This window comes from Podarcis muralis, chromosome 15, assembly GCF_964188315.1.
Source record: "Podarcis muralis chromosome 15, rPodMur119.hap1.1, whole genome shotgun sequence".
Lineage (NCBI taxonomy): Eukaryota > Metazoa > Chordata > Lepidosauria > Squamata > Lacertidae > Podarcis > Podarcis muralis.
This window is the reverse complement of record NC_135669.1, coordinates 43742845-44027330: the sequence shown is the minus strand read 5'-3', so window position 1 is coordinate 44027330 and position 284486 is coordinate 43742845. Positions and strand designations below refer to the sequence as shown.

Genomic DNA, 284486 nt, shown 5'->3' with positions numbered 1-284486 from the left:
CGAAACAGGATTTGCAAAGTGTAAAAACCAGGGGCACAAACATTAAGCTGTAAACAACCGTAATTAAAAACCCCAAGAATTAAAACAATCCCATCCAAACATAAACATCCTTAATTAAAACGTGCAATTAAAACAATCTCATTAAGAACAACCCAGCAATTAAAACGCGTGACCTACTTACATGTCAGCAAAGTCTTCCTCCCGTTCGCCTCTTGGTTCCTTAAGCTGCCATTGAACTAGATTTGCATTTTCCTAAGGAAGGCACAGGAACTTTTGGGTTATATGGGTCTTGAAGAATACACAACCTATAGCGATAGGATGCGGGTGGCGCTGTGGGTTAAACCACAGACCCTAGGACTTGCCAATCAGAAGGTTGGTGGTTTGAATCCCCGCGACGGGGTGAGCTTCCATTGCTCGGTCGCTGCTCCTGCCAACCTAGCATGCCAGCACAAGTAGATAAATAGGTACCACTCCGGCGGGAAGGTAAACGGCGTTTCCATGCACTGCTCTGGTTTGCCAGAAGCAGTTTAGTCATGCTGGCCACATGACCCGGAAGCTGTACGCCGGTTCCCTCGGCCAATAAAGCGAGATGAGCGCCGCAACCCCAGAGTCGGCCACGACTGGACCTAATGGTCAGGGGTCCCTTTACCTTTATAGCCATAGGAAGGGCTGTAGCTCAGAGGTAGAGCATCTGCTCTGCATGTAGAAAGTCCCAGGTTCAAACTCTGGCGTCTCCAGGGCTGAGAGAGATCCCTGCCTGAAACCCTGGAGAGCTGCTGCCAGTCAGTCTAGGCAATAGTGAGCTAGATGGAGCAAGGGTCTGGCTCAGCATAAGGTAGCTTCCTAGCTGACATGGGCAGAGTTCACACCCAGAATATTATTATTTCCCCCCGCCTGAAGATGGACTTTGCATTCCAAGGGACACATCCCCCTCCAACCACTAGGCAATACTATACAACCTCGCTTCAATTGACTTCTTTTTTAAAGCACTTGGTACACACCACCCCAAATCAATCCGCGGCTTTGCAAAATTAAAGACTTCCCTGTTGCTCTTTACTTCTGCTCTCTGCCTACCTGGGCAGCTGTGAATTTAGTTTGAGATGTGAGACAGACTTGGGTCATAAACCAGGCTTTAATTCCTCTGAAATTAAGGAAGGGGCAGGAAACAAAATAACTCACAGGGAAGAGTCATATCTCAGCGGCAGAGTGTCTGCTTTGCATGCAGAAGGTCTCGGGTTCAAATTCCGACAGCATCTCCAGGTAAGGTTGGTTCTCCTGAAACCCTGGAGAACCATTGCTGCCAGTCAGTGCAGACAATACTGGTCTAGGTGGGCCAATGGGCTGATGCAGCATAAGCTGTCTATGTTCCATGAGGACTAGAATCTTTCTTTTTTTTAAGGAGTTCAGCAGCACGGGGCATGCTATGTTCCTTGAAAGGGGAGCAGCCATTGCTTCTTCCTCCCAGAATCCTTGGCACTCAACCTGATAATTTGCAACAAAATCTACAGGCTGACCTCTCTGCTGCAGCAGACAGACTTATTTCCCTCTCACACACACCCTGCTTTGTGTAACATCTCACCTGACAAAGAACTCCTCCAGACAGCCTATTTACATTCTTTTAAACTGCTTTTTAATTGTGGGTTTTTAATTTTTAAAAAAATAAAATTGTTTGTAGCTGTTTTTATGTGTTCTGGGGGTTATTTGGCTGTTTCTGTTTATTTCAATTATGCATTTTGTGTTTTTAATATTGCAGTTTTATCTTGTGGACCACCCTGAGACCTGCAGGTATAGAGTGGTATATAAATTTAACAAATAATAATAACTATTTATTAAGCATTCATCCTGATCTTGCTTGCAAGAAGCTTGCATGGAGGGCAGATTATAGCCAGCCTTTATTGAGCATTTTTTTCTGATAAGAACATAAGAATCTAAGAAGGGCCAGCTGGATTTGGCCAAAGAGGGCTCCTCTATTCCAGCACCCTGTGCTCTCAGTGGCTGACCAGGAGCCCATGGTAGGAAACCCACAAGCAGGATTTGAGCCCAAGAGCAACTCTCCCCTCTGGTGGTTTCCAGTAAGTGGAATTTAGGTGTCCTTGAGCTGTGATAATGCTGCTTCCTTGTCTGGATGTACAGGGATGTGTGTCGAGAAAGAGAAAACGTGGCTGCAGGCTTACAATCTAAAAGGCGAAACCAATCAAATAGCATCAAAGGAAAAGAGGAGGAGGAGGGAGGAGGAAAACAACCAGGTTTGGGCACCAGTTCTTCAAGTTACGTGGCTGTTCTCATAGCGACCAGTTGGAATGGAAGCCGTCCTGGGAGATGAGGAGCTGAATGGACCCCCTCTCTCAACTTTCCCTCTATTGAAGTCTCTTGGAACAGTATTATTGTTGCGGGAGCCCCCGGGTGGAGCTGGTCTTCCAGCAGAGCTGAGTGGAGCAGCCCTGCTTCCCACCTCTCCCTCTGCTGCAGCCTGATGCAACAATACAGAGCATCTGAGCATGCGCAGAGTGTTTCTCCATTGCAGCCTTTCCACCACACGCTTAGCGTCAAGATACATGCTGCGCCAGCCATGGGTTTGTGCCCCCAAGTGCAGGGTTGTCCCCCCCACAAGTCACCATCAAGTGGGCCCCGATCTCTGCCTGAAACCAGCGCTTATTTGCACAGGGACCGGGAGAGAGTCTGACCCATTTAAACCTTTGCTCACCTGCCATCCTGCATATTTTTTGCAGAGAGTGTCTATCAGCAAACTAACGCTTTTCTCCACTCTAGAAGAATTTTAAAGCAGAAGGAAAGAATGCTGATCTTTGACAGTGAGTATAATTGCCCACCGGCCTGGGCCCCCCAGGGAGGACTTCTCTCCATCACTCGAAATCAAGACCGCCTGGCTAGGGGCAAATATCTTCCTGCCTCAATTTACTGAGAATCTGTGCTGTGCCTCCGCCTGCCTGCCTGCCTGCGTGTTCTCTAGTCTGTGTAGTACACAGTGTCATCTCTCAAACGCTCTTTCCGGCTTCTTTAAATCCTTGGCAGGAAGGAGAGAAGAAGACCGACCCATCTCCCTCTGTTTGCATTACAAGACTTCGTCTCAGATGCGCGTGAATACATGTGTGTTTTATCATTTGCAAAGATTCCTAAGCCGCCCACATTAAGAAAGTTAACGACTCGGGAGAGAGCGTTGTGCAGCAGGAAAAGGGGCTTCCACAAATTTGTGATGGGTTATCAATGGGTCTCCTTCATGAGGGCTATTTCTCGTCGTCATCACTCCCTTCATCCAAAGGTCCCCAGTAATAATAAAAAATTATTATTTATACCCCACCCATCTGGCTGGGTTTCCTCAGCCACTCTGGGCAGCTCCCAACAGTATATTAAAAACACAAGAAAACGTCAAACATTAAAAGCTTCCCTAAACAGGGCTGCCTTCAGATGTCTTCTAAAAGTCAGAGAGTTGTTTATTGCCTTGACATCTCCTGGGAGGGCAGGCACCACCACTGAGAAGGCCCTCTGCCTGGTTCCCTGTAACCTCGCTTCTCGCAGGGAGGGAACCCTCAGTGTCTGGGCTGAACGATGGGGGTGGAGACACTCCTTCAGGTATACTGGGCTAGGGCCGTTTAGAGCTTGAAAGGTCAGCACCAACGCTTTGAATTGTGATCGGAAACATTGTTGTTTGTTGTTTAGTCGTTTAGTCGTGTCCGACTCTTCGTGACCCCCTGGACCAGAGCAGGCCAGGCACTCCTGTCTTCCACTGCCTCCCGCAGTTTGGTCAAACTCATGCTGGTCGCTTCGAGAACACTGTCCCACTATCTCGTCCTCTGTCGTCCCCGTCTCCTTGTGCCCTCCATCTTTCCCAACATCAGGGTCTTTTCCAGGGAGTCTTCTCTTCTCATGAGGTGGCCAAAGTCTTGGAGCCTCAGCTTCAGGATCTGTCCTTCCAGGAGCACTCAGGGCTCGGAAACATACTGGGAGCCAATGTTGGTCTTTCAGATCCAGTGTTATATGGTCTCTTCTTAGTATTTGCACCTCTTGATCAGCCGGCTGAAGCCTTAGCAGACGAACCTCACCCACCAGCCTTGCAAAAAACACCCCCCTGTGCTCTGCACCTTCCCTCTCGCAGAACCCGCCACGGACTCCTAAGCTTAGCCACATACCTCCGCCTTGCTCAGCCAGCTGCAGCCTCATCAATCTTGCCGACACCGAGTGTGGCTGTATTTCATTTTTACCGGGGCACCGGGGCAGGACTCCTGACCCTCGCAGGCTTCCTTAGGAAACTGATTTCTCACTGCCACGGAGCCGCCGGGCATTAATTTAAACCTGGGTCGGTGGTAACATGGCAGGGGTGAGGCAGGCCAGGAAATTTGTCTGCCATCTCCCGAGTCTGGATCTCGCTCGCTCGGGATTTATGGGCGGCTGGCTAGCAAGCAGAAGAGGAGGAGAGCAGTGAGGAGGCTTTGGGAAAAAGCACCCATTTCCACCAGTTCAGGAAAGGCTTTGCACCAGAGCTACGGGGATGCTGTTGCTTCATCCTTGGAGCAGCCCAAAAACTTACGCAGGAACAAGAGACTCCACACTCCTTCCTGGATCTCCACCAAGTCGTGTTCTGGGTTTATATCAGTGCCGGATTTATGTATAAGCTAAACAAGCTATAGCTTAGGGCCCCGCTCTCTTTGGGCCCCCCCAAAATTTAAAGGAAAAAACCCTGGGTGTACATTTCCAAAATATAAGAGAAGTTCAACAATTACTTTGATAAAATACATATTTTGATATGTGCAAATGGCTTTAGATACCTGTTAGGTCCATAAATTACCATATATCCAACACAAAAAACAGCAACAATTTGTTGTTGTCAAAGGACAGCTGGACATATAAAGGGCCCCATTCCCTTCAGTAGCTTAGAGCCTCATCAAACCTAAATCCGGCCCTGGTTTATACATAATTTTCCTTCCTCTTGCGTAGGGATGTAAGGAGGCATTGTTTTCCTTTCCACCCAGGCTGCAGCTCATCCTCTGCCAGAACAGAGGATGGTTGGTTGGTAGAACATCGCTTTGGGTTGCCTTGGGTAAGATAAGACATCTAACAAATTTATCAAATAATAATAATAAGGTCACAGGCCATCCCAGTGTTCATTTATATTTATTTCAAAGAAACATAGAATTTTAGAGTTGGAAAGGATCCAAACAGTTGTCTAGTCCAGGCATGTCCAAAGTCCGTTTCGGGGGCCTAATCTGGCCCGCTAATTGGTTTAATCTGGCCCCTGTGGCAGTTTATTTCCCTAAACCCTAATAAAAAGCTCAAAAACTTCAATCTTAAAAAAGTCAACAACTTTGGTTGGCTCTTTGGTCAGCCCCCACGGCCCTTCACTTCATCAAATCTGGCCCTCTTTGAAAAAAGTTTGGACACCACTGAATTCTAGTCCAACCCCCTACAAGGCAAGAAACACAGCTATTTATTTCCTTATTGCTTTTATATCCCACCTTTTTCTCCAAGGAACGCAAGGTGGTGTGTACACGGCTCTCTCCTCCTCATCTAATCCTCACAACAGCCCTGTGAGGTAGGCTCAAGGTCACCCAGTGAGTTTCATGGCCAAGTGGGGATTCGAACCCTGGTCTCCCAGGTCCTAGTCTGACACCCTAACCACTATACCGCACCGACTCTCCATGTTGTCAGATTCCAGCTCTCATTATACACGAGGATTGGGCTGGACTGGGGGCTGGGAGCCAGAGCTGAACAGCATCACTAAATGCTGTCTAAAGGGCTGGGGTCCCAATCCCAGGAGGCGTGAGCCTCTTCCCAAAATACTCACCAGCAAGGTTGGGGTTGCAGGTTCAAACATAGTCAAAATGAAACCGAGGTCAAGCATGGTGAATCAGTTGAAATATACATTTATTAAGAAACCAGAAGCATTTTTACTGGGCATTGTAGGAGATGATATTAACAGACAGGATTGTAAGTTGGTTTTTATATGCAATGACAGCAGCAAGAATATTATTGGCACAAAAATGGAAGCAAGAAGAATTACCGACGAAAGATTGGAGGATGAAATTGATGGACTACGCAGAATGAGACAAACTAACGGGAAGAATTCGAAACTGGCAGGACCAGAGATTCACAGAAGACTGGTGTAAAATTATGGACTATTTGAAAAGTAATTGTGATGATTACGTTTGTAGGTTTGCAAGAAGTTTTGTGAGGTGAATACGGTAATTTGAATTATTGCATAATTGGATAAAGAGGAGGATTGTTAGTTAAGATTATTAAAGGCAATATGAATTTAAGAAATGCAGAAGAAATGATTAAAATGGTGGATCATCAGAGGTGCTGATGGAAGTCCAAAAAGATTGTATAAGATGTGAAGTTTTGTGGTATGTATGATAATTAATATGTTTAAAAATTAATAAAAAATATTTTTTAAAAAAGAAAGAATCAGTTTGGGCCCAAAATGTGATCCAGCGGCTAGGTCAGGCCCTCTGATCAGCGGGTCGATCTATGGCTATTACCTAAATGGAACCCCCCTGGACAGAGACAGTCTACCTTGGAATATCAGAAGGGGGGGAGATGGAACCCTTGTTTTTGGCTTGTCTGCTTGGGCACTGATAAAGGCTGGTGATGGTGCGACATATAAACTCAAAGACGTCTTTAAAAAAAAACTGGGAAAGCGAGCAAGGCGTCTCGGCTCCTCTAAAACCAACAAACGGCGTGTGGGTTTCTTGACTTCCTTTCTCTCTGAACAGGGACTCAGACAGCCCCAGAGTTTGTTTATTTTCCCCAGTTCCTTCTTCAAGGGATGACTGCTTTGCAGGCGCCCTTGATCTTCAAGCAGCAGGCGAGTCGGGCACTGGGGGTGGGGGCTCTTTTCCTGTCTGGGAGAAAAGAGGGAGATGGCGATGAAAGCGGCCTCCGCAGTCGGATGTCTCGGCTGCAGCGGGGCTGGCGAATATAGATGGCTTCTAACCTCGGGCGCAAGAGTGTCAGTGGAGGCGGTGTTGGGAATCTACCCAGGGCCTGGGATATTTGCCTGAGTCCCTGCAGTCACGCTCCCTCTAAGAAAGCAGCGACAAAGCCAGCTACGTCCATGACGGCCACCAGCTCTCCAGGACAATAGATGCTTCTTTGCAGCAACCCTTCTCTGTGAATCCGTGGCTCTCAATGCACCATCTTTTTAAAGCATGTTACCCCACACATGAGGGAAGTGGGTGGCACTGTGGGTTAAACCACAGAGCCTAGGGCTTGCCGATCAGAAGGTCGGCGGTTCAAATCCCCACAACGGGGTGAGCTCCCGTTGCTCGGTCCCTGCTCCTGCCCACCTAGCAGTTCGAAAGTAGATAAATAGGTACCACTCCAGCGGGAAGATAAATGGTGTTTCCGTGCGCTGCTCTGGTTCGCCAGAAGCAGCTTAGTCATGCTGGCCACATACCCGGAAGCTGTACAATAAAGCGAGATGAGCGCCGCAACCCCAGAGTCGTCTGCAACTGGACCTAATGGTCAGGAGTCCCTTTACCCTTTACCTTTACCCCAAACATAGCTGCTCAACTGCTCCAATCTGCAGAACTGGCCCTGTCCTGGATGTAATATGATCCCTGTAAGAAATCTTTAGTAAGAAATCTTTGGAACTCCCTGCCTATTGACAGCATGTTCTGATGATCCTAAAGCATGAGTAGGCAAACAAAGGCCCAGGGGCCAGATCCGGCCCAATCGCCTTCTAAATCCGGCTCATGGGTGGTCCGGGAATCAGCGTGTTTTTACATGAGTAGAATGTGTCCTTTTATTTAAAATGCATATCTGCGTTATTTCTGGGGCCTGCCTGGTGTTTTTGCATGAGTAGAATGTGTGCTTTTATATAAAATGCATCTCTGGGTAATATGTGGGGCATAGGAATTCATTCATTTCCCCCCAAAAAAATATTGTCCGGCCCCCCACAAGGTCTGAGGGACAGTGGACCGGCCCCTGCTGAAAAAGTTTGCTGACCCCTGGACCTAAAGAGAGAAGACAGCCTGCCATCACAAGGTTGGCAAACCCCAGGCCTGGTAGCCCTCTATATACCTCCCCCTGGCCCCCAGACCACATTCCCTCACTGGTCCTGCCCTGTGTTTTCCTCGAGGGCTTTTGCCAGCCTCAAATGTATCCTTAGACTCCAGTCATGACCTGGCTCCCCTCCCCGACCACTCAGCAGAAGCTCTTACCTGAGAGTAAGGAAGAGAGCTTTCCTGAAGCAGAAAATGCTTACAGGCTCAGCAACTGCGAATGAGTCGCCGCCGCCGCCGCCATGCTAAGCTAGGGGACAGGCGAGGGCAGCTGGGCTGGGAGCAGCAGCAGGCTGCACTGAAGGAGTCCAAGATCAGGCAATGGGTTCACAGAATTTTCTGCACACCCACCCACCCAGCTTTCGGGGGACGGCCTAGTCACACTTACTTGTGAGACCCTGGTGCCTTGCAAGATAGCTGAGCGAGCAGAGCCCTGTTATTACACACTGGTGCAATAATAGTATTCAACTAAGTATTAGTGTAAATATTAGTATTCAACTAAACATTGCAGGAGTTTGGACTAATTGGCCCTTCCAACTCTACAGTTCTAAGATCATATGATTCATTGGAGGTTTTTAAGCGGCAGCTGGATGGCCATCTCTCAGGGATGCTTGAGCCATGATTCCTGCATTGCGGAGGATTGCACTAGATCACAGAATCACAAAGTTGGAAGGGTCCCCAAGGGGCAATTGATTCAACCCCCTGCAATGCAGGAATCACAACTAAAGCATCCCTGACAGGTGACCATCTAACCTCTGCCTGCTTCTTGGGAGAAAAGCAATGACAAACCTAGACAGCATCTTAAAAAGCAGAGACATCACATTGCCAACAAAGGTCCGTATAGTTAAAGCTCTGGTTTTCCCAGTAGTGATGTATGGAAGTGAGAGCTGGACCATAAAGAAGGCTGATCGCTGAAGAATGGACGCTTTTGAATTCTGGTGCTGGAGGAGACTCTTGAGAGTCCCATGGACTGCAAGAAGATCAAACATCTCCATTCTGAAGGAAATCAGCCCTGAGTGCTCACTGGAAGGACAGATCCTGAAGCTGAGGCTCCAAGACTTTGGCCACCTCATGAGAAGAGAAGACTCCCTGGAAAAGACCCTGATGTTGGGAAAGATGGAGGGCACAAGGAGAAGGGGACAACAGAGGACGAGATGGTGGGACAGTGTTCTCGAAGCTACCAGCATGAGTTTGACCAAACTGCGGGAGGCAGTGGAAGACAGGAGTGCCTGGCGTGCTCTGGTCCAGGGGGTCACGAAGAGTTGGACACGACAAACAACAACAAAAACCTCCAAGGAAAGGGAAACCACCTCTCAAGGGAGCCCATTCCACTGTCAAACAGCTCACACTGTCAGAAAGCTCTTCCTAATGGTGAGTTGGAATCTTCTTTCTTGTAACTTGAAGCCATGGGTTCGAGTCCTCCCCTCCAGAGCAGGAGAAAACAAGCTTGCTCCATCTTCCACGTGATAGCCCTTGAGATATTTGAAGATGGTTCTCCTCTCTCCTCTCAGTCTCCTCTTTTCCAGGTTAAACAGAAGCCTGACGTCCCTTCCATCCCTCCAGGTCTAATTCTACGAACTAAATGAGCTGGCATAATGATCATGTGCCCCCACACCACCCCCAGAACGGCTCCGGAAGTTTGGGGAACCCTCAGAACAGGACCTGCAGGGAAACTGTTCCATCGCACAAGGAGAAATCTTGATGGAACAATTTGCTCAGTTGAAGGCAGCCCTAGATAACAAATCTCCACTAATTTCTCGGAGAGGCTATGAGACGGGGCATTTGGGGCCCGTGGAGGGGGAGGCAGGCAGGCAGAGAGACGGAGGCTGTCAGAGGCTGGTGGCGTCACTCCCGAGTCCTCTGCCCATGTGGGTCGCTGGGTGGGCATCGAACAGGGAGATTAATTGCCCACAGTCTCTCTGCTGGCTCCCCAGCAGCTATCCAATTATGACAGCACACTAGCCTGACATTTTCTACCTTTCTGCAGGGGGACGGATCGATAGGCAGCATGCTGGAACAGGCCTCATCTGTCGGCCGCGAATTCCGTCACTTTTGACACCTGAGAGTCCAGCAAATTCCATCACTCTTGACACCCGAGAGTCCATTGTAAAAAAAAATGTGTCATGTGGGAGGGGACCAGTCACTGAGCGAGGGGAGAGTGAGGAGGAGGGCAGAGGAACTTCAGAAGGTCTCGGCTTGCAACCCTCAGAGTTAACAAAACTAACAAAGTGAATTTATTTGAATTGAGAGCCAGCTCCTTCTGGTGGTTCCCTCCCTGCGAGAAGTGAGGTTACAGGGAACCAGGCAGAGGGCCTTCTCGGTGGTGGCGCCCTCCCTGTGGAACGTCCTACCATCAGATGTCACGGAAATAAAGAACTATATGACTTTTAGAAGACATCTGAAGGCAGCCCTGTATTGGGAAGTTTTTAATGTTTGATGTTTTATCGTGTTTTTAATATTTTGCTGGGAGTGGCCAGAGTGGCTGGGGAGGCCCAGCCAGATGGGTGGGGTATAGATAATAAATTATTATTATTAGCCTGAAAAGAGGAGACAGAGGTGGCATGATAGCCATCTTCAAATATCTGAAGGGCTGTTGTGTGGATGATATAAGCAGCTTGTTTCAGTTTGCTCTGAGGGTAGGACAGGCATGGCCAAACTTGGCCCTCCATATGTTTTGAGACTACAACTCCCATCATCCCTGACCACTGGTCCTGTTAGCTAGGGATGGTGGGAGTTGTAGTCCCAAAACATCTGGAGAGCCAAGTTTGCCCATGCCTGGGGTAGGACCTGAACTGATGGATTTAAGGAGACTCCAGGTACTTTCTGCCAATAAGAGCTGTTTGACTATGGAATGGAAAACCTCAGAAGGTGGCAGATTCTCCTTCACTGGAAGTTTTTGAGGTTGGATGGCCATCAGTCAGAGATTCTTTAGTTACGATTCTTGCATTGTTGGGGGGTTGGTCTAGATGGCCTTCGGGCCTCCCTTCCCACTCAACAATACTATGATGCCTCGCTCCGCAATTAACAGAAGAAAAACATTCCCCAGGATCCCCGTCCATCAGCTCCCAATTCTGTGCGGAGAGCAATTTATCCTCGTTTGCATACATTTGACTTAGTTTGCATAATGCAGCCTTATTGCTCTACCCAGGCTTCTCTGTGGAATGCAGAATGAGTTTGGCAAAGAAGAGGTGAAGGCGAAGCCCCCGTGGGAGCAGCCCCAACGCAAGATCCCTGGGGCTGGAGATGTAGATCCAGAGGTCTACATTTGGGACCCACCAAATGGGCCCAGCTCTGATTTTCAGGGGGTAGAAGTCAATTCATACTGAGTCAGACCACTGAGTCCATGTTGCTCTGTATCGTCTACACTGACTGGCAGCAATGGCTCCCCAGGGAGTCAGACTGAAGTGTCTCCCAACATTACCTGGAGAAGCCATTAGGGATCGAACCCTCTACATGCAAGGCAGGTGCTCAGAGGCTTATTTTGCAGGTGACTGAGAAACACCAGGGCATTCAAAGTGAGAATATGGAGAAAGACCCGCTGCTCTGCATATAAAAGGTCGCAGGTTCGGTCCCCAGTGTCTCCATTTGTAAAAGGCAGGAAGCGAGAGGAAAGGCCTGGCTCCATCCGAGATCTCTGAGAGCTGCTGCCAGTCAGAACAGACGGCCCTGGAATTGGCAGAAATGGATAAAGTTTGCTGGCCTTCGTTAACGGAAGGAAAGGCACCTGAAAACGTTATTTGCAGAGAGAGGGGTGCAGTTTTGCTCGTAAATTACATGGGTGCAAAGCTGGAAACGCGTTTATTCCTGCAAATAACGAAACTTGGGCCGTTTATAAATTTATTTAAAATGTAAGGATTATGGCGACATTTTGGCTTTTTGTTCATTTGACTTGTTTGCATCTTATTGTGCTATTAGAATCACAGAATAGAATCATAGAATCCTAGAGTTGGAAGAGACCACAAGGGCCATGGAGTCCAACCCCCTGCCAAGCAGGAAACACCATCAGAGCACTCCTGACATATGGTTGTCAAGCCTCTGCTTAAAGACCTCCAAAGAAGGAGACTCCACCACACTCCTTGGCAGCAAATTCCACTGTCAAACAGCTCTTACTGTCAGGAAGTTCTTCCTCATGTTTAGGTGGAATCTTCTTTCTTGTAGTTTGGATCCATTGCTCCGTGTCCGCTTCTCTTAAGTTGCTTTGAGGCTTTTTTTTCATATAAAGCGAGGAGGGAGGAGGGAGGGTGGAAGAGGGAGAAAAAGGAGGAAGAGGAAGATGGAAGAGGGAGAAGGAGGAAGAAGAAGATAGAAGGAGGAAAAGAAAGAGGGGGGAGGAAAGGGACAAATTTCAACCCTTTCCAGAGCCCTCCCCCCAGCCAAATATCTCTCCTCCCTTTCCCTTTAGCATTTTCCTGCCTCTAATATTAAATTAAAAGCAATGGGAGTTCGACAAGTATGGAGGACCCTAAGATGGAGAGCCCTTGTCTATCCCCCCCCCCAACCCTTTCCCCCCAAACTGGAACGTGGTGATTGTGAAGGGCAGGGCACAGTGAGTGTGGATCACCCAGCCTCCCGCATCAGCCGGGTCCTGAGGGCACAGTGGGCAGCCAAGGAAGGGGGCCGGGGAGGAGCTGCCAGCGGGCACCTGGAGTCCTCACGCCCGCCACGCTCCTCCGAAGGAAACCGCGCCTGCAAAGCAGCTCCTCACTGCCGGAGGCCGACACTAACAAATGAGCTGTGCTCACAGGAGCAGCTGCTTCCCATCTGCTCCTGCTTTAGTTACTCCTGGAGGCTCCAGACGAGGAATAAAGAGGCGGAGGGGAGGCCTCCGCTCCTGAGCGTGATCCTAAAAAGCGCTGGACTGCAGAGGATTGGTAGGGAACCCAGAAAGCACCACTGACGACACCAGGTCGGGAAGCAAAGGAGGGAGCGGAGGGTTGTCCCTGCCCAGTCTCCTGTCTCCGACAGGGGACAGCAGCCCAATAGCTCCAGGGACCCCATGAGAAAGGGACATGAAGCTGGATGTTGGAAGATTCGCGACAGGAAAAAAGGAAGGCCTTCTTCAGGCAATGCGTAGTTAAACTCTGGAACTCACAGGAGGCAGTCATGGTCACCAAATCGGATGGCTTTAGGAGAGGATTCAACAAATTTCTGGAGGAAAGGGCTATCGGTAGCTACTAGTCACGGGGGCTACACAGTTGAGGGCAATAATGCTTCTGAATTTGCTTCTGAATTCTGTTTAGGGAAGCTTGTAATGTTTTATGCATTATGGTATTTTAATATTTTGTTGGAAGCCGCCCAGAGTGGCTGGGGAAACCCAGTCAGGTGGGTGGGGTAGAAATAATAAATTATTATTATTATTATTATTATTATGAATGCCAGTTTTTGGAAACCAAAGGAGACAGAGCCGCTGTTGCACTCAAATCAAAGAATTGTACTGTTGGAAGGGACTTTGAGCATCATCTAGTGAGAACAGAATGCTGGACTGGATGGGCATAATGACAGAATAATAAATATTTTTTTGTTGCATTTCTATCCCACTTTTTACTTTGAGGAGCTCAAGGTGACATACATGGTTCTCCCCCCTCCTCATTTAATTCCTACAATACCCCAGCGAGGTAAAGTAAAGGTAAAGGTCCAGTCGTGACCGACTCTGGGGTTGTGCGCTCATCTCACTCTATACGCCGAGGGAGCCGGCACTTGTCCGCAGACAGCTTCCGGGTCATGTGGCCAGTATGACAAAGCCACTTCTGGCGAACCAGAGCAGCAAAGAGAAACGCCGTTTACCTTCCCGCTGGAGTGGTACCTATTTATCTACTTGCACTTTGAGGTGCTTTTGAACTGCTAGGTGGGCAGGAGCAGGGACCGAGCAACGGGAGCTCACTCCATTGCGGGGATTCGAACCGCCGACCTTCCGATCGGCAAGTCCTAGGCTCAGTGGTTTAACCCACAGCGCCACCCGCATCCCATGAACCCCAGCGAGGTAGGTTAGGCTGAAAGACAGCCCCCCGAGCTCACCTAACAAACTTCATGGCCGAGCGAGGATTCGAACCCTGATCTCTCCCAGCTCCTAGTCCAGCACTCTAACTGCTATGCCACAGCAGCAAGGGGGCAGCCTGGCTTGACCCAGGAGGCAGAAACGTACCAGGGAAAAGCCCTTTGAGGTGAGCCCTGCGTCGCTTTCCCCCTGAACTCTGAGCATCAGGCCCCCTCCCCCCCGCGAACGATTCCCCTCTCGCCGGCCTGAGCCTTTTCCCAGGCCCCATCCATTATGCACGCTGAGTGGCAGCTAAGTTCATTTGGCCATTTAATGTTTCATGGATAATTAATAATTCTCTCCGCAGCTCGGAGTTAAAAGCAGAGGCAGGTAGCGGCGCTTCAAAGGCACCCGCGAGCAGCGCGAGGAGAAAAACACGGCAGAGGCGGGTGGAATATTCACCAGGCGGAAAGTGGCAGGAAATTTGTTCCCTGCCTTAATGGAGGCAGCAGGGTATCTCGGGCAACCGAGGAAAGAACACCATCTCTTCCTTTCTGGTGATTATTTTTCTGGTGGGGGCGGGGGGGGAGTAATGGGGATCAGGGAGAAATTCAGCATGACTAGAGTGTCAGACTGAGATCTGTGAGTTCTGGGTTCCAATCCCCCACTCCCAGGGCGACCTTGGTCACAGTCTCTCTGCTGGACCGACCGCTCACACAGCTGTTGTGAGGTATATATACCCATATTTTTCGCTCTATAAGATGCACCAGACCACAAGACGCACCTAGTTTTTGGAAGAGGAAAACAAGAAAAAAAATATTCTGAATCTCAGAAGCCAGAACAGCAAGAGGGATCGCTGCGCAGGGAAAGCAGCAATCCCTCTTGCTGTTCTGGCTTCTGGGATAGCTGCGCAGCCTGCATTCGTTCCGTAAGATGCACACACATTTCCCCTTACTTTTTAGGAGGGAAAAAGTGAGTCTTATAGAGTAAAAAATACGGTGTGTATATATATATATGTGTGTGTGTGTGTGTGTGTGTGTGTGTGTGTGTGTGTGTGCCACCTTGAGTTCCTCAGAGGAAAGGTGAAATATAAATGCAATAAATAAATAAATAAAAATTCAGGACAAGACCTGCCAAGAAAAAAAAAAGACTTCATTCATGTATGCTACAACAGCGGCAAGAGTCTTGATAGCACAAGGATGGAAGAATGAGGAAATCCCAACAAAATAACAGCGGCAAGAAAAATTGATGGGCTATGCAGAGTTGGCTAAACTGACATACAAACTGCGGGACAAGGACAACTGTGACTTTAAGGAAGAATGGGAGCTTTTTTTTACAAATTATCTAAAAAGACAACCAAATGAATTGGACTCCTTGGCAGGTTTTGAATAAATATACACAAATTCGTTGGTTGATTACATGATAGATAAGGCAAGGATATGTATAATTTTATAACAGGCAGAGAATAATATGTGCAAAGAAATCAGAGAGAGGAGCTGAGGGAAGTCCTTGGTGCTTGGGGGGGGGAGGGATGGAGGGGGGAATAACGTATGTGATTATATGGTTTGATAATTTGTTATGTTGAAATTGTTTAATAAAAATATTATAAATAAATAAATAAATAAATAAATAAATAAATAAATAAATAAATAAATATGCAGAGCAATTGCATTATTGGCAAATCAATATCAAAGCCATCCTTTTACAAGCTTCATAGAACTGTGGAATCATAGGTTAAAAAATAGGTATGGATGGTTGAGTTCAGTCAAAGGCGACTATGGGGTTGTGGCGCTCATCTTGCTTTTCAGGCTGAGGGAGCCGGCGTTTGTCCACAGACAATTTCTGAGTCATGTGGTCAGCAAGACTAAACCGATTCTGGTGCAACGGGACACTGTGACGGAAGCCAAAGCGCACGGAAACGCCGTTTACCTTCCCGCCAGAGCGGTACCTATTTATCTACTTGCACTGGTATGCTTTCGAACTGCTAGGTTGGCAGGAGCTGGGTCAGAGGAACTGGAGCTCACCCCGTCGCGGGGATTCGAACCGCTGACCTTCCGATCGGCAAGCCCAAGAGGCTCAGTGGTTTAGACCACAGCGCCATAGAGTGGGAAGAGTAGTCTAGTTCAATTCCTCCGGCAACACAGGAATCACAGCTAAATAAACCCTGACAGAGGGCCATTCAGTATCTTCTTTGAAAACTTCAAGTGAAAAAGAGTCCATCACCTTTGCTGGACTCCCGCTCCTGAATTGCTGGGTCAAGCCCATGGCCAACCTAGTCCAGATTCCTGTTCTCATAGTGGCCAGCTAGATGCCTTTTCTGGGGAGCCCACAAGCAGGACGTAAGCCCAAGATCACGCTCCCTGCCTGTGGCTTCTTCTAGCAACTGGGTTTCAGAAGCATTGCAGGGATTGGACTAGGCCCTTGGGTGCCCTGCCAACTCTACTGTCCTGTGATTCTGTGATCTGAAGGGCACCAGGCACCCTCCGCCTGCGCCGAGAGACGCATGGCTGTTGCAGGCAGGAGCCTCGCCTTCAATACCCCTCGAAGAATTGCCGCCCTGGGGTTTGGAGGCTGAACCTCCGGGTCAGGGTGGGGGAGACCCAATTCAGAGCCCCTGACCACTCTCTCTCCCCCTCCCTCCCTCTCAGAGATCTGTCAGGGCCCAGAGGCCCAGTGGGTGTCCCCCGTCCTCACGCTGCGAGGAAATTAAAAATGAAAGGACCGGGCAGGCGCAAGACGCAAAGATACATTACACTAGTTAGATGCTACAAGCAAATTAAAGAGGACTCTGGGGAGACATTATCCCGCTCTACATAATGGCCAATTGGTGGGAATCAAATAGCGAAATGCAAAGTTAATCTAGTGGAGGTTTACGGCAATCCCTGATCCCCGGGGCAGAGGGCTGCGTGTGAGGGAGAAGGACAAATCCCCTTCCTTGCTGGTGGAGCCACAGACCAGTGAGCCCCCCCACCCCGATCTGGCTCTACTAAACGTGACAGAAGTTTACAAAATGATGAAATGGTGTACAGCAGGGACGTCCAACTCCCCATAGACTGTGATTTGTTGTTTAGTCGTGTCTGACTCTTCGTGACCCCCTGGACCAGAGCACGCCAGGCACTCCTGCCTTCCACTGCCTCCCGCAGTTTGGTCAGACTCGTGTTTGTAGCTTCGAGAACACTGTCCCACCATCTCGCCCTCTGTCGTCCCCTTCTCCTTGTGCCCTCCATCTTTCCCAGCATCAGGGTCTTTTCCAGGGAGTCTTCTCTTCTCATGAGATGGCCAAAGTACTGGAGCCTCAGCTTCAGGATCTGTCCTTCCAGTGAGCACTCAGGGCTGATTTCCTTCAAAATGGAGAGGTTTGATCTTCTTGCAGTCCATGGGACTCTCAAGAGTCTCCTCCAGCACCATAATTCAAAAGCATCAATTCTTCAGCGATCAGCCTTCTTTATGGTCCAGCCCTGAGTGCTCACTGGAAAGATGGAGGGCACAAGGAGAAAGGGATGACAAAGGACGGGATGGTGGGACAGTGTTCTCGAAGCTACCAGCATGAGTTTGACCAAACTGCGGGAGGCAGTGGAAGACAGGAGTGCCTGGCGTGCTCTGGTCCGGGGGTCATGAAGAGGCGGACACGACTAAATGACTAAACGACAACCTCAGTACTGTCTACACCGACTGGCAGCAACTGTTCTCCAGGGTCTCAGGCAAGGGATGCCCCCAGCCCTCCCAGGAGACACTGCCAGTGGGGATTGAACCCCACATCCTCCTGCATGCAAAGCAGATCCTCTGTCACCTCCAAGAGCACCCTCGGAAGTCGTCGCCCCCCCCCCCCGCTCCCCCTCTCCTGTCCTCTCTCTCTCACAAAAGGGAATGAGAAAAGAACTGGCTCAGCCTGGAGGCGAAGGAGCTGCAAATGACATAGTGAGATGGTGCAAAAGGAACTGCAGCCTCTGGTAATTGGAAGCTCTCTCCGCCCCGCCCCCCGCCCCCGAAACACACACACCTCCATGTCTGGCGCCCCCCCCCAACGCCCTTGGTTTATTTCCAGTAGAGATTGCATTCTCAGGAGGCTCCTGGCTGCTGGTTTTTTTGCGGGGACAGAGGGTGTTGGCACTTGGATAATTCAAAAGGTTGCGAGAGGTAAGCGCTAATGCCCTACCTTCCAGAGTTTTCTCCATCACCCAAGGGACAGCCCTTGAGATATTTGAAGGTGGCTCTTCTATCTCCTCTGTGTCTCCTCTTTCCCAGGCTTAACATACCCAGCTCCTTCAACCGTTCCTCATCAGACTTGGCTTCCAGGCCCTTGATCATCCTGGTCGCCCTCCTCTGCTCACCTTCCAGCTTGTCAACGTCCTTCTTAAATTGTCTGGACTGGACACAGTCTTCCAGGTGTGGTCTGAGTCTGACCAAGGGCAGAATAGAGTGGGACTATGACTTCCCTAGATCTGGACACTAGACTTCTGATGATGCAGCCTAGAATAGCATTCTTTTTTATTGTGCTGGGCCCGGGGGTTAAACCGAGCAACGCGGTCCAGGTCCGGTCCCAAATCCAAGGATACCGTGAGGAGTCAGTCCAACAGGGACAAGGCAGGAAACCAGGCAAGGTCAGGCACAGGGTCTCAGGCAGGAAGCAGCAATGTTGCTTCTGCAACCTGGGGCGGGGTCCGACAGCCTTTTATCTTTGTCGGGCTAGGCCGGTCCTGATCCCCCGGTGACTCACCTCCCTTTCTCGCCCAAATTCGTGCACTCCTCCTGCAAGTACTCAGGTCTCTCCTTCTCTCAGACCTTAGTCTCTGCAGCTCAGGAAATGTCGGTGGGTTACTAGACTCAGGGGCCGCCTCAGCCTCTCCTGACCCAGCTGGTCATGGAGCAGCTGTAAGTGATGGCCCAGCTGAAGGCAACGAGGTCATCCCCGCATCTGGAGCCAGGGCAGGCTCAGGCCCCTGACTCGTCCCAGCTGGTGCTTTTTGCAGGGGAACCTGTGCAGACTGGGGCTCTTCAGAATCAGGCCCCAGACTGGGTTCAGATGCCGCCTGAGGATCCGGTGCAGACTGAGACTCCTCCGGTTCCGAGTCCGAGCCCGAGTCCCAGGCCATCACATTTATAGAGTTGCATTCCAACCATACACTTCTTTGATTCTAAGTTCCTAGTCCTCATTATTCTGTGGGAACAGGATGCTGGACGACTGTGTGGGCCGTGGTCTGATCCAGCAGACTCTTCCTAGGTTTTATTCACACCCAATGTGAATAATCCATTCCTTTTGCTATAAGGATTTAAGGTTAAATGTTGCTAGTTTCTCTGCCTCACAAAGGTGGTATTCCCAGGGCTGGGGTGAGGTGCCCTCAAGAATGGTTGCTTCTGCATTGGCACCAAGTGGAGGGCTATAGCCCAGGGGTGAGAGCAGAAGGTCCCGGGTTCAAATGGCATCTCAGATAAGACTAAGGGTGTTTCCCCCCTGAAACCCTGGAGAACCACTGCTGCCAGTCAGTGCAGACAATACTGAGCTAAGTATACTGGTTCTTCTGCGGCCAGCAAGGTCTCTTCAGGAGATCTTAAAAGTCTGGCTTGGTCTCCACCAGGGAAGGCAGTCCCTGCAAGCAGAGCCTCCACACTCAGTGGCAGTCTACCGCCGCGCACTGGGAACAAAGAGAGAAGGGGGGGCCGCTGTGTCCGAAGTTTGCAAGGCTCTTCAGACTCGCTGCTTGCCGAAAGAAGAGTCTGTTTTAAACCATAACAACCCTCAAGCCTGAGTCACCAAGGCAGTTCTTATGACACTCTCTCCACCGCCGCCTCCCAGGGCACAAATACTCCAGCATATACGGGCAGCAAAGGAAGAAAGAATCCATTGTCTCCTTAAGTGGCAACTTAATTAAAACTGCTGGAGGCGGCCATCAGCCCAGGGGGCTCGTTGTCACAGAGGAAATTGAATCACTTCTCAGTCCCGCAAGAAGAATTAACTCCTTCGGTTCCTGCTCAGATAGATATTGAGAGAGATGAGGACCCTTCCCAGGTACAGCTTCCATAAAGGAGGACGCAAGAGAGCGCCTGCTGGATCAGGGCAATGGTCTGCCGACTTCCCGGTGGCGCATCTGGTTGGACAATGTGAGAAGAGGGTGCTGGACAAGATCGGCCTAATCCAGCAGGCTCTTCTTATGCCCTTATGGGGCCTCCAGCTCCAGGGGCAGTCTATCTTGATTCCTAGAGTTATTTGGCCACCGTGGAAAGAAGAGGCCAGCCTAGATGGGCCCCCTTTGGCCTGATCCAGTGTGCTCTTCTTAGGTGCTCATGGAGCCTCCAGGTCCAGATCCAGCACCCGTGGCATCCTCACCTTCACGAGCGTACAATTTGCACATGTGCATCCAATTTGACAGAAAACTTCTGCCTCTGCCCCGATCTGTGCTCATTTTCTCCCCTTGATGCTTGACAGCTAATTAGGAGAATTAATTTACTTTTGCCTTTTCCTTTACAAAAAAAAAAAAAGGGAAGAAGACGGCATTATTTAGCAACTAATTGTTGTTATTACAAAATGTTAAATATCATAATTTATTTCCCTTCCCCTGAACGGCGAATCTCCCAGTAATTTATTAAGTAGCGAGCAGCACCTTAATCACATCTTTCTTCCCCACCCCCACCCCTTAAAAAAATAATAATATGGAAAAGCCAAGCAGCATGAAGGGGAAATTGGCAGCGATTTAATTTTTAAAGGCCGCTTGGTAGAGCGGAATGGCACAAAAGGTGGGGGGGGGGAGTAACGGAAGGGAGCTTGCGGAGGGAGGGCGCAATATAGTCATTTGTGGCAATGCTTCAGGAGGTGAACATGAGATGGAAGATTGGATAAAATTTAAAAAGGAAGCATGAACAGGAAATGTGGCAGTAATATTTTCCCCATTCTCAACTCATTATTATTATTAAAAAACAAAATTATTCATCATTTCACAACCAGAACAACAGCCCAAATTTTCACAACCATCAGCTTTGCGTTCCGTCTCCAATTTTGCACTCTTAACAGCCGCCCTCAGATCTGAGCTGTCTTCTCTGCACCTGTCCTGCAGGACTCCTGAGTAATTATTTCAAAGGCCTGATGCCAACCGAATGCAAGAGGGAGACAAGCTTCCTCTGTGGGGTTTCTTTGTTGCAGATGACTGTGCCAGGCCTCCTCAAGATGGGAAGACGATGCACGGGTTAACTTGGGCATGGGTGGCGCTGTGGTCTAAACCACTGAGCCTCTTGGGCTTGCCGATCAGAAGGTTGGCGGTTCGAATCCCTGCGATGGAGTGCGCTCCCATTGCTCTGTCCCAGCTCCTGCTAACCTAGCAGTTCGAAAGCACACCAGCGCAAGTAGATAAATAGGTACCACTGTGGCAGGAAGGTAAACGGCATTTCCGTGTGCTCTGGTTTCTGTCATCGTGTCCCATTGTGCCAGAAGCAGCTTAGTCATGCTGGCCACATGACCTGGAAAACTGTCTGTGGACAAACGCCGGCTCCTCGGCCTGAAAACGAGATACAGCTGAAAACGAGATAAAGCTACAAACATGAGTCTGACCAAACTGCGGGAGGCAGTGGAAGACAGGAGGGCCTGGCGTGCTCTGGTCCCGGGGGTCACGAAGATGCGGACATGACTAAACGACTAAACAACAACAACAACAATAATGCTTCTTTCTTCAATTGCCCCTCGGTACCATTTGCAGTTACGAAGCCCCTCCAGATCGACACCGCCTGGTGTTAAGGTGACACGATCTCCTTCTTTCAGCACTTCTGGGTCAACTCTGATACGTATTCCAGTTGCCCCCTGGGCTCCAGCCAACAGGATGCAGGAATTCAGGACTGAGGCTACTAGGAGCGCCGCATGCCAAAAGCGTCTCCACGCCTCGTGTCTGCCCATGGCGGGGCTTCGCTTCGCGGCGGGGGCCCCTTCACTTCCAGCTGCTTTCCAGCGCCCGGGCACAGATCTCTGGGCTCTCATCTGCCCAGCTGGGGGATCCGGCAGCCTAGAGGCGACCATGCCCCGCCCCGAAAACCGGCAGTAATTAAAGGCAGTTGCTGACTGGAGATTAAAGATAGCTCTTGCGTGGACCGCCTCGTCCCTAAGGCCCTGTGCGTTTTCACAAGCAACTATGGGGTGTTTACAGTGACGCCACACAGATGCTGCCCTCGCGCTACGAGAGACGCTGCTGGGGACGGGGGCAGCAAGGTTTTCAAATCCCAGGGTTCTTTCGCTGGCTTACTGAAACCAGAGAGTGCCCTACGAGGAAAGGTTTCGGCGTTCAGATTTAGAGAAAAGGCGAGGAAGCGGCGACAGGATAGAAGTTTATAAAACGGCATGGAGACAGTCGAGAAAGAAAAGCTTTTCTCCCTCCCTGGGGGATCCAATGATTGCTGAACGCTGGGAGATCAGTACCGGCAAAAGAAAGGACTTCTTTTGCCAGCGATGAGCTCTGCGGGGTGGTGAATGCTTCCCTCTGTGAGGGAACATTCCCAGATCCGCTGAAAGAGGCGGTCATTAAACCGCTTCTTAAAAAACCATCTTTAGACCCCGCCAGTATGGCCAACTATCGCCCAGTCTCAAATCTTCCCTTCTTGGGCAAGGTGATTGAGCGCGTGGTTGCTGAACAACTCCAGGCACGCCTGGAAGAAGCGGACCATTTGGATCCCTTCCAATCGGGATTCAGGCCTCATCATGGGACTGAAACTGCCTTGGTCGCGCTGGTTGATGATCTCCGGAGAGCTAGGGACAAAGGTGAGAGTGGTTTCCTAGTTCTGCTGGATCTCTCAGCGGCCTTTGATACAATCGACCATGACATCCTTCTGGACCGTCTAGAGGGGCTGGGAGCTGGGGGCACTGTTATACAGTGGTTCCGCTCCTTCCTCCTGGGCCGTGTTCAGAAAGTGGTGGTGGGGGATGAGTGTTCAGACCCCTGGGCCCTCACTTGTGGGGTGCCTCAGGGCTCCGTCCTGTCCCCCATGCTTTTTAACATCTATATGAAGCCGCTGGGAGATATCATCGGGGGTTTGGACTGGGTGTCCATCAATATGCAGATGATACCCAGCTCTACCTCTCTTTCAAATCAGAACTCTTCATGACCCCTGGACCAGAGCACGCCAGGCCCTCCTGTCTTCCATTGCCTCCCACAGTTTGGTCAAACTCATGCTGGTAGCTTCGAGAACACTGTCCCACCATCTCGTCCTCTGTCGTCCCCTTCTCCTTGTGCCCTCCATCTTTCCCAGCATCAGGGTCTTTTCGAGGGAATCTTCTCTTCTCATGAGGTGGCCAAAGTATTGGAGCCTCAGCTTCAGGATCTGTCCTTCCAGTGAGCACTCAGGGCTGATTTCCTTCAGAATGAAGAGGTTTGATCTTCTTGCAGTCCATGCAAGAGTCTCCTCCTGACTACTCCTCCTCACTACTGATGTATGGAAGTGATGTATACACTAGTGATGTATGTATGTCTATCACTAGTGATGTATGGAAGTGATGTATGGGCACCAACTTGGATGGGTTTAAGAGAGGATTGGAGGAGAGGACTATGGATGGCTCCTATTGGCTGCGCTCTTCTTGTACAGCTGGAGGCAGCCATGCTTCCCAATCACCCATGAGGCAAGGCCAGGGACAGGCTCAGGCAGGCAGGATTTACAGGGCAGGGGCAGCAGATCCACCCTCCAAGGAATGAATTGCCCGCTGCTGCTGCCCCTGCTTTGGTAGCAGCTACAGCCACATTGTGCTCCTTGGAATGCAGATCTGCCCTCCCCATCACGACACCTCTGCAGCGGCCTCTCTGTGCTGCTGATCTCCTCCCACTCTTCATGTGCTGGTCCCAGGGGGGATAAGGTACTATTACCGTAGCCCAAGATCAGTCCAGAGTCTCTAGCAGGGTAGACGATCACTAGATGAGACGCGAGGTCCGAGACAGGGAGCCGGGCGGGGTAACAGGAACGCTGGTAGGGCAGAAGCAGGAAGTCAGGCGAGGAACAGGAACACTGGTAGGGCAGAAGCAGGAGTCCAGGCGAGGAACAGGAATACCGGAGAGTCAGGAACAGGAAGCCGGGCGAGGAACAGGCACACTGGGAGTGCAGATCAAGGACTGGGTAAAGCAGGTACTCCACAACGACGTTGCTCCCGCAACCTGGGACCGGGCTGCCTGGCCTTTATCTTCTTCTAAGGCCGGGGGCGGTCCCGGCCCCCAGAAGCCCCGCCTCTCTTGGCCTTAAGGCGAGCACTCCTCCTGGGAGACACCAGTTCCCTTCGCCTCTCTGCCCTAAGCCTCTGCAGATCAGGAGAGGCCGAAGGGTTACTGGGCCCCGGGGGAGGCTCACCTGTAGCCACTGAGTCTTCCAGCACCTCTGGGGCCAGAATGGTTTCACCTGGTGCCTGCTCTTGAGGTTCCTCAGCATCTAGGCCTTGCCCCAGTTCAGCCGGCCCTGGAGGCGGGGACTCCTGTGCCGGCTGGGATTCCTCCGGATCGCTCTCAGACTCGGAATCCCAGGCCATCACACTTCATCCCGATGTAGACCTTCAGTCACCCGTTCTTCCTTGGTGGGGAGAGAGCACCGTTGTCACTCCAGGTGTCAAAATGTCTTGGGCCAGCCCTGTCCCAGGTCCCAGATTCTGGAATCCAGAGGAGGGGAGAGGACTCCGGGGCACAAATCCTGCTTGTGGCTTCCCAAAAGAAGTTGGACGAGGTGGTCCGCTGACCTGATCCAGATTCTTATGTTTTTTATGAAGTTCACACTCTTAACAGGCTAAAAAGCATAAAGGTAAAGGACCCCTGACAGTTAAGTCCAGTCGCGGCCGACTCTGGGGTTGTGGCGCTCATCTCGCTTTATTGGCCGAGGGAGCTGGTGTACAGCTTCCGGGTCATGTGGCCAGCATGACTAAGCCGCTTCTGGAGAACCAGAGCAGTGCACGGAAACGCCGTTTGCCTTCCCGCCAGAGCTATCTACCGTATTTTTTGCTCTATAAGACTCACTTTTTCCCTCCTAAAAAGTAAGGGGAAATGTATGTGTGTCTTATGGAGCGAATGCAGGCTGCGCAGCTATCCCAGAAGCCAGAACAGGAAGAGGGATTGCTGATTTCACTGTGCAGCGATTCCTCTTGCTGTTCTGGCTTCTGAGATTCAGAATATTTTTTTTCTTGTTTTCCTCCTTCAAAAACTAGGTGCGTCTTATGGTCTGGTGCGTCTTACAGAGCGAAAAATATGGTGCTTGCACTTTGACGTGCTTTCGAATTGAACTGCCGACCTTCTGATCAGCAAGTCCTAGGCTCTGTGGTTTAGACCACAGTGCCACTCGCGTCCTCCCCAAATCTTCTTTGGAAGACCATGAGCTCTGGTTCTGGGGCGGGGACGACTTTCCGTTCTGTTCTGTTTCCATTCCACTGCAATTCATTTTCTTTTAAAAATATTTTTCATTTTCTCATGTTACAAACTTATAACAATACAAATTTACACATCCCATTTAAGATACCAACTATTAATATCGACTCCCCTCCACCACTTTCCGTGGTTGCTTCTGTCATACCTTTTATCACTGAATATCCGATTTAAATCTATTTATTATTTGTCTGTTATACTCAATTTAAATAATTTTCCTGCTCATTTCTAATTCAACCCTGCTAGTGTTTTAAGCTGTTTACAATAGCTATTCAAACAGTACTTAAATCTTTCCCACTCTAAGTTAAAAAGTCCCCGTTCTTGATTACTTACTCTTCCGGGCCCTGTTCAGGGAAGTTTTTAATGTGTGACATTTTAATGTATTTTTAATCTTTGTTGGAAGCCGCCTAGAGTGGCTGGGGAGGGTACAAATATTATTATTATTATTATTATTATTATTATTATTATTATTATTATTATTATTATTTCGCCATTTCAAAATACTCCAACAGCCGCAGTTCATTTTCTGCCAGAAACTACGTCACACATCTCACCATACCCTGTGGCAAAACTATGTGAATCATGTAGTTAATTACCTAAATTACGTATGTTGCCTTACCCATTACAACAACCCACCTTGTGTGTTCGAATGCAAACACAATGGGATTTGGGAGCAGGGGGAGAATGTAATCAATTATGTTTTGCTTGAAGGCTGAAAGCAACAATGAGAGCAAATACCAATCCTATTTCACAAAATCATAGGATTCTCATTCATATATATATATATATATATATATATATATATATATATATATATGCAGGTTTTGGTGTCCTCGGGTATCTTCCCGTGTAAAAGTTGGGGTGTCTAGGCGACGTTTCGACGAGGTCTCACTCGTCATCTTCAGGCAGGTGCTTTCGGCTTCTTGTTACTGGAACAGAGCAGGATCTCAGTGTTTGAGTTCCTATAAATACTGTTGAGGAGGTGTGGCCTCCAATGTTTTGGGCAGAGAGGAAGTTCCTAGGCTAGTGTGCCTTTTCTTCTTTTGTTCCTTAATTGCTTGAGGGATATCTTGAGTGATTTCTTGAGTGATATCCTGAGTACCACTTAGGTGGGTCATTAGGTGTGGATTAGTTGCTAAAGCCTTTGTGTCTTGACCTCTTGAACTTTGTGAAGAGTTTTTCTGAGAAGATGGGTGTACTACATTTAGTTGTGCTCTGGCTTGGCTTCGTGTATAGGGGCGAGCTGTGGTTTTGTGGCCTGTGCCAGCCAGATCTGTGTAGGGATTGCAGGGGGGTGCAGCATCCGGAGGTGCCACCATGGTTTGGCTAGACACCATCCAGTAGCCAAAACCTGCATTCCTGTACCCGTGAAAATCTACGAAAGCATATATATATATATATATATATATGCAGGTTTTGGTGTCCTCGGGTGTCTTCCCGTGTAAAAGATGGGGTGTCTAGGCGACGTTTCGACGAGGTCTCACTCGTCATCTTCAGGCTGGTGTTTTCGGCTTCTTGTTACTGGAACAGAGCAGGGTCTCAGTGTTTGAGTTCCTATAAATACTGTTGAGGAGGTGTGGTGTATAGCCTCCAATGTTCTGGGCAGAGAGGAAGTTCCCAGGCTAGTGTGCCTTTTCTTCTTTTGTTCCTTAATTACTTGAGGGATATCTTGAGTGATTTCTTGAGTGATATCCTGAGTACCACTTAGGTGGGTCATTAGGTGTGGATTAGTTGCTAAAGCCTTTGTGTCTTGACCTCTTGAACTTTGTGAAGAGTTTTTCTGAGAAGATGGCTGTACTGCACTTAGTTGTGCTCTGGCTTGGCTTCGTGTATAGGGGCGAGCTGTGGTTTTGTGGCCTGTGCCAGCCAGATCTGTGTAGGGATTGCAGGGGGGTGCAGCATCCGGAGGTGCCACCATGGTTTGGCTACTGGATGGTGTCTGTAATTTATCTGTGGAGAGGGTTTGGGTTTGGGTCTGGTGTGGTTGATTGGTGATGGCGTTCTGTGTGCCTCTGGATCTGGTGTCAGTTTTTGTGGGGAGGGCTAATTTCCAGATGTCTGGCAAGCGGGATGTGTCGTCACGCTTGTTCATGTTGTGAGGGTGTTTCTCTATCTCGATGGCTTCCATGATTATTCTCTTGTGGTGATGTTCCATGTTAAAGAGCAATTTGGAATCTGCAAAATTAATTTCGTGTCCTGTTTCTTTCATGTGTTGGAAAAGAGAGGAAGTTTTTTCTTCTTTTTTGACGGCATTCTTGTGTTCTGCGATACGTGCATTTATTCGTCTGTTTGTTTGTCCAATGTACGTGGCTGGGCAGACTTTGCAGGGTATTTCATAGACCCCTTGGTTTTCCAACTGGATTTTATCCTTGGGGTTTCTGAGGATATTGGCTATTTTTTGGTTGGTGCAAAAGGCTGTTTTGATATTGTGTTTATGGAGGATTTTGCTAATTTTATCTGTAGTGCCCTTGATATAAGGAAGGAGGGCCATGCCATTGTTTTCTTCTGTGTCTTGGTTTTTGGGGGGTGTTTCTTTTTGGATTAGTTTCGTAACCCTGTTTTGCTGGTCATTGCACACATAAACAATCAAACAATCTGCCGTATATGTGGGATGTGAAACACAAGAGCAGTCAAGTACAATATTTCTAGAGTGAACATGTTTTCACATGGGGAGGAATGTTTGTCCAGCCAGCAGGTAAACTTCCTATTTCCTTCTGGGCTGGGACAGACTTCCTCTGCATGTGACTAGAGGTGGGCGTGGCCTCACCTGTGCAGGTAACAACAAAAGCATAGGGCAGGGCAGCCATCTCTCCCTCTTTGACTACATGCATCAACGAAGCAACATCTGCTTAGCCAAAGATGCTCTCTTGGCCTCCAGCCAAGAGAGGACAGAGGGACTGTCTCCTTATGAGATAGTTTCCAGGTATATGTTACTTTTCTAAGCTAAGTCTGCCTTCTGCGATCCTATTGTGAACAGAATGATATGTGAGTAAACTCTTTTTACTTTTGTAGAAGACTGCGTTGTGTCTTATCTTTTATGAGGGAATAAGGGGAAAATACCAGAACAGTTATTATAGCGGCTTTAGCGAGCCTGAGCAAACGCATCCGCTGCAATTTTAAAAAGGGGAATGCTACTCTGCTAAATTGTGAACTTGTTAACACAAGTTGGAAAGGGTTTTTATCAGACAATATATCCTCTCCTGCATCCCTGAACATTCCCACCGTATGCAACGACAGAATCATAGTTGGAAGGGACTCCAATGGTTATCTAGTCCAGCCTTCTGAAATGCAGGAATCACAGCCCAAGGATCTCTTGACAGATGGCCGCCCAACCTCTGTTGAGAAACCTCCAAAGAACAGCAATTTGGTGGACTGCTTTCTTTTCAGGAGAGGGTACGAATAAGCGCACACCGGCGATTTCTGCTCCTGTTTTTGTTGAAAGTCTTCAACATCCTTGGTCCCTAGCAATGGCAGACCGGACCTCACGGGGGTGGGCACTAAAGAAGGACCCCATTGGAAGATCTCAGTGGTGGAGACTCATGCGCATGCACATGCTCAGAGAGAGGGAGAGAGGAGGGAGAGCTGCTGTGCTACAGCGTTTCAGGAAATATATAGACCCAGCAGCCAGAAAGAGCACATTTTGGCACAAGCCAAGCACAGGTTTAAGTACATAAATTAACCAGTTGGCAGGCCAGAGACATTGCTCCTTACCTTCCCTCTAACACTTTTAATTACAGCTCCAAGAGCTTCAAGGTTTGATGCTTTGGGGTTGGTTTTTTTTTTTCCTCCTTTGGAAGGGGAAAAAAAAGCACTTCTCAATAAATCCAGCTTTTAGAGGTCTCCCCGACAAGCACCGCTCTCATAAACGCTCCATCACCTGACGGCGTTGGCGGGTGTGTGTGTGTGCATGTGTGTGGGGGCTGCATTTTCAGTAGCGTCTTGAGGCTGCGTTGGCCGAGATCAAGGCAAGCGTGGGATCTTGCAGGGGGCATTTTCGCCTGGCATTGGAGGGGGAGCCTGGAGGCCAGGAGACGGCTGAGTCTCGTAACTCCTAAGTTCTCTCAGGGTCAGACTGGTGAAATCAGCTGAGGGGAGATTCAGGACGGAGCAGATTTATTCCGTTTAAAGCAATTCTGCACTGCCCTGCAACTCCCCCCCAAAATTGCCCAGGGTGGTTTGCAATGATATAAATAAAATGTTGTCTCTGGCACGGATACAGAAAGGGAGGACTAAAAGCAAAGCCGCCGTGTTTCTTTACGTGGTGAGAGCATTTTCACACAAGGAAGGGCTTGTGTTGTATCCAACTGGTTGGTATAAGAATTACTATTTAAGAACTGGTGTCTGGGTTTGCTTTTTTCCTCTTCCCTCCCTGTTCCTCTTTCCTCACATGCTGCATCTTTTGGATTGTAAGCCTGTCTCGTTTTAATGAATTCTATATAAGCTACTGAAGTGGGGGGCACGCTTTGGAATAGCAGTGACACAGGGGCTCTAGCTGTGGTGCTGTGGTTGTGGCTGGGGCTGGTCCAAGACATTAGGGCACCTGAGGAGGACCCCAAGATGGCACCCTCCTCTCCACCAGGGAAGAAGGGGAGAGGGAAGAACTACATCAGGAACAAGAGAGGAAAGAAAGAGAGGCATTAGGATCTTCTGCCCCTGTGAGTGAGCAGGACCGGGATGTAGCAGATAAAGTGCCAAGACCAAGGTTCGAATCCCCCAGCTCAGCCACGAAGCTCACTGGGTGTGACCTTGGGCCACAGTCACTGCCTCTCTCAGCTCACCCTACCTTGCAAGATTGTTGTGAAGATTAAATGAAGACTAGGACCCAGGAGACCAGGATTCAAATCTCCCAACTCAACCATGAAACTCACTGGGTGTGACCTCTCAGCTCAACCTACTTTGCAGGGTTGTTGTGTAGGATCAACAACAACAGCAATTTATATCCCACCCATCTGGCTGTGTTTCCCCAGCCACTCTGGGTGGCTGCCAACAGATTAAAAACAGAATAAAACACCATACATTTAAAACTTCCCTAAACAGGGCTGCCCTCAGATGTCTTCTAAAAGTCAGATAGTTGTTTATTTCCTTGACATCTGATGGGAGGGTGTTCCACAGGGCGGGCGCCACTACCGAGAAGACCCTCTGCCTGGTTCACTGTAACTTGGCTTCTTGCAGGGAGGGAACCACCAGCAGGCCCTCAGAGCTCGACCTCAGTGTCCAGGATGGATGATTGGGGTGGAGACGCTCCTTCAGGTATACAGGACCGAGGCCGTATAGGGCTTTAAAGGTCAGCACCAACACTTTGCATTGTGCCTGGAAACGTACTGGGAGCCAATGATTAAAAAGGAACGCGAGAGCCATGCATGCCAACTTGACCTCCTTGGAGGAAAAGATGGGATATAAATGCAGTGAATAAATAAATTATTTCCTGTGCCAGGATGCAAGCTGTTCTCCACCTGGGCATGGGAGAGCCCCTCAGTTGATGTGAATAACGTTGGTGGGCCCCGGGGGTTATTCTGCCACACTGGGGTGGCGGTGTGCCAGTGCTCCACTTAGCTTCAACACCGCAAAGCCCCCCTACCCCCGGTGAGGCAAGCCCACCCCAGTCCACTCGCCCGCAGGGTTGGCGTTGAATCTGGCCCCCCCAGCAGCCTCGATCGTCAGCCGCAGCACGCTCTGGGGACCCTTTAAGTGCATAATGGCGCCCTCCTTGACCTCCTGAAATTGGCGCAGGATCCTCGAGGCGAGAGCTGGGTGATGTGCGTTTGGGGGGGGGGGTGGAGAGAAGAGAGAAATGGCTGCTTTATTTGCTACAGAGTACCGCTTGCTTTTTTATGGGAGCGAGTCAGGAGAGAGGCATAAATATCCCGCATCCACAGGCGAGCTCAGATGGGGCTTATCCCCGGTGAGTAATGAAAGGCCTTAAATCCAGCAGCCGTTTAAGACACCAAAGAGTTATGGCGCGACGGCAGCGGCGCATCCAGCAAAGGCAAAGAGAGTCCCACAAGCTCCGGGAAAAAGACAGGGACACAAGCACAACCTTCCGTTAAGATCACGGCTTGAGCGGCAGCGTCGCTTTTCTGCAATGACCGTTCCGCTTCCCGTCACACCTGCAAGCTGCTTTGGGTTGCCCGAGGAATCTGAGAATAGTGGGGAAATGAAGGTTTAAAAGCATAATAGCGGGGAAATAAAACACACAGTTCAAGGGCGAGAGAGCCTAGCAAGACTCTGAGTTGACTTTCTCATGCCTGCCCCCGGAATTTGCACCTGCAGCCTGTTGGTTTTTGTAAATTGTTGCTGTTGTCAATTACATTTCTATACTGCCCTTCACCCAAGGATCACAAGGCATATAAATACGCAGAAGACATACCATAGCAACAAACAAAAACAGTATCTCTCTCCCTCTCTTCATTTGTCTTTCCCCCCTCTCTAGCACACTATTTAATCTTGCAAGGAAGGTTGACTACAGCCCAGCTCTCCCAGTCTAAAACTGGTTTTATATCTGCCAATATTATTCTTCTTTTCCTTACAGCTCCTGAGTGAAGAATAGAAAGAGAAGTCCCTGGATTCCTAGATCCAAGTTTGAGGGAAGTACACTTTGGTGGGAGAGCCCCAGCAGAGATTTAAAATCACAAAAACATGCAGCAAAGTAAGCCATAGAAATGTAGGCAGTTAGACCTTTAAAATTTCCAATTCTACGTTCCAATTCCAAAGTTTCCCACTCCCTCTTAACATAGAAAGAGACTACACTTTTGTTAACAATGGTTTACTTACAAACTCTTCAAAGGTCATATTCATGTGCCTTTCCATACAGCAGGGGAAAAACACAGGCAGTATAGTTTAGTTTCAAAAACGGTAAGAGTGTCTAAACTATTTGTATAGAAACATAAAGATGGCTTGCTAAAGTCATACAGTGTAAGCTTGGAGCCTCTAGCTAAGACATCCTTACATTCACATGGTGGAATGAAGGTAGGAAATAGGAGAATGAAGAGTTTGGTAGCCCTTCCTCCCAAGGTGAGGGGGTGTGACCTAGCTAAGCCTGGCAGGACAGTTTACTCTATGGTCTTAACCCCTTCATGCATTAATTAGAATTTAAGCATTTTCATTATATGGGGCTGATTTATCCCACAGTGCCTGCGTCAGGGGAAAGTAGGTATGCATTAAAATGCATATATGGGTGAAAGTAACATACAGAAATGCATTAGGGGAACTCACTTGCCTAATATATGCACATATTTCATGCAAAATTGCATACAAAAGCTATTAGGGGAAATCTTCCCTAAATTGTTGACAGTCCCCCCCCCCATGAGATTTAGAAAACAGTAATTCACAAACTGATGAAGAACATGGTGAACATGTTTCATGAAGCACATAGTGATGGACAGCAACTGGGATGGCTTTAAAAGAGCCAGTGTGGTGTAGTGGTCAAGAGCGGTAGTCTCGTAATCTGGGGAACCGGGTTCGCCTCCCCGCTCCTCCACATGCAGCTGCTGGGTGACCTTGGGCCAGTCACACTTCTCTGAAGTCTCTCAGCCCCACTCACCTCACAGAGTGTTTGTTGTGGGGCAGGAAGGGAAAGGAGAATGTTAGCCGCTTTGAGACTCCTGAAGGGGAGTGAAAGGCGGGATATCAAATCCAAAAGAGGACTGCACAAATTTAAGAAGGAGAGGGCTGTCGATGGGTACTAGCAGGGGTCAGCAAACTTTTTCAGCAGGGGGCCAGTCCCCTGTCCCTCAGACCTTAGGGGGGGCGGATATATATATTTTTTGGGGGGAGAACGAATTCCCATGCCCCACAAATAACCCAGAGATGCGTTTTAAATAAAAGCACACATTCTACTCATGTAAAAACTGATTCCTGATTCCTGGACCATCTGCGGGCCAGATTTAGAAGGCGATTGGGCCAGATCCGGCCCCCGGGCCTTAGTTTGCCTACCCATGGCTACTAGGCATGCTGGCTGTGCTCTGCAACCATGGTCAGAGACAGCAATGCTTCTGAACACCAGTTGCTGGAAACCACAGGAGGGGAGAGGGGTCTTGCGTTCGAATCCTGCTTGCAGGTTTCCCTTTGGGGAATCTGGTTGGCCACTGCGAGAACAGGAGTCTGGACCCCTGTGGCCTGATCCTGCATGCTCTTCTTATAGTGTCCTTATGTTCTTAAAGCTGAGGAAGGAATTTTAAAAAACCCGGAATGTACAGGGTTTGCCCATCCTGAGGAAGGTGTTTGATGCCGCCGGTGCACTTCCAAACTTGGTTGTCCTGAGAAGGTAACTGGAGCAAAACAAGTGCTCACCTGAGTAAGCAGGTGGGCTTCTATTGTATGTCTCCACCTGAACCCCACCTGAAGGTAGGGAACAATTGCCCAATTTTATTCTATCTGGGGGAGAAAGACACCCTATATTTTGACTGAGAGGCCATGAATTTAGGGTTCAGAGTCCCTTTTTGCAATCAAATTAAATATATATATATTTTTAAATGGACCCAGGCTTATTGAGGAATTGACAAAGCCCACAGGGGTCAACCTCAGATCAAGAGCTCTGGATTTGAATTTTTGAAAAGCAAGATTAGAGGGGGCACGGAGAGAGACGTGGAATCAGGTGGCGAAATGAAGATCTTATTCCGAATGGAGATATCATTCTCGACGGAACGAGAAGGGTCTGCAAAAGGTGCGGGAGACGCTTTCGTGGCTCTCGGGGACTTTAATCAAGGCCGGAGGTCTCGCGTCTGACAAGTGGGCCCATCATCCCATTTGACATGGGTGGCCTTTCTGGAGAGATGGAAGAAAATCCGAGCAGCCTTCAAGAGGGCTCATTATGTTTAATGCTGGTGACACGGAGCGTGATGTTCACAGATGCCGAGCCGTAATGAAATGAGCCGGGGGGCAGGGAGGGCGTGCGCAGAGGCGAGGGACTGGCACTTGGAAAACGCTTCGGGGCAAAGCAGCGGCTGCAGCAAAGGACCCAACTTCAGACAAACTGTGAGAACGTAAGACGACAAAGGGGTCCCATTTAGTCCACCATAAGAAGATAAAAAGAGCCTCCTTGATCAGGCCAATGTCCCATCTGCTCCGGCAGCAGCCAACCAGTTGCCCATCATGGAAACGGAGGCAGGGCAGAGTCACCTGGGCCAGCAGCCATCAATAGCCGCCTTTCAACATTCAGATTCGTTGGATACGGCACACAGTTAACCTGTGGAACTCACTCCCACAGGAGGCAATGATGACCACTGACTTCATATCGTAGGAGCATCTCCACCTCCATCATTCTGCCCGGACACTGAGGTCCAGCTCCGAGGGCCTTCTGGCGGTTCCCTCGCTGCAAGAAGCCAAGTTACAGGGAACCAGGCAGAGGGCCTTCTCAGTAGTGGCACCCGCCCTGTGGAACACCCTCCATTCAGATGTCAAGGAAATAAACAGCGATCTTATTTTTAAAAGACATCTGAAGGCAGCCCTGTTTAGGGAAGTTTTTAATGTTTAACAGACCACTGTATTTTAATACTTTGTTGGAAGCCGCCCAGAGTGGCTGGGGAAGCCCAGCCAGATGGGCGGGGTATAAATAATAAATTATTATTATTATTGTTGTTGTTGTTGTTGTTGTTGTTGTTGTTGCCGCCTTGTAGAGCTGATCCAACCCTCTGCGATGCTGGAATATGCAGCCATCCCTTACAGGGATCGAACCTGCAACCGAGGCGTGATCAGCACCACGCTCTAACCAGCTGAGCTATGGATGGCTTGGACAAAATCATGGAGGAGGGGGCTAGCAATAATGATAATAATAATAATAATAATAATAATAATAATAATAATAATAATAATTTATTATTTATACCCCGCCCATCTGGCTGGGTTTCCCCAGCCACTCTGGGCGGCTTCCAAAAAAGATTAAAAATACATCAAAATGTCACACATTAAAAACCTCCCTAAACAGGGCTGCCTTCAGATATCTTCTAAATGTCAGGTAGTTGTTTATTTCCTTGACATCTGATGGGAGGGTGTTCCATAGGGCAGGTGCCACTACCAAGAAGGCCCTCTGCCTGGTTCCCTGTTACTTGGCTTCTCGCAGCGAGGGAACTGCCAGAAGGCCCTCGGCGCTGGACCTCAGTGTCCGGGCGGAACGATGGGGGTGGAGATGCTCCTTCAGATATACTGGGCCGAGGCCGTTTAGGGCTTTAAAGGTCAGCACCAACACTTTGAATTGTGCTTGGAAACGTACTGGGAGCCAGTGTAGGTCTTTCAAGACCGGTGTTATGTGGTCTTGCCGGCCGCTCCCAGTCACCAGTCTAGCCGCCGCATTCTGGATTAGTTGTAGTTTCCGGGTCACCTTCAAAGGTAGCCCCACGTAGAGCGCATTGCAGTAGTCCAAGTGGGAGATAACCAGAGCCTGCACCACTCTGGCAAGACAGTCTGCGGGCAGGTAGGGTCTCAGCCTGCGTACCAGGTAGAGCTGGTGACTGTGCTCTTTTGCCACACTGGAGGCAGTTAGGCTTCTGAATGAAAATTGCTGGAAACGACAGGAAGGGAGAGTGATCATGTGCTCACATCCTGCCTCCTGGTCTCCCACGGACATCTGGCCAGCCCCTGTGGGAACATGGTGCTGGACTAGAACGGCCATAGTCCTGATCCAGTAATCTTTTCTTATGGAGGAGAAGGCTATTGGCTACTAGAAGCAATGGTTTGTGTTCTGCCTCCCCGGTCAGAGGCAGTGATGCTTCTGAAGACCAGTCACTGGAAGCCACAGGAGAGGAGAGCCACTGTTGCTCTCAGGTCTGGTCAGCTCCTGTGAGAACAGGATGCTGGACTAGAAGGCCCATAGGCCTGATCCAGCAAGCTCTTCTTATGTTCTCATGTGTGAACGGCTCCCTTGGTGAAATTTCCGAGCTGTATATGAAAAGGAGAGGCAGCTAATCAATCAGAGCCTTTTCCAAGGGAACCGTCTGACAGCTCCGCGCAGGAGAAGGGAGCGAGAGGCCTCGCGCCACCGGTAGAGGCATGCTGGGGATCAAACACAGTTTGCGAAATTTTTTAAATGTATTATTCATCCCGCCAATGAGATGCAATCTATGGCGCTTCTCCTCCTTCTCCCCCCCCTTTCTTTTCCTTTTTAAATTTTAAGAAATCAAAAAGAGGACAAACACACAGGCACAGATCTCGCTGCCACAAAAGCATGCTGCATTTCCAGGGGATTAGCGGTGTGTCTATAAAATTAAACCGTGTGTCGTCGTCGTCGTCTTCTCCCTTTTTTTGCATGGGTGGAAGGGGGTGTAGATAAACACGTCGCGTGAGTTTCAGATCTTGGAGGCTTCAAATCATCACTCCCGCCTGACGTTGGGCGGAGGGGGAGATCGGAAACGACAGGAAAATGCTTTATGGACATAATAAATTGCCGTCAAAGGGGGGGCCGGGGGCCGGGGGGGGGGGGAGAGAAATGCTTCCCTTGAAACAAACGGCCGGCTTTTCCAATCTACAGACAAATGTGCTTCTGGAGATAAAAATGTGAGGGTTACAAACGACCCCTCATAAGGCCTGTAACGAGCGCAGACAAGACAAAGCGCCAGGGAGGAAAGGCAAATATATTGGAAGCAATTTCCCCCATCCAGACACACCGGCTTCCTCACGTCGCCTGTGATTCTTGCTTTGGATGCTGAGACTTGGGCAAAGCAGTATAGAGCACCTGCTTGGCATGCAGAAGGTCCCTGGTCCAATCCCCAGTGGCACCTCCACGTGGGACTGGGAGAAACCCCAGTTTGAAATCCTGGAGAGCCACTGCTGCCAGTCAGTGTAGACAACACTGCGCTAGAGGGACCAACAGACTGACTCTGTATAAAGCAGGTTTCCCGAGCTTCTGTTTCAACAGTGTCTTCAGAATCATGAGGACTAGAATCTTAGCGTGTCTTTAGGTTCAGGCCCCAGCTCTGTGGCACAGCGCCCACTATGCAAGTGGAAGGGCCTGGGTTAATTCCCGAAGGCATCTCCAGGTATTGCCAGGAGAGGACACCCCCCCCCCCCCACGCGCGCCTGAAACCCAGGTGAGCAGCTGCCAGGCAGTGTAGACAGCGCTGGGCTAGATGGAGCAATGGCCTGGCTTGGTACAAGACATCTTCCTACATTCCTGATTCTCTGCTCTTCCCTTCTTCCTTATTTTCTAAAGCAGTCGAGCCTGGCACCATTTCAGGGAGATGGAAAGGATTCAAGCTTTTGTGTGTGTGTGTGTGTGTGTGTGTGAGAGAGAGAGAGAGAGAGAGAGAGAGAGAGAGAGAGAGAGAGAGTTCACCCTCCCTCCCCTTTTAAGCACAGATTCTCAGAAGCTGGCACGGATGCCAAGAGGCTTTGCCAAGCTGGTGAGAAAAAAACCTGTTTGCCCAATTCCATACCTGCAAAGATGAGGGATACATATATATAATTGCTAGGATACTATCCCTCTAGGGAAAGTGAGGGGATACATGAATTTATAATGGCAGCGCACCAATCCATTAATATTTCACACAGGTCCCGTTGCGTCCTCTGAAATGAAAAGATCCAGCGAAGGCGCAGAGGAGGTCCAGAGAAGAAGAAGTGGCCTCTTTTGAGAAAGGAAGACAGGCGGAGGCATTCTCAGAGCCAGGAAGGCGGCTGAATGGGGCTCTCAGGCGCCGAGGACACACTCAGCATACAGAAGACCTCCAACCCAACCTCAGGTTTAGGAGGCGGGTGAAGCAGCATAGCTGTGGAAAGCAGGAATCTGAGACAGGTGGCTGCCTGCCTGTGCTGGGTGGCTCTCTAGTCCGATTTTAGTCTAAGGCAACTGCTATTGTGTGGGGGGGGGCAGGCTTCCTCAACTGGGGGAACAGTCTTAGGCAATGTGCCGTGGTCAAGGATGGTGGGAGCTGGAACCTGACAAGAGCTGGAGGGCACTGAGTTGGGGAAAGCTGGTTTTTGGATGAGGTCATTGTCAATCTCAGGCCATGGTGGCCCTCTAGACATTTCTATCTGGCCCTTGGAACTCTCCCCAGTCCACATCTCCTCCCTGGCCACACCCTCTCCCTCCAGGTCACACCTCCTCCCTCGCCACACCTTCGCCTTCCAGGCCACACCCTCTCCTCAGGCCACACCCTCTCCATCCAGGCCACACCTCCTCCCTAGCCACACCCTCTCCCTACAGGCCACACCTCCTCCCTGGCTACACCCTCTCCTCAGGTCACACCTTCTCCATCCAGGCCCCATCCTCTCCTCCAGGCCACACCTCCTCCCTAGCCACGCCCTCTCCCTACAGGCCACGCCTCCTCCCTGGCTACACCCTCTCCCTCCAGGCCACACCCTCTCCTCAGGTCACACCCTCTCCATCCAGGCCCCATCCTCTCCTCCAGGCCACACCCTCTCCCTCCAGGCCACACCTCCTCCCTAGCCACACCCTCTCCCTACAGGCCACGCCTCCTCCCTGGCTACACCCTCTCCCTCCAGGCCACACCCTCTCCCTCCAGGCCACACCTCCTCCCTGGCCACACCCTCTTTCTCTAGGCTCCCAAGATGTCTTACTTTTTCCAAGCTACAGCCCTCACTGGCCTTGAACTCTGACAATGTCTCTTGCCTTGCCTGGATGAGAGCTAAAAACCAGCACACCGTTCAGAGTTCAAATATGCATTTGCTGTTCTGCCAACTTTTGCCTCTGCCCCGCCCACCCCTGGCACACGGCCCCCAGGAAGTCGCTTGGAAGGGAAATTCCTCATCCCTGTTCTAATGGGGGCATAACCATTTGTCCCCCCAAGGTCTGGTTTTCCAGCCAGAGATGCTGCTCCAGCCTCCCCCTTCTGCCACTGCCCCACACCTGTGGGGCGGCTACTGCAGCAGTGGAGTCCCACAGGGGTCCTGCAGCGGTGCTAAAAATACCCAGAAATCTGGAAGGAAAACATTGGTGTGACGGGAGACAGATGGAGAAACAGCAAAGTGGAGCTGAGAGAAGAGGCTTCAGGCTTCAGGCAGATCCTCGGACTCTGGATTTGCAATTGTAATGGCCCCCATTGCTGGCAGCAGAGGAGCAGAGAAGGGAGGGGAAAGAGAGGAAAAGCCAGATTGGAAAGCAGAGCATGATTTGCCCACAAGGTCTAGCGATGGCTGCCAGCTTGGACGGCTTTCGGAACATCAGAATGAGCCCTGCGGGATCAGAAAGGCCCACCTAGTCCAGGATCCGGCTCTCACATTGGCCAACCCCAATGGCGAGCCCACAAGCAGGAGGCAATCACAAGAGGAACTCTCCCGTCCTGCTGTTTCCAGCAACTGGCGTACAGATTGATGCCTCCAACTATGGAGACATAGCCCTCCTCCCCCATGAATGCGTCTCCTCCTCTTCGAAAGCCATCCAAATGGGTAGCCATCAAGGCCTCTCAGGCTTAAAAAGAGCATTAGGCAAATTCGTGGAGGAGAAAGCTATCAGGGGCTGCCAACCAGGATGGTGATTGCTCCACCTCCTCTGTTGGAGACAGCAAGACCTCTGGACGCCAGTTGCTGGCAATTGCAGGAGGGGAGCGTGGAATGTATTATTACTAGAGCAGTCAAGTACCACATTTTCCTGTTGCCTAGAGTGGACACACTGTGGGAATGTTCAGGGATGCAGGAGAGGATATATTGTTTGATTATAGCCTTTCCAACTTGTGTAAACAAGTTCACAATTTAGCAGAGTAACATTCCCCTTTTTAAACTCACAGCGGATGCGTTTACTCAGGCTCGCTAAAGCCTCTATAATAACTGTTCTGGTATTTTCCCCTTAGTCCCTCATAAAAGATAAGACACGACACAGTCTTCTATAAAAGTATAAAAAGAGTTTACTCACTCACATTCTGTTCACAATCGGATCCCAGAAGGCAGACTTAGCTTAGAAAAGTAATATACACCTGGAAACTATCTCATGAGGAGACAGTCCCTTTGTCCTCCAAGAGAGCATCTTTGGCTAAGCAGATGTTGCTTCTTCGATGCATGTAGTCAAAGAGGGAGAGATGGCTGCCCTGCCCTGTGCTTTTGTCGTTACCTGCACAGGTGAGGCCCCGCCCACCTCTAGTCACATGCAGAGGAAGTCTGTCCCAGCCCAGAAGGAAACAGGAAGTTTACCTGCCGGCTGGACAAACATTCCTCCCCATGTGTAAACATGTTCACTCTAGGAATGTTGTACTTGACTGCTCTTGTGTTTCGCATCCCACACACACAGGGGAATGTGGCTCCAGACAGGGAGGACTTCCTGTCACACCTGCTCCAGGGCTTCCTTCCCTTGCATGTGACCAGGTAGATGGGTACACATGGCCCTAGCTGACCAGATAAAAGGGCTGGCCATGCAGAGGGAAGGCAACCCTCTTTAGGGAAGTTTTTAATGTTCGATGTTTTATCGTGTTTTTAATATTCTGTTGGGAGCCGCCCAGAATGGCTGGGGAAACCCAGCCAGATGGGCAGGGTATAGGTAAATAATTATTCTTATTTTATTCTTATTTTTTGGGTGAACTGTTCCTGGAGGTACTGCAATACCAGGTCGATGTATGGAGTGGATGGAGCAAACCCCTGTTCCAACTCCCAGTTCCAAAAATCCATTTAATATATAAAAGGTAAAGGTACCCCTGCCCGTACGGGCCAGTCTTGCCAGACTCTAGGGTTGTGCGCTCATCTCACTCTATAGGCCGGGAGCCAGCGCTGTCCAGAGACACTTCCGGGTCACGTAGCCAGCGTGACAAGCTGCATCTGGCGAGCCAGCGCAGCACACGGAACGCCGTTTACCTTCCCGCTGGTAAGCAGTCCCTATTTATCTACTTGCACCCGGGGGTGCTTTCAAACTGCTAGGTTGGCAGGCGCTGGGACCGAACGACGGGAGCGCACCCCACTGCGGGGATTCGAACCGCCGACCTTTCGACCGGCAAGTCCTAGGCGCTGAGGTTTTACCCACAGCGCCACCCGCGTCCCTATTTAATATATAGTCCTCAAATAAAGGACATATCAGATATTAAACTGATAAGAACAGATACTACACTTGATCTTAGCTAAAAGGTCGAGAAGCGATTATATAAATGATGATGATGATGATGATGATGATGATGATGATGATGATGATGCAACCATTTCTCTCTTGGACTCTTGCTCCCCTGGCTCTTAGCCAGCGCATGGCTCAGCCTTCACATAGGATGGAGCCCGCAAGCAGAAAGCCTGAGATGTAGTTCAGACTTCTTTTCATGGTAACAGCAAGATAAAGCCTGCCTTCCGAATTACTGCTGTGAACCGAATGTGAGTAAAGCTTTTAAAGAAGACTGTGTTGTGTTGTTATTATTTTAAGAGGGAAATACAGTGGTACCTCGGGTTACAGACACTTCTGGTTACATACGCTTCAGGTTACAGACTCCACTAACCCAGAAATAGTACCTCGGGTTAAGAACTTTGCTTCAGGATGAGAACAGAAATCGCACGGCGGCAGCAGGAGGTCCCATTAGCTAAAGTGGTCCTTCAGGTTAAGAATAGTTTCAGGTTAAGAACAGACCTCCGGAAGGTAAGTTCTTAACCCGAGGTACCACTGTAAAGGGGAAACTTACTGGGAACCATTCAGCCAGACTGGATGGCTTAATTATAGGATTCAAACCTCCAGGTCCAGACATAGTCTATCTGGATTCCTAGGTTCTTTGGGGTATTTGGCCACTGTGAAAACAGTGATCCTTTGGCCTGATCCAGCAGCCAGGTGAGGGGAAGGCCTGTTCACATTCTCCAGCCTTTTAAATGTGTTTCTGGGAGGGAGAGCTTATGATTTGGTTGTTTCTGCTTTAACTATTTGTGCTTTTGGCTTGCATTTTTATCTTGTGATCCGCCATGAGGTCTTGTAATGAAGACAGCATATAAATCTAATAAATTGAAATCGAAAGGTTTTTTTGGGGAGCCTGAGAGCTGCCCAGAGGAGAGAAGTGCTCGCCAATGTGGCCAGGATCGAACTGGGAAGCCGCGGTTTTCCTTCAAGAGGACCCTTCTAGCAGCGCCAAGCTTGATTTAAGAGTGATGAAGAGGGTCAGAGAGAGGGGGAATGGATGGAGAACACAAGCAGAGCATTGCAGGCTGGGGGGCTGGGGGTGCGGCTTCAGTTCAGATCAGTGGGGAAGCAGCCTTAAAACCTCAAGAGAGTGACACATCCTCAGGCTGCGATGTCAACACAAGCGGAGGGAGGCGAGGTGATGGGTTTAAAGAAGCACAAAACGAGCAACTAAATCAACCCTGGAGGATGGATGTTCTTAAAAAAACAAAAAACCTCTTTCTCCTCCCCCCCCCTTCAGTTTGGTGTTTGTGTCAAAAGGAGAAAGGGAGGGGCTGCTCATGAAATATTTAAAACACCACTAATGAGGACGGGAGAGAAAACGCCTCCAGTTGCTCCTGGGGGCTTCTCCCTGGGGGCACCTGGTTGGCCACTGTGAGAACAGGGGGCTGGACTAGATGGGCCCCCTTGGGCCTGATCCAGAAGGCTCCTCACATGTCTTTCTGCCTTCGCTCTTCCTTCGACACCCTTTGCTGACGAGCATGGCAGACAGGCAGCCCAGTCTGGCATCTGGGAAACCCCTGTGAGAACAGGAGGCTGGATGATGATGATGATGATGATTTTATTGTTTATTAAATTTGTATATCCAAAGATATACGGGTGTTCTGTGAACCGCCCTGATTATTCTGTGAGACCTGCAGGTATAGGGCGGTATATAAATTCAATAAATTATCATCCTCATCCTCCCTTTGGCCTGGTTCAGTGGCAGGGCTCTGCGTATATATTTTAGATATTCGTTCAATTGCCTTTATCCCCTACCGTATTCTCCACGGAGCTCAAAGTGGCATGTACTTGGTTCTCCCCCACCTCCACAACCACCCTGCGAGGTAGGTCAGCCTGAGAGAGGCAGCGACCAGCCCGAGTTCACCCAGCGAGTTTTGTAAAGGCCGGGTGGGCATTTGAATCCTGTCCTCTCCCAGGTCCTAGGCTGACACTCTAACCACTACACCATGCTGACTCGAATGTGAAGTGTGGCGAGGTCTGTTGGCTGACCTTCGCATCTAATCCTCAAAGGTACACTTTCTTTGCACATGGGGGCTCCATTTCGGTATCATGGTCTCAGTATATCTGCCAACCATGATTGCGTCTAATGCATTTAAAAAGCCAGTGGTGTTTCAGTGGTTAGAGTGTCGGACTAGGACCTGGGAAAGGTAAAGGGACCCCTGACTGTTAGGTCCAGTCGTGGCCGACTCTGGGGTTGCGGCGCTCATCTCGCTTTATTGGCCGAGGGAGCCGGCGTACAGCTTCCGGGTCACGTGGCCAGCATGACTAAGCCGCTTCTGGCGAACCAGAGCAGCGCACGGAAACGCCGTTTACCTTCCCACTGGAGCGGTACCTATTTATCTACTTGCACTTTGACGTGCTTTCGAACTGCTAGGTTGGCAGGAGCTGGGACCGAGCAACAGGAGCTCACCCCATCACGGGGATTCGAACCGCTGACCTTTTGATCGGCAAGTCCTAGGCTCTGTGGTTTAACCCACAGCGCCACCTGCATCCCTTTGGTACACTTTGGTACACTTTAGGACCTGGAAAACCAGGGTTCAAATCCCCACTCAGCCATGAAGCTCACTGGATGACCTTGGGCCATAGCCACTGCATTTCAGTCTAATGTACTTCACAGGATTGTTGTGGCGATTGAGAACTACGTGTGTCATCCTGAGCTCCTTGGAGAAGCTTTTAAAATGCAACCATCTAAGCCAAGGGCCGTCACCACCACGTTGCAGCGATGAGTTCCACTAGTTCATTGCATGGGGTGTTACAAATTTTTCCTCTCTGTCTCTGCCAGTGGCTTTCATCAGGCAACATCATGGTTGGATATGCGAGTGAGAGGCTGATTTCTTGCCATCTATGCACAAATTCTCCTTTGCTTTTGTCTCCGGGAAACAGGTATGACAGTTGTATAGAGGTGGGTCGGTTGTCCCCGCCTTCCAGCGCCTCAAAACACACACACACACACACACACACACACAAATATTTGTGTGCATTTAATGGGAGCAGGATAAAAGGAATGAGTTCGCCCATCAGAGGAAAAGGAGGCGTCTCTCAAGGCACCTTTGACCCTCTTAAAAGCGATTACCTGTCTCCAGCTCCGGAAGGAAGATATAAAATGCTCAGGAGGGAAGGAAGGAGGGAGGGGTGGATCCTGAATCAGTCTGAACTCCACACACACACACACACACACACACACACACACACACACACACCACCTTCAAGTCAAGATCTGTGTCAGCTGATTTCCCCACCCCCTCATGCTCCAACAAGGACCCTCTTTAAAAAGGTGCTGGTGGAGAAAACCACATGTTCCAAGCACTGCAGAACTGCTCCATTTATACATAATGTTTCTTCCACGCTTGTGGGGAATCAGGCCTAAAAGGCAGCGCCTGAACTCTGGAACTCCCTGCCTCTTGAAATTGGGGAGGCGGCTTCATTTTGCTGCTTACTGCACCAGCCTGGTGTCGTGGCTGGAGGAGAGCAGGTTTCAAATCCACAAAGCCCATCAGGTGACCTTGGGCCAGTCATTATATCTCATCCCGACCTACCTCACAGGGCTGTTGTGAGGACAGCATGGAGAGTTGGTGGAATAACTATGTACTCAAACTAACCTCAAGGCAGTTTACAAAAAGAATAGAACAATCAGCAAAAGCAGATATCGAAAACATTTTTTAAATAATTAAAATTGGCAGCAAGCTTTAAAAGAAACAGATTAAAACATGTCAACAGTCTACATAACTACTGTAGGCTTGTCTAAACAAACAAACAAAATTTCAAGAAAAACTTGGTTTATTTTGATCATTTTAATATGTCAATTTTTTAAAGATCCATTTTTATTACTGTTTTGGAATGAACATTTTATACTGTCTTATGTAAACTGCTACGGGATTTATTTGTTTACTAAGCAGAATTGTAAACCTTGCTATATAAATGAATGCAGATTATTCAGAGGACCCAGCCCTGTTTCCATCCTCCAACTTACAGGAGCCAAAGGCCACAAAATAAAGAAAGGCCCCTTTAACCCGGCCCAAATCTGATCAGGCTATATAAGGCTTCCCTTGGCTCTAGTTCCCTGCTGAGACGACGTCTCAACTGGAAGACTCCATGGGGCTAGAGCCCCTCTGCTTGTTTCAGCACATTGGACAGCTCTGTTTGATGAAGAATTGTGACTCCGGCCTGCTCTCTGCTAAGACATCTCTGCATCTCTGCAAGTCGCTTTAGCAATGGCTCCTGGGAGCTCTCCAAGGTCCTGAATGCTCCTGGATGGATTGAGAAGCATCCCAGGGGTACCCACAGAATTGGGCACCAACGGCGAGGGAGGCACAACTCACTTGGACGTGGGAGAGATAGTCATAGTCTTCTCTGTGGCTGCTGCTAAGTTCTCTCAGGAGTCCTCTCTGTCCATCTCTCACCTAGCCTTCAGTCTTCCCCAACCAAATTGCCCCGTGTTTGTTATTTTCACTGATACGTAGGCCTTCTTGTATACACTGATGTTTGGGTTGGAGAACTGTAGTTGGAGATTTGGAAACGTGCAAAATGTGATGCCCATGGCTCAGTTCTGCTCTTGGCTTCTAAAGTGTGGAAGCAGGAGGAGGAGGAGGAGAGTTTGGACTTGATATCCCACCTTTCACTCCCTTTAAGGCAGTGTTTCTCAACCTGTGGGTCCCCAGATGTTGTTGGACTACAACTCCCATCATCCCTGACCACTGGTCATGCTGGCTAGGAATGATGGGAGTTGTAGTCCAACAACATCTGGGGACCCACAGGTTGAGAAATGCTGCTCTAAGCAGGCTCAAAGAGGCTAACAATCTCCTTTCCCTTCCTTCCCCACAACAAATACTCTGTGACGTGAGGCTGAGAGACTTCAAAGAAGTGCGACTAGCCCAGCAGCTGCATGTGGAGGAGCGGGGAAGCAAACCCGGTTCACCAGATTATGAGTCCACCACTCTTAACCATTACACCATGCTGGCAGGTTTGCGTGAACCGATTTCTCCCTCACCCATGACGTATTCACATCCCACCCTCTGCCTAATTCCACCCCACCCCAGGCTCCTTATGCAAACCCGCAGGGCTGGCATGAGATGTTTGGCTTCCTAAGATGAATGACAGTGCCCTGCCTCCCTCCATGTTCCGTAAACAGATAACTCCCCCCAGTGCCCTTGAGGCGGTAGAGTGGTTTAGGGGGCTACGGAGTGGTTTAGGGGGCTACGGAGTGGTTTAGGGGGCTACGTGGCAACAGAGGGAATGGGCTGACTCCACAATGAGCATTTGGGACATTTTAGTTTCGATAAATGGTAAGAAGTGACATGGTGGAAGTTTATATATAAAAAAATTGGCACGGCGAAAGTATGTAGAGAAGAGTTTTTCTTCCTCTCTCATAATAAAAATAATAATTTTTATTTATACCCCGCCCTCCCCAGCCAGAGCCAGGCTCAGGGCAGCTAACACCAGTAAAATTACAGTAAAAACATAATAGGGGGAAAAACCAATTTATACAGGTTAATAATAACACTGGAATGTGTGGACATCAACGAAGCTGAATGAAGTCCTTCTTCACCCAGCACAGAATTGAACTATGGAACTACCTGCCACAGGAGGCAGTGATGGCCACAAACCTGTATGGCTTTCGAAGAGGATTAACTAATCAGAAGCAGGCATGCTTCTGAACACCAGCTGCTGGAAACTGCAGGACGTGAGAGGTCTCTTGTGCTCATATCTTGCTTGTGGGCATCCCTTTGGGGGCAGCTGGTTGACCACAGTGAGAACAGGTTTCTGAACTGGACAGGCCATGGGCCTCATCCAGCAGGCTCTTCTTATGACCACTGGGCTACGCTGCCTGAAGGGAGTTGGAGTCTAACAACATCTAGGGAAGGAGGATCTTTGGGTCTGCTGTTGCTGCCCTCTGCCGCCCGAGGCCATTGCCTCCTTCTGCCTAATGGCAGAGCCGGCATCAACCCCGAAGAAAAGGAAGCCATCTCCTCCATCAAGCATTCCGCACAGGTCTCGGCTGTTCTGTCATTGTGGCATCTTTCTCTTCTCCCCCCACGTTCCTTTCCTCCCCCGCTGGCATTTAAAAACTCTACGTGCTGAGCAAGGCGAATCGGAATCTTGCTCAGAGATGAATCTCTTTCTCCACGCACCTTGGTATTTGAGAAGTATGAAAGTCATCGCTCTTTTTTGAGCAGAGAAAAGGAGAAACTTCCAGCTCCATTCTGCGCCCTTGTGCATGCACACACACACACACACACACACACACACAGAGAGAGAGAGAGACACACACACAGAGACTCACACACAGAGAGAAAGCAGTCCTCCTTCACTGTTCAATTAGGCTTCGGAGGCAATTTCCTTTGCATTTGGGAGCTATTAAGACCTTGATGTGTAAACACAGAGTCCATTGTTCTCGACAACGCCCACCTCCCAACAATTAAACAGAAGCATTAAAGGAGAGAGAGGAGGCGAGAGATACAGGGGGAGTGTGAACAATTAAAACCCAAGCTGCACAATTTACTATCTACCTCTCACTTGGAGCTGGGAGCATGGATTCCTGCTGCGTTGGCTCAGAACCATGCAAGAGAGAAGCGCTTCAAGGGGCATTTCTGAATGGGTTGGCAAAAGCTGCAAGGCCGGAACATCAAGAGGAGGCCTGCTGGCAACGCCAGCCTGGCCAGGATAGAAGGAGTGGGCAGGAGTGAGTTGCATTGTTATGAATTTAATAACAACTTGCTGGATCAGGGCAGGGGCTCATCTAGTCCAGATGCCCCATTGGGAAACCCACAAGCAGCATCTGAGCCCAGCCGCATTCTCCAGTTGTTCCACATTGTCTGGTCTTCAGAGGTAGACTGGCCCCGGGCCTGGAGGTTCTGCTACCGCAACACACCTACAAAGACGAGCCCTGCTGGATCAGGCCCATGGCCCATCTAAGTCCACCATCCTGTTCTCACAGTGGCCAACGATATTTCTCTTCTGGGAAACCAGCAAGTCGAAGCAATTCCCCCTCCTGTGGTCTTCAGCAAATGCTGTTCAGAAGCATTGCTGCCTCAAACTGGCTCCATCATGGCTAGTAGCTGTGTATGGCTAGTAGCCATTGATAGCCCTCTTCTCTAGGAGCTTGTCTTTTCTAAAAGCCATCCAAATTGCTGGCTATCACAGCCTATGCCATTTCATCCATGAGCACTAGGAACCTGGGTTTATTTTGAACAAATGAAAGCTGAAATTCTCAGGGATAGCTCAGTTGGTACAGCACGGGACTCTTAATCTCAGAGTCAGGGGTTTGAGATTCCTGCTTTGCTGGGGGTTGGACTAGATGACCCTCGTGGTCCCTTCCATCTCTACAGTTCTAGGATTCTAGGATCCACTGTTGAAGGTAGCATGCTTCTGAACACCAGCTTCTGGAACCTACAGGGGGCGCTGTTGCACTCATGGCCTGCTTGTATGGTTTTGCATGGGGGCATCGGGCTGGTCATTCTGAGAGCAGGGGGCTGGACTAGATGGGCCCCCTTTGGCCTGATCCAGTAGCCAGGCTCTGGTGGTGTTCTTATGCTCCCCTGTGCAACCTTCGCATCCGAAGGAAATTATTTGGAACATGTTTGGCTTGGGAAAGGCATAGGCCACCAGGCTTGTCTGGGCTCTGCTTCGGCTGCTGGGGCCCAGCTCAGTCGTGCCGCAAGTTGGCTGCCTGAGCGTCACTGCCTAATAATGGTGATTGCCTTTATTAGAAAACTTAATGAAAATCCGGGAGACAGAGAGAGAGAGAGGATGCAGAAGCCTTTCAGACTCTCTTTCTCTCTCTGGTGTAACTGGAAAGACAACTAATAAGATTTTGCACAAAGTCTTGGAGGCAAGAAATGAGAGCAGAAAGTGCATTACCAGGAAAGCAGATAATCAGATAAATGAGAGATCTCCAGGCGAGACGGTTCTGCCTGTCCTCATGCAGGCTGGCTTCAAAATGTGGTGCTGTTGCCCACATCCTCTGGGTCTGACCGTGGGTTGTCTCTCAGGGTCTGGGGAGGGGCAAAGGGGCCTGCTGGGTATCTAAAGGAGTCAGGGGACAGGCCCCTGGCATGGAGGCAACCATCCTCCTCTGTTGGGGCTACCCAGCCATTGCTGTTTCAGAGGTAGACTGCCTCTGGGCCTGGAGGTTCCATTCCAAACTGTTCTGGGTGGGAATAAAGAACTCAAGAAAAGACCTGCTGTATGAAACACAAAGCTCATTTGGTCTAGCACCCAGCTTCCCACAGGGGCGTAGGCGCCAACTCCAGGGGGCCCAGGCACCCACAAAATTTCTCCCATGGGTCCCTGGCCGCTGCCCCTGCTGCTGCCACCTGCCACCATATGCCACCTTTGCTGACTAGGTTACTGAGCATGTTCCAAAGGCACACACACTGCCGTAATTTGCAGCATTGCACTGGCTCTTGGTGGAGTATCGGGTCAGGTTCAATGTGCTGGTCTTGAGCTTTAAAGCCCTTTGTAGCTTAGGGCTCTTGTATCTACGGGACCACTTCTCCTGGTATGTCCTGCACCTTAAGGTCCATGAACAACCATAGTTTAGAGGTCCCGGGCCCTAAGGAAGGCAGACTATCCTCCACCAGGGCCAGGGCCTTCTCAGTGATGGCTCCGACCTGGTGGAATGCTCTGTCCCATGAGACCAGGGCCCTGCAGGATTTAACCTCCTTCCGCTGGGCCTGTAAGACAGCGCTATTCTGCCTGGCCTTTAATTTGAATTCCCCCTCCCCTTTTATGAAGATTACCCGCTCTGAGACCCCACAGCTAATTCTCCCCTGGCCTCCTCACTGGCCCAAGTAGGACCAATTCAGCCAGCTAGCCCTGGGGATCATCTAATGCTTATTTCCCCTAAATTGATTTTTGAATTTTATTGTTATTCGTGTATTTATACTGTATTTTATAATTAAGTGTTTTGCATTTGTTGTTAGCCACCCTGAGCCCGGTTTTTGAACTGGGAAGGGAGGGGTATAAATTAATTTTTTTTATATTATTATTATTATTATTATTATTATTATTATTATTATTATACCAGCACATGCGAACCTTCTGCCAGTTTGTGTCCTCCTTCCAGAGCCTTTTAAGCATTCAGCCGTGCCCCCTGCCCAGGGTGCCCCTGCAGAGGCAAAACCACCGCCACTGCCAGTCTCTGCCCAGGCTGCGTTCAGCTCCCTAGAAGTGGGATTGGGGAGCCAGGGGGGGGGGGCTCAGTTCGAGACAGGGAGGAGGAGGAAGAGGAGGAAGCCCTCCAGACTGCAGAGGAAGCTGGCGGAAGCCAACGGAGGGGGGCTGCCTCCTCTGCAGGTTTTGCATGTGCGAGGCCCCTGCTGCTTTCAGTTCCAGGCAGCTGCGTTTGGAAATCCTCTTGAAAGGCAAATCCGACTCATTGCAATTTCAACACCCCTCCTTGTGACACTGGCTTAGTTGTTCTGGTGCCCTCCAGGAGGGGGGAGGCCAAGGAAGGCAGATCTTCCTCCATCTCGACCCAGGTATTAAATGGCAAGAGCTCCATTCCTGCAACTCGATTAGGAGCTCAGGGCCCCGGAGTAGGAGGCAGTTGTGAGCACAGAAAGAGAGAGACACACACGCAGCACGATCCTCTGTCCCCAGTGTGCGTTTCAAGGAGAATTCCTGCAGGAGAATTCCCCAGCAAACTCAGCAAACACTTTCTAAATGGCTCCAGCTCATTTGTTTACTTATTTATCACATGTATATCTCACTTTTTCCTCCAAGGAGCCGAAGCTGGTGCACACGATTATTCCTCGCCATTTCGTTCTCACAACAGCCATGCAAAGTAGGTTAGGCTTAGAGGGAGAGGGACTGATTCAGGGTCACACCCTGTGAGCTTCATAGCTGAGTGGTGTAATTTGAACCCGGGGCCCCTCCCAGGTAATATACTCTAACCATTACACCAATCTGGCTCCCGATTCATTGAGCAATGCAAGGTGGCTCCGACTTATTATTATGCCCATACTGCAGATTGGGGAGGAGGAAAGTTGAGGCCAGGAGCAGACAGCTAGCTGAGGGGTGCCTGGATCAGGTGTTAAACAGGGTTGTGTTATTGCCCCAACTCTATTCATTATTTTCATGGCCATGGTCCTGCACTTTGTTGAAGGGAAACTCCCCACTGGGTTAGAAATCATATATCGAACAGATAGGAAGCTCTTCAATCTGAGCAGGCGGAAAGCAAAGAGTAAGGTTACCGTAACTTCTGGCGTAGAGCTTCAGTACGCTGATGACAACGTAGTGTGCGCACGCTCAGAGGATATCCTCCAAACCATCCTAAATATCTTCACAGAAGCTTACGAAAAGCTTGGCCTATCACTCAACATCCAAAAAACCAAAATGCTGCACCAACAAGTACAAAATAACCCCTCTGCAGTGCCACAAATCCAACTCAATGGTGTAACATTGGAAAATGTCAATCACTTCTCCTACCTGGACAGTTATCTTTCCACAAGGGTCAACATTGATGCCAAAATCCAGCATCGCCTGAGCTCTGCGAGTGCGGCTTTCTCCCGACTGAAGTGCAGAGTGTTGGAGGACCAGGACATTCGCAGGGAAACCAAAATGCTTGTTTACAAAGCTATGTACTACCAACCTTACTGTATGCTTGTGAAACATGGACCAGTTACAAACGCCATCTCCAACTTCTCGAAAGATTCCATCAATGGTGTCTCCGAAAAATCTTACACATCACTTGGGAAGACAGGCAAACTAATATCAGTGTACTGGATGAAGCAACGGTCACCAGTGTTGAAGCAATGATTCCTCAACATCAGCTTCATTGGACTGGTCATGTTGTATGGATGCCCGACTATCGTCTTCCAAAGCAACTACTCTATTCCCAACTTAAAAATGGAAAGCGTAATGCTGGTGGACAACAAAAGAGGTTTAAAGATTGTCTCAAGGCAAATCTTTAAAAAGTAGTATAAACACTCACAACTGGGAAACACTGGCCTGCGAGTGCTCCAGTTGGAGAACAGCCTTTGCCAAAGGTGTCATGGGCTTTGAAGACACTCGAACTCAGGACGCAAGGGAGAAATGCACTAAGAGGAAGGCACGCTTGGCAAATCCACACCGTGATCAACTCCCGCCCGGAAACCAATGTCCCCACTGCAGAAGGACGTGTGGATCCAGAATTGGCCTCCACAGTCACTTATGGACTCATTGTTAAAACCGTGTTTATGGAAGACAACCTTACTCGGCTACGAGGGATCGCCAAAGAAGATGCTCTACCACTGAGCCACAACTCATCCCCTATGGTTTGCTCCATACCACAAGGCTAGCAAACCAGGAGAGTCTGCAAAATGGCAAGATCAGTTGTGCAAATGAAGAGAAATGATTCTCGATTTGCATCAGCTTCGGAGGTTGCAGAATCCAAGTCTGCCGTGGTACCAAGCCTGGCAGGTGTGTGTGTGTGTGTGTGTGTGTGTGTGTGTGTGTGTGTCCCTAAGCACAAAGCACACACAGACTGGCCGCCCAGATTGAATCTCAAATCCCAGGCTCTATACCTTGATCCTTGACGCATCAGCAATTCTCCACGCTGGTCAGCTCCTGTGTTAAGAACAGGGATTCTCCAACCCGCCGCAACGAGAGGAACAGAGAAAGCTGCCTTATAACGAGTCAGGCCTAGCTCAGTGCACCTAGCTCAGTATTGCCTGCACTGACAGGCAGCAGCTCTCTGGGGCTGCACATGGGGGGGGGGGGACACCTCCACCCCTATCTGGAGAGATACTATCAGGGACTGAAGCTGGGGCTTTCTGCAAGCAAAGCTCAGCCACTGAACTCCCAACCCCAAGAGAGCCGGGTGTGTGTTGCATTTGGGATGGGGAACCTGTGGCCTTCCAGGTGTTGCTGGACTCCCAGCAACCAGTGATGGATGAGAGTTGTAGTCCATTGACATCTGGAAGACCACAGATATTCCCCTGTTCCTGATTTACACCCTCCGCTAGCTGCCGACCTTGCCACCTGCCCTGCAGCCTCAGCCGGCATATTATTACAGAAGTCACATCTTTTTCATAAATCACCCCCCCCACCCCTTCCCTTCCTTCCTTCCGCTCAGCAGCCCTGAAGTGGGGACTGTAAGGGATGGGCTTTAATTCCTCCTCTCCTTCTTTTCTTCCTTCCTATAGATATATTTCCCCCCTCTTAACGCTTGATCTTATCATCCCTTTATAAATCAAGTGTGTGTGTGTGTATGTGTGTGAGAGGGAGAGGGAGAGGGAGAGAAACTTTTATCTGCTCTCCCGGGCTGAGGTATCGCCATGGCCAGGAGTGGGTATCCTGGCTGTTTAATTTTCTGGCTTGACTTTTATAAATGTAGCAAAGAGTATCGGGGGATCTAAATAAATCAAATTGTTTCGGAGAGGCCAGCCCAGCCGTTCTGCACAGCTCCTTGCAATTCTCAAAAGCTACACGCACAAGCACACACATAGACACCGTTCGGAAGATTAGGAACGGCTCTCTGGCAGGAGGGACGTGCTCCAACACAATTCTCTCAAACGCAACACGCACACAAACACCTTATTATCCTCAACGTAACGTCACAGATCTGGGCCACCTCAAGCTCACAGCTCCTCACCCGCCCTGAATATCCCACCTGCTGGATTTAGGCGGCGGCAGACCTTGGGGGTCTCAAATTTCGACAACACCCAAATTCGGTGCCCTCCCACCCTCCATGCTACAACACAGTTGCGGCGCCTCCTGCGGTGCCCACGAGGCTCTGCTCGCAGTGCGACTGAACCGGCCGCGTTCCCCTAAATCCGCCTCTGATTTAGGGTGGGTCACTGGGGGGTGCATTCAGTCCTGTTTGCATTTTAAAGGCGGACTTACCATACCTGGCCTCTCTTGGAAGTGATGCACATGTCAAAAATTCACCACTGAGCTACCACCCTTCCACCAAAAATAAAGCAAGCTTCCAGTCCTCATGGTTCTGAATCAACTACAGATTGATTGATTGATTGATTGATTGATTGATTTGATTTTCTTACTTTACAAAAGTATGTGCAATCTCTCTCTCTCTCTTTTCTCCAAGTAACATTTTTTACAGATCAGTTTCATTTGTTAAGACATTAGGAAGAAGAAGGGGGAAAGGGGGGGGGAGATGGGTGGGGGTGGGGTCAGGTGGCAATGTTTCTATTATGCTTAATATATGTGGGGTTTTGTGTCAGCTCTCACAGGTTCTGTGCTGTTCACTTGTGTTCCTTTGGTGGTGAGAGAGGTTGGGGTTGGCCTAGGGTGTGGCTGTTCATTTGTGGTTGGCTGTGGTGGTCTTTGTTTTCATGAATGAGTGGGGTGGGTGGGTGTTTTGGAGCAGCCACATTGATTTGTATGCTGTTGGTGGATTTTTGTCGTTCTCTTGTTGGGCTGTGTATGTGATAAAGGGGAGCCATACTGGGGTGAAGGCTCAACTACTGATTTAAACAGCAACATAGAAAGCACCCTATCAGAACATTGCTCCATCCAACTCAGTCCTGCCCACACGGACTGGCAGCAGTGACTTGCCAAGGGTTCTGGCAAGGGATGTTCCCAGACCCACCTGGAGATGTTGTCATTTGCCCTTCCAGCCCGCAAAGCAGGTGCCCTCAGAACCTGCTGGATCAGGCCCATGGCCCAGCTAGTCCTCTTCTCACAGTGGCCAATCAGATGCCTCAATCTTGCAAGCAGGGTTCAAGCACAAGAGCAACTCTCCCATCCTGTGGTTTCCAGACTCTGGGATTCAGAAACACTACTACCTCCAACTGTGTTGGCAAAGCCTAGCCGCTGTGGCTAGGAGCCATCCACAACCTTCTCCTTCTCCATGAATTTGCCCGATCCTCTTTTAAAGCCACCCACGTTGGTGGCCATCTTGTGGCCATGAGTTCCACAGTCAATGCGTCAACAAGTCATTTCATTTACCTGCCCTGAATCTTCCAGCGTGCAGCTTCGATGAATGTCCATCAGTTGCAGCGTTGTGAGAGAGGGAGGAAAACTTCACCTGCTTCCTCTGTGCCATGCATGATTTGAATAAACGCATATCGTTGTAGCTCTACCACTATGCTACAGCCATTCCACCCCACCCCACCCCACGGCAAGCCCCAGAATGCTCTGTACACCCTTTAGAGGATTGTATCTTGGGATGTTGAACCCAAACTCCTCCAGCGCCCCCCCCCAGCCCTTTCTAAGATGCAGGAGTGAAAGAGCAGAACCTGAACCCCACCAAGCCATGCGCAGCACATCAGATGAGCCCCACAAGCCCATCGAGAGCTGAAGCGAAGCCTTTTCATCTGGCCCCCCGCCTGGCTTTGATCACGTCCTCTTCACTCGCTCAGCTACCTTTGATGAATTTTTTAAAAAGTCACGGGGAGCACCAAAGAGGACAAAACTCTTGTTTTCAGGCTTCCGCTTCCCATTTCGGGACAAGGGGGGGCCACGGCAGAGAGAGAGGACTCCCCCCCCATCCCAGCTGGGGAGAGCAAAGGACCCGGGTTAAGAACACAAACGGACTGGGAAACCGAAGCCCCCCAAGCACACACGATTGGAGCCCGGCACAAGGAGGACATTTTGATTTTATTTTATTTTCTGCTGACATGGCCTAGTTTGTTCCTTAACGATAAGAAAGAGGGGGAGAAAATTGCTGAGCATATTAGTTTAAGGGTGAAGGGGGGTTGAGAATCATCCTCCCCTGCAGTGTGGTGACATCTGTCCACAAGACTAATTGGGGCTCTGTCCATGGTGCTGAGCACACAGCCAATTCTCTGCTTTCTGCCTTCACCAAAGGCCTCTTCTCCTTTTTAATCGCTGGAGGGGACGAGACATGTAATGGACTCTGTCTCTTTTGAAAACTGGAAGGGGGAGAGAGATCAAATCTTGACACAAACGTGTGTGTGTGTGTGTGTGTGTGTGTGTGTGTGTGTGTGTGTGTGTGAACTGATCCGGGAAGCATGAATGCACAGGACTGGAGGCGATATAAGAAGACAAGGAGAACCTGTGCTGGATCAGGCCATGTCCTGCTCTCACAGCAGCCAACCAGATGCCCCAACGAGAAGCTCAAAATCAAGATTCGAACACAAGAGCATCTCTCCCCTCCTGTGGTTTCCAGGGACAGGTGTTCAGAAGCATTATTGTCGCTGACCCTGGATGTAGAACAGAGCCATCCTGGCGAGTAGCCATTGCTAGCCCTCTCCTCCTCCTCTAATCCTCTTTTAAAGACATTCAGGTTGGTCACCACCACTCCCTCATGTGGGAGGGAGTTCCGTAGTTTAACTCTGCGCTGCGTGAAGAACTCAGCATCAAGGCAGAGGAGAAAGGGATCAAGAGAGGTGTGGCTTGGGGTTAACAGCTCAGTGATAGGTGCTGGCTCTGGGTTCAATCCCCAGGGCTTCTAGATTGGGAATCAGGCAAGAGGAACAGTCTTCCTCTGCCTCAGCACATCCTCTGGAGGTCACTCCTGCAAGAGGCAGCAAGGACCACCAACTCCAAAGAGGATTAGAGGCAGTCAAGGAAGAGGAGGAGGCGGCCATCAATGACTATGTTGTCTCTCCACAGTCAGAGGCAGTAAGTGCTTCTGAATATCATTTGCTGGGGAGAGTGGCTGTTGTGTTTGTGTCCTTCTTGTGGGCTTTGGCACCTGAAGCTCAGCCTGCAGCTTAGTGGCAGAGCACTTTTCATGCATGTTTTACGTTCTGTGCAAACTGCTTCGAGTTTTCGACAATTAAGCGACATGCACATGTTTAAAAATCACACACACACAAGCAAACAAATAAACACACAAGCTGCAGTTCCCTCCCTCTCCCTCTGTTTCACCTTCAGGCATCCCTTCAGGTCCAGGATAGCTTTCCTGCCACTCCCCCCCTTCAAATCCCTGCTCAAAAAAGCCATTTCTACAGCAAGGCCTTTTGGCTTCACCCCTTAATCCTCCCTCCTGCCTACCTGATCACAGTCACCCTCTTCGCTCCTGACCTCCTCCCCCTTCCAAAATCCAGGTTTAATGTTCCTTTTGAGCAGAGACACGTTCTCCTCTTCTTTCGCTGGTGAAATCCTAAAGAAAGGCTCAGGATCCTGTTCCCTCAGGGCCCAAACCCGGCCCTTTCATCACTTAGGTGCCAAGGAGGGGAAACGGGTGAGGGGAGAGGTGGAGGAACAGAGATGCCCCGCCCACCTTTGTCTAAGGCTCCGCCCACGAAGGCCCTGGGAGATTTCCCTCCCCATGGAATGTGGCTTTTTGTGCTTCCCATTCGTGCTCGAAGCACCTTTGCATGCCAGTGATGGCATCGTTTCACGGCAAGGGGAGCTGCAAATGTTAGTTGCAGCTTCACCCTCTAACCAGAGTTGTCCTGCTCAGGGTTTCATCCGATAAACACACAAGACGTAACTGGCTGTACGTTTGAAAAAAATTATATATACTATTCATTGAATTGAATTGTAGATTTCAACAGAAGGAGCTCATCAAGTTTAACGAAAAAAGTCTGTGAAAGGATTCTGCGGAACTGCAACAACCTTTCGTGCGGATTGTTGGACAGGTGGAATAGACACTTTCGCATATGCATAAACTGATTAGAGAATGAAAAGATCCACTGGATCTTCTACTTTTTTCATTGAACTTGATTGAGCTACTTCTGTTGAAATCTACAGTTCAATACAATGAATAGTATATATTATTTTTTCAAACGTACAGCCGGTTACGTCTTGTGTGTTTATTGAATATGTTTCACGTAGCCAGAGGTTTGTTGTTGTTTTGTGCAGGGTTTCATCCAGGCAAACAGGCCCTACTCTGGGATATACTGTAAGCCACTGGTTTTCAACCCGTGTGCCGTGAATGAAGGCCAGGGGTGCTGCCTCCTCTGATGCCGTCTCACATATCCACCTCCCAAAGGCTTGGGGGGCTGTTTGTTGCAGCAGGGAACACTCCACAAGGGAGGGTGTTTGAAAAAGGGTGAGGGGCTGCCAGCTCTGCAGGCAAGGGGTGACCCAACTGGGCTCCTGAGCCTCACAGGGGTGCTGCAGAGAGAAGGTAGTTGGTCAAGGGAACCATGGACTCAAAAAGGTTGAAAACCTCTGCTGTAAGCTGTTAACAGCAAAGGCGCAGAATCTTTTTCCATCTGAGGGCCACGTTTCCCTTCTGGGCAATCATTCGAGGGCCACGTCTTAGTGGTGGGTGAAGCCAGAGACAAAGCTTTGCAAAGTGGACCAGTTTCTACACCCCCAGCCTCACAGAGGCCTCTCTATCCTCCATCTGAGAAAGCAAGGGGGTGTTAAAGGTAAAGGTAAAGGGACCCCTGACCATTAGGTCCAGTCATGGACGACTCTGGGGTTGCGGCACTCATCTCGCTTTATTGGCCAAGGGAGCCGGCGTACAGCTTCCGGGTCATGTGGCCAGCATGACTAAGCCGCTTCTGGCGAACCAGAGCAGTGCACAGAAACACCATTTACCTTCCTGCCAGAATGGTACCTATTTATCTACTTGCACTGACGTGCTTTCGAACTGCTAGGTGGGCAGGAGCAGGGACCGAGCAACGTCGCAGGGATTTGAACCGCCGACCTTCTGATTGGCAAGTTCTAGGCTCTGTGGTTTAACCCACAGTGCCACCCGCGTCCCTAAGCCGGCGTTATGAGAACCCAAAAGCCTACCTTGCACAAAAGCCACCCAGATTCTGCAAGGGAAATAGAGGGATTCCTCTACACTGAATGCAAATTTAGGAAGCGGGCAAGGTTCCCTCTCCTTGTTTTGCACTGCTGAGGGAGAGCAGCAAACAGCAAGCAGGACAACGAAGTTCTGTCACTGAGGATTAGGAAATCACCTCCCCACTGGCTTCAGAGGGTACCAGCTCCACAGTCAGAGGCAGCGATGCTTCTGAATACCAGTTCCTGGAAGGCACAAGAAGGGAAGGTTGCTGATGGACTCAAGTCTTGCTTTCCCTGGCGGCTTCTGGTTGTTCCCTTTGAGGACAGGATGCTGGGCTAGACGGGGCCTTTTGGGCCTGATCCAGCAAACGCTTCTGATGTTCTTATGTTTCCACACGCCCTTCCAGCCCCCTTCTTTGCACAGCAAGGACTAGGAAGTTAAACTCCAAAAGCGACGGTGGCGATTCCCACAACTTTCTGAGCCTTTCCTGAAAGAAGCCGGCTTTTTTTTTGCTTCCGCCACCACCACCCCTTCCCTCCGAGGAAACATTTGAAGGTAACTCTCAAGGTTGCAAAATTAAGAAACAGCAACTCAACCCCCTCTTCTCTCCGGGGGAGAGTTTTGCTTGCACAGCTGCTTGCAAGTGAACAGCTGCCTGCCCGCCTCGTACTTGCAAGAGGTGAGTCTGTTCAGGCCTCCTCTTCTCCAGGGTAGTAGTTTCTGACCAAACTCCACCCACATTCTCCAAACAACACCTCCAGAGGATCTTCCCCTCAGTGTGGACCTTGGGGGATTACCCTGATTTATTTGTTAGCTCCCTGGGTGCAGGTAGATTCAATCTCTTTTCCATTTCCCCTCCTGTCTCTCTCTCTCTCTCTCTCTCCTCTCCCTGTGATCCGTCAGTCAGAAAGCACAATATTACCCCAATACATGCTCTCATTCTCCCGCTTCTCAAATGCCTCTGGCCACAGACAGCAAATTGCTGACTACATAAGCACAACCGTCTGCTGGCTCCCCCCCCCCCCCCACGACACACACCCCTCTGACTTTTGCATCAGCATCATTATTCATATCAAGAACCAGGTCTGGAAGATGTTTTCCAAAAAAAAGGGAATTAGAGAGAGGCGTTGAGTCATCCTGACAGGAGTTAAATCGGAGGGGGCTGGGGGGGGGATGTGGATCATTTCCCTTTGCAGAAGGAAAGGTCTGCTGGTCTATTTCCTCCGAGCATCATTTATATTTCCATTTTTTAAAAAAAAAATGAGATGAGAAGCATCTTGTTCCCAGCGTAGGGTAGAGCATCAAAGTTAATGCAAGGACACAGCGCCAGAGGCTTACAGCTGTCAGGCCGTCAAAGTTGGTCCTCTGATTTTGGCCTGACAAGTTCATCTTGGAGGAGGGTCGGGGTGAAAGGGACAGAGCTGGTCCTGTGGGAGGGAAGGAGGTCAACAGCCAGACTGGAGGGCGGCCGGTTTTGCACTTTTCACAAATCGGTGAGAGCAGGTTGCTGTGGATTTGGATAAGGGAACGGCTGCAGAGCAGAAGAACGTAAAAAGAGCCATGCTGGATACGGCCCACAGCCCATCTAGTCCAGCATCCTTCTTCTCACAGTGGCCAACCAGGTGCCCCTACAGGAAACCAGCAAGCAGGACCAGGGCCGGTTTTAGGTTTGATGAGGCCCATAGCTACTGAAGGGAATGGAGGTGGGACGCAGGTAGCACAGTGGGTTAAACCACAGAGCCTAGGGCTTGCCGATCAGAAGGTCGGCAGTTCTAATCCCCACAACGGGGTGAGCTCCCGTTGCTCGGTCCCAGCTCCTGCCAACCTAGCAGTTCGAAAGCACGTCAAAGTGCAAGTAGATAAATAGGTACCGCTTCAGCAGGAAGGTAAATGGCGTTTCCGTGCGCTGCTCTGGTTTGCCAGAAGCGGCTTAGTCATGCTGGTCACATGACCCGGAAGCTGTATGCCAGCTCCCTTGGCCAATAAAGCGAGATGAGTGCCGCAACCCCAGGGGTCAGGGGTCCCTTTACCTTTGTATGTTCAGCTGTCATTTGTCAACAACAAATTGCCACTGTTATTGTGTTGAATATATGCCATACGGTAAATAACCGTCCGTTAAGAGTTTGGGTGTAATCTTCGACACCTCCCTTTCCATGGAGGCGCAGATTGCAGCTATAACAAAGGTGGCATTTTTCCATCTCCGCCAAGCTAAGCAGTTGGCTCCTTACCTCTCTCGCCCTGACCTAGCCACTGTGATCCACGCGACGGTCACCTCCAGACTGGATTATTGTAACTCTCTCTACGTGGGGCTGCCCTTGAGACTGACCCAGAAACTCCAGCGGGTGCAGAATGCCGCAGCGAGACTCCTTATGGGGTCTTCGCTGCGAGATTACATTCATCCAGTGCTATACCAGCTGCACTGGCTCCCGGTGGAGTACAGGATGTGATGGCCTGGGAATCCGATTCAGAGGCTGAACCGAAGGAATCCCAGCCTGCACAGGAGTCCCCGCCTCCAGGGCCGGCTGAACTGGGGCAGGGCCTTGATTCTGAAGCGCCTGCACCTGTGCCGGATCCTCAGGAGCAGGCACCAGGTGAATCCACTCTGGCTCCGGAGGTGGTTGAGGACTCAGTGCCTACAGGTGAGTCTCCCCCTGGGTCCAGTAACCCTCCAGCCTCTCCTGAGCTGCAGAGGCTCAGGGCAGAGAGGCGGAGGGAACTGGGTTCTCCCAGGAGGAGTGCTCGCCTTAAGGCCAAGAGAGGCGGGGCTTCTGGGGGCCGGGACCGCCCCCGGCCTTAGAAGAAGATAAAGGCCAGTCAGCCCGGTCCCAGGTTGTGGGAGCAACGTCGTCATTGAAGAGCTGTTTCGGCCAGCATCCAGTCCTGTTTCCCCAGAGTTCCTGTCCTTGCCCGGCTCCTCGCTGTGGACCCCGCTTCGCCCGTGGAGGACTGTCTGCCGACCCCCGACTCAGGTCCTGGACCTCGCCCCACGGTAACCTCCCCCCTGGACCAGCACACAGGATCAGGTTTAAGGTGCTGGTTTTAACCTTTAAAAGCCCTATACGGCCTAGGACCCTTGTACCTACGGGACCGCCTCTCCTGGTATGCCCCACAGAGAAACTTACGGTCTTCAAATAAAAACATCTTGAAGGTCCCAGGCCACAGAGAAGTTAGACTGACCTCAACTAGAGCCAGGGCTTTTTCGGCTGTGGCTCCGATCTGGTGGAACACTCTGTCACAAGAGACCAGGGCCCTGCGGGACTTGACATCTTTCCGCAGGGCCTGCAAGACAGAGCTGTTCCACCAGGCCTTTGGCCAGGGCACAGCCTGACTCCCTCCTTTGGCAATCTTCGTGGAGCTCTGGCCCAATGGCTGCCAGTGGCTTGATTTGAATTAATTTTATAATGAATGATTTTAGAGTGTTGTTTGTGTTGTACTTTTGTACTGTTTTATTGTTGTTAGCCGCCCTGAGCCCGGCTTCGGCTGGGGAGGGCGGGATATAAATAAAATTTATTATTATTATTATTATTATTATTATTATTATTATTATTATTATTATTATTATTTTATTATTTATTAAAGCCATTTGCACAAAATACAGTGGTACCTCAATATTAATATACTTCTTCATCATTGTATTTCAATTCAACAATTACTTTGATAGAATACATACAGTGATACCTCGGGTTACATATGCTTCAGGTTACATACACTTCAGGTTACAGACTCCACTCCGCTAACCCAGAAATAGTACCTCGGGTTAAGAACTTTGCTTCAGGATGAGAACAGAAATTGTGCTCCGGCAGTGCGGAAGCAGCGGGAGGCCCCATTAGCTAAAGTGGTGCTTCAGGTTAAGAACAGTTTCAGGTTAAGAACGGACCTCCAGAACGAATTAAGTACTTAACCCGAGGTACCACTGTATGTATTTTATCAAAGTAATTGTTGAATTGAAATACAATGATGAAGAAGTATATTAATATTGATTTTTTTGGGGGGGGCCAAGAGAGTGGGACACAGCATGAGTTCCCCTGGCACCCGGGGGCCACGGGAGCTGAACATCCCTTGGTGCCAGAGGATCTCACACAGGTGGCACCTGGTGTTCCAGAGACAGATGGCTTTCAAGTGAGACAGGGAACCTAGAATCCTCAGACGTTGTAAGACCATAGTCCTCTTCATCCCTGACCATTGGTCATGCTGGCTGGGAGCGGATGCTGATGGGAGCCAGAATCCAACCCCATCTGGAGCATGACAGAGTCTCCAGTCCCTGCGTTAATGAAGCCGCTTGATTCTCCCTTCGCTTGGGAAAGATACACAAGGACCAAATAAATTAGACATAAATCAGAGAAAGCTGGGAGCAGCTAAATCCGATTAAATTGACAACTATGTTGAGGAATCAGAAAAGGTATTTAGAAGTGCTAAATAAACGGAGCTTAGTAGCCATGTATGTCGGGAGAGAATCGGGAATACCTGGAAATGATTTGCTGGTATAATTGATAATAGCGCTTATGTGGATTTAAAGCCGGTGGAATTTAGTGGTTAGAGTGTGAGGGAAAGTACAATAGAAGATTATCTCTATTTTATTTTAGGGAGGTAGAGAGATTCTGTATGTCTGTTTTATATTGCTGAATTGTATGTTTAATACTGATTAAATAAAATTATATGGGTTGCAACTGACGCTAGCCCTGCTCGGAGGAGTCCAATGGAAATTAATGGGCCTGAGTAACTTAGGGCCATTCGTTGCAGAGGGTCTACTCTGAGTAGATTTTATACAACCCTAATTTTGATTTAAAAGGGAAGAAAGAAAGCTTACCTGCTATAATTAAAAGCTACAATAATTACCCTCTAGCATTTTTATGTTTCGCAATATCAGTTAGCTAATTTTTTTGTGGTGTGTAATTAACATAAGCATCAAATCCATCGAGGATTAAATTGATTGTTTTTATTGTACTAATAAAGTTAGCGCTTTCCGAAAGAGAAAAGGGTTTCCCCCCCCCCAAAAAAAAACCCCAGCAGAACGGCACTTAGAAAGGGGTTTCTAATATTTGGCATGCTTCAAGAGGTCCAACCCCTGGGGGAAGGAGACAGTGCTGCGGTCCACCTGCAAATATCATTTTACTTCTACGAACCATGTTGGCTGAAAAGTGGTACCCACAGCCACACATTTCCTTCGCTGGAGCCTTTTAAGCAGGGATTCTTTAGCTGTGATTCCTGCATTGCAGGGGGTTGGAATAGATGACCTTTGGGGGACCCTTCCAGCTCTACAGCTCTATGATTCTGTATCATCATTTAGCCAATGACATCCAGCACCCAAGCAGGGCAAATCCTGCACCAATACAATTCCTCGTCCTCCTTCTTGTCTCAGTTTTGTGAACTGGAATTCTTGAATGCTTAGTACTTCTTCAGACTTCTTTGTGCATGGGGCATCAATAAAGTGCCCTGAAAACTAATAATAATAATAAATTTTATTTATACCCTGCCCTCCCCAGCCAAGACTGGGCTCAGGGCAGCTAACACCCAATATAAAGAAGAAGAAGAGTTTGGATTTGGTATCCCGCTTTATCACTACCCGAAGGAGTCTCAAAGCGGCTAACATTCTCCTTTCCCTTCCTCCCCCACAACAAACACTCTGTGAGGTGAGTGGGGCTGAGAGACTTCAGAGAAGTGTGACTGGCCCAAGGTCACCCAGCAGCTGCAGGTGGAGGAGCGGAGACGCGAACCTGGTTCACCAGATTACGAATCTACCACTCTTAACTACTACACCACACTGGCTCTACAAACAAATTGATTGAAATACAACTTAAAAACAAATTAGGTAAAGGTAAAGGGACCCCTGACCGTTAGGTCCAGTTGTGGCCGACTCTGGGGTTGCGGCACTCATCTCGCTTTACTGGCCGAGGGAGCCGGCGTACAGCTTCCGGGTCATGTGGCCAGCAGGACTAATCTGACTAAAACTACATTTCCCAGAGTTCCCAGCACTTGGCAGGCTGCTGTTTCAGCACTCCAGATGCCAGGGTGGGCAAGCCATTGCTGCCAGTCAGTGTGGCCAGTACTGGGCTAGATGGACCAGGGGCCTGTCTCCGTATAAGGCAGAGCTTCCTGTGTTTCTATTCCATTCAGCCCTTTATTCAAAATCATGAGGACTAGAATCTTACATGATGTTCACAGAAAGGTTCATAGCTCAGTGGTAGAATGCCAGCTTTGGATGCAGAAGGTTGCAGATTCAATCCTTAGAAGCTTCTCCAGGCAGGCTGCGAAACGCCGAAACCCCAAAGGCGCTGCCAGTCCGTGCAGGCAATACTGAACCAGATGAACCAGGCACCTTCTTACATCCCTGTGCTCCAAGGAAGCCTCAGTTGCAGCCACCAGCCGTCTTTTGGGAAGGGTGATTTCACTATCGGCCAAGCCTGAATCTGTCTCCAGGCACTACACTTTGGAACTCCCTGCCTATGGATGCCAGGCAGACACTTTCTCTGCCCTCTTTTCAGCACCTGCTGAAAATGTTTTCCTTTAGTCGAGCCTGCCCAGATGTTTAGAAAGCTGGTGAGAGTTTATTTCTTGTTATTTTAACTCTTTGCAAGTCTTAAATTGGGGACGCAGGTGGCGCTGTGGGCTAAAGCCTCAGCACCTAGGACTTGCTGATCGAAAGGTCGGCGGTTCGAATCCCTGCGGCGGGGTGCGCTCCTGTCGTTCGGTCCCAGCGCCTGCCAACCTAGCAGTTCGAAAGCACCCCCGGGTGCAAGTAGATAAATAGGGACCGCTTACTAGCGGGAAGGTAAACGGTGTTTCCGTGTGCGGCTCTGGCTCGCCAGAGCAGCGATGTCACGCTGGCCACGTGACCCGGAAGTGTCTGCGGACAGCACTGGCTCCCGGCCTATAGAGTGAGATGAGCGCACAACCCTAGAGTCTGGCAAGACTGGCCCGTACGGGCAGGGGTACCTTTACCTTTACCTTTAAGTCTTAAATTGCCATTAATTCTCCTTGCCGGTAACTTTATAGTTTTTCTCTCTTTCGTAAACTGCTCTTGAGTCTTTTTAAAAAAATTGTTAAAAGCAATCAAGCAATGCCTAAGTTATAGGAAACAAATAAATCTATACAAGTTAAACCTCCCTCCTGGACTCCAGGATTTGTGCTGCAACTTAACTCGGACCAAGGGGGGCGGGAGGCTGCGTCTCGCTTGGCCTAATTTGCTGCAACAGACCGGCTGCCAAGGCGGTCGCTCGGTGCCCGGTGTGCTCTGCTTGGCAGGCCTGGTTGGTACAAACGCAGGAGGGAAAAATAATAACCCAGTCCCCAGAGCAGGAGTGGAGGTGTTAACAGATGGAGCCGCTGGACCACGGGGAGGAGAGTTGACAGGCCAAAAGGCGCAGGTGGAGAGAGAGGAGGGCCCTAATCCATCATCTCATCCAGGCAGTTCCTTGGGGTATCGCCCACCTGCCTGCCTCCGAGACTTGGTGATGCTTTTGCTGCGCCAGCAAGTCTGGGATCCACAGCTCTGGGGCTGTTTGCTTCTGTCTGGTCCAGGGAACATCTGAAGAGCCTGCGCAGGATCGAGTCAAAGGCTGGTCTGACCCAGCAAACCTGTCTTACCAAAGCAGCCCCGATGGGAAGCCCACTGGGTAGGGATGTGGCGGGGAGAAATTCAGTTTGGAGCGCATCTTAATGCACTACACAAGCTGGAATGCAGCAATCCCTTCAGAATTCGCACTCTGAACTTTGCAATTCAGTTTCGCAATAATAAAAAAAGGGTAGTGAAATGAATATAAACTGGAGGTTTTTAAACAGAGGTTGGATGGCCACCTGTCGGGGATTCTTTTAGCTGTGATTCCTGCATTGAGAGGGGGTTGGGATAGATGGCCACTGGGGGAGCCCTTCCAACAGTACAATTCTAAAATTCTGTATTAGGAGTGTGTGTGTGTGTGTGTGTGTGTGTGTGTGTGTGTGACAATGCACAGACCAAACGTAAGACTGGGAAAATAAGAAACTCAAGAGAAACAAACAAACCTGACAGAATTGTCTGCCCCACAAGTAAGGCACAAAGCCGCCAGCCCTGACCGCCTTTGGTTCCCCAGCAATTTAAACTCACTGCCTGTGCTCCTGGAGGTTCGGTCTAGCTGTCATGACCAGTTGCCACTGATAGATTTTGCCCTCCCAAGAATTTGCCTCATGCTCCTTTTAAAGCCGTCTAAGCTGCCAGTCAGTGTCGACATTACTGAACTAGATAGCCCAATAGTCTGACTCAGTAGAAAGCAGCTTCCTGTCTCCCTATTTGAACCAGCCCTTAAGTCATAGAATCACAGTACTGTGCCAGCTGGGCCAACAGCCCAACTCCGTGTAAACAGCTTCCTGTCTCATTACTGAGTGGTGTCCAAGTTGGGACTCTGGACTTTGTCTCTGCCCCTTGGCTCAGCTCCCCACAGCAAGGAGCAAAGCCCAGTCGGGGAGAAAGATCGGCCATGGCTACCCCAGAGACAGCTGGGCCCAGCCGCTTCTACGACGCCATCGTGGTGGGAGCAGGGATCCAGGGCACTTTTGCCGCCTACCACTTGGCGAAGAGGGGGCAGAAGACTCTCTTGCTGGAGCAGGTATGCCCCTTTGCAAACACCCACCCACAAACCCCTCCGAAAATGCTGCTACCGTCCCAAAGGCTGGGGGGTGGAGGCATTTTATCCCACATGGGCAGCCCCCCCCATTGCACAATACCAGGCACTCAGGAAGCTGCCCTAAGCCAGTTCAATCCACCAGTCCATTTGCTCAGTATTGTTCACACTGGCCGGCAGCAGCGACTCTCTTCTCTGATTTATGTCTTAATTTATTTGGTCCTTGTGTGTGTTTCCCAAGGGAAGGGAGAATCAAGCGGCTTTATTAACGCTGGAACTGGAGACCATGTCACGCTCCAGATGGGGTTGGATTCTGGCTCCCGTCAGCACCCGCTCCCAGCCAGCATGACCAATGGTCAGGGATGAAGAGGGCTGTGGTCTTACAGCGTCTGAGGATTCTAGGTTCCCTGTCCCACTTGAAAGCAATCTGTCTCTGGGACACCAGGCGCCATCTGTGTGAGTTCCTCTGGCACCAAGGGATGTTCAGCTCCCGTGGCCCCTGGGTGCCAGGGGAACTCATGCTGCGTCCAGCTTCCATGGCTCCCATCAATAGGATGGCTGCATCAATAGGAGTATAGCATCTAGATCAAGGGAAGTAATAGTGCCACTGTATTCTCCTCTGGTCAGACCTCACCTGGAGTACTGTGTCCAGTTCTGGGCACCACAGTTCAAGAAGGACACTGACAAACTGGAACGTGTCCAGAGGAGGGCAACCAAAATGGTCAAAGGCCTGGAAACGATGCCTTATGAGGAACGGCTAAGGGAGCTGGGCATGTTTAGCCTGGAGAAGAGGAGGTTAAGGGGTGATATGATAGCCATGTTCAAATATATAAAAGGATGTCACATAGAGGAGGGAGAAAGGCTGTTTTCTGCTGCTCCAGAGAAGCGGACACGGAGCAATGGATCCAAACTACAAGAAAGAAGATTCCACCTAAACATTAGGAAGAACTTCCTGACAGTAAGAGCTGTTCGACAGTGGAATTTGCTGCCAAGGAGTGCGGTGGAGTCTCCGTCTTTGGAGGTCTTTAAGCAGAGGCTTGACAACCATATGTCAGGAGTGCTCTGATGGTGTTTCCTGCTTGGCAGGGGGTTGGACTCCATGGCCCTTGGGGTCTCTTCCAACTCTATGATTCTATCATTCTATCATTCCTCCTCCTCAATGCTGGTAGTGTCAAAAAGTGGGGGGGGGGAGGGAAAGGGAAGATTTAAATAATAATAATAATAATAATAAATTTATTTATATCCCGCCCTCCCCAGCCGAAGCCGGGCTCAGAGTGGCTAACAACAATAAAAGTAACACAGCATTCTAAAATCAATTCATTCTAAAATCAATTCAGAGTCAAATTGATGGCAACCATTGGGCTAGAGTTCTGTGAGGATTACAGAGAGAGGGGGTCAGGCTGTGCCCTGGCCAAAGGCCTGGTGGAACAGCTCTGTCTTGCAGGCCCTGCGGAAAGATGTCAAGTCCCACAGGGCCCTGGTCTCTTGTGACAGAGCGTTCCAGCAGATCGGGGCCACAGCTGAAAAGGCCCTGGCTCTGGTTGAGGCCAGCCTAACTTCTCTGTGGCCTGGGACCTTCAAGATGTTTTTATTTGAAGACCGTAGGTTTCTCTGTGGGGCATACCAAGAGAGGTGGTCCCGTAGGTACGAGGGTCCTAGGCCGTATAGAGATTTAAAGGTCAAAACCAGCACCTTAAACCTGATCCTGTACTCCACCGTGAGTACAGAGTCCTCTCACTTGCTTACTTGCTGCTTCAATGCATCCCCACACCAATATATGTATATTTTATAACTTTTACATCCCACCTTTGTAAATAAAAAGTCCTTCAGGCCAGCTTACCTATTAAACTGAGAGTACCTCAGCTGCAATGGAATAAAACAGGCCCCCTTTTGCTGGAACGCCGGAAGCGGCCATCTACTGAGTCAGACAATTGGGGTTTCAGGCTGCCTCCTTCTCTTTCTCTTTCCCTACAAGTTCCCCCTGCCCCACACCCGAGGAAGCTCCCATGGACAGAGCCGAATCATCCGCAGCGCCTACCCCCAGGACTATTACACGGCCATGTTGGGAGAGGCCTATCGCCTCTGGGCAGAGCTGGAGGAAGAGGCAAGCACCAAACTCCACAGGTGAGGAGCCTCCGGGAAGAAATGGGGGGAAGAATGGGGGGGCGCTCTTGTGAGGAGGGGAAGCGGGGTCCCTCTGTGGTTGTGCTTCAAGCGTATTGGAAATGGTATATAATGTATATGCACATATGTCTTTGTTTGTGTATTCATAGAATTGTGGGACCTCCAGGGGTCATCCATTCCAACCCCCTGACATGCAGGAATCACAGCAGAGTGATAAGCTGGTGCAGGCATAGGCAAACTTGGCCCTCCAGATATTTTGGGACTACAGCTCCCATCATCCCTGACCACTCGTCCTGTTGGCTATGGATGATAGGAGTTGTAGTCCCAAAACATCTGGAGGGCCGAGTTTGCCTATGCCTGAGCTGGTTCCTCACAAGCATCGCCGAAGGAGCAAGCAGGGCCTTTTAAGTGTGTATGTAGGTATTCCTGGGTGTAGCTAAATTCCTGGATCCAGCCAGTGTTAACAGCTAATCAAGCCAGGCCAGCTCTCTGTGTTCAGGTGATCACCTGGGTGATGGGACATGAAGAGAACAAAGGAGAGGGGGCTCTGTGCCAGACGCCAAATGGGTCGGCCTCCCAGTTTGCAGTTAGTTAGAAGGACAAAAACCAGAGAGTTGAGTTGGCAGTAAAGCAGCCAGCTGAAAAATTGGAGAGGCAGAGCATGAGGTTTGATTTGAATCCACGGTCTGGTTCACAGGCAATCAAAGTCCCTGCAGGGGATGTCAGGACCGGGGGCAAGATGGCAGGGTGGGAGCAGGAACAGGGGTCCAGAAGCCAGGAGTCAGGAAGCCAAGGGTCTGAGGGTCAGAAAGCTGGGAGTCAAGAAGCCAAGGGTCCAAGGGTCAGGAAGCAAGGAGTCATGAAGTCAAGGGTCCGAGGATCACGAAGCAAGGAGTCATGAAGCCGAGGGTCCAAGGGTCGAGAAGCAAGGAGTCACGAAGTCAAGGGTCCGAGGACCAAGAAGCAAGGGGTCAAGGAGCCAAACACAGCAAGGCAGGAAGCGTGTTGCTGTGGCAAAGAGCCGAAGGGAAATGCTGACCTTGTATCCCTTCCCGGCTCTTGCCACCAGGTGCTGTGAGTTACCAATCGGCCTCACCTGTGTGGCCGTGCCTTGCCTCTTCAGAACAAACTTAGGAAGGCCCCAGTCCTGCAAAGTCCTACTGGTCACAGGGCCTGGCTCCTGCACGCACTCCTGACAGCTGTGGCTGTGGGAGAAGCGAGACCCTTTTGGGGTGTTCATGTTGTGAACCCCTCCATCCCAGGCTCAGGTTGTGCCAATAAACCATATATCCTAAAGACACCACAGGCTCCGCTGTGCCACAATCCCAAAAGGAATCACAAACCCTGGGACCCCCAAAATCTCACACCGCTCAGAGATTGGATGGTGTGCAATATTATACATTATTTTTCATATGGAACTGTTTCAACTCTACATACAGCATTTTCCTTGTTGATTCCAAATATGCAATTGCTTGATACGCTTTTTTTTATTGCACTGTCAAAGGTCCTTGTTGAAATGATTCATCAGCAAAATAGGTCGGAACAGAGGACTCTGCCTTGCTCTTAAGTCCTCATGATAAATGGTCAAAATGGGAACAGAGGAATCGGTTTCCTAGTGAGTCAGACCCCTGGGTCCATCTCACTCAGGACAGGCTACTAACTACACTGACTGGAAGGGGGTTTCTTGCAGGGGGTCTCTCCCCAAGCCCAAGTCCAGAAGTACCACTGCCTCTCACCTTAAAACAACGCAAGGTTCTAGTCCTCATGACTCTCAGTGACTTAACTTGAGAGCTGCCTTATACTGAGACAGCACATTGGTCCTTCTAGTTCAGTATTTTCAGCACTGACTGGCAGCAGCTCTCCAGGAATTCGGGCAGGGGGTCTTCCCTAGATCTATCTGGAGACGCCATGGGGGATTGAAGCAGGGACTTCTGCATGCAAAGCAGATGTTCTGCCACTGAGCTACATTCCCTCTCTCCAAAAGTAGCATATAGATCCCTCTTCCCCCCTCCTCCTGCCCCCCGACACGCTCCCTGCCCCACTGAGAGCCAAGACAGATTCCCCCTGTAATTTATGTGACTCTATAAAGGAAGCGCCATTAAGGAAATGCACGTCTAAATGATTTTTCATTTCGCCAGGGTCAGACGTAATAGACCCATCCATCTTGTTAGCGACAAGCCCAGGGAAGGGCTGCCACCGTCTCCCAGACGCCAGCTCTGTTCGTGAGGACCGGCTGGCAACGCCTCTCTAGGAAGCTGCCTCCACGAGCGGTTTCAGGGCGATGGTTCACCTTGGCCAGTGTTGCCTGTTCTGACCGGCAGCAACTGCAGGGACAGAACCTTTCCTGTTGTGTGTTGATGCAGGAGCAGGGAACCTCTGGGCCCAGGGGGGCAAATGCACCCCCCAGACCCCTGTATCCTGTCCTCAGGCCACTCCCCAGGCCGCATTGCTCCTCACCAGCCTTGGTGGGTGACCTCAGTTGGTCTTCAGCTCTTGATTCTATGCTGCATTAAGAGAAGTCTAGTGTCCAGATTGAAGGAAGGCAGAGTGCCGCTCCAGTCTGCCTTGACAGACCACGCCTGGAGTCCTGTGTCCAGTTCTGGGCACCACAATTTAAGGAGGATGTTGACAAGCAGGAGGAGGGTGACCAAGATGATCAAGGGTCTGGAGACCAAGCCTGATGAGGAACAGTTGAAGGAGCTGGGTATGTTTAGCCTGGAAAAGAGGAAAAGACTGAGAAGGAATGTGAGAGCCATCTTCAAATATCTGAAGGGCTGTTGCATGGGAGATGGAGCAGGTATCTACAGGGTAAGACCCAAACTGATGGACTCAAATGTCAAGATCCCAACTAAACATTAGAAAGACCTTTCTGATGGTGCTTGGCAGTGGACTCCAGAGCTTGGGTGGCCACCTGCCAAGGATTCCTGCATTGCCGGGGGTTGGTCTAGATGGCCCTTGGGGTTCCTTTTCAACTCCACAATTATATGATCCTAACCCCATAAGCTTCTTCTCCCCATCCACTGAAAGCCGGGCTCCTCCAAGGTCACTCCAGCAGCCTCAACTGCAAACCCATCCTCTCTCCTTACAGGCAGACACCAATGTTGGTTCTGGGGCGCAAGGACAACCCTGCGTTTCAAAGGTTCTGGGATGCCATGCAGCGCAACCATGTCCCCAGCGAAGCATTAACAGCGGAGAGCTTGGCCCAAAGATTCCCAGGAATCCACCTGCGTGGCGGAGAGGTGGCTGTGTGTGATCACACCGCTGGGATCTTGTTTGCTGACAAGGCGGTAAAAGCTGGCCAGGTAACAAGGGTGTGAAGAGAGAGAGAGAGAGAGAGAGAGAGAGAGAGAGAGAGAGAGATTGAGAGATTTCATCCCAATTCTTTTTCTTTTCACTCTTGCCTCTCGTCTCGCATTCTCCCTTTGCTCCCTCATCACCAGAACTCTTGACTGTAAGCTCCTTGCAGGCAGGGGCCTGTCTTCTTTACTTACACCAGAGGTGGAAAACCTTTTCTTTTCTTTCTTTTCTTTTGTACATTTTTATTGGTTTTTTAACATATCAATTCCAACATTCATACAACACAACTTCTCATCTTATACAATATTTTAGGACTTCCGTCAACACCTCTGATGATTTTCCATTCTTTCTCACTTATTATGCATTTTTAAATTTCCTATTACCTTTAATTATCCTTAAGGGATGCGGGTGGCGCTGTGGTCTAAACCTAGGACTTGCCGATCAGAAGGTTGGTGGTTCGAATCCCCGCAATGACGGGGTGAGCTCCCATTGTTCGGTCCCTGCTCCTGCCCACCTAGCAGTTCGAAAGCACATCAAAGTGCAAGTAGATAAATAGGTACCACTCTGTCGGGAAGGTAAACGGCGTTTCCGTGCGCTGCTCTGGTTTGCCAGAAGCGGCTTAGTCATGCTGGCCACATGACCCGGAAGCTGTACGGCGGATCCCTCGGCCAATAAAGCGAGATGAGCGCCGCAACCCCAGAGTCGGCCAAAACTGGACCTAATGGTCAGGGGTTCCTTTACCTTTACCTTAATTATCCTTAACTTTTAATTCTCCTCATTATCTTTTTTTGCAATACTTCAAATCATAGAATCATAGAGTTGGAAGAGACCACAAGGGCCATCGAGTCCAACCCCCTGCCAAGCAGGAAACACCATCAGAGCACTCCTGACATATAGTTGTCAAGCCTCTGCTTAAAGACCTCCAAAGAAGGAGACTCCACCACACTCCTTGGCAGCAAATTCCACTGTCAAACAGCTCTTACTGTCAGATAATACACCTTACAAAACTTCTTGCAAGGTGGAAAACCTTTTCTTTTGGGTGGCGGGGGGCAAAGACCACGCGACCTCAGTGGGCAGGGTCAGAGACACAGCCACACACTCTTATCTAATGACGGGAGGGGAGATGGGGCAGAGCCTGACCCAAATATCTCCCCCCAAATCACCACTCTCTCCACTTTCCCCTCCAGGACCAGTTCCAACGCAATGGAGGGACCATCCGTGATGGAGAGAAAGTCCATGGGATCCTTCCAGGGGCTGTGATCACCGTGACCACCAGCCAAGGGCAGTATCGTGCCAAACACCTCGTAGTGACCGCAGGAGCCTGGGCCAACCGCCTCCTGGCCCCGTTGGGGCTGCACCTGCCTCTCCAGGTAAGCGGCAGACCCCTGGCATGTCGTCCCCCCACGCGGGCCAGAAGGAAGGCAGATGGCACAGAAGAAGCCCCATTTTTATGTTGTGGTTCCCTCCTCCCTCCAGCCTCTGCGTATCACTGTCTGCTACTGGAGGGCAAAAGCTGGGAGCCCCCCAGGCCTCCTGGAGAAGCTGCCTTGCTTCCTCGGGATCAACCTGAACGGGGAGAAGCGAGATCTCTATGGGCTGCCGGCTGGCGAGTACCCGGGTCTTGTCAAGGTGAGAGGAAGGGGCTGGGTGGCGGTGGGGAAGGAGGCGAGATCAGGGACACAAAGGCAGTTGACAGAGACTTCCCAATTCTCCACATTTCTGCATCAGTTTGCCATCCATTTGCTTCTAAATTTTGGCATTTCCATGCAGATTTCTCTCATGCACACTCTAGCAGGTTATTGCCTTATCATTTATTAAATTTATATACCATCCGAAGACATCAGAGCAGTTCACAAAATAGCATGCGGCCCTCAGTTTATGCTCCTTGACTGGAAAACTCATGGGTAGGCAAAATAAGGCCTGGGGGCCGGATCCGGCCCAATCGCCTTCTCAATCCAGCTCACGGACGATCCGGAAATCAGCGTGTTTTTACATGAGTAGAATGTGTCCTTTTATTTAAAATGCAACTCTGGGTTATTTGTGGGGCATAGGAATTCATTCATTCCCCCCCATATAGTCCAGCCCCCCACAAGGTCTGAGGAGGGACAGTGGACCGGCCCCCTGCTGAAAATGTTTGCTGACCCCTGGGAAACTGCACTGCAAAACTCAAGTGTGGATTTCGAAGGATGGCTGCTGTTTCTATAGAATCCAAGAGCTGTAGTGTTTGAAGGGACCCCCATGGCCATCTAGTCCAACCCCAGGAATCTCAGCTAAACAAGGCCTGACAGATGGTGATCTGGCCTCTGTTTAAAACCTTTCAAGGAAGCAGAGCCAGCCCTTATCCCGGCTAGTCCGTTCCACTGTCAAACAGCTCTTGCCATCAGAAAGTTCTTCCTAATGTTTAACGCCTCTAAGGTATTTTTTTTCTATAATCAAGCAGTATATAAATTGTATGAAATAAGTTAAATCAATGCCGGAAACTCGTTTCCTGCAATATGAATCATTGGTTCATGGAGAGGAAGGTCTGTGCATTGTTCTGGAGAGTGTGAATTAGGAAAGTTCTCCTTTCAATGTGAACTGGATTGAATTTCTGCCCCAGCTCAGTCTTACCTCTGCAGCTACCTTAAAACGAGACAGACCATGGGCTGACTCACCATCTAGCTAAGGGCTGCCCGCACTGACTGGCAGCAGCTCTCTAGGACTCCAGGCAGGGTTCTTCCTCAGCCCTAACTGGAGATGCCTGGAATTCAACCTGTCACCTCCTGACTGCTGCCCTGTGGATCTGCTGCCCTGTGGCTCTCCTCCTGCCTTCCACAGGTCTGCTACCATTATGGCACCCCCGTGGACCCCGACCATCCCGACCAGCCAGGATCCTCTGCCCCTGACCTCCGCATCCTACAGGATTTTGTGAGAAAGTATCTGCCAGGTCTTGAACCCGAGCCAGCCGTTCAGGAGCGTTGCATGTATACAGTAAGCACCATCAAAAGCTCCGCCATCCAGCAACAGCCGATTCAACGACCAAGGAGTTTCTTCATTTATTTATAAAAAAATATGTCTATGCCCTGCGTGATTAAAAAGCAAAACAAAGCAGTTTGCAGAAATGAAAACATAAAACCATACAAGATCAGGCGTTAAAAGCAGACATCAATTAACCACTGTGAAAGGATATGTTATTAATTGTCTGCATAGGCCTGGTGGTTTGCAGCAGGCATTTAAAAGTTGGCAAGGGAGGTGCCTGCTGAATTTCCAGTGGCAGAGAGTTCCGCAGGACTGTACCGATGCCAATAAAGGCTCGGTTTCTCATTGTGGTCAACCGAGCCTCACCAACTCCATGGATGACCGACAATGTTCCTGCAGGGATCAAATTGGGATAAAAGGGTTCAGGAGGCCCCTGAGATGTCTTGGACCTAAGTTGATCAGGGTTTTGTAAATTAATGCAGTAACCCCAAAACGTGATTGGTAGTAGATGGGCAGCCAGCGCAGCTGTTTTAGCAAGGGTCCACGTCCTCCTTCTATCAACTCCCCTCCTGGTCAAGCATCTTTGAGCTGAATTATTTCCTGAACACGGTGGAGGAGACTGTAGACGTTTCTAGAGAGACACTTCTCACACCGGCGTGTTAAAAAAAGGAGAGGTGTTGCAATGCAGGGAGGCTTCTCCTGTTGGATTTCTGCCTGTGGTGCCACTGATAAAAACAATCATTCTCTCCCCCATCATTCTCAGATCGCCGTATGAAAATTGATTGGCAGGAGGCTCATTCAGGACCGGTGATGGAAGCACTTCTTCAAATGATGTATAATTAAACTCACGGCTCTCACTTCACAGTGATTGCCAGAGGCCCAGAGAGGTTTTCAAAATGGAAACAGACAAAAAAACCAGCCCACAAAAGCGAGGGCTATCAGGAGCTATTATCCCCCCTTGAGAGATGGAGCCTCCATAGTCAAGGGGCAGTCTACCTTGGAGTGGCGGGCGCTGGGGACAAAGCAATCCATCATGCCTGGGCCATTAAGTGTCCCGGAGGGATCTGGATTAGACAATACCAGCCGCAGAGCAATCCTTATGTTGGCGGGAGTTTTGCCAGGAATAGAAATGGGGGCAATCCAATTAAGTTTGGTAGGGGGTCATTATTCACAGAAGCTGGGAGACCAGGGAGGGAGAGACTGCAGTGAGAACCTGAGGATCCAGTCTAAAACTCCAGCTAGACAAAGCAGGCTGGGATGAGGAGGGGGCACGAGAGGCAGGGTTGCCAACTTTCCCCTCTGGCTCTGCTCCGAAGCATGTAGCAAGCAGCAGCCTGACGCAGAGGAAATTCAAACAGATGGGAGCTTTTTTCTGGCCCGGAAAGATGTGATGAGCAAAGCTCCCCTCTTCTGTTTCTGCAGTTAAAGGCGGAGGAGCAGAGCCACGTTTCCGCTCCTAAAAAGTTGGCAACCTTATCTGGAGTGGAGGCAGATGGGGAGAAGGACCCGGGGCTGGAAAGAGCAGATGGAGAAGGTTGGAGAGGCAGCATATTTTGGCAAGGAGATTCCCCTATGCCTTTGAGACACCCCCCCCCCCCCCAAATACCCCTGCCAAAATCTTATGCACTGCGCACATGGTCACCATGCCTGGGACTGATAGCTGCACTTTCCACCAGCTAATTCATCAAATCAAAGAGATTTGAGAGCTCCCAGCAATGGAAGGTTTATGTATGTATAGGTGGCGCTGTGGGTTAAACTACAGAGCCTAGGACTTGTCGATCATAAGGTCAGCGGTTCGAATCCCCGTGACTGGGTGAGCTCCCGTTGCTCAGTCCCTGCTCCTGCCCACCTAGCAGTTTGAAAGCACCTCAAAGTGCAAGTAGAAAAATAGGTACCGCTCCGGTGGGAAGGCAAACGGTGTTTCCATGCGCTGCTCTGGTTCGCCAGAAGCGGCTTAGTCCTGCTGGCCACGTGACCCGGAAGCTGTACGCTGGCTCCCTCGGCCAGTAAAGCGAGATGAGCACTGCAACCCCAGAGTTGGCCATGACTGGATCTAATGGTCAGGGGTCCCTTTACCTTTACCTTATGTATGTATGTCTTAACATAGATCGCTTTTTCTTTTCTTTCTCATCACCAACGCCCTCCTCAGAACACCCCAGATGAGGACTTTGTGTTAGATCGCCACCCACATTTTAGAAATATCGCCATCGGGGCAGGATTTTCAGGTAAGGAACGGAGGACGGCAAGAAGGTGCTCTTCCTGAAACTCTGGGGAGCTGCTGCCAGTCAGTGTAGACAATACTGAGCTAAATGGACCAACAGGTTGATTCAGTATAAGGCAGCTTTCAAATTTGGGACATTTTAACTTGGAGAAAAAGCAAGTGAGATGCAACAGGATAGAAGAGTTTAGAACTATGTAGGGGCTGAATAAAGAGGACCGAGAAAAGCTGGTCTCTTTCTCTCGTAACACAAGAACTCAAGGACATCTGATGATGCTGAATGCTGGAAGGTTTAGGACAGAGGAAAGGAAAGGACTTATTTTAAACTATGGAACTCCCTGCCACAGAAGGCAGCAATGACCACCAACCTGAATGGCTTTAAAAGAGGAATGGACACTGAGGTCCAGCGCTAAGGGCCTTCTGGCTGTTCCCTCACTGCAAGAAGCCAAGTTACAGGGAACCAGACAGAGGGCCTTCTCGGTGGTGGCACCCGCCCTGTGGAACGCCCTCCCATCAGATGTCAAGGAAATAAACAACTACCTGACATTTAGAAGACATCTGAAGGCAGCCCTGTTTAGGGAAGCTTTTAATGCTTAATATATTATTGTATTTTAATATTTTGTTGGAAGCCGCCCAGAATGGCTGGGGAAACCCAGCCAGATGGGTGGGGTATAAAGAATAAATTATTATTATTATTATTATTATTATTATTATTATTATTACTACTACTACTACTACTACTACTACTACTACTACTATCTGCCTCCAGAGTCGGAAGCAGCAATTTCCAATTAAAGGCCCTTGGTCGGTCACTGTGAAAACAGGATGCTAGACTAGACAGGGCCATGGGCCTGATCCAGTGGCCCCTTTGCATTTATGTCATTTATTTATTTCTCAAATTTGCATACTGCCCTTCCTCCGAAGACCACGGGGCAGTTCTTGTGTCCTTAGAACAAAAATCCAAACAGGGAAGGAACATAGCAGTCTGCTCTCTACTGAGCCAGAGCATCAGTCTGCCTAACTCAGTTATCATCCCTACACTGGCTGGCAGCAATGGCTCTCCAGGGTTTCATGCCGGGAGCCTCTCCCAGTCCTGCTGGAGACATGTCTGGGATTGAACCTGGCACATTCTGTATGCATTCTGCATGGAGCCCCGATTCGCAAGAAGCTGGAAAACAGGGTTCAACGGTTGGTCTATCTTGCTTGGCGTTGTCTACGCCGACTGCAGCAGCTGGCTGTCCGCATCTGTTCTCACTTCGTCTCTCTTCCACAGGTCACGGGTTCAAATTCGCCCCTGTTGTTGGGAAGATCCTTTGCGAGCTGAGCTTGGGTGAGGAGCCCTCTTACGACCTGGTCCCGTTTCAGATCAGCCGCTTCTCACCCCAGCTTAAGGCCCCCTTGTAAACCCCCAAATTGACAGGAGGTGAGAAGAAATGGAAGCCCCTTCCTCATCTTCCAACTGAGAAATTTGAAATCTCAGGAAACCCTGGCCGGCTGTGTGTATGTGAACAACTCCTAAGAAATCATTTCTTTTTGAATGAGTGAAAGCTTGCCGTTATTTCCCCCTTTTTTCTTTAACGCAAGAGAAAATCCACAGCATTAGCAAATAATAACAAGGCTGTTGGGAAGAGTTCAGTATTTTCAGTGTAATAAAGTTTAACTCATTGGCCAGATATATGGAAAGTACTGAAGCTTTTAACTGCACGAGACAGTTTCTGTCCAAATAACATGTTGCTTTCTGTTGAAAACAAAATTTGTGGTTTCTATTTTTGACTTTCCTTTTTTCACCTACTCCTCAGATGGGGGGGGGGATCCCTCACGAAGATACATGTGCTTAGACAGCATTGGAGGAGCAATTTTCAACTCCTCGTTTTATTTTCCAGCTACGGTCTTTAGGGAAGAAAGATAACTGTGGGGTTGATGGATACGGGCACTTCAAGACTAACACTACTTTTAGGTGGGATTCAATCACGGAGCTGCAATTCCAGGTAGCGCAGCAAAAGCTGGGGTCGTGGGAACTGTGCTTTGCAACGGGTGCCAGGAACTCCAGCTCCGCAAGGGGCAAGCTACAGTTCCTGGGATTCCTGGGGGGAAGTAATGTGCTTTGAATGCAGGGTGCATCCTCTGAACTTCCCCACAAACAAGTCAGAATGAATACTCAGCCAACAGGTTGATGGAAACGAACAACAGCAGAAGTATCACAAAATGGAAAGGGATCTGGGCTGGTCGCCAAGACCCACATCCCAACAAGGCTGCCCCACATGGGCAGAGTCTGGGATTTTGTACATGAGCAGATCTATCCTCTTTGTGTTGTGGCATCATAAACACGGATGTGTGTGACACCAGCTGTCAATCTGCAAAGAACAAGGACCACAAAGGGCTCTGGAGGTTTTCTCTCATGGCACTATTCCTTGTGATTTTGGCCTTGGAATTTGTCTTGTTGTTGTTGAGTCGTTTAGTCGTGTCTGACTCTTTGTGACCCCCTGGACCAGAGCACGCCAGGCACTCCTGTCTTCCACTGCCTCCCGCAATTTGGTCAAACTCATGCTGGTAGCTTTGAGAACACTGTCCCACCATCTCATCCTCTGTTGTCCCCTTCTCCTTGCGCCCTCCATCTTTCCCAACATCAGGGTCTTTTCCAGGGAGTCTTCTCTTCTCATGAGGTGACCAAAGTCTTGGAGCCTCAGCTTCAGGATCTGTCCTTCCAGTGAGCACTCAGGGCTGATTTCCTTCAGAATGGAGAGGTTGGATCTTCTTGCAGTCCATGGGACGCTCAAGAGTCTCCTCCAGCACCAGAATTCAAAAGCATCCATTCTTCGGCGATCAGCCTTCTTTATGGTCCAGCTCTCACTTCCATACATCACTACTGGGAAAACCATGGCTTTAACTAAACGGACCTTTGTTGGCAAGGAGATGTCTTGCATAGCTGTCAACATTTCCCTTTTCTTGCGAGGAATCCTATTCGGAATAAGGGAATTTCCCTTTAAAAAAGGGAAACGTTGACAGCTATGCATGAATGCCCAATTTTCATCTTTTAAAAACCAGCCAAGTCACTAGTCCCTGGTTTTTAAAAGATGAAAATTGGACATTGATTGGACGGTGATGTCACGTCAAAGATGCAGATGGGATTCTACCCAATTCCTCATGAAGAAGCCCAGGTCCCATTTGCGGGTTTCCTTTTGGGGGGTATCTGGTTGGCCACTGTGAATATGGGATGATGGACTAGATGAGCCCCACCACTTTGGCCTGATCCTGCAGGCGCTTCATATATTCAGCCAAACTCTCCTTATAACAGATGGACTGAGAATAGGGATTGTCCCTCAGCCCCAAAGTCCCTGCCACATTAGTGCCACTCACAGCCGAACAATAAACTCTTAAAAGAGAAGTCATTTCACATTCTGATTCATTTAAAAGAAAAGAAAGAAGATGGAAAGAGATGAAGCCTCGTGGGCTAAGAAGCCGCTCTCCACCCCCCACCCCCTCCACACACACACACTTCACAGAGTCAAGCGAAATGTTTTAAAGTTAAATGTGCCATTTTATTATCATCAGATAGCTTAGCTTAATAGAGGCGCATTACCAGCACGCAGACATTATGGCCCCGGGCCAGAGAGGGGGAAGCTTCTCCCCTCTCAAGTGCCTTGGCAAAATTGACTCGGCTGGGGCAGGGGGGAGATGAGAAGTCTTAGGAAAACCGCACAATTGCTGCGCATCCTTGCACACTCGCTGCGCAATCCGGTGTGTGCTGCAGTGGCAGGTAAACAGGTTTGTGCAATGTCTAAGGATGACTGTGTGTGCCCTCACATGTACTCTCTGTCTCTCTTACACACACACACACACACACACACACACACACACACACCCTCCCTCTGGATTTAGAAGGTGATTGGGCCGGATCTGGCCCCCGGGCCTAAGTTTGCCTACCCATAGGTTAGGTAAACTAAGGCCCGGGGGCCAGATGCGGCCCAATCGCCTTCTAAATCCGGCCCACGGATGGTCCGGGAATCAGCGTGTTTTTACATGAGTAGAATGTGTCCTTTTATTTAAAATGCATCTCTGGGTTATTTGTGGGGCAAAGGAATTCGTTCATTTCCCCCCAAAAAATATAGTCCGGCCCCCCACAAGGTCTGAGGGACAGTGGACCGGCCCACGGCTGAAACAGGTTGCTGACCCCTGGGTTAGACTCTAGCTGTCTAGCAGAAGAGGCTACAGAAACCCGCCAAACCAGTTCCTTTCTTAAGGTAATGGCTTTGTTGTTGTTGTTGTTTAGTCGTTTAGTCGTGTCCGACTCTTCGTGACCCCCTGGACCAGAGCACACCAGGCACTTCTGTCCTCCACTGCCTCCCGCAGTTTGATCAAACTCATGCTGGTAGCTTCAAGAACACCATCCAACCATCTCATCCTCTGTCGTCCCCTTCTCCTTGCACCCTCCATCTTTCCCAACATCAGGGTCTTTTCCAGGGAGTCTTCTCTTCTCATGAGGTGGCCAAAGTCTTGGAGCCTCAGCTTCAGGATCTGTCCTTCCAGTGAGCACTCAGGGCTGATTTCCTTAAGAATGGATACGTTTGATCTTCTTGCAGTCCATGGGACTCTCAAGAGTCTCCTCCAGCACCAGAATTCAAAAGCATCAATTCTTCGGTGATCAGCCTTCTTTATGGTCCAGCTCTCACTTCCATACATCACTACTGGGAAAACCATGGCTTTAACTATACGGACCTTTGTTGGCAAGGAGATGTCTCTACTTTTTAAGATGCTGTCTAGGTTTGCCATCGCTTTTCTCCCAAGAAGCAGGCGTCTTTTAATTTCGTGGCTGTTGTCACCATCTGCAGTGATCATGGAGCCCAAAAAAGTAAAATCTCTCACTGCCTCCATTTCTTCCCCTTCTATTTGCCAGGAGGTGATGGGACCAGTGGCCATGATCTTCGTTTTTTTGATGTTGAGCTTCAGACCATATTTTGCGCTTTCCTCTTTCACCCTCAATAAAAAGTTCTTTAATTCCTCCTCACTTTCTGCCATCAAGGTTGTGTCATCTGCATATGGCTTTGGCCAGTAGTTAAGTGCCCTCACCAACATCCCAAAAGAATGAGCGCTGGCCTAGCTTCTAGGTAGGAGAGTAGCCAGGAAGTTGTGTGTGAGCTGAGCTGCAAGCAAGCTGGAAGCTGGAGACACAGAGACCTGCTTGCTCCGTTCTGGATCCAAAAACTGTGAATCATGGAAAAGCAAGATCTTTGGGCGTGCAAATACTGTGAGCCCCTCCATCTTATCCTCAGCCCATATGCTCAGAGACTTTGCGCCTGTTCATTGGGGGAGATAGGAAGCCCAGAGCACTTGTTCTTTAGATGTCCCATTTATGAAGAGGCACGTAGTGAGACCATTGATCCCCTACTGGTGAGGTTCGCTGACCTCCCGGAAAAGCAAAAGTTCGGCCTTTTCCTGTTAGGCAAAGATCAGAAGACGACCTGGATAGTTGCCAGATTCTGTGTACAGATCTGTAGGCGCAGACCATCTCCTGACTCAAACTAGTTTGTTAAGAAAATCCCCAAACTCGGTTCCATGGGTGACTCTGGGTCACCTCCCTGCGGTAGTTTATCTTAAAGTTTTAAGTGTCTATACGCTTATCGCATTTATAAATTTTAAATTTATTGTTGTACATTGTTTTGTTTGTTTTCCTTCTGGGACTGTACCCCCAAGTGTGTTTTATCTATCTATCTATCTATCTATCTATCTATCTATCTATCTATCTATCTATCTATCTACTCAGGTTGTATATGTGCATAAATGAAACCATATATCCTAAAGGCGCTACAGTCAGAGGATCATACTACTGTAGAATTGGAAGGGACCCCGAGGGTCATCTAGTCCAACCCCCTGCAGTGCAGGAATCTTTTGCTCGATTCATGACCCTGAAATTAAGAATGTCATGCTCTGCAGACTGAGCTGACCTTCCTTCTAAGGAAAGCAAACCCTGGCTAAGAGCCTGGAACCTCCTGGTCTCCCACCACTCAGAGATTGGAGTGGGGTGCAATACAATTTATTCACTTTATTTTGGGACAGCCAGCGCAGATCAGCCCCAGAAGAGAGTCCACTGGGCCACCTCAAGGAGTTAAAGGATCCAAGGAGATACAAGATCCCTGGATTCCACCTAAAGCAAAATTTAATGGGGAATCTGGAAGTTGCTATTTGGGTTGGTTGGGGGGACTGTTGTCAGGGGAGAATCACCCCTGACATTAGCATCTCATTCATTCCACACACACACACCCCCCGCAGAATGTTATCAAAAGCAACATTTTGCAGCAAAACCTGTTCAGTCCCAAAGATTTTTATTTTTTTAAAAAATAAGAGAGTCCCCAAACCATTAGAGGAGCCTAGTGTGATTTCTCACAGTGGTGGGAAAAGGAAAGGATTTTGCAGGATGTTACTCGGCTGCCAAATTTTCATGTGTAGCAACAATTAGGGGCAAATGGGGCAGCTGGTTGCTCAGCTAAGGGGACTCCAATATGAGAGAGAGAGAGAGAGAGAGAGCGCTTGCAGGATTTTGGGGTGTGTGTACCTTTTCTCTAGCACACAGGACCAAACTGATGGCCACAAAGTCTGTTTCTGTTCTTCAATCCCACCCTCATAGCAAAATGAATAGGTCAGTCGCACACACAAATATCTCCAGGAGGGTTTTTTCCGGAGGTAGGAGGGAGAGTGATCTGTGTCCGAGGGCTGGGGGGGGGGGGCTGGGGGTGAACTTGAATCATTTATAGACCTTAATAAATATGCAGATGAGGAGAAGAGAATCTGAGCCCTCGAGCTGTTCTCATTAATTATTGAAAGTTATGGTAATGCAAAGGAGCCCGCTCATTTGCATAAAATTGTACCCTGCATCTCGGCAGCGCTGAGCGAAGCGAGGAGAGAGTCCCTCTCTGCCCCCGCTCCCCGGAAAACCTTTGCCCTCTTCCGAGGCAAAATGGGACACTCGATGGGACAGAGCTGTTAGCAGGGAGAGAGCAGAGCAAAGGGTTCTCCTTAGGTCCCGAGGCCAAATGCGGCACTCGAGACTTCTCCATTTGGCCCCTGGATCTCTCCCCGAGCCATGCCCCTCCCTGGCCCTGTTTCAGACCCTCCCCTGGCTGGAAATGCACCCGTGAGCTCTGATAATGCCTCCTGCTTGCCTGAACGGAGGCCAGAGCAGTGTGCAGCTAGAATTGTACAGCTGGAGGGGTCATTTAGCCCAACCCCCTGCTCCTCCCACTTTTGACTCCAGCTGCACCTGGTATCCTGCCCACTCAGGAATTCGCCCAGGAAGAAACGCACCCCTCAGGCCAAAAATGCCCCCCAGTCCTGTTGTGAGGGCCACCAGAGTTCTCTAGTTATCTCCCGCTTGGACTACTGCAATGCGCTCTACGTGGGGCTACCTTTGAAGGTGACCCGGAAACTGCAATTAATCCAGAATGCGGCAGCTAGACTGGTGACTGGGAGCGGCCGCCGGGACCACCTAACACCGGTCTTGAAAGACCTACATTGGCTCCCAGTATGTTTCCGAGCACAATTCAAAGTGTTGGTGCTGACCTTAAAAGCCCTAAACGGCCTCAAAGGTCCAGTATACCTGAAGGAGCGTCTCCACCCCCATCGTTCTGCCCGGACACTGAGGTCCAGCGCCGAGGGCCTTCTGGGAGTTCCCTCCCTGTGAGAAGTGAGGTTACAGGGAACCAGGCAGAGGGCCTTCTCAGTAGTGGCGCCCTCCCACCAGATGTGAAGGAAATAAGCAGCTATCTTATCTTTAAAAGACATCTGAAGGCAGCCGTGTTTAGGGAAATTTTTAATATTTAATGCTGTATTGTTTTTAACACTCTATTGGAAGCCGCCCAGAGTGGCTGGGGAAACTCAGCCAGATGGGCAGGGTATAAATAATAAATTATTATTATTATTATTATTATTATTATTATTATTATTACGCCCACCTTTCACCATTTGGGGAGAGGGTCCCTCAAGCCGTTCCCACCCCCAACACAGCAGATCCCAATTTCACCCTTTTGCAGAAGAGAGAGACATAGATTGTGGTTCAAGGGCCCATAACACCCTAACAAGAACCCTGAATATGCCACCTGGGGCAGACGGTTCACGTAACTCAATGGCAGAGCCGGTCCCGATGCTTCGACCGGGCTGCATTTGTGCGCTTGCCTTTTTTTAAAAAAGGAAAAGAAATCCTCTCCTAGGCTTTTTCTTGGGAGCCGGGGAGTGAACATTTTTAAAGAGCTCATTGGTTGGCTGAGGAGCAATCAGCCTGGAGGAAAGGGGCTTTTTATGGTTTTGGTTTTTTTAAAAAAAATCCCGATCTCAAAACATTGGATTTTTTCAATTAGAAAATCGCTGTGCCAAGGTCTCCGGAGCAACCGCCATTTCTGCCAGCAGCCGGGAGTAATTTGGGGAGATGCCACAAACGTGAGGAGAAAACGGCTCCCTCCCTCCCAAAGCCAGTCTAACAGTCCCCACCTCCCCTTCTCAACACATTATGATTTTTTCTTTTTTTAAAGCGCAAATGGCGTCGGATTTCTTTTTTAAAAGAACACACTGCCTTAAAAACACAAGGGCTGCATCCAGGTTGCCACCAGGCCAGGTTCAAAATCCTGGCGTTCATTCACAAAGCCCTAAAAAACTCTCCTTCGCTGGAGGTTTTTAAGCAGAGGTTGGGTGGCCACCTGCCAGGGATTCTTCAGCTGTGATTCCTGCATTGTACGGGGCTGGACTGGATGACCCTCGGGGTCCCGTGCAACTCTACATTTCTATTATTCTAACCTGGGCCCAAAGTACCAACAGGACCTCCTGGTCCCTTATTCTCCACCTTGATCGCTAAGTATCCTCTGATGGGGCACCTCTGGAGATTCCTCACACAGCCCCGCATGCCTTTAGTGTGGCAGGCCCTGCCCTGTGGAACTCCCTGCCACTGGAAGTTTGGCAGAAATCATCGCAGCCTCCTTTTAGATATCCCCTTTTAAAAACTGTGGCACTTAGACAGGTCTTTGAAATGTGATTTTTCTTTCAACCCAACAGTATTTGTGGATTTATTTATGTTTAAGCGATGCTTTTTTCTGAATCATCGAGGTAACTTTGGGCCTTGACGTTTGCTTTCAAACCAAAGTGCGTTTTAAAAAATATTTAAATAAAGATCTACTCCTCGAAGTTAATGGACCCAAGCGAGGTGGGCCACTTTGAGTGAAGGCAGCAAACAGGTGTTTCACAAAGAAACAGGTATATCAGGCAGGTAAACACCCACCAAGCGATGGGCTGGGCCACGGCGCCCCCTGCTGGTTCTAGGCTCTGTGGCAAAAACTCTTGTGTTGTGGCTGGGCCAATGCGAAAAACTGGTTTTTGTGTACCGTATTTTTCGCTCTATAACACGCACCCGACCATAACACGCACATAGTTTTTAGAGGAGGAAAATCCGTAGGCATGCCACCCGTAGGCATTTCCTCCATAACACGCACAGACATTTCCCCTTACTTTCTAGGAGGAAAAAAGTGAGTGTTATGGTGCAAAAAATACGGTATTTGCTGCAGAACAGGGTTGAGGGCGCCTGCCCTGTGTGGCCCTTCAGGTGCTGCCTGAACTCTCAACAGACCTGGTAGCCAGCATGCCTAGTGGTCAGGGAGGACAGGCCCTGCAGTCCAGCAGGCAGGCAAGCGGTGCCTCTTCCCTCCGACAGAGAGGGAGGAACTACTCCAGCCTCCATTAAAACATGCTAATAAAAGGCTGATGAATTCCAGCTCCGAGAGAAGCTTTGAATCGGAAGGTGAAAAGGGCTGCACTTGGAAATCAGTGCTCCTGGCCTGAAGTGGCGTCACGAGTGGGCAAAACGGGCTGGGCTTGCAAATCAAGTCCTGCGGCGGTTTGCAGCCACCAGCTCCCTCCCCCTGCGCAGACCCTCCGCTAGCCCCAGGGGTAGGGAACATTTTCCAGCCCGAGGGCCGCATTTACTGAAGAGCAGCTTCCAGGGGCCACGTCCCAGCAGTGGGCAGAGCGACAGATGTGATTCTGAGCCTCCGTGGGCTGAGCTATTTCCCAACCACCCGGAAGCCAGAGGTTTCAACATGCACACACACTGCTCTCCATCGAAGCAAGGATGAAGCGCCATCAGAGTTTACAAGGACACGTTCCAGAGAGCAAGCACTCAGGGAGAGGCACAGAGGTGGGTCAGCAAGGGGAAGAGACGTGAGGGCCGGATGGCGAGGTCTGGAGGGCCGGATTTGGCTCCTGGGTCTGAGGTTTCCCCCCACCTGACCTATCCAGAGACAGATGAAACAGGGGGTGTTCTGCACAAACGGGGACACATGCTCAGAGGCAGCGTGCGCCACAGTTGCTCTGTATCAGGTGTGCAGAAGCTACAGCCCACCAGCTATTGTCAAACTACGACTCCCAACATCCCTGAACATGCTGGCTTCTGGGAGCTGGGAGTCCCATCTCGATGGCGAGGGACACAGGTTCTCTTCCCCTCCACCAGCCGCTTCCCATGCACCCAGGAGTCTCCTCCTCGCTCGGCAAACGTCATCCTGGCACCTTGAAACGCCTTCCCTGGGAGGCCCTTGCCAGGACGGGGCTTTGAGGAGGACGCATCTCAGTCGCAAACATGTTATCTGTGCCTCTGTGTCGCTCTGGAGAGGATTAGACTGCGCAGCAAAGGCAGGTGGGGGAAGCCCACGGCGCCAGCACACTCGGCCCGCACCATCTGTTCCAAACAAGCCAGGATTTGTGGCCTAGATCGGCTCCTCGCTCTCGCTCCCCCCTTCCCCAGCTCTTGCAGGCCCTTTCTAAAACCATGGCCCCCAACCCCATGAAAGGAAGAAGGTTGTGGGGCCACTTAAGGAGGAACTGGCTCCACAGAGCTGGTTGCAAATTAGCTGGAATCATAGCATTGCAGAGTTGGAAGGGACCCTGAGGGTCATCCAGACCAACCCCCCGCTGCCATGCAGGAATCTCAACTAAAGCATCCCTGACAGAGGTCCATCCAAACTCTGCTTAGAAACCTCCAAGGAAGGAGTGTCCCCCACCTCCCGAGGGAGTCGTTTCCACTGTCAGAAAGTTCTTCCTGATTTTCAGCTGGATTTTCTTGTAACTTGAATCCATTGGCTCGAGTCCTACTTGCCAGAGCAGGAGGAAAGGGAAGGAGCGGCAAAATTCACATGGATTAGGTCCTTCAGATGCTGGACTGAAACGCCCAGCAGCTGGTGCAGCCAATGGCCAGGGATGATGGGAGTTGTAGTTCAACAACTGCTGGGGAGCCACAGGTTCTGGAGCAAGCAATGGCTCCCTGTCCCTGCTTTGCATGTGTGCGTGCACAAACACACCCACACACCTCTTCAACCATCTCAAAGCAGCCTTCCCCAACTGGGCATGCTCTGACTGTTTTGAACTACAACTCCCATCATTCCCAGCCAATACATAAGGACAAAAGAAGAGCCTGCTGGATTGGGCCCATGGCCCATCTAGTCCAGCTTCACTCTGCACTGTGATAAGTCCTTTCTTCTATCTGTCCTGATTCTTCCCATTTCCAGCTTCATGGCACGTCCTCCAGAGTCTTCTGACAACAACAGCTGTGCTGGACGGGGGCCGATAAATATAGTTAACGTTATCGCCATAGCACAACCACGCTTTATTTTTTTTGAAAAATGAAAAATAAATTTGATTAGCATTTTTGGACTGCATCCATAGGGTACCGGTTCATTTAATGGCTTAGAATATTGTGGGCAGAACCAGCCAGTCAGCTGGAGGTGAAGTGGCCCCTCCCTCACCCAATCCCCTTGACTTTCTCTGTTGTAAGTGATAGGCTCAGAGGCCCCATAATCTCGAGATCAGCCTTTCTCAACCTGTGGGTCCCCAGATGTTGTTGAACTACAACTCCCATCATCCTTAGCTAGCAAGGCCAGAGCTCAGGGATGATGGGAGTTGTAGTCCAACAACACCTGGGGACCCACAGGTTGAGACCCACTGCTCTAGATGCTTTCATGAGGCCAAAGGGGGCCTCATCCGGCCCAGTTCTCACAGTGGCTGACCAGACACCTATGGGAAACCAGGGATCAGGACCACAAGAGCAACTGGGATCCAGAAGCATTGCTCCCTCCAACCACAGAGACAGAGTAGAGCCCTCCTGGCTAGTAGCCAGCAGTAGCCTGACGCTCCTCCATCAATTTGTCTAGTCGTCTTTCAAAGCCATCTCAGTTGGTGGCCATCGCTGCATCTAGTGGGAGGGAGTTCCACGGTTTAAAGAAGTCCTTTCTTTTTCTTGATCCTTCAACTTCCAGCGTTCGGCTTCATTGTCCGCAAAGGTTGTTGCCACGCTCTTATGAGGGATTCTGTTCATTCCCTAAGCAGGCGGTGAAAGGAACCCAGCGGTCACTGGAGGTCACAAACGTGGGCAGCAGCTGGTGCCGACAGCATCTGAGAGGCCTGAGAGAAAAAGCTAGGACGCATTCCAGGTTGCTCGAGTCAAAAATTGCCCATGATCCGAAAACGAAAGGGAGGCCGCTGAAGGCAGGAATCTGCCACACAGGGTTAGCGTGATTTGCTCACCACGTTGAGGGTTTAATGCATGCCCAATGCAGCCTCGGCGCCCAAAGCTGAACTCCTCTCTGTACACTCAAGTTCCGGTCCCAAAGACAAGACAGGATTTGTGCCAACACTGACTCCTGACTGCAACCTTTGGAACACAGGATGCAGCACCATCAGAATGAAACTCTCTAAAACAGGAGGCAGCGATGGCTTTAAAAGACAAATGCCTTTAGAAGGAGAGGGTTATTGATGGCTACCAGTCTGGGTGGCTGGGCTGGGCTCTGCCTCCAAAACTGGGGGCAGCGATGCTTCTGAATCCCAGTTGCTGGAAACCACAAGGGGTTTTCCACTGGGGCATCTGGTTGGCTACTGGGAGAGTAGGATTATGAACTAGGCGGGCTACGGACTTGATCCAGCAGGCTCTGCTTATGTTCTTAAAGTTTGCTCCTTGTTTTATGTTCTTAAAGTTTGCTTTAAAGAGAGCTAGTGTGGTGTAGTGGTCAAGAGCGGTAGTCTCGTAATCTGGGGAACCGGGTTCGCGTCTCCGCTCCTCCACATACAGCTGCTGGGTGACCTTGGGCCAGTCACACTTCTTTGAAGTCTCTCAGCCCCACTCACCTCACAGAGTGTTTGTTGTGGAGGAGGAAGGGAAAGGAGAATGTTAGCCACTTTGAGACTCCTTAAAGGGAGTGAAAGGCGGGATATCAAATCCAAACTCTTCTTCTTATTATTATTGTATTTTAATATTTTTCTGGAAGCTGCCCAGAGTGGCTGGGGAAACCAGCCAGATGGGCGGGGTATAAATAAATTATTATTATTATTACAGAAGTCTTCTCCCAACAGTGTGACAGTGTTGCGCCCAGAATTGTCACCACCTCTGCCTTGCAGGTTCTGGTAATGCAGGGCTGAGGACCCAGCGGCCCTCCAGATGTTCTTGGGGTCCATCTCCCATGACCCCCTGAGCACTTGCCATGCTGGCGGAGGCTGATTTAGTATTTATTGCATTCATACCACACCTTTCCTCCAAGGAGCTCAAGGTGGCGTGCACAGTTCCATTCCCCATTGTATTCTCACAACCACCCTGTGAGGTAGGTCAGCCTGCAAGGCAGTGACTGGCCCAAGGTTGCCCAGTGAGCATCATGGCCTAGTGGGGATTTGAACCCTGATCTCTCCAACACTCTTAACTCCTGCACCACAACGGTTGTTAATTCACAACAGCAAGGGGGAAGGGGCAATGCTTCTGCCCTTGGTGCTGTGAAACCGAGTGGGCGTGTTTTGAACCAGCACTACACCATCTACAGGTTGCCCGGTGTGTGTCTATTTTTTAAAAAAAGTTAATATGCCAGATTTAACACACAACAGATTTACAACATTCTCTTCTAAGTCAGTTGCTGCCAAGGACAGGCAATTACTGGGTACGGATCTCTGTTTCTTAATTTTTTGTCTGATCCGAAATTCAGTTCTGCACATTTCCACAGCTTCTGTGGATTTAAACATCTGCGTGAAAATTAGTCTGCATTTTCTTCAAATAAACCAGGGGTCAGCAAACTTTTTCAGCAAGGGGCCGGTCACTGTCCCTCAGACCTTGGGGGGGGGGGGACTATTTTTTGGGGGGGGGGGAGGGGATGAAGGAATTCCTATGCCCCACAAATAACCCAGAGGTGCATTTTAAATAAAAGGACACACTCTGCTCATGTAAAAACACGCTGATTCCTGGACCATCTGCGGGCCAGATTTAGAAGGCGATTGGGCCAGATCCGGCCTCCAGGCCTTAGTTTGCCTGCCCATGAAATAAACACATTTTTGTGTGCAATTTTCTCTAATGTAATGCATTTGTTCATGTTATTATCACAGAAGGTGCACTGTGAGGCACACTTTCTCCCCTAATGATTTTTGCAAACGTTAGCGGGCTGGAAAACTGCATCGCAAAATTCAGAGAAGAGCAAATTTCAATCAAGGTCTGCATTCCAGTTCTTGGATCGTTTTTCAGAAAGTGCGAATGAGGCAGTTTCTCATCCAAAAGCAAACAAGAGTGAACTCCCGTCCCCTCCCCCCCAATTCCATCTCACCTCTGAATTGTTGTGTCACTTCTAAAGGGGACACAGAGGGAAGAATGACCTGCAGTCAAAAGGAAGCTGCCTGCTGCATCTCTACAGGAGGGAAGTGTGCTGGACCTGCCTCTTCGTGGACTAGAGGAATGCCCAGGTCAGGGACTCACACAGAGAGGTGGGCTCCTGTCAATGCGGATGATCTTTATGTTTCCACACTCTAGAAATAAATCTTTTGTGCAGCATGAGAACAAAGTGTGCTTCCAACTGTAGAGGTTGGTAGTGGGTTTTTTTTGCAGAATTATGGCTCCATTATATGGGGAAACGTATCTCCTCCACCCCTTCCCTTGGCCAGGACCATAGAATCACAGAATTGTAGAGGTGGAAGGGATCTCCAAGGGCGATCTTGTCCAACGCTCCACCGTGCAGGAATTTCAGCTGAAGAATCCCCGACAGAGGGCCATCCAACCTCTGTTTAAAATCCTCAGGTGGAGAGTCCACCACTGACACTCTCAGAGAAGACACCGACGGCCAGAGGGGTTTACACTACCCATAAATGACATTTATTTTATTTAAAGTCGACAGACAAGGGAGGGGAAGGGAACCAAAAATAAAATTAGAAAAAATCCAACGCACAACTGAAGTAGTGCAAAAAATAGTAATAATAGAAACCAAACCCAGACGAGAGAGAGAGAGAGAGAGGAGCTTGGCAGTGCGCCCCCAGCACTCCCCCCGCCTCAGCTCTCCACCCCCACAAAGAGTCCAGTCTTGTGTATAACTTAGCGAGGGTTATAGGTGAGCGTTAGGGCTGGGGGGGGGCAGTGGGGGGGCTCCTGGCCAGGGAAGCAAAGGGTGTTTGGGGAAGCTAAAATGCAAAGCGGCTCCTTTGGAAGTCTGCTGGAGGAGCAGCAGCAGAGAAAAATGAGCGATAAAATATGGATCAAGCCGGGGGGGGGGGGGAGGAGACGACTGAGCCATTTTGGTTACCGGAAGGGGTGGGACCTGGGACCCCCTGCGCAAAGACGGCGTGTGTGGTTTTGTGAGTGTGGAGAAGGCAGAGAGGATACATTCCGCTCTTTCTTTTAAAAACAAAAGCATTCCTGGAGGTAGGGAGCCTCTCAGGGGTGCTCAGAAGGTGTGGCAGAACCACCACCCAGTGCCCACCCCCCAAATCCAAGTGCAAGAAAATGCGGGCATGGAAATGATGTGGCTTAGTGCGCCAGCGTGCAAGGCATGAGCTGTGCGTGCTCAAAAGACTTGAGCTAGAGGGGCAGGTGGGTTTTTCTCCCGCGGTTGGGAGGCAGAAGACAGAGAGTGCATCTGTGTTTTTCGGCTCAGCTATTTTTCTAAAAAATGTTTCGGATAAAAGGGGGGTTGTTTCTCGTTTCTTTGGACATCACACAAAGGTCAGAACGGATTTAAATTATAACGTAAGAGGGGCAGGCACTGCGTTGAGAAGGGCTCCCCCGCCAACACCTTGACGCACGCACAGAGAGGAAGCGAGGAGACAGCTGGCATCCTCTGCTGTCCACGGAACAGTCCTGCAGCCACAAACGGGGCCACCGGAGGCAAGCTTGGCAGGAGCGCAAAATCCCTCTGGCACACACACAGGTCAGCCTGGCTGCAGTGGCGGGGTGGGGGGTGGGGCTCCCTGCAGCTGAGCAGGGTGGCCAGGCCGCCCACCCCCAGCCCACCTCTTCGCCGCAAGGAACAAGTGGCCTCGCATAATCGTTGCCTTTCTCTCCCATGCAAGAGGACGGTGGTCGTGCGGCGCCCCCAAGCTGGCGGCAGGGGCGAGAGAGAGACTACCTGGAAGCGCGCTGGCCGGAGGCTGGTGCTGCAGAGGGGTGCCTCCGTTTGCGCCCGGCATGCCCAACCACAGAGCGAGAGGGTCGGGAGGCGAATGGCCCGCCAGCCTTGCTCCTGCCTGGGGCTACGCTGTGGTCTCTGCTGGCTTGCTCTCCGAGTCGCTGTCGCTCAGGTAGCTCCGGGAGGAGTGCTTGGACCGGTGGGCGCCGTCAAAAGTGTCTCGCTCCTCGTCTGACTTGTCGTAGGTGAATGATTTCCGATAGCCGGGGGGGCTGCGGGAGGGGGAAACAAGAGGACAAGGTCAAAAACCGAGGCAGAGGCCTGTTCTGAGTGAAGCGGAGGCTCAGCGGCTTGCGTTTTCCAAGCTGGCCACCTGCCCGGGTCAGACTGACACCCCCCTAAAAGCTGCCTTATTCCAGCTTCTAATCCCATCGATTCACACACATGCACAAGTAGCAGCAAGAAGGCCTAATGGTTATTATCAGTTGTAAAAACGCCCTTTGTTCTCCACTCGGCTTCCCGCCCCGCCCCCAGGAAGGCCACTGCTGTGCCCTGTAGTGCTGGCCGACACACACACATCAGCTGCATCCTACAAAACAAGGCCGGAGCAACTCAGTTTTTGCCACACAATCCATCTTGCTGTGATGAAATTACGCCGGTATTGTTGTTGCATTGCTCCCCGCCCCCATTCCTTTCGATGCAAAGAAACACAATGCAAATTGAGAGGAGGAGTGTGATCTATTACATATCGTTTGTGGACTAAAAGTGACAATAGCAGTGAATCCCAATCACATTTGCTGGATTGATTTCTGTTCTGGGCATGGAAGGAAGAAGCGATTTCCATCAGAAGCCTCCAACATCCCCAAGTCCTGGTCCAAGTTCTGCTTTCAAAGCCAGCTCTGGGTGCTCTGCCCTAACCAGGGCGAGGAGAAGACAGCAGCTCAGAACCCATATCCTGCGCCCAGAAAAGCAGATTCCTGCAACGCACGTAACTTGTGGGTTCGCCAATGCACTTTTGCTTGCTGTACACAATTTATTCTGCCGCTGCAAGCTAAAGGGGCAAGACATGAAGCGCCTGCAATTTACTACTGGCATTCCAGCACACTGCCTCCCAACCCCTGCCTCCGCTTGGCTTGAAATCTCGTCAAGGATCTCACACTGTATTAGGGACTAGAAAGATGAGGCTTCTTTTAAAAAGAAGGGGAAAGGGTGCCGATATTCAGAAGACTCAATCCTGTGCTCATTACGAAATTGGGGGCTTGGATGGTGCGGTTATGGGCCATGAGTAGGCTTACGTGCCCTCTGCCACAGCTGGCTGGAAGAAGACTTCTCTCTCAGGAACAGGTGGTTTGCAAAAAGCAGAGCTTGATTTAAAACAGAGTTTTTTCCCTCAAGGTGGGGCATTCAGGGGTTCTCTTCCCAGCTCATAGATGGGGCCCCCACATCTCCTCAGGGTCTCTGCTTGCCTCGGCAAACTGTTAAGCCAGCAGCTCACTTTCACGAGAGCTCATTATTCATTTTTATTTTATATTTTTTCCTCTCCTCTCCCAGACACTTCCAGGGCATTCCGCAGTGATTTACTCTCCCCCGTAGTTAGCAGAGCTAAGCAAATAATCTGTAGCAAATCAGGCATTTGTTGGAAATTTCACCCCTATCTGTTGCAAGCCACGCTCGGGGAAAAGGGGGGGGGGGAGAGAGAGAGAGAGAGAAGAAATAACCTCGCAAACTCGCTCATTACGCGGAGCCATTTGGAAATTCCCTCCCGGCACGAAGGATTTGCTGGAGGGGAGCTTTGCGATGGGAGCCTTGCAATTGAGCCTTGCTTGCCGCCCCCCCCCCTCCACACAAATTAGTTAAGTTGCGTCTGAAACAGCATATCTGTCTTCTGTTAGGAGAACGCCGCTGTTGGCACGGCACAAATGTAAAATCCAAACACGCGAATGGGAAACGCAGCACTTGAGCCTTGCGAGGATTTGTTGCAAGTCGGGCAGCTGAAATCAATTCAGGATCCGAGCGGATCCAGCTGTTTCCTCTACAGCTCTGGGAATCCTGATTCAGATCTCTTCATCCTCATTAGGTTTCAGGCTCATCCAGACCTGAGGGAGGGAGAACCAGCTGCGAAGGCTCTCCAGACCAGGAGGAGCCCAAACAGAAGCCTGCACAGTGTGAGGGAGAGGCAGTGATGGTGCAGCAGTTAGAGCACTGGACTAGGATCTGGGAGAGACCAGGGTCTGAATTCCCCACTCGGCCATGGAGCCCTCGCTGGGTATGACCTGCCTCCCCACCGTAACCCACCTCACAGGGATGCTGTGGGGATTAAATGAGGGGGGGAGGGAGAACCATGCACACATTGCCTGGAATTCCCAGGGGGTGGGGTGGGATATATAAATGCAATAAATTAATAAATTAAATAAGCCCAAATGGCCTGGAGACGAAGGACAGGTGGAAGCTGTCAGTTTCCCTTCCTCTCAAGTTCCCCATCTTTCCCAATCTTTAAGTGCAGTTCTCCACATTGCTATGTCAGTTTGCAAACGCAGCAGTTGTGTTCCAGGTCACTGCAAAATGGTCACTGCCCATATATAAATTTTTCGTATGTGTGTGTAAAAGTCCTCGTGAAAATCCGGCAGCCTTTTACTCCAAATTTCTCCTAACGCAGACATATTTGTATGCAATCCTAATTGCAAACAGCTTTGAGGTGGCTGTTCTGTTGTTTTTGTTTGCAACCAAGCAGCATATGTTACAAATAAATAAAATAAGTAACAATCCTGCCTAATACATTTTTGCAAGCGACGTTCATGACCGTAATGCATTTTTTGGTATGTTATTTTCACTAACTTATGCATTCCTATGCACACTTTAACCCCAGCACATGCATTTCTTTTGCACATGGAAAAATTCAGATCGTTAGGAAAATTCAGGCGAATTTCAAAGGATGGTTGCCGTTTCGGTTTGTGTTTTGCGGAGTGCGAATCAGAGCAATTCAGCTGTGAAATGAATCAAGTCCCACTCCACCACGCTAGAGACAGGGAAGCATCGCCCTGAGCTGAGGGTGGCAAAAGAGCGACAGGCCAAGCCGTAAAAGGAATCCATAAAACCCATAAAACTATTTGACACTCCAGAATGCCATGGAGGAGGGAGGGGGGTGTGCTTTGCAGACTTTTGATACCCTTCTTTCTCAGGATGAAAACCTGGATTGATTTCTTTTAAAAAAACCAACAACACAGGTTTCTCCCACAATGCACACAGTGTCGGGCACATTCACCGAATCTCTTGCTGTTCTCGCAAGCACACACATGGCCAAATTGTGTGAAACTTGCAGGAGTGATCACAGAAAACAGGGAGTGTGTGTGCTTAAGATGGGTTTGGGGGCGGGAGAGAAAAGAAGGCTGTGCATTACAGACTCACTAAATGACCTCCCTTGTCCCTCCTTCCAGCTCTCAGCAACTCCACACCCTGTTGCACAGTTGCTTAGAGGAAAAAAGAGACACATTTTCTTCCTTCTCTTCTCTTCTCTCCCCCCCCCCATCGCCCCCTCTCTTACTCGCGCACCCGAACCCAATCCTGCCCCTCCCAGCTCCATTTCTTGTTATGGCAGCTGGAGCGTTAAGTGCATTAAGAAAATCTAAAGCACAACATTCCCCCAGCTGCGGGAGGCTGCAATAGTAATTGAACATTTAAAAGAGAAAATGTCTTAAAAAAAAAAAAAAAGTGCGGGGGGTGGGGGCAGGGAGAAGGAAATAAAAAGAGAGAAAATGCAGTCTCTCTTTTCTAGATAATTCTCCCATTCAGAGCTGTCGGAAACCATTTAATACACAAATAAATTTTTGTTAGGGATTGGCAGGGAGGGGGAAGAGGGACGCGCACACAATCTTGCCTTCGCTGCCGTTGCTTCTCTTCGAAATGCTTGCTGCAGAGGCAAGCGCACACACACACACACACACACACACAGCCGCCTCTCCCTTGTCACATCTTCGAAGTGGGCAAACAAAGGCTCCCAACCTGGGCGTGCGCAGCTGCCAAGCGCAACGCAGCCTCATCAGGAGATGTTCAAGCCTTCAGAGCAGCAGTGCCACTCTGAGAGAGACACGGCTTTCTTATGGCTCTCCACCCCGCCCCCCTCTGGGAACTCTCTTCTCTCTGGCCTAGGTAGACGCACCCTGGCATCTCTTGTGCCACCCGCCAGAATAAAACCAAGCCAGCAGTGGCCAGGAGGAGGGGGGTGAACTTGGAGAAGATGAGAAGACTGGTTGTGAGGATGGAGGCAGTGGGAGGCACAATCCTCCAGGTCAGGCCTGCACAATGATGGCCTTCCAGAGCTGGACAGAGCCTGGCACCTGTACATGGTGGCACACACTGCAGGCGTGAAGGGCACCTTGGGTTTTGGTGGGTGGGGAAAGTGCTGGGGCAAGCGGTGGCCTAGGGCTGGCAGGGTTTTGTTTGGTTCCGCAGATCTGCCCTGGTGGCAATCAGGAGGGCTTGATCACCTGACCTTGAATAGTCCATTCAGACAGGAGAAACTCGCACACCCAAAACTCAGGTTGGATTTCAACCTGGAATTGGGTCTGCCCAGGAAACGGATGCATTTATTGTACGGAGGCTTGATCTTTGACCGGGTCAAGTAGGATTCTGATTTAGATACAAATGCACCCAAATAGCTGAAAGATCGCCTCCTTCCCTACAAACTTTCTCAGGTGCTGAGATGGGTAGTTCCTCCACCCTCAGCGGCTCGGGGGTGTGGTGGCCCAGGGGGAGAGGGCCTTCTCTGTGGCAGCCCCAAAGCTGTGGAACTGCCTCCCCGCAGAGGTGCATCTGTATGTATATGTTATGTATGTATATAGTTTTAATTCTATCAATGTTTAATTGTTTTTTAATGATAGATTTCCCCATGTTTTTAGTAATTCTTGTTTTTATCTGTAAGCCGCCTTGAGGCCTGTCAAGGAAAAAAGGGGGGAATAATAATAATAATAATAATAATAATAATAACAACAACTCCAACCAATGATGCCGAGAACCTCTGCATGGCAGGAACAGCCAGCCAGGCCACCACTGACGTCAGGCAGCCCTGCTCCAACCACAAAGAGAGGAGCTCGGCTTCAACATCAGGCAGGCCACGTCATCCAAAGACCTCCTTTTCTCAATAAATGGAGATATACTACTTCTTCTTCTTTCTTCTTCTTTATCCCAGCCCGTTATCTGTATTGGACTTGAAATTGTTTTTATATATGAAATTGTTCTAATCGCTTTTACCATCAGTGCGTTCAAGCCTGTGGAAGCCCTCTCTCAACTCAGACAGATTAGACAGGCAACCCCTGTCTGCAGAACTTCAGGCGCACGGCTGAGGCTTCCTCGTTCTGGCAAGCTTTTCAAGATAGCGCTAGGTTTTATCGTAGATTTCTATTTCACAGTTTCAATTTATCCAGTCTGGCTTTTTTTTACGTACGCCGCTGAGAAACACAAGCGATTAAGCGTTATACAAATGCCTTAAATAAAATTTGTGAAATTGTTTTCGTTGGGCTGCACCCAAATGCACTCGCTATGTTAGCTTTAAGGATTTCGGCTGGTGCAATGGAAACTATTCCCCTCTCTTCCTCACTCCCCTTTCCAGATCTGCTCTAGAGGGTTGAGGAGAAACCTAGAACAAATTTAGAGCATGCTCAGGAAGAAGAGAGGTAGTGGTGAGTTCTGCTGCACAAGCATGGATTCCTTCTTTGTAGGGGTTTCCACTAGATGACCCTATGAATCCTTGCGCAGACAGGATGAGTTCCTTAGCATCGTACTGGATAAAACCCAGCTGATTTAATAGATGATATATATATATATATAATTTCTGGTGCTGTTATTGTTGAATTCCTGGAGATGTTTTATAGGAATCAATGCAAAACATGAAATAAAATAAACAAATGTCCCACTACTACCCTGTGCCACGCAGGTTAGGTGCCGCCCCCTTGACTGAGCAGGGAGGACCCAGTGCACAGGAGTCAGGATCCAGCCTGAAAAGGAAGGCGAGTCCTGGAGGACGAGGTTAGTGACTGGGGAGACACACCAAACGCATGCACACTCCGAGGCTAAGTCGACCCATGCCGTCCATCCGCTGCCAGCATGCAGGGAAGAAGAAGAACCTGGACATCCTTCCGGTTGGGTAAGCTGAGCTGCCGTTGATCCAGGATAAGGCCCAAATCCAGCCTGGAGGGCCTCCCACCCCTCCCCCTTGTTAGAGGTTAGTCAGGAACGCCGTGCTCACACCTGGCACACAACTGCCTCCATGCCACCTGCCTTAGTCGCTCTCCGGGCGATACAGGTACTTCATCATCAGGCTGTCCACTTCCTTCTTGCGCTGCTTCTCCTCCTTCTTGAGCTGCTTGTTGGACTTCACAGCCTCGGGGCCCTCCCTGGAAACGTCCTCCCCTTCAGAGCCCGGGCCTGCCCGCTTGGGGCCCTTCTTGACACTGGAGTTGCTGCGATAAGAGACGGTGGAGCCCGACGAGCCGCTGGAAGAGGATTCTGAGGACGCCGAGCGCGAGCGCTGCTTCTTCTTCTTCTTGGACTTCTTCTTGGACTTCTTGGAGCACTTCTTGGAGCTCTTCCGCTGGCGCTCCGGGGAAGAGGACGAAGAGGAGGAGGAAGAGGACTCGCTGGAGCTCCTCCTCCGGCTCTTGCCTTTTGTGCCGTGAGGCCTGGAGAAATCCAAGGCCGAGGCTGACCTGCGCAGGCTGCTGGCCGGGGGCTCGGCCGAGTGCTCGGCCAGGACGGCACTCTTGGTGCTCCGCACGCTCTTCCTGTCGTCGTCACCATCCGAGTCAGGATCCAGGCTGGAACGCTTGAACTTGACGGGCTTGTAGCTCAGGACTTCGTTGATGGCCGCCTCCAGGTCCGGGTCCAGGTAGCTGCGGTGGCTGACGGGCCGGATGTCGGGATCCTCTGCCTGGAGCTCATCGGCGGCGGAGCTGCGGGGCCGCGGGGGCACCGAGAGGCTGCGGGAAAGGGAGTGCTGGCTGTAGAGGGAGAAGGAGTCGCTGGGGGCAATGCTGGCTGCGTCGTCCAGCTGGGAGTGGCCCATGGAGAGGCGGGAGCCCGGGCGGCTGTAGGAAGGGCTGAGGTCGTCCAGGCGGGAGGTGCTCCGCCGCAAACTGCCTGGGCTGGAGAGAGCGAAGCTGAGGGATGACCTGGCGTCCTGCTCCCGGGAATCCAGGCCGCCCCAGGAGGCCCCGCCGTGACTCATGGGAGCGGACAGAACTGAGGTCTTGTCAAACTCCGCAGCCGAGATGGACCAGCGTTTCTCCAAGCCCTTGTGGCAGAGCTGGCCGCTGGCTTCAGAGAAGGGCTGGGAGAGGACCGAGCCCCTCTCGTCCAGGTCGTCCGCCACTCTGGTGGGCTTCTTCCACGAGGCGACGGAGCTGCTGTCGTCCAGGCCGCTGGCCCCCGAGTTGCGCTTGGCCTTGCGGAAGGAGCGAGTGGGAGAGGCCGGGCGCTCGTTCAGGGTGGAGAAGAGGGTTTCCTCGTCCCCTTTGCCCCCGATGGAGTCCTTGAGGTTGCCCCGCTTCCTGTAGCTTAGGGAGCTCATGACGGAGGCGGGCCTCTCGTCAGCCTCCTTGCCCTCTTTAGCAACTGAGTTCAGGGCGGTTCTGACGGGGCAGGTGGAAGGGAGCAAGGGAGAGCACAGAAAGAGAGAGACAGTAAGTTCAAGGGTTGGGGTGCGTGTGGGAGAATGAGGGTGAGTGTGTGTGTGTGTGTGTGTGTGTGTGTGTGAGAGAGAGAGAGAGAGAGAGAGAGAGAGAGAGAGAGAGAAGGAAGAAGAAGAAGAGTGGGAGAGGTTGAGTGAGCATTTGGGAGGGGGAAAGGGAGAGAAAGAAGATCCAGAAAGAAAACAGCCCAACACTGTGTCTGCGAAAGAATTAACTTCACAGGAAGCAGCATGCAAATTAAGGCATTGTTCTACACCATTGCTCCCCCCTCCCCCCCCCTGGAAAAAAAGCCGCTATTGATTTCAATTAATTTTGTTGTCAACTACCTGAAAAACGCTGGCGGCACGTAACAATTGATTCCCAGCATTGGCAAAAAGGGGGCATTATCTTCCATAACAAAATGTTTTACATCCATGCCGAAGAATAAATTAAACCAATTAAGAGTGTGGCTCAGATCTTCCTCTGCTTGGCACATGGCACGTGTGGGTGGCTTTGGGGGAAGGAAGGAAGGGGGAGGGAAGGGGTGTGTGGTGGTGGGGGGGGGAGCAGGGGGGCTGAATCCCCACAGTGAGAAGTGGCTTTGACGCAAACACCCAACCCGATCCCCGCTAGCAGGTGCTCGCTTGAGGAGTGCGCTGGGATTGGGGTGGGCAAGGTCCACTAGCGCTGCTCCTACCACCCTTTCTGCACCCGCTCAGCTGCAGGATATGGGGGGGGGGGTCAGGGAGGGGCTTCTCAACCCCCACCCCACCCCAGGGAGGGATCATCGTCTCCCCTGCCACTTCGGAGGAACACAAAAGGCCCTTGTAACACCCGCAGGCAGGCAGGCAGGCAGGCACCCTCGGCTCAGCCCGCGCCATCAGCATCAGGCTGCCGCGGCTCAGTGCGGCTGGTTGCCATGGCAACAGGTGTCCTATAAATAGCCCGTCTGGTTCCTGGTCACTTCCAAAGACTCTGAGCGAGGGGAGGGGAAAGGGAGGGAGAGGGAGAGAGGTGGCAACTGCCTGGCTGGGGCGCTCCAGGAGGCACCCTCTTCAGTAGCCAACAGGCAGACAGCCACTGACCCCCTTCCGGTGGCCTGAGCGTGTGGAATGGAGTGTGCGCCTTCAGTTTGTTCTCTTGAGGGTTCAGGAACTTGCAGAGGGAAGGGGGAAGGGGGACAGGCTCGTGGGCAAGGCTGCAGAGACCCCTCTGCCCCGGCCCTAGTCACTACAGCTGTGCTCTGCCCTCGGCAGCCAGAGGCAGCACTACTTCTGAACACCACAGGAGGGGAGAGTGCTCTTGTGCTGAGAGTCCTGCATGACCCTTCTCTCCTGAAGGCCTTTTTCCATCTGGCTTGGGAGGCCCCCGACTGACTCCAGCTACAAAAGCTGAGGCTGCTGAATGGACTCTTGGGTTGCTGTTGAGTTTGTTTTTTAAAAAACTTTACTTTAGATCTCCTTGTGATTTATGCAGAAACTGTTCCATATGGTTATGTATTTTTTAATGTTTCATTTTGTTTTCACTACTTTTGGTATGTTGCAGTCATGTGTTTTCCCCTGTGTTGTAAGCTGCCGTAAGCATGGTTTGAACTGTGGAAAGGTGGCATACAAATACAGTGGTGCCCCGCAAGACGAATGCCTCGCAAGACGGAAAACCCGCAAGACGAAAGGGTTTTCCGTTTGCAAGTTGCTTCGCAAGACGAATTTCCCTATGGGCTTGCTTCGCAAGAAGAAAGCCCATAGGGAAATCTCCGGGGACCTCTTTTAAATGCTGGCGGTGGGGAGCAAAGCCTTTCCCCCCCCCCTCCGGCCTTCAGAAGAGGTCCAGGAAGGCCGGCGGGGGCCGAAAGGCTTTGCTCCCCACCGCCAGCATTTTAAAAGCAGTCCAGGATAGCAGGGAAGCGCTTCCCGCTATCCCGGACGGCTTTTGAAGGCAGGCGGGGGGGGGAGCAAAGACTTTTGCCCCCCGCCGGCCTTCAGAAGAGGTCCTGGACCTCTCAGCGCCCGCAGGCTTCGGCATGCTGGCAACTCTCCGCAAGCAGCGCAAGCTGGCCAAGCTCTAGGGAGCCCAGAAGTGTCCCAGAGGAAGACAAAGGGGATACCATTCCATCAGCCACAGCTAACTGCAGTTTGGGATCCCATCGCCTCACTCACTGTCTGGAGTCTCTGGACAGAGACAGAGATTCTCTTCCTGGGAACCCACCTGCAAGAATCCTTTCCCAGAAGAAGGCCCCATATGCAGACAGAAAGTGGATGCTGGGAACAGGGTGCACTGCACCAACTTGATTCCAGTGGTGAGGAGGTGGGTAAAAGGAGGAGGAGGAGGAGGAGGAATGGAGGCTGGGGAGGGGAGGGGAGTCCTCCCAGGCCCCATAATGCTAACCTGCTGCTCTTCAGGCTGCCGTCCTCAGAGACCGTCTTGGAAGACCCCTTGTTCTTGGACAGCCATGACTTGACACCATCCACACGGTCCTCGAGCTCCGAATCGACGTCCGAGTCGCCCTCGCTGGAACAGGAGGGAAAAGGGCTGCATCAGAACTGTCCTTCCCAGGGCAGGCACCAGGATCATATTCGACATGCACAACAAAGGTACTTAGGAGGGCCAGCCAAGAAAGAGTTAATCGGCAGTCGAGGAGGAGGGACCCGCCCCCAAACCTCACCTGGATGAGAGCAGGGTGCCACATGCTGATGAAGGGGTAAAGGTAAAGGTAAAGGTACCCCTGCCCATATGGGCCAGTCTTGACAGACTCTAGGGTTGTGTGCTCATCTCACTCTATAGGCCGGGAGCCAGTGCTGTCCGCAGACACTTCCGGGTCACGTGGCCAGCGTGACAAACTGCATCTGGCGAGCCAGAGCCGCACACGGAACGCCGTTTACCTTCCCGCTGGTAAGCGGTCCCTATTTATCTACTTGCACCCAGAGGTGCTTTCGAACTGCTAGGTTGGCAGGCGCTGGGACCGAAAGACGGGAGCGCACCCCGCCGCGGGGATTCGAACCACCGGCCATGCGATCGGCAAGTCCTAGGCGCTGAGGTTTTACCCACAGCGCCACCCGCGTCCCTGATGAAGGGGACTGGGGTTTAAAAACCCTTGGAACACCCTCCTGACCTTGGCCAAGGCCAGAGAGAAAGGTTAACTCCACTGCTGAAAGGAAAATCGTAAGTGGGGAGAATTGCTGCAAAGAGGCACCTGGTAGGCCTCTGTGAGAACCGGATGCTGGACTAGAGGGGTCCCCTTTGGCCTGATCCAGCAGCCAGGCTCTCTTATGCTGAGGGGAGCTGGATGTGGCTGGATGCAGGCTTCGCCTCCTGTGGTCTGCACACACACAACTTTCAGCCCTCGGGTCAAGAAGGTTTTCAAAACAACTCAAAAGCCTACAGGGCCTTCTTGGCCAGAGGTGAGGGCAGGAGGAGTGTGCAGGATAGCCTTTCCCACCCTGGCGCCCCTCCAGATGTTTCAGAGTCCAAATCCTCCTTCTGATGCACCTTCGACTCTCTGGGGGAGGAAAAACTGCCGTCTCCAGCAGCTTAAACGAAGCTGCACCTGGAAAGCGCCCAACCTGGCCAAATGTCAGGGGCATGGGAGAGAGGGCTGGTGAGGTTTGTGCACCTACGCCATTCTCCATCCCTGAAATATATTTTAAAGAAGAACGCCGCATGCCCACTGGCCTGGAGAGCTGGAGAGAGACAGAGACGGAGAAGTCTGTGCTATGCTGAGATCCATCACCCTACCCTGCGGAGAAGGAGATAGCCGACAGCCTCTTGAGCCTCTCCGTGGGTAACTGCCGAGCTGCCTTCAAGGGTCTCCAACCGTCAGCTTCCAAGTTATTTTTGTACGCCACGATGTCATTCCCGATTCTCACAATATGCTCCTGCCTTTGAGGATCTGCTTAGAGCAGTGCGCCTAGGAGACCGATGACGCTCAGGAAGGCAGCAAGCACAGCTCTTCCTACCTACTGGCTTAGTGCTTAGGATCTGAAGCTCACTGGTGTGACCTTGGGCCAGTCACTGCCTCTCTCAGCCTAACCTACCTCAAGGGTTGTTGTGGGGCTTATATGAGTGGGGAGAGAACTATGTACACCATCACGAGCTCTTCGGAGGAAAACATGGGATACAAAGGCAGTAAAATAAACCAACCAGCCAACCCTGGACAACCTCAGGATAGCTGACAGTGGCACCCCTTACTCCCCCCCTCCTCACTCAAATCCACTCCTTCCCCCCACAAAACCCACTCCTTCCACAAGGCCTCTCTCACCCCACTGCAGCCTCCAACCACAATGAAGTTAAAGGGGTATATTTCTATTTGGCTTCTCCCTCCCCCATTCCTGGAGACTGTAGTTTGTTGAGGCTAAGAAATTTCTGTTTGCATTCTCAAGGAGAACACACACACACACACACATCCCCTAGGATCCCTACAGGGCCAGAGATTCCCAGCAGAAAAATTAGCCATGTTTGCACCAAACTCCCATGTCTTTGGAGGAAAAGGAGCCGTATCAGATAAGCCGGTATAAATAAGCCACCTCCAACCCCCACCCCTTGCTCATTCATATCATAGAGATATTTCCCACAGGGGAGGCTCAGAACAGGACTGTGCAGGGAAAATTGAGGATGTTGTAGAGGGGACGAAAGGGAAGAATCTACAAAACGGTGAGAAAGAAAGAGAGAGACCCCTCAAGGCGAGGTACATCCGAGAGGGCAGGCCCATTAAACCTTCAAATCCCCCAAGAGCTGGCTAACGAAAAGAGTCAAAGGCTCGTTCCTCTGCCAATAGGATGAGTTCAGCTCATTAAAAGAAAGGGGGAGGGAAAACCTCAGAACACCTTTCCTCTCCATCCCCCCCAGCCCAGACTCCTGGCATCCATCTCCCCCCCCCCCACCCCAGCTCATTGCCAGTTGAATTACGGGCCTGAAAAGATAATAAATGGTAGAGACAGCAGGCAGATGTTAAGGAGAGGGAGGAAAGGGGGAAATTGCAGAGCTGCTGGGGACAGGAAAGGGGAGGAAAGCTTCCTTTCTCACAGCCCTCCACCTCCTCCTCTGCCAGAGCATCAGATTAAGGCAATGGCGGGGAAGAGCTACACTCCGCTGTCCCCTGGTAAACTGGGAGTTTAGCGGGCCCCGAACAGCAGCTACTCGGCTGGGCAAAGATTTATGGCTGCAAGCGAGCCGAAACACGCCCCCCCCCACTCCGCCACAGGGTAGCGAGGCCTGATTTATATGGGCACGTAAACGCAGCCCCCATCCGGCTTAAAGTCTCTAAATTTATAGGCAGCGTCCATAAGTGTATTGATTGCCTTGAGCACGGAAAAGCACAGTTGTGCGTGGGATTTCTTTAAAAGGGGGGGGGGGACAGGAACTATTCCTACACATTTAGAGCCGTCCCCGTATAAATCTCTCCTCTAATACAGGGGCTGTTTACCGCTTTCATTAGGATTACGGCAATAACAAGTGCGTTTACGAGCAGATCGGGGTGTTATTTCTCATTCCCACCTCGCTGGGCTCAATAACTCTTTGCCTGGTTTTTCAGGGAGCTAAGTGGAACGACCGTGGGGGAACACCCCCGCCCCTCCCACTAACCCCCCCCCCCCAGGAAACTTTGCAGGAGCAGCCTCTACATCTCCCCCTCTTAATGGATATCTAATGTGAACTTAAAAATGAACGCTATTCTTCATTTCCTCCGTCGAGGGAAGAGCATCGCAACGGGCAAGCATCTCTCCTGAATCCGAATCTCCCTTGTTAAATTCAAAGCAACGAGGTCCCCTTGATTAACCCAACATCTCCCTCTCTGGGAATAAATGCCAGGAGACAGGGTGTTTTTGGGTTTGTTTTGTTTGCTCGGGAGAAAGAAACAAACCGCAAAGAAATCTAAGGAGCCCCGTAAACAAACTCAGGGGGGCAGCTGAGATTTTAAATTGTTGGAATTAAACCTCCCGTCAAAGGCAATTTATGTCCAGGCTGGCGTTCCATTAGTTAACTGGGATCCAAATCACCGGGGAACGAACAAACGCAGACTGAACTGTGGGGGACATTAATTGTGTGTGACAACAAGGCTCTAGCGGCCCTCTATCACTGCTACACAAGATTACATTTATCATTAGCCCGTATAGATCCTGCCACAGCCACAGCCAAGCCCATCTTCGGCTCAGGGAGGAAAGAGGCTCTGCCATCGCAGCAGAGAGCCAGGATCCTGGGCTCAGAGAGAAGTCACGGGGCGGCACGCAGAATTTTGTCTGGGTTGTTGGAATTTTTGGCTGCTCTGTGTCTTATGATGAGCAGAGTTATTCCAGGTATCAAAAACTCCTGATGCTCAAAAGCATCTTCCTGGTGGACGTCTCTGCCTCCCCCTTTCCAAGCACCTAGAGCGAGGCAGTAAAGCAATCATTCAAAAAGAAGGCTGAAGAAGCCCACCCACCCATTTAGCACACGATTCTCCACAAGGCTGCACCTCCCTACAGTGCCAGCAACAATCTCATACCTCCACAGTTGGAGGCAGCAAGGCTTCTGAATACCAGCTGCTGGAAAGCCCAGGAGGGGAGAGGGCTCTTGGGCTTGGATCCTGTTTGCCATGGGGGCACCTGGCTGGCCACCGTGAGAACAGGATGTCAGACCAGCAGGCTCTTCTGAGGTCCTCTCAGGACTATCTCACCCACTATGTAGCCTCACACCCGGTGGAACCACCCAACGTGGGGGGGGGGGGGTCACAGCCAATACCCTTCTATGCAATCGGTCTGCCTGCAAAGATTCTGCAGTGCCCACACACAACAATTTTGAAGTGTTTGCTCAAAAACGTTGTGTGTGTAATGCCAGTAGAGCTGGTGGGCTGGATCCTCAATGCACCCACTGCCCACAGGGGGGCCACCTGGACAGGTGTGCCCACTGGGAGCATCACCAGAATTCACCATAACGACAGGTGAGCCAACGAAAGAACTGGGAGGGAGAACTGAAGGAAAGAATTGGAGGAGGACTGTGCCTCTGCGGTACAGAGCATCTGCTTTGCGTGGTGAAGGTCCCTCGTGCAATCCCCACTGGCATCTCCACGTAGGGCTGGGAGAAAGACGTGCTGCGTGAAACCCTGGAGGGCTGCTGCCAGTCAGTGTAGACAATACTGAGCTAGATAGATCTGACTATGCAAAATTACGACAGCTTCCTTTGCTCCTGTTTAAATCAACCTTTTTTTCAAAACGAGGGCTGTCAGAAGCAGTGTGTCCTGTTCCGCCGCCTTGCGTGTTCCACAAGCACTTGTGGGATTTCAGGCAAGATCTTGCCCCAAATGGCCACGATTTCACCCCAAATCAGCACCGATGAGAGCACTGCTTCTCTGGGTGATCGACTTGGGAGCTTCTGCTGCCTGAGGCAGTGGCGTCATACTGCCTATGAGCTGGATCGGCCCTGAGGACTAGAATCTTACTTTATCTCTGGGGAGGGGGATTTAGCCTGGCTCTGGGAAGAAGACAGGATATATATATATATATGGCGACAATACTCTCCCCCTCCAGGATCAGAAACCAAGCAAGGCTCGACTCAGCAACCCCTTCTTCACACACAAATCCCTCCCCTCCCTTCCTACGATTAGTTTCCCATTTGGGACACAGCAAACACAGAGTTAGAGCATACCAGGCCAATGCGCACGCGAGGAAGGGGGGCATGCAACTACATTGTGGGGGGTGGGGGAGGCCCTGTGGCCCCCCACCTCCCCTCCGTGGCATGCTTGAGGTTAGGAGTAACAAGGGGTTACTAGAAACCAAGGGAGAGAAACTCATCCTCACAGCTTATTCCTGCGCTTCTGGAACTTTGTCACCATGTCCTGCAAACTGGAGAACGGGGGGAGGGAGGGAGGGGGGAATGGGAGGGGGAGAAAACAGGCAAAATAAACACCACAGGAAGGCGGGACAAGGGCGAGGGAGAAGGGAAGGTGGGCAACCAAAACGAGAAGCGTAGCTGGGGAGAGAAGAGTGTGACAGGGGGACTCGCTCATAGAATCGTAGAGTTGGGAGGGACCCGAGGGACGTCCAAGCCAACGTCCCGCAAAACAGGAATCCAAAGACTTCCTGACACGCAACCTCTGTTTGAAAGCCTCCAATGAAGGAGAGTCCATCCCCTTTTGAGGTAGACCATTCCACTGTAAAACAGCTCTTACCATCAAAAAGTTCTTCCTGATGTTTGGTCAGAATCTCATTTCACAGATTCATAGAATCATAGAATTGGAATAGACCACAAGGGCCATCGAGTCCAACCCCCTGCCAAGCAGGAAACACCATCAGAGCACTCCTGACATATGGTTGTCAAGCCTCTGCTTAAAGACCTCCCAAGAAGGAGACTCCACCACACTCCTTGGCAGCAAATTCCACTGTCAAACAGCTCTTACTGTCAGGAAGTTCTTCCTAATGTTTAGGTGTTTCTTGTCATTTGAACCCATTGGTTTGGGTCCTCCCCTCGGGAGCAGCAGAAAACAACCTTGCTCCATCTTCCATGTGGCAGACCCTCAGATATTTGAAGATGGCCACCACACCTCCTCTCAGTCCCCTCTTCTGCAGGCTAAACATGCCCATCTCTTTCAACTGCTCTCTGCAACAGTTTTTGATGGGAACTGCAAGGGCGCTGAACATACCCGGATGTAGCCAATGCCAGCCCTCCTGAAGAGCAGGCCCATGGAAAACCATTTATATTGGCTCAATAACATGATATGGGTTGCAGCCAACTCAGTGTAGACCCAGTGAAATTAATGGGCAAGGCTAACTTGGGCCCATTAATTTCAAGGGGTCTACTCTGAGTACAACTTAGTTGCATACAACCCTATGCTTCTTTTCTTTTTTCCTTAAAAAAGGTTACCCAAGTTATAACAATTACCCACTATTTTATGTTTCCCAATAACAACTATTTTTTTTAGTGTGTAATTACATTAAGTATCAAAATCTGTTGAGGATTTAATCATCATCATCTGACTTTGTTACTCGCTTTACCTTGCCCAGGGCAACCCAAAGTGACTTACAAGCCAAAGTGACTTGCTAAGCCCAGGTGGCTTAAAAGGTGTTCGGAAGGTGAGCTTATTCCACAACCATTGGTGATAATAGCTCCACAGAGCCTCTGTGTCCAAGGGCAGTCTACCTCTGGCTGTCCACAGCCATCACGCCCCGCTTGGGAGCTTCCCAGAGGCAACTGCCTGGCCACCTCTTGCCTCGGGCCCATGGTGGAGAACATGGTGCCCCGCAGCTGGGGCTGGACTTCAGCTCCCAGCAACCAGCACAGCCAATGGCCTGGAATGGCAGGAGCTGCATGGCGCCGGCAGGTTCCCCACCCCGGCAAGAGGATTTTGCTTAATGCTCTTATGCCAGGCGAGGGCTACGCAGCGATGCCTAGAAGGACAGCTCATTTGGTTGCTCCCGGTCCCCACCCATCGCCTACCTGTTGATGAGTTCCTCGTTGTCGTCACTCTCCATCTCGTCCTCGATGGCGGCCTGCAGGTCACCGATCCGCTTGAAGGCCAGCTTCAGGTCTGACTGCAAGCTCTGGTTCGCAGCTTCTAAGCTCTCCAGATCCATCTCCTGGAAAAGGAGGAGAGAGGAGAGAATGACTCTGGGAGGTTAACAGGGACCTTGCAGATCCCGCTGTGCCGTTCTCCCCCACACATGCAAGTGGCCCCTGCTGCTGCTGCTGCTGCTGCTGCTGCTGCTGCTGCTGCTGCTGCTGCTGCTGGCAACCCAGCTCTCTGCTGGTCTGTACAAGTAGTAGTGGGGGGAGGCAAACCTCTTGCCCATCACTAGCAAGTGTTCCTGCAGGGGTGTCCCAGCAGGGTGGGGCTCCGTCAGCTTGCATGGAGCAATGGTGAAGCCAAGGGTCTTGCCCTAACCAAGTGTGCACCCAAGAACAGGGAGTGGAGGAAGAAACTGTTAGATCTCTGCAATAGCTCTGCAAGAACGGCCTGTTGGCTCAAGCCCAAAGGGGCCCATCTAGTCCAGCCTCCTGTTCTCACAATGGCCAGCCAGATGCCCATGGGAACCCTGCAAGCAGATTCAAGGGCAAGGGCAACTCTCCCCTCCTGCTGTTTCCAGCAACTGGTATTCAGAAGCATTGCTGCCTCCAACTGTGGAGGCAGGAAGGTATCATGGCTAGGAGCCATCGATAGCCCTCTCCCCCTCCATGAATGTGTCCTATCCCCTCTTGAAGCCATTCATCAAGTTGGTGGCCATCACTGCCTCCTGAGGGAGGGAGTTCCACAGTTGAACTATGCGCTGAGTGAAGGAGGTCCTTTTTATATCAAGGATTTCTGACTCCCAACCATTTAACAACAACGGTGTGTTTTTCCTTCCCACTCCTAAATTAGCTTGCCAAAATGAAGAAAGCTAGGAAAGGCTGGAAGGAGGTGGAGGAACCAGGAGAGGCTTCTCTTTTAGATGGAACGCCTGCGAGTTCATTTCTGGTTCTCAAAACACTGCTGGAAATTCTTAACCCTGCAATTAACTTGGACATAAATTTGCACTTGCGTAGACGGCTTAGCCCAGTTGGGGGGACGGTGGAAGGGCTCGGCTCCATCCCAGACACTCCAGTTTGCACCTGGCTCTGCCCCACCTCCCCCACAACTACTTTGCATTTGGCTCTGATTGGTGGGCTTCGCTGGGGGTGAGAGCTAGAATAAAAATAAACAGAGCAGGGAGGGAAGGAAAGGGAGGGAGGGTGGTGGAAAACCTGCCTTTGAGAGACTGGGTGGAACAGGAAGAGGGTTCATGGTGAGCCTTGAGAAGCCAGGAGTGGTTTAATGAATGGGTGGGGCTGCACCAGGTGTAGAGCAGCCGAGGGTCCACTTCTGGTTAAGGAGGATATTGACAAGCTGGAAGGTGTGCGGAGGAGGGTGACCAAGATGATGAAGTGTCTGGAAAGCAAGCCTTATGGGGAATGGTTGCGGGAGGTGGGTCTGTTTAGCCTGGAGAAGACTGACAGGTGATAGGGTAGCCATCTTCAAATATCTAAAGGTCCGTCACATGGAAGATGGAGCAAGCTTGTTTTCTGCTGCTCCAGAGAGAAGGACCCAAACCAACGGATTCAAATGACGAGAAAGGAGATTCTGACTTAACATTAGGAAGGACTTTCTGATGGTGAAAACTGTTCCCTAGTGAAACAAACTCCCTTGGAAGGTAGCAGATTCTCCTTCATGGGATGGTTTTAAGGAGAACTCAGGTGGTCACCTGCCAGGGATCCTTCAGCTGAGATTCCTGCATTGCAGAGGGTTGGATTAGATGTCCCCCTAGGGGACCTTCCACCCCTACTACTCTGTAACTCTGTTCCAGCAATGAAATGGGCAAGGCGGACGTCCCCAAAAAGACACACACACGCTTCCCCCTCCATACCAGTTCGTGCTTCTTGCGACTGGCCTCTGCCTCCTTCTTTGCCAGCTCAGCCATCTCCTCCTTGGTGTCCCGCAGCTGGCGCTGCAACCGCTTGTTCTGCTCCTTCTCCCTGTTCTCAGCCGCCGTGCGCTGGTCACGCTCCTCCGTCAGCTTCTCCATGTTCTCCTTCAGGCGGGTGGCCAAGCTCTGGGGAGGGCGGGCAAGGGGAGACAGAGGGGTTTAGATAGTGGTCCTTTATACCAGCTTAGGCTACTGGGGACATTCAGCCCAGTGTTGTCTATGCTGACTGACAGCAGCTCTTTGGGTTCCCAGGTGGAGAAGAGGAGCCTGGCTGCAGCTGGATCTGGCCAAAGAGGGAACGTCTAGTCCAGCATCCTGTTCTCCCAGTGGCCAACCAGATGCCCGCAATGGGAAGCCCACAAGGCAGACCTGAGCACAGCAGCAGCGCTCTCCCCAGAAACTGGTATCCAGAGGCATTAATGCCACCTGATGACGGTGGAGGCAGAACACAGCCCTGCTGGCCAGCAGCCAGTGATAACCTTATTCCCCTCTGTGGATTTGTCTAATCCTTTATCAGAACATCAGAACAGACCTGTTGGATCAGGCCAGTGGGGTGTCCACATAGTCCAGAACTCACAGTGGCCAGCCAGATGCCCCAATGAGAAGCCCATGAGCACAAGAACACTCTACCTGCGATTCCCAGAAACTGGTATTCAGAGGCATTAGTGCCCCCAACAGAGGAGGAAGCAAATAACCATCGTGACCAGTAACCAATTTTAGGCCCATTCATAGAGATAAGACTACTCCCTTTACAAGAGTCCTGCTGGATCAGGCCAATGGGGGGCCAATCTACTCCAGCCTCTTGGCCAACCAGATGCTCCAGGGAGGAGCCCACGAGCAAGACCCAAGCACAAGAGCACTCTACCTGTGATTCACAGGTATTCAGAGGCTGTGGAGGTAGGATATAGTCCTTCACACAGCGCGTGGTTGAACTATGGAAGCTGCTCCCACAGGAGGCGGTGATGGCCACCAGCTTGGATGGCCTGGGAAATGGATAGATTCGTGGAAGAGAGAGCTACTGATGGCTACTAGCCACAATGGCTAAGCTTTACTCCTGAATACCAGTGGCTGGAAGCCACTGGAGGGAAGAAAGCTCTTGTGCTTCTGCTCTGCTTGCAGGTTTCCCACAACAGACGCCTGCGTTGCCACTGAGAGGAGAAGAGAAAGCTGGACTAGATGGGACCCCTTTGGCCTGATTCTCCTTATGTTCTTATGGTTCACTGTAGGCTGGTATCAGGATAGCATGAAAACAAGTCGAAACGAGGCACCTCCCTGACCTCTCCACCCTTGAGAAGGGGTGAAGGTACCCCCACCGTCTCCCCGCTCCATAGCAGGTGAAGATGAGACAGCAGCGGCGTGCAAGGGCTGGTGCATCAATATTCATCTGCTGCACATAATGGCAGCAGACAGCGGCAATTACCGGGGCCGGAGCTCAGGAATAAGCGCTGCCCAATCGCTCCCCGCCGAGCACTAATGGAACAAACGAACCCGGCACTATGAATTTACATGAGGGGGGGTGGGAGGGAGAACTGGCTCGAGAGGGAGGGAGAGAGCGGAGGAAAGAGCAGGGGGGCGGCTGAGGAGTTGCGCCAGAGAGAGAGAGAGAGAGAGAGAGAGAGAGAGAGAGAGAGAGAGGAGAGAGAAACTTTTTTCCCCAGGCGTGGGTAGAATAATCAGGGGGGCTTTGGTGAATTGGAAAAATAGATTTAACTTTGTGTGAAGTAATTACAGCATGTAATGTAGGGAGAAAAATAGATTCCATCCTTTCAAGGCAGCCGAGTGCCGTCCCCTGCATATTTATGGGGCTGGGGGGGAGGGGGTGTAGAGAGGGGAGGAAGAGAAGGGGGAAGCGAATAATGGTACAGAAATATTAAGAGGGAACTCTAAAGCTTCTCAGCTCCCTCGGCGGGAAAAGGAGCTGCGACGGTAGAATATCAAGCAGGGCACTTAACAGGTGCAAGCAGAAGCGGGGAGACAGGGACCAGCCTCCCCAAGGTGGCATTTGTAGGGCCAAGGACGTGGGGGGGCAGGAGCAGGAGATTTACTTGCCAGCTGAGGCCAGGGCTATGGGGGAAGAGGACAGCAGGAGACTGGTTATTTGTAATTCACAGACCAAACACATCGCTCTCTCTGCTCTCCCTGGCTCTTGCAGCCCACAGATGCTTTGAATTTTGCACCTCCCACCATTCTCCCTGCTGCCCTTTTGTCTCGCGCAGGCTCCCACCTACCCCAGCCAATCTGCTTCCCTGAAAACGGCTCCCTCCCACCTCAAGGCATTAGAATGCTTGTGCACATGCTGTGACATCACAGCAACTGAGCCAATAGGGGGAGGGGGGACAAGTTTTTCACTCATCAAAGATGGAGGAGGAAGAGGCGTGAGTTAGGGGGCAGGCACTTCTCACACGGGAACCAGAAGGAGGTACACACATGTACACACCACGGCAGCTGTGGAGAGTTCTGTGCCTGTAGAAATCAATGCTTTCCTTTTAAAATACTCGGCTGGGGAAAGAGCAGGCCTCTGCTTTCTTGCATTTTAAAAAGGGGAGACGTGGCAATTTGCACGCTGGGTGCATCCCCCTCTTCACAAGTAGTTGCAGGAGATGCATGTCTTGTTCTTGGTGGTTTTGGACTTTAGCCCAAACAACGTAGTGCATGGCACCACATCCTAACCTGAGGAATGAGCATAGATCTGGATTGGAGGTGGGGGGAGAGACGGAAGGAAGGGGAATTGAGCAAGGCACCCAAAAAGGATCACAGTGACTGAGGACTCTCTAAAGACTTCCTTGGAATCTGTCTGATGTGATTTAAAAGTTCTGCATGGACTTTTAAGCGCTTCTTCCCACTTCCAGGGGCAGCTCAGAACACAAGACTCTATTCCAGAGAGAGAGCACAGCCCACTCAGCTTTGCCCCAGCGCCATCTGAGGGAATGAGAGCCCAGCAAGAAGCAAACCTCTTGGAGCCAGGTCTGAGCTGCCCTGGGGAGATATTTCGCTTCCTGGGGTCTGCTAGCCCAGGACCCGCTCACCTATGACAAACTCCACCGCACTAAGCAAACCCTGCTGTTAAGGATGCTCTGCCGGCTCTGGAAAACCCTCTCCCCAGCTCCAGATTCCTCACCTCAAGGCGCTTCACTTGCGTCCTCTCGAACTCCAGCCGCGTCTCCAGCTCGCGGATCTTGGCCTCCTGCCTGCTGACCAGGGACTTGTCTACCATGGACTGCTCGACAAACTCCAGCTGGCTCTGGAGGCCTTGTAGCTGGAAATGAAGAAGGAAGGGGCTGTCACTCATGGGGGTGGATGGTGAAAAGGGAAGCACAGCCCTGCGTGGGGTGAAGAGCAAGAGGGGCAGCTGACTCCCCCCCCCCAAACACACACGCCCCAGTGCCTACCTTCTCTTGGAGCTCCTGCTTCTCTTTGTGGGCTTCCTCCAGCTGCGACTGAAGGTCATTGATCTGGGCCAGGTCCCGCGAGGCCTGGAGAGAACAGAGGATTAAGAAGCCAGCGCTGGCAAAGCTGAGTCCCAGAGATTCCCACCACCAACACCTCCCTGTTAAGAGACTCCTGCCAAAGGCCCTGAAGAATGTAACTTATCATCTCTAGCTCATAATTATTTTAGCTGTGCAATAATATATTTTATTCTGTTTGGTGCATTTTGCAATGCCTTTGGCTAGACAAATAATACAGACAATACAATCGAAACGTTTCCTGCTTGGCAGGGGGTTGGACTCGATGGCCCGTGTGGTCTATTCCAACTCTATGATTCTATGATTCTATGAAACAGGACAGTCCCCACCCTCAGGCTTACAATCTTAAAACAAAAACAAAAAACCACAATATGCAAGGTAAAAGGGGCAGGGTGGGAAGAGGGAAATCAAAACTCAGTCGCCAATTTCTAAACAGCTGTTCCTATAATGACCACCTATAATTTGTTCCTGTAACGTTTAGCAACCACAGCTGCTGTTTGCAGGAGTTACAATCAAACTCCTATGAATCTCTCTGAGGTGACGGTTAGGGGAGGGGGTTTCAGGGTGGGGTGGGCAGAGAGGATGCAGTGAAAGCATCTGAAAAATTGGGGCAGTGGTGGGGGAGGGGCTCACCTGAGCGACAGCCGCCTTGTGCTTCTTCATGAGCTCGTTCATGTCCTCCTGATCCTCTTCCAGGCGGCTCTGCACCTCGTTCTTCTCCCGCTGCAAACGGCTCAGCTGCTCTTCCAGCTGGGGGGAGGAGAAGTTCAGGAGTGAAGGGTGAGCTGGTGGCTAAGGACTCCTAAGGTTTCATCCCCTGCTAGAAGGATCCTGCAAACCAGAGCTGGGAACTCTCTTAATTCAAAGGCTGGCAAGTGATGGCAGGTGCACACACCTCTCTCTGCCCTCATTTGCTGGGGAGGCGGCAGCATGGTCTCTTGCAGACCAGCTTTGGAGGAGATGACACTGAAGGCAGATGGTAACATCCTGAGAGCAATGAAGTCGGGTTGGAAGTGCCCTTGCTCAGTCCAATCTAAAAGGCAGCTTCGCGCCCCCCCCAGGGGCCTAGCTCGGAAAACTGGGTCTGCAAGGTGGATGGGGAACCCAGCTGTGCTTGGCATCGATTGGCTAGTGCCCATGCCATCCCCAAGAAACCACACACAAACTTCCAGGCAGTTTTTGTACTTCTGAGCATCCTAGTTGGGTGGGTAGAATAGGGAACATTATATGAAGAAATAAAGGCGTCAATGATCAGAGACCACTGATGTGCCAGACCTCATAGCATGAAGGATTACTTAAATCAGTGGGAGGAGATGATGGTTCGGGGTGCTTACCGATCCCTTGGCCTTGGATAGGTCATCTATCTGCAGGTGCAGGTCCTCGATCTCCACCTCCATGGACTTGCGAGCCTTGACAGCAGCCGCGCACGTGAACTCTGACTCCTCCAACTGCAGCAAGAACCCCATGTCCCAAGGGGGTAGCAACAATTAGGATGACAGCCACTCACTCCCAAACCTCGCCTGTCAGCCTTCCAGCAAAGCCCCCTCACTGACACCACAATCTCTCCGCTATATGGCTTGGGCCCAGGCTACCTGAAAGAGCGTATCTTCCTCTAGGAGCCTGCCTGGGTGCTAAGGTCCTCAGGGGAGAACCTTCTCTCGGTCCCACGAACAAGAGAGACATGGCTGGTGGTGACACAAGAGACAAGGAGCCATTCCTGTGGCTGCTCCCCCATTGTGGAATTCCCTCCCAAGAGAGTTCAGACTGGCTCCCTCCTTGCTAACCTTCTGCTGGCAGGCGAAGACCTTCCTTTTTAGGCAGGCCTTTGAAAACTAAGGAGCAGGTGAGGCTGGTGACTGGGCTCCCGTCAGGGCAAAGTGTATTTTGACTGCTGGCCCTAAGCATTTCCTGATGTATCCTAATTATTGTTTTTAACTAGCTTGTTTCTATTACTTTGTATTTTATAACTGAGGCTTCTAAATGTTGTAAGCTGCCTTGAATCCCAACTTAGGAGAAAAGGATATCAATGCACTTAATAATAAAACAGTGACATTATTCCCCTGGGGTGTCCAGGCCTGGTTCTGCCTCTAGAGGTGGCGGTGTTTTGAGGTCTTGCCAGGCACTAAAACCAAAAGCCTTCCTCACAGGGACCCTGCAAAAACCAAGCGTGGCCTTTGGCCAGATGTTCAGAAAACTTGTAGGAGTTTTATTTCGTTTTAGTCAATTATACTGTGGTTTCAACTTTCCGTATGTTTTAAATTACAGCTGATTTTTGTGTGTGTGATAATTATTTTATCTGCTTTTGTGAACTGCATCTAGTTTTTTCCTAAAGCAGTATATAAATGTTATGAAATAAATAATAAATAAGAGCCGGTCTGAGTGGAGAATGATGAAAACCTCTGCAGGGCCAACAGTTGCACAGGACTCTTGGGCCCATCCAGCTCAGTATTGTCTCCTGAGTCTACTGTCTAGTGTCTACCCTCCCGAAAGAGTTCCATTCATTTCTCTGCCTGCTCCCCCCACGCCACCCCCATTCCCAGCCCCCTCTCCCAGCACCTGGTTCTTCAGCTGCGCAATCTCCCGCTTGCTGGGCGCGTTGTTCTTCAGGTGGTCAAGCATGACCTGAGCGTCAGACAGGAGGGCTTTGGTACGCTTCAGATCCTTGCGCAGCCGCTTCTCCATCTCAAAGTCCCGCTGGCTGACCTGGAGGGTTGCAGGGAGGAAGAGGAGAGGTGTGAAGGGGAAAGGGCGAGAGGTGGTTCTGCTACAGCAGCCCTCGCCCACCCTCTCTTCCCCTGCTCCCGCCATCGTCCGTACCTGGTCGCTGACGGCCGACAGTTTCCCTTCCAGGTCCCTCTTCTCCCGCAGCACCTTCTGCTTCTCCTCGTACTCTTCCTCCAGCTGCATCTCCATCTGCTTCAGCTGTGGGGTACACAAAGCAAGCAGTGGGGTCCTGAGGGGGTCTTCCTTGGTGGACCTGGGGAGGCTGCTGCTGCTGCTGCTGGCAGCCTGGGGGTCATTTCCAGCCCTGTGTAGCTCTCCAAGGGAGGAATAGAGGGACTTCCTAATGACTTCCAGTCTTCCTAAACAAACTACAGCTCCTAGAATTCTTTGGGGGAAGCCATGATGGTTTAAAGTGGTATCATGGCACTTTATAGCACAGCTGTATTCCTCTTGGAAGCTTAAAAAAGCACAGCAAGGTGGAAGCAAGCCCTGCTTCCATGTCCTCAGCACCTGGTTTTCAGAGGTATACATATGGCCTCCAAAGAGGGAACAGAATGTCACATGAACACAAAAGTTCAAAACATTTCAGAATTTGTAATACCTTGGTGCATGAATGGATTTTCCCAGTAGTGATGTATGGAAGTGAGAGCTGGACCATAAAGATGGCTGATTACCAAAGAATTGATGCTTTTGAATTATGGTGCTGGAGGAGACTCTTGAGAGTCCCATGGACTGCAAGAAGATCAAACCTCTCCATTCTTAAGGAAATCAGCCCTGAGTGCTCACTGGAAGGACAGATCGTGAAGCTGAGGCTCCAATGCTTTGGCCACCTCATGAGAAGAGAAGACTCCCTGGAAAAGACCCTGATGCTGGGAAAGATGGAAGGCACAAGGAGAAGGGGATGCCAGAGGACGAGATGGTGGGACAGTGTTCTTGAAGCTACCAGCATGAGTTTGACCAAACTGCGGAAGGCAGTGTGCCTGGCGTGCTCTGGTCCAGGGGGTCACGAAGAGGCGGACACGACTAAACGACTAAACAACAACAAATGAATGGATGGGTGAATGGAAAGACAGTGGGCAGCATTACGAGGGGAGGCCTCCTCCCAGCCAAGGGGGAGGGCCCTTTAGTGACCCTAGGCCCCAGCCATGTGGGAAGCAGACCACCCCCTGGAGAGGAGGCCAAACGATTCCCCCAGCTGCACACAGGGCCATGACTAAGAGCTGCTTGCCTGCAGCGGGCTCTCAAGAGGAGCAAGCTCAGGAAAATGTTCATTTAGATAATTGCAGGTTCGTGCCGGCCAGGGCTGTGTCACTCGGCTAATGGGATCAGCGTAGGCAGAGAGGAAATCACGGGCTGTGGGGGAAGAGTGACTGATCACACTGGTCAGGGCCAGGAAGGGTTTGGCTGGACAGAGAGACCAAAGGCAGGAGGACTGGAAGGGCACAAAACTATCAATCAAAACAGCACAGAGGCCTGAGCCCTTCCCGGCCATCATTAGCACTTTATATCTAAAAAGGAGGGGGAGGGGGAGAGGGAAGGAAGTAGGAGACCCCAGCCTGCTTGGGTTGCAATCTCTCAAAGCATGGACCTCTCCTCCCAGATGTCTCAGGGGTGAAATAAATGCACTCTGCATGTGGTCCAAGGCACTCTCTGCAAACTATTCATACTTTGCGTGTTCCAGGACAGAACCGTGACACGGAAAACCAGCTCCACAGCCTGGCCCAGATTCAAATTTTGCTTCAGCTTATTCAGCAGCCTCCTAGTACTTTTATTATTATTTATTATGTTTATTAGTCACTTGTTACTCTCCGAGCCACTGACATTTAAAAGCATAAACATATTATACCATAGTGAAAAAGAAAGAAATGGATCATATAAAAACACTGTGGGTGGTATGCAACAGCAGGCCTCTTGAAGTTAATGGCTATTAGGTTAATTAGGTTCATTCATTTCCAAGTATCTACTCTGAGTAAAACTTAGCTGGTTACAACCCTACAATTGGAAAGAAGAGACTTCATCTCCAATCACAGCAGCAAGTGCTCACATCAGAGCTGATCTGACAAGTGACTGACAGGTGGGTGTGATATAGACAATAAGACCTTGTTACCCCCACAACAACCACTAAGACTAGAATCATCTCAGTCCACCAAAGACCAGGGGAAAGAGGTTAAATCTTTACCTGGCACCAAAACAGTGTCTGCTGCTAAGTTGCCGTGTGTGTGCGTGTGTGTTTAAAATCAATCAATCAATCAGTAAAATGACTGACAGCGGCTCTCCGGGATTTCAGGAGGAAAGGGTTACAGCCGAGGGGCTCCGTGGCTCACAGCTTGGTTTTCCAAACCGAGGTCTCTGTCTCTCTCAACTCCAGAGTCAGGCAGAAAGGCTTTGCTAAATGAAATGAAAACTCAGCCTTGCCGATGACCTGAAGGCAAAATCCATACTTAGCTTCTTGAAAAGGGTAGAATCAGAGCTGCTGGTGGTGGTGATGGTGATAAGGGACCTTTTGAACGAGGGCCTTCCCCAAAAGACCTTAACAGTCCCCCTGGCTTCAGGAAAACAGCCATAACACACTCAAATGGAATAATTCTGCAAACATCCTCGTTTTCTGCCTCCCTCAGGAGCTGAATGCTTCCCGGTATTGACTTGTCCTCCAAGTGTGAAATTTCATGATTTATTAATTTTCAGAGAGAAAGAGAGATGCACCTTGACTCTCAGCCAGGAAGTCCCCAATTGAAATGCTTCCTCCGGGGCAAAGCATGCTCCCAACCTCTGCCTCCCTTCGCCCTTCTCTGAAGCCAAGGATAATTACACTGACCAGATTGTTCTTAAGGATCGCTGAGATGGTTTATGTATGTGCAAAATGCAGTGCTATATACATGCAAAGTGTTGTGGTTATGTTCTAATGTTTTTCATCTGTGTGTGCCTTGTTCTAAGGCGAAGGAGGGTGGGGATGCTAAACAGCTGCCTGGTATGTAGCAGGAAGGCAGAACCAGGAAACGGGAGGGGAAATTGCCTTGCGCCACAGTCACTTCCTGCTGCCAGCCACCCTGGAGCTTGGGCTCCTGCCCTGCTAATTTGGAACGGAGGCTGATCTCCTGCAGCTCCCAGGAAGCAGCATATTTCATTTCAATGCCTTGCTGTGGTGAGGAGGAAGCAGGGCCCAGAGGACACCCAGAAGGGGCTTCACATGGCAGCAGGTGCCCCCGATACTTATAGGGGTGTGTATGGTAAGTCTCACGGAAAAGCCTCAGCAACCCAGGGGCTTCTTTCTATCCAGTGCTACTCCTACCCACTGAAAACAAGGGTCAATGGCTAATTTAGGTCCATTGATTTTGATGGGCCCTGTCAGATTAAAACTGAGTTGGTAACTCCTTTACTGAATGTGTGAACAGACAAGGTGGTCATAACCGAATTCCAACCCAATACAAGTCTGGCACTTGGCCAGTGTATGTCTTGAATCTCTTTTATCTTTTGCTGTTAGCAGACACTTGTCTGCAGCATTTTTTTATGCCTGGATCACCAAGGCATCAAGGAAGTGCTTTAGAGTGCCCTATTTCAACTTCTACCACCTTGTACGCATCCTGCTTCATTGCTGACAAGCCCGAAATCCTTTCTCCTTTACTTTAATCTGACTGTTCCTGCTGTAACCAAGTACTATGAATATGCTTTTGATGTGTGGATGACATTAAACTCTCTGGGGAAGGGGTGGGTGGAGGGTCAGTGGCTGCTGTTGGTGGGGAGTGGGGACTGATGTTTTTGAGTTCTGAATACACAGTATGATTTTACTCTGTATATATATATCTATGTGTGCAGGTTTTGGTGTCCTCGGGTGTCTTCCCGTGTAAAAGTTGGGGTGTCTAGGCGACGTTTCGACGAGGTCTCACTCGTCATCTTCAATGAAGATGACGAGTGAGACCTCGTCGAAACGTCGCCTAGACACCCCAACTTTTACACGGGAAGACACCCGAGGACACCAAAACCTGCATACCTATACCCGTGAAAATCTACGAAAGCAAATATCTATGTGTGTATACACACACATACACATATACACATATACACATACACATACACATACACATACATATACATATACATATACATATACATATACATATACATATACATACAATGAGAGAACTGTATTGGGATACAAGCCAGGGTTCTCTGGCTCCTAAAGGGCCTGTGAAACCACCCAGAGCCTTTCTCACCTTCTTCTGGCAGGACTGCCTGATCTCCTCCACCTCCTCATCACGGCTCTCCACTTCCTTGGAGTGCGTCTGCCGCAGCCTCTCCATCTCCATCTCCAACCGGAGTTTGGCCTGAAGGGTAGGGGGAGAAGGAACCGATGAGACGCCCAAAGGAGGAAGGCTCAGACTTTGCCTCTCTCTCTGCATAGGCCATGGCAAAGCAGGCAGAGCAGAGCAAAGGGACTGAAGAGGAAAGGGACATCGCACTGCCTAACCTGCTCACATTCCCCACCCACCCACCCACAGCAACAAAAAATGGTCTCCCCACCCAAACGAGATCAGTTTTGCTACTGCATGGCACAGAGCACAGCAGGCCCGGCTGGCCCAAGAGATGTTCCCCTTCCCTTCTTCTTTCCCTCCTTCCCTGCACTGACCTACACAAGAGGACTTCTCTTCCCTACTCCACCCAGGACCACAACCTACCAGTATTTGCAGGGAAACCCAATTCTGTCCATCCCCGTGCAGGGAACCACAGGAGGGCAGAATGCAGTTGTGCTCAGGTCCTAGCTGGCTTGATGCAACAGGGCTCATTTTGAGGTTCGTAAGAAATATAAATCGGATTTTAAATGATGTACCTCATAAGGGCTGCATCTAACTACTTTTTATCTTGGAACAGGCCCATTGAAATTAATACCTTAAGTTAGTCATGTCTATTAATTTCAATGGGTTTACTCTAAGGTGGGGTACAACCATAAGAACAGCCTGCTGGATCAAGCTCATGGCCCCCTCATCCAGCCTCCAGTTCTCACAGGGACCAGCCAGTTGCCCCAGTGGGAACCCCACAAGTGGGACATGAGCGCAACAGAAACTCTCCCCAACTGCGATTCCTAGCAACTGCTGTTCAGAGAGGAACCCCAGGTTTCTCTTAAAGCAAGGGTTTCTAACCTGCGGCTGGAGCACAGCATCCATTATCTCCCTGGTCACTGTGCCATGCCGCTTCACACACACACACACACAGCTGGGCTTCACACAGCCCAGCACACACCAGGGACTAGCACCCTGAACGGACCAGAAGCCAAGTCCTTTGGGTCCAGAGGTCAAAGGCAGAGCCACGCGGCCGGCTCAGCAGCAAAGGCTCAAGGACTTGCAAACCCTTTGTGGGGTCCCTGCCAGACCTCAAACAGATTTCCAGGTTCAGTCTTAAGTCTCCTGCTGTTGGAAGTTGAAGGATTTGGAGGAAAGGGGACTATATAAGTATGATAAATAGAAATAATAGTGAATACAGGACTGCTGGGAAAACTCAGCCAGTAGAGCATGAGACTCTTAATCTCAGGTTCAGGGGTTCGAGCCCCATGTTAGCCCCAAAATTCTTGCATTACAGAGGGATGGACTAGATGACCCTTATGGTCCTTTCCAACTCTACAATTCTATGCTTCAGTTTGGGGGGACACAACCCAAGCCCACCCCCCATGCAGTAAGCAGGGGAGGCAGAGACCCTTCAACAGATCTCACCTTGGCCCTGCTGGAAAGCTACCGTATTTTTCGCACGATTGGACGCACCGGACCATAGGACGCACCTAGTTTTTTGGGGGGGAAATAAAGGGAAAAAAATTCCCCTTTATTTCCCCCCCAAAAGCAGGTCAGGGAAACCGAACCAGGTCGAGGAACAGCGGGATAGTGGCGCTGCGCCACCCTGCTGTCCCCCAAGCTTGTGGGGCTGGCCGATGTCTGTCTGGCGGGCGGGGAGCTCTGCTTCAGGGCGCCCCACCCGCCAGGCAGCAGGCTGCTATCCGCAGCGTGGGGAGCCTTGTGGGGAACTCCTGCAAGGCTCCCCACTCTGCGGATGTATGCCTGGCGCGAGGGGTGCTCTGCTTCAGGGCGCCCCACCCGCCAGGCAGCAGGCTGCTATCCGCAGTGTGGGGAGCCTTGTGGGGAACTCCTGCAAGGCTCCCCACTCTGCGGATGTATGCCTGGCGCGAGGGGTGCTCTGCTTCAGGGCGCCCCACCCGCCAGGCAGCAGGCTGCTATCCGCAGTGTGGGGAGCCTTGTGGGGAACTCCTGCAAGGCTCCCCACTCTGCGGATGTATGCCTGGCGCGAGGGGTGCTCTGCTTCAGGGCGCCCCACCCGCCAGGCAGCAGGCTGCTATCCGCAGTGTGGGGAGCCTTGTGGGGAACTCCTGCAAGGCTCCCCACTCTGCGGATGTATGCCTGGCGCGAGGGGTGCTCTGCTTCAGGGCGCCCCACCCGCCAGGCAGCAGGCTGCTATCCGTAGCGTGGGGAGCCCTGTGGGGAATTCCTGCAAGGCTCCCCACGCTGCGGATGTGTTCCCGAAGCGCCTGGAGCTCTGCTTTCAGGGCGCCCGGCGCTCCGGGAAGCAGGCTGCTGTCCGCAGCCTAGACACTTGGGGAGCTCAGCGCGCCCCAAGCTTCGGGATTAGCGCGGCGCTTCGCTAGCCCTGGGAGAGCCACGCAACGTCGCGGGGCTCTCCCAGGGCTAGCGGAGACTTTGCCGGCACCCAGAAGCTTGGGGCGCGCTGAGCTCCGCGCGCCCCAAGCTTCGGGATTAATGCAGGCTCCGCTAGCCGTGGGAGAGCTGGGTCTCCCACGGCTAGCGGATAGCTTCCTGAAGCCTGGAGAGCGAGAGGGGTCGGTGCGCAACGACCCCTCTCACTCTCCAGGCTTCAGCGAAAGCCTGCATTCGCTCCATAGGACGCACACACATTTTCCCTTGCTTTTTAGGAGGGAAAAAGTGCGTCCTATGGTGCGAAAAATACGGTAATTGCCGGCCTTTGCCTTTGTCATTTTTAGTCATCAATATGTATATTTTCCTATATACATAAAAATGCAAGGCTGTCATCATGCGCCCTGATTAGGAGATTTGCCCCATGGCAATCCTGGATTTGCGTAAAGAAAAGAGGAAGCTCTAGGGCAGGGTTTCCCAAACTTGGTCTCCAGCTGCTACTGGACTACAATTCCCATCATCCCTAGCTAGCAGGACCAGTGGTCAGGGACGATGGGAATTGTAGCAGCCGAAGACCCAAATTTGGAAAATCCTGCTCTAGGGTGTTAATGCAGAGGGGAATGGCAGGGGTAGTTGATGAAGGGAGTGAGCCCAAGACCCAGCCCCTAGTAAAACGCTGTCACAGGGAAAGCAGAGCAAGCTCATTTTCTGTTGCTCTAGAGGCGAGGACCTCAAGCAATGGATTCAAATTACAAGCAAGAAGGGAAAACTATCCAAAGGTAAGAACTGGTCAACAGTAGAATGGACTCCCTCGGAAGGTGGTGCACAGAGGCTTTTAAACAGGCTGGATGGCCACCTCTCAGGGATTCTTGAGCTGCGACTCCTGCATCACAGGGGGGGGTCAGACTAGATGACCCTCAGGACCCTTTTCAAACTCGACAATCCTATGATTCTATGTGCTTGCCCCGCTCACCAGTCCCCTTGCCATCCCCCCACATGACATATACACTCTTTCTAGAGAGAGAGAGTTATCTCAAATAGCTCAGCGCAACCTCGCCAGTCCCATCAGCACCACTTGTACTCTATCACACTTAAAAAGCTCTTTCGTTCAGCTGGTGGGAATGAAAGGCCCACCAGCCGCCGCCACCAAGCAAGAGGCAGAAAGGCCTCTGTTGGCTCTCGCATTGATCTGGCTTGCTTTGCCAGCCGCTGCCATCTTCCCCCCTCTGCTCGGCTCACGCTGGGGCAAGGCCACACTGGGAGCAGCTGGGCACTGAGCTGCGAGCCAGGCCAGCACACAAAGCTTTGGTGCTTGGGGAGCACAGCAGCCCCTCCTGATCAATGGCTCTGAAAGGCAATTACTTACTCGCCTTGCCGCCGCTGCCTCCGCAGCCTGCATGGCTGCGTCTGCCTGCCTGTTGGCACCTTCCGGAGTCACAAAGGCAGACACCTCTCCCTCTCCTGGGGCCGGCTGCCGAGGCTCCAACCAGCCGAACTGGAGCCGCAGCAGGAGAAGAATCACGGTGGCGGCGGCAGCAGCAGCTCAGGTGTGCGGAGGGAAGAGGACGGGACGGCCCACACACCCCTGTGAAACCGGCACACCCAGAAAACCGGCAGAGCCAGAGCCGGCAGAGAGAGAGAGGAGAGAGGAGGAGGAGGAGGAGGCCCCGCCCGGACCAGGCCTTACCTGCTCCAGCATCTGGATGGTGCCTGCCTGTTCATCCAGCTCCTCCTCCTGGTCTTTGGCCTTGGCCTCCAGGTCCCGGAGCTGCTTCCGCACCTTGGCCAGAGACGCCTCATCCTTGGACTCCTGGGAGGAGAGGTCCTGCAGCTCGGCCTCCAGGGACTCCACCTTCTGAGTGACGCTGGAGATGCTGGACTCCTTCTCCTGGGAAGGGAGGGACACGGGGAATGTTTAAGTGCAAGGCAGGGAAGCTCAAAAGCCCCAAGCAGCCCCTCATGAGACAGGTGCTGCTGCTCTGGATCCCAAGAAAAGGCCGTCGGGTGAAAGTGGAGGTGGAAGGAGGGTTTTCCTTCAGAGCACACAGCTTAGGGAAGGACCCTCGCTGGGCTGAAGGTACCAGAAGCCACACAGCTGAGGGAGAGCTCCAGCAAGGCCCTTTCCCAGCCTTCCCTGGGAACACAGGAAGTTGCCTCATACAGAGTCGGACCATTGGTCCATCTAGCTTGGTATCATCTGGAGACTGGCTTCCCGTCATTCCCAGAGACGTCGAGAATGGGACCTTGGGCTTCCCGCATGCAAGGAAGGAGTTGTGCTGCTGAAGTGCAGCCATTCCCCAGACCAGACCATTCTTCTATCATACTCAGGACTGATGACACTGACCAGCAGTGGCTCTCTCGGCCTCAGTGGCTCTTCCAGCCCTGTTCAGAGACACTGTGGGGACTCATGGGACAAGAAAGGAGATTCTGGCTAAACATTAGGAAGAACTTTCCGACACTGGAATGGATTTCCCCTGCAGGTGGTGGACTCTCCTGTCCAGGATGCCTTAGGTGAGATTCCTGCATTGCTGGGGGTTGGACTAGACAACCCAAGTCTATGATTCTGTGACTGAATCTGGGACCTTATGCATGCAAAGCTAGGTCCTCATTTCCTTTGGGGGGGGGGGTTCAGTTTTCAACGCTGCAGGACACAGCACCCACCTCAAGCTGCTGCTTGAGGCTGAACACTTCGGCGATGAGCATGTCCTTCTCGCGCCCCAGCTTCTCCCGGCCCAGCTTCTCGCGATGGGCCTCTTCGTGGGCCTGTGAGAGCTCGCTGTCAAACCTGTAGGTGAGAGAGACACATGCACAACTCAGATTCTGCGCTCTGCTGGCTGAGGATACCTAGCCTGCTCCCTCTGCCACCTGGGCTGCAGCAACAGCTGCCTTCCTCCATTCCTTAGTGCAACTCCATCTGCTGCATGTTTAATTTAATATAAATATGTATACGATGCGGGGGGGGGGGGGTGTCCGCCGAAGCAGCTCTCAAACGTAATTTAAAAAACACAAACAATAAGCTGAAATTATGAACCAACAACAACTTCACTAAAAGCAACGCAGCAGCACCGTTAAGAAAACTCTGGGGACAAGGCAAAAACAAGAATATGTCTAATTTAACAGAACCATTGTGGTGGTGTTTTCTGAAGGACGGGAGGGCAGAGTTTAAGCAAGACTTCCAGGGCCTGTGCACCAGTGAACGTCTTGCTCCACATTCCCACAAACTGTGGCTCAGATGGTGGCAGGACATGGAAGGGTCTCAGGGCTCCATACTGCGGTCCAGCTGGGAACTGCCACCACTAGGTAAGAGGCTGGGAGGCCCCTGGGCTCTACCCTGCTCCCAAGAACATCACAACTATTAACTATGGAACTCCCCTCCACAGGAGGCAGTGAGGGCCAATAACTTGGGTGGCTTTAAAAGAGGATTAGACAAATTCATGGAGAAGAAGGGCTATCTGCCACCACAGCTGGAGGCAGCACTGCTTCTGAATACCAGTTGCTGGAAACCGCAAGGAAAGGAGATTGCTGTGACGCCTGCAGGTTTCCCTGTGGGGCATCTGGTGAGAACAAGATGCTGGACTAGATGGGCCACTGGCCTGATCCAGCAGGCCCTTCTTATGTTCCTAAATCGGGAGCATGACGGCGTCTGTCCTTGAATCAGGGCCCCTGCTGAAAGAAGCTTGTTCAGGCCCAATCCATAAACTGAGAACGTCAATTTGAGAGCTGCTCACATGCATCTGACCTCATCCCAGCAGCCAGAAAAGCAAGAATTTTGCTTTTTAAAAAGTTGTTTTTAATGAACTGCTAATACTCCCATTTTTGATGGGTGCTGGAACCACAATGGTTTGTTTCTGGAGAGATCTAAACAAGGCCAGTATTTATTTCTGGTATCCCGAAGTGTGGGAACTTGCTTTGTTAGATAAAGCTCAACCCACAAGCTATGTGCTTCCAGGGGGAAATGTTAAAAATAAATAAATTGCAGAGCTTTGCTTTCTTTTTATTACATACGTCAATAAGGAAGAACACGGTCCATCACCTCCCTCTGCTTATCAATGGATTTGGTTGATTCAATAATATATGATATTATTGCTCTCTAAGATGCATTCCACCAGTAACACTAATGGGTTTTATTTTATCCCATGTTTAAAAGCATACTCAAACTTTTACTTTTATTGTACCAGCCTGGTATGTGTGTGTGTTGCTAATGATGTTAGCTCAATAAAAAGAAAACAGGGGAAAATTAAAGGGTTTCCTCACAAAAGCTGAATTCTGCAGTTGCTATTGAACTGATTGCATGGCGGAAGACCTGACGAACAGGTGGTCCTGGAGGCAAGACTGCTCCCACCTCGCTGTTTTGAAATCAACCTGCAGCCTCAATAGCTGCGCACACAGAGCCCTGGCACAGCCATGGGGAGCTCGTTTCGCCTCCTTCCCGCCCCCCTCCCTCCCTCTTGAAGCTTCCGCCTGCCACCCGCCTGCCACCCGCTAGCTGGGTTCCCTGCCAAGAGCCTCCCCCCCCCTGCTTTAAACCTGCTCTCAGCTGGGGGCCTCTCAACTCCTCTGTTTACAAGCCTTTAATTTCCACCAGAAGAGCCGCAAAGCAGGGAGCAAATTGCAGAGAATCCTCCCCGGTGCCTTCCCTGAATTGCTAATCGAAAGATCCTGCCTGTTATTGTCGGGGAGCTGGGGGGGGGGGAATTAAGAGAGGTGTGGAGGATGCAAGGTGTGTGGGAAGGTGGGGTTGAGGGCTTGCTGGCAGAGAGAGACAGCGAGCAGAAAAGTCAATGAAGATGAAAGCTTGCACAGGAAAGGAGGGCTACCAAGCAGGCACATGCAGACACAGCGTTCAGAGTTCCTGCTGGGTCTGGGGCCCAGCTAGCCGAGCATCTAGTTCTCACAGTGGCCAGCCAGGTGCCCCAAAGGAAAAGCCCCAAAGCAGGACCTCATGGAGGAGGCGAAAGATATGGACGGACACTAGCCACAATGGCTGTGCTCTTGGAAGCAATATTTCTGCTGGGAATCTCAAGTGGGGAAGGCGCTGTTGTGCTCAGGTCCTGCTTTCGGGCTTCCCCCTGGGAAATCTAGCAGGCCACAGGATGCCGGACTAGATGGGGCCCCCTTTGGCCTCATCCAGCAGGACTCTTCTGATGTTTATGGGTGGCGCAGCAGAGTTACAGATCAAATCGGGGAAGCCCTGAGTTCAAATCCCTGGCCGGCCAGAGAGGGAGAGGGAGAGAGACTGTCCCCAGCTAACAACCTTGTAGGGTTGCTGTGAAGATAACACAGGGTAGGTTGGGCTAGAAAGTGGCCTTCAAACAAAAAGCAGCATCACCATAGATGCTGGAGGCAAAGACCAAGAGAGGGCCTGTTGCCTCTCCTGCCCCACTTGTGGGCTTCCCAGGGCTAGCCACAGCTGGAACCCAGAATGCCGGCCTGAGGCAGCAGAACTCTTTTTATTCCTTCTGTCAGCTGTACAACAATTAGCCAAACTCAAATGACTGGTATCTGGGGCTTCAGATGAACCCCATGGGGGGTGTGAACCCCACTGACTACAGTCACCCAGGGGTCCTGCCCTACATCACCGGAGGCCTCAAGGACCCTCTCTTGCAAGGTGGGAGAAAGCCACAGCAAAGCCGGCACAAACTCCTCTCCAATTTCCATCCTTGGCTCCGTGGTGAAACATCAGTGTCGCCAGCCCATTTATTTAGTGACCCATGTTAAACGTCCAGTCAACTAATCCCCATTCTTCTCCGCGCCGAGTAATAAATAGCGGCATTAACGCGGGCTCTGCTCTTCGGAAATTGAAATTAATTAGGTTGATTCTCTCACTCGCTGGGTCTCTCTCTTTTCTTCCTCTCTCTTTCTGCCGTGTGATCATTACCATAATGAGATGAAAGCGTCTCCACTGCTTAATAACATTTTTTTCCTTAGGAGGGGAAAAAAAGTGAGCGGAGTCTCGTAATGGGAGAGGAGATGGCGAGGGAAGGAGAGGGCGGGGGGGGGGGAGAGAAGGATGGAGGGCACAGTCCAGGCTCTGATGCTAACGGCTCTCCAGACAACTTCTCAGTTCCTTAATTGCTCATCATTAGATGGGCTACCTGGATTTGCAGCAAACAGCAGCGGCGGGGGGCTGGGGGAGGGACAAACACAGGCCGCCTTCTCTGGCCATCCTGCCCCTACAAAGTTGAGCAGTGAAATGAGATGCAGATGGGTGGGGTGAGGAAAGTTAGGTGAACCTCTGCAACGCACAGGGACAAGGCAGCAGCACCCACAGAGACACAGCTGGCATCTTCCACACAGGAAGGGAGACTCTAGATGGGACTCCTGGGGGCGGCAAGCTAAACTGGGGGTGGGGGTTCTCCTGGGGAAGGAGCAGTAGTTAAACTGTGGAACTCACTTGCAAAGAAGGCGGCGATGGCCACCAACTTAGAGGACAGCTTTAAAAGCGGATTAGACCATTTTGTGACGGAGGAGAGGGCCATCGAAGGTTACTAGCCAGGATATGGCTCTGCTCTGCCTCCACGGCTGGGTGGGCAGCAATGCTTCTGACCACCAGTTGCCAGAAACCACAGGGAGATGGCTCCGATGCTCAGCTCCTGTTTGAAGGTTTCCCACAGGCATCTGGTCGTTCGCTGGAGGACAGGATGCTGGACTAGGTGGGCCACTGGCCTGATCCAGCAGGTTCTTCTTCTGCTCTTGACGGTCAAATCAGCACAATGCTGAATTCCACCCAATAATTAAAATTACACAACACTGGGCGGAGGTGAATGGACCTAGGACTGGACTTCACGGGCTGCATTGTTGAGCTGTGCTCCCACCAACACACCCTGAGGCAGGTGCTACAAGGCATAGCTGTCAACTTTTCCCTTTTCTTGCGAGGAATCCTATTCGGAATAAGGGAATTTCCCTTTAAAAAAGGGAAACGTTGACAGCTATGCTACAAGGGGACGTCAGAAATTTGTTCCTACAGAACCAGACTGAACAGAAAGTCGACTGGGCTCTATCAGCAGATCAGCTGGGTGGAAGAGGCAATGTGGTGCAGTGGTTAGAATCCTGAACAAGGACCTGGGGGACCAGGGTTCAAATCTTCCCTTGGGCGTAAACCCCACTGGGTGACTTTGGGCCAGTCTCTCAGCCTAGCCGACTTCACAAGGTTGTTGTGAGACTAAAATGGGGAGGGGGAGAAGTGTGTACCCCACCCTGAGCTCCTTGGGGAACAAAATGATCTGAAGTAGATGAGACACGGGTTTCTGACTCCCAGATTGTTTCACCATAGGTCCCTGGACACGTTCTCAGGTCAGATGATGACGCCATCTTGCTGAAGATCAGAGCCCAGTCAGTGCCTGGAGGGGGGAGACCACCTTGGGAATCTCCCCCCCCTGCACTGCATGCTGTTTTGAGTCTCATAGTGACGGATGTGAGAAGCATTCCAAAGCCACAGCAACAGCAGAAAGAGGCCTCCCACACCCAAAGCCCCTTCCCTAAAAAGCACCTGTTGGAATTCCTGATTTGTGCTCAGAATAGATCTGCACTTTGCACATGGAGGCTGCCACAGTCTGCGGCTGGGAAGGTGCAACAGGGAATTGGCACCGTTCTGCAACGGCCACCAGCACCAGTGGGCTGCTCTTCCGCACCCAGCTGCAGTCGGCAGGCCTTGGGGATCTGGCAAGCTGAGCATCTTCCCACTCCTACCCGGCGACTGGCTCAAGGCCCTCCCCGCCACCCCCTCTCACCTGCGCTGCTTCTTCTCCAGCTCGTGATTGCGGCCTTGCTGGCCTTCCAAGTGGAGCTTGGTGTCCTGCAGCTCGGCCGTCAGCCGCTGGCACTTCTTCTTCAGCGTCTGCAGGGCACGCTGGCTCTCCTCGCTGTCCGCTTGCAAGTCGGTCAGCTGTGAAGGGAAGAGGGCCGTCAGAGGACCTGGGAGAAAAGCCTGGCTGCTGGCTCAGGCCAATGGCCCATCTAGTCCAGTGCCCCTTTCTCACAGCGGCCAGTATTCAGAGGTAGACTGTGCCTGGGCATGGAGGCTCTCCTTAAGAAGAGGCTGGCTGCTGAGCCAGGCCAAAGAAGACCCATCTAGTCCAGTATCCTGTTTTCACGCTGGCTGATCAGATGGGCTGATCAGGTGCCCTTTATGGGACGCCAGCAAGCAGGACCCAGGCACAAGGGCTCTTTCTCACTCCTGCAGCTTCCATCAAGGGGTATCCAGGAGCACTGCTGCCTCCTATGCCCGACCCAAAAAACCCTCTCCATTCCAATCTCTCTCTCTCTCACTTTCTCTCTCACAAAATATTTAATATGTGCCATGACCAGACAGCAAGTGGATCTCCCAGTGTGTTTACAGAGCAAACTGTTCCCAGGAGAATTAAGATAGCATCACGGGCCACATGACACAGGTCACTGCAATGGTCAGGCTGTTTCCTTCTTCCCTACGTGGTGCCCAAGTTTGGCCAGAAATCACCCCCCCCCCCCCCATTTTAGGAGGAAAGAAGGGAAGGTTGTGGGACTCGTTGTGCAACGGCAGCTAAGTTGCCACACTGTGCCAGCAGCCAACATACCATGCCCATAAAAGCAGAGGCGGCAAAGCAAAACAGGGGAGGGTGCTTTTAAAAACTTAAATGAAACAGACAACTGGACAAAGCACCTCGCAAGAGCACGCAACTCCAGCCAATTAGCCACAAGTTGCGGCAGAAAAGGGTGGGAAGAGCAAGGCATCCTGGGAAATTGAGTGAGAGGGATGTGCTTTGGCAGCACAGAGGAAAGGGCTACCCGGTGCCCAGCGCATCAAGGTGTGCTGAAGGGAGAGGGGGGAGGAGGAGGAGGAGAGACCACGTGGCTGTGAAAGAGAGAGAAAACTGACCCGTCGCTCCAGCTGCCTCTTGCCCTGCTGCTCCACCTCCAGCTTGTCCTCAAACTCCTGCTGCAGGCGCTTCTTGGTGAAATCGATCTCGCGGACGGCACGCTCATACTTCAGGCGCCACTCACCACCTGCAAGGAGAAGGAGGCAGAGATGGAACAGAGGTTAGGCGGCCAAGGATGAGCTGGGAGAAAAAAACTCGTCCTTATCCCCGAGGCCGCAGACACAGGCGACCACAGGTGTCACTTTGTGGAGCAAGAACTTGGTGGCAGATGGGTTGGGTTCAGAAATGAAAATGTAAGGACATAAGACGAGTCTGGCTGGATCAGGCCAATGGATCCTCTAGTCTAGTTCTCACAGTGGCCAACCAGACGCCCCGAGGGGAAGCTCACCAGCAGGACCCGAGCGCAAGATCACTCTGTCCCCCTGCGATTCGCAGCAACTGGCATTCAGAGGCATAATGCCTCTGATGGAGTTGACAGAACAGAGCCATCATGGCAAGTCACCACTGAGAGCCTTGTCCTCTATTAATCTGTCAAATCTAAACATTTACGTTTCCAGACCAGCCTCTCCAAACCATGAGGACTAGTAACTTAACTTTAAACATAGAGACCAAAGCTTGAGCTATCTGAAATCCATCTGCTTTGCATAATTCAGTCTACTGCCAAATAGGATTATGTATTCTGTGGTTTTATATTCTGATTTTATTCTGTGAACCTCCCTGAGAGCTGCGGGTATAGGGCAGTATATAAATTCGAAAGGAAGGAAGGAAGGAAGGAAGGAAGGAAGGAAGGAAGGAAGGAAGGAAGGAAGGAAGGAAGGACTGGAGAATGGACAGAGAATGGGGGAGCTGGACACAGCCAAGACAAGGAGCAGGGAATGTGAATGTTTTTTAGGTTGGCCCACCAGAGTCGTCGTCGTCCATCTCGCCGTTGAGCTCAGCGGCACGGATGAGACGGGCCTCCATCACCTCCATCTCCATGGAGTCCATCTGCTTCTTAAGAGCATCGTACTTGGCCTGGAAGGCGGAAGAGGCAAGCCACTTCAGAACACACAAGGGGCCGGCAAGGACGCTCCCCTGACCCCACTTCACCAGTGGGGCAGATCCCGCTGAGATGCTACTGTGCAGGAGGAGGACAGGTGGCCAAAGGCAGCACTGAGATCAGACGGGCCCCGAACATTATTATTGCATTATTCAACTGCCTTTTACATCCATGCTAAGGCAACTCACAAATGCTTATAATAAAAAATAGCTAAAAATAGTTTTTAAAGGGGAACAAAGTGAACACCTTAAGGCAGACAGACTCCCAGCTGAGAAAGCTTGTCGGAGCAAAAATGCCTGCAATGGTTTCTGGAGAGTTCAGATTGTGGGCGCCTGTCGTGTCTCGACATGGATCCTGTTCCCCAGAAGGGAGGCAGCTGCACTGACAGCCCTGCTCTGCGTTACTGCAAAGTGGGCTTCAGATACTTTGGGGGGACACGGTGGGAGCAGCTGGAGGCTGGCAGCTTCAGCAAGCAGGCAGAAGCCCAAGGCTGCTTTCTTGTGGGGATTTGTTTCCTATTTATTATTGCTATGTCTGCGTTCACCCAATGCAACCTCAGGGACCTCCCCTGCGCAGGGGTCAAACGCTCAAATCTCCCATGCGCTCAGGAGCACCACCACTTTCCAGAGGGAGGAGAAATGTCAAGCAGAACCAAACCTAGAAGCAGCATTCAGAAGAAGGCTGACCTGGCCCCCCAGGGCTGATCTCTTTTGGGGGGGGGCAAGCAAAGTCCTCTGTGTTTTATTTTGTTTATTGTAAAGCCATTTCTATGCTGCTTATGATGGCTCTTATTATTAAATTATCCCTTTGGGAAAGTACATTATTATCATCTCCGGAAACAATCTTTCGAAACGTCTGTCAAAGGGCAGGGAAACATGTGCTCAGAGAATTAGCCCTATCATACCACTTTAAACGGTCATGGCTTCACCCAAAGAATTCTGGGAGCTGTAGTTTATTGAGGGTGCTGAGAGTTATTAGAACACCCTCCACTCCCTTCTCAGAGCTACAATTCCCAGGATGGCTTAACAACCAATCCTTCTTCACGGGGAACTCTGGGAAATGTAGTTCTGGGAAAGGGAACAGGGGGTCTCCTAACAACTCTCAGCAAACAAACTACAATTCCCCAAATTCTTTGAGGGGAAGCCAAGCCTGATATTGACTTAAATGCATGGTGTGAATGTGGCTTTAGTGCCACGCAGGAACCCAACTGATCTGGCACAGGAAGCTGAATGACAACCATGGAGTCTTTCTTTGGGGTGGCCAGGTTGGGTTGGGACCGAGGGGCACTTGCTTAACCCTGCCCCCCCCCCCGCAAAGCGTCCTGGGTTCTGCCCCACTTGGCTGACCTGCAGATCCTTCATGTCCTTCTCTGCTCGCAGCCGCTCTGCCGTCTCAGCGTCCAGGAGCTGGGAAGCGGATTCCCCCGTGTTCCTCTCGTCGGTCAGTTCTGAGCTCAGCTCCGAGATCTAGAGGTGGGGGAAGTAAGGGGCAGGGATGGGATTTTGCACACTACTTTCACTAATATGTGCCCTTTTTATGGACACTTTACACTAGTTTATGCCTTTATGCACCCGTCCTGTGGAACGCCCTCCCACCTGATGTCAAAGAGAACAACAACTACCAGACTTTTAGAAGACATCTGAAGGCAGCCCTCTTTAGGGAAGCTTTTAATGTTTAACAGACCACTGTATTTTAATACTTTGTTGGAAGCCACCCAGAGTGGCTGAGGAAACCCAGCCAGATGGGTGGGGTATAAATAAATATAATAATAATAATAATAATAATAATAATAATAATAATAATAATAATAATAATAATAATATTTCTAGCGCACATTCCTTGGCTGGAGACCAACACTGGAAAATTTGGATTAGGGTAGGTTCACTTTGAAATGCAAAATCATTTGAATTTCTTCCCCTTTCCCCCCCACCATCCCTGCTGGGGCGTGACCTGATCTAAAGTAGGTCACGACAGCAGCAGTAGCAGTACCCCCATCACCACCACCCTACAAATACGTGGTATAAACAAACCAACAAAGAAATGGCTCTCCGGCTGCCTGTCTGGGTTAAAGGTATGTCTGCAAAGGCTGGATCCTGCTGCACTAAGTCCTGGGTTGCTGCGTGCAGCTCCTGACTTGGCTCTAAGGATCCTGGATCCTCCCGCCCCACACCCTGCTTCTATGCAGCTCCTAGCACTCGCTTCCGGGGCTGGAACTGAAGGCACATTTATGAGACGAGAGCTGGAGGGTCCCGGGAACCACCTCACCTTGCTCTCTAGGCGGTCGCTGCTGAGTCGCAGTTCGTTCCTCTCCTTCTCCACCTTCTCCAGCCGGCTCTTCAGCTGCTGGATTTCCTCCTGTTCAGAAGGCAAAGGCAAGGTCAGGCCAAAGGCTGTCAAGCGGCAGCAGCAGCAGCAGCAGCAGCGACCAAGTCCCAAGAGTCCCTGCCTTGGGATCTGGAGCCACAGCGTTAGTCAAGAGAGAAAGACCTGCTTGGGTCCATGACTGTTATTATGACCATCTTCAGAAGTATTGTTTGAATTTATATCCCACCTGCCCTCCCAACCAAGTCCAGGGAGGAAAACACACAAGCGACGGAACGATTAAAGTATACTTAAAACGTTTCCAATTCAGACACGGAACGGCATGCAGAAGGACCCCAATTGAAAAGGATCAGGGAGCAGGTGGGGGAAAGACCTTTCCCTGAGCCCCTGGGAAGCCTGTGTGTTTCATCCAAGGACAGAGACAGACCTGAGCAACAGGCCACTTGTTTTTTTCATCTCCAGACAGGGAAATGAGCCACTGTGCATTTCTCCCTCCCAAAAGGCCTCGGGGCAACCTGAAACCTGCCCTGCACCATCTAAGCCTCATCTGAGTGTCTGCTGCCTCCTCCCTCAAGGCTCTTACAAGACGCAGGCTGGTGGCTTCACCACCAGACAACTTCCTTCCTCACCCGGTTCCTTTGATTTGTTTACTAACTAGCCTGGGATGAAGAGTTCTGGAGGAGGAGTCAGAAGCTTGCACACTATTTGGTGATGTTTTAGCTCATGGGTAGGCAAACTAAGGCCTGGGGGCCGGATCCGGCCCAATCGCCTTCTAAATCAGGCCTGCGGATGGTCCAGGAATCAGCATGTTTTACATGAGTAGAATGTGCCCTTTTATTTAAAATGCATCTCTGGGTTATTTGTGGGGCCTGCCTCGTGTTTTCACATGAGTAGAATGTGTGCTTTTATTTAAAATGCATCTCTGGGTTATTTGTGGGGCATAGGAATTCATTTGTTTCCCCCAAAAAATATAGACTGGCCCCCCACAAGGTCAGAGGGACAGTAGACCGCCCCCCCCCCTGCTGAAAAAGTTTGCTGTTCCCTGTTTTAGTTGCTCTAATGTGGAGTTGAAAAAAGAAGTCCCTGCTGCAATGACCCTCCAGTTAAACACCTGGCAAGTAGGGAAGACCTCAGACGCTTCTGGTGCTCTGCCCACTTTTGGCAGGCAAGATAAGTGCTACCAAACAGGTCAGGGTTGGGGAACCTCCAAGCCTCTGAATTTGGCCCAAGAGGTCATTCCGGGCACACCCACCTGTCAGTCACTTGACGTCACAGGATGTCAGGTGCAGAGAACCATTTTCCCTAACCGTGGTGCTACGTGCCAAGATTAGAGATAAGGGGGTTTCTTCTCTCCAATCTCAGCGTTGTAGCCAACTAAGCTCTACTCAGAGTAGACCCACTGCAAGTAATGAGCTTTAGCTGTGTCTATTACCTTCAGGTCTACTCCGAGCAGGACTAGCATTAGACGCAACACTTGGAGCTAAACAACACAGAGCTAAGATTGGAGATTAACCTCTGTTTCCTTTGATGGTAAAAGGCAGCGGCAGCAGGAGAAGCTTATCAGTGATCTCAGTGCTGGACAGCGCCAAGATCAGAGATAAGCCTGGGCTCGCTCCCAGGCTTGAAATTTGAATCACTGGGCATCATATGATGTCAAGTGACCAACAGGCGGGTAGCCCTGCCCACCTGCTAAAAAATGGATCCGGAGAGTGGACTAAAAACGCTTGTCCACCCGCTGTTGTTGTCAAAAGCCAAGTCTTGCATGTAGACACAATGCCAGACGATAAACCCCTTGGAGGCAAGGCGGGAAATAAATGTAGTAACAATAACAGCCCTCCCCGAAAGCTTGGAGAGCTTCTGCCAGTCAGTGTAGGCAACACTAAGCCAGGTGGACCAATCACCTGACTCAGCATAAGGCTGCCCCCCCCCCCCCCGCTTTCCCCATCCAGCCCAGAGATCGTACGCACATCTTTGCCCCTGATCTGGTCCTCTGTGAGCTGAACTTCGATGAGAGGCCTGACGGTGGTGAAGAGTTTCCACCAGGGCCAGTTCTTCACCCCCTTGTTCTTCTTGATGTTCTTCTGCACACAGCGGATGGCCAGGTCTTGGATCTGCATCATTTGGGGTGGGGGGGGGAGAAGAGGAGGAGGAAGAGGAGGAGACCTGGTCAAGAAAACCCTCAAGGAAACAGTAGTGAACCCCCATACACACACACATTTCCTCAATGGGAGGCCTTGGCCTGTGGGTCAGTGTGGTGCAGTGGTTAGAGCACCAGACTAGGACCTGTGAGACCAGAGTTCAAATCCCCACTTGGCGTGACCTTGGGCCACTTCCTGCCTCTCTCAACCTCGCCTACCTCGCAGGGTTGTTGTGGGGTTTAAAGGAGGAGTGGGGAGAACTGCATATGCCACCTGGAGCTCCTTGGAGAAAGAGGTGGGATACAAAATGCAATAAAATACAAAACAAATTGAAAGCCTAAGGCGAGGGTGCATGTGGGGGTGTTCCTGAACTCTTCTGCGAGACTACACGTCGGGGAGAGAGGAGAATCTGCAGGCAAGAAAGGGAGTTACGCTTTCCCATCTTAAAATTAGTCATCATTCCGTCTACTTTATTACTGCTTCCCGCTGGCAAAGCAGCCACCCCCCCAACCCCGGCCATAAAGCCTAATCTTGCCGAAAACATTGGGCCCGCTTGGCCGTCTCGTTTATGCACTCGGTAATAAGCGGAGGAGCTGACACAGCTCTTTAATCTGCACGCTAACGGCCTCTGCCCGCCCTGCCGCTGCAAGGAGCTCCCCCGCCCACCCCCAAGCAAAACAGGAAAGCTCGGTCGTGGAGCTGCTTGCTTTGCGTGCAGAAGGACCCTGGTTCAACCCTGGGGGGAAAGACTCTCTGCCTGAAACTCTGGCGAGCTGCTGCCAGTCAGTGTAGGCAACACTGAGCTAGATGAAGCTGCAAGATTATGGCAACTTCGCATTTAAATCAGCTCTTTATTCAGAACCATGAGGACTGGAATCTTTCTTTCTTTTTAAGGGGAAGGGCTGCAGCCAAGTGGTAGAGCTATCTGCTCTGCATGCAGAAAGCCCCGGGTGCAATTCCTGGCAGCATATTCTGGGAGGGGGGCGAGGCTAGGAACCTCCTTCCTGCTTGAAAGTCCAGACAGCCACTGCTGCCAGTCAGTGGAGGCAATCCTGAACTGGATGAACACATGCGTGTGATTCAGCATAAGGAAGTTTCTGATGTTCCTATGCTCCACACCATCCCAACCCAACGGAGAGAGACAAACTTGCCCCTCTGTTCTAGAGCCCCTGCAGGATTCCTTCCCCACGCCCAGGACTCCCTCCCCATGCCTGGAAGAAGGTGACCTGCCCTCCTCATCTTCTCCTAGGGATGGAGGGGACCCTCACAGCCGCCCCCCAATGTCATGAGAGACATCTCCCCCCACAAACATACACACACAGATATAAAAAGGCACGTGTGCACCTATGCAGAGAGAGGGAAAGAAAAAGAGAGAGAGAGAGAGACTCCGTACCTGCTAGAGGATTAAAGATCCCTCTTCCCTAAACTTGGGGAGTTCCCAGCTGTGCTCTGTGCAGAGCTTGCAATCCTGGGCCTCTGCCCAGTGCCTGTGGGAGGCACAGCTGCCCATTTTAGGCCAAGCAAGGAGGCCGCCAGCAGGAGACGTAAACGCAAGAGGGGTGGCAAGAGCAGGGTGGGGGGAGTGTGTGTGTGTGTGTGTGTGTGTAAGAGAGAGAGACAGACAGAGACATGGAGGCAGGCTGATATTAATTCCCCTTCCTCCACCCCCCCCCCGGACTTCTAAGGGCTCCCCCTGCCCCCACCCCCAGAATACCTTTCTCTTCTTGAAGTGCTGGCGTGCAAGGAAGCCCCGACAGGCCGCCTGGAAAAGCGTGATGTTCCTGCTCATCTGCTTATCCCGCTGCTCCTCCAGCTTGGGCAGTGTCCCTGCCCGGAAAAACACCTTTTCAAGGGGGGTGGGAGAGAAGATGGAGGGAGAAAGAAAGAAAGGGGGAAGGTTAATTCACAGTGCTCTATTCAAAACCATGAGGCCTAGAATCTTTCCTTTTAGGGGAAGAGCTGCAGCAGTGGTAGAGCTACCTGCTTGGCCCACAGAAGGTCCCAGGTTCAAGTCCCAGTGGCATCTCCAGGTCGGGCTGCAAGAGATCACTGCCTGGAATGCCAGAAAGCCACTGCTGCCAGTCTGGGCAGACAATGCTGAGCTAGGTGGGCTGTTGGCCAATGCGCCCATCTGGTCCAGCATCCTGTTCTCACAGTGGCCAACCAGACGCCCTTAATGAGAAACTCACAAGCAGGATCTAAGCACAACAGCACTCTCCATGGGCGAAGAACTTACATTATTGGGTTGTTATTGTGTATGCATTGCCTAATCACCATGCTCTGGGTTAGGGTAGGATATTTAATTATATATCTATATGTTGTTGTTATACAGTGGTACCTCTGGTTGCCAACGGGATCCGTTCTGGAGGCCCGTTTGCAACATGAAAAGAGCACAACCCGCAGCAGTGCGTCTGCACATGTGCGGGTTGCAATTCGCCACTTCTGCGCATGATGTCATTTTGCGCATCTGCGCATGTGCAAGTGGTGAAACCCGGAAGTAATCCTTTCCGGTACTTCCGGGTCACCGCGGGACATAACCTGAAATAACGTAACATGAAGCGGACGTAACATGACGTATGACTGTATATTGAAAGAATTCAACAAATAATTTAAAAACAAAACAGGAGGGCAGAGGAGAACACTTCTCCCCTCCTGTGGCTCCCAGTGACCAGTATTGAGTATTCAGAGGCATCACTGCCTCTGACCTGTGGAGGGGGATCTGGGAGCTAACTGCCCAGCGAGCTGCTGCCCAGCTTCTGCTTTGAGCAGCACCAGAGGCTAATTTCACTTTGGAGCTTTCGGAGGGGGGTGGGGAAGGAAGGCAGGCAGGGAAGTACGTGCCCAGCTCAGCCAAGCCTGCCCTCCGCTCACTTTGAATCCACAGGCTCCCGGAGTGTGCTGAATTGTTGTGACAAACCTTCGCTTCCTCCTCCCCTCCCACGCCAGCCAAGTCTGTCCCCTCGCATTAGCCAGCGGTGAGGCAGCCGGCAGTGGCACGGCTCTGACCGAGTTACAGAAGGAAGAGAGACCCCTCTCCGATGAACCAAAAGCAGGCCAGAAACTGGCGCTGCAGCAGCTGCGTCCTCTGCCCTGTGACACTGGTGGCTCCTGTCCAGTGAGGTACCCAGCCACACACACACACAGCTCGGTCCTAAGGGCAAGTCATGCCAGACTGTGCATATTCTAGAAGGGTGCAGAGGTGGAAGCCAGAGAATGTAGCTCCCAACCATCTGCATTTCTGTTTGCAAAAAAGATCAATGTTTCTAGGCCCAGTCATTTATTTATTTATTACCCGCCCTTCACTGTAAGGTCCTGGGGGGTTTTTACAGCATGAAAAACAACACAGAAAACAATTTACAGCAACTTGCAACCATACAAATAACGTGAGTCCTAAAAACATACACCTCATGTGTCAAATGCCGGAGGAAAGAGGTGCGTATTCAGGATTTGCCAAAAGCTGTATAAGGAAGGTGCCAGATGCAACTCTGTGAGGAGGGCGCTCCACAGCTTAGGGGCTGCCACAGAGAAGGCCCTCTCCGCCTGGGTCACCACCACCCAAGCTTCTGAGGGTGAAGGCACTGCCAAATGCTTGCTGCAGTTTGGACAAACTGAACCTTATGAGTCATCTTCAAGGGCAGCCCCACAGAGAGTATGTTACAGTAGTCTAGCCTGGCAGTTACCAGGACATGGGGTAGGCCGACAAAGTCATGCTCCAGCACCCAGTCCTTTCGACTCAGCCTTTAAGGCTTGTTCCAGCCAAGCCAAGTTCACCTGCCCTACACTTCTCTGCAGTCTCTGAGCATCAGCTGATTCTAGGGCCTTGCAAAGAAGTGTGCCTTTGCCCACACAATCGGATTTCTCCAGACACCCCTTCCCAGTCCTCCCACCTGGAGGGGACATAGCCCACCGTTCACAGCCTGGCCACAGACCCTTCCCCAGCCCCCCTCCCCCCCGAGTGAGGAGAGAGGCTCCCCCCCTGAAGGCGCACAGGTTGGTCTTACCCGGCTCAGGCCCATGTGGAAGCTGCTCTTCTCCAGTTCCAGTGACTCCAGGAGCTCCTCCACAGCCTGGGAAAGGGGGGGGGGGAGAGAGAGAAAGGCACATCAGGCACCAGCAACCACATTAGCAGAGGGCATGCTGGGAAGTGCAGCCAATAACTGGAGACCAGCTGCAGCCCAGCTGCAGAGTGCCGGCTTTCCATGCAGCTCAAGGGCAGCTCCAGGTGTGGCTGGCAGAGGCTGCTAACTGAAACCCAGTGGGGGGGGGGCCTCTGCCGGTCAGTGCAGACAACACTGGCCTGGATAGCCTAACAGTCTGGTTTTATATAAGACAGTTTCCTGTTTTGGTTTGGTTCTTGTTTCCATTATGTATTTTGTGTTTTTATATTCTGTTTTTATTTTGTGAACTGCCCTGAGATCTACGGATGATAATAAATAATAAATAAATAAATAAATAATAGTAATAATAATAATAATTTTTATTTATTTATACCCCGCCCCTCCTGGTTCAGAAAACCAGGCTCAGGGCAGCTAACAACAAATTTAAAACATTTAATTGATGCAACAAAAAACAGCATAAAATACAGTATAAAACGTGAATAACAATAAATTCAGAATTCAAAAATCAATTTAGGGGGAAAATCCATCCAATAAACATTAGATGATCCCCAGGGCTAGCTGGCTAAATTAGTCCTATTTGGGCCAGCAAGGAGACCAGGGGAGAATTAGCTGTGGGATCCCAGAGCAGGGAATCTTCATAAAAAGGGGAGAGGGAGGGAAGGAAGGGCGGTATACAAATTTCATTAATAATAATAATTTCGTAAAGTTTGTATGTTGCTTTTTTAAAAAACAACAACAACAACTGATTAAATGGGCAAAATTTTTTGGTTATAATATACAAACAGAGCAGTGGGAACATATGCGGACTAAGAGGTTTAAATTTACATTGCGTTATGATCTTAAAAGGAACTTTGATGTACCACTGGGCATCTATTTAGAAGTATATTGGAGTTTCAAGTGTTTGCTGAAAGGCAGCTTCCGACGTAGCTGCGCTGCTCCCCACCCCAGACAGGCTGCACAAGACCCTGTTAGTGCCCAAAGAGTTCTGGGCCCGTTTCCTGACTGTCCATTGCACATGCAGTCGCCCCCAGCTTCAATAGCCTACATACCCGCCTCTCGTCCGTGACGATGTAATTGCGCCCGTGCTTCTTGGTCAGGTGAGGGGCCAGGACGTCAAAGCGCCGCCGGAACTCCGCAAAGACCATGTGGTCGGGGTAGCCTGTGGGGAGCGGCACAGAAGCAGAGCGGGGTGTTAATGGAGCATGGCTGGAATGGGGAGAAGAGAGTGGCGCGGGGGAAATGATACGAGAACTCAGGGCCATCCAGTGGAGAGGAATGTATGAAGATCCGGGACTATACAAAATAAACGTCTCCCCGGAGTGCATTGTTAACCTATGGAACTCACTCCCACAGGAGGCAGTGACGGCAACCAACTTGGATGAGAAGATTAGAGAAATTCGCAGAGAAGATGGCTATTAGTGGCTTCTAGCAGTAGGATGAAGACAGGTGCTCACAAACAGAGGACGAAGATGAGAGCATGCTGTTTGCATCTAATAGCTAGTAGACTAAGGCAAACTGCTTCTGTACATAGAGGCCCCACTATACGAATTCATGGCTGCAGGCTGTAGGTTAATCATACAAGTTTTTAAAGTACATACAGGTTTTAAAAACAACAATTTCTCTGAAGCACAGAATAATATTCTGTTTGTGATGTGTTTGTGTGTCACAGACAGCATCGTCTTAGAACACATCAAAACATCTTTATTTATCCAGGTTTTATGGCCAATTGTTTTATGAAGTTTTTATTCTGCTGGTTTTAACTGCTGTCTGTAATATCTTACTGTTTTGTTCTCAATTTTCTCTCTGGGCTCCCTTTGGAGATATTTGCATGCCATCTACTGCCCAATTATAAGTTTTGTTTTTCAAGCACAAACATGAAAAGAAGCAACAGGAATTCTCTGCCAAAAGATTCTCTTGTGGCTTCTTCAAAGACTTTGATACATACCACCAGCTTCTTTTTTTAAAAAAAAATGTGTTAAAACATCACAAAATTAGAAATACAGAAAAGTCAACACTTTAAAAAAATGGTTAAATGTTGTCGCCCTGCTAATAACCATATCAACGGGAAACAACAAGCCTCCCCATCTTTCATGAAGATGCACAAAAGGAACTACAACTTCAGCACAACGCAAGAAAACAAAGCCACAGGGATTTTCTGCCTAAAACATTCTCCTGCGGCTTTTTGAAAAAAGGCTTTTTCAAATATCTGAAGGGCTGTCACATGGAAGATGCAGCAAGCTTGTTTTCTGCTGCTCCAGAGGGTACGACCCGAACCGACGGGAGTCAAATTATCAATGGCTTCTAGCCATGATGACGATGCGCTGCCTCCACAGCTAGAGGCAATGATGCTTCCAAATGCCAGTCACTGGAGATCGCGGGAGGGCAGAGGGCTCATGTGAGGGTTGACCACAGGCCTCTGGCTGGCCGCTGTGAGAGGAGGAGGAGGAGGCTCCACTAGGTGGGCCTGATCCAGAAGGTTCTTACGTTCTTAAAGGAGATTCCAACTGAAATGTAGGAGGAATTTCCCGATGGCAAGAGCCGCCCGACAGCGGAAAGGGCCCCCTTGGAAAGTGGTGGACTCTCCTTCACTGGAGGTGGTCATCTGTTCAGGAATTTTAAACTAGTCCTCCTGCACTGCATGGGGTTGGACTAGATGACCCCTGGAGTTTCCCCCTCCCAGCTCTACATTTCTATGATTCATTGGAGATTTTTGAAGAGAGGTCAGATGGCCACCTGTCCGGGATTTTCACGTTGCGATTTCTGCATTGCAGGAGGGTTATACTAGGTGAGGTCCCTTCCAACTCGACACTTCTATTATTCTAGTATACAGAGAGAGAGAGAGAGAGAGAGAGATGCACAGAGGACAAAACAGGCATCACCCAAACTCTTCTGCATTGCAGGGGGTTGGAGTAGATGACCCTTGGAGTTCCCCTCCCAACTCTACAATTCCATGATTCTGTGGCTTTAATAAACACACGGCAGTCTACAGTGCAAACCAGAATGCACGTCTCCACATTTAAAAAGGAACGTATATGCCTCTGACAGCACCAAACGCCGAGGGTAAAACACAAACACACACCGACACGAAGGAAGGAGCTAGGTGACCAGGCCTTTGCTTGCTAACTTCCCTGCAGCTCCCATTCAACCCCAAACCAGTAGACTGACAGAGGATTGGTCCGCCCCACGCTCAAATTCCAAATATGGCCATGAGGAGGGAGAGGAGGCTCCCCCTGGCATGGAAAAACTTGGCTGGCATGCTGAGATCAGCCAGGGAGTCATTTGAGACACAGAGCAGGAGAACAACCCACCCCTCCCCAAAGGCCTCGCTATAAGACGGCGCTCAGCGTGTCAATTGCCATCTTTGGTTGTGCAGCAGCTCTCTGGGATGGGGGGAGAAGCTTCAGCCCGCAAGGTGCGGCGGCGTTTGATGACACGCAACACCCCCAGAACTGAGCCTTGCAGGAGGCAACCGTCCAGGGGTGCAGAGCTTGTTTAGAAACAGAACGACATTCGCAAGCGGCACCTCAGCAAACTTCTCATCTCACAGTTATAAGTCTAAACACTGGATTAGGGCTCGGATCTCCAGGGGAGATAAAAGCTTGAGTGCGCAAGAAAAACAAATGGTTCCCCAGAAGTGGGGAGGGAAGAGCAATGGGAAGATGCCTTGCACTAGGCCAGATGTGTTCATCTAAGCCCTGTTTTGCCTACTCTGACCGGCAGTGACTCTCCGGGGGAGCTCAGGCAGAGAGAGAGGACATGCTCTGTTGCAGCTGGGGCAGAGGAAGGTGCCGGCCGTGCTGCTGCAGATGCACTAAGTTTTAAAACTACAGTGGTACCTCGGGTTAAGAACTTAATTTGTTCCAGAGGTCCATTCTAAACCTGAAACTGTTCTTAACCTGAAGCACCACTTTAGCTAATGCTGCTGGGTGATTTCTGTTCTCATCCTGAAGCAAAGTTCTTAACACAAGGTAATATTTCTGGGTTAGCAGAGTCTGTAACCTGAAGCGTCTGTAACCTGAAGCGTATGTAACCCGAGGTACCACTGTATTGGATTTATGAAGTCCGCAAAACCGGAAGTAGTGTCCCGGTTTGCGAACTTTACCTCGGTCTAAGAATGGAAGCCAAATGGTGGAAGGGCACGGGCGGCAGGAGGCCTCATTAGGGTACGCACACCTTGGTTTAAGAACAGTTTCAGTTTAAGAACGGACTGTATATTGTTTACCAGAGTCAAAGCTATGTGCAAAGATTCCTGCCCACCCCCCCAAAAAAAATCTCCCTTCATCTCATGGAGTGGGGGATGAGCTATGGCCGAATCTCTCATTGCAGCAGACAGACAGGAGCTACACTCCAGACTGGTAGAGGCTCTGCAGGGAGATTCTTCAACGCGTCACTGACGCAATGAAAGTGTCAATAGTGGTAGGTGTGCATTCCGCATTCTGCTTTATTAGTAGATCTGCAATGTTTATCCGGTGCTATTGGCATCTGGAGGGGCGCTCACACAACTATTGTGCAGCAGAAAATAAGCCGGTGCACTTTGGGCATTAAATGTCACAGGATTCCAGCAGGAAGGTTCAGGGTGAGTGTGGATTGGCAATGAAGCAGTATGGATGCCCCAAAACGCCTGCAGGCACAAACACTACTGAAAGCGGGATAGTGGATAATTGCCCCGATACCATCATGAATGTAAATCAACCTGAATGCACGATTCTGAAAGACACCAAGAAGGGCCCAGGGTTGTTGCTGTTATTGCTATGATGATGATGATTATCATGTTAATGACCTGTCCTTCGCAGTAAGGCCCCATGGCAAGATACAGCATTAAAGCACAGTATTAAAAACCAATTACAAACAATTTACAATTATAAAGATAAGATGGGTCCTAAAAGCATACACCTCAAGTGCCAAAACTCAGGGTAAAGAGGTGTCTCTTCGGCAATTTCCAGAAGCTGCACAATGGTGTCAGGGCACTTCTGTGGGGAGGAAGCCCAACAGCTGAGGAGCCACCACAGAAAAGGCCCTTTCCCCCTGGGCCACCCCCCTCCAAGCCTCGGAGCATGAAGGAAATACCCTTCCACAGATCTCAGCACCCAAGAGGGTCTGTAGGGCTGAAAGAATGATGGTTAAGCCCTACAGACCCATTCCATTTGCACCAAGCCCTCTGAGGAAAGCCTGCAATGAAAGCGAGGGGCTGCCCCATAGCTCTCCACCCCTCCTCCCCTGCAAAGGGGTCCATCCACACTGCTTCCCCCCTCCTCCCGGCTTGGGACGCGGCACGTGCCCACCTGCACCCCCACCCCACCCCACCCGCAGGCAGCGGGAACTAGAATGGATTCAGCTTATTGACTGTGTACGGATTGCAATTAAATTTATGGGCAGAGATAGCGATGTTGATTCTTCAGGTCTTAATTAATCATCAGCATCATCGACCAGAGCAGCAGAGCCCCCTCCCCTCACCCACCAGGCCATTGATCTTGGGCGCTGCGCACAAACATTGATCTTGCTTCAGAGCACTAACAACCTGGTTTTGAAATAATAAACACCAATTCCCCCACACATCTTTCGGAAGGCTGAGTACAGGAGGGCGCTTGTTCTGGGGTCTTCCCAAGGAGCAGGGGTGGAGGGGGATATGGATGGAAGCTGCCACTAGTGGTTTGAGGAGCAGGGAGGCAGGAAGAATAGACTACTAGCCACAGTTCAGAGGCAAGGAAAGGCGTGTTTGTCAGGGCTACAGGTTTGAAAAAGCATTTCTTTTCCAGGTGCCAAAGAACAGTTTTGCTTCCCTGTACTCCTTGCAAATCACACATTTATTTGCATTGCCCTCACCTGTGCCCTCATGCAGTCAAACCTGATTGGCTATGGAGCATCATCCAGTTTACTACATGGTCCCTGACTAATAAGAGGAAGAAACTGCAACAGCGGGGGTTGAATCAGATGGAAAAAGGAGACGACCCACAGATTTCCAAGTGCTTCTCAGGAGACAAGTCCAACTGAATGCTGGAAGTGGAGAACTTTCAGGTGAGCCCCAGGTATTCTCCTTCTGCCTTCCTAATCCAAACACATGAGCATGTGGCCTAGTGCGCCTTCAAATCTCCCCCAGTGCAAGGCACAGATGAATGAACTGCCCTGCAGCCCCAAGAGGATGAGACTTCAGGGTATCCAGGGGGTGGAACGCACAAGAATTTCCACTTGTGCAAAGGGGCTCCCCTTCTCCCCTCTATGCCCTGCACCCTCCCCAAACAGCTCCAGAGAGTACGGAAAACCTCTAGAAGAGATTGAGGGGGGACATGGCAGAGAGAAGAAGGGGGGAAATCCTGTGGCATAAGTACCTTATTTTGCGCCCCATAGGACGCACCGGCCCATAGGACGCACCTAGTTTTTTTGGGGGGAAATAAAGAAAAAAAAATTATTTCCCCCCCAGGTGCTGGGCTGGAAGAACCAGGTCAAGGAACAGCGGGAAGGCGCGCTCCGCCTCCCCGCTGTCCCCCGAGCTTGTGGGGCTGGCGATGGGGAGAAGTGCGCTGAGCCCGGGACTAGAGGCAGCTCTGTGCAGCCATCGGGAGCCGGGCGGGACTTCGCGCCCCTCTCCCGAGGGCCGCGCAGAGCTGCGCTGAGCCCGGGACTGCAGGCAGCTCTGCGCAACCCTCAGAGCCGGTCTCCTGAGGGTTGCGCAGAGCTTCCTGAAGCCTGGAGAGGGGTGTGCACCGACCCCTCTCGCTCTCCAGGCTTCAGCGAAAGCCTGCATTCGCCCCATAGGACGCACACACATTTCCCCTTCATTTTTGGAGGGGAAAATGTGCGTCCTATAGGGCGAAAAATAAGGTAGAACATAATCCGAGCCTACTGGATCAGGCGACTGCCCCACCTAGCCCAGCATCCTGTTCTCACAGTGGCCAGCCAGATGCCCCAATCAGAAACCCTCAAGCAGGATTCGAGCACAAGAGCCCTCTCCCTGTCGGCTGTTTCCAGGGACTGGTGTTCAGAAGCATGGCTGCCTCTGACTAGGGAGGCAGTGCATAGCCATCCTGGCCAGCAGCTATTCACACCCCGCTCTTCCTTGCCCTGATGCAATGTTCACTTAGCACTCCATTGGATACAACCCAGGGACTTCATTACAGGCAGGGCAGAGCGACGCCTCCTGCTCCCACAGCACATGCCTGCAGGTGATCACAACGCAACTGCTCCGGGGGGCAGGGTACCAACCTTGGCGGTACATCCGAAGGGCATCGAGGAGCCGGGAGCCCCGGATCTGGGCCCTCAGGAGGGGTATGTCCAGCTGCATGAGGCCGGCCTCGCAGTGCTCCCCGTGCAGGTCCAGCTCGCTGGTGCTCACTCTCCGCGTGCACAGCCCTCTGGAGTCCCCGCTCCAGCTGTCCGCCTTGGGCAGGAAGCAGTGCACAAAGTGGAGCTTGGACTTCTTGAGGGTGTCGATCAGCGCGTCCTGAAGGGAAGGGGGGAAGAATTAGTTGAGGGCGTCTGGGATGGGATGGATCAGCCCTCTCTGCAGACCCCAGGATCCAGCTAAAGGGATCTGCAGAAGGCCGTGAGTGTGCTTGTGTGTGCTCTGAGTAGCCTGATCTGCTGTGGCAGGTCAGGTGGCAATCATGCCAAACTCAGCCAACCAGTAAGGGGGCAAGTGCATCAGCTCTGCTGTGACAGGCCAGCTCCATCAGTCCTCCTCTCCCTCTACTGTCGCCCAGAAGCACCCATTCCAGCAAACTTCCTCAGAGGGAGAGATAGGAAGCAGAAGGTTCCTTCTATCAGCTCTTGCCCATCAGGCGCCTCCAGCCCCTGCACTGTGCCTGATGGTCATTATAGGAACTATAGCTTAGAAATTGATGCTTGAGTTTTCATTTTCATTTCCCTCATCCCTCCCTCTTTCCCCTTGCATATCATGCTTTTTAGACTGTAAGCCTGCAGGGGCAGGGGCCGTCTTGTTTTACCTGGCTGCATGTAAGCTGCTCTGGGAGCCGTTTTGGCTGAAGAGCAGGATACCAATGCTCTAAGTAAGTAAATAAATGACAAGCACAAGTGCTTGCAAAGGCAGAGGGAAGGCCCTTTTGATCCCGCGCTAGGAAAGGGACATCTCCTCTGCCAACGCAGCTGCTGAGCCCCCTCCTAGGAACAGATGCGTCCATGGGACTGGGCTGCCTCAAAACAAACAGGGGGTCAGATACTGAGGCAACAGGCCCTGCAGGGAAGAAGTGATCCCCGCCAACCTCTCCCGAAAAGGCTCATCTTTGTTCTCTCGGCGTTTTCAAGGCCAGCTCGGTACTGGGCCACACTAAAAACCCCGCAGTGCTTCCTTCTGGGCACACAGAGAAAGGCAGCTGCTCAGCCACAGGGCCAGCTACGGGGACTCACCACTTGCAGCTTGATCTGGATGCAGACAGACTTCTTCTTCACGGCTGCCACACCCGTGGTGAAGGTCTTCCGCATGCTTGTGGCCCTGCGCAAAGCCAGCTGAGAACCTCCTTCCAGGCCAGCGATGGACCCAGACAGCACCATTCCTGTCCCAGCTCGGCCTGCGAAGAGGCTGCTGATTATTTTCCTGAGGAAGAGGGCAGAAGAGGGAATCAACACCATGGCCAGATGGAGGAGTGGATGCAACAGCAGGGGCAGCTAGCGGCCCAACTCCCTTCAAGGACGTTGGGATGAAGCTGCTTTGGGGAAGGGAACTCCAGGCTGCACCGATTGTCCTTCCAGCCAGCAGAGGGAGCACTAGATAATCAGGGACACCCCTGCTTCAGGTTAGGCGAGGAAAGGAAAGGAAAGGAAAGGAAAGGAAAGGAAAGGAAAGGAAAGGGAAACAAGACCTGCTCTGGGGAAAGAGAGGGGCAAGAGTAGCTTGGGGCCAGCATCTTCATGAAGATACCAGCGTGGGGTTAAACACATACACAGACATGCGATGATGAATGAAACAAGCACTTCTTCTTAGACTGGGACAGACTCCCTACCTGAAACCCAGTCGCTGTCAGTCAGTGTGGACAATACTGAGCCAAACAGACCAAAGTAAATGATTCAGCAAAGGGCAGCTTCCTATACAGTGGTACCTCTGGATACGCACACCTCCGGTTGCATAACCTCGGGATCTCCGGAACGGATCCCATCCGCAACCGGAGATACCACTGTATTCATCAGCACGACAACACCTTCCTTTATTTTTATGATAAGGCCAGAGCTCAGTGGCAGAGCCCCTGCACTGTAAGCGTAAGGTCCCAGGTTCAATCCAAGGCATCTCCAGGTAGAGCTGGCAGAGAGCCCTACCTGAAATTCAGGAGAGCTGCTGCCTAAACCCCTAACTCCAGCTCTAACCAGTCAGGACAATACTGAACTAGATGGATCAAGTGCACTTTCCTATGTTCCTAAGAGGCACAGGCATCCTGCATCCTGCATCCCCAGCGGACAGGTGTGTTAAACAAAACAGAGGTTTGGCTTTGCCATAACTGCAGCCCTTTCATACCTGATTTGGGGAGGAGAGAGAAAGCACTACTGTCTCATAACAAATGTAACTGATCCGTAGAAAAGACTTTACAAGCCGGAAAATGAGACAATGCACATACTTTTGTAAACCAAGAAAATCTTTCATAAAAACTATTTTATATATATATATATATTTTAAGGGTGAGAGGAGGGGAGGAGGAAGGGAGAGGAGGGGTGACACAGAGAGAGCAAAGGAGAGAGAGGATAATGTGCTTGCAACTTACTTCTGAGACTCCTGCAGGAGAGTCAAAGTGTTCTGGGACGCAGGATTCTGCCTGACATAGTTCAGCCAGCCCGTGGTGTCATATTCCACCCAGTTGGTGCCATAGCTGTGCCCCAGGAAGAAGTGCCGTGGCCTACTGCTTCGGAGCAGCGGGTTGTGCCCTGCAAAGAGAGAAGGCAAGGCACAAACTGTCAAGCAGACTGCTCCTCACTCACATCTGGCCTGCTTGAGTATGCCCAAAATCAGACACTGCTGTAGGTCCAGGACTCAGAGAGGGCTCTACCCAACGCCCCGCACTAAATGTAGGCTTAAGGGCGCTTGCTTCAGACTAGGTGGGGGTGGTTGTTTTTTTGTGGGTGCCCTCTGCATTATTATTACTTTGATTTATTACCCACCCTTCACCCTAAGGTCCCAGGGTGAGGTGACAACAATTTACAACATGGCATGAAAACCAGTTTTAAAACAAACTGCATGGCAATGTTGCAACAACAGGGCAGTGGTGGTGGATTTATACTGGGCTGTCTGCACATCATTCCTCTTTTGTTAGTTGTTCCGTGATGCTTCCCCAATGTGACGGCGTAATTGCTGCCTAGAGAGGCATTTGCACAACTATGGAGCATCAAAAGCTGACAATGAAAAATAAACCAGCACATTTGTGAATTAAAAGTTGCCGTATTTCAGCAGGAAGTTACAGGGCTGAAACAAAGCAGTACGTCCACCCCAAAGCTTTCCAGCTCTACAATTCTATGATTCACAGGAGCAAAGAGTATTGTAAACGGGATGGCATAGAACTGCTTTGATGCCACCAGGAGCACAAATAATCATGAATGCACAATAAAAGGGGCATCTGGAGGGGCTCCAAAATAAAACAGGCAAATGGCCACGAGAAGCACTTTAAGTACCTAAGAAGAGCCTGCTGGGTCAGGCCAAGGGCCCATCTAGTCCAGCCCCCTCTTCTCACAGGGGCCAATCAGTTGTCCCAATGGGAAACCCACAAGCAGGACCTGAGCTCAAGAGCAGCCCTCTCCCCTCCTGTGGTTTCCAGCCTCTGGGATTCAGAAGCATCACTGCCTCTAACTGTGGAGGCAGAGCAGAGCTATCCTGGTAGCAGCCACTGAGAGCCTCCTCCTCCTCCTCCATGAACTTGTCCCATCCTCTTCTAAAGCCATCCAGGTTGGTGGCCACCAATGCCTCCTGGTAGGAGCATGTTCCATAGTTCAACTATGCAACGCATGAAGGAGAACTTTGTTTTACCTGTCCTGAGTCTTCCTACTTTTGAAGGGGAGGGGGAGGGATGCTCATATGGAAGAAGGCATTTCCTGAGACAGACAGCAGAACTTTATCCCTTTACAGCCCGTGTTTTAAATTATTTTTCATAGAATCATAACACTGTAGAATTGGAAGGGACTCCAAGGGTCATCTAGTCCAATCCCCTGCGATGCAGGGATCGCAGCTAAGGCCAGCCCTCCTTGCGCCTTACCTTTCTTGTCTCCGTCCTGCGGGCCGTAGTAGGTGAAGAGCCGCTCCAGCAAAGTGTCCTCGTTGCCTCCAGGCTGCAGCGACTCCTCCTCCAGCAACCACAGCAGGCCGCGGGCCTCGTCGGTCCGGGCCAGGGAGCGGACCTGCAGGTAGGAGCCGCCCAAGACCCCCCGCTGTGTTATTTGGGTCTGTAACCTCCACCAAGAAAGCTGGGTGTGGTGGGACAGGGAGGAAGGCAAGGGGCGGGGGGGGGGCAACTTGCCCAAGAGGGGCTGCCCCGTCCCTGGGGGCAGCACTGTGTATTGCTAGCCATGCGTGCGCACACACACACACACCCTGGGTATCATCCTCCCCTTGCATAAGCTGCACACATCGCCACAAGCCGGCCTGGGAAAGCCCAGCCCTAGGAGCAATGAAGTGGTGAAAGCCAGGGGCAGGCGGGGGCAGCCTTGCGCTCGGCTCCAGCTTTAAAAACAAATACTTTGCCCAGGAAGAATCAATACTTAATACCAGAGACAGGAGAAACACACATTGTCTAGTAAAATGTTCCCGCACAAGACGTTTACTCGGTAGAAATTCAATCTGGAGGCTTAAGCAGCAAAATTACTCCCCGCAACTCAGCAGGGAGCAATTGGAGGAGCAGCTGCTCTCAACACACACACACACACACACACACACACGGCTTCAATGCTGCAGCAGCTGCCACCCTTGGTACCTGAAGTTGCCAAACTCAGGAGAAATGGGGAAGGGCCATCGCTTAGTGAGAGAAGGACCCTGCTTGGCATGCAGGATCCCAGGTTCAACCCGTGATGGGTGGAAATGTCCCCCTGCCTGAAACCCTGGAGAGACATAGCAGATGCTACTGAGCTAGAAGGACTGGTGGTCTGATTGAGCAAAAGGTAACGTCCTATGTTTGGGACGCGGGTGGCACTGTGGGTCAAACCACAGAGCCTAGGACTTGCCGATCAGAAGGTCGGCGGTTCGAATCCCCTCAACGGGGTGAGCTCCCGTTGCTGGGTCCCTGCTCCTGCCAACCTAGCAGTTCAAAAGCACGTCAAAGTGCAAGTAGATAAATAGGTACTACTCCGGTGGGAAGGTAAACAGCGTTCCCGTGTGCTGCTCTGGTTCACCAGAAGCGGCTTAGTCATGCTGGCCACACAACCTGGAAGCTGTACGCCGGCTCCCTCGGCCAATAAAGCGAGATGAGCGCCGCAACCCCAGAGTCGGCCACGACCAGACCTAATGGTTAGGGGTCCCTTTACTATCTATGTTCATAAGAAGAGCCTGCTGGATCAGGCCAAACGGGGACCACCTGGTCCAGCACCTTGTTCTCACAGGCCTCAAAGTGAAGCCTGCAAGCAGGACCCGGGCGCAAGAGCACTCTTCGCTCCTGTACTTTCCAACAAATGGTATTCAGAAGCATTGCTGTCTCCATTCATGGAGGCAGAGCATAGCCATCATGGCTAGTAGCCATTGATACCTTTCCCCTCCAAGAATCTGTGGGGTCCTCTTTCAAAGCCATCCAAGTCGGTGGCCATCACTGCCCCCGTTGCAGCAAGCAGCATAGCTTGACTACGTGCTGCACAAAGGACTTTCTCTTATCTGTCTATTTCAGTTCCTAAAGCAGAATCTAGATGGCAAAGCATGGCATCCAAATTAAGAAAATCCATGCATTCTGATTTCGTTTTTAAGAAGGGGTGGGTGGGGAGAATCTTCGAAGAGAAGCTGGCAGTGGCAATTCAGGACGGCCCTCCTGGGAATTGCAAGGCAGAAGCATGGAAATTTCTGAGCCAGGCATGGACCTCGGCATCCCAAGATGCTTTGGTTTTTAATTGAAAGGGGAGAGGCGGAGAGATCTCTCGCCTCCGTGGCTGATGAGTTAAGACTGGCAGGTGGAAGGAGGGAGGGAGAGAATGGGCAGTTCTTAGTGAAATCCCAGGTGCTGGCTGAGAAACCAGCAGAACTTTTGGTTTGAAGAGGCATAGAGTTGTCATGCTCTGCACTTCTCATATTCCACCCCTAAGAGAGGGAGGGAGGGAGAGAGGGGGAGAGAGTGCCTTAAAGCAGGAGTGGCCAGAGGAGAGATCAGGATCTACTGGTTTGTCTCTGGGCAATCTGCAGTAGCTCTCTCTCCCGAGCCGGCTCCTGGCCTATAAAACAGGATACTCTTCCTGAGCCAGGCCCATGAATCCCTTAGGAACAGAGGAAGCTGATGTATACTGAGTCAGACCACTGGTCCATCCAGCTCACTATTGCCTACACTGGCAGGCAGTGGCTCTCCGAGGTTTCAGAAAGGGGGCACTCCCAGACCCAGCTAGAGATGACGAGGATTAAACCTGGGATCACGCTGGCATCCCTCCTCTAAAACGAAGTAAGATTAAGGGCTGACTGAAGTACAGTGGTACCTCGGGTTACAGACGCTTCAGGTTACAGACTCCGCTAACCCAGAAATAGTACCTTGGGTTAAGAACTTTGCTTCAGGATGAGAACAGGATGAGAACAGAAATTGGGCTCTGGCGGCGCGGCAGCAGCAGGAGGCCCCATTAGCTAAAGTGGTGCTTCAGGTTAAGAACAGTTTCAGGTTAAGAACAGACCTCCGAAACGAATTAAGTACTTAACCCGAGGTACCACTCTAGGAGCAGAGGAAGCTGCCTCCTACTGAGCCACGCCATGGATCCACCTTGCTTGGCTTTGTCTACAATGACTGGCAGCAACTCAGCCCTACCAGGAGATGTCACTGGGGCCTGGGTGCTTTTGACGCGGGAGCCTGTGCAGCTCTGCTGTCGAGTTTGATTGCTGCGTGTTGGGCTCTTTCATCCCCGTCCACAGCAAGGAGGCCGTCCCTCTTCCAGACCGCCTCATGCTGATCTATTTCAATTGCCAATATCACTGTTGCCGTTTTCAATAATTTTAGTGTTCAGTGATTTGCAAGTAGCAGGGTTTGTGTGTTTTCAACTTAACGATTTATTTGTTGTTGTTTTTTTAAAAAATATCTCTTGAGCTTGCCAGGAGTGCTTAGGGACCAAGAATGGTAGGAAATCAATTTGGAAATAATAATAATAAGGATCTGAGCAGTGGGAGAAAGAAGGCGGGTCCGTGACCCCAGCCCCCCTGGGAGAGTCATGGTGGAGTGGTTTCAAAAGCAGCCCCACCTTTTGCAAGCGTGCGTGGAAAGCTCCTTTGTTTGCAAGTAACTCACGGGCAAGAGGATAAGTGAAGTGGGGGGACACATCCCTCCCGGCCTCCTAATGCGGCACAAACTGACGAAATTCATCAGCCGCACTGCTGTGTGCTAACAGGCCCCTCCATTAGGATGACAAGCAGCAGCAGGGACTTTCAAGCCTCGCCGCCTCCCCACTCCTTTATTGGCTCAGATGCAAACGGAAAAGGAAAATTATGGGCGCGCGGGACAAACGGGGGAGCAACAGCGGCTTCCTTCGCTTCCGCTGCTCCCCGCCCGGCAAAGCTCCCTCCTCAGGTCGCTGGAGAGAGAGGGAGACCCTGCAGGTGGTGCTGAGCCGCAAGTCCCATTGCATTGTCTATGTTTCATTGTTGTAAGCTGCTCTGACACCTACATGGTGAAAAGCAGGATACCAATTTCAAATAACACCAAAGCGAAATTCGCAAGAGCCCATGAGGAGCCTGCTGGGTCAGGCCAAAGGGGGCCCATCGAGTCCCCAAACCCCATAAAATCTCTCTTCCACCCTAAAGGCCAGTGTGGGGAGAAGAAGACCAGTAACACACCCTGACGCCAGGAGAGGGGGCTTTCAAAGCTCCCCAGGAGAGCAGCTGCAAAAGGCACCAGGTTCAGATCCCGAGACGTCGCATTGAAAGGATCCAAGCAGAAGGCATTGGGGAGCTGCTGCCAGTTAAAGCGGACAATGCTGGGCTAGACTGACAGCCTGACCTTGCATAAGGCAGCTGCCCATGACCCCAAATCAGAAGCCTCAGCGGCAGGTGTGCTTAACGTTGGAACAGTTCCAATCACGTAAGGGGGGGAAGCTTCCCCACACCCTCTCATTGAAAGCAGGGAGGCCCTCCCCTCATGTACCACTTGCTACACACACACACACACACACACACACACACACACACGGAGCCATTCTCCTTAAATGCTTTTGCCCCACACCAAAGTTGCTTTCAGTCACAGGAGCTTGGCTGCTGAGAAATGCGCTTGGGGAGAGAAACTGCAGAGGGTAAGTGGAGAAGGGGGAGCAATGGGGTAGGTTCTGCACCTCTCGCACCCATGCACCCATTCCATGGTGAAATCCATTCCCCCACGCATGACGCCTGCACTGCAACTCCCCCCCCCCTCACACAAACACACACAGCGAGTTCATAGCCCCCTTCATCCAGTCAGATCTGCCTAGATCAGAGCGAAGCCCTAACTAACCCTGACAGCCGTCTCCCTACCTGGAGCCAGCGCTTTCTCCTCGTTAGCGTTGGCTAATTGGAAGGATAAATGCTCTGCCAAGGTTGTAGCTCCCAGTCAGGAAGCCGGTTCCCTCAGTGGCAGCTGTCAGGCTAGGAGGTCTGAAATGCACCCCACCCCCTTTCTCGCCCTCCCCGTCCCCCCCTCCCCAACATGCTCTGGGCACAGCACCCCTTGGCTAGCAGCAGGGGAAACGAGGGCTTGGATCCATGCTGGGGAAGGCACCAATGCGCCCATGGAATGACCCGGTTGTCCCCACTGGGCAAAGCCTTGCAAGCAGACCTCTGGGGTCACCAGGAGTGAAGCACCCCAGAAGGTGACCAAAACCCACCTAGTCCGACTCCAGAAGCAGGACCAGCCACCTCAACCACCACTCCTGGTTGAAACCCAGAGAATGTGTGTATGCTGCAAGCTGAGAAGCTGCAGGAAAGGGTGTTATAGCAGAACGATGGCTCCAGAAGGCTCAAGTTAGGGGAGCCAAGCTCACGGGTCAAGGTCTCAAGAAAGCTACGCAGTGTCCCCATGCAGGAAATATGCAGGGTGAAAGGAAAGCTGGAGGGTTGTTGCCACCATGACCAGCTCCTGGACACCCTGGCTGCTTTTGTGCCCAGGAGGCAGGACTAGACAGGGCTTTGGTCTGACCCCACAAGGCAAGGCTTGGCTTCTTTAGCCACAGGCTGCAAGGGAACCCATTGGAAGCCTCCAAACCAACCAGCAGAAACCACCTGCATCCCACTGTCAAGCCGGTCAGACTGGCACGAGTTCTTTCCGGCCTTGAGGATAAGGCCACGTTCACACCACACATTGGAAGCACATGGAATTCTGGGAACTGTAGTAAGAATGTCAGTGCAGCCTGGTGGATCAGGCTCATGCCCCATCAAGTCCAGTGTCCTGCTCTCACACTGGCCAACCAGGAGCCTGAAGGAGACCTGCAAACGAGACCCAAGCGCAGGGACACTCTCCCCTCCTGCGGCTTCCAGCAACTGGGCATTCAGAAGGGTTTGCCTCCAAGTAGTTTAGTCCTCGCAGAGCAACAATTCCTAGAGTTTCCTACAGTTTCCAGGATTCTTGCGACGGGGTGCTTTAAAACGGTGTGGAATTGATCTAAATCTTCTCGTCCGCACACTCACTTGCTTCCCTTTGTTTCTGCCCCGGGTTTCCCTGAAGCTGTGCCCAGACTGCCCAAGCCTTGCCTTTTACACACCCCAGGTCTGAGAGGCATGCTTGCAAGGGACATATCTCAGTCCAAAATTGAGCAAAAAAAGAGAGAAAGAGCTCTCTCTCGTGCACACACACTCACTGGCTGACTGTGTTATGAGAGAGAGGAAGCCTCTGTGGCTCAGACTGCAGGCAGGAAGTTGTCTTGAACCCCACCACCTGCATGCATCCGCCCCGCCCAGCAGCATCAGAAAAAAGAACCACCTGCAGCCAAGCAGCTGCCCTGTTTGAGGGCAGGCAGAGGACCAGATGCAGGGAGAGGGGGCAGGAGGAGGGATGGAGCAGGAATGGGCAGCGGCAGGGGTGGCAGCCATCCCCCGTGAAGAGCCCTCACATGCAGCTTACCAGTGCCTGGTGGGACGCTTGGTCTACTGTGGCTATAGACCCAGATGTATTAGGCTCTAAGGCATCTAAGGAAAGGTCTATGTTTTCCTAGAGAAGGACGGACAGAGGAGGCGTGATTAGTGGCCCGTGGGGCTACAGATTACAGTTAAAAAGGCAATCAGAGACAGAGAAAAAAAAGAGAGAAGGGGACGGGTTGGCGGATGTGGAGAGAAGTGGTCAGTGCATTAGTTGGAACAGAATCTATGGGGGCAAAGTCACACACACAGCAGGGGGTTCCCTGGATAGCCCGGTGGTGTGTGAACACCACCCCTTCTCCCACCCCCACCAAATCCTGTTGCCTAAAGAGCTGGCGCCAGACTGGCAATCCATGCACTGTGGGCAGGGCAGGGGAAAAGGAATCTCCTTGTGTGTTGGAGGAGGGGGTTGTCAATATCGTCACCGCCCCCCTGCCACCCACCCTGTGCACAATGCAGGGCTTGTCCAGCAGCAACAGCACCTGGAATCCTGCATAAATGTTTTCAAACAATTAAATTAAAAGGAAGCTCCTGGTTCTGAAGGACAGCCAAGAGAAACTTTGAGAGACATCAACCCTGATCTCACCACCATCACCAACCCCAAGCCATCCCACTCAAACAAACTCCGGATTTAATCCAGGTGTCTGAAAGGACAGCTCAGGGGCCCAGAATAACACACAAAAAAAACCCAAAAAAAGTTTGGTTTTGCCTCTGGGGGAAAAAAAGGTCATGTTCAGACCACAATATTTCCTGGATTCCTGGGTCTCAGAAATGCAACTGGCTAGTCTCCCCTGCAGGATGGCATTTCTGATTTTGGCCACTCCTTGTGCTGTGCTAGCTGCTCTCTTGCAGTGCACAAATTTGGGAGAACGGCTGCATCCTGCACCCCAGGTATGGTAGTGGCAGCGTCACCACAGGAGAGAAGGGTGCAGGGTTGAGGTTTTGCAGCCAGATGCAGAAAGCATTCTACTGCATTAATGCAGGCCAAAGGTTTAAGAAAACGTGTGGGGAAACTTTGGTCCTCCAGAGGCTGCTGAACCACAGCTCCCATCATCCCTTGCTGGGGCTGATGGGAGTTGTAGTTCAGCTACACCTGGAGTGCCACAGGCTTCCCACACCTGGTTAAGGGGATGGGAGAGGAGTCACAGTATCATAAAATTCTAGAGTTGGGTGGGAACTCCCCCACCCCAAGAAATCATTTTATCCAACCCCCTGCAATGCAGCAGTCACAGCTAAAGAATTTCTGACAGATGGCCACCCGACCTCAAGGGGGCAAGAGGGAGAGAGGGAGGCAACTCATGAAAACCCCTGCTCCTGGGAGGCGGCAGATCAGATGCTACTCATTAGGGTTAATAAGAGGGGGGGATCTAAAATGAGCCTCCTCCCTCGTTGGTTTCAATCAGCAGCTGAATTAGGGTCTCAATTAGAAAGTGGCGCAGAAAAAGGATTAAGCCAGATGATAGAGGGGGGGTATCTCAGCACAGTACTTGGGCGCCCCACCCTTTCCACCTGAGAACTGACTCAGGCACTGCCTGCTGCTTGAGCGTTAGGGACTGGGGTGGGAGCTACGAGCCCCTTTCCCCCAAACCAGACGATACCTCCTTGTATCTCTCCAGCTCCTGCACGAAAGTGCGCTCGTGGAAGAGGGTCTGCAGCCGCTCCTGGGCATAGTTGTGGCACAGCTCTTCAAAAGTGGCCCCGCGGCTCTGGCCAGCCATCTCGGGGTTCTGGAAGCCGGGGGTGTCCACAATCATCATGGAACACAAGGACCGCTGGCTGGACTTGAGGGCCCTCAGCAGACAAAGGAAGAAAAGTGGGGTTAGAGGATTCTTTTTCCTGCAGGGTGGAGAGGGCTTTAAGCCCCCAAGTATTAAAAGTGCAGGGGTTAGCACTGGTCTCCACAGCCCTGGACTGGCCAGCAGTATGGCTACAAACGTGCCATACATTTAAAGCACTGGCCTGATCCTGAAGGGCTCTTAACAGATTAGCCCCAGAGAAAGAAGTGCTCCTTTCCAAGGACTCCTAATTCAGTCTTTGCTTCTCCATATGCAGCTGTGACCTCTGCTGCCTTGGCGAAAAAAGGAAGCCACCCCAATTCCGTGATTTCTGGGATTGCTTAGAGATCTGCACTGGTTGCTGATCTGCTACCGTGCCAAAAGTTCAAAGTGCTGCTATTAGTATATAAAACCCATAACTGGGGACCAGTTTACCCTGCATGTGCCCACTCAACTGCTTTGATCAGTGAAGCTATCACTGCTACAGGTGCCAGACAATACCTTTCTGCATTTTTAAGAACCCAATTGCAGCACCTACCCTTTGCAATTCCCTGCCTATCGATATCAAGTAAGCCTTCGCTGTACTCTTTGCAGTGCCTGCTAAGAACATTCCAGGATTCAACTTGGTGGCCGTGTAATGCTGGCAAGCTGGGCCAGACCAAGGAACAGGAGCCTTGCTGCCCTCGGCTCTGCAGAAGCAGCCTTGCAAAGCAGGGATGGGGAAGTTCTGTTAGAAGGGGGGGAAAGCTTTTCCTCTCCTCGTTAGCTCAGCTAATGCACTTGGGGTCTGAAAAGGTCGGGCGCATTGATGGAGCTTGCTAAGGATTAGCCAACAGGAGGGGGAAAGAAAGAGAAGGAGGAGGAGGGTTTTTTAACTTGGGTGAAGCAGGGATGGGTGAATCTGGCCATTTTGGTTTATCCTTTTTTTTACAGCCTAATGTTCCGTTCTCCACATTGGTTTGCAATTTATTTAAGGACCCCATGAAAAGTCATCAAGCATTTTAGTGCAGGTTTCTCCTAACACACACATTTCTGTATGCAGCTTCCCTTAACGTCCACGCTTTTGCAAAGCCATTTCCCCTCATGTAATGTGTTTTTGCATGTTCTTTTCACTTACATATGAATGTTTTATTTTTTTTATTTCGCAACATTTATATGCTGCTTGACGGTAAAGGAAAAAAGTATCCAAAACCATTTACAAAAACAATAAAACTATCTGTTAAAAATAGTTCAAAACAACTATTGGAAACTGTTAAAAAATAAATAAATCAGCTATAAGCTAAAAACCAGATGACAACATAGTCTGGACAGGCATTGTGTAATGAAAATGTTTAAAGCAGGCACTAGTGGGCATTGGGAAGGCAGGGGCCTTCAGTCCTTGCAACTGTTCCATCAGGACAAGACCTCCTAGAAAGTGTTGCCAAGACCACTAGGCCTGAGCTGGGGCTTCTTTTCTTGAATAAACATTTAACTGCTCTGGCCTCGAGTGATTTATTGCTTTTGTTGCTGACCTATGCCTGGCTCAAGCCCTGACAACTGGCCCCAAGCTAGACTGTGCATTTTTTACACAAAGGAAAGCAGGAAGCTGCTTTCCACTGTATCCTCTGGTTTCTCTGCAGAAAACTGCCTGAAACTGAGTCAGACCATGGGTCCATCTAACTCAGTATTGTCTACACTGACTGGCAGCAGCTCTCCAAGGTTTTAGGCAAGGATCTTTCCCAGCTCCATCTGGAGATGCCACTAGGAACAGAGCCTGGGACTTTCTGCATGCAAGGCAGGTAGGTGGTCTCCCACAGAGCCAGAATTTGCACTGCAAAGCCTGGAGAACGGCCACGTTTCAAAAGATGGCTGCATTCTGATAAACGCATCATTTTGGAAGGTGCAGGTTTGCTGGGTCCGCCTCTGAAAGCAAGCTTGAATCCTCTGCCTCCCCCATCCCTAGAAAGACCCACTGCTGGCACTTCCATACCTGTTGAGGAGTGAGATGAGCAGCGTGAAGAGTTCAGAGTACAGGCCTGAGGCGAGGGCCTCCAAGCACTCCAGAGCAGTTGTCTTTGGGCCTGGGGGAGCAAGAGACAAGAGACACCCTCAGTGAGGAGGAAAGGATAAAATGACGCATGATACAGAGAAAGTGTATAGAAAAAAAGCTTTTCTTTCTTTCTCTCTCTCTCTCTCTCTCTCTCTCTCTCATATATAACACTAGAACTCAGGGAGTGATCATTTTATGATATTATGGCAGCGGACAAAGCTGATATTGTAACTTTTGAATAATTGTTTATTAATCTTTTTAAAAATGCACGCTAGAACTTGTTCAATGAATCTGAATGCTGGAAGATTCAGGGCAGCTAAAAGAAAGGACTTCTTTTGAACTACGGAACTCCTTGCCAAATGAGACAGCAATGGCCCACATGATAAATGGCTTTAAAAGAGAATGAGACAAATTCATGGAGGAGAATAAGGCTGCCAGTAAGGCTAGCCCTGACGGCTATGTTCTCTCTCCACTGTCTGCAGCAATACGCCTCTGAATGCCAGCAGCAGGAGGGGAGAGTGTGGCTCTTGCGCTCCAGCTCTGCTTTTACAGGTTTCCCACCAGGGCACCTGGCCAACCACTCTGAGAACAGGAGGCTGGACTAGAGGGGCCACTGGCCTCATCCAGCAGCCAGGCTCTGCTCCTCATGTTCCCTTGTTTTTAATTCCTCCCCCCAAAACAATACCTTGTGTGATAAGTGAAAATGGGGGTACATGCAATTTTTTAAAAAAGCCCAGAATATTTTTTGTTGGGAATTCTAGACACAGAGATGATTCCATGCAATTAGACGTGGGTTGGGATTTTTTATTTTTATTTTTTGAAGTATCTATTCATTTAAACATGCTATCCAATCCTAAATGTAGTGACATTTGGAGAAAGTGATCTTTGGAGTTTAAAAGCAATATATCCAGAAATTTATTCCTCAATCCTCTGCTATCATTGGGACATAATACTGGATAGATTCTAATTATGATTGTCATTTGGACCTGACCTCTGTTTATTAAAAGCACATTTTAAAATCCTTTGATGTGTGCCTACCCCAATCAACAAAAACCCTTTTAAAATGCCTCTCTTTAATCATTTTTGGGATGCTGTACTTTTCTGTGCCGCTGTTACATACAAGGAAATTTATTAAAAGAAGAAAGCGTGGGTTGCATAGATGAAAATGTATTAAAACAAGAGATTGTGTGTTGTATCCAATGTTAATTAGAGCAGACCCATTGAATCCAGTGGAATGAGCGGGTGAGACCAACAGCGGGTCCCACGGTCAAGCAGGTGATTTCTGCGCATGCTGTAATTGAAAATGGGGGAGGGGAGGCTGATGGGGCTCATCCACCTGGGAAGGTAGCCCACCTAGGAGAAGGAAAACTCTGATCCTAAACCTCCGCTGCCTTGCAGCAGGATATCCTTGAGAGAAGAAAAGGCTAAGGAGAAAACCCTCCACGGATCCAGAGTGAAATCCCTAAAACGGTTGGATGGCGCCTTGTGCAACTCCTGGAGTTGATGGAAATGCCTTGCTCTGCTTACCTTTGGACCACACCAGTGAGGCTGAGGAGGGGTCTTGTTGTCTGGGCAGCCCAGGACCTCCATACAGCCCTGGGGAGGTCACTTGGGGGCTGCAAACGCAGCAAAAACAACACAGGAGGCCGCAGTGACGAGTTCCCGGTCTCTACAGCCACAGCAGGAGCTGTGATTCTCCTGCGGTTTGATTTCACCCCTGAAGGCGCACACTTCCATTGTCTCCCAAGGCAGATGGATGCCAAGAGCAACAGACCCATTGAAATTACTGGATGTGACTAACAGTTGTGTGTGTGTGCACACACATATATAAGGGACAGGAAGGACCGATGGCCCCGCCTCGCTCTACTTCTGACCCTTGCAGGTTCAACTTACCTGAGCCATCTGCCAAGGCAGCTTCCTCCGGCCCCTGGCGGAAGGAGGTGGATCTTTGCAGGGTCCCTTTGGGCTGGTGCTTGAAGATGGATGAGGACAGCTCTTCCAGCGTGCAGCCCAGCAGGTAGGCTGCTTTCTGGGCCCACTCGTGGCGAGCAAACTGCTTCCTCCCAGCTGAAAAGAGAGGAGGGAGGGATGGAGAGAGAGAGAGAGAGAGAGAGAGAGAGAGAGAGCGCATCAGGTCTGAGTCAAGAGAAGCGAAGAGGCTCCCTTGTGCTGGCCTGGTGGGGGTGGGGGAGAGACGACATTTCTGGAAAGGACCCAAGGGCTCAGCACCATATGCAAGCCAGCACTCATCCTTCCCCTTGTCAACAGAGAGCTCCAGGCCCCACTCGCAATGTGGAAGGAGGAGGCCAGGAGGGGAGGGGAGAGGAGAGGCCTGCCAGGGACAACACAAGCATCTGATTCTCCACACATGAACAGTGGAAAGGGAATAAAATTCATTAGGTAAGGGATCACGCTTTATCAGGGTTCGGCATGGCACGACCCACTGCTTGGCCTTGTCATCGTTCACATTGTACAGAATTAAAAAGCAAGACGTTGCAGGGGAAGGGAGGGGTGAAAGAAATGTGAGGGGGCAAAGAGAGAGAGACATAATGAAAATGTATTTAGGAGCCTGATGAGGGGAGATTGGAGGTCAACAGCTTAATGCTTCTTGCCAGGCAAAGCATGGCAATGAGCCATTGCAGGACGGGCTGTAGGCAGCCAGGGAAGAAGGGGCTGTGGAGAGAATAGCAGAAAGGCAGCCCTCTCTCCGCCTTGCCAGAACTGGGGGGTGGGAGGTGGGGGGACAACCAGAAACATCACCTGCTGGTGACAGCCACCCAGCTGTCCACCCGCCCATCAAGAAACACAGCTGTGGCAGAGGGTGGCAGAGGATCTGCCTTGCAAGCAGAAGGTCCCCGGTTCAAACCTCAGGGGCATATCCTGGCAGAGTTAGGGGGGACACTCTGCCTGAAACCCCGGAGAGCCATTGCTGCCAGTCAGTGCTGACAATACTGAGCCAGATGGACTCAGTGCAAGGCAGCTTCCTGTATTCCTAACAGTAAGTGAAGCCATCCCACTCTTAACACTGGGCCTTCCTGGGGCCACAGAGGAAGGGGCACATCTTCAAAGGTTTCAGTTGGGGTGGGGTTGCCCACCCATAGATATCCAGGGGGAAAGGGATAATTTCTCCTTTGCACAGGGTGTCATGAAGGACCAGGTGCTGCTCAGAAGTTAGAAGGTGAGGCTGTGCAGGACAGGCCTGGTCCAGCACATTTCGATGCAAAGCAGAAGGGACAGAAGACAATACAAGTTTTTTCGGGGGGGGGGGGTCAATGATAGCCACACACAGAGGTCCACAGTAAATTATGCCAAACATTCAAGTTTCTAGACCCTCCTGTGCAAAACTGCTTAACACGTGACGTGGGGAAGGGAGGGAGGGGCACCGTAGCTGGTTTGAGGTGAAGATGGGAAGGACTGACCACCAGCTGCATGATACATGCAGCCCCTAGGGCATCTGCAGGCAGGTCTGGGGAAGGCTGCCTGCCTGAAAGCCTGGAGCGCTGCTGCCAGTCAGTGCAGGCAATATCAAGCTAGGTGAGACACCTAGCGACCTGATTCGGTATGGGGCAGCTTCTTGGGTTCTTATGTTTTTTAGGGAAAGTGCCATAGCTCAGTGGCAGAGAACCTGTTTCATTCCCCAATGGTAGGGCTGGAAAAGACCCCCTGCCAGTCAGTGTAGAGAGCACTGAACTGCATGGACTAATGCAATTAGTCTCTCTATAAAGCAGCTTCCTATGTACAGGCAGCCCACCCACCCCCTGCCCCCATGACCATGGCACAGAGGAAGAGGGTGAACTCCCAGGGCCACTTCTAAGGAGGATCCGGGGCAGCGAGCTCACATGGGGGAGGTGGTAAACAGGACTGAGCTAACCAGCCCTGTGTGCCAGAAGGCACCAAACATGGGCATGGAGGAATGTGGGTGGAGGGGGATGAGGAAGAGAAAGGGCAGAGGGGAGGTGGATTTCATGGGGGGGGCGCAAGGAAAGGGGGCTTTACCTTCGTCGCCGTCTGCATTGCAAAGTGAGCAGCATGCACCATGCAAACACAAAGAGAGGGGAGTTAGAACACAGCTTTGACATAAAAAGGTTCCTGCAGAGACATCAGGTGCAACAAAGGCAGGTGAGGCAGGCAGGCGCACACACACACACACACACACACACACACACACACACACACTTTCATGAGACAAAAAAACCCATCCCAAAGTTGTGGAGTTAAAGCTAATTGCAGAAGGGGTCCAAGATTTCTGGGCTGCATATCACAGTTTGTCTCCACCAGCTAGATGGGAAGGAGCACAGTTCCAGGTGTCAGTGGAGTGGAGGCAGGACTGGGGAAGGGACATAGCTCAGGGGTATAAAGCAGCCGCTTCGCATGCAGAAGGTTGCAGGTTCGACCCCCCAATGGCATCTCCCTGAAACCCTGGGGAGCCACGGCTGCCAGACAGTGCAGACAATACTCAGCCAGCCTGACTCAGTAGAAGGCAGCTTCCTGTGTTCCTAAGGGAGCAAACCTCTCTCATGGATACAGCATCTGCTTGGCATGCAGAAGGTTGAGGGTTCAATCCCCAACATCTCCAGGTAGGGTGGGAGACACTCCCTGCCTGAAAAGCTGGAGAGCTGCTGTCAGTCAAACATTTTGGTAGACGGAGCACAGGACAGCTTCCTATGTTCCAGAGCAAGGGCCTAAGACCTGCTCGGGATTTTAATATAGCAAGGAAAAGGTTGAAAAAGAAAAATTGGCCACGGTTCCTTCCTAATGCCATGTGACAAGCAGAGGATCTTGCTGCCGCTGAGGGATAATCACAGGTGATCTAAAACTCAGGGATGAGATGTGGGCTGCCCACCACCGCCATGGCAACCCTGCCTGAAAGACGGGGCTACATCTAAAGCAGAGATGCTGACAGCTCCAAGCAACCGACTCACTCATCGCTCAGGGAATAGATTAAATCACAAACACACACCCAAAGAGCAGGTGTTAGCAGCAAGCCAGCCGCTGCAAAACACTAGACGAACACACACACACACACACGTTGCCCAAAGTGCACAAGGCAGTAGCTGTAGCGCTGAGCCCTGTGATGGACTGCCCTCTCCTGGTTATGTCTGAGTGTGACTGCAGAAAACATGAGGTACCAATTTCTGTTTCCAGAGCAGCGGGGCAGACTTGGAGGCACAGAATCCAAATGAACCCTCTCTTCTTTGGGGCTGATGTGTGGTAGGGAGGGGGCTGATCCATGCAGTTCTTGTGATGTCGCAAAGGAATTTCCCAGCCACCCACTTCCAGAGCAGTTATCAACTTGAAGACAGACCAGCTCTGTCCGGTTGCTCCGCTCCCTCATCTATTAGCTGTCAAGCAGCAATTCCTGCAATGGAGGTCAGAGGGTCAGAGAAGGAGCAAGGTCCAGTCCGGCAACTCTGACGACAGCCTGGCTTCACTTGCCTCCTCCTCTGTCTGAAGCTCTTCCATTCAAACTTCATCCCGCCTGTTCTTCATTTTGACGTCAGGTGATTGACAAGTGGGTCCTCCTGCCCACTTCTCAAAGGGGTGAGGGGAGAGACTGCAGAAAGCAGGATTGCTGCAATGGTGTGCAGGGAGAGCTCAATCCTTTCTGAGGCTGTGTCTCTACCCACTCCACATCTGAGATTGCATATTGTTCAGCCATGAAGGCATGGGCCATTCACCATCAGCCTAACCTACTTCACAGGGCTGTTGTGAGGATAAAATGGAGAGGTGGAGAAGAGTGGGGACAACCTTGAGCTTCTTAGAGGAAAAGGTGGGATATAAATGCGGTATTGATAATAAAATAAATGTTAATTTGGTAAGAAACAACCTCATAGGGGTCCAAGGAGGCTCACGTCTGGCCGAGAGGGGGTGAAGGTTTCCCATCCCTGTGTCCTAAAGGGAACCCCAAGCCCAACTCAGCAGCAACGAAGCCACTCCTAGCGCCCAAGCAAGGCAGCTCTCGACGAGCTTGGCCCATTACCTTTGGTGGCTCCTGCAGCCCCCAAGTGATAAACGGCCCCCAGGACAAGCCAGAAGGCTTTCTGCTCATCACTGGAGATGCCCATCACTTTCATGGCTGCCTGGAGCTTGCTGAACTGCTGGGCGGCCTTCTGCTTCTCCTCCGGCTGCAGCCAACAGGAAATAAATAAAACAAAATACACAGTCAATTGGCCTGCACTAAAAAAAATGGGAAGCCTGTTTATAATTGCTCAGTAAATGGCATCTGCAGTAGGGCCACGTGGGGTAGTTTCCTGTGCTGGCTTACGTGGCACAACGGCCAAGATCCACAGGCCCACAGGTGGCCGGCTCAGGGCACAAGCACACACATGCCCCTGCCTCTTATGGTGAGAGAGTGAGCAGGGAAGCAAGAACAGGGACCCCACACAGCTTTTAATTAAAAATCTACATGCAAGTCCTCAGGAACATGGGTAAAAGCTCTTGGTGGTAGGTGACTTTTCCGCTTTGTCCCGCAAAGCTAGCCAACCAGAGCTTTCACACAGCAGGCTTGTTTTTATTTAACAAAATTTATGTACCGCTTACTGGAAGGAAATACCTCCAAGCAGCTTACAATGAACAGTCGCTGAAGATACCAATAGAAAGCAATTTACATAAAGATAAAAGAAAACCAGTCATTATAAAACACTTATGCTTGCTAAAATCACATCATCGAGATTACATGCTAAAATTAAAGGCCTCAGCAGGCTTGCTGGGAACAATGAAGCTTTTAGCAGGCACCAAAAACACTACAGTGCAGAGAACCAAAGTGTCGGGGCCGCCATGCTACTGATTTCTTGCAAGGGCAGAATGAACATAATGTGACACTCAGAGCAATGTCAGCCCCACAGATCAAAGCAGTCAAAAGAGGGCACATATGGGAGGAGGTGATCTTTCAAGCAAAGTGGTCACGAAGCATTGAAGGCTTTGCATACTAACAACAATACTGTGAGCCTCTCCCAGTCACTAGCCAGCAACCCGTGCAGACCTCTGATCCCCTCAGCGGCCCAACCGCCCATCAAGAAAGAGGAGAGGAGACATAGCTCAGTGGTAGAGCATCTGTCTTGCAAGCAGAAGGTCCCAAGCTCAATCCCCGATGGCCCCGGTAGGGCTGCGAGAGACTCCTGCCTGAGAGTCCTTGCTGCCAGTCAGTGTAGACAATATTGAGCCAGACGGTCTGACTCTAGCTCCACCCCTTCTACGACTGAGCCACCTTACCTTTGACAGGGGTACAATCCCAAAGAAGTTGTTTTCTGCCAAGTGGTTGAAATGAAGCTCCGTCCTGGGGGTGGAGGGGAAGAGGACAGAGTCAAGAGAGAGCGCTGGAGGCAGCATCCCAATTCAGAAAGGCCCACTTTGCCCTCCCCCCAGCCCACCCCCTGCACTAAAATAGGGGTTGCCTTGGTTTGCAGGAGCCCTGTGGATTTTGATTCATGTTCAGCTGCCTCCACAGCATGCTTAGAAATTGAAATGATTTGCACATTATTACCCCAGCCAATAACTACACGATTATCAGGCCCATGTTTTATCACAAAACATCCAAGACCTAAAGGGTTTGAATTGTCCTCGTTTTTCTTTTCTTATGTGATGTTGTAGTTTTTGCACATAAATAAAAATCTTTTTAAAGCAAAAACAAAAGCTCCATTTGCCAGAAGCAGACAGAATTCCTAAAACCACTCAGGACATCAAGGCCTCTGGTCTGCACTGTCCTGCCCCCTCACTTCAGGGCTGGCTGGGCTGCGGTTAATCAGTGGGGAGAGACCTTCCTTACTTATATGCACAGAGGCATTTGAATATATCCAAAACAGATCCGAAGAGGCTGACAAACCCTCCCAAGGCAGAGCTGTGAGACTTGTCTCACCTCAAAGGACATTTTCATGACAATTTTGGACAGCGGGAAAGAAACACAGGAGGAGGCCGGACACACATAAGAAGAGCCTGCTGGATCAGGTCAATGATGCACCTAGTCCAGCATCTTCTTCTTACAGTGACCAACCAGATACCTGTGGGAAATCTGCAAGCAAGACTCGAGTACAAGAGCCCTCTCCCCTCCAGTGGCATCCAGCAACTGGTATTCAGAAGCACTGCTGGCCTCCAGTTCCCAAGGCAACCCCAGCCAGTAATCTGGGCCCTGCATTTCAGACCAGTTGAAGGTTTCAAGTAGGCTTCAAAGCCACCTTTCAAAAAGCTATCTTGCTTGCTTCCTTCCAACCAAGCCCCAAGCCAGGTGGACACTGCAACACATGCAACCAGGCAGGCGCTGGTCCCTTGAGTTGGGAGCTGCAGCAGCCTCCTTACCGGAGGGCATTGTCCGAACAGGCCAGCAAGTAGTAGAACACGTTGAAGGTGGCCTCATTCGCGGGGCGCTTGGCAACCCTGAGTTTCTCCAGCAGCATCGTCTGAGGGATGCAATCAGAGAGAGAAAAGGTTTGTGTGGTACAAGGCCAGAGGGTTCCCACTTTGGCCCCAATAACTTCCTGCAGAAGCCCAGCTCCTACCCCACCCCACCTTCTGTCATACTCTCACTTCTGGCTAATTTTGTGAGCCCCCTATTACTTGCAAACGCGAAAAGGGCTGTAACTCAGTGACAGAGAACCTCTTTTGCATGCGGAAGGCCCCAGGTTCAATCCCCAATAGCATCTCCAGATAGGGCTGAGAAATACCATCCCCCCATGAAACCCTAGATCATAGCTGCCTGTCAGTGCAGACAATAATGAGCTAGATGTGCCAATGGTCTGCCTCCAGAGAAGGACGTTTTCTACATTCCTATTTAAACCAGCCTTTAATTCAACACCATGAGGGCTGGAATTCCACTTTATTTTTGAGGGAAGGGTGATAGCTCAATGGCAGAGCATTTGTTTTGCATGCAGGAAGTCCCAGAAAGTTCAGTCCAGGGAGGGCTGGGAAGGACCCCTGTCTAAAACCCTGGAGAACGACTGCGAGTAGGCAAGTCTGAGCTAGATGGACCAAAAAAGTCTGACTCAGGATAAGACAACTACCAGTGCTTACTGCTGCAGGTATACAAGAACATAATAAGAACCTGCTAGAAGTGTGTGCAACACACAGACACACCCTCTCACCTGCACAGAGGCAGAGGCCACCTGCCCAGCCTGGTCAAAGTCCAGCGAGATTATCTGTGAGAAGCGGGTGGCGTTGGCGTTCAGGCTCGTGCCGCTGTTGCCAAAGGCCTCCAGGATGGTGTACAGTGCTTGCCACTTCTCCGCTGCCAAGGCAAAGCAAGGAAAAGCATGCAGGGGCAGACCATTGTTGTGCGTGGGGGCACGCTCACATACATGTAGATGAACTGGCAAGCATGTGTGTGCACCCCACCCTCACAACCCCAATAGACCGGTCATCTTCTCAAGGGGCCGAGAGGGACCCCTTACCTGACTGCATCACCCCTTAGCAGATTTGCCACCCCCCAGACTGTGTGGCACTGTGCCATGCAAGTTACTCAACTCAAAGCAAGGGACATTTTGAGTGTCAAATAGTTAGCATCCCTGTGAAATGCAGTGCTGACAGTGTCAATCAGGCACCACCCATCCGGAAAGGAATACGGTCAGATTTCAGAGGAGCTGTCAAGTCAGAGAGAAAAGACAGGATCCTGGCTGCTGAAGGTTGAAGAGACAGGCTAAAAGGGGCACTACAGCAGCACACAGCAACCAGTAAACCAGAGAACAACAACAGGGGTCAGCACTTCTCCAACAAAGAGTAAGCGGAGGGCGGTTGCAGCAGGATTTTGAGAGTGGAGGGACAGGGATAGGAAAGAGAGACTTAGGTAGCCCAGGGCATGTCGGTTCAGGATCCGCTTGCCTCTTCCATTACACCAGCTCAGTTCAGCTTTGCAAGAGATTCCCATACAGGCCACTGTGAGAAGAAGATGGTCAACTAGATGGGCCCCTAGGCCTGATCCAGCTGCAAGGCTCTTCTGAGGTTCTCTGCGAGATCTGCAAAGTCCACCTCCTTCTTCCTCCATCTGCAATATCTTTCCTCTTAAGAAGAACATAAGAAGAGCTTGGCTGCTGCATCTAGCCCAGCACCCTCTTCTCACAGCGGCCAACCAGTTGACCCAACGGGAAGCCTGTCCAGTGTTTCTCGAACTTGGGTCTCTAGTTGTAGTTAGGGATGATGGGAGCTGTAGTCTTCAGTATTGCTCAGATCGGTCTAAAAATAAAACAATGGCATCTCCAGCTAGGGCAGGGAAGGATTCTGCTTGAATTCCTAAACAGCTATTGTAAGTCAGCACAGAAAATACTGAGTCAGATGGACCAACGGTCGGATAATGAGTTCAGCGTCCCTGAAGGGCCTCCTCTTAAAAACAGGAAGGGAGGAATTTGATGGGATGTGGTAGCCTCTCATAATGTACGTGACCCAACAATGGAGTCAAGATTCTTCCACCCGCCTCTCAAAAATCTACGTAGCTGTATACAATTCCCAAGCATCACTGACTTGAAACCAATGTTGAAACAAACAGACAAACAAAAACAGCACAGGGGGCTTGTAATGTGCTATTTATTGTGAGCCTGTAAAATGACTTCCAACTCTCTTGGGTTTTCGTTGGAATGCTGGAGCTATGTTTTCCATTGGTTAGTGTACCACATCCTGTTTGTTTTGTATATTGTTCACTTGTTTGCTTTACACACACACACACAAAAATCAATTGGCCTCAAATATAAAGTCTGGAAATCTGTTCAGGCCAATATCTCTGTTATGTTAGGACATTGTACATCCTAGTCATTTCTACTTGGTTATCTAAAATATGTTACTTTGGAAAATACTGTTAACCTTAGAAGTGCTTCTAAAACTGTCATAGCTAAATGGAGGGAGGGGGGACCACGTCTCCTTCTATATCCGAATGGACTGAGGAAATTTGATCTATGATTAAGTTAACACCACAGAAGAATACATAGGAACCAGCCTAACAGATTTATGGAAAAATTGGCATCTTTCATAATGTTTTGGAACAGTAAGCTTCATCATATGCTGCTTTCAACCTGCTGTAAAATTGCATTTGTTTACTCTTGGTTTCTTTTCTTTTCTTTGCTAATAAAAATAATTGTTAAATTCCAACAAAGACATTTATTTTGTAAAAGAAACAGGACGAGAGCTTGGTGTGCTCCTTGCTATTTGGTGGCATGGGTTCCCTTGAACATCATAGAATAGAATCATAGAATCATAGAGTAGGAATAGAACACAAGGGCCATCGAGTCCAACCCCCTGCCAAGCAGGAAACACCATCAGAGCACTCCTGACATATGGTTGTCAAGCCTCTGCTTGAAGACATCCAAAGACGGAGACTCCACCACACTCCTTGGCAGCAAATTCCACTGTCGAACAGCTCTTGCTGTCAGGAAGTTCTTCCTAATGTTTAGGTGGAATCTTCTTTCTTGTAGTTTGGATCCATTGCTCCGTGTCTGCTTCTCTGGAGCAGCAGAAAACAACCTTTCTCCCTCCTCTATATGACATCCTTTTATATATTTGAACATGGCTATCCTATCACCCCTTAACCTCCTCTTCTCCAGGCTAAACATTCAGTAGAAATGTCCTCATTTCCACCTGCTTTCCCAAGGGCTGCCCCCAACCCCAAGGGCCTCTAGAAGGAGCAGAGGCCACTGCTGGCCACACACCCACCTGAGAAGACCTTCCCGGAGCTGCCAGCAACTGTGGCCAAGTACTGGACCAGGTGCTGGCAATTGGTGGTCTTTCCGCTGCTGCTGCTCCCCAGCAGAACGATGGACTGGTCCTGGCGGCTCATGAGCATGTTCCGGTAGGCGGCCTGGGCCACGGCGTAGATGTGGGGGGAGGTGTCCTCCTTGCGGCAGCCCTTGAACATGTGCATCACCTGGAGGAAGCGGCAGCATTAAGTGCGGCATCGGAGAGGGAGCAAAAGGGCAAGCGGGAGAGGAGATGCTGGGAGAATTAAAGCAGGCATGGCTTCTGGAACTGGGAAACAGGAACCCCAGAGAGAAGGGGAGAGAGCGGAGGCTGTAGCTCAGTGATAGAGCATCTATTTGGAAGCAGAAGGTCCCAGGTTCAGTCCCCAACAGCATGTCCAGTTAAAAAAGGGGGTCTTCTGTTCTTATTAATCACTTTAACAACAACAAATAAACTCAAAGCTGCTTATAAAAATGATTATGAAACAAGGATATACATCCTAAAATATTTGATGGCAATTGTGGTTTTATGCTTTATTGTAAGCCACCGTAACCCCCACCCCCGATAATGTATTTCAAGAGTGGGGGGTGTAAATCTAGATAAGAAATTAATGATGGATTTAGGGATGCTACCCAGCTGTGCTGCTATCATGCCATGTTATCAATCTGGTCTATTGATCAACACTAACCAGATGTCGATTTTTAAATCTCTATTCTTTGAGCTACCAATAAAAATGTGGTCTATAAATTTCAGTACACACAGACAAACAAACAGCATGAGTGACGCACTGCAGAGAAGATTCTCCTCACTACATCTGTGAGGAGTCAATCATTTTGTGGGGCAGCCCTGCACTTTGGAACTCCTTGCCTATTGACACCAGACAGGCGCTCTCATTACAGTGTTTTAGGTGCCTAATGAACACTCTTTTGCTTTGGAAAGCCATTAAGTTACCCACATCTGTTTTAAAGGTTCTATTGATTTTGCCTTTGTTGATGGTTCTATGCATATTTGTTTCAATGGTAACTATTTTACATGTTTTTAATTCACTTCAGGTTTCAGCTGTGTTCTCCTTATTCGTACACCACTTGGATAACTTTTTATTTATAAAAAGTTTTTAATCAAGCGAAGGGCTGTAGCTCAGTGGAAGAGAAGCTGCTTTGCATGCAGAAGGTCCCACATTCAAGTATGGGCTGGGAAAGATGCCCTCCCTGGAAAGCCCCTGCCAGTCAGTACAGCAAACCTGATCCATGCGGGGGGCATGTTCGCAACCCGCAACGCCGCGTCTGCACATGTGTGGGTCGCGATTTGGCGCTTCTGCACGTGTGCAAAGCGCAATTTAGCACTTCTGCACATGCGCTAGCGCCGAAACCCGGAAGTAACCCATTCCGGTACTTCCGGGTTTTGGCACGTCCGTAACCTGGAAACGCGCAACCTGAAGCGTCTGTACCCTGAGGTATGACTGTACAGACTATAATTAGCTAGATGGACCAATGGTCTGACTATATAAGTATAAGTATAAGTACAGTGGTGCCCCGCAAGACGAACGCCTCGCAAGTCGGAAAACCCGCTAGACGAAAGGGTTTTCCGTTTTGGAGGCGCTTTGCAAAACGAATTTCCCTATGGGCTTCCTTCGCAAGACGAAAGCCCATAGGGAAATCTCCGGGACAGCGGGGAAGCGCAGAGCGTCTTCCCCACTGTCCTCGGACCTCCTCCGAAGCCTGGCGGCGGGAGGTCTCTCCGCCCCTCCGCCAGGCTTCGGAAGGATGCTCCGAAGCCTGGCGGCGGGAGGAGGTCTCTCCGCCCCCCGCCAGGCTTCGGAAGGCTGCTCCGAAGCCTGGCGGGGGGGCGGAGAGACCTCCTCCCGCCGCCAGGCTTCGGAAGGATGCTCCGAAGCCTGGCGGCGGGGCGGAGAGACCTTCTCCCCGCGCCAGCCTTCGGATGGCTGTCCTGAAGACTTGGGGTGGGAGAAGGGTTTTCCTTCCCACCGCCAACATTCAGAATGCTGTTCTGAATGTTGGCGGTGGGGAGGAAAAACCCTCCTCCCACCACAAGCCCCGGGAACAGAGGAAAAGCGCTGCGCGCCTTCCCCTCTGTTCCCGTACCTGTCCTGAAGGCTTGCGGTGGGGAGAAAAGCCCTTCTCCGCACCGCCAGCCTGGCAAGCGGTTTCCATAGGAACGCATTAATTGATTTTCAATGCATTCCTATGGGAAACCGTGCTTCGCAAGACGAAAAACTTGCAAGAAGAAAAAACTTGCGGAACGAATTAATTTCGTCTTGCGAGGCACCACTGTATAAGGAAGCTTCCTACATTCCTAAGCAGTTTATGCATTTTCTAAGTCAATAACAGAACTCTGCAGTCCCACCTGGGGAGCAAAGAGTGGCTTTAACAGGGGCACTTTGAGCCTTCAATCGTCTCCACTGGGGGGGATATCAAAGACCATTGCCCCCTCTCCTCTCCCAACGGGAATATCCAAAGTCATGGCCAGCCCCAACAATGAGGAACAGCATGGGAGGGAGCATTTACAGCTACCCCACCCCCTACTTCCGGAAGCCTTGCAAGTTGCAGCAGGAGAGGGACTGTGAGAAACCCACCAAGGGGGAGGGTGTTTCTAGAACCAAGGTGAAACTGTCAAGCCCCCTTGTTATTTCTGCTACAGCCAGGAAGTATTGTGTGGTTAATGCAATCTTGTTATAGTTATAGTCCTGAAATGTGTGTGTGTCCCCCCCCCCCCCCGGTATGTTGTTATATTTGCTATTGTTATATTTGCTGTTTCATTGTTATTTATTATTAAATTGTTCTTGCAGTGGGCGATTCTGGGATACATTCCTCTTTTCTTTGTTGTAAACGGCTCTGAGCAGGATTATTTCCTCTTGGGAAAGCAGCATACAAACAAAGTGAGGAACAAGCAAAGAAATGAATGAGCGCCCGCTGTGCCAACCCGCTCCACCCTACCCGGCCGCAACACTCACCTTCTCAGAGTACATGGATGGAGAGCTGAGAGGGTTGATGACCACCATGTTGGGCCCAGCGTAGGTGTGAATGAGGTTCCCGCCATAGCGCTGGCGGAGCGTGTGCAGGACGCTAGACTCATTGAGGTACACAAGGCTGGCCAGGTCCTCCACGCGGTCGCACGACGGAGGGTTGGCCTGGGCAGAGAGAGAGGGAATATCGTTAACCTGGGCAGAACAAGGAGTCAATCCAGCATTGGCTGCAGGTGAGACACAGCTGGCGCAGCCCCCATGCCTACCTTTTCCACGTCGTCTTCATCCACCTCGAGCTGAGCTCCATCGTAGTCCAGTTTCACCTTGACTTTCCCCTCGGGCAGAAGGCCGGCAGCATCAGTCTTCAGCTGGCTTGCTGTGCGGGCAGGGAAGCAGGGCGCAAGGGTCAGTTGTATGAAAGAGACACAACACACATGGAGGGAAACCTCAGAGGTAATGTGATGCTGCCACCTAGTGGCCCAACCAAACACAAAATGCTTTCCAGGACAAAAGATGTGCCCTGCTGGATTAGGCTAATGGCCATCTAGTCCAGCATCCTGTTCTCACAGTGGCAGACCAGGTACCCATGGGAAACCTGCAAGCAGGATCCGAGCACAAGAGCACTCTCATTTCCTGCATTTTCCAAAAACTGGCATTCAGAAGCATTGCTGCCTCCGACCCCAGAAGCAGAGCGCAGCCCTTGGGGCAAGTAACCATTGTTAACCCTCTAGAGCAGTGGTTCTCAACCTGTGGGTCCCCAGATGTTGTTGAACTACAACTCCCATCACCCCTAGCTATCAAGGCCGGAGCTCAGGGATGATGGGGGTTGTAGTCCAACAACATCTGGGGACCCACAGGTTGAGAACCGCTGCTCTAGAGCCTCCATGAATTTGTCTATCCTCTTTTGAAGCCATCCAGGTTGGTGGCCATCAGTGCCTCTGTGGCAGCAAGTTCTACACGTTAACTATGCACTGGCACGAAGGCAAACATGACATGAAGGCCAGCAACACTGTGTGGGGATCCCTTGCAGACAGTCACAGCGCCCGGAGACAGTCAGCTCCTGCATCCATAGCAGTGACCAAAGGAGGAGTGACCCCTGGGAGGAGCACAGAGAGAAGAAACACCCTGGTGCATCTGCAGCAGCAGCACTGGATGCCTTCCTCTGCCCCAGCTGCAACAAAACATGCCTCTCCCGTACCGGTCTCTACAGCCACAGTAGGCGCTGTAACATTCCAAGAGTTTGACTTCACCCCCAAAGGAGAACTCCTCCATTGTCTCCCGAAACAGACGTGTCAGCAGGAGCAGTGTGAAGAATGAGATTTCAAAAAATCTGTCCTGAATCTTTCCAACATTTAGCTTCATTGGATGTCCATGAGTATTTTGAGAGGGGGATGAAAATTATTTTTCCACTTTGTAACCCACTTCCCCCCCAGCCCACTCAATTTCCCAAGCAGTAACCATCAAATATCCGGAGGCAATTAACTTAGAAGGTCCATTTGTACTGGGGGATTTCTCTCTCTCTCTCTCTCTCTCTCTCTCTGTGTGTGTGTGTGTGTGTGTGTGTGTGTGTGTGTGTGTGTACACACACTTACTTCCCCTTCTACCCCTTCAGTTACCTGCTGCTTTCATCGAGCAGCAACCCACAGTTCTACTATTTTGAAATAGAATTTCCCTTCGTTCCTCTCTGTGCTATTTATATTATCCTCCAGCACACGGCCCCTTCAACGAACACCTCATCCCAGCCCCACATTGCTGGTGGGAACTGGGGGTAGCTGGGGACAGGAAGCCTCTCTGGAAGATTGAGCCCAAGTCATGAAAAGGAAGCCCACCACCTGCACCACTGACCCCCACTTACCTAAGGAGAAGCCATCCTTGTGGACCAGCCACACTTTATCCGTCTCATACCAGGCCTCCTCGGCTGCAATTTGTTCCTCCGTCTTGGCCTGTGGGGATGGGGAGGTGGGCGGACAAGAAACAAATGGAGTCACTACACAGCCCCACATACAGAACGGGGTGGGGATGGGGTTCTGCCCACTTCAGCCCAGCTCCATTTAGGCTGCATACATACTGTACATTTAAAGCACACAGCTTCCCCTGGGAAATGAAGCTTACCTGTCACAGGACTACAGCTCCCAGGATCCTTTAGGGAAGCTGTGTGCTTTAAATGCATGGTGCGTGCACAGCCTTCCTCACAGAACTTCCCTGCTCATATCTTGCACTTTGCACAGGCCCACTTGCTCTCCTGCCTGATGCACAGAACCCACAAGAATCCCCCTCCCTCAGACGTGTCACAACCAGAACCGTCACCATCACCACTACCAAAGCTCAACTCTGATCAGGCCGGCTGGGTTCAACCTCCAGAGGGGTTAAATGTGCAACACCCTCCCCCCAAAGCGAGCAAGGCAGCTCCATGAAAAGAGCAAAGAGCATGCGGCATGCGGCACTGCCCCCCCTCCCCAAACTGACACACACACAATCAAAACTCCAGAGGTGCAGACAAAACAAGGCGAGGAGAACGGTGAATGGAGCATGCAAAAAAACCCAGCCTGAAATGGACAAAGTAAACCAGGGGCCCTTTACATGGGGAACCTTTGGCTTTCCAGATGCTGCAGAAGAACAACTCCCATCAGCCCCAGCAAGAATGGCCAAAGGCCAGGGATGAAGAACCTCTGAAACAATAGGAGGGAACCAGGTTGGGGAAAGGCTGGCCTATGGTCACAGGCCCTTGCAGCTGGGAGAGTTGGGGAAGCAACAACTGGAAGTCCATCTCGAAGCGTGAGGTTGGGTAGGAGAAACCACCCAAGAATGAATTCTGTTGGGGTAGCAAAGCAGAATAGGGTCACCTGTTCAAATCCCAGAAAAACCTGAAATTTCACTGGGTGGGCTCTTTCAACCGGCTTTATGAGGCTACTGGAAGAATGGGGATAGGGATGAGGATGAGAAGGATGAGGATGACAACATGTGTCTCACTCACAATCCCTGGAAAGGTCCATCATTATATCCATAATGGCTTCCCTTGATCCAGAGACCATCTATGGAGGACGGACTCAGAAAAAGAAATCCCCTTCATGGAACCACACACAAATCCAAGGCAGCTTTCTTCACCCACACCAAGCACAACCCTTCCCCTCCCGCAAGCTTCAAGCCACAGACGCCCACAAGCAACAAGAGTTGTGAATGGAGCAGCCAAACCTGCGGCCGAGAGACAGCAGAGGCCAGCCCAAAAGCAGCCGCTGGGGCATCGTCCGCCTGAGCCTGTGGGAGCTGACAGGAAGGGAAGCAATGTGGGCCAGGTTAATCTGGATGCCCGCCTCCAGGCGAGATCAGGGGGGGGGGGGAACCAGCAGCACCATACTACCTCCACCCCCCACAAAAAGGGAACACCTGGCTCTGTAGTCTCCCTGTCTGCCATGCTATTAGCCCTACCATGAGAAAAGGGAAACTAAGGCGTGGAGAGAGGAAAAGCAGCATATAAAGAGAGCAGGTTCCCTGCAGCAATGAAGGTCGCAGTTTGCTCCGTCCTGAGCCAACCTTCCAAACAGCTCAGGGACAGCTGCCCCCAAGTGAAAGGGTGCCACCCCCAATGGACCAAATGTGTGCACCTTTGTAACATCATAAAAGGTGGGACACCAAGGGTGGATTCCGAGACACAGGCCATTCACAGAAAGCTACCTTATACTAAGTCCGACCCACTGGCCTATCTAGCTCAGTATTGCCTGGCAGCCTCTCACCAGCACTTCAGGTAGGGCGTCTCTCAGCCCTACCTGGAGATGCTGGCTTCTGCATCAAAAAGTGGGCACTCTGCACCACAGAGCTACAAGCCTTCCCCCAACTTTTGTTAGTCACTATCGTTAAAACAGAAGCCCCATGTCTAAATCCACTGGACGCTGCTGCCACCCACCCTTCAGTGCCAGATCCTGAAAAGAAACAACACAGGGTGTCTCTTGCCTTCGTATTCTGCTTGTGAGTGCCCAGAGGCACCTGGAAAACAAAACGCTGAGACTTCCAGCTCACCTGCATGGTCCTGGTCTCTGCTCTTCCCCTTTGGTCCTCACCCCCCCCCCAAAAAAAATAGTCCACCTGTATGCAATTTTCCTCCCTGCTGACCTTTCCTCTTTTGTTTGTCTCCCTTTCCATTGAAAGGTAGTTTGGTAAGCTCCTTGGGGCAGGGACCCAAAGGCTACTCTGCAGAAGCGCTGCCTACATGTGCTGCTGGCAGGGTAACACGAACAGCGGGCAGCATGAAAGCAGAGAAAGGTTGTTGCTAATGACTCTTGAGGGCTAAGAAACGATCATCAAGTTGAGGATGAGTCTTCCCCACCCACCCACTGACTTTCAGGCCAGGCCAAACCGATAGCTGATCCCTGGGGTTTTTTCCTGGGCTCCCCCCCCCCCAATTTCCCCAACCCTCACTTGTGTCACCCAGAGCTCTCTGTCCCATTTCCACGGTAAAGCAACTCACCAGGGCTCTCAGCTGGGGCCCAGATTGATCCGTCAGGGGAAGGGGAAGGGGAAGGATCCGGACAGGGTCGCTTTTGGATGCTGAACGTAGGCGGCCTTTTGCCCCTTCCGAGAGAAGCGGCCCCACTTCCCATGATGCCAGCAATAGCTTTGGCATGTGACATGGAGGCTTCCACCCCTGCCCCACCCCGCTGCCCCCTCCCTCCCTCCCTCCCCAAGGCCCGCCCAGCCGTGTGCAAACAAGTCATATCTCTCTTGTCTAGCATGATGGAAAGGGGAGGCCCAGGCCGGATGCCAAGAGGTGAATAAAGCCTTACACTCCAGCACGTGGCGCGAGCACACACATCAACCCAGAGGCAGACGGGAGATAGAAGGGGGTCCTCCGGCGCGCTGGGGTACAGTACCTGGGGGAGTGCAGCCGTGGTGGTCGCAGGCTCCGGCTAACCCAGGAAAGGAGAGAGAGGAGAGAAAAAGAGAGACACAGAGAGAGAGAGGTAAGCTGTAAAGTCAAGGGACCGGCAGCGAAGAGGAGAAGGGTGTCTCACCTACAAGCAGCAACAAGGAAAGACAGAGGCAGCAGAACCCTCGGCAAGTCTTCTGTGGCCTCCAGCAATGGCAGGGACCAGCCAAGCTCACTTTGCCCAAGACCCACCCAACAGTCTTGGAGATCAGCAAGGCAGGACCACTGGAACCTAAGCATCATGACACTCTAGGTGGAGCTGTCTTGCCAACTGGTTAAGAGTGTTGGACCAGGACCTGGTAGAGAACAGAGTTCAAATCCCCCACTCGATCGTGAAGCTCCCTGGTTGACCTTGGGGGGGTCAGGCACTGCCTCTCAGCCTAACCTACCTCATAGGGTTGTTGTGGGGATTGAAGGAGGAGGGGAAGAATGTCATATGCCACCTTGAACTCCTTGGAGAAAAAGGTGAGATATAAATGTGAATCAATAAATATTGGTCTGGACTGGGGGGGGTGGGGAAATCTCGACCAATGGCTAGATGGCCAATGCTGGTGTCTGTAATGCCAATGCAACATTTAAAGCCAAGCAGGCAAAGTTATTACAAATATTTATTACATTTCTATATGCTTTTCTCTAGCACCTAAAAATGTGTGATGAAGGCAGTTAGTTGTTCAGTTTAGGGTTTGGGGGCTAGTGGCCACAATCCCAAAGCCAGCCGGGTTCTGCCCCTCGTTCTCCAGGGAGTGGAGTTTTTGAAATCAAAAGCTGGCAGCCCTAAGAGGCAGCTGCAGCCAAGAGATGGCTCTCCCCAGGTGGGCCAACACTGCAAGAGCACAAGCAGAAATGGACCATGCCACCTTAGCTGCTCATTGGAGCTTCTATAAGCCACCTGAGCAATCCAGTGTCTGGCTTAGGAGAATATATACCCAGTTCTGGCCCTATACTTCAAACCTCCTCCTGCCAGCCCAGAGGCCATACTTTAGAGTGCTGAGAATCAGGCACCGTTTACCCAGGTGAGGTTCATGTTGCATGGGGCAAAGGTACAACACTCTGATCACAAAAACCCTCTGAACACAAACATGAAAGCCTTTGAATGCCAAAATCATGCACTCTATTATATTAGTAACACAGTGGCCTACATTTTCATACAAATCTACGTCAGCAAAGGTAGGTGTGTACCAACATAAGTTAGGAGGACACTTCAGACAGAGCAGGAAAAAACTTTTCCCCAGAGAGAAATCTGGGAGGTGCCTACACATCTGTGCATCCATGCACAGGAAGATCTCAGAATGATCTGCAGTAATTCAGCAAAGATTTCTGACTCCCAAAGGTTTAGCAATAGAAGCAACGAAATAATTCCCACCCTGCTTTCCCAACACAACCCAAAATGATAGGGCTGAAAATAATATCAGGGTAGCCTGGAAATGATTTTTGTTCAGAAGCGCTGTGAGTTGAGCTGAGCTGAGTGGTGGTGGTGGTACTCAAAAACAAATTGCTAGGCTAGGAGCTCTTTTGCACCTGGCTCCAGTTGGTGGATCACAGAGTCCTAGGAAAAGAAGGAAGTTGATCCCGCAAGCCTGAATTCTGCGCACCCCTACCCCATGTTGTAACAGACATCTGTGTGGTGAGCCTCTTTGGTCGCCAGAGACTTTGCATAAACACGCATATTCACTGCACAACTCCCCCACCCCAGGTTCCTCCCTGCCCCCAGAACACAGGCCTACAGCAACACCAATGCACACAGGCAAAGGGGGCACTACATGCAATGCAAGTCTAGCTCAAGACACACCTGCTGGATGGTTCCCTCTCCAGGACTCAGGGGAGGTGGAGACTTCTCTGCTGGCTTTGCTGTTTGGGGCTTCTCCTTGGAAGGAGTCTAGATGACAGAGGTCATAACTGTATTTAAGGAACCCAGTGATGCATGCTTATACACACACACACACACACACACACACACACACACACACACACACACCTTATGAGTCACGTGGATGCAATGAAGCTCAGGCTAGATTGAAGACAGGCATAACAAGTGGGATTTTTGTAAATTGCTTAGAGGTTCTATTTACAAACAGGCGGTATATAAATTTTGTTAAACAAACAAAAAAATAAAAGAGTGGCATCACTCTGGGCGCATCTTCACTGAACACATTTAATTCTAATGTTTATTCTAGGGTTAAATTTAGCAAGGGGTGTTGATGGTGGATCAGGCCGGTGGCCCATCTAGTCCAGCATCCTGTTCTCACAGTGGGAAACCGGCACTCCAGGATTCAAGCATTCTCGCCTCTTGTGGTTTCCAGCAATTGATATTAATGCCTTCAACTGTGGATGCAGAACACAGCCATGCTATGGCTTCTCCACTCCTGTCTCCTCAATGAATCTAAAAAGCACTACAGCTTTAAAATGCTGGAAAGCTCCACTTTTCAACCCAAATTTTGCAACCTGAATACTGATATTTATACATTCTGATATAATCTGCTTAGATTTCCCCTGAGGGGAAGAAACTATTAAAGACCCTCCACAGACAGCTTACAAACCCTGCTCAGCTGTCCTCCCGTTTTTGAATTTCCACCCAGAATCACCTGCCCGTGTTCAAGCTCATCTTTGCAGCTCTAAGAGATAGAAATGGGTTTCATGTGTGCTTGAAATGAAGGCGAGGAGCCTCACAGCTACTTGGCATGGTCAAAGAGGCACATGGGCTGTTAAGCACACCAATCAGAAGCTGCCCTAAGCCCCAAAGCAGCTGCCTCATGGGGGCTACACAGGGTGGGGTAAAGAGAGAGAACAACACACTCCCCGGGAGAAGGAAGAGCCTCACTGTGGCAGCACACTCCATGCATCGAGGACCCCCTCCAGACTCTGTGAGCCAAAGTTCATTACCCGCCCTGCCCAGGTGAAGAACACAAAGGCACTCTGCACATGCTCAGATGCTGGCCTCGTGCGCCCGCCAAGTTGCGGTGCTCATGCACTAGTACCTTATTCACAGTGGTGGCTTTCGGTACTGCCAGCTTCGCTGGAGCCGCAGGAGGCCCCTTCGGCGCCTGACTCCCCTTTGTGTCTGTGGCCTTCCCTTCCGCAAGAGGCGGGGTCTTTGTCTTCTCTGGAGGCTTCTTCTCCTCTTCTTTCTTCTCTGGCAGCTTGGCACGGGGCCGGTGCTCTCTGGTCCTGCCTCTCGACATCAGGCTCTTGAGCCCCACCGAGAGGTCATCCTTGGGGGCTGCCTCCTTGGGCTCAGACTTCAAGGAAGAGGGTGGCCGAGGGGATGGAGAGAGCACCCTTGCCGGCCCTGGAGAGAGCACCCTTGCAGGTGGGGGCTGGACCTTTGCAGGAGGCTTCTCCTCCTTCTTGCTTGGCTCCATGGACTTGACATCTCGTCCCGGCTCCTTGGAGCCCCCAGACTCCTCCCCTGGAAGCACTTTCCGCACCACCTTCCGCACCACCCTCACCACTCTCTTGCGGGAGAGGCCCTGGGCATCGTCAGCAGGTGGCTCGGGCTGAGTCGATGAGCCAGCTCCTTGGGACCCTTCCAGGCCGTTCATGGCTTGGCCGGGAGGGCAGGAATGCTGGGTGTCCCCGTTGAGCAGCGGCTCTGTGCTCTTCACCCTACCAGGGGGCTCTGGGCTCTTCACCTTCCCCGGGGGCTCTGGGCTCTTCACCTTCCCCGGGGGCTCTGGGCTCTTCACCCTCCCAGGGCGTTCTGGGGGCTCAGGGCTGCGGGGGTTCCGGGGGTCTTCCTTTCCTGCACTCTGGACATCCAACTATAGTTGCAGATACATGAAGATGTTGTGAGGAGAGCAGGCCCCCAAAGAATGCCATGGTAAGGCAGCAGCGACCAGCCAGGCGCTGTGCTGGAGGGACCAAGTCCACTCCTCCTCCCCGCTCAAGGGTTTGCATTCACACAACAAGGAAGAAGCTGCCTTCCTCAGATTTCCCAAGCAGAGAATCCAAGGGGATCCCTGGTTCCTTCCCAACAGCAGGGACAGCCCTGCCCATCCAGAGGGTTAGTTTGGCTTCTGACATGCAAAAAGGCCAGGAAAAGTTTGTGTGACTGGAGAGTGGAGTGGGCAGAAGAGAGTGCTAATCACAACGAACAGCTGCAAATAAGCAACTGGCTGAGCTGGAGGAAGAGGGCACAGGTGGGGTTCTGGAAGCGAAACGAACATGCCGCCAAAAGGAACGGAAGAGGAGTCTACTGCAAACAGATTTATGCACAGCATAGTGGCTACAACCCAACTCATCTTTGCTTGTGTTAGCATCGCCTCTGGTATACAGACTTATGTCCAAGCCACTCGTGCATTAAGAAAAACCCTGACTAATTATGCACAAAAAATTATATGGGAAAAAATGCATGGACAGTACGTATGGAAGAGTCAAGCCCCTTCCTATGCTAGCTCCTCTGAGTCTTTTTGCTCCAACCTCAGAGGTTTGGGGGAAGGCAGCAGGGTTAGGCCCACCAAGGATAAAAGCTTGAGCTTCCGTAGCTCAGTGGTGGAGCATCTGCTTTGCATGCAGAAGGTCCCAGGTTCAATCCCCAGTGGCATCTCTAGGCATCTAGAAGAGTTCCCTGCCTGAAACCCTGGAGAACTGTGGTCAGTCAGCATAGATCAACCTTCTTCTACCTTGGGTCACCGAGTTGTTGCTGGACTAGCTTCCTATGTTCTAGACCAAGGTTTCCCAAACTTTGGTCTCCAGTTGGGTTTGGACTACAACCCCCATCATCCCTGACCACTGATAGCAGTCAACTTTCCCCTTTTCTTGCGAGGAATCCTATTCGGAATAAGGGAATTTCCCTTTAAAAAAGGGAAACATTGACAGCTATGCCACTGGCGCTGCCAGCTAAGGGTGATGGGACTTGTGGTCCAAAAACAGCTGGTGACCCAAGTTTGGGAAACCCTGTTCTAGAGGAAAGGTTACTTCCAAAGGGCATTCCCAGGAATGAGAAAATAACTGATTCCCCCCTCCCACATCCCTGCAGAGCCCTCTGCCCACAAGTCCTTTTCGTAAAGCATCCATCCACACAGCCAAGACTTTGCAGACTCATCTCAACCCACAGTGTAGCGGCAGCACAGACCAAAGCTCTGCAGTGAGACTCGATGGGAACAAAAATACAAGGAATCAGCTTCCCAGGATAAACTCACCTTGGGGGTTGGGGGGGAGGGACCCTACCCTTCGGGCCCCAGCCTAAAAAGAGAAGTGGGTCAGGAAAAGGGTGGCATTTTTTAAAAAAGCAGCAGGGAAGGCGCCAGTCAAGGCTGTTCCCCTCCAGATGCCCTTCCTTAAAGAGATTTCTTTCAAGCCAAAAAGCAGCCACTGCATCAATTCTGTACTCTCCGGAACAGAGCGGGTCTTGTCGTTCTTGGACGAGCTTCTGGCCTCTGCCGAGGGGGCGAAGGCAACACTCAGCAGCCCCAAGATGAGAAAGGAAAGCTGCAGCAGAAGGGGAAGGCTGCCAGGGTACAGGATGAAGAGAAAGAGGGAGAGGGAAGACACCAGTAGGCAAAGCCGAGCAGCTGGCTCCTTGCTTTAGAACAAAGGAGGAAAGCAGGGCAGCTGAGCAAGGGGAAGCTTCTGGGTCTGTCTTCAGGAGCAGCTAAAGGAAGAGGAGGCGGCAGGGAGCATAGCTAATGGCCACTGGGCACTAGACCTAGGATGGATGGCCCAAGGCCAGGAGAAGCTTCAACTGCTACGGCAAAAGGCTTGCTGGGGAGAGTGGAAGCAGGGGTGCTGCCGTCATTAAAAAGTTCCAGCTCGCCTTCTGAGCCATGGCTCGGCAAGAAAGGTGCCACTTTTGAACACTGAAATGAGAAGAGGTTCTTGAGCAGGGCAGAGAAAGACCTGAGGTAAAGAGGCTACGAGCAGGACTCCGCAAAATTCTACATCAATGGTAACCCAAATTCTGCAAAGCTAAGTGCCACGACCTGTGCAAAACGTGCAAGTTAAGCAAATGTACATGGTTTGCTTTATTTATGCGCAATTTAATTCTGCATTTTTGCTGTTCTGAGTAATTAGTTCTGCTTCTGCTCCACGTCCTTAAATTGGAGCATCAACCGGAGGGGGGGTAGGAATTGGACACTTAATTGAGTTCACAAGTCCCATCCTCACTCCCTTAATTTTAGGCAAACTGTTCCTTCCTGTTAGCCTTTTATAGATGGCAGCTAAGGGGGCCATCACAAAAGGGTTTGCTCTCTCCCCCACACCAAACACTCTGTAATTTAAGTTCTGTACCTTGAATATATTAAAACAAAAACAACGCCAATGTTCTTAACAAGCAGAACAGGAGCATATTAGGAATGTATGAAGCTGCCTTATACCGTGCCAAATCATTGTTCCATCTAGCTCAGTATCATATACACTGACTGGCAGCAGATCTCTTTGATTTGATTTGATTTGAGTTTCTACTGAAATGAGGCTGCATTTTAATGTTGTATTTTAATCTTGTTTTTAAGTTGTATTTTAATCAATTGTTTTTATACTTTGTGTTAGCCACCCTACGCCCGGTCTTGGCTGGGGAGGGCGGGGTATAAATAAAATTTATTATTATTATTATTATTATTATTATTATTATTATTATTATTATTATTTAGAATTTTCAGGCAGCCAGCGCTCCTACCTGAAGATGCCCGGGATTGAACTTGGGACCTTCTGTGTGCAAGGCAGTTGCTCTACCACTGAGCTGTGACCTTTCTGTGGCTCTTCATATATTCAGAGCCCTGAATATAGATCAAAACAGATAAGCTCCTGAAACCATTTCCAATGGTTTGAACTGGGGAGCTCACAAAAGTTTTGGAGGTCTAGACGAGAGAGAGGGTCTGAGATACTTCTGCCCACCCACTCACATTTCTCCTAGCTATTCAAGGCCAAATATTGGTGGCACATATGTCAGGGATTCTTTAGTTGTGATTCCTGCATTGCAGGGGGTTGGACTAGATGACCCTCGGGATCCCTTCCGGTTCTACAATTCTATGACTCTGTTATTCTATTCTCCCCTACCAGTACCCTGGGCTGAGACACCACCACATACCTGATAAGATAAGAGCAGGCTGAAAAGCAACCAAAGGGTTCATCCTAGGACCAGGAAAAATTCAAATCTCTAATTCAGCCACAAAGCTCACAGGGTGGTTGTTGCGAGCACAAAATGTGTGAATAGGGGAGAACCATGTACTACCCTGGCTTCCTTGGGAGGAAAAGCAGGATGCAAATGAAACACAAACTAATGAACTTCACCAGTAGCAGAGCGTTTAAACAGGGGTTCCTCTTGGCAGAGGCACTCAGCTACAAACAGAATAGCAGAGAGGCTCTGGGCACCATATAATCATAGTTGTGTAAAACTGAGGCCCAACCAAAAAGTGTATTGAGGGAGTTGTTAAATTAATGACACGAATCAGGAGAAACCCAGCCACCACTAAAAGAAGAGCTGCGGCGATGGGGTGGGGGGCAGCTCAAGGAATAAAAAGACTGGAAAAAGCTGGGGGTGGGAGAGGAGCCTAAAGGGCCAGAGACCATCTACAAGCCTGTCCCAGAGGGGTAGGTTTCCAGCCCTGATGGCTACAGAAGGATCCCTCCTCCTTTGGATACAGAAGGATCCCGCCACCATCCATTATCCTAGAACTAGGCCAGAGCTGTGCAGGGGGCACCTTCCCACAGCGATAGCTTTCAAGCCGCACCAAGCGATCAGCCTAACAAAGACCCAGCTTAAAGCGCACACAGGGGAGTGGTTCTCTGGGAACTGGCAGGTCCCACCACCCGAAGTGTATATGATTGGGCACAGGGGAGGCAGAGAGAGGTAGGGATGGTGGCTTTGGAAATGGTCTCCATTAGGGGTCTCTTGTCAGCATCAACAACAAGGCCAGGCAGGAACCTGGAGGAGTCACTTTTGCTTTCTACATCCCGTGGGCTCAGAGGAAGTGCCGTTCTGCCCCATGGCTAGCACTACTGCTTTGAGGTTTTTCCTGCCATCGAGCAGTATACAAGTTTTATGAAATGAAAATAAATAGGACTGAAAATCTGCTGAACTTCACAGTGCTTATCAGACCCAGGACTCAGCTTTTACCCTCCACATGGGCACGGTTTTTCACCATGCATGTGGATGTTTCTCTTTCTCTGCAACTCTCTCCCACCACCCCGCCCCAAAAAATCCCTGTGCCCACAGGAGAAAATAGAAGAAAATAATGGCAGCAGTGTTGGTGCAACCCGCTTTGCTTCCCAACTAAGAATGAAAGAATCTGTCAGCTTTGGTTTCTCTTTCTCGCAATCTTAAATTCAGTTCACCACTTTTCCATAACAGTTTGCAAAGGGCTTTTTTATTTTTAAAAGTCTTCGTGGAAATTCATTAGTGTTTCAGTGTAAACATCTCTCAATATACACATGTTCATATTTAATTTGCCTAATACAAACATTTTTGCAAAGGCCCCTAACAAAACGTATTTGGTAAGTGGTGTTTTGTTGTTGTTAATGGGGGGGGGGGGCTGTTGCTGCTATTGATATTAATTTTTGTATCTGTGTTTTGATTATATGGAAATTGTTCAGTGCAATTGTGAATTTTTTGATGTTCTATTTATTGTTGGTGACTACTTTTGTAATGTTGTAATTATATATTTTTTCATGTTGTAACCTGCCTTCAGCATGGTTTGAAAGGCAGCATACAAATAAAATTATGTCTGTCTGTATGTAATCTATGCTCTCTCATAAGCATTTTTATACACATGCCTTGGCTGGAGAATTTCACTGCAAAATTCAGAGACGTGCAAATTTCAAAGGATTGCTGCATTTCCACTTGTGGTAATGTTTCAGATGAGGCAAATTTAGTTAAGTTTAAATGAGTTTAAGTTTAAATGAGAACTGAATTGAATTCCTTCCTTCCCATCCCTAGTCCCAACAAAAAAAGTGAAGATAATCTGCCAGCCCCCTCTCGCACTTACAACTCTAGGATCCCACACAAAAACACGGAGGGCCCTACAACACACCATGGAGACTGCACACAAGAGAAAGAAGGAGAGGCAAGACCTACGTCACACACAAACTTGTCCTGGCCTAGAAGTTAGCCCAAGCAAATACCACCACCCCCTCCAGTGCCCAAAGCCAGACGGACTTACAGCCCCATCCTCTCTCTCGTTTTTTTTCACTGCTAAAGGTTTGTCTTCATCCTTCACCTGAGGAAGTCAAATACAGATAAGGAAATATTTCATTCACGCCAGGACAAACAGTTGAAACGTGCACACACACACTTTTTCACTAGCACATTCCGGGCAGTCCATATCACAAGTAGGATGGTAGCTTTTCACAAGCACTGACGTGGTCAGGATGCTCCCAGTGGACCTTGTGTTAAGCTGCTACTGGGCAGAAAGCCCATGCTGGAGAAAGGCTGTGTACAGACTCCCATCAACTCTGCATCCAGTAGACTCCCACCACTGGGTTGGGAAGCAGCAGACACCCATCACCTTACCCACAATTCATCTCTCTTCTGTGGTTTCTTATGAAATACGACATTTTGATGCAGGGGTCTTTTTCTCTTTTTCACCAGGAAATATCTACTAATATTTTCAATTACATTTTAATGGATCCTTTTACTAGTTTTATTGTAGTCTGCAGGTTGCATACCACCTCGATATATCTTATGAAAGAGTGGTATATAAATATTTCAATAAATAAATTCCGCCCCCTCAAAAAAACCAAAACACCCAACTTTTATCTGAATTGAGAAAAAGAGCGGCCTTGCTATGTTCTAAGCCAGGAATGTGTACACTCAGCCCAAGTTGGTAAAAAGTTCATCTCTGCAGGACAAAGAAGATGACAACACATATTTCATTAGGATCAAAGCAGGAGCAATGGTGGGTGGGGTGCCTCAAGAGTGAGGAGGCAACAGCAACTGGGAACCACCATGATCAAGAGAAACCTGGCATCACAAGAATTACACACTTTTGCTATTTTCTCATCACCCACACCCTTACTCCCCAATCTAGCAACCTTGAAGCCCAGCGAACACAGAACAGCAAACTTGGAACAGGAACTCTGGCAGCAAGGCTGCAATGTGATACACTCCCACCAAACAGGTAGATAGGTTGGTAACAGAACGACACAATAACGTATTACTCCAAACCTGGATTGTGAAGACATCACAGTAACCTGTCAGTCAAAAGTGCATTTTAACACCACTGTGTGCAGGGAGGTGCTGGTTCCATTGGCTCTCAAACCACACAAGCCATGCATTGGTGCAAGGGGAGGATGGGGCAGGAAGGAAGGAGGGGGGGACACACATTGTTACCGCAAACCTGGGCTTCTTGGGGGCTCCTCACTCCTTGTGAGACTCAAGCACTTGGAAAGCTTAAAATGCTCAGAAATAGAGCTATAAATTAGGTGTGGAGATATGAGTCAACAGATGGCACGAACTATTATATTAAGAGCTCCACACTGAGGTCAAACCCAGGTTTACAGTAACAGCACTCATGATCACACAGTACTTTCAATATATCAGCCTCTACCAACTGGTACCCTCCAGATGTTTTGGACTACAACTCCCATCAGCCCCAGCCAGCACAATGTAGTCCAAAACATCTCAAGGGCAAAGGCTCCAATATACAGTGGAGTTAGTAGCACACATGTTATTTCACAGGCAGATTATTCCACACAGTTGCTATGCAAAGGGCTTGGAGGGAGTGGCTGCCAGTTTGTTCAGTCCATTTGGAGTCTCTGAGAAATGGCAAGGAGGAGAACAGATTCTCCCCAGGGACCTCTGCTCTTCACACAAGCCAAGAGGGGGCCTAGGACTGACCACTGGCATTCCTGCCACATTTCTAACGTGACCTCTACTGCTCCGAAGCCAACTCCCTCCTATGCCAGGAACAAGCACAACCTGGCCCCCTTTTCAATGTGCTGCCGCGACTCATGTGCAAAGTGCCCCGTTTTAGGAGAGCGAGGGGGGTGGGGAGGGAGAGAGAGGAGGCAGGGAAGGCTAAGAACCACAATAGCAAAGAGACTTCCCTTCTGCTCCCAGAATGCAAATCGTGATGAAAAGGCCATGGCTGCCACGCTGGAGAACCTAAACCCCTGACTGGGAGAGAAAAAGGTGGTAGAGGTTAAGAGTCTGCAGAATGGGGGGGGGGGGAGCCCTCTGGGTCCCAGGCAAGACGGATCGAGGAACCACAACAAGGGGAAACCTGGGGCAAAGGATTCCTAAGCAATCATGCCTCCAAATTCCCATTCTCTTAACCTCGGGTGCTGAAAATGAAATGCTACTCACCCTCAATAATTTTTCAGGTAATTCCACCCCACCCGAAATAAGCATTTGCTTTACAGGCAGTGCAGGGCTGCAGCCTTGGGATAGTGACTTCCGCAGGCCCTTTTAAATGCAGTGACCTCCTACCTTCTTCCAGTGTAGAAAAACTTGATCTGACAACATTGCCTTAGCTCCTTGTGCCTTCCTTTCTGAACCAGTCTTTAATTAAGGCTCCTCCCCCCCCCACACCCTTCACCTGTCATTATTAACCCATCACCAGTATTGTCCCCAGCTATAATTTGAGATGTCACTTCTTAGGGACTTCTGAGTTAACTGAACAGCACTTGAAATGTATCAAGATACAGGCTGTGTGGGTTATTCCTTTCTGCTTGTCTTAGTTCTCCTTTTCGATTAAAGGAGAGGCAGCCTTCTTTGGCTAACCCAATCACATTTGCAAAAGGGTTGACAGCAGCTTGAGATCCGCAGGCAGGTGCCTCTAAGAGCAACTGGTGCAACCAGAATCCTCCATGCAGGTGTTGCAGCCTTTGCAAGGGGGCACAGTAGTAGAAGGGAGAGCATATCAACCTCTTAACAGGTGAGCTTTGCGGATCCTATAACTGTTTCATGAGCTGGAAGTCCAGGATCAAAATTGAAACAACTGGCTGAGCCCACACAATGTGACCTGGGTTCCTTTATTACAGACAGGGAAGCACAAACTTGTAAATGTAAGGAAGAGGCAACCTCAGCCTTCACACAAGCTGTCATGTCTCAGAAACCACCCAGGCTATAACTCCAGCAGCGTTGAATCTCCTTTTTCACTGAAGGGAGAAGGGATTTGCTACAGATCTAAAGCTGTCTTAGGGGAGCCAAGAGTGAGATCTTCTCACTGCAGTTGCCCCAAAGGCTTAGCAGACAGGTACCAAGGCTCCTAAGACATTTGTGCAAGGGATGGATACAGATGGGGCACAATCACTCACTCTCTGGTTATACAGCATCACCAGCGCCCAAGGCTTATGACAGACACGAAAGGAAACCTGCTCTCACAATACCACATACCTGATGGACTCATTGTCACAGAAGGCCAGGACAGTCACTGAGGGATAATATAATTTTATAAATGGAATTATCAACATGGGTAGGGCACACATCCCCTCCTCTGAGGCCAGTGTGGAGACAGAGGCTACTAGGGTGGGTGGGGTTGCAATCTAGTAAAAAATGATGATATTCACTTTTGTAAGACTATGTACAATGTTTATTTAATCAATCAGAAAATATGTATATCCCGCTTTCTGCCTCAATATGAGACACTCAGAAGAAGTTCACAATCAAATGCAATTAAATAACTAACCCTGGGCAGACCAAGCACTGAGCAGGACATCAGTCAAACAAGCCAGTCCGTTCCCAAGTCAAGTTACTAGATGAGAATTGCTGGAACAGCCTCTCCTCTATTCCACTGGGAGGACGCATGGCTTGGCTTCTCCATCCATCAATGGGGCAGCTTGGGCTATGGAGGAATCCCTGTGCTAAAGTTCATTTTATGGACTTCTGTCTCCACCACCTTGCAAACATACTGGGTGGCCTGGCTCGAACTAATGGGTTTTGGCACGGTGAGCAGGACAAGGCCCCCAGGAACAAAAGCCACCGCCACCAGCTTAGCATGTACAAAGGCCCAGATCACACTGCAAGTAAAGAAGCCATTCCCTCTCCACAGGAGAGTGAGAACTACAGAAAAGCAACAAGGAAACCAGCTCCTGGCATATCACCCCCAGCTCCTGAAACCCAGAGACAGGGAGGGGGAGTGCTTACTTTGACGTATAATGTAAGAAGAGTTTGAGGGAGTTGGGGATGTTTGGCCTGGAAAAGAGGAGAGTGAGAGCAGATAGGATAGCCATCTTCAAATATCAAAAGGGCTGTCACATGGAAGATGAAGAAAGTTTCCCTGCTCCAGGAGGAAACTTGAATCCATTGGTTCGTAGGACACGAACCAATGGATTCAAGTTAGGAATAATTGTCTGATGGTAAGAGCTGTTCTACGGACTTCCTCAGAAGGCGACTGATTCTCCTTCCTTGGAGGTTTTTCAGCAGAGTTTAGATGGGCATCTGTCATGGATGCTTTGGTTGAGATTCCTGCATTGCAGGAAGTTGGACTAGATGATCCTCAGGGTCCCTTCCAGATTCTAAAAACCTGCTGGATCAGCTTAGTGGCCCATGTACTGCAGCATCCTGCTCTCAAAGTGGCCAATCAGATGCCCCAAAGGGAAGCCTGCAAGGAGGACCTGAGCACAACAGCAACTCTCCCTTCCTGTGGTTTCCAGCAAGTGGCATTCAAAGGTCTGCTGCCTCTGACAGTGGAGGGAAAACACAGCCATCAGGGTTGGGACCCCATGATAGCCTTATCCTCCATTAACGTGTCTTTTAAAACCATCCAAGTTGGCGGCCATCACTGTATCTTGCAGGAGAGAATGCCATAGTTTAACTAAGCAAAGGGTAAGGAAGCCTTTTATTTTGTCTATCCTGAATCCTCCAACGTTCAGTTTCCTTGGATGTCCCCAAGTTCTACTGTTATGAGAGAGAGAGAGAGAGAGAGAGAGAGAGAGAGAGAGAGAGAGAGAAATTGTTCCCTATCCACATTCTCCATACCATGCATAATTTCATACACCTTGATCAAGTTGCCTCTTATTTGCATTTTCTTACCTACTGCATGCTGTCATTTGCACCTCACTTCCAGACAGAGAGAGGCCTTTGCTCAGCAGTTATTCTGAGATGCTGACTCTGTGTCAGGTGCCTGCAGCTGGCTGGCTGGCTGGCTGAATAACCCAGCCTTTGCTTAAATGGCCTCGATGACAGGCCCCAAGTCAGACTCTGGCTTACCTCGCCCCTAACACTTGGCATTGAACACAACCCATTCAAGGGGTTAATGGAAAGATGGGAGCAAAGCTTTCCATGAGCCCTCAAGTAAAGCAAAGCACTGAATCTCCCACATTCTGACTTCACCAGACTCTCTGCCCAGCCATTTTCAACTTTTTCTCAGTGACTCATAAGGGCAAGAAACCTGCCTAAAAAAAACAATTTAAAAGGAAGCTGCAATTCTCAAGGCTACAGAATTCCACACTGAGGGATCATAGGGCATGACTGTGGAAGGGCAGCAGGCACACAGCTCTGTCTATTACTACGAACAGCAGCTCAGGGCACACTAATATCACTCTCCAGGAAAGGCACCACAACACTCACAACTGAGACATAACTGTCTCATCCAGTCTACACTCAGTCTCGTCTTCCACTCAAGAGGAGCCAGAGGCTGAGCCCTAATCAGCACAACAGACCCTCTAGGGAAGTACCCAAATGGTCACTCCAGGCCTTTGCAAGAGACGAGTCCCACCGGGGCAGGGAGGGGTGGGAACGAGAAATGAAATCAGCTTAGAGGCTTTGCTAGAAGTTATAAGCGAGTTGAGGTTAGACTCTCCCAGGCTGGTTAGCTTTCCCACCACTACCGGTAAATCACACTCCCCACACAACATGTAGAGCAATGGAACTGGCCAAAAGGGAAACCTGGGGGGCCCTCACACCTCCAGACTTGCCACACTGAATACTCGCTAGGGATTTTTTTAGGGGGACAAAGGGAGAGAGTGGCAGAAACCAAGTCACTCCCCAGTACAGTATCAATGACTGGGAAACCTCAGCAGAGCAGGTCTCCAGCCCCCTGCTCAGAAGCAACTATAAATAGGGTAACAATGGAGGCCTGCTTTGTAGATTTGGAAGAGCCAAAGTAAAGCCCGCCCGCCCCCTCCCTTAAAAACACCAGCCCCCTCTCTTCCAAATTTTCATCACCATAAAGCAAGGCACATAATGAGGAAGAGGAGGGTTGCCACCTTACCGAAAATTGGGGGAGGCCGGAGGCCCAGTGAGAGAGGCAGCAGCAGCGCGGGCGCCCTGGCAGGGCTTCCGTTGGAAAAGACTGAGCGAAACGCGATAGGTAAGCCAAGTGTCACTTCCCAAGCGCAACGGCCAGAGGCAGAGGGACAGCTGAGCTGATACTGTCTGCCTAAAAATAGCCAAGAATGCGAGGCAGGCCTGGGAGAAAGGGGGGCAGTGGTGGTGGTAGAAGCTGGCTTGCTGGTGTCCAGCTGCCCCCTGGTCTCTGCCTTGAACAAGCAGGGCTTTTACAGTCTCTCATGGGCGAAGCCACATTTGGCAAGGGAGGGGGGAGGAAGGAGAGAGGAGAAGCAGCCTCATCCTATACCGGGGAGAGGAAGTGATGTGGGTGTCTGGCACATGAACCGTTAGTGCTCCTGCACGGCAGGAAACCAGCGCTCAGGAGGTCTCCTCCTCATCTGGTGGGGGTGCTATGTGCGAGGCCAAAAAGAACTGCACAAACTTCAGGTGGAGAAGAACCACAACCAATCAAGCAACCTCCACCAGACGGACAAAAGGAGAGTTGGTTAATAACCAGAGACAGCCATCGTAGGTGCATTACTTGCACTGTGCTTGCCACTAGGAGAGGGCGTGTCAGTCTGTTTCTGTACTCTGTCAGTTTCAAAAGTGTTCATTTTGCAAGCCTGTTCTGTGGCATTTTCACAATAGTCTTAGCATAACAAAAAAGATCCACATGGAAATTCATGTTTTCTCACAAAACCCAAGCTTCAAAACCATTTTTCTTTCAAAGTAAGAACATAAGAAGAGCTCTCCTGGATGAGGCCAGTGGGCCATCTAAGTTTAGCATCCTGTTCTCACAGTGGTCAACCATATGGCACAATGGGAAGTCCACAAACAGGACCCAAACTCAACAGCCCCGTCGCCACATGTATTCTGGTATTTGTGGGGCATACTGCCTCTGGCAGTGGAGGGAGAACACAGCCATCATGGTTAGTAGGCACTGATAGCATTATCCTCTGTTACTATTTGTCTAACCCTCTTTTAAAGCCATCTAGGTTGGTGGCCACCACTGCCTCCTGACGGAGCGAGTTCCAAACTTAAACTATGTGTTGCATGAAGAAGTAAAGGTAAAGGTAAAGGTACCCCTGCCCGTACGGGCCAGTCTTGACAGACTCTAGGGTTGTGCGCCCATCTCACTCAAGAGGCCGGGGGCCAGCGCTGTCCGAAGACACTTCTGGGTCACGTGGCCAGCGTGACAAGCTGCATCTGGCGAACCAGAGCCACACACGGAAACGTCGTTTACCTTCCCGCTAGTAAGTGGTCCCTATTTATCTACTTGCACCCAGGGGTGCTTTTGAACTGCTAGGTTGGCAGGCGCTGGGACCGAACAACGGGAGCGCACCCCGCCGCGGGGATTCGAACCGCCGACCTTTCGATCGGCAAGCCCTAGGCGCTAAGGCTTTTACCCACAGCGCCACCCGCGTCCCGCATGAAGAAGTACTTTGTTTTAACTGTCTTGAATCTTCCAACATTCGGCTTCATTGGATGTTCACAAAGGATAGTGTTACGAAAGCAGAAGAAAATGTTTTCTCTATCCACTTTCCCCACACCATTATGATATCATAGCTGAAAACTCCATCACAAAATTCAGAAAATTGAGAAATCTGAACGATAGTCAAGTTTTAATTGGTACATTCAGTTCATATCCATACTTTTCAGAGTTTATTTCTGAACTAAATGTTTAGGAATGAAATCCTTCCACCTGCACTGCTTAGCTACCACTAAGATTATAGTATTCCCTAAATTTCATATGTATGGGCTTAAGCTTCCTTTCAGTGGGATGCAAACAGAGCCACACATGGCAAAAGGGGGGGGGGGAATAGCCCTTGGTTTGCACCCTGCAGATTGAAGGAGAACCCAATAAATTCAGAGAGGGAACTACCATGCCACTTGCCTCTGGGCAATAATTAGGAGTACTCTTCCATTCAGCAACCCCAGTATAGTTCTATTCTCAATATTTCATATGCATGTGGTTATGTTTCCTTCCACCATGTGGGGGCTCTTGATCATGAGCATTTCTTTACATTCCACATAGTTGTTGGGAAAAGACAGCCTTTTGTTTGCACCCTGTGGGTTGAAGAAGACCATAATATTCAGAGAGGCAACAATCACACCACTTGCCTCCAGACAACCATTTCCAAGCCCTGCCTGAACCGTCAATGCATCAAGGAGGGAGGAGGAAAAGAGCCAGGGAAGAGCCTGCCAAAGATGTTTTAATCGCACAACATTCAGCCTTGAAGCAAGGGGTTAGACTAGGTGACACGCTGGCTGAAACTTTTATAGAACAGTAGGTGCTGCTACAAAGCTACGCATGGCCATTTCCATGGCAACCAACGCAGCAGAGCCCGAAATAGGAACAAAATCAAGGGATTCCTCCCACTTGACTGGGGAGGAGGGAAGGGGGGGCGTGTTTTGAAAGACATGGCACACGCCTAAAAAGGTGGACTCACAATGGCCTTCCCTATGGCACTCCCTGGGAGTGTCAAAAGGCAATGTTGATGCATAAGTCTCATAGCCTGGAGATGGCAGGGGGAAACAGAGGGGGAGAGCCCTGTGAGCTCCTACTTCCCACTCAAGGCAGGTTCTGTTGAGTAGACATACGAGCCAAGCTCAACAGCACCATCCCATCATGGATGCTTTAGCAGAGATTCCTGCATTGCAGGAGGTAGGTCTAGAATACCCTCAGGGTCCCTTCCAGCTGTACAATTCTATGATTAGGCTTAGAGTGGTGCCAAAAAGAATTTCCTTTGGTGGGATTCAAGAACGTTAAGAAAAGCCCTGCCAGATCAGACCAGGGGTCCAGCTACTCCACCATCTTGCTTCCCATAGTGGCCACAAGCAGGACATGGGGGCCAGAAGGGTGATCCCCAGGGGCTGATATTCACAATCTTGAACATAGAAGCCAAGCATTATGGCTAGTAGCCAGAGGTAAGTTTTGTCCTCCATGAACCTGACTTGGCGAGTGAGGATTTGTAGAAGGCGGCAACACTGGAGGATAAGGCTATCAATGGCTACTAGCCACAAAGTCTACGTTCTGCCTCCAGTGTAGGAGGCAGTAAATGCCTCTTAATATCAGCTGCTGGGAATCACAAGAGTTCCTGCTGCACTCATTTCCTGCTTGCCATTGGGGCATCTGGCTGGCCACTGGGAGAAAAGGATGTTGGAAGACATGGTCTGATCCAGCAGCTAGGCTCTTCTGATGTTCTTATAAATGAATGGGGGGAGGATCTGCTATATGTTCTTAAAGCCTTTCTTATATGAACTGCTGCTGCTGCTGCTGTTAAAAAAAGACAAAACAAATTATCCTGGGGATATTAACCAGGATAGTTAAATGGAACCTCCACATTCAGGGGCAGTACACCTTTGAGTACAGACAACAAAGGGGGGGGGCTCTTTTGCCTTCACACCCTGTTTCTGAGCTTCCCATGTGGGGTCAACTGCTGAACCAGAGGGACTTTTGGGTAGATCAGGAAGGTGTATCTTCTAACATTCTGAAATTTTCACTTCATTTGCTAGCACTCCCTCTCCCTCTCTTCTTTCAGACAATAACTAGACAGGCTGCCCCATATTGTGGCCACTGCCCGCCCCCCACCCACGCGTCTCTACAAGAGGCCTGTATAAAGTCACATTACTCTTGGCAGGGAGAACCCCTCCACTCCAAGAGCTCTGCGCGTGCTAACTGCTGACAGAACGTGCTATAAATAGGCCCTCAGAAATCGAGGAAGGATGCCAGGGCAGAGGGGCTGAGGGGGGCAGGAGGGAAAGAGAGAAGAAAGAGTCATTCAGCAGTTCAGCTTGCTGCTCTCATGTCTTCTCAAAGCCAAGCTAAAGCACCTTCCTCCCCACACCCCTGCCCCAGTTTCGCTTCCACATCCAGAGAGGATGTGCTGCTCTGTGAACCTGCAGAAACAAAGTGCCTGGGAGATAGATCCACCCTTAAGTGCATAACATCAGGCTAGGAAAGCTGCTAGAAAGCAAAGGGGCATACAGAAGCATTGCTTCACTGCCTGAGGGAAGCCCTACATTAAGGGGGAAGCATCTTTCCATCTCCCACCCCTTGAATGGGCAAACGGCTGGCTAACTGATGGCAAATCAGGCTGCTGAAGTACCACCAAGGTACTTGCATCCCCCTTTTCAAACACTGCTTTAGGAACCCTCCTCTTAGCTGTAATTCATGCATTGCAGGGGGTTGGACTAGATGACCCTCTGGGTCCCTTCAAAGTCGACAGTTCTACGATTCCTGCTTGTTTTTATTTATTAAATGTGTATACTGCCCTTCATCTGAAGATCACAGTGCAGTTCACAACACAAAAACACAAAACAAAAACACAAAATACATAATAAAAGCAAACCGATTACCATCACAACCACACCCACGGAATGTGAAGAAGTGGCTTAACAAATTCATCTCTCACTTACATGAGACCAGGAAAAAACTTGCTGCATGCTGCTGCCACCTTGTGGAGACGGAAAGAGCAGAGTTTCTTAAACAGAAACACTTGAACAGGCAAAAGGAGTCTGGTACATCTCGTGGGTTAAGGGTTCAAAAAAGCAGCGTAGAAGCCATAAATGCAGCTTTCTGGGGAATCGCAGGAAGTAGCAAGACCAAAGAGTCATCCGTTCCTCACTGTACAACAGGGATAGGGGGTGCATCACACCCCAGGAGTTGATGGAATCCAACTCCCATCAGCTTCAGCATGACCAGTTGTCTGGGATGATGAGAGTCATAGTCCAGCAACCTCTAGGAACATAAGAAGAGCCCTGCTAGATCAGGCCAGTGGTCCATTTCCTCCCATTTTCAAAATGGCCAACCAGAAGCCCAATGGGAAGTCTGAAAGCAGCGTCCAAGTGCAACAACAACTCTCCCCTCCTGATGTTTCCAGAAACTGGTGTTCAGAAGCATATGTTCAGAACCATGGAGGCAGAGCATAGCCACCTTGGCTAGTAGCCGCTGAAGCCTCACTCTCAATGAAATTGTCCAATCTTCTCTTAAAGACATCTGAGGAGCCACACGTGTCCCCATTCTTCCTGTACAACCAAAAGGACCTGCCTATTCAATCCAATCACAGGCGACATTAATAAGCTCAAACAAGAACAAGCCTTTTGGCTGCGCACATAGCCTATTTGCTCCAGAAAGCCAGAAATCCTTTTGTTAACTACAGTTGCCTGTTTTGTCCAAACCAGGAAATGATGGTTAACAGTTTGGGAACAAGGCAAGATGCAAATCCATGGAGATACGATTGTCCAAACATAGTCAGTGAACCTGCTTTTGCAGGTTGGCCCTTAGAAGCGGAGAAACAGGTTTTGGTCATGAATCCAGACGACCTCATTAACCCAGTGCGATGTAGCAGTGTGTTGCATTCAGAGGAGCTCAGGATTCAAATCCTTGCTTAGCCATGAAGTTTACTTGGTAGACTTGAACAAGCTTCTCACTCAAAAACAACGGGGGAAACTATCATAGCTCAGTGGTATCTGCTTTGCATGCAGAAGGTCCCAGGCTCCAACCCCAAGGGCGTCTCCAGGCAGGGCTGGGAGAGACTCCTCCTCTGAAAACCTGGAGAGCCACTGCCAGTCAGTGTAGACAATATTGAGCTAGGTCGACCAATGGCCTGACAGCATAAGACAACTTCCAAAGAGTTGTGATGGGGACGGAACAGGATGGCCCTGGATGTACCAACCTCTGCTACTGGGAGGAAGGGCAAGCTACAAGTATGGTTAAAGAAAGCTTCCTTCTAAATCCCCTCCGACCACCACAAATAGGCCACAAAGGGATGTCGGGGGGGGGGGAGAATGAAGAGGGAAAAAGAGGTGGGGTTACTTAAGTTATGATGCTGAACTGCAGGGGAGCTCAGCTCCACTGAAAACTGGCCACTCCAAGTTCCCATTGCCCCCAAGGAATCCAGCTCTGACGTAACCTATTTCTGACACAGCCTTTTTCTTGGCTTCCTGTGACGCTCCACTCCTTCCAGTTGAAGCACATCTTGACATTGCCATCCTGAGCACAAGCACTTCCAAAGCCCTGTTCCCTGGAAAGGAGAAGGGGGGTTGGGGGGGCAGGGGAGAACTAATCATCAGATACTAAGAACATGTCTGGCTCCAGAGTGTCTCCCCAAAGCCAGCAGCCCAGGGACTCATCATCATAATCAAACTTTCCTGTTTGTCTCACATTCCAGCCTAAAATTGTTGATCTATAGAGGAAATGGTACACAGCAAGATCCAAGAAGAGGACAGCCTCCTGCTTCCTGCTCTCCTGCTGCGGATTCACTCCACCAACACAGGCTCTTTGAGGAGCCTCTGGGGAGTGGAGTGGAGTCAGAGAAGAGGAGACAGATCCGCTCTGCTCCACCCAGGCCAATTGCCAAGGGCTGACACCACAGGGAGAAAGATATTCGGGAAAGGCAATCTTAGGCGTCATACGTTTCATACATTTAAAGCACATTTGAAGAAAACACACACACAAACACACATATTCCTGGGAACTGTGGTTTACCCCGTGTGGAGCTACAATTCCCAGCACTCAAAGGATGGCCAGCAGGCTCCAGCCCTGGCACAAATTACCGTAAGTTTATCTCCACACCAGGGAACCCAAGGGGTAAATTATGGGTAACCACAGACAGAGGTAGCAGCAACAATAAGAACTGGAATCTCAAAAGCCTGGCAGGCTGATGTAAGATCAGTCTCCTTTGGTCTTCCTTTCCCAAACCTACGTGGGATCAGGCAGGACGACATGAGGGACAAAGCCTTCTTGGTAGTGGCTCCAAAATTATGGAACACCCTCCCAGTGGAGACCTGTTGGCCTCCTGATCTCTCCCCCTCTTCAGTGGGCCCCTTTGACTGGGAATAGGCAGCAAAAAAAAAAAAACAAACCCAGCCCACAGCCACCAAGAGTAGAAATATCCAAGAAAGAAATGTTTGAAAACTGAACTTCACTCAAGCAACCAGAAGTGGATGTGACCAGGAGATGCCCAAAGCAAAAGTTTGGAGGGGGGAGCGCGGTTGCTTAGTGTGTCCCCCCCCCCCCTCCAAGCCTGATAGGTTTCTGGCAGAACCAGTACAAGCTCCTTGGGCTGCAGGCCACAGCAGCTACCGTGCTGGATACATTAGAAATTTTTCTGCCAAAAAAACTCTCCTCGTATCCTGCGAAGGAGAGGAGTGATCTGCCTTTGCGAAGGAGGAGAAGCTTCTATCACCAGCCAAGAAAGGAGACCTGGAGGCAGCCTTGAAACAGCACCAGGCGCTGCCTGCAAAGAACCATCTGTCCAGCAAAGAAGCTCAAAGGAGCAAGCTGCCGGGTCACTGAGAAAGAGCACTATTCCAGCCCGCCCATAAAGATGAGACCTTCTTGATCTTGCACGGTGGAAACAGTCACAGAAACGATCCCCCTTCTGAGAACTTTTCAACATTCCTCACCACCTTCGGGTAGCTTCATCCTCCTCCTAGGTAACAGGAGTGCAAAGATCCCATGCTCAAAGCACCTCCAAAACATGCAGACAATAATAATTAGCTGTGTGTGGAAACAGATGCAAGGACCTTAGGGAGAGCTCAGAGCTCATTATGTGGTCAATTACCACAAGCAACGATTTTGTCACCTGGCAGCCACTCTTTCCTCGTCTTACCTGCTTGCTTCAAGAGGAGCAGGTGTGGCTATAAAACAGAAGGTGGAGATGAGGGCGGACTACATCTCCCAGCATGCCCCGAGCCTCCCAGACTGCACAGCATGCTCCGATCTGCCGCTCTGAACTGCAGTTCTTACAACTGCAGCCACTTTCCTGTGACTGTTTAGAGAGCCGCGGGGGACCAAGAGCTCAATAGAAAAACAGCTCAGTTGGTTTTTGAGAGAGAGAAAGAGGCAAGGTCAGTTGAGGCAGGATCAATCTCCCAACCCCCACTCGCACACAGTCACAACAGCCACACATAATGGAAAATTTAGACAGTTCTCGCATCAGGGAGCACATCAGGCAGATGGCACTTGCCTGCCATGTACTTGCTACTGAAAGAAAAAACAGCCCAGACAATCTAATTCCCCAGAAGGTGATTTGTAAGGACAGCATCTGCCAGGGAAATGGGATGAAAGCCCCTTTCCGACGCCAGAAGTGGCACACCACTCGCCCCTCCATGCAGCCAAAGCAGCCTGCCCTCCCCTCAAATTCATCAGAGGAACACTTTTGCTTCTGTGCTACTGTACACATACGGCCACTGAGGTGGAGGTCAAATTGCTATCGCTCCTCTCCTTCTGCACCACTCGCCCACCCACCCTCTCCAAGACAAGGAAAAACAGACTATATTCCCTGCCAGAAGCTGCTTCTGAGAAAAAGAGCACTCTGCCCAAGGTCACATCCACACCATATACAGGACATGTAAAAGCTTTAAACTACTGGGAATAGCCATTTTCAAGATCATCGAAAGCAGCCGGAAAAAGGTTCCACTTCTCGCTGCGAAGTCTGGCCAAAACAGGTTTTGAAACTGAATCACAGATAAAGCATATATTCAGTAGAAGACCCCCAAAACAAATTTACAGAAAGGTGGTGCATGTCTATACAATTCTGGAACAATAAGAGTAGCGGACAATATATTTTCTTGTAATTTATTCATATTAATTTAAATTTCTGCTCTTTCCCCTCTTTCCCCCCTAATATTACTGTTCTATTCCTCATTTTTATTTCTTAATTCTCTTAATTTTACTACTGTATATCAACATGAAGTTGTGTGTATGAGAAACTATCTTATCTCCTAGGAACAAAGCCATGTGCAAAAGAACCTTCCTATCCTTCGATGAGGGAGGGGGCTTGGCCTAATTTCCCATTGCAGCAGAGATAGACAGGAGGACCCTCCATATCGATGTTTTTTCTACAGGTGTTTTCTACAAGGTGTCATTGACACAACAATAGTGCGTTAGTGGTGGATTTATACTGGATCAACCTCAAGCCATTTTGCTTTCTTAGTTCTTCTGCAACACTTCCCCAGTGTTACCACATTACTGCGGCATGTCCGCACTGAAAGTACATGGCTTCCCTCAAAGCAACCTTGTGGTCTGTAGCTTATCCCTCACAGAGCAACTTCTGGTCAAGTGAGAAGCAGTATGTTCCAGTAGGAAGCACACAACAGCAACACCCACAAACACACTCATTCACAATTATCATGTCCCTCCCTTATTGCATCCTACCAGCAGGCAGGGGCGAGGGGCAGTAAGGGGTTAAGGCTACCTACATACCAAACATTTAAAGCACATGGCACCACCCAAAGAGGCCCGGGAACTGTAGTTTGTTAAAGGTGCTGGGAATTGTAGCTCTTGTGTGCAGCTAAGCGGCAGTTCCCAGGATTCTTTGGGGGGAAGTTCTGAGATTTAAATGTACAGTGTGGACACAAAACCTCCAACACAGCTAATAATAATAATAATAATAATAATAATAATAATAATAATAATAATTTCTTATTTGTACCCCGCCCATCTGGCTGGGTTTCCCCAGCCACTCTGGGCGGCTTCCAGAGAGTCCAAAAATACACTAAAATGTCACACATTAAAAACTTCCCTTAAGATGTCTTCTGAATGTCAGGTAGTTGTTTATCGCTTTGACATCTGATGGGAGGGCGTTCCACAGGGCGGGCGCCACTACCAAGAAGGCCCTCTGCCTGGTTCCCTGTAGCTTTCCTTCTCGCAGCGAGGGAACCGCCAGAAGGCCCTTGGCGCTGGACCTCAGCGTCCGGGCAGAACGATGGGGGTGGAGATGCTCCTTCAGGTATACTGGGCCGAGGCTAATGATGTCAAGAAGTAGACAAGGCATCGGCCGGGAAGCAGAGAGGCATGGAAATAACAGGGCCAGCCTTTAGGGGAGCCCGTGAACATAAGCTTTCTGCCAGTGAGTCAGCCAACCGCTGTGCTTAGCCTGCTGGCTAGCAGTGACCCTCCAAGCTTTCAGGCAGAGAAGAGGCTCTCTGCCAACCCAAGATCTCCTGGGGTGCAAAAGTACATGCTCTACCATTGAGCTACGGGATTCCCGTATCAAAGAGTGTCAGTAGATAACAGCAGCACAGCCAGTACAGCACAGCCAGAGAGCTCTTTGCTGCTCCTAGGCTCTGGCCAGATCCCTACAGACATGCCCCTAAACCCCAGGGGCATCCTGGCTCTGACCCACACATCTGCCTCCTGCAAGCCCCGAAGATTTCATGTTTTGCTTAAAGAAAGGTTCACAGCAAAAGCATGCCTACAAGGGGGTGGACTAGATAGATTGCCGAAGGGAGGCTGGAGAAAGCGGCGTCTGGAGAGCAGTCGCAGCCCCCTCAACTGCCATGCTGAGCCTCAGGAATCTGGTTCCTTCCACGCAGCCCCCCTGCAAACATCTGGCTTGTTGGCAGCTGGAGGGTTTTGCACTCTGCCAGCAGATTCCACTCATTCCTCCTCTTGAGAGTCTGCAGAGAGAGAGATTTTCAGTCTGAGCCCAGAGGCAGTTTCCTGCCTTTGCAAATCCCTTGCAACAAAACTCATCCCCAAGCACAAACTTCCACAGCCTAGGACATGTCCAGCACCCTAGAACTAAGGCAGGCTGCCTGAAAGACTTGCGGTGCTCTGTGTGTGTCAGCAGTGGAGTGTTACTTGGGCCCCGTTGTCCACCAACACCTCTCAAATGTATAAACTAAGAACCCCTTGACATTTAAGCCAGTTACGAAGTACATATGACTGGCACAACACATATCCTTGCCTTGTTTACCTCTGTTGTATCCCTACGTTGAATGATGGATTGCAAGCTCCTCAGGGCAGGGACCTCTCCTCTTGTATTAAGGGACAGACACACTGATAGCATAACAGCAACCAACTAACCTGGGTTAAGCATGCTGGATCAGACTAAAGTCCATTTAATCCAGTGTTCTAGTCTGCCACAGCAGCCAGCTGGGTGGATCTGGGAAGCCACACAAACAGCCACAAGGTGGCCCTCAGCCAGTGGACTATTTTGCTCACCCCTAGCCTAGTAGCAGCCTACTTGTACTGTACTCAGAGACAGTGTGTACTGAAGTTCCACAGGAACACAGAAAAGCCACAGTGTGCAATACTGGGCACAGAATTCAGTTTTCTTTTATTTTCAAAGCAAGTTTCTAGACCATATGGTGCAAATACATATTTGGTTTGGTGGACTATTCCTAGTGAAATCAATGAGTAATATTAGTCCAGGTTTGTCCCAGCGCTGTGTAGAAATTGGGTTGCCTCAAAGATTGATCCAGAAGCTCAATCTGAAGGAATCCAAAGAACAGTGTAGCAAACTACCATTATTTTTAACTTCCCCCAAGACAGACTTTGTATGTGGTCTGAAAGTGGTGGAAAACCTTCCCCATTATTTGTTTGTTGCCCACTCTAAAAATCATCCACATAAAATCTATCTCTGAGCAAGTAAATGGCTTTCACAGGTTGAAACTGAAATCTACGTTATGTAACCCCTGATAACAGCAATTATTTCAAATGCTGCTCTCTGTGTGCAGAGTCTGCAGGTATGATTTTTGTAGACTCTTTGAAAATATTTTTATGTCCACCAAGGTGGTGGCAATGGTAAAGGTTATATTTTCCTGTGTATTTTATTTCTATGTTTTTATGTAAAAATAATCCACAACAGCCTTCTTTCTCCCTTTATTGTCATGTTTTATCACATTTTGAAACACTGTTTGGTGTTTCCAACAGCCACTGGCTATGCAATAAAAAGACTGATCAGTTAACTGCTCCTATTCACGCACTGCAGAGACTAGATGTAGAAAGAGGTTATGGGAGCAGCTGCCAAGACCATATAACACCAGTCCTGAAAGACCTACAATGGCTCCCAGTACATTTCCAAGCAGAATTATAAGTGTTGGTGCTGACCTTTAAACCCCTAAAAGGCCCAGGCCCTGTATACCTGAAGGAGCATCTCCACCCGTATTGTTCAGCCCAGACACCGAGAGCAAGAAGTGAAGTTACAAGGAACCGGGCAGAGGACCTTCTCGGTGGTGGCACCCACCCTGTGGAACACCCTCCCATTAGATGTCAAGGAGATAAATAACTACACAACCTTTAGAAGACATCAGAAGGCAGCCCTGTTTAGGGAAGTTTTTAATGTTTAATGTTTTATTATGTTTTTGTATATATTGGAAGCTTCTCAGAGTGGCTGGGGCAACCCAGTCAGATGGGCAGGGTACAAATAATAAAATGTTGTTGTTGTTGTTGTTGTTGTTGTTGTTGTTGTTGTTGTTAAGGTACAGGAGGCAGAATTGGTTGTACAGTACTGTACATTTTGGCTGACAAATGTTTAGCCATTGCGCTGTGGATTAAACCACAGAGCCTAGGACTTGCTGATCAGAAGGTCGGCAGTTCAAATCCCTGCAACGGGGTGAGCTCCCGTTGTTCGGTCCCTGCTCCTGCCAACCTAGCAGTTCAAAAGCACGTCAAAGTGCAAGTAGATAAATAGGTACCCTCTGGCAGGAAGGTAAACGGCATTTTCGTGCACTGCTCTGGTTCGCCAGAAGCGGCTTAGTCATGCTGGCCACATGACCCGGAAGCTGTACGCTGGCTCCCTCGGCCAATAAAGCGAGATGAGCGCCGCAACCCCAGAGTTGGTCACGACTGGACCTAATGGTCAGGGGTCCCTTTACCCTTTACCTATGCTTTGTAGAATTCAGTCTACAAAACTGGATACATATCTCAGTGACAAGCCACTTGCTTTGTATGCAGAAGGTCCCAATTTCAATCTTAGAAACAATCAGGTAGCATGCAAACATACGAAGCTGTCAGGTCATCGGTCCATTTAGCTCAGTACTGTCAACGCTGACTAGCAGCAATGGTTCTCCAGGTTTTCAGGCTGGGAATCTTTCCCAATCCTATTTGGAGATGCCACTGGGGATTGAACCTGGACCTCTTGCGTAAAAGGCACATGCTGCATACCACTGGGCTACAACCTTTGCCAGGTGATGGGAAGAACCTATGAAGAGACACTGCCAGTCAGAGTAGACAATGATAGTGGACCAATACCAATAGATGGCCTTATACTGAATTGGTATAAGGCAGTTTCCTTTGTTTTTCTGATCCCTTTTAAACTGACACCCACCCTCAGCCTTGGAGGAGATGAAAAAAATAGACAATTCTGCTCCCTCCCCCATGCATAGCAGAGCCACGCTGCCACTGTGTTATCTTGCATGAACTGTGCTTCACCCAAAACCAGCAGACCACAGTCATCTCTGAGGTACAAAGGTTAAGCAGCCAATGTGTGCTGCAAGAGTAAACAAATCCACTGCAATTACCATTGATACAAATTCCCCATCTGCTGAAATTCATCAGCTTCAATTCCAAATGCACAGAAAGCATTTGCTACAAACAAAAGCCCAAGAGGTGAGCCAGAATCCTTCTTTCCTCCTCCTCGGTCCATAGCTCTTGAGGACCCGCCACCTTCTTTTTGGGTGGGGAAGAGGGAATAGCTAGAACTGAAGCTTACAGAGAGATAAGGGGAAACACTGAAGCAGAACACAGCGATGTTCCAGCTGTATTCTGGGGAACCATAGGATTTCTCAGAAGTTTATCAACGAGAAGATCAGTAACGGCAGGCAAACGTCCCTGAAAAACAGCCTGCAAAATAAAGAGTTGGGTGTGATATGTGATGTGATGCAAGTCCAAGCAGAATAAGACAGCGGCCTAAAGCAGGGATGTGAGAAGGAACCGCTTTCTGTTCCTGTACTTGACGCACAAAGCACTGCTTCCATTCCACCATAGTTCATCCTCCGCCAAAAAATGTTATTCTTTTCACATTATTCCGCACCATTCATTTCAAAGCAAAGGAAATGCAATGTGAATGGGGGGGGGGGGGACATAACCGATTACATATCATTGAACCAGAACAATGAATATCAATCAATGGGACAAATAAGTGAACATGCACATTTTTTGTTCCTGTTTCCATCAGAATTCTTGACACCCCAAGCCTATAGTCCCATATGAATTGACCATGCACCGTGTCCAACTGTCTTCTGCGGTGTCCAGGGATTCTCAAGAGACCCACAAGGGCTTGTTGGCATAGGAATATAGGGGGTGGCCTATATTCACCAAGTCACCCACTTTATCTATCCAGCTCAATATTTTCTACCATGCTCTCAGGCAGGCAGCGGTCTTCCCCATCACCTGCTACCTGGTGACTGAACCATCTGTATGCAACACATGTGCTTTCTACAACTGAGCTATGATTCTCCCTCCTTTTGCTAGACAAATCAGTAGGGGTAGCATTCCTAAGGACAGGAAAATGTAAAAAAGTCTGCTCAGTGAAGACGTGCCTTTCAGGGCCCTGCGTGGCTGTCGAGACACAGCGCCTATGACTGAAAAAGCAATGGAAGTCCTAATGCCCTGCTTTGCTTTCCTGCAAATCTGAAAAGCCGGAAGGAAGCATCTCTGCACTTTCCCTACTGTACAATTACAGCAGTTGCTTTGCCTTTCCCTTTTGTTCCTGCCTTTGCTTCACAACTGCCTGCATTTAATTTATGGGTAAATCTTTCTAGTCTTCATAGAATCACAGATGGTAGCGATGATTCAGTACCATTTTTACCTTTCCCCCCCTACAAATGGATTGTGGGCCCTCAAATAATGGCGCGCACACACCCTCCCACCCCAGAATGACAGACTAAGGCGGAGAGCCAATGCCTTCATTCCACAGTAACCTCTCCTCTCACCAGAGTTTTAAATCCAGGAGTCCAGAAAACCTGAACTATTCATCTCCACACACGGGGGGGGGGGGCATATTTCCTTACTGCAAGGAGGAAAAAACAGAGGGGGAATTGGTTCCAAAGAAATGGCCCAAAATATGTATATCATTTCCTGTTTTAGAAAGCAGAGAGAGGATAATTTTTTTTATTATTTAAATCAGGACCAGAAACATTCCAAGCTGCTGAGCTGGACATGGGGGAGAAACACACACACACACACACACACATCTGCACATCGAAGGTGAAGAGCATGTGGTCCTTCAAGACCCCTCAGAAAGCATTACGACAGCACCTGCTCCCTCCCTTCAACCCCACCCCCAGAGAATCCAGGCTGACAGAGGAGCTCTTAAGTCAGACCAATTTATTACCTGTCAAAACCATGCACCTTCAACTCTGTCCTGATTTCCCAAGACACAGATCTATGCTCACTCCCTGGGCCCCCCCACCCCCACCCAAAGGCAAGGGAAGCCTCTCCCATAGAGGATGAGTTTATCGCACAACCACAAGGGAGGGGGAAAGTGGCTGGTTTGCTTGTAGGCAGTACCTTCATTTGACGAGTCTTCATCAGTGCAGAACAGCACAGGGCACTTCCTAAAACTGGAACATGGGACACACACACACTCAGTCATTAAGCTCAGTGGGTGTGGCACCGGGAGCCAGTCCCTCACTTTCAGCCTAACCTACCTCGCAGGCTGGTTGTAGGGTTTAAATGAAGAGGGGGAGAACCACCTTGAGCTCCTTGGAGAAAAAAGTGTGATAGAAACACAATAAACAAAATAATAAAACAAGATATTATACAGCCTGTCTCAGGTCAGGTCAATTCTGCGGACTATTCTATTCCCAGCCTAACGACTTGCTTTCCTTTACCCTGGCGATGGTTTTTCTTTTCCCAGTTCCTGTGTTTCTAAAGACTGCCCCCCACCCGGGGTTTTCAACTTGACTACTTCCTTGACCCACATCCCCACACATGGCTGACACGCCACCTTCCTCTACAGTCACTGCCTCCTGGCTGTTCCGGTTCCAGACTTAAAAATCAAACCAGGGGCACAGACTGCTCTTGTGCAGACATTCCAGTAGGCTTCTTTTTTCCTTGGAGGAAACTCCCTCTCCTCCTCCTCCATCTAGGCAAAGGCTGTGCATTAAGGAAGGACGAGGAGAAGACATCACCCAAATTCTACTCCCAGAATGAGTTATGCCATCAAGTATATTTGTTCATGTGAACATCTGCATAATTTATTCTGCTTCCAAGACCTGAACTTTCAGATGTGTAGGGACAAAAGCCAAGGAGTGTTGCTCCAAAAATAAACAGAGAGCAAAGGACTTTCTTCATCTTCTTGGGGAGGCAGTCTAGCTCAGTGAACTGGAATGAGGGCATCCCTTCATAAACAAAACCCTCCGCATTGTATAGTCCAGATATTGCACCGCTGACGATGGAATACAGCAATCCCTAAAGGAAGATCCATTCCTTGGTTGTCTGCAATGGGGGGGAGGGGCATTGGATACAAGCAAGTCTCTCAGTGTAGAAAAGATGGATTCTCCAGACTCTCACACCAGAGCAGCCATAACTGAGCCTAGGAGATTTTATCACAATTCTTCAGTGACGGGAAAAGGAGAAATCCTCACCCCAGCAAGGACTTCGCTTTCCCTTGGCCATCTCTTGGTTGCAAGGTGTCCATACCTTTCCATTGCTGTTAAGTCTCGAGGTCACCAATTTGGCGACGGCTCTCCCTCTCGGTACACGAAAGCCTCTCCGAGGTATCTTCCAGGGCAGCCATCTGCCCCTCGAGGGCTGAAAGGCGTGTCCCCTGTGCCTCAAACTCTCTGGCAAGTCGTTCCACATTTGTGGCAAGGCGGTGCAGCCGGGCATCCAAGCGTACTGCTGCCACACACCTGCCGCTGTAACAGAAAGTGCTTCCACGACCAGGAGGAGTCCCAAGGACAAGCTGAACTTCTCCAGCATCAAAAGCAGCAAGCGGTTTGTCCACAGAGTCTACCATTGCTTCTTTGATCTCCAGAATGCAAGCAGGACGACAGAACAGGGTCCAATGTTCTTAGGGCCAAGCCTGCAGCAGCTCAGCCATATTCCAGCTGTGATTCCCCTAGTTTTACATGCAAGGTTCCCAAGTTGAAGGAAAAATTGAAAGCTTCCAACCTAAGCTGCCATAATTCTTGTGGAGTAAGAGCAACAGAAGGAGAAAGAGGGAGGAGGAAGCCAACAAGGACCCCTCAATGAAGCGAAGAGCAAATAAGAGACCTGCCGCCTCAAAGCTCTTTATATTCAAAATCCTTTCTGAACAAGATTTGAAAACAGGGTCCGAAAGGCAGGGAGGAGCAGGATGGAAGTATAAGTAGTCAGAGCCCATTAGGCAAAGCAGAAGACAGGTGGTGGCTACCTGCTGGCAGGTGGATGTTTACAGGGGAGGGAGGGAGCCAGAGCAACCACTTTGATTGACCTCAGCCATTGCAATTACTTGATCTCTTTATTGGATATCAGGCTGAAGACAAGAGCCTGCGGAGTCACAGCTGGCACAGTCAAGTTAGAGCAGAATAAGGAGCAAAGGAGCAAGTTACCAAGTCAAAAAGCTGGTCCATCAAAATCAGTACTGTCTACGCTTAAAGATCTTGATCTGAAAATTTAAGAATCTGTCACAGGCACCGCAAAAAAAATACCCATTTTGCAGAAGGAAATCGTGTGATGCTTGAGACCCTACTCCTTCAAAGAGGCAAAACACCTATGCGCATCCCAAAACAATTAAGACACAGGAAAATAAAGCATGGGGCACACACACACCCCACCAAAATACTCCATGCCCATCAAAAATCCTCAGTTTTTTAAAAAATTAAAATTGGGAGGACAAAGGGCCTCAGCAGAGGGAGGAGTCTGAAGGCACTATGGTGCCCACGGGCTTATATCAGAAACCCCAACATATACAACTCCAGGAATTCAGCAAGTGGTCTTTCCCTGTCCTGCCTGGAAGAGCTAGGATTGAACCCGGAGCATTCTGCATGTAAAGCAGGGGCTCTACCATTGACCCAAATAACCTATAACTTAACCCAAACAACCTAAACTTTCCCCCAAATAAGCAGATTGGTATGAAGGGTGAGAATACACACAATGCTAAAACAGCATTGACCAGGAATACCTCTTCATCATATTACAAAAACTGAGAAATCTAGGCCCTGCACAGGATAAAATAATAGAAAACAAAGGTGGAGGCTGGAAGCATACCACAGAGTGAATGCTGACAAGACTGCCCACTACATATTAAAAATACACCCTCCAAATCAATATGAATAAGCAAAAGAAGGAGGGGAGCGCTATAACTAAAAATATATGTATTTGTGTACTGCTCCACTACTCAAAGCAGTCAGGGAGAGGATACTGGCAGAGAGAGAAGACAGAGGCCTATCAAGAAAACTGGAAGCCAGTAACAGAGTGAGTACAGAGGATGAGAAAAGAGAAAAGGAGGCAAACTCAGGTTTTACCACTACATATCATTAGGACAACAGTTGGCAGAAAGTTGTAAGAGCATCAGAAAAGCCAGGCTGTTGGATCAGGCTGGTGTAACTTGCTTTAAACAGTGGACAGAATGATGCTGCATTCAGTGGAAACCAAACTGCAGCATAATGGAAGCAGTGCTGATTAGGATGAATGGAAATTGCTGCCTTCTTACATCCCTATTTTTAAATAACCCATTTAAAATATTTCAGTGCTTTTGATTAAGGCAGACTCCAGCAGAGTCACTGGAGCACCTTCGCTCCTTTAACACTGGCTGGAGGAAGCTTCCTAATCTGCCCCCCAGGGCAGGAGGCTCCTTTCACATCATTAGGCAGGGCAGCTAATTGCTAATTCATGGAGGGAAAAGACAGCTGGACTAGGGCCAGGAAGTCATTGCTCAGCTCCAACTCACCCTTGACAAACCAGCCATCCAGACTGTGAGTAAGCCACCCAAGCACTGGCAATGCTTCCGCCTCACTGCTCCTTGCCACGTTAGAGGGCACAGCTCGTTTGCCAAGAGGGGAAGCAAGATCTCCTGAAGAACGACACCCAACAAGAGGCAATGGTGAGGCCTCTTCCACACACTCCATGGGCCCAGAAGGATAGTTCCAATCAGGATATGAAAACACACACACACACACACACACACACACACACACGCACGCAGCATTATTCTCACAGCTGATCAGATCCCAAGCACCCATAAAGTTAGATAAATGAACAGAGAGAGCAGTGCATAATTCCCAAACACTGGTAGACGGTAATTCCCAAACAGATGCCTATAGGAGGTAAGGCATTTCCAAATCTTCCAATGGTTTAAAAAAAGTAATTAGAATCACAGACTTGTAGAGTTGGAAGGGATCTCAGCAGCCATCTAGTCTCACCCCCTGCAATGCAGGAATTACAGCTAAAGAATCCCTGCCACAGGGCCATTCAACTTTTGTTTAGAAACTTCCAATGAAGGACGGTTCACTCCCTTCCAATAACTTTTTTCATATCCACACCATATATTGAAAGCACATGGATTTCCGCCCTGCCCCAAAAATAATTACGGGAACTGCAATTTACCCCTCAGAACTACAATTCCCAGCATGCTTGACCAACTATAGTTCCCAGGACTCTTTGAGGGAAGCCCCGTGCTTGCAATGTATGGGTGGAAGAGTGAGTTGGGCCTGATCCTAACAAGTTTGTTGCTTGCAGAGATTTTTATAAAATGGGGGGAGGTGGGAGTGACACCTCCACCTGTACTCTGAAGTGGCATAGTCCATGACGGTTCACTACAGAGCTGTCCACTTACTGGAGGATCCCAACCATCCTGTCAATGGGGTCAATAAGATGATGAGATGGAAAAATGACAAAGAGCCCTCTTTCAGGGTGGCTGCCCATGGCCAGGACAAAGGGACGCCTGTTGCCTGCAGTTATGCAGCAGTGCTTCAGTGAGCTGGAAGGTAATGGAGTGGGGTGGGGAGAGGGGGGGAGAGGGGGGAGAAAGAGAGGGGGGGCAGGCATGCCAAACCTTGGGAGGCTGCATTGCCCTCTTGTGCAGAGTATTCCTGCTCCTCCTCCATCCCTCCACACAACAAGCGCCTGTGTCCTCTGCAGAACTGCTTTGTTAGTGGAGGATGGGGTAGGCGGCTGTCATGCTCACGAGTGCTGGACATTGTTTCACAGTGGCTGACCTCATCATCTCAATAAAGGCAGGTGCTGTTCATCATCAGCCTACCATGTTCCAGAAAAAAGGAGCAAGAGTTGGGAGGAGAGACAGCAGAACTGCCCAGCACCCCCAATTTGTAAAGCACACGTTCTGCATGGAAGGTATAATAATAATAATAATAAACTTTTATTTATATCCCGCTCTCCCCAGCCGAAGCCGGGCTCAGGGCGGCTAACATCAAATATATAACATTGGTATAAAAGCAAACAATAATTAAATTACCTCCTTGTGAATGCTGCCCTTCTGGACACAGGAAGAAGGAAATTCACATTTCAACTCTCTCTGTGTGTGTCTGGCTTTTCCTGGGGCCTTTGAGACTCAAGACTCCCAAATGGATTAAGCATCACTGACCATAAGAAGCTCAGGTGCCACTCGCGTGACACCAGGCAGGAATCAATTTTCTATCTCTTTCTCATATACTCTAAATACACAAAACACACAAATATTACACAAGAAGCTGCCTTATGCTTTATTGGATCATTGGCCCATCTAGCTCAGTGTTGCCGACACTGGCTGGCAGCAGCTCTCCAGGGTTTTAGGCGAGAATCTCTCCCATCCCTCCCTGGAGAGGCCAGGGATTGAACCTGGTACCTTCTGCAAGCAAAGCAGGTGCTCTTCGACTGAGCTGTTGGCCCTCCCCCCAATACCTACATACACATCTGCTGCCCACAACAGCAGCCACCCCCTAACAAGAGTTATTACTCTTGCTTACAACTGCTGAGGCAAGGAGAAGCATTAGGGAAAACAGAATCCTAAAGCCTGGTGTTCGTTCACTCATCTATTCAATTCACACCCTGCCTTTCTTCCATTTATATAGTGTTTTATAAAAAGTGCAGATAAAGAAAATGTCACCTTTTCCACAATAAAACAGTGTGCAAGGCAACTCACAGAAAACACTAACTTATTAAAATACACAAGGAGGGAGGGGGGGTTTACAAAAAATATAAATCAAGGGAAAAAATCAACATTGCATAAATTCAATCTTACAAATAATATAGGCTTAACACATAACCAGTACTGAACTAAATCAAAATTAACAACCCCAGTAATAAATACATCAAAATAAAGTCTTGCTCCACTATTAAACAAACATAACAGATAAAATAAGAAATTAAACAACAATAACCCATAAAAGCAGGGACGCGGGTGGCGCTGTGGGTAAAAGCCTCAGCGCCTAGGGCTTGCCGATCGAAAGGTCGGCGGTTCGAATCCCCGCGGCGGGGTGCGCTCCCGTTGCTCGGTCCCAGCGCCTGCCAACCTAGCAGTTCGAAAGCACCTCCGGGTGCAAGTAGATAAATAGGGCCCGCTTACCAGCGGGAAGGTAAACGGCGTTCCGTGTGCGGCTCTGGCTCGCCAGAGCAGCAATGTCACGCTGGCCACGTGACCCGGAAGTGTCTCCGGACAGCGCTGGCCCCCGGCCTCTTGAGTGAGATGGGCGCACAACCCTAGAGTCTGTCAAGACTGGCCCGTACGGGCAGGGGTACCTTTACCTTTACCTTAACCCATAAAAGCACCAAGGAAAGGGGAGGCGAGGGAAGAGCAATTATATCCTTTTCTTAAAACGTCTCCATAAGCCTTTTGAAACGCTCTGCAGGCACCTAACGTGTTCACCCAACTCCAAATTAATTTGGTTCCCCAGAGCCCTGTGCAGAGAAACAAGCTCAAGCATTAGCAAGACAAGCCCAGCAAGGAACTGGCGGCTCCTTCCGAATGTACTTTTCCCGTGCTGGGATCCCTGAAACACAGAATCAGTGAAAAGCTTGTAGGGAAAGGGTCTAGGGAGAAGGAAGGAGAGGGAGAGCACAGTCTAAAAAGGAAGAGGCCTGGGCTTCACAGCTTTTCCTCCCTCGAGAGAGGAGAAAGCCAAGGAGCCCTTTGGGAGCTTAAGTCAACACTCAATTTGTTTCCAGACAACAAGGGCATGTTCATACACACAATCTGGCTCCATAATGATCTTAACATGACTGACTGGTTCCTTTACAATGCTCCTTATGCTACTCATTACATGAGCTTACCTGAGGTATGGGAAGTCTTAGCAGGGGTAACTGGGGCTCCCATAGCCACAACAAAGCCAGGAGAAAGCGGATGGGGGTTTGACTGACTGGTAGGAAAGGGAAAGTGGGGACGCGGGTGGCGCTGTGGGTAAAAGCCTCAGCGCCTAGGGCTTGCCGATCCAAAGGTCGGCGGTTCGAATCCCCGCGGCGGGGTGCGCTCCCGTTGCTCGGTCCCAGCGCCTGCCAACCTAGCAGTTCGAAAGCACCCCCGGGTGCAAGTAGATAAATAGGGACCGCTTACTAGCGGGAAGGTAAACGGGTTTCCGTGTGCGGCTCTGGCTCGCCAGAGCAGCGATGTCACGCTGGCCACGTGACCCGGAAGTGTCTCCGGACAGCGCTGGCCCCCGGCCTATAGAGTGAGATGGGCGCACAACCCTAGAGTCTGGCAAGACTGGCCCGTACGGGCAGGGGTACCTTTACCTTTACCTTAGGAAAGGGAAAAGGGGCTTGGAGGGAAGAGGCAGGCCTGATGCAGACTGTAACCTACCTGCTAAGGGCGAGGCAGGTCACCCCCAAAGCATACATTTAAAGCACTTTTATACCACTGATGGTCATGGCATCCCGCAGAGAATGCTGGGAACTGTAGTTTGTTAAGGATGCTGAGAGGTATCAGGAGACCCTCACAGAGCGACAATCCACAGCACTCTTAGCAAACTACTGCTCCCAGGATTCTTTGGAGGAAGCCATGACTGCTAAACAGGTGCAAGAGGACTTATAATGAAAATAGGCTCCGCAAAAGACACGAGCCCGCTACTTGTTCATTTTTTTACTAGCCTGCCTACCTTTCCAAAGCTGTTTACATCGACCATGTTTGAGAAGAAAAATCAACTTTTTCAAGTTGCTTGGAAGCCATTCCTACCCACCATAGGCCAGCAGGAAAGTGCCCATCTACAACTTTAAGCTAAAAGATCCCTTCGCAAGATTCTGTAGCGGGGGGGGGGGGGGGGGATGCAGTTAACTGGAGCCTTGTGGGGGGAACAGCCAACAAAAATTCTATTGCTGACTGAAAGAGAAACTCGTGTAAGCCTAACCACCCTACTGAAATGCTTGCTGCTGCATTCTCAACTTTGCACTCACACTTCCGGGATTTGCTTTCAACATTTTCCCTGGTTGATCCATGGTAGTCTCAGAGCTCTGCTGTTGGCTTATTCGCCATCCTGGCTTGCATTTCTGCTTCATGAAGAGAAGGAAGCAGGAATCCAGGCCTAATGCCCCAAGAGAGTTGAGCTGCATGTTCTCTTCTCTCTCTTTATCTATCTATTTATCCCTATTAGCTCTCAACTTCTACAAGGAAAATGAAGAAACATAGCAGCTGCATAGATGTTGACATGTAATAACAAGGAGGTGCGCAGCTCGTATATCCAGATCTGTTGGAAGATGTTCTCACGGAGGCACCCTCTTCCGAAAGAACTCCCAGCAGCAGCCAGGCAGCTTGATGCTCTCTTGCTAGTAGCACCTAAAGGAGCCTCATCAGTGGCTAGTACCGTATTTTTCGCCCTATAGGACGCACTTTTTCCCCTCCAAAAATGAAGGGAAAATGTGTGTGCGTCCTATGGGGCGAATGCAGGCTTTCGCTGAAGCCTGGAGAGCGAGAGGGGTCGGTGCACACCGACCCCTCGCTCTCCAGGCTTCGCACACCTCTCCGCAAGCAGCGGGAGCCCAGCGCTGGGCTCCCGCTGCTTGCGGAGAGTTGCCTGCATGCCGAAGCCTGCGCGCACTCAGCTCAGCGCGTCCAGGCTTCGCGGACCTCTCCGCAAGCAGCGGGAGGGCTTGCAGAGAGCTGCCTGTTTGGGGGCTGGGGTCGGGGGAAGCTCGAGCTTCCCCCGCCCCAGCCCTGCGCCTGGGGGGGAAATAATTTTTTTCCCTTTATTTCCCCCCCCCAAAAAAAAACTAGGTGCGCCTTATGGGACGGTGCGTCCTATAGGGCGAAAAATACGGTAATTATCATTATTTCATTAATAGACAACACATTCACAGGATACTAAATTCCCTGTGAGATACTGCATTCCACATCTGCATGTGGACATACACACAGTTCTAGAATTAAAAAGATAACATACGAAGATCAGAAGTGTCTGCTGGATCAGGCCAGCGGTTCATCTAGTCCAGCAACCTGTTCTCACAGTGGCCACCCAGATGCCCCCATGGGAAACCCGCAAGCAGGATCCGAGCACCAGGGCCCTCTCCCCTCCTGCCGTTTCTAGCAACTGGTATTCAGAAGCCTTGCTGCCTCCAGCCATGCAAGAAGAGCACAGCCATTGCGGATAGCAGCCACTGACAGCTGTCTCCTCCATGTATTTGTCCAATCCTCTTTCAAAGCCATTAGGGATGTGCAATAAATTTCCATACTGTTGAATACCGGTATTGAAATAACATCGTGATAAGTGTTTCAACAAGTGTTGAACGACAATCAAGGATCCAGCAGAAATGCAAACAAAGAACTAGAAAGCACTTATTTCTTCTTTCTTTTAGAAAAAAAGAGGGGGGGAGTTTTTATTTTTATTTTCTGGTGGTGTTTTATGTTGCTGGTTCACCCTGAATAGCTTTCCTCCATATCAAAAAGGAAGAGTTTTATTTCTTTATTTAAAGGAGACTATCTTTTTGTTTGCTTGCCCTCCCTCCCTTGATAAAAAGGGAAAGATTAGTAGGCTTTGTGGGGGGCCCTTCTGTGGGGGGAGATGGAGGGGAGAAGACTTAGCTGGCTACTTTATGCTGAAAAGGCAGGTTGGGTACTACATGAGAATTATGGAGAGGGTGTTTTTTGGTAAGCAGCGCAAGCAAATGTGTGTCTATTCACAAGCAAGCCCTACTGAATTCAGTGAGGGGGGCTTACTCCCAGGAAAGTAGAAGTAAGTTTAGTTGAACTCAACGGAGCTTATGCATGCATATATTGCACTTAATCCTCTGAGTGAGGAAGCAGATGCAAATTGACTAGTAAATAACTTAAATAATAATAATAATTTATTATTTATACCCCACCCATCTAGTTGAAAATATATTATATGGAAGTTTATTTAATATTTTTATTAAATCTACTACTACTTTACATTTTAAGGCCCTTAACAGGGAGCCTCTTCAAGACCCTCTGCTGCTGCGGGAAAGAGTGGCGCACCCTCCACCACTGTGGGGAGGTACAGCGGGACCCTCTGCCACCGCCCTCCACCGCCATAGATATATACTGTGATATTTAGCTGGTGATATATCGTGATGTTGAAAATCAGATATCGCCCAGCCTTAAAAGCCATCCAGGTTGGTGGACATCACCACCATTCGGAGCGAGTTCCAAATTTAACTATGTGCTGCGGGAAGAAGTATTTTCTTTTATCTGTCCTGAATCTTCCAACATAAGCACCCAAAACTGCACCCAGGGGGAGAGTGGAGGGCATATATGGCTACCATGATGACCCAAGGCTGCTTGCCCAGCACATGCAGCTGTGCCCCAGACACATCTGGCCTCCTCCACTCTGACTGATCTCAGGGAAGACTTCCTCCCCTCTTAAGGAGACTTCAGAGGCCCTGCCAGTTTCCACTTATGCCTCATATTCTCATAACACTTCCTGCCACCACCTGGGCCATCAGCCCGATTGGCAGCTTACCGGGCATCCAATTTTTAGCAGCCCCAACTGCACGCTTGACTTGAGAGCTGTAAACACCATGTGTTTCCCTTCCGTTTGGAGACAGGCCGAGGGAATGCAATGAGCTTCTCTGTGCCATGCGGCAGACTTAACTCTCGCAGGGGCCTTCAGGGGTTTTGATGAGATTTAAAATGACCCCATTGGTACAAACACACACACAGCACTCAAGCCAGCTCAAAGTCACTAACAGAGGTTTCTGCAAGCAGCCAAGAGAATATGGGTCACCTGCCCATTATGCTTCTCCTAATCCCTCTTCACAGGTACTCTTAAAGTCTTTATTGCTAGTTATAAAAGATCCTTGCCCCACAACTTCTCTCTCTCTCTTATACACATACACCAATAATCCCTCCGTGGGGCAATGCTCACAGGGGGCAACTGAGTTCACAGGAAGGATCAACACAGCCGCAGCAGGACCACACTCACCACCCCCATTTTGTAAAGCAGCAATAACAAAACAAAACCTGTACCAGTAAGTTAAACTTAATGCCTTAAAAGGTAGATTAGCTCAAGCAGAAAAAGACGTACCTTGAAGGTCATTTGCCACAAAGAGAAAAATAAATAGTAATGTCTGAATGAACAAGCGATGTCCCCAAATTGCACAAACTGTAGCTGATGTGTAGAACAGAAAGTCCAAACAAACACACGAAATTAATGTTATGTTCTCCACTGCCACCACCACCCTAGGCGCAAAATCAAAACTATAAGCAGAAGGATAGGCACACACCGTCTGGTGGGGAAAGTCACACAACAATCTGGGCTTAGCCCTCATCTTCTGCCACAAGTGTTCTTAAAACACCGATAATTTCATCTGCACAATAACTGTTTCAGATAGAACTAATGTTCCAGGGCCATTTCCACTTTTGCCTACGAAAACTTTCCTGAAGCATCCTCAGCCTTTAAATATTTCAGAAGATCCACAAAGTGCACACACACACACACACACACACACACACACACACACACGGTCAAGATTAGAAGCTGGGAAGATCCCAATTTAAACCACAGCCAAATATTCCCTACAGAAGATATGGGTCACAGGATTATGAACTGAACACTTGAAAAGTACAGTGAAAATGTGTATTATTAAATGATAAATTATTGTTTCCTCCCAACCACCATCACCATCCTTTGTGATACTTGAAGAAAGATACATTTCTCTCCTAACCTATCCCACATTCCTCTAACCACCCAGAAGGGAAATTTTGCTTATCTGCAGGCCCTGTAGCACTAATATAAGCACCACATGCCCCTTCCTCTTCCACAAAACATAAGCAACGGGGTCACAACCACAACAGCCAATCTGCGGCCTGAGTCTATGATCATGATCCTCCTGCTCCAGACACCAATGGACAGAACAGATCCCATTAACGTCAGAACAACAGAAGAGACCCTGGCTGCTGGATCAAGCCAAAGGGGGCCCCTCTAGTCCAGTGGCCAACCAGGTGCCCGTTACAGGAAGCCCCAAAAAAGACCCTGAGCACAAGAGCACCTCTCCCCACTTATGTTTTCAGAGGCACAGTGCTTTCAACACCGGGGGCAGAGCAAACCCATCCTGGCTAGTAGCCACTGACAGGCATATCCTTTGTGAATTTATCCTATTTCCTTTATAAAGCCATCCAAGTTGGTGGCCATCAGCACATATTGTGGCAGTGAATTCCATAACTATGCACAGTGTGAAGTGTGTCCTTCCACAGGTACCTGCGTCGGATAGACAAGACACGGGATGTTGCCAAGAATGCCCTCGTGTACCACCAGTGTGAGCGCACACACCCGACTTGTGCCCCAAAGTGGAGCAGCTACTTACATCAAAGGCTGCTTGGTGAAGGCCCTCCCCGCTCCTCAGCCAGCAGTGGCTCAGCTCACTCAGCTCTAGGATGGGCTGCACTTTCAGGCGTACTGTCTCCCCCGACTGCCGGATCATCTCCACAATCTCATCCCGGGACTTGTTTTCCACGTTGCGCCCATTGATCTCCACCAGCCGGTCGCCTGGCACCAAGCCAAGGGCCAGGTCTTTGGTCCCGGCACCCGGTTCGGCAAAGTGCACTACCCGCCTGTACACCTGCCCGTCAGCAGCCCTGTCCAGCATGGTGGTGCGGCGCAGCGAGAAGCCAAAGTCGCCGGTGTTGCGCCGCTGCAGCTCCAGTTGCCTGGGCACGGGGGGCTGAGGGGGGACCACCACGGGGAGCTTCAGCTCAGCGGGGAACCGCTTGCTGACCACCTCGGGCAGCCTGGTCCGTGAGGCGGAAGGGACACGCGGGGGGCCAGGTGGTACGGCTTGCTTGGCCAGCTGCATCTCCAGCGTCCGCATCTCCACCTGCGGGGAAGGGGCAGCCGAGTGCTCGGAAGGGGTGGATGTCTCCGAGGTGCTTTCATCGCGGCTCTTCTGCGAGAAGGAGAACCTCTTGACGATCATCTGCGAGTTCTGCTTGGCCAGAGAGCCGAACTTGGCTGCCCGCTGCAGCACGGACCCCTTGAAGTTGCCGTCATCCACCTTGAGGTCGTCGCTGGAGCTGGCCGTGCTGAGATGACCGGAATCGAGGATCACGCTCCCCCGGTTGCTGTCTGAGTCGATGTCAGTCAGGTGAAGGTCGGAGCCACTGGCCACCTTGATGGGGATGGGGTTGGAAATCTCCAGCCGGTTCTTTGCATCCCTCTTGGAGGAGCGGTTGAGGTTGAAAAAGCCCCGGCGCATACTCATCTCCTCCAAGCTCTTCAGCTCGGCAGCCGACATCCGCTCCTTCTTCTCCTTCTTCTCTTTCTTCTCCCTTCGGGACCCATCTCTGTCCTTTTTCATCAGGTGAAACATGATGGGAGATTAACCCTGGGAGGTGCCCCAGGTTCAACAACAACCAGGATCTGACAGCCCACGGCTCCAAATTCTTGGTCCTGCCAGCGTCCCTGTGAAAAAACACAAAAATGTGTGTTAAAAACTATATTAAAAGATATTTTTGTGGTATTAACATACATCTTTTTAGGAGAATATTAAAGCGCACAATGTTCTAAATACATGGATGAAACACACATGGAGCATGAGAGACAATTTTGGCAGCTAGGCAAAGCTGTTGATTCAGCTTTGGTATATCATCAGTTGTTACTGTTATTATTATTGCTACTAAATTTATTAGGCACTGCTCAGCAGCACATCCCAGGGTGGGTAACAACAATTTAAAATTCAGAATTAATTATGTAATCTGTAATTCAGATCACAGACACAGGAACAGAGCAGGCCCTGAAAACACACATCTCAGGTGTTCAAAGATCAGGGTAAAGAGGTGTCAGCATTTGCTGAACATTGTGAAGAAGCCAGACAGACCTCCGTGAAGGGGGAATTCCACAACTTACGAGCTGCCAGAGAAAGTCTTCTCCTGGGTCACTAACACCCCTCAAACCTCTGAGTTGATGCTGTCACCCCTCCCTTCCTCTGAAAAGAGTGGTGCTTTGTGCTCAGAACCACCCTGTGGGGTTGGCCGAGACAGTAACTTGCCAAAGGCTGCCCAGAGGGCTTTACAGCTAGCCAAGACTCAATTTCCCTAAACCGTCCAGCATGAACACTCCAGCCATCCTACTACATTGTATGATGCCACACACACTGGTGGGTGTGGGTAAGTGTGTAATATTCAAGAGAACCTACATAGTTTAGGGACATGGTTTATAAGCTATTTCAGCAGAACACCATTCCTGGATATTTTTAAAAAGAGGCTTTCCCCAATTGTCAAGGGTCATTTTACCCTTATTAAATACCTCTAAAAAGCCAAGAGTGTCTTGTGGGTTTGGGGCTCTGTTCAAAGCAGGCCATTCTCAGGAGTTACCGCATGCTCACAAATGGGCCCTTGTTGAGGAAAAAGAGGCCCTCCTGAGGCCAAGGGAAAGCCCTGCCAGCCTGGGGTTTTCTAGGGGTCAGGCGCCTCTGCATTTCTCCGGCAGAGCTTGGGAGCTCCTTTGCCCAAATGCACCCTGAGCCGAAGTGGTCAGGGCTATGGAGACGCTCCCTGCGGGTCATGCCAGCAAGAGACCACTCTAGCTCTACAGCACATGAACTTTTTAGTTGGGGTGGAGTGGGAGGAAGAGAATGGTCACTTCTGTTGCAGCAGCATTTTTGCAGCTATGCAACCTCCTGCTAGGAAGAGGAGACAGAACTAACATCCCACCCCCCTGCTGGTATTCTCTCCCTCCCAGGCAGGCTTGATTGTACAGATGTAAAGATTCTGGAGAGGAGGAACTGGAAGAAAAAACTGAGGGTTATCCATGGGTTTTTTCCAGGCCTTCACATCTCTGTTCGAGACCAGAGACCCTTAACAAGAAGCATTTAAGGCACGATTGAAAGTCTCCTGTGAATCTCATCTATAACCATTCAATAGAATTAAAACCCCAGATCGTTCAAGAGATGCCATGCACGAGGATTTCCATCTCAGAGCTGCACCCCCATGGGTGTAGCCAGGATTTTAGGGGGGGGGTAGGACTGGGGGGGCAGAACCGTGATTGGTCAGTTAAATATTTTTATTGTTTTACTTCATCCAGGGGGGCAACTGCCCCCCTGCTCCCCCTGCCTACGCCCATGGGCACCCCTAAAACTACATCCACACAACAAGTATAAATTGCTTCTAAACCAGCATACAGATAAGGAGTCACAGACTTGAGAAACTTGGATAAATTATGTTTCGATTTCAATGGTAAAGCTCCAACCCTAAGGTCACAGAAAATACAGTACAGCCAAGTTCCTCACTGTAGCCATTAAAACTAGGGCACAATTGTTACAGGGAAAGAGGAGTGCTGTTTCACTCAGAGTAAACCCACTGAAAAGGGTTGTAGCTCAGTAGCAGAGTACAGGAGGTCCCAGGTCCAGACCTTGGTAACATCTCCAAGTAGGGCTGGGAGAGACAGATCCCTCATGTGAGACCCTGGAGAACTGCTGCCAATCAGTGTAAATAATACAGAACTAGATGGACCAAATGGTCTGACTCAGTACAGTATACAGCAGCTTCCTGTGTTTTTATTTAAATCAGCCCTTTATTCAGAACCATGAAGACTAGGATCTGTATTTTTAGGGGAAGGGCTGCAGCTCATGGTGGAATATCTGCTTTGAGTGCAGGTCACAGGTTGGGTAGGGCTGGGAGAGACCGCTTGCCTGAAACCATGGAGAGCCACTGCCAGTCAGGGTAGACCAGACTGAGCTAGGTGGCCCATTGGTCTGACTTGGCTATAAGGCATGTTGCCTGAGGGAAGATTAAGATGGCACCACCTCCACCCCATTCCACTGGCAGAAGCAGCTGAATCATAACACCAGCAATGCAACAGCATCCTCCACCCTCTTGAGTGTATTTTAGCACACAACCTCCAACAGAGGAGTCTGATCAAGGGAGGTTGATGGTGATGATGGTGATCCCTTCCTGCCCCAGGATCTGCTCCTAATGGTAGGGCTGGCCCTGTGTAAGGCCACCATCAAGAAGCACAAGGCTGGGCCAGCAGACCTTTGATCTAGCCCAGCTTATTGCAAGTTTACTTGCATGTTCCTCCTCTCCCCCACCCCAAAACGGCAACATAACAGTTCCAAGGCCTCCTTCCTGGACACTGGGACCTCCTAACAGCAGGCAAAGCAACCAGCCCGCACATAGCTTGGCACATGCACACAATGTGACCGGCTCGAGAGATAAGGCAGCACCTCACAAACAGGGCTAAATAGAAGGCTGCAGTGCCTTCAAAAAGCCATCTAGTTTGGTTCTGGCTCATCAGCAAAAGCCAAAATCGTCCCTGGAGCGGGCCCCCACCTGGGTTTGACACCCTTGGCTGAGGAAGTGAAAAAAAGCAAAGCTAACCCACTGAGAGGCCACCTTCACGAAGTGAAGGGTGCCAGCCCTCCAAGCAGGTGAGAAAAGCTGGAGGATTTACTAGTATTTGCACACCAGGAGGACTCCACCCTCTCCAGCGAAGCCAGTTCAAGGTCTGCGTACCTTGACTGTACACACTAGTAGCTTATTGCAGATTACTGTGACCCTCAAAGAATCCTGGGAACTGTAGTTTCACCCCTCACAGAGCCACACCCTTAAAATCTAGAGTTCCCAAGATTCTTTGGGATGTGCATTAAATGTGCTTTAAATTCGTGGTCTGTGCACATTCCTTAACTTGCTGTTCTATGCCCAGGCCTGAGGAGCAATACCTGCTCTGGCAAAGCCAGGGAAGCTCCTTGAGAAAATGCTATGCCTGGCTGAGGCTGCAGAGGAGAAAATAAATGGCTGAGACAAGCTCTGCCAGGGAGAGCAGGATAAACCCACATTCCGCACGCCCCACGGCTAAAACTCGCTTTCCCTGATTCGGGAGTCCAGGTCACACCCACTTGATGAACAAGCATGCAAGGTATGTTATGACGCAGCAGGAGCAGAAGAGGTTAAGTCAGCTTGACGGAGCACAAAGAAAACTCCTAAAACCACAGCTGTATAAAGGTTAACGCTCAGGCAGTATACCAACGTATCACGTCAGATGATGCCCAGAAGCTGCCCCACCAAAGAATCGCCTGCATGTCTTGCGACAGGGGAGGGAAGAAGTGGTTTGGTCAACCCCGCGACTCTGCTGCTCACTTGTCATGATCAGGCTTTTATAAAAGGAGAACCCAACTTGGTTTTCTTTACCTGGCATCGGTTAAGCCCATGAAGTTACATTTCTAACAACTGGTGGATTTTGTTGTATAGATGGGCACAGGGTGTTCTGTAAGGCGGCTCAATGTTGCAGCCCAAGTGGGGCCTCACTCACGTGAGCAGCTGCTTCTGTTTAACTGGCCTGCTTGAAAAGTACTTCTATTTATTTATTTATTGGAAAGGAGCTCAAGGTGGTGTACATGGCTCTCCCCCTGTTCGTTTAACCCTCACAACCTTGTGAGATAGGCCAGGCTGAGGGAGACAGCAACTGGCCCAGGATCACACCCAGTGGGCTTCAGGGCTGAATAGGGTGATTTGAACTTTAGCCTCCCAGGTCCTCGTCCAGCACTCTAACCACTACACCACTGACCGGTGTGATGCTCTCCAGCTCCCATTGCATTCATACATGTCAGAGACGGCCCCCAGGTCTCAGCTCACAGAAGACCAACGCTAGCCAGCAGAACTGTACAAAGTCTTTATTGAAGTTTAGTTCCCATTTTCAAACCCTAGCGTGCGTCTCTACGTCTAGACCCTAGACCAGCGAAGCCTCGTCTGAGTCTCCGCCCCCTGTACACCAGTTTAAGACTCTAGCCTTACTCCACCTTCTACGCTTCTCCTTCCTCCTCTGGGTCCTACTACCCCCCTGGGTGCCTTCCTTCCTGGACGCCTCGGAAGCGGACCCTTCGGACTCCTCCCCCTCTCTTCGCCGGGCTTTAGGACCCGGCTCCCTCTCCGGGCTGCTCATTGCGCCCCCCTCTTGTACATTTGAACTTGGCGCGCGCGCGCTGCCCCTGACCTTCCTTTTGACCGTTTCCTCGCTCTCTGATGCAGGCGTGGCTAACCCTGACTCATGTCCTTCCGCTGACGGAAAGCTGCCTGCTGCCGATGCTTGGGACTCCTCCCCCTTACTGCTCTCCGGTGGGGAAGCTGGTCCCGATTTCCAGCTGCTGCTCTCTGAGTCCCCTCTGGCCCCTCCTTCCTGGGGTGTTCCCTCTGGCAACCCCCTAGCTCTGACCACAGGAGCCCCTTTCTGTGAATCCTCTGATTCGCTGGAGAGACTTAGAGACCTCGGATGGCTATCATCGCTGACCTCTCCCTCGGATTCCTCTCCCTCGGTCTCCAATCCCTCCCTTTCCTGTCCCTCTGCTCCTGAACCCCTGACAATACAGAAAGGAGTCTGACAGAAGAAGAAAGAAACAGAGTTATGTACTCCTCTCTAAACTGTCTGTGTGAACATTACAGAAGCAGGACTCAATTTTCTCCATATGTTTTCTCCGCCTACCCCAGAAAGCATCGTTCTTTGCACTTTCAGAAGCCAGAACTAAGCAACTCTAAAATAGCCTCAGTTGCTAAATTGCCAGCTGCCTTAAAACAGCAGGGTAGGATATAAATCAAACATAACACAGAAGGTACCTTATACCAGGTGAGACTGTATAAGGAGCTATGTGCTCTGACTGGCAGCAGCTCTCTGGGATGTCAGGCAGAGAGACAGGGTCTTTTCCATCAGTTGTTACTGGATTGTTATTTTTTAAATCAGAGATGCCACGGACTGAACCTAGAACCTGGTGCATACAAAGCAGGCGTTCTCTCCCACAGCCCCTCCTAAGATAAATAAAGATGAATTACAATAACCTCATGTATATTTGCTGAATGTAACCCTCTTGCATTATTTTATGCAGTCCTGTTCATAAAATGCAAACAGCACAGTAGAGGAAGTAAAAAAACACCTTCCAGAATTTCACCGTCCAGAGGCCCATTGTGCTTTGTGCACATGAATGTTATCAGTGTAACTCCTCCATAAAGGGAGGCGGGCATGGGCCTTTTACTGCCTTCCTTGTTGCTACAGACCTTAAATATTTTAAGCATGCATGGAAAAACTGCAAGGAAGTGAAGGCCACAAATTCACTCCTGCGAACACATGCATCTTACAGGTACACTCACCAGGTTTTGCCTTGCAAATGTATAAAACATTATTATTATCAGCAAAAGAGCTCCTTAATACATCACAGGAAAGAGGTGTCATTTTAATTTGTGTAAGCCACTTTGATTCCCAGTCCAGGGAAAAGGTGAGATATAAATAAATAAAATAATAAATAAATAAATAGTAATAAGACTATTAATAACAATAGATGCATATACTCTTCCAAATGTCACCTTTGTCTCCCCTGAAAAGCTCAGATTTTAGAATTTACACTCTGAGAGGATAATATGGCCATAGTTCAGTGGCAGATCAACTGCTCTGCATGCAGAAGGCTCCTGAAACCCAGGAGAGCTGCTGTCAGTCAGTGTGTGAGAGACTGTACTGAGCGAGATGGACCAAGAATCTGCCTTGGTATAAGGCAGCTCCACTGTGAAAGAGGGGCAGTAATGCTTCCCAGACCAGTTGCTGGGAATCACAGTTGGGAGAGAGCACTGCTGTTGTGCTCAGGTCCTGTTTGTGGGCTTCCCATGTGGGCACCTGGCTGGCCACTAAGAGAAGAGGATGCTGGGCTGTATGGGCCACCGGCCTCATCCAGCAGGGCTCTTCATATGCCCCCACGTTCTTCCCATGTGAAGCAGTTGGTAAGATGCTTGGGGTGTCTTCTTCTGGAGTGACAGGTGACACAGCCTAGTCCTTGCAAGGGTGTTGTTAATGCTAATACAAGACAAAGCAAGGCCTGGGAGTCATTTTGGACTCACAGCTGTCCATGGAGGCACAGGTTAATTCTGTGTCCAGGGCAGCTGTCTACCAGCTCTACCTGGTGGGCAGGCTAAGACCCTACCTGCCCGCGAACTGTCTTGCCAGAGTGGTGCATGCTCTAGTTATCTCCCACTTGGACTACTGCAATGCGCTCTACGTGGGGCTACCTTTGAAGGTGACCCGGAAACTGCAACTAATCCAGAATGCGGCAGCTAGACTGGTGACTGGGAGTGGCCACATAACACCGGTTCTGAGAGATCTGCATTGGCTCCCAGTACGTTTCCGAGCACAATTCAAAGTGTTGGTGCTGACCTTTAAAGCCCTAAACAGCCTTGGTCCTGTATACCTGAAGGACCGTCTCCACCCCCATCGTTCAGCCCGGACACTGAGATCCAGCGCCAAGGGCCTTCTGGCGGTTCCCTCATTGCGAGAAGTAAGGTTACAGGGAACCAGGCAGAGGGCCTTCTCGGTAGTGGCGCCTGCCCTGTGGAACGCCCTCCCAGCAGATGTCAAAGCAATAAACAACTATTTTACTTTTAAAAGACAACTGAAGGCAGCCCTCTTTAGGGAAGTTTTTAATGTCTGATGCTGTACTGTTTTTAATATTCAGTTGGAAGCCGCCCAGAGTGGCTGGGGAAACCCAGCCAGATGGGCGGGGTACAAATAATAAATTATTATTATATTATTATTATTATTATTATTATTATTATTATTATTATACTGCCTCCTGTCTTGGACAGGGCAGGGCAAGCCACAGTCAAAGGACCAGCACCAAGCGCAGGTACACTGACGAAAGCTGACATCTGCAATTCCCCTGGAAACTATCCTAATTCCACAGCTTGTGGGCTGCCACAGAGAGTGCTCTCTCCCACCTGCCCCCCGAACCTCTGAGAGCAGTGGAAAGAGCAAGAAGGCCCCCCCTGCCAATGTTAACAGCCAAGGGGGTCTGTAAGGAAGCAGTCTTCAAGCTGCAGGGATGCAGGATGGGACAGGACAGGACCACAGGAACTTAGGAAACAGTCTTATGCCGAACCAGAACATTAATCCATTTAACTCAGTATTGTTGACACTGACTGACAGCAGCTCTCTGGGGTTTTACAAAGGGGCTGCTCCCAGCCTTACTGGAGATGCCACCAGATATTGAACCTGAGACCTAATGCATGCAAAGCATATGATCCACTGTTGAACTACAGCCCCTCCTCTAATACCAGGACAGATGAACAGATTCCCCCAGAAAGCCAGGCAACCACAGATTGTGCATACATCAAAGCAAAGCTGCACCCAATTTACAGCTGCTGTTTAGCCAGAAAATATTCACTTGCTGAATGGCTGCTTGGCATACAGTTGTTTTAAGAAACAAAAAATGCAATCCTAGCAAAGAGTTAATGGCAGCCCACCCTGGATACGGGTGGAGGAAACAACCGTCATTCTTTACATACGTGTGCACACAATAATTCTCCAGCCACCACTATACCCACTACCTAAAAAAAACAGCTATGCACACCCAACCACAGATATCCAACCTTTGCAAACCTGGAATGTGTCACATATCAGATTGGGGAGAAGTGGTAAACTGTAGCCACACACAAAAGCACCACCAAAACCTTGTGGGTGTGACCGACATGCACACACCCTGAACTCTCAAGGTACGGTGTCCACCGTTTCCCTCCTCATATTGTTTCCCTCCTCATATCAGTTTTTTATTATTAATTAGATTTCTTCCCCACCCTTTACTATGCGGTCCTAGGACAGGTTATAGCAATTAAAAAATATAGTATTAAAACAGATTAGGATCAAAAGAAAAAAGTGGGTCCTAAAATATATATCTCCCAGGTGTCAAAGGCCAGGGTAAAGAGGTGTGTATTAAATGTCCAAGCCGACACATTTAACACGCACAATCTACAATTCTGTGCACGCGAGCAAGACAGCCAAGCCCTTCCCTGTCTGTATCTCACACATCAATACACTTTAAAACCCATGGCTTGCCTTCCAAATCACACCCAAATGGATGTTTACCGTGGACAGAAAAAAACACTAGATATTCCCTCTCCATATAACATTCTCATGCACACACACCTACCTTCTCAGGACATGCTCACAACGCAACCTAGGCCAATTCAAAAGCCTGGAAATAGGGACAAAGCCGAAGGATGGAGGCAAGAGAGATTTTTGACACCTCCTTGCTGTGTGAGAGAGACAAAGACTATCACTTTAACACAACACTGGAGGATCTGGCTATTCGAAGAGCACAAGGTTTGGTCATTCCAAGATCATCACACACACACACACACACCACATTTAAACCCAGGAGGTGCTTTTCACTCGCAAAGAACTGCACATTGCAACTCACCTAGGTCAGTTCAAAGCTGGAGGGAGGAACCACATGTGCGTGTGCATACAAGAAAGGTACATATTTTGACAGGTACACAGTGAATGCCTATTTGAGAGAGACTAGACCATAAACAAACCTCACTCTCATACACACACACACCCTCCATGCATCCTTTCGCACAAACACACCTAGGACCTGGCTCCTGCTCACGCCCAGATGAATATGCATATGCAAATGAGGGAAAGAAACACAAGGACCGTGACTTCTGCTACCTGTGTTATACCATTCATGCACACATTCCCCAAGACCTGCTTCTCGCAGGCAGAGAGGACTATGCACCCAACACACCTAGGCTACTTTATAGGGAGAGGGGGGAAGAGGGGAGCTGAACTTGGGAGGAAGCTATTAGAGAGCACATCTTTTGCCACAGATGGCATCAGTATGGGCTGTGTGTGAACACGCACACCCTTTGCACAAAAGCACCTTTAAACCCACAACCTGCCTCCTCCCACCTGTGTGGACATGCAAGCACACCTGTAGGCAGAGTGACACACACACCCCTGCAAAAACAGCAACAACCCCCACCCCTAGCACATTCCCAAGCATCTTTAAACCCTGGACACGCTCCTCTTCTAAACTCAGGAATTCCAAAATTCAAGGAGACCTACATTTGCGTGCCTGTTTATGGGTATGAAATCTCGTGTGTATGGGCTGCACCCAGCCTTATTCCTTGCTGAAATGATGGCACAGTTGGACCAACTTAGGCCCATTGAGTGCCTCTGAGGCGACTCCGCTGAGCCGACTGAAGTTACTCCGGGCACCACGACCAACCCGGGGCCCATTAATCCCGGTGGATCTCCTCGGAGGAGAACCCCGTTGGAAGGAGCACCCTGACGAAGCGCAGGCCCATGGATCTCAGTGGGTCTCCTCTGGGATGGCGACCCGTGGGAGTCGACTGACACAGGCCCATTCATCCCAACCCAAGAGGGAAAGCCTCCCCTGAGGGAAAGTCAGCCGGATGCAACCCGGAAGGGAACACGCGTTATCCCGCTGCTGCACGCGTCGCCCCCTTCACACGAGCGGCGGTGCCACACGCCTTCTCCCAACCCCAACCCGCAACATCCACACCGAGGAGGCGGCGGCGGCGGCGGCGCTTCTCCTCCTCCTCCTCGCCGCCGTCCGCCCCTCTCCCACAGCGATGGCGGCGTCCCGCTCCGCCTCCATCCTCCGGGGCCCCCGCCCGGCCCCTCGCCTCCCTCGCTCACCGGGCAGCGCGGCTGGATGGCGAGGCCCGGCCCGGCCTCGGCTGCTCGCTGCCTCCGCCTCCTGCGGCCGCTCCCGGGCCGGCATCGAGCGAGCCCAGCCCGCCAGGAGGAGGAGCAGGAGGGCGGCGGCGGAGGAGGAGGAGAACGGGGCGGGCGCTGAGGAGGAGGCGGAGGAGCGGGAAGAGGCCGGCCTTCTCCCTCCAGCGAGGCGGGGAAGGCCCTACTCAGAGTAGACCGCCCGCCTTGAAAGGGACGGGCCTCCGCCGCGGGGTCTCTCTCGGCGGCTTCAGGGCAGGGCCGCTCCCTTCCCCTCCCGCGCAGATCCAGAGGGGAAGAATGGGTGCTGCTGGCCCGCCAAGTCCTACTCAGAGTAGACCTCCCTCCCTCCCCACTGAAATGAAGGGGTCGCTTCGCTTTCATGCAAGCGCTGGGGGCGGTAATGGTGAGAAGGCGGCACAACCTCGGGGGGAAACAGTCAAGGGAATGCTCTTTCTCAGGGGGAAGGCAGGCGATGCTTGCTTCCGAGTAGGCCGCTTGTCAGCCAGGGGATTATTCCTCTTGTTGTTCTTTAGTCGTGTCCGACTCCTGTCAGGAAGCCCCTTTTGCGTCTGACTGACTTTCCCCTCGGAGAAGCTCTGAATGGGGGCCATGAGCGACAAAATGTTCTCTTGAGGGGGAAGTCAGGGCATCTAATGGGGCTTACTCGCAAGTAAGTGGGACCTCTTACTCAGGAGTCTGTCTTCCCCTTTGGGCGCCCTGACTGGCACTGAGCTTCTCTGAGGGGAAAGCTAGTCAGGGTCAAGGAGGGCTGGGACTTAACTTTGGAGTTATTATTAATTAGTGGGACTTACTTCTGAGTGATTAGCATTATTAATTACATTGTTGTTATTATTACCCTCGCAAAGGCAAGCCCCATTTGGCACCCTGAAGGACTTTTCCCTCAGGCAACATTTTTGTTTCTTCTTCTTCTTCTTCTTCTTCTTCTTCTTATTATTATTATCTTCATCATCATCATCATCATTATTAGCTTCCCTGAGAGGAAAAGGCAGGCAGTGAGGACACCGGATGAGGCTTACTTCCCAGTAAGCATGACTCTCAATTGTTGGCAATCAATACCCCTTTTGATTAAAAAAAACAAAGAGGTGCCAGTTCTTTTATCTTTATATAATAAATGTTGTGGGCGCCATCACAAAATGGCTGCTGTCTCTCTCTCACACACAAACACATCTAGAGACGACAAGTGTTTAAAGTGATATTAATCCATCTATTGCACAAGGTTTCATGCATCGGTTATATCTGCATGCATTTACATAAGGTCCAGAGGGCAGAGGGAGTATTCCCCCCCCCCCCGTCCCGAGATTGTAAGTTCCTTGAGGCAGAGACTTGCCCTGTCTTTGTGCCAGCGGATGGCACAATAAGAATGAATGTTAACAGTAGGCGCCATCTCCCTCCTGGGCGAGGGTGGAGGAGGAATGCTTTTTTCCTAACAGGGTGCCTGCCACCCATGGATTTCTCAGCACTGTAATTAAAAACTAATCATCATTTTGTGAAGCCTGTTGCTCAATTCATTAGGGGCATCTCTTTAATCAACTAAAACTGCAATCCTAGGCACACTTCATTGGGCACACGCAAATTATATCCCCACGAACACTTGCGCAAATTAATCTATTCAAACAATTAATCCACTCGTGTTTCTTCGGTCAAAAGGGCAGCCCTGCCTCTTTCCCCCCATTCTTTTTGCATGGCATTTCTAGAAACTGTTTTATTTGGGGGAGTTTTGGGTGAACTCGGTGCTTCTGTGCTCACAGAAATGAGGCTGCAACAGGTATGCACCAGGCATTTGAAGCACACACCTTCCCACAAAGAATCATGGGAACTGTAGTTCCCAGCACCCTTAACAAACTTTGAGTATCATTTCAGGGGAGAAAACAGAAGTGGGGAGAGAGGGTAGGATGCCCATCTTGGGGAAAACAACTGGCTGGGACCCTGGCCAGGAGCAGTCCTCCCGCTAAAAGATGATGCGCTGCAACGTTTTGTTGCAGCCCCCCTCTTGCACCCTGCTCTACTGTCAGCTTTAGACTGAGTTGCTATAACAGGTCTGTCAATGTACAAAACAATAACTGGCCAGGTATACATTTGTTTTGAGAGAGAAGTTATAAACTGGTGTTTCAATCTCAGTTATCAGGGCATTACTGTTGTTGTTTTTGCAGACTTGTCTGTGTTGATGAAACAGAGCTGCCAACCATTATGCATCCTATTGTTTACAAGGGTTCTGTTGTATTTGAGGCCATTTGAAAAAGAAATATATATTGTGATAGGGTATTCTGCATTAGTTAGGAACAAAACCTTTTAATCTCTAGCAGACGTTCCTCATCTAGTCATTTTGTTAAGGGGGTCCCCATCTGCACTTCATTTGATAAGGCTTTCTGACTGTTCCCCATGCAGGGATTTGGATCAGGGCCGGCGGTGAGGGTGGCAAGCCCAGACAAGGCACTCACTTCAGTAGGGGGCTCTCTCTGCAAAGCAAAACCTTGACTTCTGCATGCTGGACCACTTATGCTTTCCTGTCACACTTCTTTCTTATGGTTAACAGGTAACAGATTTTCATGACAGATAATGCAATAAATAGACTCCTCTCTTTCCACGCAAACAGAAAACAATTGTAAATACACAGAGCACTTTTCAACGTTTGTTCCACATAGCAAAGCGTATTGACCTGTTTTCTTTATTGGATGCCAAGTTCAATTAAAATAATAGGGAGATTTCTTTTCTCTTTTTTTAAATGATTATTTGAACAACTTTTCTGCCCTCTAGTGGACTCTGCTTCAAAAGGCACATCCACCTTTGTTTTGGAAGACCAGCATGGGATGAATGAAGAGTGCTCACATTCTGCTGAGTCTCATGCTTAGGTTACATAAGGCTGCAAGTCTAATCCTGCTTACCTGCTGCGCTTATTCAGTAGAGTTACCTCTGAGTAAACGTGGTTAGGACTGGGCTGCTATTCCTTTGAACATCCAGTGGGCAGAACATTTAGGTTCTCTTTTCCAAAGTTCAACTTTCTCCACCAAAATCGATGCTTCTTTTAAAGAGTCTTTCAGATTCCTGTTGGTTGATCTGACGATGTGGACGCTAGCCCATGAGCAGTAAAACTGTTAGTCTTTCGGGTACCACAAGACTCTTGGCTGGTTTTGCTCTTTGGGGTGTTCCTTTATTGCGCTGCTCTGAGCAGGTGTCCGAGGGTGTTCATAGTATATTGTCTCTTAGGTGCTGTAGTCTAGTGCAGGAGTGGACAACCCTTTTTCTTCTGCCAAGGCCACATTCCCTTGAAAGCAAGCAATCTGTCAGGGGCCACAAGTAACCAGCAATGGGCATCATGGGAGGAGTCAAATCCTGGGATGTGGTGGTTTTAGCAGGTGACAATGGGTGTGAGTTAATTTGGTTTTTAGCCTGTTGTTATTTTAACTGTGTGTATTGAATTATTGCTCTTTTTCTCAAGTGAAAATTTTATTTTGCTCTTTCTTTTGTAAACCATTTTGAGTGGAGGGTTGGCAATGAAATTCAGAGTTGGTTATCAGGAGGAGCACCCGATGCTTCCACAGTGGCTGCCAACACTGTCTACGATGCTTCATCCCCTTCACCCTCCCTTAGACAGGCTCATCTCAAACTGCAGCTCCAGAGTCCCTCCATTAAGCCTGCTGCTGGGTCCAGGCCAAGGAGGTGGGGAGAGGCAGGGTGCCTTTTGTTCAATTCTCTATTGCTCATTTGCCAAAAAACAAAAGCGCTCACTCAGACGCCAGGCAGAGTGCTGAGGTGGCAGCTTGTGGGCCGCCGCTGGCAATCCCTCTGAGCGGAAGCCACGGGCCGGGCGCTAGGCCCACCTGCCTGCTTCCCAGAGGGGCAGAGAGAGGCCCCTAGAAAATAAGTGACCCCTCTCCCCGGCATCTTGGGAGATTGGCCAGACTTAACTGTTTCAAGGTTCCTGGGCAGAAGGGAGTTCCACAGCCCTAGCCTGGGAGAGAGAAACACAGAATCTTGTGCGTCTTTCACAATATCTGGGGGGATGCAAAAAAAGTGATAAGCCATGGTTGTCCTAAAGAACCATTACTCCCTCAAAAGCAGCAGGGGTGGGGGAACTTTTTCAGCCCAAGGGCCACATTTCCCTTCCAAGGGGCCACATACCATTGGTGGGCGGGGCCAGAGCAATCAATGGAAATTTTACCTTTATACAGTAGGCTAGTTTCTGCACCTGCACTCAAGAACCCCTCTCTGCCCTCTATCCAGACAAGCAGGAGGCATTACCAGAGCTCAGTGACTCACTGACTCATTGAAGCACTCAAGGAGGGGGCGAATGAGGACTGATGAAGGGTGTGGCCTGGAGAGAGCGGATGTGGCCTGGGAAGAGTCCCAAGGGCCAGACAGAAAGGCCTGCAGGGCCACATTTCTCTCCTGATCTGCAGGTTCCCCGTTCCTGCTCAAAAACAACAACATATCTTGCTTCATGCCAACAGGCTCCAAAACTCAACACTATTTGCTCCTTTTTCAGATCCTAGCCCAATGCTATTGCAGCTCTCGGCCTGGGATGTGAGTAAGCCCTCAACTTATGTGCATTTAACTTGTGTGCATTCATGCTTTACATGTATGGCAAAAAAATCAAAGTTTTTAAAACGGGGTGGGGTTCCGGGAAAAATGACTTCAACTGGCCCACCCACCGTTGAAGCCAATGGGTTTTGACTATAAGTGATTTTGGCTTTAGACATGACCCCCGAAATGTAACCCCCATGTAATTTGTGGGCTTGCTGTATAAGATCCCTAACTGTCTCCTTTAGCTAGTGCCCCTTGTTAGTGGCCAAGTTACGTTGAAGCTAAAGGGGGACATGAGAGAGCAGAACAGCCTAGAGGGGTCTGGGTACAACTGGCATAATTCAGGAAATGCAGAATGTGGCATTAGGTACACGATCCCGCTCCCTGAGATTCCCATTCTACGAACCTTCTGGAGCAGAACAACTGCCCATCTAGTCCAGGATCCTTTTCTCACAGGGGCCAACCAGGTGCTCTAATGGGAAGCCTGGAAGCAGGATCTGGGCACAAGAGCCCTCTCCCCTCCTGGAGTTTCCAGCAGCTGGTATTCAGAAGCATCGCTGCCTCCAGCCGTGGAGCTGGAGCATAGCTTTCGTGGCTAGTAGCCATCAGTAGCTGTCTGCTCTATGACTTCTTCTAAAGCCATCTAGGTTGGCCATCGCTCCCTCCTGTGGGAGGGAGTTCCATAGATGGGTGCTGTGCTAAAAAGTGTCCCTTCTGATTTCCCCCAGACACTAGCCAGGCATTCCTGCAGGCGGCCCCCACCCTGGGTGGGTGATGGGCGATTGGATGCACCCTCAGCCAAGAATGCAACTTGGACGGTGGAAGCGAGCCGTTGAAATCTCTGGGGATCAAGGGAGGCTCAGTGGCAGAGAATGCATCGTGCTGACCGCAGCTCAAAGTTTGCCCGGTGCCTATTGGGACGCTGGCCCTATATAAACAAACAGGGACGGTCCAGGCAGCAGGGCGGCCCATGGAGGAACTGTCACCATTCAGCGAGCGAGGTGAGTCACTCCAGAGAAAACCCCCCTTCCCCAAATTCTCTCCCCCGTCTGGACTTTATTCATCAAGACCGAGACTCCTGTCCAGAAAGAAATCCTCCCAACAGGCTGTCTCTTCAATTGAACCCCCCCCTCCCAATCAAACTGGAGGAAAATGGCAGGTCTTGGACAACCTATTTGCATTGCATTGCTATCTCACCTCTCCTCCTCAGAGCTCAAGGTGGTGTATGTGGTTCTCCCCCACTCCATCTTATCCTCACAACAACCCTGTGGGGTACGTTAGGTTGAGAGAGGCAGTGAACTGGCCCAAGGGTGCACCCAGGGAGCTTTGTGGCCGAGTGGGGATTTGAATCCTGTAATCACTACACCATGCTGGCTCTCAACTGAGGATAGAGGTAGCTAATAATAATAATTTGCACCTTCACTGCCCTACTTTGTGCATTTTTGTAGGTGAACTGACCTACTTCTTAACTTTGCGGAAAAAATACGCAGATCGAAACGCAGCCATTCTTTGAGATTTGCACATCTCTGAATTTTGTGATGCTGTTCTCCAACTGAATAATGCCTATCGGGGAAATGTGCATTTAAAAATGAATATATTAATGAAATCAACGTATTAAAATGGTAGGGGAAATCACGCCAAAAAAAATGTGCCTATCAGGCAAAACTGCATGCAAGAATGTGTATATTTGGAAAAAAATTGGCACTAAAACTCTGATGGATTTCACGAGAACTTAAAAAATAAATAAATGCTGATGCAGAAATTAGAATCCGAAACTGACAGATGAGTCCATGCCTATCTGCACCACTGTCCCATTTTGGAACACAAACTGAGGGGAGAAACAGGAAAAGCCATCCAGTCACAAACCGTACTTGCACCTCTGTTCATTTCAGGTGAGGTGGGAGCCTAAATTTCCTTTTGGGGTTTAGAAATCTACGTTGTGGGTTTGGGGCCCCTCATCTGCCAGACACTGCCCTCTCCTGGAAGCACTTGTGTCCGCAGCAAGGACGAACCTGAAAGGACCTTGCTGTCAAAATGGGCATCTATGCAGATTTTGAGACAAGTTTGATGTCCCTGTTTTTTCTTTCCCTTAGAACTCAGCCACGCAGCCAAGATGGCACAAATAAACCCTCAACCGGCGCAGGTGGGCACGTGGAAGGTACGTCCCGGTGGTTAAAACGCAGGCAGAGAGCCACAAAGACTCCTGTGGCAATGCAAAGACTGGCAGATTTCTTGCAGGGGGTTGGAATAGGTGACCCTTCCAGCTCTACAATTCTGTGGATTATGCTTTCATGCCCAGGATTGGCTTTAAGTTTGAGGGGGCCTTGGCCAAGGGGCAGCCTGGTGCCCTCCTGGCCTCCTGCTCCTTGTGGGCATATCTGGTCCCGATGGGTTCCAGCAACAGGCAGCAATCCCATCAAGGAAGAGTGATTTATAGCCAGGCAAAAACACTGAAGGAAGGGCATGGAGGGGCGTGGCCTGGAGGGAGGGGTGTGGCGAGGGAGGAGGCGTGGCCCAGGAAAAGTTCTGAGGGCCAGCCAGAAAGGCCTGGAGGGCCGTATTTGATCCCCAGGGCTGAGACTCCCCATTCCTGGCCTAGGGGTCATTTTCAACCAGAGCAAAGAGAGAGTGTGGAAGAGAGATATTTAAACTGGCCCTCCTGTGAGGCAGAGAGATGCTGTCTTTCAAGGGCAGCAAAAGCAGGTCCTTAAAATTTCCCTCTTTGGAAAGTGGGAGCCCTCGCCCTGCTCTGCCTGACGCTGTCACTCTCTTGCAGATCACTGCCTACGATCAGGAGAACTTCCAGGGCAAACGGATGGAGTTCGCCACCTCCTGCCCCAGCATCGTGGAGTGCAGCTTCGACAACGTGCGCTCGCTCAAGGTGGAAAGTGGCGCGTGAGTACAGGGGATAGTGGAAAGCAAGAAGTCAGGGTTCAGAAGAAGATAAGAAGAAAGAGTCTGCCAGATCAGGCCAGTGGCTCATCTGAGTCCAGCATCCTGTTCTCACAGGGGCCAGCCAGAGGTCCAGCTGGGAAGCCTTCAAGCAGAGCCCTCTGCCCTCCTGCGGTCCCACCACTGTGGGTCACACGGGCCCCCATAGCAAGTGCCCTCCTGTTCTCAGTCACATGTTCCAAAACCGCCCAGCCCACCTGAACCCACAAAGGCCCTCCTCCAGAGCCCGCAGCCTGCAGGAAACATAGCCTTGGTTTGATTTGATAAAGGTGGTTCCCTGAGCCACGTACGGCAAGGGTGAAGTTCATTGGACATCCCCATCCTTGTCCCATTTATATGCCACCTTTTGATTTAAGCTTCCAAGGCATCTTAAACAACACAAAAGGGTGCTTCCAGGCTGTTGTGGATCCAGCAACCTGCTGGTAAATTGGGGGTCATCTAATTAGAGCTGATTATGTGGCCCTGTGCAAGAAACTGGCTCCCCCCCCCCTATAAAAATGGATCCCCCCCTCTTTTTTGAAATAAGGAAAGTGATGAGGAAATGCACTGGAAAGCGTGGGACGGATGCTTGCTTTGGCTTCCCTGCAAACAAATCAGAATAAATGTCTATTAAATAGCCAACGTAGCATCTGATTTCCCTGGAATTTCCTGGAGCACTGTGGTGTTGCCTCTTTTGTGCAAGTTTCCTTTATGTGTTTATTTATATCTTTCATCTCCTTACCTGACCCTGCTCACTTTCTTTTCTTTCTTTCTTTCTTTCTTTCTTTCTTTCTTTCTTTCTTTCTTTCTCTCTCTCTCTTTCCATTGTTAGAATATTTTGTTAATCTCATTATACATTTAATATATATTTTTTAAAAATCATATGGGATAGTATGCCAGAATGCATAACTTGCTTGAAGGAGTCCAAGGGTTGAAACGGTGTAAGCCAGGGCCAGCCCACCCATGAGGCAAGGCGAGGCGACTGCCTAAGGCAGCAGGGTTCATAGAGGAGCAGATCCAGCCTCTAAGGAATGCATTGCCCACTACTGCTGCTGTTGCTGTAGTGACAGCAGTGGCTGCTGCACGCTCCTTGGAAGCTACATCGGCCACCTCCTTGGCACCCCCCTTCCCAAATGCTACCTCTGCAGTGGCCTCTGGGGGAATAGGAGGTGCTGCTTGTCTCCCCCCACCCATGGGGAGAGAATGGTGGGGGCTGCCCTCAGGGCCTTTGATTCCCACAGCTGCCATCAGCTATGGTTGATGTGATTCCCTACCTTGTTCCCAATGTAGATTTTCACCCATCTCTTCTTCCCTGGAGGGGGGGGAGGCACCATTTTCTGGTTTGCCTCAGATGACCAGATGTCTTGGGCTGACCCTGGCGCAAGCAGCTCCTGAAAGCACATCCATCGGGCCGTATTGAGGCTAATAAAAGATAGGCTGTTGGACTGATGTTCCATCACAATTCACCTTGTCCGTACTGCTGCAATATAGGCTGCCTAAAGTCCTTCTGAAAACATGGGGTTGCCCTTTTCTCCAGCCCGCAGGGTCCATGCCTTGTGCACTCTTAACGAATCAGCGTTCTCAAAGAAAACTCCAGGTGCACCTCCCTTTTGCTCTTGTCTTCCCTGCCATCCTCTTGTGTGCTGCTGCTGATTGCAATTTCAATTAAAAATATAATGAAAATAATGTCCCTGCAGGGTGGATGCTTAATAAACAGGTTGTCAGGAAGGGCATGAAATTAAAAACGGCACCTAAAGGGGAGCCTATGACAGAAACACACGCACACACATGAAGCAGTGAAAAGCTGCCGTCTTAAAAAGGACAGTTAAAATATCCCAGCTGTTGCCAGGGAGGTCCCCTGAGGTGACCAAGTTGGGGATTCCCAGGCCAAAGGAAAGTATTGAGAAACCTCCCTTTACACAAGAGGCTCATGCATAGCTGACTGGGGCAGGTCAAGAACCCAGCCCCAGAATCAGACCAGTCCGGGGCTACCCACAAGGCTATATTTAGGCTGAATAACGAGAACTGGATTATCACTTCTTCAAGGGCCTGTCGCTCAGCCGTCCTGCTGTGGGGCAGACCGGCCTCTCCACCAGTGGGATAAAACGAGGGCATGTGTTGCATGCCCTCTGAGTGTCCTGATTTTCCAGGGACAGTCCCGGAAGTACAAAGCCATCCCAGCTTCTGATTTGACCCCAGAATATCTCCTTTTCCCCTCCAGTACCGCCAGTGCTGAGCTCGGGGAGTATGATGCGCCGACACTTGTCCTGAGTGGTGGCTGTGAGGAAGCATCCTGTTGCCTCTTCAGGGCCTCTCCATGGCTGCCTCCTCCCTTGCGCAGCTCGTAGCAGCTGCTGGAGAGCAGGCAAGGAGGAGAAGAGGCTACCACCAACAAGGCCCAGCCCTGTGCCACATGCCGGCTCTCAGGGGTCGGCAGAGGGCAGGACTGCCCTGGGCAGCAAGAAGGGTGCAGCGCAAGGAGCCTTGGTTTTGTTAATTTAAAAAATGCTTTGTGTGTCCACATCGAATATTACCCCTTTCTAAAATGTATTTATGGCTGTGTGTTTTTCTTCTTGCAAATCTACCAAAGAATAAAATAAGATCAGGACTAAGGGGTTTTCTCAGGACAGTGGAGGGCCTGTGCACTGTGCTCCGTTGGTGTCGTGGGGGTGGCACTCGCTCTGGGTGGGGGGACCAAAATTTGGGGGGTCGAGGAGGGTGGGGAGTGAGAAATGCCCCTCTTTTCATCCAGGGAAGGTGTGGTGATGTGGTTCCATGCTGAGCGTCTCCTCCTTCCTCTCTGCAGCTGGTTTGGCTATGAGCACACCAACTTCTGCGGGCAGCAGTTTGTCCTGGAGCGCGGAGAGTATCCCCGCTGGGAGGCCTGGAGCGGCAGCAACGCCTACCATGTGGAGCGGCTGATGTCCTTCCGCCCCATCTCCTCCGCAGTAAGTTCCTTCACCTTTGCCGCGTGGCATTATGCAAGGACCACAATCGCAGGCCTGTTAAAACGAGACCTCTCTGGAGAAAGAACCAGCTTTCCCAGTTCAGGAGGCAAGCGTTCGGGTTTCACAGAACTCCTTTTTGAGCCGCATGCAAACTTTCAAGCTTTACAGAGTTATTCTTTAGCATAAATAAATAAATAAGATTCTTGGGAGGTTTTTTAAAAACAAAGTTGCCTAATAATAATACCATCTCCAGTCCAGAGATTGGGGTGTGTCGGGAGGTGTGAGTTGAGTTTGTTAATTTAGTTTACATGGGCAGAGTACAAATAAGATTCTTAATCATAATTTATAAACTGCTTAATATTGTAAAAAAATATTTAAGTGATATGCAAGCTGCTGAAATTCTGCAAAAGGGTAAAACTGGAGTTGTTTTTACTTCTTGCTGTAGGGGTGAAAAGGCTTAAGGCCAGCCCTCTTTGGACCCCGCCCCCCCAGGTTAGGAATTACAACATCATGACTTTTCAAGTTAAATTAAAACTGCTGCAGAAGAGGCGTATCAACAGCTTTTAGGCAGACAGGCTAAGAGGGTTCAGTCCCAATGGGTCCAAAACTGGGAGAGAACAATAGAGGGCCTGGGCAGCTGAAGCCACGGGCAGCCCCTGCCTGACACATAGTGTCATGCACAGATGGCATCTTACCCCAATATTATTGTCCCGCATCTCAGGCCCCTTGAGCCCTGTGTGCTGGAGGGGCTGTGGAGTCACGGGAACATCCCTACCTTTATGGTGGCAGCGCGAAGTTGGCATCCTGAATTTTGGACAGGTGTTTTCACTGAAAAGAGGGCTGCTTTGCTCTTTCCTCCACCCCCCCAGAGCCACAAGGAGTCCAAGATCACCCTTTACGAAAAGGAGAACTTCATGGGGCAGCCGTGGGAGGTCCATGATGACTACCCTTCCCTGCAGGCCATGGGCTGGAACAACAGCGAAGTGGGCTCCATGAAGATCCACTGTGGCGCGTAAGTGGGGGGCAATGGCAGGAGACGCCTTCTGAGCCAAGACGTGAGGCCAGGGAAGGGTGCCGTGCGGGCATGCCAGCTCCAGGGGGCCAAGGTGTCTTCGGCCCCCTCCATATTTGTTTGAAGGGGACCTGGCCCCCTCAATGTTGAGGACACAGCATTGTGGAAGGCAGCACTGTCCTGCACACTGCCAGGAGATGAGTGTGATGTCATGCGCGTGCAACATGACCCCCTTAATCTTGGGGAGAGCTGGCGCCTCTGCCCCAGACGTGCCAAGATGGCCTGACCCGGGGTAGTCAACCTTTTTATACCTACCACCCACTAATGCATCTTTCTTGAGGGTAAAATTTCCTTACCGCCCACCAGTGCCCGATGGAAGGAGGGTTCTGCTTGTGCCGTAGAACCCCCTACAGCCCACCGAGAATCCTGAAACGCCCACTAGTGGGCGGTAGGGACCAGGTGGACAACCCCTGGCCTAACCAAACTGCCCTAGAAACAAGCAGGCAAACAGCACTTTCTGCACCTACCAGGGATTTGCAACTGGGTCACACACACACACACACACACCTGGTTGCTGATTCCTGCATTTCAAGGGGTTAGACTGGATAATTATTATTATTATTTATTATTTATACCCCACCCATCTGGCTGGGTTTCCCCAGACACTCTGGGCAGCTTCCAACACAATATTAAAATACAGTAATGCATCAAACATTAAAAGCTTCCCTAAACAGGGCTGCTTTCAGATGTCTTCTAAAAGTCTGGTAGTTGTTCATCTCCTTGACATCTGATGGGAGGGCGTTCCACAGGGCGGGTGCCACTACCGAGAAGGCCCTCTGCCTGGTTCCCTGTAACTTGGCTTCTCGCAGGAAGGGAACCTCCAGAAGGCCCTTGGAGCTGGACCTCAGTGTCTGGGCAGAACGATGGAGGTGGAGACGCTCCTTCAGGTATACTGGACCGAGGCCATTTAGGATGACCGGGGGGGGGGGCGGAATCCCTTCCAACTCTACAGTCGAAGGATGTGGAGGGATAGCTGTGCTCCCTGGACAGCTCTTCATGGCCCCAACTGGGCAACTCAGCTTTTGTATCTCTCCGCAACCCCTCCTCTGCAGGTGGGTTTGCTACCAGTACCCCGGCTACCGCGGCTACCAGTACATCCTGGAGTCCGACCACCACGGCGGAGACTACAAGCACTGGCGGGAGTGGGGCTCTCACGCCCAGACCTTCCAGATCCAGTCAGTCCGGCGCATCCAGCAGTAGGCCTGAAGGCAAGTGCGTGCACACACACACACCCTGGAGCAGAGCGTCAGGGCTGCAAGTTGCCAGTGCAGAAGGGAGGACTCCGTTTTTCACCCCACCTCCCCCCAGTTCCCCACACAGGTGCTTAAACCTCTCTCCCCCCCCCCCACCCCTTGGTCCTCTTGGGCCGGGGGAATCCTCCTCTCCAGCATCTTCCTTGCTGCCACAAAGAGGAAGGAAACACCTGGGAAGGAAGTGTGTGTGTGTGAAGCAGGAAGCACTTTGTACATGCTCTGGTGTCAACGTGTTTGCGCAAGATGCACAGGGCACTGTAGGCAGGCAGAAAGACAGCAGCCTAATGTTCCCTGCATGCTTAAAAATAAAGCCAGGCTTGTTCTCAAAGCAGGAGTCATTTTGTATGATTTACATTTTACGTGACCGAAAGGTGCGGTCAAATCATGTTTCGGAAACCTTAAAAAAGCACCTCCCTCTCTGGCTTGGGACAGCAGTAGGCTCCACCCACCGGCGCATATTCTCAATTACAGTATTGAGGGCTAGAAACTTCCGCTATTTAAAAACACACATGGAAGGCGGGAGTCTTGTGAAACATCCGGCATCCACTCTAGCCTTCTATACAGAAGTGCAGCTTATTTCAGACAATACACCCAAGGGTCTCTTGAGCGTAGATTTTGCCAACTGCAGAGGAGCTACACAAAGTCACCCTTAGATGGGGCTCAGACATTAGTAGGAGCCGCTTAAGCCAGGTGTGAAGAACCTACACAGCTCCAGATGTTGGGACTGCCATGGCCGTATGGGAAGGTGGGAGGGAGTCCAGCAACATCTGGGGACGGACTATGGGGTGGAAGGGAGGAGGAGGCGGCAGCAAGCAGCTCTAGAGCAGAGCTAGGAGGCAAAATGTTTTTCCCCACCCCCAATGAGATACTGCTTTGTTTGCAAAGTTCACCACAGCATCATTGGCCAGCCATTCTCCTGGAAACAGAAATTCAACCTTATTACTTCCAACATCACCACCCGAATGGTGATAATTACCTCTAGTGAAATTATCACCAAGAACAGGACTGGTTGGAAAAGCATAACTGAAAAACAAGACACATGGAAACTTGATTTTTATTTTTTTTATTGAACATTTTACATCATGTAGCATCTCTTAATTTATTTTGTTCTACAACCATCTCTCTCCATTTTTAGTTTTCTTCATTAAAATATAAAATAGATTCTTTTTAGTGGGAGGGGAAGTTTTAAGAACTGTTGTGGAATAGCATTTTTTTTAAAAAGGGAGGGAGGGAGAAGCTGAGATTTTGCTTCCGTTAAGTGACAAAACTGACCTAGCCTGAGCAGCAGCATGGAGGCAGATTGATGGACTGGTGAAATTTGGCTGGTTCTGGGTCTGTCACCCCCCCACTGCAAACTTCCTCAACAAAACCCACCAGTTCCTCCAGTCTGAGTAGTAGTGCCCTTTTTACAGCTGGGTGCACAGCCCATTCCTATCCACCGTGAAACATTTGGAGAGAAGGGGAGGGGAAACGGCAAAATGCTCTGGCCTTTTGGCCAGAAATGTCTCTCCAGTCTTGGCGTTATGGGATAAGAGAGCTCTAAGCAGGTGGATTTTTTCCTCTTGAAGAACAGGGAGTATCTCACAAATACAATCTAGGCCAGTCTGCCTCGCTTCTTGACCCAGTTCTTTGCAAAGGACTCGGTGGTATTTTTCAGGTCAAGTGGTCTCATGTTCTGGGGCAGAAGCAAAAATAAAGCCCCCCCACCCCACCCCACAAGGTCTTGCTCTACTGCAAAATGGCCAAGCAGGAAAGGTGAGAGTGCAGTCATTGCGTGCCAGTGCTGTGACATCTCAAGATTTATATTAATAAGGTTTGTGGTTCAATGGGAAAGAAATGAAGCGGCAAGTCAGCAACACACACACCCCCCCCCCGAGTCTGAAGCGAACCAGGCAAGTGTTGGAACCAAGTTTTCAAAGACCCTGTTTCTGGGGTGGGGGAGTTGAAACAGGAAGGAGACTGAGAGGGTCACTGCAGAAGATGCAAACAGACTCTTCAGAAAGGCAGTCCCCAGCACTGCCACTTTCTCTTCACTCGGCACTTTGCAGAATAGGTTGCGGTCAAAAGGGCAAGAGATCCGTGCAAAATATTGAGGGCCAAGGTGGCGTCAGGCTTCCCAAAATTCAAACACCCTCCCCCCCATCACATACGTAAAAGATTAAGTTACAGGTAGGTAGCCGTGTTGGTCTGCCATAGTCGAAACAAAATAATTTTTTTTCTTCCAGTAGCACCTTAGAGACCAACTAAGTTTGTTATTGGTATGAGCTTTCGTGTGCATGCACAATTCTTCAGATTCATGCACACGAAAGCTCATACCAATAACACACTTAGTTGGTCTCTAAGGTGCTACTGGAAGAAATTTTTTAAATAAAAGATTAAGACACTGAACTATGAGCGTTTGCAGATTCCAAAACGGTTTGCGTTTCCCCTCCCTCTCCAGGAAGGGCAGAGGGACTTAAGGCAGCTCACCAACAGCAGTCAAGGACAAAACTTAAAAGATCAGATTTGGAGCTGTACATTTAAATGGGCCTTGAAGGACAGGAAGGAAGTTTGGGGGGCAGGCACCTCAGCAGACAAGAGGCAGAACACAGCCGCTGTGACTTAAGTTGGGGAGCCACCCCAACATCAGGATTTAGAAATCACACAGAACTGGGGAGCAGGGAGAGAGGCCACCAGAAACTGATTCATCAGAATACAAGAGAACACCCCCCTTTAACACTTCAACACACAACACAGAAACACCCGCTTCTCAGAGGCACCCTGAACTTGCAATCCTTAAGACATGCTTCGCTAGAGAGTCCCATGGAACTAGCAGAGATGTGCAGCAGATCAGCTGGTGGGGAAGGAAAGAATTTCCCAGAAATTGTGCCATTTTATTTTGCCCGCTTTTAAGATTGCAAACTCTCCGGCACTCACCAAATGGTGCTTTGGCGAAAACCAAATGTGCAAAAGCCATTGGAATAATCATCATCAATGCATGCAAAGGTGTCCCACTCTGTATGCATCCATTAGGAAGTGCCTGCTGGTCCAGCAACCTGTTCTCACAGTGGCCAACTAGATGCCGGTGGAAAGCCTGCAAGGAGGACCCAAGCCCAAAAGCATTCCCCACCCGCCATGCACCTGGGAACCCGTATATAGGGTGGGGGAGGCAGGAAAGAGAAAACCAAAATTATGCCGTGGAGGGGTGTTTAATTCCGCAGATCATTATGTCAAGGATGCAAGCAATTAGTGTCTCTCCAGGTTTCATTTCAAATGCAAAGTGCATTTTCCTCCTTTTCTCTAGTTCCCACCCTGAAAAGCAGCCACCTGACCAACTGAATTAAGAGCCTGCACGGAAAGATGGGCTCAGAAACTGTATTAGATGTTTAATTTAGATGCACACCACTCTGCAGCAAGCAAAGAGAGATGTAAACCTACACCTCCTGGATTCCAAAACATGTTTTCTCATTCTACAGGATGCCATGTTTCTTGCCCCAAAACACAAGAGGGAGGGAGGTAACTCACGTTGGTTAAGAAAGCCACCTTCTTGGATGGAAATCTGCGTGCAAACAAATCCCAGTGGCAAAGAAAAATACTCTGGAGACTCTGCAAAGGGGCATCAGGTGCCCCTACAAAGCTTGAGGACTACTGGCATGAAGAGGGGGTGCCAATGAAAGTGTTGAATGGTCACTGTAAAATGTGAAGGTTCATTATTGTTTCACAAGTTGTGTATGTCTTTAAGGGCCAGGGCAAATAACGAGACCCCGTCTTGCAGCTGTGAAACATAGCAGGCGCTGCTAAAGGTAAAGGTAAAGGTACCCCTGCCCGTACGGGCCAGTCTTGACAGACTAGGGTTGTGCGCCAATCTCACTCAAGAGGCCGGGGGCCAGCACTGTCCGGAGACACTTCCAGGTCACGTGGCCAGCGTGACAAAGCTGCATCTGGTGAGCCAGAGCCGCACACGGAAACGCCGTTTACCTTCCCGCTAGTAAGCGGTCCCTATTTATCTACTTGCACCCGGAGGTGCTTTTGAACTGCTAGGTTGGCAGGCGCTGGGACCAAGCAGCGGGAGCGCACCCCGCCGCGGGGATTCGAACCGCCGACCTTTCGATCGGCAAGCCCTAGGTGCTGAGGCTTTTACCCACAGCGCCACCCAGCCCAGCAGGCGCTGCTAGGTTGTGTTAATTAAGCTGTGTCAGCATTTGGGCATAGTATACAAGGAGCAGCACCTAGCTCTCCCTTCACCCTGGGGGGTGGGTTGGTGGTTGGGTCATGTTTGTTGTGGTTATCTTTAGTGTAAAAGGAGTTTTTGTTTTGTTATTGAAACCTTGTTAAAAGTTATTTTTGAGTTCCTTGTTATGCATGGTCTCCCCAGCAAGCGCTCTGCAGCGCTACTAAACCCCAAATAGCCAACAGAAAGAACTAAAAAGTACGGCAGAACTAAAGAACTAAAAAGAATGAGCAGGCAGGCAAAGAACAAACAGATCAGTGGAGTGCCACACACACAAACCCAATTTGTGTATTGAAGGGTGAGGGCCAGAAACCTGGAGGGTGCAGAGATCACATCCAACATTCCTCCCCATTATTCATTTTTTAAAAAGACTTTGACCATGAAGAGGCTGTGGAAATCTTCCCCAGCGCCTTGCCAGCTCTGGAAAAGGTTTGGGCTCCACCAGCCTGGACTCTGAAGCCAGGCCAGAAGCTTCAGGAATTTGAGGAGGTTCAGAAAAGACATCTCAAGAGGCTCTGGAGCTAAAATGCAGTTGGTTCAATCAATCAATCAATCAATCAATCAATCAATCAATCTCCACCCAGCATGGCCATGGTCAGGGAGGACGGAGGTCCCAGCAGCATCCTGGATTGACAAAGATTCCCCGTATCAGTGACAAGATTGATGCCCCAGAAACAACCCCCGCCCAGATCTGGAGCTCTGCTAGGAGAGAGCAGAGTAACTACGCATTACTTGTCACGATGCAAGAAAAATAACAAATTATCTTAATCCAAGCGACCATGCATGGGAAGGTGATCTGAAGCAAAACTGGTGAATGAATTGCAAAAAGTATTTTCAATGCTACTCCTCTGCCCCCCACCCCACCCCCACCCCCCCAATAATACTTTTAGAATGTGGCTTGGCAACAGGAAAGAAACCAAGAGTGACAACAATAGGATGTGTTTGCATCTCCATTCAAGGCTAGACTGGTTCATTGCATTTGGCTATGGGGCTTCCTCCCATCACCGCCCCCCCCCCCGGCCCCCCACTGAAAACAGGAAATATTCCACACTTTCCAAAGAGGGCTTCACACACCAGAGCAGTTGTCATAAATGTGGGGGCGCCCAGGGTTGCAAAGGTTGCATTGCTGAAGGACACAGGAGGCTCAAAAACTGTGTTAAACTGACAGCTCCATGGGAACCCTGGAGATCTTCCTTTGATACCCTTGCAACAAGCTAGCAGTTTCCAAGGGAAAAGCACTGGCCGTTAAATGCATTTTGAGAGCCATTTTGTTTTGCTTTTAAAGTTCGGCATCTTTGGTAGCCCTTGGTGCAAAAGCAGTGTCCTTGAAGGCCAGGAAGCCTTCAAATTTAAGCAAGCCTTAAGAGACACCCCTCTTATTGTATTTTTGGCAGAGATTTGCATTCGCAGGTTCAGCACCTCACAGCCTGATGAGAAACATCATCATATGCCGAAAGAGAACCCCTTAGCAAATAAATTTTTTAAAAAGCTTTTAATGAGCCTTGTGCCTTCCTGACATTTTGGACTACGAGTGCCACCAGCCTCGGCAGCTGATGGGAGTTGTAGTCCAAAACATCTAAAGGGTACCAGGCTGGGGAATTATTCCAGCAGCTTTCCCCCCCACAAAAAAAAACCCAACCCCTCGTCCTTGGTATTTGCAACACCTACGAAGTTTGTTTTTATGATAACTATTTTATAATTAAAAAAAAAAAGTGTCAAGCAGGCTGGAATATCTTCCCAGAACTTGAACCGGAAAGGGCAGCCAGTCGCTGGGAAGGACAGGAAATCTGCAAAAGCTTATATGTAATGTGGAGTCCCGTCCTGTCCCCCCCCCCCCCCAAAATGATATGGATTTCAAAAACCCATCAAGGCCGATAAGAGAAGTGGAGTTAAGAGAACAATCTAGCCAGGTACAAAGCATGGTGCTCAACAGGAATCGATGTATTCCCCACTGCCTGAAAAAGCCACCAAGAACTTTGCTCTTCAGAAATGAGAGGTCTGCAGCGTCGCAAGAGACCAGGGGTGGCTGGGTTTTGTAGGAAGGACACAAACCCTCTTTCTGGGACTCCCGCCACTGCCCCTCTCTCCTCTAGAAGCAAATTCCCTGCTGCAGAGGTGATGAGCCTGTGGTTCGCCCCGAGATGCTGATGGACCAGTTCCCGTCTTCCCTGGCCACACAGGTGGCTGGAGCAGGCAGATACAGAGTGTACACACACACCTGGCTTAGCAATACACAACAAGTCTCATAGACAGGAGCTAGTAGGGCAACTTCAGGGACCAAGCAGGACAGAAGGGCCTGACTTTCTGGGGATGCCAACTCTGGTTTAGAAAGTGGTCCATACGCCTCCGAACAGACCAAATTCCTAGGTTCAAGCAGTGCAGCACAGAGAGGTCTGGGGTCCGTCCGTCCCCCAACATCTTTTGTCTCCCATAGACTTGCAGATATTGGGGGATGGAGAGCTGGCTGTAAGCAAAGCAGATCAACGGAGCCACAAACGAGAGCCGGAGAACCCTGGCTGGAAGCTAGAAACTTGTCGGTGCAAGTAGTCTCAATTTCTGTTTATTATTTTTTTTAAAAATTCTACAGGTTAGCCAAGGGAATGGCATCTCGACAGCTTCCTTTGTACACTTTTACCATCTCCCTGGGAGCATCCGGCTGCGATGCAAACACAACACCTGTGCCCCACAGCGAATTTGCTCGCCCCGATCAAAGTATTTCCAGGGTAATGTCCAATAGATAAATCCACTCTCTTCCAGCAAGGCCACATCCTGTCCTATTCCCACCCCGTTCCCCCAAATACTGACAACCAGAGAGAAGGGGATTTAGAGAAAATGGGGGGGGGGGTGAACACCTTCTCCCCCCCCCCCCCAGGCACATCACACAAAGCCATCTTGCCAGCGGGGAGGTATCACATGAATTCTCTCCTCTGCAGCTAAGAATAGGTTTGCAGTTCCACCCTGGGGGCCACATGAGTTGAAAAAGAAACTAAAACCTTGACTCTTGTGCCCCCCATTAAAGATGGTGAGCTGTATTGGGAGGAAGAACCGGCGAGTCACACAGACACATTTTGCCTGTTATTTAGATTACGGCACGGCTGCTGCAGAAAACCTTCGGATCTGCTGGACTACAACTCCCATCAGCCCCCAGAAAGCACAGCTGATGGACAGGGAGGATGGGAGTTGGAGGCCCAACAATGCTCTTGTTAAGCCACACCAGCTTCCCCAGATGTTCCAGACTACTACTCCCATCAGCATGGGAGCCTTAGCGCAGCACATCTGGAAGGCGCCCGGTCGGCAGAAGACCGGTCCGTGTATTAAAAGCATCCCTTTGTGTGCTGCCATCAGGAGCAATGGGCCCTCTGAGCGTAGCCAAACTACGACTCCCAACATCCCTGGCCACACTGTCTGGAGCTGATGGGAGTTGTAGTTGAGCAACGCCTAGAGGACTGAAGGCTCCCCACGTTGGGGCTCCATCCCTCACGGCTCAACTCCCCCCCCCCCACGTCTTTACACACAAATAAAACCGAGGAGGGAGAGACTAAATTCTTATTATTAAAGAATGTCGAGAACCTTGTGAAGAGAAAACCCCCCTCAAAAAATGGGAAGGTTTAAGGGGGCTGGGGGGGAGTTTGGGGAGGAGACAGGAACATGGCACCCACAAATAAGAGGACCCCCCCCCCGACATCTTACGAGGCCGATCAGAGGAAAGTCACTAGGCAGCAACACACCAGCCTGGGCTGGAAACTGGTCAAACCCCCAATGGGATCTGGAGGGGGGCCTTATTTTAATTTTAAGGGTGGAAATTTAGTAACAGAATGGAGAAGGCAGCTGTTAAAAGGAAAAAAGGAGGGAAGAACACATCTAGGAAAATGTGTTTTTTTTTGGGGGGGGGGAGAAAAAAAGCTAGCTTTCTTTAAAAAAGGGCTTCACTTGCCAAGCTGTTTGAAACTCTTACGGCATTGCTAATGAATTTGGAAACTTGAATTTGCTTTGTCCATTGTCAAGGGGAGGGTCGACTTTTTCTCCCTGTACAGCTGTCGTCGTATCTCCCTTCGTTCTACACCTTTCTCAGACAGCCAGTATCTATAGAAAACAAGCCCAGACTTTGCTGTTAACACTTCTATCTATGGCTGAAATGAAATTTATGTATAAAGGTACCCTGAAAAGGACTTTTACTTTCCTGGTGTGAAGACAGGAATAAGGTTCTGGCTGCTGAATGAACCTTTTCACTTCTACTAACTAAATTTGTATTGTATAAAACTCACAGATGTATTTTTATACCAGTTGTTTAACACTTCAACTATGAAATTTTATTAAATTCACAGGGTTGCTTGCAACAGAAGCATCCAAGTTGGGCTTTCCCCTCTCTTTCTTAAAAAGGCATTTTAAAAGGACACACCAGTAGTTTTAAGGATAGAGGCAGCGGAGGTCTGAGCAGGGCAGGGGGCTGAACTGGGGCGTGCCCCCCTCCTCAACACCTATCCCCCCCACACACAAAAAATGGGCCACACTGAAGCAAGATGTACCCCCAGCACCACCAGATCTTTGTTGAGTCCACTCTGGGGAATTCTCAGAAGAGCAGACCCCCTTTCCATGGGGCACCCAGGAATTGATTTGTTTTGGGGCCAACCCTTTCACATAAAGGGGGGGGGCTCCTGCCTATCGGCGCCTCCCAAAAATAAATAAATCACAGCACGACCGCCTTGCCAAACTCCACAGCTTGCCCCCTTGCCAGCCCCACCCCCCCAAATTTGGATTTCTGCAAAAGGCAAAAAAATAATAATGACTTTATTAGAGCTTTCGACGCCACACTTGCAACCTCTTTCCGTTTCTGCTCTTGCGGTGAAAAGCTGGGGGTGAGGGGGGAGCAGAAGCAAAGCCCAGATCAAAATAAAAATGAAAATAGACAGCGGAAATCCATTAGAACAGGCCTCTTGATGTCGGACCATAAAAAAAACATGAATTGCCTGAGGGAAATGAGCTGGGGGGGGGATAGTAAAAGGTAAGGCCTGGTGGGTTGTGTTTTTTTCCTTTTAGAAAAACAAATTCCCAGATAGGAGTTGTAACACACACACACGCCGGCGTTATTTAGAAAAGTTAGCAAAGGGCGGAGGGAAGAAATCACAATTTCCTTACATTTCCAGCTTTGCAACGGAGGACTGACAGAGAACAGAAAAATGAAAGGATCACCCAGGAGGAGAAAAACTCAAGAGAGTACCTACAGGCTGAACAAACTGCTTCGCTGGCTTCTTCCTGGGGATACAGTGCCAAGCGGCAGGAACGGAAATTTTAACCCCCCCTGCCTTTGCCATCGTTCCCTCTCCCCCCCAAAAAAAAGCCAAACCTCCCAAACTCCTGAACCGCTTCTTTAAAATAAAATTTAAAACTCTCCTGGCATTCTGTAAAGTTTTGGATGGTGGCCGTCAAAGATGACACGCTCCCCCCCCCCCAAAAAAATAAACCCCATCATAACCGAAACGGCAGGTGTGTGCAGATGACACGACTGTAGTGATAGCATCTTTTTGGTTTCCCCTGAAGGAGAGCGGAGGGGAAGACGCAGGGATTTTTAAGACCGATTTCCCCTCCACATCACACCTTCACTTCGACAAGGGGTGGGGGTGGGGAAAAGAAATAACCCTCCAACGCTCCGAGCTCCCCCCCCCCCCCAGTGACCCTGCAGTTTTCGGTTTTAGGATTCCAGTAAAACCAAAAGCAACGGAGGGAAACATCAGGGCGCAAGGGGAGGAAAACAGAGGGGCTTCCCGGAGACTTAGTGTGTCGTCGGCCATTGCAGACTCCCGGCGGAAAAACGGCTGGAGGCCCCCCCGTCTCCTGCAGATGTCCAGAACCGTGCGGGGGGGGGGCAGTGTCTCTACCCGTTAAGAATTCTTGTCCGGTTTCGCACAGGGCGGTGGCGGGAGAAAGAAGGAGGAGTCTTTTTTTGTAAGGGGGGAGGGCAGTGGAGAGGACTCAGAACCGAAGTTTTAAATAATCCCGTAACGCGAGTCTCTGCCAATTCCACGTGAAAAGTCTCACCGTGCCCGCAGGCCCCTGTTTTCAATTTGTTTTAAAATAACTAATATATATATAGATTTATATATATTTATATATATATATAGATTTATATATATATATATAGATTTGTATATATTATCCTGCGATTCTAGTTCCTTTTTCGCCGCCCCAGAACTGCCGCCACAGCCACCCGCCCTCCTGGATGTGTGGGGAGCTGCGAGGTTCGCGGCAGAGAGGCAACAGCGGCGGCGAGAGAGTCAGCGGCCCTTCGCGGCTCCTATCATTGGTCGGGGTGATCCATGGCTTCGTCATAAGTGATTATCCTTTTGGGGTCTGGAGAAAGGGGGGAGAAACACAGCGAGCGTCAAGTCAGGTCCTCAAGCGCACAAGCTACCCGCGTGGTCCCCTTCCCCGCCAACTTAGATCTGTGGAACCGGCTCAAACCCTTTCTGCATATGCAGGAAAACAATCTTTGGAACTCCCTGCCAATTGATATCCCCATCTGCTCTTTCTGACGCCTGCTGAAAGCATTTTTCTGTAGGCAAGCCTGTCCAGACATGTTGACATGTGTTCCATTTTCTTTTTTTGCAGTTTAATTTTTTATTATTATTTTTCCACTTTGCTGGCGGCCTCCTTGCCCCCTTCCTTACTCAGGGGAGGCTTGGGAGCTGCAGCCAGGACGGGCGCTGTCGTCCTGCACCCCCGGCAGCCCTCGGGGGCAGCTGCTATAGCAGCAATACCGTAAGGTCGCAAATATAAGCCGCACTTTTAACTTTTCACGATTGGAATCTTGGGGGGGGGGGGAGTGCAGCTTATATTAGGGTCAATATGGTATAAAAAACGCTGTGAAAATGTTTTTTAAAAAAACGTTTTGAAAAATACATTGAGTTTTACATAGCTCACCATCGCCATCTAGTGTCACATTTGTCTAATGGCACTTTTGCTACTTTTTTCTTTACAATGCACCTAAAACGTTTTATTTGCAGCTGTACAGCAGAGTCCTGATTTTAATCACCTTCTGTGTTTCAAATGATTGCTTTTAATGGTTTGGATTGATCATTTTGTTGCACCATTATTCTTGCAAACCTCTTTTGCTTTTTAAAAAAATAATTAACGTGTTATATAAAGCTTATAATCAAGCAGTATATAAATTTTATGAAAACAAAGAGGTCAAGGCAGAATACCTGGTTTTCTCCCTCCTCCTGCATATTAAGCTGATGGGTGGAAACCTTCGCCCTGCAGATGTTACTGAACTTCCAGCTCCTATCAGCCTCAGCCAGCGTCCCCAATGGGATGAGGCGAGCTGCAATTCAGCAACATCTGGAAGGACAAAGGTTCCCCTCGCCTGACATAAAGCCACTGGGGTCCTTCCTACAGGAAATTAAGATTAGTTTAAACCAGCTAAACAATTAAGCTTCCCAGAGGAGAGTTCCCAAACACTGGTTTGTGGCAGAGTCTCTCTCCCTCATGGAAAAAAATCCCATCATCCCTGGGTTCAAATTTATACAAGCAAGGAAGCCCTCCGAGGGTCCCAATGGTCTCAGCCTGATCTACACCACAGGGCTGTTGTTGAGGGTAAATTATTGGGGGTTTTTTAATGGAGTGGCCCTCCCAATGTTGCTGAATTGGAATTCCCAGCATCCCTGCCCACTGGTCACGCTGGAAGGCCACCGTCCTCCACCATCGGCAGCCGAATTTCCACACAATTCCCCCTACACAAAATAAATTAACCGGCCCTTCCTTCGCAGCGGGGCAGAGGCAAAGCAGACTGGCGTGGCCGTCGAGAGATTCTTACCTTGCTTTTTCAAATTACAAATGGTTTCCATTTCTGTGGAGAGAGAGAGAAGAGGGGAAAGTTAAGTATTTCAGATTCGGATCTTTGTGGAGCATTCGACAAAAGGATGTTTCTTCAAGCGATAACTACCACCCACCCCCAATTTCAACAGGATTCCTGGGACGCCAAGCACCTATTTTTATTTAGCTACACTTAAAGGCTCTCTGGTTCGCCTTGAAGAAAAGGGTCACCTGCCCAGAGGAATGCAATCTAAAAAGTTAAAAACACACAAGATTGATAAAGAAGGCAGCCCTGTTTAGGGAAGCTTTTAATGTTTAACTGACTATTGTAGTTTAATATTCTGTTGGAAGCCGCCCAGGGTGGATGGGAAAACCCAGCCAGATAGGCAGGCTATAAATAATAAATTATTCTTATTATTATTGGGGTGGGGAAGAGGGAGAGGACCCCAATTCTGCAATCTGCATCTCTGCAAAACTGGCACCCCTCTTTTCCAGCCCATCTCGGGGCTCCCAGCTCCTGCTAGCTGGCATGGCCAGAGATTATGGGCGCTGGGAGTCCAGCCGGAGCCAGGGAGAGCCAGTTTGCAGAAGGCTGCCTTGGCCCATATGCCTCACAGAATCATCAGTCGGAGGGGACCCTGTGGATCACCTAGTGCCACCCCCTGCCACGAAGGGAAATGCAGGAATGGCGAGTAAAAGACACACAAACGACCTTTCCCCAAGTCTCTCTGGAACCTTGAGGACTAGGCGCTTTGAGAAAGAAAAAGAGGCGTTGAATGAATGGTGTTATACAGGGTGAACCACCCACAACTGCTAACTTTCTGGCCCGGGTTTAAGAAACAGGGAATAATAATAATATTCTGGACAGCTTCCGACAAAGATTAAAAATACGTTAAACCGTCACACATTAAAAACTTCCCTGAACAGGGCTGCTTTCAGGTGTGGCGCTGGATCAGGCCACGGGGTCAGGTGGGAAGAAACCGTGTGGCACCTCCTGCCCTTCTGGAGAGCATCTCTGAGCAGCTGCTCCATTTGTGCCACAACCTGTGAGTGGCAGAGGGGGAACCTCAGCAGCCTCTGGACTGCAGCTGCCACCACATCCCCGACTGCGGCCAAAGCTGGCCTCTGGAAGGAGACCAGGAGAGCAGAAAGCTCTCCGCCTTGGCTGGTTTTCCCCTTTCTGTCCCACACTTTCTATCTCCCCCAGATTAGCAGGAGAGAACATGGGAAGAGGGCCTGGCTGCTGAATCAGGCCAAAGAGGGTGGTAATAATAATAATAATAATAATAATAATAATAATAATAATAATAATAAATGCATGTTTATTTAGACCCCGCCCTCCCTGGCCAGAGCTGGGCTCAGGGCAAGAAACACCAGTAAAATTACAATAAAAACATAATGGGGGGGGGGGACAATTTAAAATACAGGTTAAAAATACAATTTAAAATGCAGCATCGTTTTAATAATAGCCCATAGATCAAAACCATAAGGGGAGGGCAACATAAGGGTCAGACTGAGTCCAAACCAAAGGCCAGGTGGTACGGCTCTGTCTTGTGGGCCCTGTGAAAAGATGTCAAGTCCTGCAGGACTCTGGTCTCTTGTGACAGAGCGTCCCACCAAGTTGGGGCCAGTACAGTGGTACCTCGGGTTACATATGCTTCAGGTTACAGACTCCGCTAACCCAGAAATAGTGCTTCAGGCTAAGAACTTTGCTTCAGGATGAGAACAGAAATCATGCTCCAGCAGCAGGAGGCCCCATTAGCTAAAGTGGTGATTCAGGTTAAGAACAGTTTCAGGTTAAGTTCGGACCTCCAGAACGAATTAAGTACTTAACCCGAGGTACCACTGTACTGAAATGGCCCTGGCCCTAGTTGAGACCAATCTATCCAGCCCAGAAAGACTGGAAAGCTGCTGCTGGTCAGAGTCAAGAAGCTTGGGGTAGATGGGCAAAAGAGTGATCACGCCTCTTGGAGGCAAGATGTCAAACTGTTCTTATATGCAGCAAGAGCGCCAAGAATCTTGTTAGCCCAGAAGTGGAAGCCAGAAGAAATTCCAACGAAAGAAGAACGGCAGACGAAATTAATGGACTATGCAGAATTGGACAAAACGACAGGAAGGATTCAAAACCTGCGGGACCAGAGATTTACAGAAGACTGGAAGAAGCATATGAAGTATTTGAAGAGCAATTGTAACCAACAAATTACGCTACAAGAAGTTTTGTAAGGAGAAATATACAAAGTGTTACAAAGTAGAAAAAGATGAGAGATATTGGTTATGAGTTTTAAATGTAAAAGGGAAAGTAAGAAACGCATCCGAAGAGATTAGATTGGAGAATTTTCAGGCAGGACTGATGGAAGCGGAAAAATTGAGTAAGATGTAAAAGTATGTTGAATTTTTGTTGAAAATGGTATGTTAAAAAACTAATAAAAAATTATATTTTTTTTAAAAAGAGTGATCATGCCTCTTGGTGGCATCAAAACACCACTCAGCAAAAGAGGAGTGCTCTGATTTTATTTCTGACCAGCCCGTTAAAAGGGGAGCAGCCTGCGTTGTCCAAGACTTGGAGAGGAAGCCTTCTCCTCCTCCTCTACAGGGTCTTGCCTTGGGCAGCTTTACTCATGAGGAGCCTGCTCAGCTATAAGGCAGCAGAGCTTCCTCTGCCCAATGGGACGGTCAAGACCCAAGGCACTTCAGCTCTCACGCCCCCTCCCTGCCAAGGGCTCAGCCTCGGCTGTGGTGCTTCCTGGCGGATGCCCTCAAAAAACATCGCTTTGGGAAGGACCCAGGCGGCAGGTGGTGCTCCGGTGGCGTCTCAGAGGAACAAAGGGGGCTGCCATAAACGGAGCCTAGCTCAGCATGGTTGGCACTGACCGGGTTTCAGAGACGACGTCGGGAATTGAACCCGGCACCTTCAAAGCGGACGCTCTGACGCCGGGCTAAGGCCCTTCTCTTAATGTCAAGGCCTGCTCCGCATGCAAGCCTCTCCCCGTCACTCTGAACCACCTCGAGTGTTGCTATAAATACCCACCTCCTTTTGTGCGTGTGTCAGATATTCATTGAAAACGTATCACTACGCAGTTTAGAAAAAGAGCGGATGTGGGGAGCTGAGATCCATTCACAGAATGGCAGAGTTGGAAGGAGGCAACGCAGGAGTCACAGCGACCCAAACTCTCTTTTGTTCCCTAATGGCTTCTGTTATCCCAGATGCTGACAGGACTCCAACTCCCAGTGGCCAGAAAAGCCAGGGACGGTGATAATAAGGAACCAGGAGACCAGAAACATCTGGAGGGGGGTTGCCGCCTCTGGTACCCCTGCCCTACGGCCCCCGATCTGCAAAAATGGTTAGTGGTGGAGCCATAAACCGGCTAGCACATTTGCAAAGCCAAGAAGGGTCTGATATGGTTTCAAATTGGATGGGGGACCTGGTGCTGAGTTTCCTGCAATGCGCTAGATGCCCCTCACGGTCCCTCCCAATTCTACAAGGCTACGATTCTAAGCCTTGCCCGTTTCTGCTGCCAGAGAAGAGAACCTCCACGTCTGGACGCAGTCTACCTTATGGGACCAGCTGCTGCGGTTCAAAAAGATGATTGACATCTTTGCCCCGCTAACCACCTTCCCAGAAGCACCCCTCTGCCCCTATCTGGCACTGGATGACATCAGGGGTGGGGAACCTGCATGCCCCCCCCCCGGGGCTGGGACTCCAAATCACATTTGGGAAAGATGGGAGTTGTAGTCTAGCGGCGCCTGGAGGGGCCGCCAGAGGCTCCCCCTCCCTAATCTCAAAGGAAGAGGACAGCTGAAGATGCCGAAGGGGGTGTCAAGAGAAAGCAAGGCTCTCCCCCGCCATTCCACCCCCCCCAAAAAAAAAACTCCTTCCAGGTGGGGCTGATGGAGTTGTAGTCGAAAGCACCCAGAATGTTGTCAGGTTGGCAGAGGCCACCATAAGAGAGCAGCGAGGCCACCTCCACGGCTGAGGGGGGTCCCTTTGCAAACTGCCACTGCTGAGGCTTGTCCTGGACCCCCTGTATGAGACCTGGTGATGACACAAAACACAGCAACCCCTATTTTCACTTCTTCTTCTTTTGAAGGGGACCCAGAAAGGGAGGAGCCCCTGCTGTCTTAATTACTTATAGTCTTCCTCTCTTAACGTTTTCACTGGGATGGGACAACGAACACGTTGTTGTGAAATGCTGCAAGCTACAGTAGGATTTTTACTGCACGGTATTTGCATGGTGAGCAGTCTTGGGGGGTCTGCAAGGGAGCCTATAAAGAACCAACAGCGTAACGCAACACCTGGATAGGAAAGGAACAGGTGTTTTCCCCACATCCTTAGGCTGCAGATGTCGGAATGGCATGGGGCAGGAGAATCGGGGGGGGGGGGGGGAACAGTGTCGGATCTCTCTCACACTCACACACACAAATACAAAGGGGCAGGGGAGAAAAATAAAAATGAATAGGCATGTTAACGATGCTCTAGCAGCCTCAAATAAGAAGCGAGATGCTTCAACCGTCCATTTTCTCAGACCGACCACTCCAACCAGACACATACTCTATAAAACCATTTATCTTCCGACATCCGCACGGCTGTTTCTCACCACAACACCTGCCCACTTCGATATTTCCCCCTGACAAAAAGCGCCCCAAAACCAAGTGGGGTTTGTCTCTTTCCTCCTCCCTCCCAGCCCATTTTCCTTTCGTGCTGCGTCCTTTGAGATTGTAAAAGGCCTTTTTTTTACTTTACTTTTCCCCCTGTCAATGGTCTGCAAGCTGCTCTGGGACCCCGTTTTTGTCCGAAGAGCATGATTTAAAATAAAAAACCGTTCCCCAAACCCGCACTAAATCCAGACAGAACCGGAGCCTGAAGCAGGACACAAACGAAGATATAAATTTACCTTGAGTGTGATATAGAACAGCCGCCCTCAGGTCAAAATCACCCCAGCTCTCTTTCCTTCCTAGGCCACTCTGGCACCTCAGTTCTTTGGCGGAAACTAACAAATGGTTCGTGGGCGAGGCCAGGCGCCTCTCTACGTGGCAGTCCTTGGAGAGGAACACAAAGGTGCCGCCCGCTTCGGCCTGGCACTGCCCGCCGGGCCGAAGGGGCTCCGAGAGGAAGCCGCCGGCTGCCTCGCCCGCGGCCGCCAGCTTCAGGATCCTGCCAGGCAGCTGCAGGCTAGTCCGCTTGTCCAGCTCGTAGGCCTTGGGGAAGGCGGGCGGTTCGGGCCCCAAGGGAGCCGCCTCGGCCCCCGGGGGTGCCAGGGCGGCCGGGCCCTCCCCCTGAAATGTCACCTCCGCAGCCTGGGGGCCTGCCGGCTTCCTGGCACCCGCCTCCGGGCCGGCGCTGGGCTCGTTGATGAACGACAACCCCCACTGGTTCTGGAAAATGTCGCCCAGGCTCTTCTGGCTGGCCTGAGGCGGCGGCGGCGTCTCGGCCTGCGCGGCGGCGCTGAGGAGAGCGGCTTGCATATTCGACGGGTAGATGAACAGGCTAGATTTGGGCGGCGGAGGCTCCGCCGGGGTGCCCCCCAGGCCCGCCACGTCCAGGGGCCCCGCCTCCGAGGCCGAGAGGACCCCGCCGGGCACGAGGAGGGGCTGGGGTCCCCGGTCGGCCCCCGCCAACACCGGCCCGTTGGAGAAGCCGGCCGAGGTGACAGATTTCATGGCGGACATGGGGACCTGTGATAGGCGGCCGGGGGGCTGCGCCTGGGCTTCAGCGGCGGACGACGAACACAGGGAGGAGGACGAAGACGAAGACGAGGATGAGGAGAGGGTCGGGGAGGAGGCGCTCTGCGCGGCGGCCTTGTTGAGGTTCTCCTTGACTTTGCTCGCGTAGCTGATCTTGGGGACGATCTTGGCGCTGCTGTTGTCCACCGGGAAGACGGGGGGAGGCTTGAAGAGCGTCCAGGAGTCCTCCTTGGAGGAGGCCGCCGGCACGTGCTTGCCCTTCGGCCGCTCCTCGAACTTCTTGCCCGCCGCGGCGCCGGCCTTCCCGTCCGAGTTCTTCCGTGGCGGCACGTCGCCTGGCTTCCCGCGCCCGGCCCCCAAGCCCCCGGCCTCGCACTTCCAAGCCGGCTTGGGGGCATCCACCCTGCCCCCCGCCTTCGCCTCCCCGCCCTCGGGCTCCTGCTTCGAGGCCGCCGTGCTGGCCGAGGGTTCGTGCGGCGCGGCCTGCGCCAGGCTGAGCACCTCGCAGCCCTTGGCGCTGTTGCGGCGCCCCTTCCGCTTCTTGGGGGTGGTGTAGCTGCTCTCCGAGCCGCTGCCGTCGTTGTCGGCCCCCCTGGCGACGTAGCCGTTGGCGATGTAGCCCGTGGAGACCATGCCGTTGGGGATACAGAGGGTCTCAGGCTTGTCGGGGGACCGGCCCTCAAAGCCTTTCTCCGGCTTCTTGTCCGCAGCCCCTTTGGGGACAAAGCCCTTGGGCTTGAGCCCCAGCTTCCCAAAGGCACCGCTCCCCTTCACAGTCTGCTTGAGCGCCAGGGCGGGGTCCCCGGGGGTCTGGCTGCCGTTGGGGACCCGGGAAATGGGGCTGGCCGCAGCATCGCCCCCGTTCAAGCTCTTGGGGGGGGACTCCCGTTCTCCAACGCTGCCATTGAGCTCGCCGTAGCCTAGGAGGAAGAGAGAGGCAGAAGCGTTAAGGTCAGAGGCTGTGCTGTGTTCGTATCCCACCTAGACTGCCCTCTGGCCCGCTTTCAACTGGGACTTTTAGGGTAGACCGCCTCTGCGCCTGGAGGCTCACCACAGTCATCGCCCGCAAATAGACACTTGCTGGAAGCAGGGTTAGAAATTGGCCAGGCACCAGGTGCATTTTGCGACTGGCGTGGGTCCAGTGGCAACCATTTGAAGATCCCTGGATGCCAAGTTGGCAGCCGGGTAAAGCAAAATGGATCTGAAATCCTGCCCTGAAAGCTTGAATTTGTTTCATTCTGGATTGTTTCATTTGATGTTCTGGTGTGTTGTCAACTGCAGTGAGATTTGTACTTTAAAATATAAAGCGGTATAGAAATGGAATTATTATTAATACTTCCAACGTGAAAAAACCTGGCACCTAGACATTCCATTTATGGCAACCATAACCCAGGTTTAACGTGCTATTTGGTGATCACAGGGGAAAGGCAGCATATTAAAGAAACTCAGTGCATCAAACATTATTGTTATTATTTGTATTCAAGAACATCTGGGTGCAGAATGATACAGTTCCTGCCCCCCAACCTAAGGTGCCAGGGTGGGTTACCACAAAAAATAATCAATCAATTAATTGCACTTATATTTCACCTTTTTCTTTGAGGCAAGGTAGCATATGTGGTTCTCCCTCAAACTCTTACACATGAAGGAGCTAAAAGTTGCTTTTGCTCCTGTTAGAATACCAAGCACTCCAATCTATGTGCTCAGCACCCAGGTACGTCTGTTATTTATTCGTTTTCCCTCAAGATTTGCACGGGGGGGAGGCATACGATAGGAGCACGGACCTCAATGGACCACACAATGTGGATGCGCCAAACCAAACAGATTCACAGTAGTAAAGGCACTGGGGACTTCAAGCCTGGACTACCGCAAGGCACTCTACATGGGGCTTCCCTTGCACCTGATCTGGAAGCTGCGGTCAATGCAGAATGCTGCAGCACGGTTGCTGACAGAAGTGAGACCCACGACACAGAGATCTGCGCTGCGTGCCCGCTTGCTGCCAGGCCAAGTTCAAGGCGTTACTATTAGCAGACAATGTCCTTGCCAGCTTGGGACCAGAGATCTCCTTGCCCCATATGAGCCCACTTGACAGCTTCGCTCTGCAGAAGCGGCCCTCTTACAGGTGCCACATAATCCCTGTTTCACATTTGTAAGGATTAGTGTGGCAGCCCCTACACTTTGGAACTCCCTGCCACTTGACACCAGGCAGGCGCCTTCGCTGTACTTTGCAGCAACTGCTCAAAACATGCTCATTTAGGCAAGCCTATCCACAAACGCAGAACGCCCTCGTGTGTATTTTAGCTTATCGCTAATTTTATTTTATTAATGTTTTTAAATGCTCGTTTTTTAACTGGGGTTTTTTTTTTTGGGGGGGGGTGTTGCATCTCCTGCCCTCTGGCAATGGGGCCCACAGATTCCCCGCGGACTGCAGAGAACTTGGGGGCAGAACTTCCGTCTTATGCTGAGTTCCGGAGTGGGTGGAAACGTCTGCCTGCTCCAAAATTCAAGATGACTCAAGAGATTTCCCCCACCTATTTTTCCCCCCTACAAGGTGGGAGCACAACTCTGCTGCTCCAAGCACAATGCCAAAAACCTCCCAACTGATGGAAGCAGGGAACTTTTGGTGCTGAGACGTGGCCCTGCTGTTCCCAGACAAAAAAAATTATCCATTCCAGGTAGGGCCTGAAACCCTAAGAGCCACTGCACTGAGCCAGGCGGACCAACTCTCCGTGTACTCCGATCAAGGCAGCTTCCTGTGTTCCTGGATGCACCTAGGACCTCGTGAATTCAAAACAGATGCTCCGCAGCTGAGCCACAGCCCATGCCCAGGAGACCTCAGGCTTATGCGGGCAGCTTTCTAACGCAGAGTAAATCCATGGGCACTGTGTTTACTGGAGATGCCATCAGGGATGGAACCTAGAGCCTTCGGGTTGCCAGGCGGATGGTCTCTACCCCTGAGCTATGCCCCTATGCCAGGGGTCAGCAAACTTTTTCAGCAGGGGGCCGGTCCACTGTCCCTCAGACCTTGTGGGGGGCCGGACTATATTTTTTTTTGGGGGGGGGGATGAAGGAATTCCTATGACCCACAAATAACCCAGAGATGCCTTTTAAATAAAAGGGCACATTCTACTCATGTAAAAACACGATGATTCCCAGATCGTCTGCAGGCCGGTTTTAGAAGGTGACTGGGCCGGATCAGAGGACAAGATGGTTGGATAGTGTTTTCGAGGTTACCAGCATGAGTTTGACCAAACTGCGGGAAGTAGTGGAGGACAGAGGTGCCTGGCGTGCTCTGGTCCATGGGGTCACGAAGAGTCGGACACGACTAAACGACTAAACAAAGGGCCGGATCCAGCGCCCGGGCCTTAGTTTGCCTACCCGTGCCCTAAAAGGTAAAGGGACCCCTGACCGTTAGGTCCAGTTGCAGACGACTCTGGGGTTGCGGCGCTCATCTCGCTCTATAGGCCGAGGGAGCCGGCGTTTGTCCGCAGACAGCTTCCGGGTCATGTGGCCAGCATGACTAAGCCGCTTCTGGCGAACCAGAGCAGCGCAAGGAAACGCCGTTTACCTTCCCGCTGGAGCGGTACCTATTTATCTACTTGCACTTTGACGTGCTTTCGAACTGCTAGGTTGGCAGGAGCAGGAACGTGGGTGGCGCTTTGGGTTAAACCACAGAGCCTAGGACTTGCCGATCAGAAGGTTGGCGGTTCGAATCCCTGCGACGGGGTGAGCTCCCGTTACTCCCTGCTCCTGCCAACCTAGCAGTTCTAGAGCACCCATGCCCTATGCTCTCCAATTCCTTCCCACATACAAATACCACGCGAAGGCACACAGGAAACTAGACCCGCAAGACGAGCCCTTATTTTAGTTCAGCTGGCGAAGAGCAGGAGACTCTTAATCTCAGGGTGGTGGGTTTGAGCCCCATGTTGCGCACGAGATTCCTGCATTGCAGGGGGTTGGACTAGATGACCCTCGGGGTCCCTTCCAACTCGACGATGCCATGATCTCCGTGGAAATTGTAGAGTTTGAAAGGATCCCAAGGTCCAATCCCCTGCGGGTATCTCAACGAAAGCACCCCTGGCAGATGGACATCTAACCTCTACTTGAACACCTCCCAGGCAGGAGAGCCCTTCCAAGGGGGTCCGTTCCACCATCAAGCAGCTAACACATAATTCTCTGCAGGTAGCTACAGTGGTACCTCGGGTTAAGTACTTAATTCGTTCTGGAGGTCCATACTTAACCTGAAACCATTCTTAACCTGAAGCACCACTTTAGCTAATGGGGCCTCCTGCTGCCGCCACACAATGTCTGTTCTCACCCTGAAGCAAAGTTCTTAACCTGAGGTACTATTTCTGGGTTAGCAGAGTCTGTAACCTGAAGCGTATGTAACCCGAGGTACCACTGTATTGCCTTATAATACAGGAGAGAGTTATGAGCTGATGATGCAAGCTGCCCCCTGTTCACCACCGTCCCAAGTGGTCCATCCCAAGAACTACGGACTAAGAGAGGGGACAAAACACCTCCGAGCAGCAGAGGGTGCTCCCAGCTCCAACTTTAAGTGGATTAGGCCAGGGAACCAGCCATTTCCACAGCCTGGAAACTGCTAAGTGCGCAGAGACTCGGCTGGCGACGGATCTTTTCTTCCTGTTAATATTTATTCTGCCACTGCTGTTCTTTAGAAATGTTTAGAGAGAAAGAGAAGGTACACGGGCGTAGCAGTGTTGCACTGGGGGAAGGTGATGAACTGGTAAGAAACTTGGGAACCTAAGGAGAAAAAACTACCAGGATCAGGCCCATCCAGTCCAACGTCCTGTTCTCACAGTGACCGGCCAGATTCCTGTGGGAAACCTGCATGCAGGATGCGAGCACAAAAGCCCTCGCCTCTCCTGCAGTTCCCCGCAACTGAGATTTAGAAGCAGGCAGAGAGTAGCCATTGTGGCTAATAGCCATGAATACCCCTCCCCTCCACTGATTTGTCCAATCCTATTTTAAAGCCATCCATCCCAGGCTGCCACTAGCTCCTGCGGCAGCGAGTTCGAAAGTCACCAAACAGACACCGCAATTCAGAAATGCAGGGCTTGGGAACCAGGAACACCAAAACCCCTTCCATTATTATTTTACATTCTGGTCCAGATTTTCCAAGTACACAAACAGAAGACGCCCTTGAGGCAGGGTTCGAAATTAGCAGGGCGCCAGGCGCATTCTGCGCCTAGAAATTCTCCATTTGCGAGCGCCTCAAAAAGACTGGGCGCCATTTTTTGCGCCTGGCTGACACTCCAGGATTACGGAAGTGTAGGCCCTTTGAAGCCTCGAAGTAACTGTTACGGATAGACAATATGTCAAAGTGTTTAACAATAAAGAGTAGAGTGTTTTGAAAACTGAAGTACGGTACCAGTATTTTTATTGTCAACACCAAATTAAACATGCGTTAACAATTTCTGCAAAAAATGTGATACTAGCAATGTGTCGCTTACGTTAATTGTGAATTAATTCCTGCTTATCAAAATAATAAATAGTTGCTGACTCCCTGCCATAACAACAACTAGACGTTCTGTTTGGCACCCACAACTCACGTCCATTTGGCTCCTAGCTTTTCCACTCTAGTTTCTAACACTGCCTGGAGGCCTGTGCAGGGAGGGAGTGACCCTCCAAGGTGCGATGTTACTACAACTCCCATCATCCCCGGCCATTCTGGCTGCTGGAAGTTTGAGTCCAACAGCATCTGGAAGGCCACACAGGTCGTCTCCCCCCACATCCCCAAGCTACAGCCCTTTCCCCTCAAAATGCAGCAAGTTTCCAGACCTGATGGCTCTGAATCAAGGATTGAAATAGGAAACTGCCTTATGCAGAGTCCATCTAGCTTGGTACTGTCTACACTGGCTGGCAGCAGCTCTCCAGCTTCAGAAAGGATTCATTCCCAGTCTGACCTGAAGATACCAAGGACTGCATCTGGGACCTCCTACATGCAAAACAAATACTCCAGCCGTGAGCTATGGCCTTTTCTCAAATGCCACCGGACTTCCAACTACCTCCATCCGTGACCACTGGTTGTGCTGGCTGCTGGGAGCCCGAAAACATTCCAAGGATCTCACAGGGAAAAGACACCAATCTTTTCTCCACTGGTTTTCAAACTTCAGAGAACTGGAACCACTTCTGCATTTATCCATCATCCAGCCCGGACACTGAGATCCAGCACCGAGGGCCTTCTGGCGGTTCCCTCGCTACGAGAAGTGAGGTTACAGGGAACCAGGCAGAGGGCCTTCTCAGTGGAGGCACCCGCCCTGTGGAACGCCCTCCCACCAGATGCCAAGGCAATAAACAACTATTTTACTTTTAAAAGACACCTGAAGGTGGCCCTGTTTAGGGAAATTCTTAATGTCTGGCGCTGTGTTGTTTTTGATATTTGGTTGGAAGCCGCCCAGAGTGGCTGGGGAGACCCAGTCAGATGTGCGAGATATAAATAATAAATAATTATTATAATATTATTTAGGAAACCAAAGACCTGCTACAAATCTTGGCGCGCTGCAAATGATTCTAGGACGCATTCTGTGGGGTGCAATCCAAACAGTGTGGAGTTCCCCCACTTAAACCGAGGGTGCGGCCCAGAACACATCCAAACCGCATCTCAGCGCAGAGAGCCAGCTGTCCGGAGAGGACAAACACTGGCTTTCAGGACTGCCACCTCTGATGAGCCCCAGAACCCAGTTTGAAAGTTGGGGGTGCACCCATGACTTGCAGGCATGGCAGCACCCTCTCCTTTCATGCAAAGCGAAGGGTGCCAGGGTTGACTACGCATTCACAGATGTTGAGAGTCCAGTGGAGGGGGGGGGGGAGAGAAGAGACTCCAAGCCCCAAATGCAGCAGTTATGTGGCCACAAGGGTCCAGCGGCAGTGTGGGAGATCAGCCCATGCCAACGCAATGGAGAGGAAATCTGTGATGTGTGCAGGGCAAATGGCAGATGTTTGTTCTGGAGAGGATCTCCTCCAACTTTGATGCAACATTACAAAGGTCAAGAGGCCTGGGAAGGGTGTCTTTTGCATTTGGGAGAGATGAAAGTACTGTAAATCGCTTAGAGGTACCTCACAGGAAGCTATTCTCAAAGGATAATAAATAATAATAATAATAATAATAATAATAATAATAATAATAATAATAATGGCCAGCCACCTTGGATTCCTTTGGGAGGAATGGTGTGATATAAATTGAGTACAGTGGTACCTCGGGTTAAGTACTTAATTTGTTCCGGAGGTCCATTCTTAACCTGAAACTGTTCTTAACCTGAAGCACCACTTTAGCTAATGGGGCCTCCTGCTGCTTTATGATTTCTGTTGTCATCCTGAAGCAAAGTTCTTAACCCGAGGTACTATTTCTGGGTTAGCGGAGTCTGTAACCTGAAGCGTCTGTAACCTGAGGTACCACTGTAAGAACATAAGAAGAAAGAGCCTGCTGGATGAGGCCAATGGCCCATCTCAAGCAGCCTCCTGCTCTCACTGGGGCCGACCAGATGCCCATTGTGAGGAAACCACAAGCAGGGCCTGAGAACAAGGGCACTTTCCCCTCCTGTGGTTTTCAGCAACCAGCATCCAGAAGCATTGCTGCCTCTGCAAAGCCACCATGAGGGATGGAGACAAACTTATCCCTATCCACTTTCTCCATTCTGGGCAAAATCATGTAAACTTCTATCATGTCACCCCTAAGCTGAAAAGCCCCAAATGCTGCAACTTTTCCTCCTAGGAGTCTCGCTCTTTCTCTGGATGACTTTGGCTGCCCTTTTCTGAACCACTTCCAACTCCACAATATCCTTTTTTGAGGTGAGGCGACCAGAACTGCACACAGCAAATAAATATTAATGTTATGAATGTCATGAATAAGATCCAGGATCTCTGGTGGACCCTCTGTTGGGATGCGCCAGCTTTTGAGCTTCCCAGAACTTTCAAGGATGCAATATGTTGTTGCATCCTTTTAACCTAAATTGTCTTCGACCTGCGAAGGCCTTGGGATGACAAGCCTTCCACATGATGTTGGACTACAACTCCCATCATCCCCCACAGCCAGCAGAGCCAACGGTCAGGGATAAGGGGAGCCATGGCCCAGAAACATCAGGAAGGCCAAAGGTTCCCCAAACCTGCACTAAGGCGAGAAGGGGCCTTTTCAACTGCAGCACCAAGTCTTTGGAGCATCGTCCTGCTGTTAACATTTTACTGTGGAAAACAGGCTTGCAGGCCTGGCTTTTTAAGCAAACCTTCAGGTCAAATTAGCTTCACTGCTGCAAAATTTGGGGGTACAAAATTTTGCTCCTGCCTGACCTGCTGCCTTTAAATATTGTTACCGTGAACCGTGTGAAGAGTTCCTGACCTATAAACAATATATAAATTTCTGTTGCTATTTGTACTATTACTATTTTGTACAAATACCCATCTGTGTGTTCGCGCGCACACTGGTTCCTGACTAAAACAACCTGAAAGAGAGGAATCGAATCAAAGATTTCCCCCACAAGTCCTCTTCTGTCCACTTACTGAAGATTTATTTGGAGAGACAGGATGTGGGGAGTTTTCTACAGAACAGGGACATCAGTGTCCTCACACCTTCCAATCCATGAAAGGAAGGTTTTAATGGATCACTAAAAAGGGAGAGGGGAGTTTACGGCTCCTGGACCACCATGCACACTTCATGTCTGGGGACTCACTATTTCAGAATTGGTCACTTATAAGGCCCATGAAGAGAACGCAGGGAGGTTTCATTCAAGTTTTTTGCCAGCTGCAGGGTAAATATCTGGACCACGCAAAATCTGGCCAACATCCTCCCCAAAATGATTTTAATAGGAAATGCCCAATATTGTATTGGCTTGAGGGACATAACTGAGAGTTGGGCTTGCTTCTTAAGCATTCATATTTTCATAAAAAATACTATGGGAAGTGATTGCCCTCAGCTGAAGAAAGCAGCTGCCCTACAAGGAAGTTCATCTAGGGCAGGGATGTCCAACTTCCAAGAGACTGCGATCTACTCACTGTGTTAAAAAAACTAGCAGTGATCTGGCCATTGTCACTGGAGGATGGACCAGAGTTGTTGAGCTTTTTGGGAAGTCAAAGTTCTTGAGCTTTTTTAGGGGGAGCGGGAATCGACTTGGGAGGTGGCGATCTACCTGGGACACCCCCATAATCTATCAGTAGATCGCGGTCTACCTGTTGGACATGCCTGATCTAAGGGGAACCTGGAGACTTCCAAATGTTGCCAGACCACAGCTCCACCACCCCCAAACAATTTGCACACTGGCTATAGGAAGCCCAGCAACTTCCAGGGGGCCACAAACTCCTCTGATCTGGCCCAGAACCGTCCACTCTTCCAGGCAGTTAGTGCTCAAAACATTTCAGGAAGAAGCATCCCTTGGACCTGCTTAAGGGTCACATCCATCCCCCAAAAGAATCCTGGGAACTGTAGTTTGTTAAGGGTGCTGAGGAGACCACTAGGAGATCCTTCCCAGAATTACAACCCCAAACATCCTTAACAGACCACAGCTCCCAGCATTTTGGGAGGTGGGTGGGATGGAGAGGGCCATGACTGTTCAACTGGTGTAAGGGTTAGGCTTTAAACACTCTGTCCAAGACCTGCCTCTCCCCCCATGGCACCCACAGCTCAAGTCCTTGCTATACATTTGGGGGCTCCGGTACCCACACAAATCTTCCCAGACACTTCCACAACAGAAGCCCTTGTGGCACTGTGGCTCAAGCGGCACTCTAGGTCTAGGAGACCTGGGTTCGAATCAGCCAAGAAGCAAATATTTCTCTCTCACACACACACATACCCAGCCTTCTTGCAAAGCTTTTGCAAGGATAAAACACAGCAAGTAAGAAGCCCTAAGCTCCTATGAGTGGGGTAGTAACAACAGGGGAACAAATCCATCTTGGGAGGTGGTGGGCTCCCCTTTGCTTAGGCTTGGCCATCCTGGTGCCCCCCCCCCCCCGATGTTTTGGACTACAACTCTCATCAGCTGCAACCACGTTATCCAAGGCTGAACTAGATGACCTTTGGAGCTCCCTTCCGCTTGCATGACAGAGATCATTATTAGGGAGAAATTGTTGATAATTAGAAGAAAACAAGCTGCTGCCGGTTAAAAGCACCGGGGCTCAAAAATCATCCCTCCCACCCCCACGCTAACCAGGTGACCTTGGGAGCAATCACCTCTTCTTCCTCTAGCCAGCCTACCTGGCAGGGTTGTTAGGAGGGCAAAAAAGGGTGAACGTCACACACGACCCCAAATCCCTTGCAGGCGAGGGGGAGGCAAGAATTTCAGCCATAAATCTTAACAAAGCCCCCCCAAAAAAAACCCTGCCTGTCCTTCGCAGGTTTCCAGTCTGCCTTGCGCCCCTAAAAACCCACCCCGTCTCCCCAAAAGCGAGTCCCCTTCCTCCATCCCGCGCCCTCCCCAAAAAACCCCTTGTTGCTTCCAGACATCCTCCCGCCCCCCCAACCCACCCAGCCCCCGACCCCGGCGGACAATGGCGCGGAGCCGGCCGGGGCCCATCTAGGCCCGAGCCAGGCCAGGGCGGTGGCGGTCTCGGCGGCTCGCCTCCCGCCCAACATGGCGGCCAAGGCCCCGGCGGAGGAGGAGGAGAAGGCCCGGGAAGGAGGCGGCCTCGCCAGCTGCCAGGCCTCGAGAGCAGGGGGTCCCTCCCGGCCCCCCGAAAGGGCCGGCAGGAGGGAGGAGGCCTGGGCGGCAGACCCGGGTCTCTGCGCTCCGCTGCCGCCGCCTCTTCCCGGGCCCAGCCAGGCCCAAGACCCCCGCCCCAAAGAGAGCCCCCTCTTCTCCCCCAGGAGAGGAGAAGCACCGCGCTCGGGCCTAAGCGAGGCCAGCCTCGGCCTCCCCCCAAAAGTACACATTTAAGCCATCATTCCCAGCCCCCCAACTCATGGTTCACATATCCCCAGCCCCCCACTCACCTGCCCACGACTCGCCCCCCACTCCATCCCCGTCCTGGCTTGAGAGTCTCTCTCTCCCGACCCCCCGGCAAAATAAGAGATATTTGGGGACCGGCAGAGGGACCCCAGCCCTTCTTGGTCGCCCTAAACCCCCTCCCATACATTAACGAAGGGTCGCTCCTGGCTCGGACTGGGGGTCCCAGGTATTTCCCTCATCTCCCCCCAAAAGGTGTAATGTTGTGTCTGCGGCACGAAATGCGCCCGCCACCAGAAATAATCTGATTTTTCTCTCTCTCTGCATCCCCAAAACAGCTCCCACCTTTCAGGTTGTGAAGGGCCGAGTGTACCCTGTTAAAAAGTGAAAGCAAATAAAGACCCTCTCTACTGCCTTCCCGATTCTGATCCGGGATCTGATTTTTCCTCCCCAAAAACGAGAAACCACGAATCCCACCACCATCCTGGTTCTGACCGGGATCCAGTGGGAATCTCCCCCTCCAAAACCTTCCTGGTAGCATATATTTTTTATTCTTGTCCCCAAAGAACGAGCTGCCTTCCCTCCTCTCCGGCCCCATGCGAGGCAAGCCGTGGGGAGACAGACTCCGCTCAAGGTCTGGGGTGGCGAGGCAGCATGGAAACACCGGGGTCTGGCTTTCTCCCCCCCCCCCAAAAAGGCCCAGATCCATACCCCCATCTACTTCTGCCCCCGAAAAAAACCAGCCAGCTCCCATCCGATATCCAGAAAGCGCTTTCCTCCCTCCTGGCAAGGGGGTCCCCCTCGGCCTCTCCAAAGCGCGCAACACGCCCGGAGACCTCCAGCCGGGATCTCCCCCCCCCCCCACAAAAAAAAAGAACTCGGAGGTCAAGCAGTTTGCCCCCCCCCCAACCGCCCGCATGCCTTGACCCCCCCCAGCCCCATATGTGCGCCCCCTCCCGCTAGGGCGCCCCGACCGGCGGCGCCGCCCTCTCCCCCCCTGGCCGGCTTTTTGCGCGCGCCCTGGGCCGCCGACCTGCTTTCTTCCTGGGCGCGTCGGGCTGCTGGCCTGCTGCTCCTCCTCCTCCTCCTCCGGCGCCGTGCTTGGGCTCATGCTTGAGGGCTTGCAAAGGCGCCTTCGGCGGGGCCTTGGCGGGCGCGCTGCCCTCGGCCAGGTGCTGCTGGTGGTGCTGGTGGTGGTTGTGGTTGTAGTAGTAGTAATGGTGGTGGTGGTGCTGGTGGTGGTGGTGAGGCGCCTGCTGCTGCTGCTGCTGTGCTGGCTGATGGCCGGGCTGCTCCTCCATTGAAAAGCCACGGGGCCTCCGGATGATGATGATGGCGGCGGCGGCGGCGGCTGGCTCTCCCCCCACCCCCGATCCTTCTGGCGCCCCCCGCTCTCCGGATCCTCCCTTGGTTGGCTGCACCGTCCGGGAAAAGGGGAGTCTCTCTCGGCTCGCGCGCTCGCTTCCCGGACGCCCCTGCCCACAGCCCGCCGGGGGGAGCGCGGCGCGCAACAGCCAGCCACCCAGCCCGTCTGCCGCTCCGCTCCCGGCCTGGAAAGAGAGCTGGGGGGGTGGAGGGGGGGGATCCGAGCAGACTGACAACCGATCTCCAGCAATCAAGAAGCTTCCGGGCCTCGCTGGCCCCGCCCTAGCCAGCCCCCCCCCTTTGGTTTTTTGCGCCCCCTTCCTCTCCTCCGGTATTACTTCCCAAGTGCCAAACTCCCTCCTCCTTCCAGCACCATCATTCTTGGCACGGGCTGGGGGGGGGGTCCTCCTTCCCGAGGTTTTTTCCCCTCCTGGGCTTCCCGGGCTGCTTTCTCCGGCCAAATCCAACGTCAGCACTTCGGAGTCTCGCCTCTTTCTTCCCCGGCAAGCCGGCCTTGGCGAGGCGGCGGCGGCGTTGGTGGCGGCGGCGGCGTTGGCTCCCCTCGATCCGGCTCCTGCTTCGCTAAAGGCGCTTTCGCACGCAGCCCCGCCGCCGCTGCGCGCGCTCCCGAGCCCGGCCTGGGTTCTCCCCGCCCCCTCCGGCTTCCCCACCCCCCCTCCGCCCGCCCCCTCCCGGCCCCAGGAAGGGAGACGTGGAAAGCTGGGAGCGGACGGGGCGCCACCCGCGCGCGCGCTCCTGCCGCCCGCCTCGCCGCCGCCGCCGCCCCTTTCTGGAGCTTTCGGGGCTTTGCTGGCTGCCGGGATGGACGCGGCGCGGCTTGGGGCTGCGAGGAGGAGCAGGAAAGAATAGAAAGTTGACAAAAACAAGGAAACCCAAGGCGATCCCGAGAGGAAAAGGGATCCGGGTCTGTTTTGCAATCCGCTGTGGTCACGGATCAGGGTTTTGTCCATTTCTCTTTTCCGGAATGATCAGGGTTTTGTCAATTTCCTTCCTCTCTCTATATATATCCACACACAACCACATATATATTTATTCCTGAATGGGAATGGGGCATTATACTGATGTGGATGTGTGTACATGTATGTATGCTGTTGTTGTTGTTGTTGTTTTAATATTACTTGGTCTTTATCGGTCACTTGTTACCTAATAACGTCTCCATTAGACTTACATTTATTATTATCATTATTAATTACCCACCCTACACCCTTAAGATCCCAGGGCGTGTTACAAGTAAAACACAAATACATTAATTAAAACATTTAAATAACTTACGCGCACACAAACAAGCATGTATGTAGATGTGTACGTGATGTATAATTTAATTATTTGTATTTATCTATTGCACTTCTATCCCTTTTTTTCCTCCAAAGAGGTCAGGGTGGTGCATACTTTGTTTCCCCCCCTCAATTACTCCCCAGGGTCAGGCTTAGGGGCAGGGACTGACCCCCAAGGTCATCCTGGGAGCTTCATGGCTGAGAGAGGGATTTGAACCCAGGCCTCGTCCGACACTGACCGCTGGCTCTTCGACTGTGTATATGCCTCGCATCCTGCTCCGTCACGTGTGCATTGTGTCTCTCCTTACCCGGGAGTAAACCCCACGGATCTCGGGGTAGGCAGGCCTAAGAGCCCAAAGTTTAGGTGAGCCGAATTCGAAGTCAGACCCTATTGAGTTCCGGGGGGCTTTAATCCCAGGGAAGCGTGGTTAAAGGATCGCTGCACTGTGAACATGAGTGCCCAGGTTTACTGAACTTGTTTTGATCCCTCCTTTCCAAGAAAAAAAATCAGCTGGCTACTCTCTTCCCTTTTTTGTTGCCGGGGTGAACTTAGAAAGCGCCTTGCGGCCTTTCCTTGCGCTTGGGGTTGTAGCCAATGCGAGTCCTGCTCAGAGTAGACCCATCGGAATGAATGCACGTGCCTGTTGGGCGCCATTGATTTGCATGGGTCTACTCAGTTGCCTTCATATTGTAGTCCCTCTCTACTTTATTTTCTTGCGATCGCTGCGCAAAGAGGCGCAGGCGGGCTTCAAACGCGCGTCCTTTACGCGCGACGGAAAGCGGCAATATATGCAGACGTACAGCATTTGCACGTTTCCAACACGGGCGCGCCAAACTTTGCAAGCGCAGATTTGGGCGGCAGGGGGCGCTTCCCTCCCCCTCGCCATCCTAGTAGTGACTTGTTCTGAGGCCCCCCCCCCCCGCCCAGCCACCAACCTTTTGCCAGTCTTGGCAATGGATGGTCTCATGCCCTAAATCCGGGCGATGACCTCACTACCGGAGCTGGGATCAGGAAGGAGCGACACTTCCCGGAAAGACACGTGGATCATCCGAGCAGCCGCTCTCCCTCCCCCCCACGCGATCTCTATAGATCCACACGCGCACGCGCGCGCAGGCACGCTTAACCACACAAGAGATGCTGCTTTGGGGAAAGCAGGAGGGGAGGGGCACGAGGGCCCCCAGGAAACAATAAAGGCAGCTGCCAATTATTAATTGATTAATTGCCCGCCCTCCATCTTAATGTCCCAGGGCGAGTTGCAACATTATATTAAAAACAGCTTTATGCCCTTTGACGTAAGACGGGGTAGTTTTCCAGCTACTTAATACCAGCTACAAGTA

General features: G+C 50.5%; 4 protein-coding genes, 1 long non-coding RNA gene and 2 pseudogenes across 16 annotated transcripts; 3 read left to right on the top strand and 4 right to left on the bottom strand.

Moving 5' to 3' along the window:
- Positions 1-40795: 40795 nt before the first annotated feature.
- On the bottom strand, positions 40796-40910 carry LOC114586001 (U2 spliceosomal RNA; annotated as a pseudogene).
- A 316-nt stretch (positions 40911-41226) lies between these two features.
- LOC114585998 (U2 spliceosomal RNA) lies at positions 41227-41355 on the bottom strand (annotated as a pseudogene).
- A 26013-nt stretch (positions 41356-67368) lies between these two features.
- On the top strand, positions 67369-79907 carry PIPOX (pipecolic acid and sarcosine oxidase). The gene is made up of 8 exons (XM_028708603.2): positions 67369-67542; positions 69533-69681; positions 72770-72983; positions 74166-74348; positions 74455-74607; positions 75796-75948; positions 78086-78161; positions 79428-79907. The coding sequence occupies exons 1-8, from the start codon at positions 67414-67416 to the stop codon at positions 79556-79558; spliced, it is 1188 nt and encodes a 395-aa protein (XP_028564436.2). The 5' UTR covers positions 67369-67413; the 3' UTR covers positions 79559-79907.
- Positions 79908-93270: 13363 nt separating this feature from the next.
- On the bottom strand, positions 93271-239267 carry MYO18A (myosin XVIIIA). 8 transcript variants are annotated; one of them, XM_077919598.1, is made up of 47 exons: positions 228012-228150; positions 196440-196507; positions 194553-194611; positions 188436-189218; positions 187250-187336; positions 185318-185440; positions 182395-182482; positions 180806-180915; positions 180528-180704; positions 177533-177743; positions 174982-175124; positions 174200-174300; positions 173120-173183; positions 171888-172032; positions 169904-169915; positions 167801-167974; positions 165848-165938; positions 163702-163894; positions 162090-162176; positions 156096-156237; positions 154617-154776; positions 153274-153460; positions 152113-152350; positions 145962-146071; positions 144796-144861; positions 142509-142637; positions 140624-140767; positions 138600-138689; positions 137681-137800; positions 136198-136309; positions 135295-135422; positions 134171-134325; positions 129102-129225; positions 128128-128328; positions 124002-124112; positions 119884-119988; positions 119623-119769; positions 118401-118514; positions 117700-117816; positions 116992-117075; positions 116721-116858; positions 113543-113728; positions 111603-111742; positions 109967-110011; positions 104586-104708; positions 100813-102161; positions 94672-94811 (listed from the first exon to the last, which is right to left on the bottom strand). In XM_077919598.1, exons 2-46 carry the CDS (start codon positions 196474-196476, stop codon positions 100814-100816), a joined length of 7449 nt encoding a protein of 2482 aa, XP_077775724.1. In that variant the 5' UTR covers positions 196477-196507; positions 228012-228150; the 3' UTR covers positions 94672-94811; position 100813. The 8 variants fall into 8 exon arrangements, with proteins under 8 accessions (XP_077775728.1, XP_077775729.1, XP_077775724.1 ...); XM_077919597.1 differs by lacking the exon at positions 228012-228150 and adding an exon at positions 200547-200696; XM_077919595.1 differs by lacking the exons at positions 187250-187336; positions 188436-189218; positions 194553-194611; positions 196440-196507 and adding an exon at positions 239114-239267 and having other exon boundaries at positions 228012-229105.
- Positions 239268-239273: 6 nt separating this feature from the next.
- CRYBA1 (crystallin beta A1) lies at positions 239274-252226 on the top strand. Of its 5 annotated transcripts, XM_077919606.1 has the most exons (9): positions 239274-239555; positions 241707-241775; positions 243657-243694; positions 244423-244695; positions 245788-245852; positions 246471-246589; positions 249432-249573; positions 250443-250585; positions 251698-252226. In XM_077919606.1, exons 4-9 carry the CDS (start codon positions 244665-244667, stop codon positions 251843-251845), a joined length of 648 nt encoding a protein of 215 aa, XP_077775732.1. In that variant the 5' UTR covers positions 239274-239555; positions 241707-241775; positions 243657-243694; positions 244423-244664; the 3' UTR covers positions 251846-252226. The 5 variants fall into 5 exon arrangements, with proteins under 5 accessions (XP_077775732.1, XP_028564268.1, XP_028564270.1 ...); XM_028708435.2 differs by lacking the exon at positions 241707-241775 and having other exon boundaries at positions 239274-239822; XM_077919604.1 differs by lacking the exon at positions 239274-239555 and having other exon boundaries at positions 240843-241775.
- A 1936-nt stretch (positions 252227-254162) lies between these two features.
- Positions 254163-256960, top strand: LOC144325671 (uncharacterized). Its single transcript, XR_013390884.1, has 2 exons — positions 254163-255668; positions 256043-256960. It is a non-coding gene; the product is annotated as an uncharacterized LOC144325671 (long non-coding RNA).
- A 1692-nt stretch (positions 256961-258652) lies between these two features.
- Positions 258653-282481, bottom strand: NUFIP2 (nuclear FMR1 interacting protein 2). The gene is made up of 4 exons (XM_028707612.2): positions 281522-282481; positions 268810-270519; positions 263919-263951; positions 258653-262456 (listed from the first exon to the last, which is right to left on the bottom strand). Exons 1-4 carry the CDS (start codon positions 281787-281789, stop codon positions 262404-262406), a joined length of 2064 nt encoding a protein of 687 aa, XP_028563445.2. The 5' UTR covers positions 281790-282481; the 3' UTR covers positions 258653-262403.
- Between the last annotated feature and the right edge of the window lie 2005 nt (positions 282482-284486).

Bases quoted from the DNA above. Each gene is read 5' to 3' on its own strand.
- PIPOX (XM_028708603.2), top strand. From the start codon at position 67,414: ATGGCTACCCCAGAGACAGCTGGGCCCAGCCGCTTCTACGACGCCATC. The intron at 69,682-72,769 runs GTGAGGAGCCTC...CTCTCCTTACAG, and splicing joins GCAAGCACCAAACTCCACAG to GCAGACACCAATGTTGGTTC. The intron at 75,949-78,085 runs GTAAGCACCATC...CGCCCTCCTCAG, and splicing joins AGGAGCGTTGCATGTATACA to AACACCCCAGATGAGGACTT.
- MYO18A (XM_077919595.1), bottom strand. From the start codon at position 229,013: ATGTTTCACCTGATGAAAAAGGACAGAGATGGGTCCCGAAGGGAGAAG. The intron at 182,483-185,317 runs GTAAGGCTTTAT...CCATCCCCACAG, and splicing joins CTCGCGCCACGTGCTGGAGT to GCCAAGACGGAGGAACAAAT. The intron at 152,351-153,273 runs GTGAGTCCCCGT...CCTTCCCTTCAG, and splicing joins TCCAGATCAAGCTGCAAGTG to GACGCGCTGATCGACACCCT.
- CRYBA1 (XM_077919606.1), top strand. From the start codon at position 244,665: ATGGAGGAACTGTCACCATTCAGCGAGCGAG. The intron at 244,696-245,787 runs GTGAGTCACTCC...TCTTTCCCTTAG, and splicing joins GTCACCATTCAGCGAGCGAG to AACTCAGCCACGCAGCCAAG. The intron at 246,590-249,431 runs GTGAGTACAGGG...TCCTCTCTGCAG, and splicing joins CTCAAGGTGGAAAGTGGCGC to CTGGTTTGGCTATGAGCACA.
- NUFIP2 (XM_028707612.2), bottom strand. From the start codon at position 281,789: ATGGAGGAGCAGCCCGGCCATCAGCCAGCACAGCAGCAGCAGCAGCAG. The intron at 263,952-268,809 runs GTAAATTTATAT...CTCTCTCCACAG, and splicing joins TGTTCTATATCACACTCAAG to AAATGGAAACCATTTGTAAT. The intron at 262,457-263,918 runs GTAAGAATCTCT...CCCTTTCTCCAG, and splicing joins TTGTAATTTGAAAAAGCAAG to ACCCCAAAAGGATAATCACT.